The sequence below is a fragment of the Leptidea sinapis genome, chromosome 47 (genome assembly GCF_905404315.1).
Source record: "Leptidea sinapis chromosome 47, ilLepSina1.1, whole genome shotgun sequence".
NCBI lineage: Eukaryota > Metazoa > Arthropoda > Insecta > Lepidoptera > Pieridae > Leptidea > Leptidea sinapis.
Window position 1 is genome coordinate 7160352 of NC_066311.1, and position 251550 is coordinate 7411901.

The window sequence follows — 251550 nt, forward strand, 5'->3', positions numbered from 1 at the left end:
CTAGAATGTGGGCCGGCTTGAAGTATTGCCGTGCTCTATTGATGACGCCCAGTTTCTTAGAAGCCAATTTGGCTTTGCCCTCCAGATGGCCACGGGATTGGTAATCGCTCGAGATTTCGAGACCCAGTATTCCAATACTAGGCGCGGCTTTCAGAGAAGTGTTAAGTGTTAAGCTATTATGTATCTTATGAAGCCTACTAGAATTTGTTACAAAGATAGAAACAGATACAAAGAAAAAGTAATTTAATTTAAATTAGTTAAAAAATATCCGGCCGAAGAGCCTTGCTAGGATTTTTAAGAATGTACAAAACTTGATCAAAAAAAAATAATTAGACATCTGGATTCGAACCGGGGTCTTCTGCTTTCCGGATTACCCAATGTCCCATCTGAGCTATTATAGTCTTGTATATAGTCCCGAAATTTTCCTTTGTATTCTAATACTTTTACCCGTCCGTCAACAAGGTATTCATCGCGGTGCAATTACAATAATTATTATTCATTAAGTTCTTTGTCAAATTGTAATTAGAGTGATTGTAAATAGTGTGTTTTGAAGTGTAGTACATGGTTTAATGTTATCTCGAAATTTAACAGTGAATCGGAAAAGTTATTTGTGTTTTAAAATTTAACAATTAAGCAGAATAAAATTAAAATTCAAAATTACCCTCAAATGCTATAAAATATTACTTGTAAACAAAACCACTTCAATTTAATTACGAAACTGACAAGTGACAGCTGGAACATACGAGTCTGACATATATCATCTACAAACTTATGAGTGAGTGTCATTTCTTTTTTTTTTTTTTTTTTTGGCTTGGAATACTGAGACCTATATAAACAAAAGAAGGTCTTAACGTATTGGCCACGTGGTGCTGTGAATTCATTCCCGACCTAGTACTATCCGACTTGTTATTAAATTTAGAAATTTTATTTGTTAGTAAAATAATTTACGGATTTATACAATGCTACGTTCGCCATCTAAACAATATTCTAACTCTAACCCTGATTTGAGTTCTGAAAATGACTCCCAACAGTCTCAGGCACTAAGGAAACGTAAACAACCTCACTGTGAGTTAACAGAATCTTTCAAGCAATTCACAATTATGATGCAAAATACGCTTTCTGACTTTAAGTCCGACCTAGACATCAAAATATCAAAAATAGGAGAAAATACTGAAAATATCCGGCTGGAATTGGACGCATTGTCTGCATCAATGAATGAGTTTAAGAAAGAGCTGTGTTCTTTACGTAATGACCAAAAGACGACCAGTGAGCAGGTTTTGCAGTTAAGTGAGAAACAAGAGGCTTTGTGTAAAGAAATGGGGGATGTTCAAATCTCTATAGATTTTACTAACAAAATTAAAGAAGATGTTAAGCTACGTGTTTCAAAACTTGAGAAAGATGTTAAAAAGTCGGATAACTCTTTATCTAAAATACTGTCACTTGAATCCAAAATCGAAATCCTGGAGGAGCAAGCTAGGAGCTGCAATATAGATATAAGTGGTATACCCGAAAAAAGGAGTGAAAACCTTATTGAACTTATGGAGACTATATGCAGAACTATATGCTTCCCTATTGATCGGAAGGATATTATTGCTATACATCGAGTACCACAAGCTCTACTACAAGTAAACCGGCCTAAAAACATTGTTGTGAAGGTATCTTCTAGGATTCTAAGAGACAACATATTAAGTGCATTCCGAAAAAGAAAAGATATTACATCGGATCAAATAGGCATATCTGGAACGCCTAAACCAATTTATATGAACGAGCATTTGACGTTAGAAAAGAAAAAGTTGTTTCGTATCTGTCGGGAAACTGCAAAGAAAGAAAAATATCAATATGTCTGGATCAAACACGCAACAATACTTGTGCGGGAATCTAACAATCATGCGGCTTTTGCGATACGATCACAGAGTGATATATCTAAAATTAAAGCTGGTGGTAGCAGGATACTTAATGTCAACAAATAATTTGTGTTACTTTGTTTTATCAATTTGCTATATTGTGCTATTTAAGTATTTTCACTGTTCATGTTTCCTTTTATGGTGTTTAGTTAAATATTTTTATACGAAAATAATCTCTTGTGTTGTATGTCCGCACATAACGAATGGCGCTTGGATTGTAGGGAGTATAATTCAAACTCGGATCTCATTTATTCTACATTTTATTATCTACGTTTATATAACTGAAATCGCAAAAATCGCTTTGGTAACGTACAATGGGCTTTATAATAATAAAGATGGCTAGCATTACGTGCTACTATCAAAATTGTAGGGGCATTCGCACTAAATTACATACGATGTACATGAATATTCTTTCTCACGAATATGACTTAATTATATTAATAGAAACATGGTTGATACCTGAAATTGACAATAGTGAGTTCATAGACCAGCGCTACAATGTTTACCGTTGTGATCGCAACCGAAGTGCTACGAATAAAAAGGATGGGGGAGGCGTGTTAATAGCTGTCTTAAAGGGTCTACGACCAATGCCTATAGATTTAATTTATCATAGTAGTTCTTTACAAGGAATGGAACATGTAACTATTTCTCTTCTCAAGTCAAACGGTTCAAACCGACATATTATCACCGCAGTCTACATACCACCGAAAACGTCAATAGAGTCGTATATTGCGTACTTCGATTTATTAATAAGTACTCTAGAAGAAACAACTATAGAAAGTTTCTCGCTTTTTGGGGACTACAACATGCCAAATATAGAATGGGTGTCCAAGATCGATAGTCTTAAAGGCTTTGATTGTAAGGGCACATCCCCACTAAGTACTCACTTAAGTAACTTTTTGTCATATCTTGGGGCAGTGCAGTATAATTGTATTAGAAACGGAACAGGAAAAATATTAGACTTATTGATATCTAACAAAGAGGTTGATATCACTGTACCTACTATTCCACTTTTACCCATAGATAACCATCATCCCCCATTTTGTGTTTCAATCGCTTTTAAGGTTGTTTCTTATCATATGCCGCGGTGCCCACTATTAAAGTATAATTTTTATAAAGCCAATTTTGACTTTATAAACAAGGACCTGGACAATCTTGACTGGCCTACGATACTCAGTACAAGCGATGTAGACGAAGCTGTTGATATTTTTTATAACTCAATTTTTGGTATAATTAAATTATACACTCCTCTAACAAAGCAAAAATCTACTAGATACCCTATTTGGTTTGCATCATCGTTAATTCACATTGCTAAAAACAAGAAAAAAGCTTGGGTTAGGTGGAAGAAGTATAAAAACGCTTCTGATTATGAACAATTTTCTTTATTCAGATCTAGGTTTAAATTAGAATGTAACAAATGTTTCACAAAATATTTATCGTCAGTTGAAGATAGTATAACAAAAAATATTAAACATTTTTGGTCATTTATATCAAATAAAAAAACAAAATGTAGTATTCCTTCGTACATGCGTTACAAAAATCTTCAATCGATTGAACCTTACAGAATTTGTCGAATGTTCTCTGATTTTTTCCACTCTGTGTATGAACCTTCCTCTCTTTCACTCAATACATGGTCGCCCCCGCCAGAATCAACGGCGAATGATATAACTTTAGACTATGTACACCTCACCGAAAATAAGGTTCGAGTAGCATTAAAAACCCTGGATTCATCAAAAGGTACTGGCCCTGATGGGCTGCCTGCATTTTTCCTTGTTAGAACGGCTAATGCCATTTGCAAACCTTTACACCTGATTTTTAATAAATGTATGGTGTTTTCCCTGAAGTATGGAAACGTGCAAACATTGTACCAGTTCATAAGAGCGGCTCTAAACATTTAGTGGAAAACTATCGTCCCGTTTCTATTTTATGCGAAGTAGCAAAGGTTTTTGAACGACTTGTTCATAATGAACTTTATCCTGTTGTCCATAGTACAATTTTAGAGGAGCAACATGGTTTTGTTAAAAAGCGATCTACTATTACCAACCTAATTAATTTCACTTCTCTTCTATTTAATAATATGGACAATAACGTTCAAACAGATGTGATTTATACTGATTTTATGAAGGCATTTGACAAGGTGGACCATGAAATTTTGTTAGGTAAAATTGCTTTTAATGGTATACGTGGTAATTTGTTACGCTGGTTTTCTTCTTATATTACAAAAAGAACTCAAAAAGTAGTTATTAATGGATTTAGGTCTGAAAGTATAGATGTCACTTCTGGCGTACCTCAGGGCTCCATACTTGGACCTCTCCTGTTTATTATTTATATTAATGACATAAAGCAGTGTTTTGATAATTGTAAATTTTTACTATATGCTGATGATCTAAAAATATTCAAGTCTATTACAAACCTCAACGATTGTGAGTTAATCCAACAGGACCTAAATAGATTATCTGATTATTGCAGAAAGAATAAATTAACATTAAGCCTACATAAATGTAATTCTATCAACTTTTCAAAAAAAAAATGCATTATTAATTATAATTATTCTCTTTCTAATGTTACGTTGAGTAAAGTTTTATCTGTTAGGGACCTAGGAGTTATCTTGGATAATAAATTACACTTAAATCTTCATATTGACAAAATTGTTAACACTGCTTTCAAAATGTATGGATTTATCATGAGAACATCCATTGACTTTAAGAAGCCCTATACTTTTTTACATTTATATAAATCCCTTGTACGTTCCCAATTGGAATATGCCGTTCCTATTTGGCACCCTTTTTATAAAAAGTATTACGAAATGATAGAAAATGTCCAACGTAAATTCTTAAGATCCATGAGTTACAGATGCTATGACAATTACAATATGTCGTACGCAGATTTGATAGATAAGTATAAACTACTATCCCTTCAATCAAGGCGCAAACTTCTTCAATGTATGTTTCTGCACGGCATTATACATAGCAAATTTGATTGTACAGAATTGACCAACAAATTAAATTATGTTATTCCTAGAACAGCCCATATCCGAGGACTGTGTAATCGTAAACTTTTTGCAACAGGTAAATTTCGTACTAATGCAGGAATAAGATCACCTCTGCATCAATTAGTTGACAATTACAACAAAGAATTCATTAGTGTTGACATTTTCCATTTATCCGAGAGCCAGTTCAAGTGCCAAATTAAAAAAAAAATACTGGATAATATTTGATTTATTTACATACATTCTTTTAAATACCTACTGATCATCATAAGTACTTTAGGTTAATATCATTGTATGTATAGTCATAATTTAGTGTAGATTTGTGTATATAATTATTTCTTTTGTTTTCCTTTTTGTGTTTATTAATTGTTTGATTTCTATAAATTTAATTTACTCCAACTAGCCATAATATTAAGAACATTGTGTATTTCTCTTTAGTTTCAATTAGTATTGTATAAACATTTATTTTTGTACCTAACATTGAATACCTCTAAGTTTTTCATAGTAAGATGTGGATAGCGTATCTGACTACAATTTTATTAGACTTAATTGTTATTTCTCTATGTATCTACTTTGTAAGTTGTAGTTGTTTGCTTTTCCTAATTAAAAAAAAAAAAAAAAATGTTATTGTAGCTGTTTCTGATTAAAACGCATAGCTATATCGATTTATCGCCCCCAAAATCCCCTATATACTAAATTTTATGATAATCGTTGGAGACGTTTCCGAGATTCAGATTATATATAATATACAAGAATTGCTCGTTTAAAGATATAAGGTTATAATATTGTCATCAGTGAAATGTGGTAAAATTTTCAAGTAAATCGTACGACTTCAAGTGAAAATTACGATAAAAAAGAAAAATATTCTATTACATACATAGATAAATAAAGGATAAGCGAAAATAATGTTAGAATACAGAATAAAGAGTATTGAAAAATAACTCACTGTACAGATCATCGTATCCTCTTTTGACGAGGATGTTTCTGATCGAGAGTTCCATGATGCCGTAGTCCACAATGGGTATCTCCACGCGAGGGAACAGGTCTGATATGATACCTGTACAAAAACAATTCGAAAGTTGCTCGGAATAAAGAATTCAGTTGTGCACGCTGCACGCTTCAAAGTCAAAGGTGGATTGTTTCCCGTTTGTAATTTGTGTATTTTAATTATGCAATGAGCATCTATGCGCGGTATTTTCAGGACGATACGACATTGTGAAATGTGATTCTTCAGGTGTTCAAAGATGTCGAATAATATTGTTTTTACTTTGACCGTCCTGGTCTTTGATTAGTTAAAATGTTTCATTACCATTAAACAGTACCAGATCATCGGCCAGGAATTTGGGCACATTGACATCTCTCAGAGCTCGGAGCACGATCTGTCGCTCGTCCGCATCAGTCATCTGTCGGATCAGGTTCCCTGCGACCAGGATCACTGTCTTCACAGCCCGCATGCCAAAGTCGTAGTGGTCCTAGGATGTAATTTTTTTTTAATTTAGATTTTCTTGTCAACAAAGCTACGGATTGGGCCAATTTAAAAACATATTTGAATGGTCTAAATAGATTTCTACACCTCATAACAAACAAAAACTATCAAGTTCCAATGTAAAATATTAAAACGAATAATTATAATCTACTGATCTTTTAGGTAATAATAATATTACCTAAAAGATCAATAGTATAATCTAGAACTATGCATCATCACAATGAACTGATCGACATGTTTCAGCTGGAACCATCCAGATACTATACCATAAGGATATCATCAAAATAAATATCCGCTTATCCGCGCTAACACCGTATATATATATACATAAGATGCTCACGCAATTTTCAATTGATATATATATTTAATTTATTGCCTACAGAGCAATGATGTGGTTCTAATGTTGTGTTACGTTCCAGGTGACCCATATATTTGTCAGTACCTGTGAAGAAAGCTGCTCTGAGCTCAGGCGGAAAGTAGTGGTAATTTTCCCGGCGAGTATCTTGGCCTCGTAGAACCCGTAAGAGAAGAGGGAAATCTCCGCAATGAGGGCGTAGTCAGGCACCATCATCGCGATAGGGCGGAAAAGGGCCTTCAGATTGTCTGGAAGCTCAGTACGACCTAAAATGTTATAATAAGAAAAAATTATAAATAATAAAACGATACTATATTTAACTAATGATAACAGTAGTTAAGTCATAAACAAAAACCAATTACTACAATCATCATCTTAAAATTTGACTATTGTGTCATGTGGTTAAACTAGTTAAATTTTCTTAAATAGGCTCCAGCATCAATGACGTCCTAAAATCTATATATATATATATATATATATATATATATATATATAATGAAAATGGTCATTGTTTGAGGCTCAATCACGCCTAAACCACTGATCGTATCGACATGAAACTACCACCATTCGATGGGAAATTTATCCTAAATGGTTTATGGCTACTTATTTTTGGATTGTATTTGTAATAAGATGAATAAAATTTAATTGGGAACGGTTAGTCTATACATATAGATAAATCACGAACTATATCGAACATGCCACAAGTTACCTTCATCTGCTATATCTATACAGAGTCGCATTTATTCCAGTTGCTTAAAATGTTTACGGTATAACATTTACTCGGCTTAGGATACGAATTTTTAATTTAGCACCCGAGTCGGTCAGTGAATGTTGACACATGACTCAGGAGAAAATTATGCTTACAGTCACGATACATACACGACAATGCGCGTGCAGTACAATGATGCTTTTCGCATATTGATGGGATTGCCTAGGTACTGCAGTGTCTCGGGTATGTTTGCTGAATCGAGGGTGCCTGATTTCTATGCTGTGACGAGAAAAAGAGTTGCTTCCTTCTGGGATAGACTCCGCAAATCTCAGAACCGCATTCTCCAAACGGTATGTGACGGGATGCCTAGCAATATTTTTTCATATTGGCTATCTGTGCATAAAAACAAAATTAGTAAATAAATGATGGTGCCTGGACCAAGACGCCTGGGAAGAGCTTTATAAACCTTTCCAGGTAGATTATAAGTTTTGTGTAAATTTTACTTTTTATCTTTATATAATGTATTAGAATATTAGTACTTATTTGTTTCATAATATGTATACTGGGTTATTTTGCCTTTAATAAAAACTAATTATTATTATAGTATCTTTAAGCACACTTTTACCGTTCCGCTATCAGACTGCAAATAATATACGCTTACAACGTGTGTATAGAATGTCATTGTCTCCTTATAATATGTGTATATTATATAAGTACATGAGGAGGTGACCGAAACTATCACTGTATGTCAGCTAGGCGGAATTTCACCCCATCAAATATATATGGCTTATATTATTATGACTTTAAATTGGGGCGTACTAAATAACATTTCTCACCGGCATACCCTGGGTTCATGGTGATAAACACCGAGCAGGAAGCCTTCAACGGTAAATCGACTCCTTCGAACATGAAGTGGTCCAAGTGAGCGACCTGCGCTTTTTGAATAGTCACCACCTGTCGGCCATAATTGCTATTTTCAGTTTTGTATCTTGATAACTGAATTGATTGCAGAATTTCAAGCGTTGGTTCGCTGGCTCATATTTTAATTTATAGTTCTATTCAATTTGTTATTTTTGAAGTGTTGGCCTTCACTTTTAGTACTAATTTATTAAAATAATTCAAATTTAATTTAATTAATCCCAGAAGCGAGGTATATCACTTTAAGAATAACAAATTGTTTAGATTTGAAAGAGCGATATCTCAAGTCAATTTCCTAATATACAATTATGGGGGTTGAGCAGGTATAAACTGTGAATTAGATCCTGTAGATGGAGCCACAACCTGAAGTTGAACAAGACATATTATCGAGATTTACTAACGACACGTCGACAAGAGCGCTCGATCGGAACCTGAGAGGTCGTGGGTTCAAGTCCCGCATTATTCATAAATTTTGTTTACAAATTTAATATAGTTCTATTGTAAAGATATTGAAGATATCAAATTTAAAAAACAAACACTTTTCACGCAAATATTTCACGTATTGATGTACCATGCACATCGATTGATTTGTATGGAAAATCTCTCAAAACGACAGCTCCATGGAACTGCCTTTCCTCGCACCTACTTCCGCGCCCCGCGATTTAAATCTTATCGCCGCGTCTCCACAGTGTCCATGATTTGCGTCTTTAATTAATTTACCTTCGGATAAATGCACCAAGCAGTCACTTAATATTTATTTGAAATGTTAATTTTTCTAACCGTCCTCGAGTATCATTACTGTCTCACCAGTCATGCTATATATAAATTATTCTTGTTTATGAGATCTATATATTGTTGGCTATAATATTTCGTCTAATATGTTGGGATACCTGTTGGGCGACTACAGACAAAACTTCAATATCAATTCTATTGAACTCGTCGAAACACGCCCACGCTCCAGATCTGTAAAGATATTAATATTTAATTTTTTAATAATTTCTTTGAGCATTTTAGTATTAGAAATAAAGTACATGCGCCAATATCTGTCGGAAAATGTAAGCTTCGACATTATGCCATAGTCAAAATAGTTTATTCAGCACTTTGTAAGAGGTAGTAGCTATTATTATGCACAAGAGAACTAATATTTATATATTCTTTAATTAAAATAACATATAATTTGCAGCATCTGGGGGAGGCCTTTGTCCAGCAGTGAACGTCTTCCGGCTGATGATGACGATGATAATGTACTTTAAATAAAACCATAAGATATCTCAAACTAATTTAACCTTAGTTTGATATCACTTACAGGAGATTTGATGGTAACTTTTATAAAATAACTGGTAATTAATTACTTACGCTGCAAGACCTTTGAAGAACTTGCCCATAGCCATGTAGTCAAGTTGGTCAGAGCAATTAAACACTACGCATTGAACAGCTAATGCTTTTGCCAAATCCTACAATAAACAAAAACATTTTACTCATGGTTAATTAATATTTTAATAATGTATACGTAATCATAATTGTAGCCGGTTTTGAAATAAAAAAACTTACTTCAGTAGAGTGATAAAATTTTTTTTAAGAAAAAACAACCGACTTCAAAAACACTATTTCAAAATAAAAGATATAATATGGACTAAAAGTATCAAAATAATTGCGTATTTTTATACAATCTAATTAACTAATATAATTCTAGTTACGTTTATTGTTATTTTTGGAATCGGTGTCCTCCCGCCACGGCCCCGCTCTCTCCTCTCGCCTTCTCACGTCGCGCGTGTGACTAAAGCACATCTCACCTTTAACTATATATGTAGTTACAAGCCTACCTTGGCTGACACCGACACACGAGAAGCACAATCGAAACACAAAATCGGTTCACAGTCCAAAGTTCTGAGATAACAAACATAAAAAAAAAAACCGATGAATTGAGAACCTCCTCCTTTTTTGAATTCGGATAAAAAGTTTAGTTTACCTATTTATGGAAAAGTTGAACTAACGACCTCGCTTGTTAGCAGACGATAAGTTTGTTAGTTACCGTCGCTCGTGATGTCCGCGACAACAGAGGTATAATGAGACCCTTTTTTATAAGATACCCAAGTCCAATTCAAGTTTTCTTGAAAACTACTCTATAGATAAGCACTTCCTTATATCCAGACACTGTGTTATCAGGATATGGTCTGCTACCACAAATTTATTGTGTAGGGCAATTTAAGGTTTAGAAAAGTATTTGTTCTACCATCACATATTTACGTAATATCGATTATTATTAACTTACAACATTACAAGTATAAAATTTGAATTTTTAATTTACTGAAAATTCAGTTTAGCTATTAAATTCTACTTCAAATATTTTTTGTTTTAAAATTTAGAAAAACTCAGTAAGTATATCCTTTATTTGTCTAAAGCGGCTTTTCTTAAATTTTAAACATTTCGGACCATTCGGAGGTCCTTCATCATGGTGAGTATAGCGATGATGTCCCGTCTCCAATTAATCCTTATTCAGTAGATCCTTATCCCAAAGCTGACAATATCACATAGTCCCTCCGCATACCTTAGTTGTCTCAGTTTTGCCAGTCCCGGCCGGGCCGGCGGGCGCTCCACCAAACTTGAGGTGCATCGCACACATCAGGGTCAAGTAGCAACGATCCGTCAAAGGCGTTATCACCAACCGACCACTGATAACACACAATCATACTTGACAAAATGTTATTTTTAAAGTGATATCCCTCATTTCTGGGATTAATAATTAAATTAAATTTATAAACAAATTTTATGGACGACGCAGGGCTCGAACCTGCAACCTCTCGAGGTCTGTCCGAGCACTCTTCAAAATGAGCCAACAGTTCGAGTGACGCATGGTTCGTAAGCCTTGGTCTTGTTCAACTCTCACTTTGTGGCTCCATCTAGCGGGTTTGAGTCCCTCATCGCTCATAAATTTTGGTTTCATTTAATTATACTTAAATTATAGTAGACAGTTGAAAATTATGTAGTGGTCTAAATGTGGTAGTTTATAATTCTATAATCGGATGGCATAATGAACTAAGTTTTAATTCATTGTTCTTTGTTTGTGAACTCGAATCGTAATATTAAAACCTCAATCATCGGGGTATAATTAATGACAATTGCCATAAAATTTTGCTAACAGAAAAATTATTATTTAAACATATATTACAAATCTTTGTCAGACTTATTAAAAACGAGTCGAGCTTGTCTAAGGTCTATGTGTCTAACGGAAAGATCATATTATTCTAATGGAAGATTTAGAATAAATAATGACAGATAGATGACAGCTGATAAAAATTGCTTTCTATTCCATTAATTGTTCCTGTAAATTTCAGTCTAAGCACTGTTTTGTAATAGAAAAAGATGAACTCTATTAGACGTCGCCATTATTGTTAGTTCACTGACGTTGTTATAGTTAAGTCACTGTCTAACAAAACACCTGTCTAAGCCATATTTAAATTATTTATGCTGTCATAACACCGACAATATTTAAAACTTTTGATAGCTGTACCATTGGGACTGCTTTGCACAGGGCGCCGGCTAGATTATGGGTACCACAACGGCGCCTATTTCTGCCGTGAAGCAGTAATGTATAAGCATTACTATGTTTCGGTCTAAAGGGTGCCGTAGCTAGTGAAATTACTGGGCAAATGAGACTTAACATTTTAAATCTCAAGGTAGGCAGTGTAGTGCCGCTCAGAATTATTGGGTTTTTCAAGAATCCTGAGCGGCACTGCATTGTAATGGGCAGGGTTATCAATTACCATCAGCTGTAAGTCCGGCTCGTCTCGTCCCTTATTATCATAAAAAAATACCAACCTGTTTCCCAAGTATTCATTTTGGTAAGTGAAGACAGAGTTGAGTGCGCGTACGTCACAGTGGTTCTGACTGAACTGGCGGTAATACAGGGAGGTATCCAGGTGTGTCTCATCCTGGAATATCTCAGGAAGCTCGCCTTCTTCCAGAGGTATCATATCTTTTTCTACCGAGTAATATCTGCAAGAAATAAAAGGTACCATCACTGTTATTGGGAAAAATTATCAACATCTAAAGTTCTAGAGTGAACGGATTACAAAAGGTACAAAAGGCAGAACATCACAGCGCTATTTTAACGACATTCAGCAACATGGAGGTCGATTTGCAAAGAGTCGAACAAAATAAATAAAGTGTGTATGTATGCACGCAAGAAGTTATACTTCTTTGGCCTAACAAAGCAAAAATCCTTAATATTATTTATTCCTCGTGCTAATCTACGCTTGTAGAAAGAATAATATTGTAAAAATCTTGCATAGATGGCTTTGACAATTCATTATTAAATAATGAATACGGCTGTACGGGCTTGAACCTTTTGCCTGGCCTAATAATGGACGAATACATCACAAAAAAAATAACGAATGTCGCAAGTCTCAGAAAATTTTAGGAACCAACTTCAACTGTTACTTTTGGGATACACTGATGGGCGCGCATCTTATAATTTCACTCTCATCATTATTTCATAACGCGTCTAAAGAAGTATAACTTCAAAAAGACAATTTCCACAATTGGATCACCAAAAGGCCGTAACTACGTATGGTGATAACTGCATATTTCACAGAAGAAACAACAGTGTGTTTATAAATCGAGATGAATGTACGATGATACGGCAGAAAGGAATTTTAGTTTTGCTTTCAATATTTGAAGGCAAGAGACTAACGTAATGAGAAGCGAAAAACCAACCACCCTAGGAAACCCGCTATACCAGAGATCAAGAGATGCGATGTCGCTTTTTGGTGGGAGCCTCCTCTCAGTTTGAAGCTACATTGTCTGTCTTCTACCGCATTTATCACGGGGAGTTTTGCGAAGAGCTGTTTCACGTGATTCCTGCCGCCGAATTCCACAAATTCCGAATTTTACAAAGATGTGGAGTGAGCTTCCTTGTGCAGTGTTTCCGGGACGCGCGACATGGGTACCTTCAAAAAAAGCGCGTAAACTTTCCTTAAAGGCCGGCAACGCTCCTGTGATTCTTCTGGTGTTGCAAGAGAATGTGGGCGGCAGTTGACCCGTACCCTCGTTTGTCCTCCTTTTCAGCAGTTGTTTCTACAAAATGGCTGTGCTGAGAAAAGTTTCTTGCAAAATGTGCTGTTATGAAATGACAGACATCAACATTATACAACGACATCCACACTTCTTATATTGAAATAATCAAATGTTATCATCACCGAAGCTGACAAATCCATTGGAAGTCATTCACGTTCTTGACATTCTCGATCAGCAGCGTATTGGTTACGTCACGGGCGTGCACCTCGATCACGATGAGTGCACAGAGCACCTCGCGCTGAAAGAACGTCAGTTCTCCCTTCACGAGCGACCGGAGACTGTCCAGCTATATATGATTCAATATAATTATAATTAAACTTCTATCTTAATATATATAAATCTCGTGTCACAATGTTTGTCCTCAATGGACTCCTAAACCACTTAACCGATTACAATAAAATTCGCACACCATGTGCAGTTCGATCCAACTTAAGAGATAGGATAGTTTTTATTTCGATTTAGGACTCTTAATTATTTTTATTTTCAATATTTGTTTTGTATGGACATATTCTGTATGAGAGAATTTAGTGACGCATGGTTTGGACAGTTCCGTAGTTAAACAATTTCAGTATAACAACAGGGACCATTTTTTACGAAATAATTCTTGATGTTTTAAAATATTATTGGCAAATTCCTAAAAAACAGTATTTTTTTTACTATCTACAGAACAACGTCTGTCTGGGCACCTAGTTATTCTATATTATTCTTCTAATTATAACATATTATACTTCTTTTAATATAAAAATACTGGTCATACATCAAACAACTTATGCACCAGTTACATTTAACTTCGAATAATAGTATTATAATAAGTGTATGTTTATTTTTTTAATTACGTTCTGTTAAATATTTTATGGGTTCATTTTAACGAGGTAGCCATTGTTGGCAAAGGCATAAAAGGCCTTTATTTTCTGAAAATTGATTCCTTTTTGATGTCATTTCAAACGCTACCACCGCTTCGGAAGAACGACAGCGCCATTTTTGAATAAAAACATTTAAATTTACTTATAGATAATGGCTGAACAGTGGCTGGGAATTTATTACAAATTGGTATACATTTATCCTTAAAGATATTATGTATCTTATGAAGCCTACTAGAATTAGTTACAAGCAATCCCTTATTTCTACCGCTAGTTGCAGAAAGCATCTTTAAAGTTCTAGTCTATTCTTCCTACTGTGGCTTCTGTGGAAGACACACCACAGATTTTCCAGAATCACGTAGAAGTAGACTACCAAGCTTTGAGTATGTGTCTCCTAAGTTTAACGGTAATGATCGGTGTTATGATAACAAAGTTTTATTTTCTTATAATATTTGAAACAAATAATATACATGCTGTTAGACTATAAAGGACATACACAAATAGAAAAACTTATATTATTAATTAATATAACTATTTAATTATATTAACAACTTAATCTTATTTATTTTAATATATTTACACAAAATATTTACAAAGGGAGTGTAAACTAGGGAGAGGAGACATTTAATGGAGATTGGACGGGGCCTTCAGCGGGTATATAATTGTCCAGACAAGATTGCATTAAGGGACAACTGAAGATCAAATGATCCATGTTTCCCTCATCAAGGCCACAATCACATAGGGAATGATCCCTTATTCTAAGTTTATATTATAACTATATTATAACGAAACATTAATTACTATAAAGTTGCTTTCTGCAACAAGCGGCTAGTATTATAATAATGAAATAAAAATCACTATTAAGAGCAAAAAAGTGAATATACGATACATTATTCAGTGTATCGTTTTTGGACCTCTATGTAACGATTTGACTTGATATCAAAAGTTTCTTTAAAAACCTTCAATTGGGTGCTTCAACCTAAGACTCATCCCATTATTTTCAGTAAAGATAATTAAGTAGACCTGTTTTAACATCTCTTCGAAGTAGCCATCCATTCTGTACTCGCTAATGGCCTGCTCAACGCCTGCAGTCCAAGCTGTCTGCGAGCCCGCGATCACGACCTGTCCTGGCCAGCGCAGCACCCACTCCGCGCGAGGCAGCTGCCACAACTCCTCCATACCAGCTATGAGAGTCAGACGTACTGAAAAATAAAACAATGGCAATATTTAAATAAGCACTTTGAACGAAATATTTATATAGTCAAAGAATATTGAAATTTTAAATTTGGACTTTTCGCAACTTCATCCGACATTTGCTTTAAAACGACATGATCCTGGGACAGTAGTAGACCTTGTGTCGAATCCTTAATATAATAAGGTTTTAATTGCTCAAAGATGACATATCTCATGTATCTGTAATAATATTACTATATAACATTTAACAACAGGATAAAACGGAACGATTGTAGTGCTATTTAAAAAAAATCAGTCATCCCGTGGACGTTTGCAAACAACGTTGAAATATCGGGAAAGTCAAAACTTACAAAAAAACTCACCTAATTTATTCAGAAAAGGCTAAAATAATATGGAACAATAATCTTTATATTGTAGATACTCAACCTTATGGAGTCAAGTATGGGACAATGTGAGTTTGTATGTCTAACAATAAAATACTGCTTAGCTTAGGAGCAGTGGTTACACTTACTCGAATGTCTCATCGTGTCTTCTAATAGCAAAAGCCACTGTTCAACGTTCATACTCGGATAAAACTGGTATTTTAATGGAACTATTTCACCTTCACTAGAATGCATTTCTGTTATTTTCAGATCAGATTCAAAGGTAACCTGCAATAAAATTAACAATACTAAAACAAATTACAAATCATCAACAAGCGGTCCAATGTCAATATTCTAGTTAAGAGAATCGTTCCATCCTGATCTTTGCAGATTTTCATTACTACATGAATATGGCTGTTTACGCGTATGTATTCTTAGATGAATTTTCATATAACTAAAATTGAAACTAAATTAACATGAGTTGTTACAATTTTTAAAATTTAAAAATAATTGTATTATTTAGTTACAGTTTTTAAATCACCAGATTGAAAGAATTTCTATTTAAATAGGGCCCTAAGATGTATTTAACAGTTAGGCAGCATATTGATCATAAGACGTTTTCTTATTCTTTAAGAGGTACATAACCATAACTATTTCTATTATGTATGCTTTAAAATCAATAAAATCACATGATAGATTATCCTCGAGAATTTATTAAAAAGTTTAATCTGCAATGTGCCAAATCGTACTTTTGAGAATATTATGCCGATGTCGTAAGTACCTAACACAATCAATTACGTCTATAATCGAAGAAGAAATACCTTGGCAATGTTCTCAAAGCATTTCCTGAGATGTGGTTGGACGGCGCGAGGGTTTCGGCTCTGTGAGAGGATTTCCAGCAATTCGTCGTCGCTGAGGAAGAAGAACCTCGGGAATCTAAGACGTTTGAGCTCCATGTACTCATTGAGACCCCGAGACACCACGGCAAGTAGATGGCGGGCTTCTACCAGACTGTCTAACAATCTACTATCTGGACATATTATCATGATCTGAAACAATTACAATTTACGTTGATGATATTGTTATAAATTAGTCATAGAAGACTGCTATTATGATCTAAACACGCCTTACGTTTAACTCATGTCAAAACTCATCATCATCATCATCATCAGCCGGAAGACGTTCATTTCTGGACAAAGGCCTCCCCCAAAGATCTCCACGATGATCGGTCAGACGATCTTGACCAGATCGACGATCCATCTTTTGGGGGGGCCTACCAACACTGCGTCTTCCGGTACGTGGTCGCTATTCGAGGACTTTTCTACCCCACCTCTGTCCGTCAAACTAGTTTCGCAATCATGTGGGCTATGTTTGTTACTTTGGTTCTCGTACAGATCTCCTCATTTCTAATTCGATCTCACAAATCATATTATAAGTTATTTACATACACTTAAATTATCAAAAAAAAATATACTTTCTGCCTAAATGGACGGCAATGGTCCTGTGAATCCTCTGTTTAAGGAGACTGCAAGTCGGTTAATGCAGTGATCACTTAATATCACATGACTTGTGTGACCGTTTGTTGTCTTCTTGTATAAAAAAATCATGATTGTAAAAGTATCAGCTAGAGTAAATAGAGAATATCGACCTCCGATTGCCATGGTCAAAACATGTTTTCCTGGCTTATGTACTCGCACTCATATATTTTGGCAAGCCAACTGGTTATATACCCACAGACTTGTTTCTTATTATGTGTATATATATATTGGTAGGCAAAATTGAATAACAAAATCCGGTATGCGTTTTCTCGTTAATTTAGATATATTATTTGAAGATAACATTAACAATTGACAACCGACTAGCATAAAAGCCAGATTTGAATTTTTTTTTATCTTACCTAATTTGACAAACCGACAATATTAACGCACAAAATATGTAAAAATGTCAACAAGGAGACTTCTAAAAGACACAGCAAAATATCAATAACTGGCATGTACAAAAGATTTGGAGATAATATACAGTTTATATTAACTAGAGTAACAAAAATTATAGTAATTTCTACAAATTAGCTCCCTTACGCAGGGAGTCAATGACATTACGACGAAAGCAGTTGCTGATTATTTAGAGTGAGTGTATAAAGTTGGCGCCAAATGCGATTGATGCAGTAATGGTACTAACCTAGCTTAGTAGGGCTATGATTATGTTTAAAAATGTTTTATTCATTGCGATCTAAAAATAATAATAACTTTTGAATATCAAATATACTTAAATTTTGGGAAAGATGAAGAAAAATTATCTTATGGGTGAACTGATTTAAGTGACCACCAATCACAGTTGAACATACTTTGGGACAGGCTGCAGCTGCTGACATAATTCTCCTCCATATCCTCTCCATCGTTCCATATTTCTTCGCCTCCAGTGGTAGCTGACGAGAGATATCTTCTGAGGTGAATATAGGTTCTAGGTACATCCATTCTCTGAAAAATTATATCTACATGCATCCCAAATTATCAAATGCTTAAAGTAATTATTTTTAGAAAAGATTTAACTACATATATATTTAAATCTCAATTAATATTTCTAATCTTCAAGAATGGTAAAGGTAAAAAATTGGTTTTGCAAAATTATACCTATAGGCAACTATAATAATTTTCCTGCGACTTACTGTACAGTTAAGGAATATGAATCGCGTACCTTTTCGCTGACCTAACCATTAAAACGTCCGCGCAACTAGAGCGGCTTGTTTCTTTAGTCGTATGCTTTAAATATGGAAATATCTTAAAGTTACTCCTTCTTTGTGTTAAACAAAATAATAATAATTCAATTAAATTCACAAAAGTATGCGATTTTTCAGCAATGTTTTTCTATGAAGTTATGAGGTAAACATACCGTCCGTAAACCGACTTCACAGACAACCAATTTTTGATTTTTTAAGAACTTTCAGTTTGACCCTAGTAATAAACATAACAACATAATATTTTGATTTTATACCTGTAGTAAATACAAAACTCATCTCACTTACTTTTGGCACTCAATCCACTCATCCACAACTTTTTGCGTAAGTCTGATTTTATCGTCCCACTCCTGTATGCGCAGTTCGAATGCGGCTTTAAAGGGACTGAAGCTGAGCTGTTGGGTTGCCAGTAAGTGTTCATCCAACAACTGCAGGGTTTCATCTGCTATCTTCATTATGAATGTACCTAGCATAAGAAATTCCCACATTATTGTATTATTATTTATCTCTAAGAAGGTCTTCCCCTCTGAGTTAGAAATCAATTCCATCAAATCTCCGATAATACACTCGGGGGATATCTGTTTATCGTATAAAAGTAGTTACAATGACTTTTTTTTCTTTTCATCTTGTTTGCCAGGGATAAAACTTCCTGGATGCAAGATATAAGTATCCAGTAACAGATAGTGGCAGCATTTCAAATTTTGGACATCTCGATGTGCCTGATCCTATGCTATGTCTATCTAGAAGACTAGATACTTGATAGCTACCTTCGTAAACTATTCACACTTACTTTGTCATATCGCTCGGTTGTGGGAAGTAAGTTGACAATATCGTGCATACTTTCTACGTTCAATGCGTTACTGGCTATTAATACTAACTGTAAAAAGATGCGAAGACCACTTAACAATTTACTCTGTGAGATTAATTTATAACTATACCATTATTTGGTGTAAGTGGTCTGCGGTCGTACAGTATCTTTTATACGTATATCAATAACACGATTTTAGGAAGTTTCTTCCACGTACAGCCAAAATGTAGAATGACCTGACTAGTTTTACGAAAATCTTATAAGTTGGCAAAACTCTAGCCTGCATCTTTGTTTATTCTACTTCTGCATAAAAAAATTTCTTTTCTTTAAAACAATTTCAAGAAAGTCGTAAACTGACATTTCACATTTATTTAACAAATTTAAACATTACCCGTTGTCTTATAAGGTGCGATTTCCATTGTTTTAGTTGCCCAGTCGGCAAGCATCTTATCCAGACACTGTTCAATCACATATTCCTTGCTGGCTAGTTCACCAATTTCTGCAATGAGCTCCCCATGCTGCGCCATACCTTGCTTGAGGCACATTTGAAACGTTTGTTTTTCGTTCATCGTGACGGTTATACCTATCCAAAACACAATTTTAATATCTTAGGTTCGAAAGAACTTTATAGTTTAGACACATAATTTGTTAGTAAGTATTAATTATTTAGTATTTTCATACTGTAGGTTAGTTAACTATACCTGACATACTAAACAGCATCATAGCAAAACTTAGGGTAGACGAAGGTATGAAAGAAAAAAAAATATTTATTTACTTAGGTTCCGTTGACACTTAAGAATATCTACGAATAAGAACACCACTTCGAAAAAGTTGAGCCTTAAGGCGACACTAAATGCCAGCGACCTTGAGCGATATGAGTTCACGGCAGCCGGCCCGCCATCAATGTAACAAAGCCAATATTTTCGAAATTCTTGCGTGGAAAACAGTTTGTATGCTTACAATCCTCGTTATTCACTACTAATCTGAATAAATGAACCTACACAAAAAAGTACAAGCTATAAGAATAACTTTTCTAAAAGAAGTACCAAAAAAATGCGTCACGTCATGCCAAAAAACTTGTTTAGTGTAAGTGTGTAAAACGTGTTTTCTGGTTACTCTTCGCCTTAATGTGAAGAAATGGCAAGAAACTCAAAAGAGTTGATCTTTTAAATCTATATTTACAGTTTCAGCATTTAACGTTATATTTTGATGTGATGCACCAAACTTTCTCAAAAGTTTTGACATAGCGATTCACAGAATATTTTGGCAAATAATTCTAATTAAGTATGTTTGCTGATCGTTATAGTAGGCAACTATGTTTATTTGTCTTTTGTTAAATAAATAAACAGTAAGAACGATAATAATATGATGGTCATACCAATCAACCTGATGGTAAAATATATTGGGGAAATATTTGATAAAATAAGATTCGACTACTTTCATTATTGTATTAAAAAGAGCGCAAAAAGAGAATGCTGGGAAAGTTTCTGACGCCGTTTCTTCTGTCTCAGAACACCATTTGTTTCCGAAGTTGTAGTGTTTGAACTCACATCAAAAAGAATTCCAAGGGAGTCAATTTTGAGAAAATAAATGCCTTTTTATCAAGAACATTCCCTTGCTTTCAAAACTAAAAAACTAGGTACTTCTAAAATATTGGAGTATTGCTGTCATCTCTGGTCTGGCGCACCCCAGTAGCTCGATCCATTTGACCGCGTGCAACGCAGAGCAGCTCGAATTGTCGGGGACCCAGTGCTCTGTGAACGGCTGGATCACTTGGCGTTGCGTAGAGACGTCGCTTCATTGTGTGTCTTCTACCGCATTTATCACGGGGAGTGTTCTGAAGAGCTGTTCAACTTGATTCCTGCCGCTGAATTCCACCTTCGCACGACACGCCACAAATTAGGATATCATCCCCACCATCTGGATGTGTGGCGGTTCTCCACAGCGCGGTTTTCAAGGAGCTTTCTTCCACAAAGCTGTGGAATGAGCTTCCTAGTGCGGTGTATCCGGGACGATACGATATGGGTACCTTCAAAAAAAGCGCGTACACCTTCCTTAAAAGCCGGCAAAGCTCTTGTGATTCCTCTGGTGTTGCAAGAGAATGTGGGCGGCGGTGATCACTTAACACCAGGTGACCCGTACGCTCGTTTGTCCTGCTATTCCATAAAAAAAATATTACTTACCAGCTTTCTCCATGAACTCGTTCCAGTGTCTCTCCTTCATGCCTGGGTTTCTTACAGCTTGAATAATTGGTATCAGAGGCCTAAACTCGTCGATGTCATCCTTAATAAATAATGCAATATTATAATTATAATATAAAATATTTAGAGAGGTATTAAAAACAAATTCAAAATTGCTAAAATTAACTAAATGAATGTTGACTTAAAATACCTAAGTATACTTTCAGTTAGACGCAAGTTAGAGATATCAGCATAAAAACATTCCTACCTATATAGGGTAAGTCCGGGGTAAGCCATAGTTTTATTAAATAGTTTAGCCATAGTTTTTCGCCCATCATAGAGCGGGAATTAAGTGTATTTGATATTTAATAGATAAATGTGTGAGTTTGGCGACATCGGTTCGATACTAAAATGACATGATGCCACTTCTACTAGTTTTTTCAGTGCAATTTTCGTGTACTCAAAACTGGCACACCGTGCATTGGTGCAGAGACGAGTTTCATAATAATTTCCTCCACATCCGCGACAGTTATCTCTCTCATTTAACTTCTTATTATTATTTGCTATCATTTTAATGGGACATCGTCACTGCTATCAGATAGTCTTCGGATAGCTTTTCTTTTGTTAACGCGTCGAAAAGTTTTATGTATTGACGTATGGCCATCATATACCGACTAACACTGGCCATCTCTCCTTTTCCTCCGGGAGAGATGAACACACCTACAAAAAAAACAGGTTGCGACACGATGCGAGTAATTTCGAGGTTATGACACATTGTTACTCATACACTTTTCAACCAAACCAAAAATAACCATTATTTTACGAAACTAATAAAACGACAAGCTAAAACAAGAACCCTCTAAAAATATTTCCACTACACAAAACAAATAACAACAATATTACTTACTCTTTGATTTTATTTCGCTAAAAATTTGCACGCACCTTTGCTCTCACGCCCGTCACGAAGCGAACTAAATTATTACAAGTGCCATCCAACCAACAGTTCAGGAATTATTTCGACGGGCCATCTCTCAATTATGGCCATCTACCTCGGAATTACCCTACCTATAGAGCCGAGTGGTTAGCCACCCTATCTACTAAGCTAGAGGTGCCGGGTTCGAATAGGTAGGCAAACATTTATATGATGACTATGGATTTTTTTTATGAGAGGGTGCAAATGGGCAAGAGGCTCACGGGATGGGGAGAGGTGAGGCAACCGCCCATGGACATCCGCAACAACAGGTGTGTCAAGAAATCCGTTGCCGGCCTTTAAGGTGGGAGTATGCTTTTTTCTTGAAGTTCCCTAAGTCGTATCTGTTCGGGAAGACCACTGCCGGTAGTTGATTCCACAAAGTGGCTGTGCGAGGCAAGAAATTTTCGAACAAAACGCGTGGTTGTGGAACGTGATGCGGATGGTACTTTGCACGTAATGTCCGGTGGTGGAATTCGGCCAATGTTTGTTTCCGAGTCATGGATGTTTATATGTATTTATGTATGTTTAAGTAAGTTTATTGTGATAAGCATAGCAACCCATAGCACAGGCTTTGCCTAATTTGGGGCTAGATAATTTGTGTAATATTATTATTCCAAGTTAACACTTTTCTATTTTAGTGACACTTGTGACACGTTCTAATTAACTCTAGCTTAAACCAGATACGCTAATACCGTCTCTAATAAGCGTGACTGCACTATTTGTAAACTGTAAAAATATTTCTTTTAAAAAAATATTTCTCTGGTTCAATTACATGGGTATGATTACGATACAATAACTTACGAAGCGCCATTTGGTGGTGAGATACTGACGTAGCTTGACACAGCAATATATGAACTTTTGTATTCACTATATTTATTTCAAAGCATTCATTGGTTAAAGTAAAAAATATTATTTTTATGAAAATACGGGACGAGACGAGTAGGACGTTCAGCTGATGGTAATTGATACGCTCTGTGCCCATGACAATACAGTGCCGCTCAAGATTCTTGAAAAGCCCAAGCCCACTACAATTGCGCACGTCACCTTGAGACATAAGATGTTAAGTCTCATTTGCCCAGTAATTTCACTAGTTACGGCGCACTTCAGACCAAAACACAGTAACGTTTACACATTACTTCTACACGGCAGAAATAGGCACCGTTGTGGTACCCATAATCTAGCCGGCATCCTGTGTAAAGGAGCCTCCCACTGGTGAAGGTACATTTAAGAAAAAAACTGAACTTACCCGTATCGTTGTTGCAACATGCTGTACTTTGGGCAGGTCAGCGAAGGTGCGTACACACTTGGTAATGGTCTTGTAGTACTCATTGATGAGCGGTTCTATGGAGTCCGCGTCCACGTACATCAGTGGGTTATCAAACCACACCTCGCGCGCCTTCAGGAAATCTGGGGGATTATTTTATTCATTAAGGCGACACTAAATGCCGGCGACCTTCAGCGATATGAGTTCACGGCTCCTATGTAACAAAACCAATATTTTCAAAATTATTGGGTCGAAAATTTAACATTTTAACAGGTGCAAACAGTTTAATTGTTTACAATCCTCATAATTGATACTAATCTTAATAAATGTACCAACACAAAAAAGTAAAAGCTATAAGAACAATTTTTATGACAGCAGTATACTAAACAAATGCATCATGCTGAGAAAAAACTTGTTAAACTGCAAACAAAACTGGTAGTTCATAATAGCTCTGGAGTGTTAAGTTTAACTAACAGCAAGCATTAGCAACCTACAAGTAAGACTTAAGGGTATGTGTAACAGGATTTATAGCAGGTGTTTATAGCTTCAAATGCTATATTTTCACCACAAAACTTGTCTAAAAACACCTTGTTTGCGTGTTTTCTGCTTACTCTTCGTCTTAAGCCTTAGCCAGTTTTAGTAAATCAATAGTGGCGTCACGTCAAAAAATGTCAGAGGAGTAGGTGGGATTGTTTACTTTAGAAGATGGGAACGCTCTTGTGATTCTTCTTGCTATACAAGAGAGTATGCTCGTTTGTCCAATACAATTTTTTATAGGGATAAGGATATCCATATAGAAATTGGTTCGTTAATCGTGAATTTGTGGACTATTTAGTCTTTGATGTGGACTGTCCACCAAACAAAATTCCGTCAAATAAGTGTAGCAGTTTCTGACATTAGCCAGAACAGGCAGATAAACATTTTAACCATTCGACAGATGGAATAGATTATGTGGATAAAGCATCCTTATACATATGCATCTCAAGAAACAAAGTGAATTCATAACTAAAAGCGCATCGTTTCAAAACACTGATGTTATAATCCTATTTAAAACAAAATTATCTGATGTGGATAAAAATTTACCGGAAGCAGTAACCCATAGGTTTCTGTAGGGCTCAAATTCTTTGACCAATCGGTTCAGATCTGCAAATGGCACAACGGGCTGGCCAAACAGTTTCTGTCTTGTGTTGAGGATCCGGCCCCAGTCCTGGGAGTCCTTCATGCCTTTCCACGCTTTCTTAATGTCGTTTGCTATTTCGTGTACCTGTGGTTGAATAGTATTATCTATTAGATGTTAAATTATTATTTTAAGCTCATAATCTAAAGTCCACGCTTATAAATACTTCTCGAAGACCCCTTGTATTGCGAATGTCTATAATATCGCTTTTCATCACTAGCCTTTTTTTTATGAAAATAAGGGACGAGACGAGCAGGACGTACAGCTTATGGTAATGGATACGCCCTGCCCATTACAATGCAGTGCCGCTCAGGATTCTTGAAAAACCTCTAAAATTCTGAGCGGCACTACAACTGCGCTCGTCACTTTCAGACATAAGATGTTAGGTCTCATTTGCCCAGTAATTTCACTAGCTACGGCGCCCTTCAGACCGAAACACAGTAATGCTAACACATTACTGCTTCACGGCAGAAATAGGCGCCCTTCTGGTACCCATAATCTAGCCGGCATCCTTTGCAAAGGAGCCTCCCACTTCTTCTCTTAATAGCGAAATAACATACAGGCAAAAATTAATACCATCATATAACTTCAACTGTAATTACAATTATTATTACTATAATGTAATTTTAATAAGTCCCAGTTTATTTTTTTCTACATTTATCTATTACGGTTGCACAAAATGTTTTATTTCAATTGCTATATAGATTCCTACAAAAGAATGAGAAACCTAGTTTTGTTGGCCAACTTTCAATACTCATATCAAAAGAAAAATAATTGTTCATACAATTCAATAATGTATTGATGCATAAGGAATTGAAGTACGCAATTGTAAGCTAGTTATCAATTACGCTCTCTATTAGTTTTATTTCTATTATTTAGATACATAAACATTTATATAAGACTTAATATAAATCTCTTCGATTAAAGCTGATAAAGGTAAATTTCTGTAACTTTAATCTTGTTAATCTTTAATTAAAATTAACTTTTTATTAATCCTTCCGTAAAGCTCTAAGCATTTTTAATATTAATTAGGGTTTGAGGAACTTTAAGGTTTCTTATATATCAATATTGACAGGTATATAGAAATACCCTTTACCTACTACCTCCTATTTTATCTCCAGAGGAGTTTCGGCTTTTACTGAGTCGATCAAGCCTATTTTTACGCGTTAGTTTTTACGCATTAGTGCGCGCGGAAGACGCTAGTCAAATTCTGAGTTATGTGGGGGAGGGGGGGAAAGGGGGAGACGGAGGGCGCGGTTGACAACACGCACACGATATATTATAAGATCGACGGCAGAATGAGTTAGCTTAAAGTTTGCCTAACTCCCCCACCCTGCCGCTGACACTATACTAGTAATTTCAATTTTAAACGAAACTCCATCACTATGATTGATTCCAAGTCACACTAATGAGTTTTCAGTTTCAGGCAGTATTTCCGTTTCTCATCAAGATTTTTCGCAAATCTCTATGACATCGTTACCCTTGAGAAGTCGTTCTGTAGCGTAAGTGCCATGCACTGCGCGGTGAACATGTCGATCTTGTCAGACAGGGTCTGCTCATCCTGCTGGTGCAGCTTCCAGAACTTCTCCTGCTCCTCCTCCAGAAATTCAGTTGTCGCCACCACCTAAGAAGAGATTTAATTAACAATCCTTTCGATTAAAATTTTTTATACGGGCAGGAACAATAATTATTGTTGCAACTTGTAACTACCACCAATATTAAAACTATATTTGAACTTCGAGCACTTGGCAATTGTGTCTAAATGTGCAATTTTTATAGATATAGGAGCTTGGTAGGCGCCCAGCGCCCTGATCCTGAATGATCTTAGCGTCCAATTAAAAAGTAGACTGTAATTAATAAATTTAATTCGTGAAGTTCAATTGACAAAGGTAATAAATATTATGTTAACACGACAGTCCGTTCGTATCAAAAGTGACGGTCGCGAGGCTCTCTGCTACGCGACCGTATCGCATCCAAAACCGGTCTGTCCGAGCGACAGTCTTAATTCGGCCGCTTAACACAGTGACTGTGTCGCTAACAGAGCTATAGTAATGCATTATCAACGAAAAACGCATTACAGTATCCTATTAATATTATTTTATTTTTATTATGATGCATTTTCTGGAAGACCATCTAGCGTTTACAAATTTTAAGTGACATGTAGATACATACTTATATTAGACAAATATTGAGAGATACCGTGTGTTAGTTGAGACTTAATAAGTTAAAAGTATTATTTTATTACTAGCTTTTACCCGTGACCTCGTCCGCGAGAATAGTAACTTTGTGCAGCATTGTTATTTGTTTAATATACTCACTTTGCAAATTATACAAATAGAAACTGCTATAGTTAATAAATTTTTATAAGCTACCAACTATATAACTTTCATCCCCCTTCTTCATCGCCACAAGGGGGTAAATTTTAATAAAGCTTATATCTTCTTCTATAAAAATAATATCTTCGATAATAACAAACGTTCATACAAACTTCCACCCCCTATTTCAACCCCTCCAAGCCTTTTATTCGAGATAAAAGGTGGCCTATGTCCTTTCCCAAGCTCTTGCCTATCTTTAAACTAAATTTCATCAAAACCGGATTAGTGAGAGCGGAACAAACAAACTTACATTCACATTTATACTATTAAGTAGGGATTAAAAAAGTCGCAACCAGTAGTAGCTTAGCTACTTCCACATCGGATCTTTGGGACTCAATTGTTATATAATGTGTAGTTGTATTATCGATCTCCAAACGGCATCTTCATTCTTTGGGAAATTATAATGACCTGTCCGCTTCAATAGTTGTTAAAGTTGCTTTAAGGGCTCCTTTATATGAGATTTTATAATAAACAATAAACTTTTTTCGTCTTACTGACGTAGCACGAAAAAATGCCATTTTATTGGACTTATAACGTCTGTCGTTAATTTTTCTGCTAATTTGTTTGTTATGTGGTATTTTTTTAGTTGTAGTAACATGGAATCTATATATATAAAAATAAATTGCTGTTCGTAAGTCTCGCTACAACTCGCGAACGGCTGGACCGATTTGGCTAATTTTGGTCTTGAATTATTTGTGGAAGTCCAGAGAAGGTTTAAAAGGTGAATAAATAGGAAAATGCTGCTAAATTAAATTAAAACAACAAATTTATTTTTCCTTTGATGTGTCCATACATAATTTCTATGAGAGAATTTACTGACGAACGGTTTGACAGTTCTGCTGTGAAATAATTTCATTACGACAGCAGGGTGCATATTTTACGAAGTAATTTTTGATGTTATGATATATTATTGACAAATTCATATAAAAACATTATTTTATTTATTACATACAGAACAACGTCTGTCGGGTCAGCTAGTACATAATATAACACATGAATTTGGTTGTTTACTTGACACCGCATACTTAAATACCCAGTAATTTATTAACTTACTTGTTCTGATATTTGTAACGGCCAACCGATTGCTTCCCACAATGCGGTGAAATCTGCATTTTCAAGCGGCATAAAGAACGCGTCCAACACTTCATAGTCCTTGAGATAAAAAACAATGTTAACTAACTTTAATCAGATATGAACTAAACAATTTCTTATTTTTAAAGTGATAACCCTCACTTCTGGGATTAATTACATCATTTAAATTTGAAAACAACAAGAACAAGACATACAAGATTTATCAACCATACGTCATTGAAATGTTGTGAGCCTCTTGAGTGTAAATTCCGCTAATTTAGCGGAATTAACTTAGAATACTTTAACTTTACCTTTACACTCAAACTTTTTAACTTTACACTCAAGAAGGCTCACAACGTTTGAATAATTCAACATCGATCTAGCTAGGTTTGATTTAAAAAAACTGTAAAAAAATGTAGTTTTTTCCGTGTTTTAATGAGAAACAGCTACAATAACGTATAAACATATATATATAACATAACAATAAAAGGCTAAATTTCGCTACTATATACAATACTAAAATAGCTCAGATGGGACATTGGGTGATCCGGAAAGCAGAAAACCCCGGTTCGAATCCAGATGTCGTATTAGTTTTTTTTTGTTCAAGTTACATTCTCAAAAATTCGAACAAGGCTCGGTTGAAGAACTAAAGTTTCAGCAGTAAATAAAAAATAAAAGGATTGTGTGGTTTTATGAAACCACGGTAAAAGAAAAACTTTTTTTCACATTATAGACATTTAACTAAAAATTTTTGGAATAATATTCCATTAAGCGTATAAAAATCGCTTTATCAATCTTAATTTTATACTTCGAAAATTGGAATGATAATTGGAAAAAACAAACAAAATAGCGTGGAGCACTGGCACAAATGAGTTACTAGTCTATACACTACACGGTCAGCTGCTGCGAACTATAGGCGCGCCTGACCGTCACGCGACATGCAACACACACACGAAAAAGTTTGAGACGATGTAATAAAAGTTTCACTTTAAAAAGAATTTCATTTGTACTACTTATACCTAAAAAATCGAAATTTTTTTATTATTTTTGTAACTAAAAACTCAGCTATTAATTACCGTATGAACTTTCTTCATAATATCCTCCTGTGTCTTGAGCGCGAACGGAATTGACTCCATCCATTCGCGGATCTCGAACACGTGCTCGATTGTGTTCGGCTTCTCTCCCAACTTCCTGATAATGGACTTGTACGCCAAGATGACGTCATCGACCACCAGGCGCACCTCCTCCGCCCACATTGTCAGCAACGCGTTGATTATATCTGATCGTTTGTTTACTAGCAGTTGCTGAAATGTCATGTGTTTATCTGTGGTTAGTATTCATCTCAAAGGAACAGGAACAGTAAATGAAAACCTTGACTCGCAGTATTATCTCATGCTTGTCCAAAAAACGCGACATAAACATGATTTTATACTTTTTTTATGACAATAAGGAACGAGACGAACAGGACATTCAGCTAATGGTAATTGATACACCCTGCCCATTAAAATTCAGTACCGCTCAGGATTCATGAAAAACCCTAAAATTCTAGGTGGCACCACAATTGCGTTCGTGACCCTGAGAAATAAGATGTTAAGTCATTCGCCCAGTAATTTCACAAGCTATGGCGCCGACACACAATAATGCTTACACATTACTGCTTCACGGCAGAAAGAGGCGCCGTTGTGGTACCCATCATAATCTAATCAGCAACATGTGCAAAGGAGCCTTTGTTATTCTATGAAACAATTTAAGCAAATTTATAATTTATGTATGTAACCTTCAACGAATCTACGTTGAGTGCAAATGGACCAATGTTGATGTACTGTGGCAACCTCCATATGAGCTCCTGTTTAGCGTCATAGTGCATCTGAATTTCTTCGCGCGTTTCGCTCGCAGAGTGTTTTTCTTGGCGGAAGTTTCTGAAGTAAAACACAATACGTCATACGGTTACACCCGTAACTCTCGTAGTTTTCGACTAGATATTATATCGACAAGGTGAAAGACAGGATAAAAATGAAACTTTTGTTCCCAGAATCCAGAATAACCTCCGCATAACTCACTTTCTTCTACGAACAAGAAAGTTTGATTACGTGGTTCGGAATTCATAACATACTGATAATAAACATGAGGACAAATTATTTTGAATAGTTGTTGTATAACTCTTTACTTTCAAGTTGAAATGATGTTCCGGTGGTGAAATTTGATAATATCAACCTTAATAATTCATCTAAGCACCCTCCGTTCGAAGGCTGGTACCACAAAATAACGGGTCGCACTCCGGGAGTGCCGTTGTGCATTTTTGAAAATTTTGGAATTGCTTTTTTTATCAGTATAAAAGTACTAGCATTTATGTGGTTAAATACAATATTCAATTATTGCGCTATCGTAAACAAAAATGGCAATTATATTACATAAAAAATTTAACACTTCAGAACTATTACAATTACTTTACATTAAAAAGTTTATCTCTCAGAAAAAGCAACTATCATCCATAATATCAACGACTGTCTTACGAATTTTCGATCAGGTCACGAGTCCTGACGCGAGTTTAACATTTTATACCCATCCCAAGAAGAGTGCTCAACGCCACTAAAGAAGTATTCACTTCAAAAAATCTAAGGCGACTTGATCATCGATGCTAATAATATGGTAAGTATTTCTGATGATTGCCAACAAGACTTTAGATTTCCAAAACACACAGCATTGAAACATTGAAAGTAAAACATGCAATGAAAAAAAAACTAGAAAGTTATTAAACTCACTCGACATATTCTTCAATATCCAAAGCGTATATCTCTCTGTAGCCTTCGTACTGTCTCATGTACGCTTTCAGTGGTATCGTAGCTTTCCTGTACGCCTTCAGTAACCGATCCCGGTACTCCACCACGTTTGGCTCCATAAGACCTGATCGATTCATATGTTTAGGTATTTGTTTTAGTAGTTGCTGCGAATGGACGAGGGGATAATCACTTATAGGCTAGTCATGACGACCCATATAGCCGAATGGTTAGTGACCCTGACTACTAAGCTAGAGAGTCCCGGGTTCGATTTCCGATAGGTGCAAACATTTATATGATGAATATGGGTGTTTCTTTACGAGTCATGGATGTTTATATGTATTTATGTATGTTTAGGTAAAGTATACTGTATTAAATATATCGTTGTCTTGTACCCATAGTACAGGTATTGCCTAGTTTGGGGCAAGATAATTTGTATAAAAGTGTGTCAATATTATTATTATTATATAGACTTTAAAAATCCGCACGGCGAAAAAATTGATTGAGTTTTCATTAAACACGAGCCCGAGAAATGTCACATATGGTAAAAAATTAATCCACTATAAAATTTGTTAAATGTGATTTTTTTCTGACAAAAAATGCTCGAATTATCCAGGGTTTGAGTGTTTACTTTATTATCACATTTTGATAAAATCCTTGTTCAATTACTATGGATTCATAACTAATTAATTTGCTTAAATAGGTATTGAGGCAAATAATTACACATTTTATAAAGCATATAATTCATAGTCTACAATTAATAACGCATTTTATGAAAGCTCATGTATTTTCGTACTAATATTTTAGCATCTTACAATTATACAGAAAAAATATAGAAATATAAATTTCTTACCAATAGACGTGAGAAAGAGTTCTTTATCGAAGACAAGACCGGTCATAATAATGGGATGAACTTGAGGAATGAAATGGCATCGGTACAGCATTTCACGAAACAGGCGCTGTATTACAATCTGGAAGATAATAATGTGCATTCGAAATTAAAGCCCGCGTTCCAGAAGGTTTCTTGTATTATGTCCCTTTAGTGCACCGTAATGAGACGAACAGGACATTCAGCTAATGGTAATTGATACACCCTGCCTATTAAAATTCAGTACCGCTCAGGATTCATGAAAAACCCTAAAATTCTGAGTGGCACCACAATTGCGCTCGTCACCTTGAGACATAAGATGTTAAGTCTCATTCGCCCAGTAATTTCATTAGCTACGGCGCCGAAACATAATAATGCTTACACATTACTGCTTCACGGCAGAAAGAGGCGCCGTTGTGGTACCCATCATAATCTAGTCAGCATCATGGGCAAAGGAGCCTTTGTGCACCGTAATGAAGACAGCGAAGTAATACACAAGATCACGAGTTACGTCTTGAGATGCCTTTTAGAATATTCGAAAAAATTGTGATTAGGACGGGCGCGGGTTCGGGAAAACATTTTTTGGAAAATCGTTAGTTTGGTATTTTGGAAAACCGATGCTATGTTTAATATATTTTGTTATATCAACACACACTGACAAAATTCAGCTAACTATTGTGGTTTATGAAATGCAGTCCACTAACTGACAGTCGGGCGCACCAAGGAGCAGGGAGGTCTTTCTAAGCTTATCCTTCGGGTGCACAAACGCTTAATTCAAAGATAAACTTGCACGCTTGAGATCACAACTGCTAAATATGCCTTCGCTTGAGATCATGAGCCCTCAAACCACGATGATTGTCGACCAAATTATTCGTATTTTGAATTCTATTTGGATTTTTAATACTAACGTAAAAATTACCACCCATTCGAAAATTTATGCCTCAACAATGAGAAGAACGGTCTCGCAAGATACTGAGCGGGCTTCTTTTTGTTTGATGATAATTTATTACAATTAATATGTATTAATTAAATAGCCTGAGGGCGGACGCTCCATTCCCAATCTTCGATATAAAAAAGAAATTCGTTTATGTTATAGTAACCTTTACCACATACCTAAACGTTTTTGAACAACTCTTTTGAATTCGGTATACATTATTTGTACATTTTCTGGGATTATGTTATAAAGAACATAAATCGCCCAGCAAAAGAGTTACTAACTCGACTTAAACGTTTAGATTAGAAAAGTTTAGATTACAAAACAATCGCAAAATATAATCTGGCTTAAGGCGCGAACTGACTTGGATTGTAAACGCTACAACCAATAGTACAAATATTTGAGTTGATCATGAGGCTAAGCGGCAAATGGGCATTTATTTTACTGGTTTTCTTTTGTATATTCAAAATATACATATTAAATTGAATAATTGTTCGTTTTAAGTTTTAGAAAAATTCTAATTCAATTAAATTCTTTAAAAAAAGAATGTTCTTATCGCTGAAAATTCAGAGATTTTAAACTCCAAAGTTTATTTTTGGGAAGCAACTTACAAATTTTTTATTGGACGTTTCAAATTATATATAAAAATTCTATTCGGTTCAAATTTTTCTTTAAGTACTTCTTTGTGCACTGTATTTTTTGCGTAGGAATATTTTGTAATCGCCTCTCTAAGAAACCAATTTTTGTGGATATTGAGGTGTGACCGCGCCTTAACAAACGGTGGCATAAATTCAAATTCAAATATTTTAATTCAAAGTAGGACCTCAAACCAATAATTGAACGTCAAAAATAACTCAAATAGAATTCAAAATAGAATATCTCATACCTGAGAAAAACGGGCGCAAGAAACTCAGCGAACTTTTAAAAAATATATGTATATATGGATTACAATGTAATATCGTAAATAATTAAAGAGCCTGAGGGTGCTCGCTCCAATCCCAGTCTTTGAATTCAAGAATATATTAAGATGCAACAGTCAAAATGTTTATTTCTTAAAAAAAATCTCTTAATTATTCTATAGGACCTCTTCTTCAGCACAAAGATACTATGAATATCGGCTGCATTTCCCTATCTGTCGGAGGTTTAATTTCAATAAATCGGAATATGAAATTTTTGGAAACACCACGCAGTCGGAAATTTTACACCTAAGTATGTACTCTAAGTCTGAGATGTCTCAGAAACGATAAATTTACCTCGAACTGCTCAGGCGGCGTTGTGTAGTAGGGGCCATCGGCAGACATCATCAATTGGAAATAGAAGAGCGTGGGCAAGTGAGATCTGAAGGGAGAGTTGATGAGGTCCGAGGAGTCCCACTCGTAGTCATCCTCGCACCAGTACGTGCAGAGGCAGGGCGACTCGCACAGCGTCACAAACATCGCCATCGAGGCCTCGATACAGTAGCGAAGAGCATACTGTAATATTTTGATTCTTTTAAATTAAATAAATACATTATTGTTAATGAGCAAATTGATTAGGGCAGCGATATTCAACTTAATGTAATTCTTCGTCAAAATAATTTAAGATAGCCTTGAGGCTTAGGTAAGTGTTCCACGCTAAAAGACACAGAATTCTCGGTGAAACAGTGCAAATAGTTTTTCTAAAAGGTGACGTCTACAGGCGACGAAAACATAATAGTTTGTAGAAAATCAAATTATTTAATTTCTGTATACAAATGCGCAAATTATGCTTATCAAAATTCGTTACAAGTATCATCAACCATTCTTAAATTAATATTATAATAGTCATGTTCTTCAGTGGATATGACTTAACAATAAATTTCATCAACTTTCTGGCATCCCCCAAGGCTCGCGTTTAGTTCCTTACTACTTACACTTTTTATTTACATTACTTCCAAAATATTGTCGAATTTAGATATAAATTATATGCTGTTAATTTAAAAATCCATCTAATATTAAAATAAAAGTGAAGTTGTCTTTAAAAATTGCGTAACATTCATTCTAAAACATTTATCACTTGATAAGACAGAAATGTTTTGCGAGAGTTTTTAGGTATTATTAACTATTACTATAGTAATATATATAAATATTTTTTATGACTGAATTAATTTATATACCTGCATTCTAAATCTGACGAGTTGCATAAATCTACATAACTTGCTAACACTGTAGAACTCCCACTTCTTTTCGTATATATTAAACCACCTGTAACAGAAAAATATTTTAAATGTGTGAATATTTCTGGAAGCTATGGAACTTTTTTTTTATGGAATAGGAGGACAAAAGAGCGTACGGGTCACCTGTTGTTAAGTGATCACCGCCGCCCACCATCTCTTGCAACACCAGAGGAATCACAGGAGCGTTGCCGGCCTTTAAGGAAGGTGTACGCGCTTTTTTTTAAGGTACCCATGTCGTATCGTCCCAGAAACACCGCTCAAGGAAGTTCATTCCACAGCTTTGTAGTACGTGGAAGAAAGCTCCTTGAAAACCGCACTGTGGAGGACCGCCACACATCCAGATGGTGAGGATGATATCCTAACTTGTGGCGTGTCGTGCGAAGGTTGAAGGTGGCAATTGTTCGTGAACTGATGGTATTGCGCAGTAAATACTAGATCACGGTAACGGCAGTAAAAACGGTAAGACAAAAATGGTCACAAATAAACGTATTTATGCCATTGGTATGGTCGAAACATAGCAGTAACGTGTAAGCAATATTATATTCCGGTAAAAAAGGGGCCGTAGCTAGTGAAATTACTAGGCTAATGAGACTTGCGTCTCAGAGTGACGAGCGCATTTGCTGTATGGTATGGTCCATACCATACCATTATGGTATAGGGGCTCCTGTTTCCGCAATTAAACCACTAGCATGGGTCCATTTTGCGTGAATTAATGAACAGTTACTCCAACCAGCCCAGCTCCTTCCAGAAGTTCAGAACATTCCTGGGGTGTTCACAGACTTCTTGGAGTGACCTCGTATTGGTTAAGGTTTTTGCCCGTTGGTTGGCCACCCCCGCACATTCCAGGATTACGTGAGCGACCGTTTCGTCTTCGGTCAGACAACCTCTGCACTTAGGACTGTCCGTTACGCCTATTGTGAAAAGGTGTTTGTTTAGTGATGTGTGACCCGTTAGGGTGCCCACCATTATACGGATGTCATGTCTGTTGAGGCTGATAAGTCTACGTGTCAGTTTGGGCGATAGTGCAGGTATCGCCACCTTCGACTGTCTACAGCTTGAGACATTCGTCCATCGGGTGTTGTGTAGGTCGTTGGAGCGTATCCATGAGCGCATTTGACTGAAGGGCAGTGGCAGAAGTGGCAAAGGACCAGTCACTATATTTTATTTCTGCGCATTTGCTGTTCCGTTGTTATTGGTCCACCAAGGATCATCAGCGGCACTGCATCGATAAAGACAGTTCGTATTCCCTACAGTCAGGTAAACGCCTTGTTGATCTCGTCACATTTTTTCATAAAAAAAATAATTCCTGCTGTGATTACGACATTCGTACCAACATCTTTTGAGTTGCATAATATAGTGATCAAGTTGGGAGCGAGAAAGTTGTTTTTATAATCAAGTTAAACGCAGTAATACTGGAAAATTTGATGATTTATCGGATATTATTATACATTAAATCTTACGCATCACACAAGTGACCACAAAGTACTGCTAACTGCGTCGAAATATCAGGAATAGGATCTGTTAAACTCACCCCTTCCCGACGTCCCTGAACGACATCCTGATAGCGTGCGCAGTCGCATTCAGCCACGTTATGTTCAAATATTTTAACATCTGTAAGAAGTAGAATTTCCTATATGCTTTGGATTTTTTTTATTTAAATAAATGATGAATAATATAAAAAAAATTAACAACAAGAAAAAGAAATGTTATAATTTCTCGCGAAATGTAAGCTATTCTAATAATTTAAAAATATTATGATATCGATATTGATATTTTAAAGTTCAAGCTACATTATTTATTATTTGATCTATAGGCCGACCGTTTATCTGAGTTCTCGCCTGCGGGGTACAGGGGCGCGGGAGTATGACGACAAAGGGGACTGAGATAGGTGCGAGCGGCGGGCGAATTATTGTAATCGCTCATTTCACTAAGCGCCCCCGCCGCCCGCACCTTTCCCAGTCCCCTTTGTCGTCATATCCCCGCGCCCATATACCCCGCAGGACTCAGATAAACGGTCGGCCTATACATTATAATAATATATAAAAGATATAATTTATTACCATAGAGGTGCAGTGCTGTTGCGCAGCATCAAACTCAGCGAGGCCAACGTTGCGACCATAGTTCGTTGTGAAGAATAACATTGACTCCACCTGGAAATTAAATAACTCAATTTAAAGTAACAAATAAATAAATAAATACAATAATTACATATATAAAACTGAAAACAAAATTTAATGAACGATGCGGGACTCGAACCCGGGACCTCTCGCGTTCCGTGCGAGCGTTCTTTCCAACTGAGCCAACCGTTCAAGTGATGCATCGTTTATAAAACCTGAAAGTTGACAAAGCATACAAGATATTATACAATAAGTTACCTAATATGCAAATATTGGGGTTGAGCAGGTTATCAACTGTAAAGTAGATCCTGTAGATGAAGCCACAACCTGAGAGTTGAACAAAGCATACAAGATTTTATAAACGATACGTCACTCGAACGGTTGGCTCAGTTGGAAAGAGCGCTCGCACGGAACGCGAGAGTCCCGCATCGTTCATAAAATTTTGTTTTCCGTTTTATATGTGTAAATAAATAAAAAACAACGTTTATACCAACAGTCAGTAATAAAAAAAATAAAAGAAGTATTGCAAGATAAGGAAGATATGTTTAGATATAAAATTAGCTTGTCACAATAAAAAAGAAACTTCTGCGTAGATAATAAATTATATTTTTTATTTTCGAAATGAAAATTTATAAGGAAAAATACCATAATATGAAAGGTATTGTGTCGATACTGAGAAATTATTCCTTGCAAGGACAGCTACATATAGAGAGTACTATATATAGAAACAAACCTAAGAATGATATTACTGAATATTTTAATCCCTTCTTAATAATTGTTAGGTGTAGTAATTATGTTAAATTTCTTCACACTTGTGAATTTTAGTACATACATCAAGACATATCATCGAGGCATAACATGCAGGTATTTAGGAGAACTTTAAGAACAAATACAAACCTTGAGGCATTCCTCTACGACGAGATGTATGCAGGAGACGGATTCGATTAACACGTACAGCGAGTACCATTGATTGAACTTGACTCGGCCTTTGAAATCATCCATCACACATGGGTATCGACCTACATAGAAAAATATTTAAACTTATATTTGTTTTCTTGCAGCCTTGATTCATCACCATCATTAAGTGGAAAAATTGATTCATGCAACCTTTAAAATTAAATACTGTTTCTACTCCTCTACTTTATCTGCCATTTATACAGCCACGATCAGTAATGTACATACTTTATTGAGTCTTTGAAGAGCTAAGACTCTATTGCCTAAAAAAGCATTGTTTACCGTACTATGCCGCCAAAAAAGCACAGTTCTTTTGGTGCCACAAACAACTACATCTAGGTTAGGTATGGTAGGTTCATAGAAATATTAGGTAATACGTAGTACATGCTATATTACATGCATAATATTTTTATGTCTAAATAATTTCACCACGATGCTGCTAGATATATTGTTTAATTTTCAATTTTACCGCGTTGGCTGTATGAGTGTTTAACCTTTGCCATTTCTTGAAGGAAAAATGAAACCACTCACCAGAGATGAGTATAAAATCGGCAACTCGAAAACGTGTGATATTTGTTTGTTTAATTTTTGTTTTATTTAAAATTACCTAGTCGTAGAGAACATATTGTATGCGACTCGTTGTATAACTAGGTCAAAAAACGTTAAGTATCCAACTGTTGCAGAAAATACTATAATAACATTAAGAATTTTTAATATAATAAAAGCTCTTTCCATAAAAACATGCTGAAGCTTTACCATAATCCGGTACTGGTGCGACGTACTCCTTGCTCGGGGGTGAAATAAAGTTGTACAATTCTGGAAACCGTGTGATCGTGTATATCATCTTCATCTTGCCTTCAGCCTTTCTGTATGATAGCTCCGCCTGTTACACAATTACATGTGTACATTTCTAATCTAGAAGTACGTTGATCTTGCGCTGGCAAGTTAAGTTTCTATTCTTATCCTGACTTCCTATTATTTAGGATTGAGACAAAAAATATACAGAGCTGATTTGATCTATAATAATATCTCTATTACTTTAAATGAAAACTTGACGCATCGGAATATAGATGCGGTCTGTTAAGTCTAAGTCTGTTAAGCTTACCTCGTTCTTCAAACTCGTTAAGCGCACCTCGTCCACAACTTTTGTTTGTTTGTGTATCCTCACCATATTTAAGATCGAGGGCATATAGTGAAGTGGCATCCGGGGTAAGCTGTGTAAAAGTAGGCAGTCCAGGTATAAATAAAACCTGTAAAAACGAGATACTGATTGCTTCCATTTAACAGTTGTTATTTTTTAAGTGTCTGTATTTTTTTTTATAACTATTACTTGTTTTTATTTTCCCTTAGGAACAACTTCATAATTTCCAAGGGACTTAATGTAATAATGTAGTGTCTTGCCATCTTACGGCAATACACGGGTAAGTGTCGGGTTCCGCTGCCTTACTACCGAACTATATTATATAGGAATATGTCAGCTGCTCTATCAGCTGTTATATATGATAGATATAATATCTCTCTAGATAATGGAAGGTAACTACGATTACTTACATCTTTGCAATGAACATCCTAGCACGGTGTTTCCAGGACGATACGACATGAATACCTTTAAAAAATCGCGCAAGACTCAATTAAGACCTTTCAGATAGCTAAAAGGTCGTTCACGCTCCTTTAATCCCTTCGCTGCTACAAGAGAACGTGAGCGGCAGTGATCACTTCTTACCTGGTGATCCGTACGCTCAATATTGTCCTTATCTTCCATTAAAAAATGGCGTTAATAAACTTTTCAAGAGATGCTAGCCGACCCTGGCATTCCTGATGAAAACGAAGAATACCAGACTGAGTGACTTGGTACTATTCAAAACTTACCAAAGTTTGACATTTCATACTTGACTTTCTGCCAACATTTCCATAATTTTAGATGTCTTGCCTTGAACGTGCGAACTCTATTGCTGCACATTATTCGATAACAAGATCAGCTTCAACGTGAGTTTTTTTTATGGAATAGGAGGGTAAAATAGTATGAGACCTAACGATATGTAATCACCGCAGTTTAGTATACTCTCTTGTAACACCGAAGGAATCACTAGACTACTAGAGCATTACTAACCTAATAAAGCGAAGGAAAACCAAAACTACATTGGAACGTTGCGAGATATGTTCAATTGTGCAGAGAATCAACGGTTCCGCCTATTGCAGTTCCGCTTGTTTTTCCTGCTAATTTAAAAAAAACGTAGTTACAAATTTGGGTACAATATTTTGATGAGTTTACTTATTTATCTCGACTTGCCCTTCTATTTAAAGTACCAAAAAGTTTTACAAATTTGACAGTGTATTTATCTTATAAAGTAATATTATTTAATCTATCGTGGCCTCGTCTGATCATTCGTAAGTGCTATATTTCTTTGAGATACCTACCTTATGTTATTTTCAACCTCAGCCCTCAAGTCAACAGCAAATTTAATTCTCTGCGCGAATGTGTCTGGATCGTCAGCTTTGAACATCAAACGTATTCTTGGGAGTCTGTAAGCAATGGCAGAGTTCCAATAAGGTACATGGAACATCCTGAATATTCATAAGTCCGAAGAATTTTCGTCAAATGATGCAATAAAATAACATTTTCAACAACTGAGAGTTTATGATGTAATTTAAACATCAAAAGTATTTATTATTATATTCACAATCACAAGCACTAGGAAGAGTTCAGCACATTCATTCTGTTTTAAGATCTTCAAGAATTTTATCAATTAATCCGAATGATTATTGTAGTGTATTGACATCTAGTCTGAACTGAGTATTTATAAATATGTATTACAGTTCCAATCGGCTACCGGTTGCGACCGGACGTCTCCAGGTGTAGTGCTACATAATAAAGATTAGTTGTGTCACTCGTGACCAAACGTGGAAAATTACATTTATAACATCTAAGGTTTTTCGCAGACATTATTTTGTTTTTATTTTCGATCGTATTTTATTATTCTTCATCGATCAGTAATCTCTTTCACCAAAACATGTCGCAACTGCACAACAGGACACGTTTAATTTAAAATTGAAAGCCTTTATAGCCTAGTGGCTAGTGACTCTGATTACTAAGATATGTTCGACGTTCGATTCCCGGTAGCTGCAAACATATAGAATAGGATGAATACACCCATATTCATTTCTGGCACCTATACTGTGGGGCTGAATAATTTGTGTAGAAATGGAATAAATTTCAGTAATTTCACAATACTATAGTCGTTACAATATTCGTTCCACTTGTTTCCGGAATAACATCATAACTGGAATAAATATTAATAAATTTAAAAGGCCAAAATGAAGAGTCAATAAAAATTCAAAATATTTACTGAAAGCGGCGCTTACTCCCGTCCAGAGCCATAACGTCCCATTTCTCTGTTTGTTTGTCGAAGCTAAAGGCAGCCACGTTTGTCCACTATAATAATACACTTAAAGTTAACTTATTTCAAAATTAAAAATACTTAATAATCAGTTCGACTTTATTATAAAGAGCTGTTAAAGATTTCAAATATTTGGATCGGGGCGTTGGCTATTCATTGCATCAGCCCGAAAACAGGTGCTTTTAGTGGTGAAAATAAATATGTATAAGAAGCAGTTTGTAAGAAGTGATTTAGTACGTTGGACGTGAAACTTCACTTTATGGTGAACGCGCAAACTCGTAGTTGTTACAACAACTTTTCAACATCAACAACAACAACGTTGTTACAACAACAGTTCAAAATCAGTAGTTGAGGTTTTATGCATGCAATACAACGCGCGACAAACCAATCAAACTATAAATCTGCTTCTTAGTTCATTATACATATTATATTCTATCAGTTTATCATATCATGCATACCGTGCATTTCAGTATGTCTAATATTTCCAAAACCTGTAACTACCTACTCAAATATATATATTTCATTTCATCGCGAAGTCTTTTTATAGTAAACTGCGGTTTTTTGCAAATAAAATATATTGTAGTTTTTCACTATGAAAACCTTAATTTATTCGTATTGCCCTTATCATGCACACCATTTCTGAACGAGTCCTTCGATATTCTGGGCGTTTTAGGCGATAATATTCTATTTCCTTCTTATTTAGATTTCTATGCTCACCTATGTATGACACAATAATCTCCTTAAAGATGCATGAATTGTCATTGATAACCTAAGTACCACTCGAATTATATTGTAGTATGTGTTTTACCTTTATACACATATGCACACACTCCTGTCTCCAACTAGTATATAAGGATTTACAGAGAACAATAAAGAGGCTTATAAATGCAGTCAGAGATATCATTTGAATACCCGAACCTCCAATATTGCAACATCTATATACTATCATCAACTTGAATACCACCCTCGTAATGGATGGATATGATGCAATCGTCTTCCAAAAGAGCTACGTTTTTTTAATGCCAGTACGGGACCAGACGAGCAGGACGTTCAGTTGATGGTAATTGATATGCCCTGCCCATAACAATTCAGTGCCGCTCAGGATTCTTGAGAAACTGAAAAATTCTTAATGACACTACAATTGCGCTCGTCACCTTGAGACACAAGGTGTAAAGTCTCATTTGCCCAGTAATTTCACTAGCTACGGCGCCGATCAGACCGAAACACAACAACGTTTTTTTTTATGAAAATAAGGGACGAGACGAGCAGGACGTTCTGCTGATGGTAAATGATATGCCCTGCCCATTACAATGCAGTGCCGCTCAGGATTCTTAAAAAACCCCAAAAATTCTGAGCAGCACTACAACTGCGCTCGTCACTTTGAGACATATGATGTTAATTCTCATTTGCCCAGTAATTTCACTAGCTACGGCGCCCTTCAGACCGAAACACAATAATGTTTACACATTGCTGCTTCACAGCAGAAATAGGCGCCGTTGTGGTATCCATAATCTAGCCGGCATCCTGTTCAAAGGAGCCTCCCACTAATAAAACCAACTACTACTGGTAAAACCACTAGTTTGTTATTTGAAAATATTACTCCGAAGACCGTGAAAGTTAGTAGGACTTCAAAAGTATGATCAATAGCACAGTTACCGACCTCGTATAGATTATTAAGCATCTGTATAACGTCATCATTTCTCGCAGTTCTAGTGTCCTCTTTGGGTATGAAAGCGAGTCCAGGACACGGATACTGCTCACCCTCTATCATGCCCAAGCCCAGCCACTCTTCCGGGATCCTGTGCAACATTCGACCGTTAATACCAGCACATTTAACAATTTTATACAAAAAAAATATAGATCTACTGGAGTCAGTGAAAATCGAATGCTCAATTGTAATCAATGTCGTATCTCTTATGTTTATGTAAGTCGTACACGAACCACAGGGCGTTTCGAAATAGTTACCTTATATATTTTTACCTTATATAGTTACCTTCATAAACAAGAAGGAAGGTTATTAGCGCTACCTATAGCAGCGCGAATAACCTTTCATTTTCTTTTACATAGATATTTATCCTTACTTATATTTTTGAAGTGTCAAATTCAAATATTTTTATTCAAAATAGGATTTAAAATCACTTATTGAACGTCAAAAACTACCACCCATTCAAAAGAGACTGCCTCAGACCTCCGAAGAATGTCATTGTTTATCTTAATATCTAATATATAAAATTCTCGTGCCATGGTGTTAAACATTGAACTCCTCCAAAACGGCTTGACCGATTCTCATGAAAGTCTGACTGCAAATTGGGTAGGCCTGAGAATCAGACAACATCTATTTTTCATCCCCTTAAATGTTAAGGGTGGTCCACACGAAATTTTTATTTTTATTTTATTGACATTTTTTTTAATTTGTTTGATTATGAGTTAGCATTAAAAAATACACACAACTTCAAATTTTCACCCATCTACGATCAACAGTTACTTTTGTATCGCGATTTTAATATCGGCAATACAACGTTTGCTGGGTCAGCTAGTACTTCTATATAAATCCAGTCTTCTGATGTTTGTTTCCAGTGAAGTCCCTAAAGTAATGAATGGATTGCAGTTTAGGCCAACATGAGAGATAGAATACTTTTTATTTCGATTTCTGACCAATATTAATTATCATTTATGATATTATTTGTTTTGTATGGACATATATTCTGTGTGAGAATTTGTTGACGCACGGTTTGACAGGAGCATATTTTACGAAATAGTTCTGGATGTTATGAAATATTATTGACAAATTCATAAAAAATCAGTATTTTATTTATTATGCACAGAACAACGTCTGTCGGGTTGGCTAAAGATAAATATAAAAAGTTAGTTGCGAGTTTAATATTATTGTATCCCCGTTACAGATGCTCTTCTTCTCTCTTGCACGCTTTGTCTATTGGTCTATGGCGCTGCCCATCAATTTCTACAATACCAGATATTACTGAGATGCGTTGCCGGCTCTTTTTGAACTAAGCTCTCTCTTAGGTTAAAGGTGTAGATATGACATAGGTTTGGAAATACTGCAGCTGGTCGTTTATTTCGCGAAATGGCTGTGTGACGCAAAAAGTTTCTGATGAATATCAAAACGGTTCGTCATAACGATTTTATATCGGGAAGTGTTCCGAAGAGCTGTTTGACCTGATTTCTGTCTCTGAATTCTATCTCCGCAAGACACGCCACATATTACAATATCATCGCCACCACCTAGATGTGTAGCATTCCTCCACAATGTTTTCAAGGAACTTTCTTCCACGTACAACCAAGCTGTGGAATGAGCTTCCTTGTACGGTCTTTCCAGGACAATATGACACTGTAAAAGAACGGGTACACCTTTCTGAATGGACGGCCACGCTCCACTGATTCCTGTGGTGTTGTAGTGGCGGTTATCACTTAACATCAGGTGACCCGTACGCTCGTTTGTCCTGCTCTTCCATAATAAAATATAGTATATAAATAAATGATATTTGATTTTATTTCTTTACATAGTCTCTCCAAAACGTCTGTTTTACCTGCAATCAAATTCCGTGTTGTCGAATATCTCCAGATCGAGTTTGGGAAAGGGGCTGTAAAGGCTGTAGTTCTCCTGTTCCGTGATGGGGTACTCCGACGGTGGTATCAGGACATACGGCTTGATGTTCAAATGACGGAGCATTTTCTATAATTATTAAATTATAATGTTTTAAAATCAAGGGTACTGCTCTAGTCCCCACGTTGACAAAAAGATGGTCGTACTAACATCAACTCAAAGCGGGGATAAACTAACCAATCTGTGCAAAGACACGAGTCTTAATAGAATTAAGAAAGAGGGCTTGAAGATAAGTCCCTGCTTGAGTTGATATCATTTATGAACCCTATAACCCTATCTTTATCCAAATTTCTATTGCTACCAAGCCTTTCCCATCGTTTATAGTATATTCTTCAGTCATTTTTATATAAAAAAATTGGATTTAAAATCACGTAGACCTTTGTAAGGGAACTATCAATACACTTGTTCAACAAAATATAATCTTAAGAAAATTTTGAAGACTACTTAACTTAATCGCTTACCTTCATGTTTGCCGCTAGGAACTTTCTCCTCAGCCGTTCAATTTTGACCAACCTCGGTTCCTCTTTCGGCAGCACGACGCTTAGAAATTGTAACTTCGGTACAAATGTTTCGAAAGGGAATTGCTGTAAATATTATTTATTGATTTTGATCTGTGACTTAAGTACGCTTAAGCTGATATTGCAAATGAATATTATACTAATGAGTATTTTACAAAGACAAATTTTAAAGAATAAATCTATATTAATTGCAGTAGACACGGCCAAATGGTCATTTTCAACCAAATCCAACTATCTATAAAAGTATGAACAAGCGATAGATCGTCTTCAACAGACAAGAATTCAGAGCAGTAAGTACTTTTAAATGTGACCAGTCAGTAACAGGGTTTGCATTTGAAGATGCCTTACAACTTAGGATGTAGAGTGATTTATGGTTTCCTGCTGGCAACATCACATTATCTTTTCATGCCCGTGTAATTATATGGTGTTACTCTAGTACATATCCCGAGACGTACCTAGTTTAAATTCCACTGTGGCTCACCGTTAACAGGTGTTAACGGTGACTGTGAAATGCCATGACGTGTTTCAGCCCTTACGTATCCAGTTCTCCGAATCAACATAAAAGCTTCGTGATAAGTTTCTTAGGCTTCCGTTCAGTGGCTTACTTTTGGAGAGGCAGGATATAGACACGTAAAACGTGTGCTGATACGGAAAGAATTAGTTCTCCATATTGGTTACACTCAGTTACTTCTTTATATATTATGCATGTATGACAAGGATATAATGCAATCACATACTGATAAAGCATCTACAAAATGACTGAAATAGTAAATTAATTCATAGACTGATAAAACCTGAGTGTACCATAGATAGCCCCGAATCCCCAATTTAGGTATAAATAGGAGCTTAGCAAAACCTGATATCGAAATAGTAGAAGCAAACGTTACTTTTAGGAAGACATTTTGTCAAGTAAAACCAAGAAGTTAGGGACGATCAACATAGTAGAGGCCGATAAAGAACTTCTGTCCAATTAAGAGAAAGAAAAATATGAAAGAGAATATAAAATTAAAATAAATCTGAAATGACGACATGCCTCAGAAACAAAGTATCCTATCAGAACAGGAACTATTCCAATTACTATTCCTCCTTACTTCTCCTCAGCACTTCCGCTTTTCGTAGTATAGGCCGACCGTTTATCCTCCTAGATGCTGCGGGGTAAAGGGGCGCGGAGGTATGACGACAAAGGGGACTGAGACAGGTGCGGGCGGCGGGCGAATTTTTTGTAAGCGCTCACTTCACTAAGCGCCCCCGCTGTCTCAGTCCACTTTGTCGTCATACCCCCGCGCCCTTGTACCGCGCAGGCGAGGAATCAGATAAACGGTCGGCCTATAGTTTCCGTTACGCTGCCACTAAGGCCCAGGGCACACGGTGAAACGCAAATGCAACAAAACCCTTTTGAAATTATTGATTTGAAACCATTTTCCACACACGCTGCAACCACAATCATTTCGGTTTTCGTTGAGAAATACGTGTGCACAATGAGTTCTTCAAGTGACGAAGAAATTGTGGTTATGTATTTGTATCTTCGACAAAGAAGAAGGCGCAAAAAGAGAACTATGTGGATACATCTCTACATTGAGAAGAATATCAACTGTCGTATGTTTGTGGCTGCCAAAGAATTACAAGAAACTGATAGAATGCTTCATCAGTCTCAGTCTTGCGATAGTAGCTTTACTGTGTGATATTATACAAGCAAGGATATTTTTGCACTTCTAAAACAAGTTTAATGTTGTTTTGTTCGTCGTCAGCCATTTTGTAAAAAATACGCCAAGACAAAAAATGAATGAAACGCAACGCGAGTTTTCTGCACGCCGGTTTCAATGCGACTGATTTACACCGCGTTTCAAACCGGTTTCAAACTGGTCGCGTCATGTGTGGTCTCTTTAAGGAATCTATGGCAGAAACTTAAATGCAACTCAAAAGTAACTAGTAGTTGCAGTTTCGTTGCATTTGCGTTTCACCGTGTGTTCTGGGCCTAAGTGTTGGAATAATATACCACCACCAGTTAGGAATAGTTGCTGCATGTATAGTTTTAAATTAGAATACAAAACTATTAAGTAAACTATCAAAAATATTTACAAATAGGTGGCAAAATAGTCCCCACTTATCTTAGGTAAATTGAATATATTTATATTTTTTTCTGCACTGGCTTTATTTTAATTTTATGTTTTAATAGCAACGTTTGTTCGTTTTGCTGTTTTTTTTTTATATATTTTATTTTCATCTTTTGCATTTTTGTAACTTATATATTGGTAAATTTTTCTTTCTTTGTTCTTCAATGTTGTATTTTCTATGTATAAGTAATTTGGTTAGGCTTTTCAGTTTTAAGTATGTGTTATTCTGTAAGTATCTAAAAATGTTTCAAACTTTTCTAACCCACAGCGCGAGTTTGTCTCGTAATGGGCTACGCTAAAACCCAGCGCTGTAGATTTTTCTACAGCATACGCTGAGTGATGTAAATTTTCGCGTCATTCCTGATTATATATTTTCACAAATATTACTTTACCTTAAACGATATCGTTATGTTTAAATTTTAGGTGTTTAATAAAACTTTGTAAATTAATTTGTGTTATATGAAATAAAAAAAAGTTGTCTATGTCTAATATAGCGAGATATGACGAATGTGCGTAAAATATGAACATCGAAAATAAATGTAGGTAAAATATAACTCACAATACTATCGTCGTCCTTGTAGGTTGTCCATCGACCTGGCGGGAGAAGGACCTTCACTCTCTTTGGTCTTGGCAGGGAGACCAACATTGGCGCCAACTTATCAGTTTTGGCCTGTAGGAACATTAAGAATTAACGTATAAAATATGAACTATTTGAATGTCGGTTTTTCCCGCAAACATCTTTATATATTTGAAGCCTTATGGAACTAAACATCGGAGAAGGAACTTTGTTCCACATTTTACTGGTATTCTGCGGTAGTGATTCCTTTGAAAATCTACTAGTTGTGGTAGACATCTATCGCAGAGATATTATAAGATATGCACAATGAATCGACGTCTTTATGTATCGCCAAAGACGGACATGTACTGAATGGATAATTCAATAAACTTCATGTTGCACGCGATGTGCTGGCTCAAGCTGTATTGATATTGTGATTTAGTTGATAAGTGGCCTGTGCTTTGAAGGGCAGTTTTTGTGCCTACGTGAATGTTATTGTGAAATTGACTTTATCTTGTAGATAACCATCCACGTTCAGTTAGATATTCAGAGACCCAGCACTTGATTAAAGTCGGCTTCAGTTGGCTAAGTAACTCGCTTGTTGAGTATAGTTGTATATCGAATTATAAACCTCGTATTGATGAAGTTCTCACTAATCTCGTGTGGTAATAAGCATTCATCCATTCAGCCAATTTAAAGGTGCATAAATTAAACACTCAATTGGCACGGTGTATCATTACTAATACTATGGTCGGGGGAGATTAACCACCAGGAAGTGAAGCCCATGTTTATCTTTATGCCTAATAATTAGAGTAAAGGCATAATAGACATACAAATATAAACTAACAAAAACTGTCTATATACACTCAACATTCAGTTAAGGAAGGTATAATAAAAAAATCGCGCGGCTGGTCAAATCAGGAACTTTCCAGAACTTAACTGGACCTGTCGTCACTATGACGTCGCCAAGATGGTGATCAGTCTCCATCGTTCGCGAATAATCCAAATACAGGCAGTAAACGTTTAAAATTTCAAAACATTGTTTCTATTTATGTACACCATTATGTTTGTGTATCTATGTTATTGTTAGCGTTGTCGGTACGTTTACAATCACATACTTAGATTTTATTTTACTCATAATAATAGACTTCATGCAAAGATCAATTACCAATTTCCATTTTTTGTCACATTAAGGATGATGACACCATGACCATGTCACATCCCATGGTAAAGCAGTTCGCTTTTGTGTGTGGTTGGTCTGAAAACACAGATCCACGAGGGTCGCAGATTCGGAAAAATAATTCACAAACAGCTACAACAGTTACTTAAAGTAATCGAGTTATTTCCTTATTTATTTTTACTTCTCTTTCTAATATATCTCAAATGATCTGACCTGCAATAGAAGTTTCATTCGTTTCTTAGCAAACACCTCCTTGGAGGGATCTTCCTTTGTCATGTTGGAAACCAACTCCGAATAGTATCCACGTTTTGGTATAGCATCTCTGTCCAAGTTATCATAAACTATATCGTGATATTTTATCTTCTTTTTCTTAGTATACATTTTAATAAATACCTATGTAATAGTTATTTATAAAGTATTGTTTAGTTAACTTGAGACATTAGCATCAAGAAATATTGACATTTATGTTATTTTTTAGAATTTATGTTTGAATTGTTTGGGTTAATAAGTTTATACATACTTCAAGACTTCGACGTATAATTGACTAGTGACACATTGACGACAGGCTCATATGTCTATTTGATGGTGATTGTGAACACGATGAAATCTATTTTTCTCAGAGAATTTGGTGAAGATGCCATTTAAATATTGAAACTATTTGCAAACCATAAAATATATTTAGATGTATCTAAAAGATATGTTCAAATATATGGTTCGTTTGTTTTTAATCCTTGAGAGCGTTGTGGAGTAAGTCAGGGATCGAATTTGGGACTCGTTACTTTTTGTTTTGTTTGTCAATGTTCTCCCAGTTATACATGATACCGAGGTGTTATAGTTTGCAGTCTTATATGTGAAGTTTGCCAAGGCAGAAAATGTTCAAAAGGTTCCCAGTCTCTACAAAATGACTTACTTTGGGCTTACTAGTGGATGTTACAGAATAAGTAGTTTGCCTGTCGAAATGTGCATAAATATCATTCATGCTCCTCTGTTGTGTAAGAATTCACATATTTGGTGTGATATGCCGGTGATTCGAGTGCAGTGACTACGAGATCCTGTCAAGTACAGGTACATATATTCGATCTTAAATTTACGTTTCATTCCCATGTGAAGTTTATTTTGGAGGCTACTTATCGACTGTTTGGGACTATTCTACATAATGTTAATTTAACCTATTCTCATTTGATTTTCTGTTTCTAAAATTAATAAAAAGGTTAATAGGTGACACATACAGTGATCAGCATTCTGACTCGGATGGTTGAAGCATCGATGTTGGCGAGCACGGATTGATAGGTGGAATGGAATGAAGACACTTTTTGAAATATACAAGAGTACCGCCTCGTAGCGCGATACGTTCATTCCTAACCAGATTATACTAGATAGCGATGCGAGGATAACGATTGTGCGGTTTCATAAACGTTTCCTAAGCCAAGAAAAGATTTAACTGGTGGTGGATAGCGAACTCTTAGATCAAGCCTAAATAAGGTCTGAGTGATTGTGACCTCAAGGGAGGCCGCGTTTGCCTTCGGAAGCCGCGCTAGAATAAAGGTTGGTATAGCCTTGTCCTCACTTTATTTGCGTTGCGATTGGCGACTTCTGGTGTGGTACCTACGCTATTACTGGGTTTGGGCACCCGCCCTACAGAGAACGCAGTCCGGAATATCTGGCTATGGCTGCCAATTCAGTTCAGACACCTGGGGTTATTCTTGCAGCTGCATGATAAGTGCTCGTACAGTTGGCACTTGTGGTAGTGGACGAGACCCCTATAAGCCCGCTAAGGCCCCTATGGGCGTGGTGAGCCGAAAATTGATGCAATTTGAAAGCTGATACATTAAAATCAATCTTAGTGTTTCTAAATGTAATTTTGGTGTTAAATATAACTAATATTACAGTGACAGCACAGCAGTTATTTATAACGCTGGGATGCTGTCATATTCTAAGACAACCACCTAATACGCCGTAGGGATAGTCAATAAATTAAGCTATTTACAGAATTCCAACCAGCTTTGTATAATTTTCTTTACCTATAATAATCCTGTCAATGTCAAACTCTGCCCCGCACGTCAAAACCAGCTGATTGACAATTGTCTGGTTGTGCAATCTGTCAAACGTAACGGGTACACTGTTTTGAATTTTCGTTGTGTTGTGATTATTGATTCGTGTTTTTAATTTCCATATAAATTGTTAATATAAAGTATAAACCTCAGTGTAATAGAGAACTTTCTGTAATGTGAATTGAGAAAAATCTTTTGTTTTTATTTCAAGCAAAAATACCATAATCGCAAATGCGTACCTATTGCACTATCGTAAATAAGAGCGAAAACGTATTTGTTTTTGATTATTTTATATAATCGAGGATAATATTTAATGTACAAGTTTGCAACCTACCAAAATGATTATGAAAAGAAGTTTACTAGAAAACATTACTTTGATATCATGTAGTTCTACAGTAATTTGTGCAATATTTAATTCTGTTACAAATTCATCATTTATAACCGGCTGGTGGTTTATCGGTTACGCTCTAATTGTATTTATTATTTCTTTAGTACTGAGTTTTAAACTTATTCAGTACTTATTGCATTTAAACAAACCAATATCATTTGACATTAAATTGCTTAACAAATATACCTTTGTTCGATCCATTCAGGATTTTCTTCCTCAAATACATAATAAACAAGAAATAGAATGCAAGGAGTATGATACCAATGAACTGAGTGTTATCACAACAGTATTGGAGAAGAAACTGGTGTCATCATGGTACATATACTATATATCAAAGGAAATAAGTTTTCCATTTGCTTGTAAGCAATTGTTGGACCAGATAATAAGCAAAGCTTTTCAGGTATAATTAATCTGGTATAATGTTATTTAAATGAGCTCTAATATGTTGGTTTTTTATGTAAATTAAAATACATTAATAATTTCTGACTTACTTACTACTTATTACTGCCACTTACATTAAATTATTCAATTTTCAACATTCTTTAATATTTTACTTTGTAACTGCTGTATTTGACGGGTGGTTATATTATATTGTGATGAGAGGATTTTAGCCTCTTTAAAATTAATTTGATGAAAATATACTGAAGTATATTACTATTGAAGTACTAGTGAACTAGGTAATGTTTCCAATAATCCAGAATGTATGGTATTATGAATGTTACACTAGAATGGAGATATATTGAACAAATGAGATCTTTTTTATAAAAGTGATTCCTCTGGAGTTGCAAGAGAATATGGGTGGTGGTGATTACTTAACATCAAGTGAAGTAATATGCTTGTTTGTTCTCCTCTTCCATAAAAAAAACTCCTAAGCACTCCTTAGATTTACTATGCAGCTGCATTCTCAAAGACTGTTGTACCACACACTGTCTCATGTGTACCATATTTTACCTCAATCTGACCATAATAGATCTCTCTCAACATCTCTGCGACTGAGTCAATTTGAGTTGATATCTTTATTAAAATTTGTATGAAAAAATCAATTACTCTAAGTTCAGAATGCCCCATTCTGTGTCTTAGCCATACTTCACTTATTTTAATGGACTATGAGAATACACAATATGTGAGCTAATAAATTCACAATAAATGCCTACTTACCACCATTTACAGCTTCCATATCATCATAGAAGTACTTTTTATGTTTTACCAGGAACCTTCATAAGCCATTTTCCTCTAAGCATAACAAACAATAATTAATTTTTGTAGATTTGCAACCATATAGAAACAAAAGAAGTGTATGTGCATTTGTGTGGAATTTTAATAAGCCATTTAAAGGAATACAAAAAGGCAATTAAAAGACATGAAAAAGCAAATACACTACCCATTGAATCATTGTACAAAAAGTCACATGTAACAGCTACTAATCAAAACCAAAAGACTGCTACTTCTGATCATTGTGTTAAAATAATTTGGATTATAATGAAAGAATTAGTACCATGGGAGCTATGGGATACACCACATTCTGAGTTGCTTGTCAGGATATTAGCAAAGAAGCTGGATATATTTATCAAAACTACAATATCTGATCCTGTGTGGCTCAATGATAGGTTAGTTGCAGTGTTAACAGAAGAAGCCGAAAAACCTGCAGAAGAACATAAAGCTCCAGAAAATATAGATATTGATGAAAAGATGGAAAATAATGCACGGGTTGGTAATGAAGTAGAAGTTAATAATGCAGAAATAAAGAATGAATCTAAAATGACTGATGAAATAAAACTAAGTGATTCTGAAACAAAACAGGATAAAGATGACTGTATTGAAGCCACTGAAATTACACCTGGTGAATCTACTGACGACAAACCTGTGTTGAGGCAGAGAAGGGGCCGACAAGGCAAAAGTGAAGTAAAAATATATGATAGAGTTATTGAAGGTGATTAATCATTTTTAGTATGTATTTAAGATTATTATGTCTTTGAGTTGTGGCAATATAATTTAAAGAAATTTAAGTATATTTAAAAATATGCAGCTCTCTCCAACTGACTAACTGACTGTCTGTTTCTGACAGGATCATATCTTTGTAACTACTGTAAGTTATGACAATACCTTTCATTCCTACTAATCAAAGACATACTAGTTAAATAGACATAAAATAATAAAAAACTGGACAAGTGCCAGTTAGACTCGCCCACTGAGGGTTCGGTACAAATTTGAAGGTACATATTACCAATAATTGTTTTTTTTTATTATTACAATATCAACTTTAATCCAGATTTGTAAGTGGTGACTAAGAAATCTGTAAGCTTGTGTCACTGAAGCCCTTTCATAATATGATACCACATATGATACAGTGAACTCAATTCAAAATTTTGACAGCCATTGGATGCATAGAGAGCCTGTTTTTTTAAGACTTAACTACAAAAACATAAGATTAAATTTTTGATTCCCTTGAGAGTGTCGAAACATACACATATATAAACACCTGTAACTTTGTTTTACTTTAACTTAGAACTTTAATTTCAACTCAAAATGTACAACTGGGACACCCAGAGGTCAAAGGTCTTGACAGACAGACTTACGGACGGATAATATAGTGATACTATAAGGGTTCTGTATAGTGTTAATGAAGTACGGAAAGTCAGACAATTGAAGGTTGGACATTCAGAAGTAATTTATATCTTTTGTTACCAGGTAGTGTGAAAACGTGGGAGACTGACATGGACCTCCAATGCATTAGCATGGGGCAGGATCTCCTTGCTAGCTTAGATGGCCTGACTCTGAGTAGACTTTGGGGTCAAGAGGACACTGAACAGAGTCCAAACCAACGAAGGCATTCGCCACAGCCTTTGTGGTTTGGTAAGTGTCTTGCAATAATAAGTAAACTAAGTGTCTTACAATAATAAGCAAACTTTTGATCTTTTAATAACATAGAAGTATGTTAAATTACGTTATGAAGGCTAATATCTCTTTAACAGGATTTCAAATATTAGTTTCAACAGAAAAGTGTTAAGTGCAGTAAAGGCCTTATCTAATTAGTACTGCAGATGTTTCAATCAATACAGAAATGGCACCATGCTCAATGGGGTTTGATCATAACTCCTCTACAAGTATTCTTCAATCTTTTCTTTATTTACCTTCAAGGAATGAGGACATTCAGTAACTGATGAAATATTTTAAATATTCATTGCTAGCCCATTTCTATATAAGTAATTTTTCATAATTATAATATACTCCAAATCGAAAGCAAGAAAAAAAGGCATGGATATAGCGAAGGCCTTTGATTGTGTATGGCACAAGGCGCTTCTCTCAAAACTTCCTTCACTTGGGCTTATCGAGAGTTTATGCAAGTGGACCTCTAGCTTCCGCACTGGGCGCAGCATATAGGTCGTTGTCGACGATTATTGCTCAAACCCGAAGCCCGTGAATGCTGGAGTGCCCCAAGGCTGTGTGCTATCTCCTACACTATTTCTTCTGCATATCAATGATATGTTGGATTATATTTAAATGATATTTGTACATTTTCGTTACTTAATAGGAGAAGAAGACACAATAGATGAGGATTCATTAGAACCAACGAAGGAAAAGAGAGAGACGAGTCCGAAAGCAACTGATTTATTGCTGAAGGATATTCAGAGCACAGTGAATCAGGCCAAAACGAAAATTGGAGATCTGCAGGTCCCTTTGAGCTTAGATGTGACGCGCAAGCTTTCCAGTGTATGTTTGCACGACCTATCTTTCTATATCTATATGCTTTTTTCCTTGATATTCTGTTCTAGAAGTAAGTATCTGATATGGCAGTGTTTATAAATAACACTTAACTACACATGAATAAGAAAATGAATAGTGTGGTGAAATACCTATTTTTAAAATGTTTCTTTTTTAAAATTGAATGTTCACAAAGCATGAATTGTTGCATCCGATATTGCTTTACAAAAACTTTAGGTGTAGCTTGAAGCGAGTCTAGTCAGTTCCACTCTTCCTGTGAAGTACCTACCTTCTACGTTGCATTGATGCATGCTGATCTCACCTCTACAGATATACCTATGTATAAATTAATAACGTGCAAAAAAATAGTATTTTGTCTTCGGGTGTAATATTTTGTATGAATAATTAAATCGCGTTTAAGTAAAACTTATTTTCGAAAATTTACGTTATATTTATCCAGACGGTTCACTTTAACAAAATGGCATATATAATGCCAATTTACCAATACAATGCTAATATTAAGATATAGTTGTGTTTTAATTCTACTTTGATATAAAGTAGGCATTTATTGAAATGTGTGATACGTACGCTTAGCAAAGAAAGCACTTTCCACAAATTAGCTACATAGCCAAGAGACAATAAAAGTCGCAAATAATTTTGTTCTAGTGGTTTTTATTAATTGGAAATTAATGAAAGCTGTAACTAAAATTTCAGGTTGAATTGTAATAACGGCAGCGGCCAATTCCAATTCTAATAACGACATTAATTTATATTGTACCTAAATATCAGAAGTGGGATGGAACATTTTATGAATGTTATCTTTTTTTTTATGGAAAAGGAGGACAAAAGAGCGTACGGGTCACCTGGTGTTAACTGATCATCGCCGCCCACATTCTCTTGCAACTCCAGAGGAATCACAGAAGCGTTGCCGGCCTTGAAGTAAGGGGTGCGCGCTTTGTTGAAGGTACCCATGTCGTATCGTCCCGGAAACACCGCACAAGGAAGTTCACTCCACAGCTTTATCTGTTTTCTGAATCTTAAAATTCAGTTGCTGTATATCTAAACGATAAGGCAGCTTGGTAGTACCATATTGTGAATGTTTTTAGCAATAACTCATATACATAAAATTTTTATATAAATTGTTTTACTCACAGAGAGTTACTTTCCCGGTACGGTGGTCCTGATTTAATTCACATAAAAATAATTAGGGATTGTGAAAAATAAGTTAAGTACTTTATGATAATTAATAAATGTAATGTAGTAAAAAAATATACAAAATTCGCTAAAGCTTGGAGTTTTAAGTATTAAATGATTATAATTTAGGACGAGGCGGCTGGAATGATGGAAGGTCTCTTTGACAAAGGAATCGCCGGTATCAAGAAGGGCCTCCGATTTACTGGTCTCAGTGACGAATCACAGGTTTGTAGCCTTGTTAAAATTTTATGTGTAGACAGAACGTAAGACTAATAATATTACTTTCATATGCTTATAGGAGAAGTATTTCCCCCATAATGAGAAATCGGGAGACAGGATGTCACCAGATGCGATCAAATCGCGAAGAACGAACATGGTAGCCGATTACCGACAAACTACCCCTGCATGTAAGAAATTGACATTTTTTTTAAATGAGACTTCGACAAAGCCTAATCTGTATATTATTGTTTTTCCGTCCCTTCTGTTTGAATTGTAATAAACCGTAATATTTCACCGGGTCACCTTGGTGGTGCAACCAGTCGCTAACTACCAACAAAAAATATACAACTCTATAGAGAGCTACTCACCTGGTGTCCGTTTGGTGGCGCGACCAGCTCGCACGCGTGCACAGAAAGTTACTGGTCACGCCACCACTAATTACTATCGAGGTGTATGGTGTTTTACTCGGCCGCCAGTGCCGCTCCCATCTCATTGCATGTAACACGTGTGCACTGTTGTGTTTTTAGGGTTCCATAGCCAAATGGCAAAAAACGGAATCCTTTAGATTCGTAATGTCTGTCCGTCTGTCCGTCCGTATGTCACAGCCACTTTTTCCGAAACTATAAAAACTATACTGTTGAAACTTGGTAAGTAGATATATTCTATGAAATGCGTTGAGATTTTCACACAAAAATATAAAAAAAAAACAGTAAATTTTGTGGGTTCCCCATACTTAGGACTGAAACTCAAAATTTTTTTGTCGTGAAACTCATACCTGTGGGGATTCTATGGATAGGTCTTCAAAAATGATATTTAGGTTTCTAATATATTTTTTTCTAAACTGAATAGTTTCATTGAGATACCCTTCCAAAGTGGTAAAATGTGTGTCCACCCCTGTAACTTCTAATATAAGAGAGTGATAAAAAAAATATATGATGTATGCAAATTTCCACTGGAAATTGGTATTAACGAGATTTAGTTAGTATTTTTTTTATAACGTCATAAGTCGTAACCCACAATTCACCTTTCATTCAATCAACTCAAATATATTTTACTTACTGCTACGGATCCCTTAATGGGCGAGTTCGACTCGCACTTGGCCGCTTGTTTTAAATTGCGTTTGTTCCTGAAAAACGTTCCAAGCCACAAACATCACATTTTAAGGAATTCGTGTTTAAGTTGAATAAATATAAGTGTATTCCATACATGTGGGTTGGGCTACTAAGTCATGATGTCATGGAAAGAGTGACAGTAGGGCTGCCATTTTTTGTCAGTCCGTTAATATGAATCACGTGACCAGTTTTGTGTTCTTTACTCAATTTCGACATGATTGTGATTTGGAACGTTTTTCTGGAATTACGTCCAATTTCGATACAGAAAGATTTATTATCGAAATTCAAAGAAGACCATCAATCCAGGATAATTCCTCAACAGATAATTCCGCCAGTGATTTAAAAATGAAACGCTAAGGCTAAATAAGGATGAACCCACCACAGTTTCCATTTTCTCTTAAACTTTCCTTTCCTACTTACATACAGCAGTAGCGCTATCTCTTCGAGGTAGGTGTCTAGTTTTTCTTTTTAAAAAGGAGGACAAACGATCGTACGGGTTACCTGGTGTTAAGTGATCACCGCCGCCCACATTCTCTTTCAACACCTGAGGAATCACAGGAGCGTTGTCGGTCTTTAAAGTAGGTGTACGCGCTTTTTTTGAAGGTACCCATGTCGTATCGTCCCGGAAACACCTCACAACAAGCTCCTTGAAAAGCGCACCCTGGAGGACCGCCACACATCCAAATGGTGGGGATGATATCCTAACTTGTGGCGTGTTGTGCGAAGGTGGAATTCGGCGGCAGGAATTAGGTGAAACAGCTCTTCGGAACACTCCCCGTGATAAATGCGGCAGAAGATAGACAATAAAGCGATGTCTCTACGCAACGCCAAGTGACTCATCCGTTCATAGAGCACTACACACAATTCCAGGTGTCTAGTTTGGTAGCTTACGGACACCAAGGCAGTGTCCCGGTGAAATAAAACCCTTAAAGCTCTTAGATTAATTTATTGTAGATCGTAAAAGTCCCATATTTACATATAAAGTCATCTATTTACCACAAAAAATAAGACTTGCATATTTTCAGCTGATGGAAATTCGGCGCCCATTTTGATAAAACAACAGCGAGTGACGTCTCAAGATAGTATGGTATGTGAACTTAATAATAATACAAGATGACCCAGCAAATGTTGTATTGCCATATAAAGTAATAAAAAAAAATCAATAATTAAAATTTTTGGGGTATTAAAAATAGATGACGACCGATTCTCAGACCTACCACAAAATTTTATCTTACTATAATAATCATTATATTCGATTGCCATCTTGCAACTCTATTGCGTATCTGTGGATGGAATATTAAAATCGCGATACACAAATAGGCGTTGATCGTAGACGGGTGAAAATTTGAAGTTGTATTTTTTAATGCAGAATCATAAAATCCAAAAAAAAAAATTGTCAAAAAAAAATATTTACCCTTGGGGTGACCCTTATCATTTAGAAGTATGAAAAATAGATATTGACCGATTCTATCCGATTTCGACCTACCCGATATACACACATATTTTCAAACAAATTGGCTTAGCCGTTTCGGAGGAGTTTGGCAACAAACACCGGGACACGAGAATTTTATATATAAGATATTCTTCGGCTTAGATCATTTATACATCTAGATAAACGAAATATGACAGCTGTGAAAACGTCGAAAATAATTAGGTACGTTTAGAACTAACCTCTATTTTGAGCAATGGATGCATTCTTACACAGTGTCAATTTGTTATGTTTTTAAAGTGATAACCCTCACTTCTGGGATTAATTACACAAATAAATATGAAAAAAAAAATTATGAACGATGCGGGACTCGAACCCGCAACCTCTCGCGTTCCGTGCGAGTCCTCTTTACTTAATAGATACTATACAGTTAAGATACGCCTTGCCTATTACAATTAGCGCCGCTCAGGAATCTTGAAAAACCCCAAAAATTCTGAGCGCCACTACAATTGCGCTCGTCACCTTGAGATATAATATGTTAAGTCTCATTTGCCCAGTAATTTCACTAGGTACGGCGCCCTTCAGACCGAAACACAGTAAAGTGTATACATTACTGCTTCGCGGCAGAAATGAGCCGTTGTGGTACCCATAATCTAGCCGGCATCCTGTGCAAAGCAGCCCACTGGTTAAACGTTATCATAAAAGATTTTAATCTTTATATTTTTGATAGATGTATTGCTTTAAAACCACAATATTTCTTATCTTAGGCACACGGACAAGTCAAGCCGAAACTAGAAAACATGCCGTTCAGTTTGTCGGACTCTCCAGAACCTCAGTATGAAGAAACTGCAGATCTTTCACATACGATCGCTAAACTAAGGTCTTTGTTGAATGAAGCAACTGCGACGCCAAGGTACGTTGGTACATGTTGATGTATTTTGATCTAGAAAGAATAGTAGTGTTGTACCATTGGTAGAACGCCCACACGTATTTTCGCCCACGTTTTGAAGGGATTCTTAGTTTTGCCAGTAGTACGAGTAGACCAATATTTGAGTCAAAATAAGTTGAAGAATGAGTGTTTCAACTCAAAAAAATACAGGGTATTTAAGATATTAAAAGGTAACTTTTCACCGAATTTCCCGGAAAAAATATTTTGTAAAAGATAAAAATAAGAAGCCAAAAACTTGGTTATTTCAATTTTTCACATAAATTATGAACTTATGTGAAAAAAGTGTAAAGACAAAAGTTGTAGATCTTTTTATTACCTACAACTTTGTAGTGTATCTTTTTTCCATAGGACTTGTAGTTTTGCAGGAAATCGAGATAAACCATTTTATACCCTTAAACACCTCCTCCCCCTTTCCACTTCCCGACCTCAGATCGCCCGTAATTTATTTCTCCTTTCATTTTTGTTATATTTTCTTCCTTTTCCAATGAGTTTCATCCCACTACAATTTTTCTTCACTTTATCATTTTCAAAGGCTTTAGCACTGGTCTTATCGTACTCCTTTAAATACTTGTATTTGAATTCACAATAAGAATTTAAAATCACTTTTTGAACGTTAAAATCTACCATCCCATTGAGTAGATATGCCTCAGACCTGAGAACAATGGTAGCTAGAAATTTCAGCGTCCCATGTTTTGTTTTTCAAATTTTATTTGTGTATTAATTCTAGAAGTGAGGGTTATTACTTTAAAAACATAACAAATTGTCCCATTTTTAACAAAATTGCATTACAATTAAATGTATTTATTAAATAACGTCGCTTTTGACGTTTTCAAAGCTTTCATAGTCTCTCTAGACGTATTATTGATCTAAGAGTATATAATTCAATGTATACATTTACATTTGCAGGGGCGAAGAAGTTTGGTGGGAGAGTGCAGAAGAGACTCGAGGTAGAACGCAGCGGCATCACACTGAAAGACAGGTGGACACTGCATCTCTTGCTGGTGAGTTGAATACTAACAGATACATAGGAAATATCCGAATTTATGTTCGACAGGAAACGTTCGCACTTTTATAACACAATATCCGGACGACCAAGCCTTGCTTGGTTATTTAAGAATGTACAAAACTTGAACAAAAAAAAAGTAATAGGACATCTGGATTCGAACCGAGGTCTTCTGCTTTCCGGATCACCCAATGTCCCATATAAGCTTTTATAGTATTGTATATAGTGGCGAAATTTACCTTTGTATTCTAATGTTATTGTAGCTGTTTCTCATTAAAACACGGATAAAACTACATTTTTTAAAATTGAAACCTAGCTAGATCGATTTATCGCCCCGGAAATCCCCTGTATACTAAATTTTATGAAGATCCAACGATCTTCATTAGTTGAACATAGTGTCAATTTGGATATCAATCCCCCAGATATCAATAGTACTTAGATCCCCCTTTATTTCCAATAAATTCACTTTAAGGGACTAACTTATATTATTCGTTGATCTTAATTAATATCGTAAATGTGACTTTTTTTAATGGTTCGCAGATGAATATGATATGACTTTGGAAAGGAATGCCCCGGCATCTCCTGAACACATAAACAATATGCAACGTCTTGACAAGTGAGTAATTTGCTTTAGTTTTTCTGTTCAACTTAAACATTTGTCAATGGTAAATGATTAATAATTATTACCCGCCTAGCAAAGGTCAAAATTTTATTAATCGTTTAATTCAATAAACTTCAAAACGCAATCCAAACAGGAATGAACTTGTTTAGAAAATGGCGGACCAAATGTTGACAATTACTGCGGTACTGTCTGCTTTCCTGTACCACGAAACACGCAACGACAGCAGCTATCGTCGACCAACTGACGCCATTAGTGCGAACTAGCAATAGGGACAGCAATAGTAATCGCTCGCTATCGCAATGTAACTAAGTAACGGTCCATTTGTTTACATTTTTTATCTCATCTCGCTGGCCTTAGTATAGCAGTGATTGTATAGTCTTGTATTGTCATTATGTCAGCTTGATGTGTTAACAAGCGCCACCAACGTCATGAATTGCCATAAGATATCCCAATTAATAATTACATTTATTTAAATACTATCTAAAATAATTATCACTATGATTAGAAATAATTATAATAGCATATATTATCTTTAGTTAACTTGATTCGTTAGTTGGCAATACAGCAGTGCCAACTAACAGTTATTTATTTATTTAATTAAATTGCGTTACATGCGACTTAGTTACTAAACAAAATTTTAGTTCTAAAATATAATTATCACATGCACCTCGTAAGGCATAGCAATGAACGATAGAGGGGCAGATTTTCAAATATTTTTTTCCTCTAAAGTATTCATTAATAGAATAGTAACTCTTTCTAAAAGTAAGTTTTTCAAAGAGCTTATGAATTTTTAAATATTGGTTTCGGCTTTTAAGTGTTCTGGTAACGTATTATAAATTTTAACTGACATACGGACTGACGGACCGGAACTGTGTAATGTTAATTTAGATTTAGTTTGCAAAAGATTATTTTTATAGCATAGTTATTTTATGATTTATTATAGTTGGTAGGATCATCACGGTAGGCGGTCGTGCCCTATATAAGCCAGAGCGCTAAGTTCGAGGAGGCATTACTTATTTTAAATTCTAATGGGAAACGCTCCCCAAATTGTATTGAGTCAGTTATTATTATAAGTATTAGTGAAAACTGTAAAATACAGATATTTCAATTTTAAGTGCGTTTAAATTACCAAGCCCTTCTACAGTCATTCATGGTGAATGGTGATTCAACAGATTATTCCAGCGCACGGTGACGGGAGTTTTCAACACAATCCGCGGGGCAGTGGGAGCTGAGGGGGAGGAGGGCGGCCCGGTGGAGAACTCGGGTGGGGCTGAGTGCTGGAGCTACGTGTGCACCTCGCTTGAGTGTACTGTGAGTGTTGTCTAAAACTATTTTCATGCAAAAGCTTACTTAACACTTTACACTTAAAACTCAGTGATCACCAATGCACGTTCAAATGATGCAACGCCGGAGTCACAGTTGCGCTGACGGCCTTTATGGTGGGTGGAATAATAGGGAAGTGCCAGGCCCAAGGGTATCTTAAGAGGCCATTTACCAGTGGGAGGCTTCTTTGCACAGGATACTGACTAGATTATCGGTACTACAACGGCGTCTTTTTCTACCGTGAAGCAGTAGTGTGTAAGCATTATAATTGTGCTTCGGTCTGAAGGAAATTACTGGGCAAATTAAACTTCACATCTTATATCGCAAGATGACGAGCGGAATTGTAGTGCCGTTCAGATTTTTGGATTTTTCAAGAATTCTGAGCGGCACTACATTGTAATGGACAGGACGTATCAATTACCATCAGCTGAACACCCTGCTCGTATCGTACCTTATTGTCATAAAAAAATGTCTTAGGTTGTGCTGTAATAATCTTGGCAAATAAATCATTTCTGGTGTATATATATCACTTCTTTCACACTTCTTTTTTGAAACACGCGTGTGTGACGTTGGGTCTGGTTGCAGGTGGGGGGGGCAGTGTCACGTCTAGTGGGGTCGCGACGGGCAGTGTCACACGTGGATGCAGCACTTGACTCCCTGCACCAGCTACCCTCGGGCCCCCGGCTCAACACGCTGCCTGCACCGCTACAAGCTCACCCCGATGACTTTGGTGAGTGTCAAAGGAAATGTGGGGGGTTGGACTTAGTATCCCGTACATGGGAGTACGGGATACTAAGTCCAACCCCCCCATTGTAGCATGTAATCGTTATTTATGCAACTGTTGTATAATATTAAAACACGAATGTGGGTTAATAGTGATAATAGTATCACATGAGTGTTTAAATACCTAATTATTAACAGTTGCATACAAGACTTTATCTACACAAATAATGTGAATCCTCTATAAAAGATTCTGAAACAGTTAGCGTATTGCCAACATTAAAACCTCCAATGTTCTAATAACACTTACATCATCCAAACGAGTGTTGTAATGAAATTCAATACAACATTACAACACTCGTTTGGATGATGTAATGGTTACTAGGACTGGCTTTTTAATGTTAGCAGTAAGCTAACTGTTTTAGAATCCTTATAAGAAGATTTAATGCATAGATAAAAAAATTGTAGTTGATAGAGCTTTAGTATACTATTATAATGATACCACTCTTATTACAATGTAATGCACTGTTTTCAAGAAAATAACGAAAAAAAATTCTAACCTGAAACGAGTAAATCGTAAATAAAACGGTACATGAGCGCTGGCATGTCGCTTGAGGCTAAAAACTTGCTAATAATTAACTGTCAGTTGTAAATGAAAAACAGTAAAAATAGTATGGGACAGACTAAACGGTTTCATCAATAAACATTTTTAAACTAAAATGGCTAGAACTCAGAGTTGTAAAGCCAGTAAAAAAACAATAATTATTTTTCTATAATTTCCTACATTGTTTATATTCCGTTTTCCTTTAATATTTATTCCGTTTCTATCATAGCTCCGTGAATGTTCCTGTGTTCTGTGCTTAGTTTTTTTTTTGTTATTTTCTTGTAAACTGTGCATTACCTTGTAATTATTAATAAGAGTGGTAGCATTATAATCCAGGACTAAAGCTCTATGATTAATAATATAGTTAATTCGTTTTCATCTTGGGTAATGAGACATGTTCTCAGCGAACTCATTAAATTGTATATACAATTTTTTATCGAACTACCTTACCCAATACAACTTATCCTGTGTTATAAAAGTCAACAGTGCGATGTCGTGCTGAGCAAGTGTAATTCCGTTTCATCGTAATATTTTATTCAAAAAGAAGTATATAAACAGTAAAAACTTGATAAGAAGTGTGTTCTTTATGTTAATTAATATCTAAGCTGAGCTACTAGTGCTATTAAACATAAAATCAGTTAGTTTAGTGCTTATTTTGAAGTATTCAAACATGAAATCTTGTGATTGATATTGTTGTGAGGTGACATTGTGTGTCCTTCAGCTAATAAGTTCAATGACCTCAGTTAATGTTGTGGCCAGTAGTGCAATATCGGATGCCTTATTTCAACATTTGCACTCAAGACAGTTTGGCGTTGCGGTATTCAAGACTGTCCAAAATTAAACAGTTGAAAGTCCGTGGTTCAAATCTCGGCCGTGAATAACATTTTATTATTTTATTTATTTTAGTATATTCTTATTATAAATAAAATATGAAGTTTGCGTGTTGCAAGTTGACAACAGGAAGCAGTGGTGAGATTATCACTTGCACTAAATGTAGACAAAATTATCATGTTCAGTGCCTCTTTGCAACTGATAATAAAAAGGAATTAAAAAATGAGTTGAAGAAGCATTGGATGTGCCCGGAGTGCTCTTTAATGTTACCCAGGCAAACAAACAACGATAATACTCCTATACGTAGTAGTGGTGTCATTAATAAGTCAAATGAAAATATAAATTTTAAAAGAGGTGGTAGTTCATTTTCGCGTATTCATGTGGACACGTCATGTGAAGAAGCCGAAAATGATAACAATTTACTGCAGTTGATTAGGACGGTTGTCACATCGGAGTTTTCAAGCTTGAAGGATGAATTTAAATCAGCACTTGTTCCACTCAAAGATGAATTAATATCGATTCGACAGGATTTCAATTGTATTAAGGAATCTTTGGACTTCTTTAACTCAAAATTTGATAGTTTAATTTTACGTATTGAAAAATGTGAAAAAGAATTAAATCAGCATAGTGAACAGTTATCTGAGTTTGAGGAAGTAAAATCTACAATGCAATCAATCCTTACAGAAAACAATAATCGTGAGCAATGGGCTCGTCGATCGAATATTGAAATCTATGGAATTCCTGAACATAAAAATGAAAATCTGTATTCTATTTTACAAAATGTTGCCAGCAAAACCTCCATTAAAATTGATCCCAGCACCGACATTGATTTTATCACCAGAGTTGCCACCAAAAACAAAAATAAGGATGCTAAAAAGTGTAAACCTATCATTGTGAAATTTTTAAGTCGATGGAAAAAAGACGAATTCCTTGCACAAGCAAGAAAACTAAAGATAAAGGGTAATGATTTAGGTTTTTCAAACAATTATAATAATGTTTACTTTAACGAGCATGTAACAAGTTCAAATAAAACCTTGCTGCTATCTGTAAAAAAAATAGCAAAGGAGAAGAATTATAAATATGTTTGGATAAAAAATTGCAGTATAATGTTAAGACGTTCCGAAAATAGCGCTGTACTAAATATATGTAATGTGAATGATTTAAACAAAATTGTATAAGGATTACTTATATATCTACCTATGGCACATCATGTTATGAAGTCTTTTTGTTTTCCTGCTATAGTTGTTTATATCTTTATAATGCATTTTGTTCAATTTTAATTTTTAACGTTTGTGAAGGCATTTGTGTTTATAAGTTATCTTTTATATGGGTTTTTAGTCGCGGAATCTATTTAATGTATGTTATTATAGTTATTTTTTATATTTATTATGTAATATATTATAATTTTTCTTTTAATACCAGGCAAATATTGAATAGTGGAGTTATAATTATTATTTTACAGAATTTTTTTGTACGTGTAATTGCTTTAAACTTTTTAAATCATGGGATATAATTTAAACATTTTGTACCAAAACGTAAGAGGCTTGCGTACCAAAACTAATAAGTTCTTCAGGGCAATGTTGCATGGGGAGTATGATATTATCTGTCTTAGCGAAACGTGGTTCTTTGATTCAAGATACACTGTCCATAGATGTGATAGAAATTATAATGTACGTGGTGACAAAATGGGCGGCGGTGTACTTATCGCATTAAAGTCTAACATAACAGTTCGTTCGTCGACATCCATTCAATTGAGCAACTTTTCAGCTGAAATAGTGAAAGTAACAGTATCGTTGATGTCTACTGCAATAACCAGGTCACTTCATATATATTGCTGCTATTTCCCTAATATTAACCATCATTGTGAGAGGCTTATTGATTTCTTTGAATTGGTTTCGGATGAGAAGCTAAATTATCCTAACGATGGTTTCTTGGTGTTGGGTGACTTTAATGTCCCGACTGCGCAGTGGGATAGGAATGACAATGTCATGATCCTGTGTAACCTTTGCGACGATAATAGTCTGGTGTATGCCTTGGCCAACTTTATGAATTTTGCTGATCTGAGGCAATTTAATTCAGTTCATAATGTCAATGGCAGATATTTAGATCTTGTTTTTAGTGACTGCCACTGTTCCGTTAGTCGTTGCACTCAACCGCCTGTTAAAGAGGATGCACATCACCCAGCTCTGGGAATATTATTTTCTATCCAGAACTTACGATTAATTAAGCCAAATGCTAGATTGATTCGACTTTTTCACCGTGCTAACTACGAGGAAATCAATAATGCACTGTCCGATATTAATTGGTTTGAATTATTGGATGGCCGTGATATCTTGGATGCAGTTAATGTTTTTTATGAAATAATGCATAAAATTGTAAATGATTTTATTCCAGTCAAAATTTTAAGAAGTACCCATAAGTTTCCCTGCTGGTACCCTAGATGCTTAATAAAAGTTATTAAAGAAAAATTAAAGTATCATAGGAAATGGAAAATTTATAACAGAATTTCTGATTATGATACGTTTAGTCTGTTGCGTGATCGCGAAAAAAGGTTACAAACTAAATATTATGACTTGTATATTTCAAATTCCGAAAACAAAATTAAAAATTGTAGCAAATTCTTTTGGTCATTTGTCCGAGCGAAAAACTCTTCTAGTTATATCCCTGATATTATGAATGTAAGCGAATTAACGGCAAGTGATGGAAATGATATTTGTTCCCTTTTTAGTAAATATTTTGAATCCATTTATGAATCACCTGTCTTAACCTACAATAATAATTGTGTAAGTGCTTCGAGTAAGTATAGCTCTGTTAGCATTGGATCAGTTTCACTTTCTCCTATTATAGTAAAGAGATACCTCAGTAAACTGGATATTAATAAGGGAAGTGGGCCAGATGGCTTGCCTCCTATTTTTTTGAAGACGTGTCGTACCTCTCTATCTCTTCCTCTTTATTTATTATTCCACAAATCTATTTGTAGTGGCGTTATGCCTCAACTGTGGAAACAAAGTTATGTGGTACCAGTTTTTAAATCAGGTGACAAGCACAATGTGAAAAATTACAGACCCATATCCAAATTATGTACTATTGCTAAACTTTTTGAAAAAATTATATTTGATTGTGTTTTTCCTATTCTACGACCCATTATTATTCCTCAACAGCATGGTTTCGTTAGCAATAAATCTGTGGAGTCCAACTTATGTGAGTTTGTTCATCAGGTAACTACTGCAATGGATCAAGGCTTCCAGGTGGATGTTGTGTATACCGACTATTCAAAAGCTTTTGATAAAATCTGTCATCCTATCCTAATTCGTAAAATTGAAGAACTCGGTATACATGGCGACCTGCTCCGTTGGCTTACTTCATACCTCAGGGATCGAAGCCAGGCTGTTACAGTTAAAGGTTACTGCTCTACGTTCGTGCCTGTTACTTCTGGTGTTCCTCAAGGATCTCATCTTGGACCCCTTTTATTTAACCTATACATAAATGACATTATTGCAGTATTTAAACATTCTTCAATTCTTCTCTATGCTGATGATATGAAGATATATAAAACAATAAGTAAACCTTCGGATTGTAGCTTATTACAGGATGATTTGAATGAATTGTGTAAATATTGCAATGATAATCTCTTACAACTTAATATTAAAAAATGTGACGTAATATCTTTTTCTCGCAAAAAAAATGCTATTAAATTCAAGTACTTTAATTAAAAATCTTATTGAACGGGTTTCATGGGTGAGAGATTTGGGCGTTCACCTTGACTCCTCGTTAACCTTTATTCACCACTATAGATGTGTGACTGCAAAAGCCTATCGCATGCTTGGGTTTGTTCTTAGAGTCAGTAAAGATTTTAAACATATTACCACCTTGATTCTTCTATTTAATGCATTTGTGCGTTCTTTACTTGAATTCGGCTCGGTAATTTGGAATCCTCATTACAATGTCCATATTCAAGAAATAGAGAAAATTCAAACGAAATCCTTAAAGCATTTAAAATTTAGGTGTTCCGCTATCGATCAATATGTCCCTAACTTAATCTCTCTGGAAAAACGTCGTAAGGTAAAGGATCAAACATTTCTGCTAAAATTACTTCATAATATGATTGACTCTCCACTTCTTCTTAATTGCCTTAATTTCCGATGTCCAAGACAATCTTCGCGAATTAAATCTTTATTTAATTTACATACTACACGCACTAACTATGCACAAAATGCCTTTATTCATCGTTCTTGTTTAGTATACAACAAAGAATTCTGTTCAATTGATTACTTTTCAGGGTCGATACAGAAGTTGATTGAACAAATTAAGAAAATGTCTTAGTTTTAATTAATTCTCATTAGTATTATATATAATAAATATTGCATCTCTTTATTAACTTAAAAATGTATGCTATTATTATTAATATTATTACTAAAATCATATATAATTTTCTATAAATATTTTGTTATTTTCAATTCAATATATTTAATTAATATTTATTATTTTCATTACAAATAGGTACTTTTAAATTGTAATTAATTTGCTCGCATTTTTCTATGTACTATTTAATTGTGGAAACTTTTATTGGTCAGTGATTTATATTTTAAGTTTTATTTTTTAAGTGTATTAAGTTGTACTGTTTGTTTCCCGAATAAAATAAAATAAAATAAAAATAAATTATAATATTTTTACCCCATAATTGGTGCTACGAGATTCTAAATTTTAACCAATTTGGGTTATATACGAAAACCAGCCCGTTACGATGTGATGGTAATTTGTTTGTGGTCACTTTATGGTTTTATTCACTCTAGCTTTCCCAGATCCGATCAAGCAGTAACAGTAGATGTCTTTTGTACTGTAACATCTTATTAACATAATATATATTTATCTTAGATAATTAATACGTCTAGATAGAGTCTCTTGCTGTTAGATAACCGATATAAGTTCAGTGTACGTGACAAGCTACGTCTTACACTCGCGATTTGTATAACAGTTTGTGTGAGTGTGCGTGAATTGCTCAAAATAGAGGGTAGTTCTAAACTAATTTTTTTTCGACGTTTCACAGCTCCCATAGTCTATCTAGACTATAAATGATCTAAGATATTTATCTTGATTCTCAGCAATTCCCTTCAATAACAAACTGTATGACATAATGCTATGGAAATACACAAAATACACCAAATGAGCTGTATTCATATCAGTCAACTTTCGGATTTCTTTAAAGTTGTGTGTTCGGGATCCCATCGTCGTATTTAGTAATATAATAATACATGGGGCACACTTAAAGTTTTGCATTTCTAGCTAATCGGAACTATTTGAATTTCGAATTTTATATTTTTTTAAACGTTGCAACCTTCTTAGTAATAAAAAGAACTATTGGCGGGAAATCATTTGTCAATTGTTTTTTATCGTGTGAGTTCTTTGATGTGTATCAAAGTTCAACGTACGCAACGAAAATGGAATTGAGTCGAAACTATTTTAGAGCGATGATTGTTTTTTGATTTTAAAAGTTCTCTCTTTCCGCAAGACTGTGCCGCTCGTCTTCAAAATGCTTTTGGGAGAGAAGCACCTTGCTTGAGCACGTTGAGGCGATGGTTTGCTGAATTTGAGAGAGTTCGGGTTTCTTTACATGACGAATTTCGTAAAGGGCGGCTTCAACTGCCGTCAACGAAAAGAATTTGCCTGCTGTTAAGCGGCTAATAGAAGAAAACCCGCGGATTACCTATGAGAGAATTCGAGGACTTTTGCGGTTTGGTATGAGCCAAATTCAGAAAATTTTACACGAAGAATTGTCAATTCGGAAACTTTGTTTTCGTTGGATCCCTCATGAACTAACTGACAGCGGAGCAGAAGCGGGCTCGCGTGGAATGGTACTCATGCTAATGAAATACGACCACGGACGTTTTAATCATGTTTATGACAGCAATCTTGTGAATGAGTGTTTGAAAATGAGAACAGGCCAACAAAAGTGAGGCAGGCGAGATACGTTGGTAAAAAGAAACCCCATTTTTTTTTCAGCTACGGATTCCATCTGCACAATTCCACTTAAAGATCAATAGAGTGTTACGAGTAATACCGAGTGAAATTCTACCATTTGTTTACCTACGGTGTTAAAAAAAGTTCGCGAAAGTCGACCAAAAATCCGCGGCCAACAAAACTACGTCATTTTTAGCTTCCGAAAAAGTACAACTCGTGACCCATCCTGCACTAAGCCCCACCTAGCACCCTGTGATTTCTCTATTTTCCCCAAAATGAAAGATTTGATGACAGGTTTCACTTTTACCAATTCCGAAGAGGCAGTGATAGCGTTCAATCAGCACGTAGAAAACATGCCTTCAGATCTGTGGTCCTCCTGTTTTAAAAAATGGTTCGATCGCATGAAAAAATGTTTAAAATGTAAAGTAGAGTCTTTTGAAAAGCAATAAACATAATATTTTGGTTGTAACATGTTGTTTTTTTAACTTACGCAAAACTTTTAGTGTGACTTTAAGGTTATCTGGACCGCTTTCAGAGGAGTGGAATAGCCAGGTTTTCCCAGTTTCCTGGATTTTCCCCCACAAACCTTATGTATTAGTTTTTTAAGCATAATAAAGTTATATCCCTCAACACGTAGATAGGGTTGTAGAAATAAGTTTTCTGATACACACATATATAAGGCTTAATTGTAAATTTCTTTAATATGTAGATTTTAAGTAATTTTGTATATATATTTTACTATCAAATATAGAAATTTGGATTTTTTTTTTCAGAGGAGTGGTGCATGAGTGAGGGTCGTGCGTGGTGCGGCTTGTGGGAGACGCTCGGAGAGATGGGACTGTCCCGCTCGCACCTTGCTACTCGCATAGTCACTTTATTATTCGCCGGTAACTATCTACAACGTATTTGAAAGAGCGTCATCTTCGTCCACCTTCGCACGACACGCCACAAGTTAGGATATCATCCCCACCATCTGGATGTGTGGCGGTCCTCCACAGTGCGGTTTACATGGAGCTTTCTTCCACGTACTACTAAGCTATGGAATGAACTTCCTTGTGCGGTGTTTCCGGGACGATACAACATGGGTATCTTCAAAAAAAGCGCGTACACCTTCCTTAAAGGCTGGCAACGCTCCTGTGATTCCTCTGGTGTTGCAAGAGATTGTGGGCGGCGGTGATCACTTAACAACAGGTGACCCGTACGCTCGTTTGTCCTCCTATTCCATAAAAAAAAATATCAAGTCAATTTCCTAAAATGCAAATATTGGAGTTGAGCAGGTTATCAACAGCTGTAAAGTAGATTTTGTAGATGAAGCTACAATCTGAGAGTTAAACAAAGCATACAAGATTTTATCAACGTTACGTCACGCGAACGGTTGGCCCAGTTGGAGAGTGCTCATTAAATTATTTTTTCAAATTTTATTTGTGTAATAAATTTAATCCCAGAAGTGAGGGTTATCACTTTAGAACAAAAAAAAATTGTTGCTAATAGCAATTAGTTAATAAATAAATTTTAATGTTACCAAGCTCTACTTAAACTTAACATTAAAACAACGATTTTAATGATTTTTCTTACAGATGTAGCGGAAAAACTACTAGATTCCTGGCTGCGGGAATTCACGGCGTGGCTAAGGAAACAAGTGTTTGAGGTGTTTGAGAAAATGTCGGAAGACGAGAGCGAATGTTACGTGACAAACGCAGTCATGAGAGAAATGGATATAGATGAGACATGTCGACTTGTTATAGAGAAGTTACCTGGTAATAAAAAATCCTTCATGTTCCCTCACATTGTACAGAATATAGAACTATCTTCTAAAATACATTTATAAAGCAAACATTTTCAACCGACTTCAAAAAAAGGAGGTTGTTCTCAATTCGTTGTTTTTCTTTCTGTTCGTAATTTTCGACGAACAGATTTTAATAATTCTTTTTTTATTTGGAAGCTGGTGCTTCCCGTGTGGTACCATTCTAATTGATCCAGATCTAACAATTGCATCCATGAGAAAACCAGAAGTCTTATATTTGCTATAAGTATGTGAGCGACAAATGGACTCGATTTCGTTGATTCTTTTTTTATTGGAAAGAATATTCCACCGATTCCAAAAATAACAATAATTGTAACAAGATTCAGAATAATTAATTTGATTGTATGAGAATACGCAATTGTTTTGAAATATTTTTTGAAGTCGGTTGATTTTTTTGTCAATTTTTTTTTTAATTTCAGTTGCGGCCACTTTGGAATAAGTACTCATAATACACACTCTTTCAATTTTTTTAACTGTTACACTATTGCAGCTTATGAGATGTTTTGGGTTACCCTTCGGGTACGTAAGTGGTTCTCTGGCAACTCTAAAACAATTTTACCTACAGGCTGTATTTGATTATTTCAGGTGCATTAGTATTCGGCGAGGAGACGGTGAAGAATGCAGTGCATCTATTGGTGTCGAGCTTCAGTCACTCCCAGCTTAACCAAGATCTGGCATTGCGAATCCTCGATCTTATGACGTCACACTATGTGCGGGCCGCCGCTATTCGGAACCCGTCCTATGATAACAATTAATTATATCGTCGCCGTTGAAAATCTCAGCCGTAGATAGTTTCAATAGAAAGTCCAAAAGTGCAAAAGTGCTCTAGTTTGAAAAGGAAAAAAAATTACGTCTCTCTATATTTCGCACAATTCTAGTAAAATAAGACTTCCCTGAAAAAGGCGTACAATACTAGTGATAGTAGTACCTTACCTAAATTGCGTGCGTACAAAGTACACATGTCAGTAGTGAAAGCTGCATTGTGCATGAACCTCTAGACTGCACATGAAGTCCTGGTACATGTTGCTAGGATGAAACATGATTTCTACCGCTATGAAAGACATTACTATCACCGCTACCATATTTATGTTCTCCCGGTGTCTGTGTAGTAATACATCGTGCGCATGACGAATATATTAAGGTATTCTCGCGTCATACATAAGACAATCTCTTCTTCAACTATGATTGCCTGGTACCAAAACACTACATAATGCGTCCTATCTCATTCTCTTCCACGTTAAATCTTATGAATTTATGTCTCTGTCTCTTTTTACTGTCTGGCTTTTTCGTTTCATCGGCTTTAAAATCACAACGATACTAAGAAAGCTTTCACTTCAAAAATAAGTCGCTCTTGAAAAATTCGTAAAAGTCTAGTGATAATAATGTTAACAATATGACGCCAAGGAAATAATCGCACTACTTAAGAATTGGAAGAATAAAAATTAAGACAACCCAGCATCATTTTTTTTATGGAATAGGTGGACATACGACCGTACGGGTCACCTGGTGTTAAGTGATCACCGCCGCCCACATTCTCTTGCAACACCAGAGGAATCACAAGAGCGTTGCCGGCCTTTAAGGAAGGTGTACGCGCTTTTTTTGAAAGTACCCATGTCGTATCGTCCCGGAAACACCGCACCGCGGTTCCTTAAGTTTATTACAAAGGTTTTGTGTTAGATCGGTTTTTTCCATCCGCGGCATTAGTAACGCTTATAATATAATATAATAATCAAGGCTTATAGAACAACTCCAATATCGAGTCCCCCCCTGAAAACTAGATCTGGAAGGACCTTGAAACGTCAGGTTAACTAAAATAATAATACTTAATAATTTAACGTTTAAGCAAAATCTCATTGTTACAACGTTACAACTGAAAAGAACTCCAATATCGCTTAGAACCAGAATAATAGTCTTGGGAGGAACCAGATACTTTCAACTTCTAAATAGTTCCAAACTTAGGTTCAAAATATCTCCTTTAGAGTTCAAATTCCGAAGCATGCTTCAACAATATTTTATCTCACTTTTCTATCATCATATCATATATAAACATGAGTGGCGGCTTTTATTAGGTAAATGTTACGTCTGGATAGTCTTAATATATCTAATAATTAGGTCTCATACTTGTGAAAAACATTCACAAATATCTCTCCACTTCACACTCGTTAGTGAGGCCATAAATATATTCCAATGAGTACCAACAAAAAATGGTAGATAATGTTATTATTTAAATAACTCCACGAGTACTATATTATTGTTGTAGTCATTATTCTATATTAAATTTTATATTTTTAGTTATAATTATATAATTATGTTATATAATACCAATTATAATATTAGGTATAGAATATCATGCAATTTCGGCTATCTCCGTTTTTTACAAGATTACCTATAGTCGTCATCTGTCAATCTATCGATGACTGCACGTTTCATACAATCGAGTGAATCGTTTTTTTCTTAGACAGTTTCACTTGGCTGCACTGCCCATTCATATTTCTTACATTTTTTTAAATTTATTTAATGGCAAAATTTCTAGGTCTAAAAAAATCTAGCATTCCCATGACCTTGTAGATAATAAAAGTTTTAAATTTTTTCCAATGTGAATTGGCAAAGATAATGTAAATACTACGTAATAAGAGGCGGAACTGCCTAAGTAAAAATTGAAGTTTAGTTTAGTATGAAATGTGCAGTCATCTGATATATATTTGAAATAGTAGTAATTACAGTATGGCGATTGGCCACTAATTCCTTTTTTTACAAGATTATAATAACCGCCATTTGTCAATGACTACATACATCGATCGAGTGAATCGCGAGTTTCGCTAGCATTGGCACTATGCCATTAAATCAATCTTATTATTATAAAAAGTTAGTTTTTAAGTTTCGTTTGTAAATTATATTATTACAATTTCGTTATGTATTTATTTTAGAATTTATTTAGAATTTAGGAAATAGCAAGCCTTCGAAATCTAAATTCTCTTAAAATTACATCAACTGTGCTCAATAACTGTATGGAAGTCGGATTAATAGAACTCACTATGTATGTACCTACTGATTTTTCCAGATCTGACTAAATAAGATAAAATATATGTTAAGTTATTATATTTGTTTATGTACATACCTAGACACTCAACTTCTAGTCTTCTTTGTAAGTTATTTAATATAATTGCAATGTTTACATGTGAAATACACATAATATAAATGATATGTATCAATCTGTGGTTTTAATTAATGATAAAATAACTAAATCGTCGAGACAAGTTTTTCTTCTAAATGGTAAATAAATAGGTAGGTATGTCTTACAGCCGGATGATGATCTTACATGACGTAATGACAGTGACAGCATTAATTTATTTAAGGCTAACTTGATCCTTGACATCCCCATATGCTTGTTCTGCACTGATAAATGCACTCCAGAATTTTTGTCTAAAGTAGAAATTAGGGATCACTCTCTCTTTGACTGTGGCCTAGATGAAGGAAATGTGGTCAAATTATTTTTAGTTGCCCTTTCGTACATTCTAATTTATACAATCTTATGTCTAACCTCTATTATTCCTCGTCCTTTAAATAATTTAAAATTTCTTTATTTGTACAAAGTTATTTACAACCACATGAAACTTTCCTGGTAGACTTAGATAACCTGTTTTAGAAAATATAATAATTTTCCTGGTTTTTACTCCATTACATTTTATGTAAGTAAATATATTTGGAAACTCAAAGTAACATTAAACTTAAAATCATGTATTTACATAATAAAATATGTTTAAGTATTTATTTAGTCATTATTGTATTTAAGTAGTCACTTTCAAAAAGCCCGTAGTCGCCTCTTACGACACCCTTGGACCTGGGACTACCCTATTCTTTTTACGCCCCGGGGCAGCACAGGGCTTGATAACTAATCATAAACCAAGAAAATGCAAAATGTTTACAAATAGACATTTTACTTACGATTGGTTAATTCGGACATATAACGTTTCCCGCGTTTATTTGCAAGGCTGCTTGACATTCGGAAAACTTCATAATTATCATTGTATTGAAAGTGTTGTCAACAATATTGTAAACATTTTGCATATTAATTGTTGTTTATGCTTAGTTATAACTTTATACCAAGTTTATTTGTAAGGCCGTTTGTCTTTATCTTACCTTTGTTACTTCAGAATTAAATGACAGGGAGAAGTAATTTTAAACAAGGAGCAACTTTACACTGCCCTTATTAATAAGATAATTTAATTTAATTTTATTATTCATTAAATAATTAACCGTTATATCTTGAATATTCATCATTACTATAAAAATACTATGTGGCCTAAAATCTATACTTTGTGGCCTACCATAACCTCACAATGGCTAAATTGTGGTGGCTCATATAAATGAAAGTTATTTTTTTATATAGAGTGATTGTTTTGATAAGTTAGGTACCTACTTTCGTCGGCGCTAGATCTTATTGAGGATTTTGGTCTCCCCAACGACTTCCATTGTTGACGAAACTCTTTATACACTTAGATCTATAAAGATAATAATAATATAATATTAAATAGAATACATAATAAAGGCCTTTTATACTGCGTGATTTAATCCTAATTATTTTCAGCTTTCTTGCCATTCGCTATAGGTGGCCAATCCTAAAGAGAATTTATACACTATGTTGTTATGTTTAACTTGACAATCATTTTTGGTGCTCGTGCCGTCTACTGCTTGCGTTGTATCAAAATAAAATAAAATAGGACTTTTTTCATACGCAAAGGTAGGTCACATAGATGATACTCTTGAAAGTAATAAGTTAAGATTGAGCCAAGTGCAGAACTGATCACAGTCGTAGTTTTCCAATAACAGCACTAAAGTACCTACATCATGTGGCATAATGATCCATGCTGAATGTTTCAACTACAGGAACGCTTCGCACAATCGAACACTCCCAAAAGTACTGCTTTTGCGTGATGCGTGCAATCGATACCAACTCAGTGGCAGAAAATTAACAAGACGTGTTTTTTCTTTAAAGTTGGCTGAGAAATTCTATTTATAAGTATATTAACGTTAGTCATATTGTTTATTGTTGAAAAAAATTTAAGGCTTTGGTTTCGTCGTAGTTTTTTGGAAATAATAAAAGTTAATTCAGTCTGTGTTAAAAAAAATAAATACAGTATGTATGGATGAAGGTGCACACATTGATTATTTTTTTTTACCGCACATAGTTTTAGCCATTATTCTGCACTGCTTAATACATTAACGAAATAGAGTGGAGTGCTGGCATAGTATGGAAGTTTTCGCACTAGATCCGGTTTCCGTCATCCGATTTATTTCAATCAACCGTAGAAATAGTTCTACGACTACTTCGGACCGTGTTTTTACGGATATGGATCGACCTCTGATTGGACGTAGTGGGAAAGCGCTCTTAGTATGAAAGTTACTTGAAGCACCCGATTACCATGCTAGGAGGATGATATATGTAGGTATCATCACTTTTTTACCAATCCAACATGTTTTTCTTGTCAGGGATCGCTTTCTTTATTACTCTCCTTAAAACAACATTTTTATAAAAAAGATTATAGGACCACATTACCTACAATCAAATAGTAGCACCACACACCGAATTCTCAGATCAAAGAGTAATTTTGCTCTGAAGAGTAATTAACTTTAAGGATGGTTTCTTTTTCCCTAAAACCAGCTAACACTCGAGGGAGCTTATTTTTATTGTTTGGGTTGATGGCGTCACGGACGATTAGATGGCGTATTTTACGACGGCTTTTTAGATTTCACCAATGACGAGTGTATATTAACCGATTCTGTTATATCTGATTCCTGAAGGAATAAGGTCACGATCAGAAACTAAGAAAATTGTTACTGCTGAGATCATTCACCGCAGAGAATAAGGGAGCTTAATCTTGTAAGTAATCCCTTAAATTGAAAAATGTTGTGCTTTGAGTTGCCAACGTCCCAACAGACATAATTTAAATAAAATTTCACAAAAAACAGCTGTCAGTTTACATTTATTAACTTTTATTGACACATTTATTTCATAATGGGGTTGAATATTGAGCTCTTTCTAATAAAAATTGGGATTAAAATATCAACCCTCGCAAAGGCCCATTTAAAATTTGTAGAAACTAGAATGTCATGTGTCAAGTTATTCTACAAGTATTGAAAATGTCAAATAGCAAATTGCAATTCTGGGATATCTGAAATCATGCAGAAGCCACAGATGACAGTACACTTGAGAACACCTCAAATCACAACAAAAGTCACTTAGATCCAAGAACCAAGATTAAAAATTAAAATTCATTGAATGGAAAGGGTAACTAATGCGAGATTTTTCATGATATCCCTACATAACTTTACATCAGCCTAAATATTGCAAATCATTTTCCTTCAGTTTTCAAGATGGAATCAAGTCTTGAGCACGAAGACTTGCTTATAAAACTAAGAGCAAAGTTAAATGAAGGTAAAATTAAGTTGTGGGATCCTCCTTATATTTCAAGTGATGATCAAAACACCGAGAGCTTTCTGGTTAGTATATAGTTTTCTTGCGTTTCTAATTCTTAAAATAGATAGATATTAAAAGTGATTATTTATCAAAATATTTATAATTTTTCAGGAGTTAGCAAATGCATATGCCATAGATTTATCAATAGATGTAAACATAATAATTGATGGACTGAAAGAGCTTCAGCAGCATTCAATAGAGAGGTCAAAAGCCAATGAGGAGTATAAAGAAACTGGATGTGCTACATTAAGAGTAAAAACTACAGGACCAGGCAACAAAGGTGTTATCCGGGTTGTGAGGAAACTGACCATAATGGGATCAGAGTTGATGGAAACTGTTGCTGAAGCATTAGGTGTTGAATCACCAAGGTAAGATTGTTTATTTTGGAATGAGACATAAAGTAAGGATTCTTGTTACAATTAGATATTCTTTCAAAGTAAGTCAAATGAACTTAATCCAAATAGTCTTAAACTAAACGCTTTTGAATTGTCACTATAAATATTTCTTTAAATTACTGAATCTACCATATGTTCGGAAAAAGTTGAGCTTGTTATAAGAACATACAAGAAGCTCATCAGTCAATCTTTTCAATCAAGTGGAGTAATACAATGTTACAATGGCTGTAATATACAAAACAAATTAGTTTGTAAGGTGTCCCATAGATGAATTGTGTTTAAATAATATTAATCACTAAACATTTAGGGCGATGAAAAATAGATGTTGTCCGATTCTCAGACCTATCCAATATGCACTCAAAATTTCATGAGAATCGGTCAAGCCGTTTCGGAGACAAGAATTTTATATATTAGATTTCATAAAAGGTAATGAAGAATAAACTATATAAATATAAATTATAGTATATAATATATAGTAATATGTATTACTTTGCAATGCCACATGAATTTTATTAATATTGATATTCTATTGAGAAACAATAAAGCATGCAGTAGGGTGAACTGGATGAAAATGTAGTGTAATATTACATGCTATGCCTCCACTCAAAACATTTGTTTCTAGCAAGGTAGGCACTGTAGATCTAACTAATCATAGTTGAGCTTTGGAATATGCAATCTGGATATTGCTTACTGTAGGTATTTAGTAACTATCGTAAGGAAAATTTTATGAGTTTGTGTTCAAAAGAACTTTGATTTTAAAATAACAGAACATAATAAAGTAACTAACACTATATTCATATAGGTTCAAAACGAGGTGTTCACTGCCTAATTGCCTATATGATATGCCGCCCCTGCCTCCAACTCTGTCTGCACTTGTTCACATATTATTATATTTTGCATATTTCAGCTAATGTGTAAATTGTTGTATGGCTTAATTGGTCTTGCAATGCGGAGATAGTGTAAAGATCCTTAGGTCATATCTGTGGGGCATTTTCTTAAATATTTTCTTTTTTATTAAATAACAAGAAAAAATATCCTCAAAAATTTGTAAGGAAATTCTATTGCATGACTTGCAGTAGAGTATATTAGGAGAAAATATGACTTCCTAACAATAGATTTATATGTACTCATGAAAAACTTGCATTACAATATTTTATAAATTGTATTGTTTCTAAAATTTCCAATTCATTTCAAAGTGGTGGTAGAGCTATAATTGGTATGACAAAAGGAGTTTTGATAAAAATCGATGCCTTTTATTCCTTTTTGTTTATTCAAGATAAATAAACAATAAATTTATCTCCTTTGGAGTGGAATTTTAATTGGACATGCCTGAAAATTATATAATATCTGATGTCATGGGTATGCAGCATCCACCTTCTTAAAGAGTTATTAAGTATGACATTTGTAAAATATAATTTAAATAAATTTTGTTTTCATGCACATTTTGAGTGTTTTGTGCAGGTTAAAATTATATTAAATATCTTCATACCCTTATATTGTATTTAATATTATTGATTTTATCAGAGTGAAGCTAATATTTAATGGCAAAGTCATAAAATCTGCACCAAGCTTGGCTGAGCAAGGAGTGAACAATGGAATACAATTAATGGCCCTGATTATGGCAGGTAAACAGATTAAAATTGTAGAACAATTAATATTAGGTTGAAAAATAAGTCAAATCTAAGACCATCTTAAAAAAATAAAAACATGCATGTGACTTGTTCATTGGTTAGACCACAGCCACTTTTACTAAAAGAACACCTTTTGCTATATTGTGCAGGCAAACAAAACAGTCTTAAATGTCATGCCAAAATATTGGGAGGTTAAAAAGTAATAAACAAAACATTCCTGGAGGAAAGTGCTTTTTAAGTATTTATGTTATCATTACTGCAGAAAGCCCGGAACAAGTGAAGAAGGAAGATAATATGTATATGGAGATGAAAGAAACACTAGATGATGCAACTCTGCTCTCTGAATATGTGGATGAGTTAGCTGATGATGAAGAATATATGAGGGTATGTTTATATGTAAAGGAAAACTATAGCACCAATTTTATATGAAAGGAAGTCAGGTATTACAATAAGTGATCATTTCTCATGTACAGCCTCATGTCTATATGCTCCAGCCATTTAACCATGTGTAATGCACAGCTTCTCGAATTGTGGGAGATCCAGTGCTCTGTGACCGACTCAATCACTTGGTGTTGCACAGAGACATCCCCCCATTGTGTGTCTTCTACCACAATTATCACAGGGAATCTTCCGAAGAACACGAATAACGAACTGTTTGGCCTGATTCCTGCCACCGAATTCCACATTCGCAGGACTAACCACAATTACAATATTATTCCCACCATCTGGATTTGTGAAATTTCTTCCACGTACAACCAATTAAAGAGAGTATCCTAGTGCGGTGTTACCAGGACGATATGACATGGGTACCTTTTAAAAAGCGTGTGCACTCTTCTAAAAGTCCGGCCAAGCCCATGTGATTCCTCTCGCGTTGCAAGAAAATATGGGTAGTGGCGGTGACCACTTAACATCAGGTGACCTGTACTTACACTCGTTTTCTCCTCCTCATCCATAAAAAATAGGTACAAGAATTGATAATTATTTATTTCCCATATCATTGTGTTGCGTAGAGATCTGGGCTCTCTGCATCTTCTACCACATTTATTACGGGGAGTACTCAGAGGAGCTATTCTGGTTGATTCCAGTGGCTGAATTCCAACACCGGACATAATGTGCAAAGTACCACCCGAATCACGTTGACGTCTGGCTTTTGCAAGAATTTCCTTGCCTCGCACAGCCACTTTGTGGAATCAATTACCGGCTGCGGTTTTCCCGAATCGATATGACTTAGGGACCTTCAAGAAAAGAGTATACTCCCACCTTAAAGGCCGGCAGGGTGGTTGCCTCACCTCTCCTCATCCCGTGAGCCACTTGCCCGTTTGCCCCCTCTTATATAAAAAAAAATATCATTTTACAAGGTACAATATAACAATACAACATAAATGATATCAACCTAACACGGCCTTTCTCTATTCTTAATTCCGCAAATTTTCGAATTTCAGTTAGAAGATCAATCGGGGAATACCATAGAGTTGCCACGAGCAGAGAAAAGGGCACTCAGTGTTGGTTTGGCTATGCATAGCCGCGGGAGAGCTGCTATCAAGAAACATGACTATTCGCTTGCGTTGGTTTTGCTTTTAGAAGCTGATAGACAACTCAGGTAGGATATTGCAAGCCTTATTATAGTTATCGTTTTGTATTTGTAAACTTGAAACCACAGTAGTGTACTAATTATGCTGAACCTTTAATTTATTTCAGTTCATTCTTTTTACGGACTTTCCCTGCGAGATCGAATCAGAAATGAGGAGATCCGTAGGAAAACCAAAGTTATATAACATAGCCCAAATGATTGCGAAACTGAAGTGGCACTGGGCAGTGCACATAGGTTGACGGATAATTGGCCGTTGGGGCAGTAAAGTCCTCGAATGGCGACCACGTACCGGAAGACGCAGTGTTGGTAGGCCCCCCTCAAGATGGACCGACGATCTGGTTAAGATCGCCGGAATACGTTGGATGAGAGCAGCGCAGGACCGATCGTCGTGGAAATCTTTGGGGGAGGCGTTTGCCCAGCAGTCGTCCGGCTGATGATGATGTTGTCTATTTTTACTTAATACTTAGACATTTTAAAGCTAATGGTGCAATAGTGATGAATATAAAAACAAACAAAAATCATTTATTTACTTACTTCGTAAATTAAATTCGTAAAAATGGCACTTGTGAATGTTAGTGAAATATTTTGTTTTACCATTTACCACTATCATATAAAATATTTCAGCGAATGTCGCTCTCAAATCCTGAGTTCTGTGGACAACTGGGCTGTATTGCAGTTGGATATAGCGTGGTGCTACCTCTGCCTACGCAGTTTGCAGTCTGCCAATGATGCGGCCACGAGACTCACTAGGGCCGAATTGGCCTTCAGAAAGACTTATGGCGAAGAACATGAGAGATTGATAGCTTTAAAAGGGACTGCTGGTATGTTTATATGTTACCTACAGTCCGCCACCTAAGCTGCCACCAGGCTTGTTTATTGAATTAGGCGTTACTTTGCGGAAATCCATAATTATGCAAATGATTTAAGTTTTCTTTAGTGTTAATTCCGCCAATATTTGTTTTTAAAACAATTCGACACGTGTTTCGCCTCTACACGAGGCATCCTCAGGAGACTACAATTAACGGTTAGCTCAGTTGGTTAGAGCACCGGCACGGAACGCCGGAGGTCGTGGGTTCGAATCCCGCATCGTTCACTAGCAGTCTCGTGCCAGATTTTGGCGAGACAACACGTCCTAAAGGCAACACAGGTTGCCTGTGTTAAAGTAGCCTTTAGTTGTAGTGCTTGTGGCAGGCTGATTTGTGGCTATTTTTTAAAGTCTCCAGTCTACCACCAACCTCAGCTTTATACAGACCTCTTGGGTAATAAAAACTGTCATTACAAACAAACAACAAACGCCACAAGTTAGGATATCATCCTCACCATCTGGATGTGTGGCGGTCCTCCACAGTGCGGTTTTCAAGGAGCTTTCTTCCACGTACTACAAAGCTATAGAATGAGCTTCCTTGTGCGGTGTTTCCGGGACAATACGACATGGGTACCTTCAAAAAAGCGCGTACACCTTCCTTAAAGGCCGGCAACGCTCCTGTGATTCCACTGGTGTTGCAAGAGATTGTGGGCGGCGGTGATCACTTAACAACAGGTGACCCGTACGCTGGTTTGTCCTCCTATTCCGTAAAAAAAAAAAAAGTTGCCGATATTAAAATCGCGATACAAAAGTAACTGTTGATCGTAGATAGGTGAAAATTGAAGTTGTATGTATTTTTCAATGCTGACTCAATATAAAAAAAAACAAATTTAAAAAAAAATGTCAAAAAATTAAAATTTGGCGTAGACCACCCTTAACATTTAGGGGGATGAAAAATAGATGTCCGATTCTCAGACCTACCCAAATGCACTCAAAATTTCATGAGAATCGGTCAAGCCGTTTCGAAGGAGTTTAACAACGAACACCGCGACATGAGAATGTTATATGTTAGATTTAACGAATATGAAATAAATGTAGGTATATACGAATCAGCACATTTGTTGACGATATGCAATCTATACTAATATATAAAGCTGCAGTGTTTGTTTGTTTGTTTGTTTGAACGCGCTAATCTCTGGTACTACTGGTCCGATTTGAATGATTCTTTCAGTGTTGGGTAGTCCATTTATCGAGGAAGGCTATAGGCTATGTTTTTTTTTTTCAAAATTAGGGATCCGTAATAAAATTGCTATTTTGTAACACAAGGTGTAAAATCGAAAACCTATTTTTGCGTGCGCTGCAAAAACTATTGACAATAGAACAAAATGATGTACAGGCTATAATATAGGCAATATTTTATTACTTATAAAACTATCGCGTGAATTATACTTTATATGGCAAAACAACGTGTGCCGGGTCAGCTAGTAAGTTAATAAAATCCGTGCATTAGTTTTGTCAAAAAGTAGACTTTTATTTTGAGCAAATTTGAATGTTGAAATTGGGTCACTAGGTCAATGATTCAATGAACTTGAATATTTGAACATCAACAAGAGGCATTGCCAGGTTCCGCGCAATAGTTGAAAAGCACCGCCACCAAAGAGAAGCCGCCACAGTACGCGGGCACGTGTATTATATATATAAAAATATAAAAATCCAAACCCTCTGAAATATGTTTTTTTCAATTAATATTAAAATAATACGAAAAAATGGAAAAAGGAAAGAGTAAATGTAAACTAAAAATGCGGAATCACCCTCCTCTGTGGTCGCGAAGTAACAAGAGGGTCGCCATGACAGCTTCAGTCATCACGCCCTGTGACCATACCAATCAGTCGAACACTTGGCTGAGACCGCGGGCGTTGACTCGTGGGCGAGACCCGTACGCGCCTCATCTCAAATACGGCATATTTTCGCGACGATCATGCAGACCTGAAGATAAATCGCAGATGCTGTCCAAATCTTTTGACGGTCAAGCGCTTAGAGGGACAATGGATGACGAACGACCGAATGAGCTCGTCGACGAGCCGTACTTTCTGATCCGGCAGATAGACAGGAGTTCCACCAAGGTGCTGTCCACCTCGGAGATGTTGCATATTGCCATTGAGCCGGACAAGCTGATGGACAGACACCGCGCCCGCTGACAGCTGACAGTTGACACACAACTGACGCTTTGAAATGTCTGACATTTAATATATATATAGCCTTAACACATGGTCGCATTTGGTGGGGCCGAACCAACGGAATCGGTCCGGTATCATATTCGATGGTATGTCGTATTGTCCATCGCACAATTTATTATTATTTTCGTCCGGACTATGTAAGACGATGGATCAATTGGTGCGAGGCGTCCACCCACGCTCACCGGACACGTGCCGGCTTACTCTTTGATGGCGACGTTTTACAAAACGGTCGGCAACGGTCGAAGTTTGGACCGCGAAGAGTAAGACATATTCTATTTATAATTAGCTTCCTATAAAGGGATCAGTAATGGATAAATAAAAACCTGTTTAAGTTTAATTTTAAATTATTGAATAATTGTTGAAAAAAACACTACATTGCAACGGCCCTACAAATAAACTTGGTATTAAGTTATACCATAGAATGAACCAAGAATATACAAAATTTTGACTGTATCACTGAGAACACTGACAATACAATGATTGATAATTCTAACTGATTATTATTCTGAAGTTTTCCGAATGTCAAGCAGCTTTGCAATTAAACGCGGGAAACGTTTATATAATAATAATAATAAAGTCTTTATTACAGTTAACAAAACAAAAATTTACTTACTAGCTAATACACATACTATAAAACATTTTAATTAATTAACTCATCTTATATGACTATATTATTAACTTAATTGTTTGCAGTAACTGTTTGTCCTTCGACAAAGGCCTCCTCTAAGGTCTTCCATTCTTTCCGGTTCCTTGTTATTCTAGTCCATAGTGGTCCTCCTATCTGTTTCAGTTCATTCTCCCACCGTATGAACTGTCTTCCTCTATTCCTCTTATTTCCTTTGGGGCACCATTCGGTTATTGCTCTTACGTACGGAAACGTTTATACGTCCGTATAATTCAATCATAAGCAAAATGTCAATTTGTTAACATTTTGCATATTCATGGTTTATTCTCAGGTATAACTTTAGACCAAGTTTATTTGTATGGCCGTAAGTATTTAAAGCTAAACAGCTTGCACAAACACATTTTACGTAGTTTAATAGTAACCTATCAAAAATCTTACCTGTTCACTGCTCAGAAAATAGTGGTTTCGAAAGTATTTATTGTATTTCAAAAAAAATGTCTTTGTAAAAGTCTTTTACAAAGCTTATCCATTCAATAATTTATTAATAATTGTTAAAAATGTTCGAATTGTACCATTCGAATGACACCGAAATACTAGTTTTTAATCAATTTGTTATGTTTTTAAAGTGATAACCCTCACTTCTAGGATTAATACACAAATAAAATTTGACCGTTCGAGTGACGTATCGTCATAAAATCTTGTATGCTTTGTTCAACTCTCTTCGAGTCCCGCATCGTTCATAAAATTTTGTTTTCAAATTTTATTTGTGTATTAATCCTAGAAGTGAAGGTTATCACTTTAAAAACATAACAAATTGTTTAGATTTACAAGAGCGACATCTCAAGTCAATTTTCTAATATGCAAATATTGGGGTTTAGCAGGTTATCAACTGTAAAGTGGATCCTGTAGATGAAGCCGCAACCTGAGAGTTGAACAAAGCATACTAGATTTTATGACCTTTACGTCATTCGAACGGTTGGCTCAGTGGAAGGGCGCTCGCACAGAATGCCAGTCGTGGATTCGAGTCCCGCATCGTTCATAAAATTTTGTTTTAAAATTTTATTTGTGTATTAATCCTAGTTTTTAATTTGCCATGTTAAGGTTGTTGGCTTACCAAGTAAGTGTAAAAAAGTATCGATAAACTAGAATTGTAGGGAATGCCATGTACGATTTATTCTTTTCGCCATTTTGAGTGTTTGTTGATTCAGTATACCGCAAGCTTTCGGGATATGTGTCCGAACTCCGGAGTGCCCGTGATTCCAAGTGGGTGCCTTTCGCAGTGTTTTCATAGGTGGTTGCGCGATTGTTTTAAGTGATTTACATTTTCATTTCGTTTTGAACAACTTATTGCCTCCCACCATATCTCTTAGTAAGCTGTTTTTATTTGTCTTTGCTTAGAAAACGAGCGTGTACTGTTCATGCGGCTATACTTACTGCAGGGTATTGTGGCCTACCATCAGAACAAACGACAGGAAGCACGTGCTCTGCTAGAGAAGGCAGAGAGAGAGTTGAACAGTCTGCAGGTGAGGTTACTTTCATAATGGTGTACGTTATTCTACTTAAAATATTCCTAAAGGGGCCGATTTTTCAATCCTCAGATTAATCACCAGATAACTATCGAGAGAATAAAATTAACTTACTGTCTAACGATTAAAATTTTTGAATTTTTCAATCGCTTTTTATCCAAAGAATAGTTGTCTGTGGTATTGTAGAAGCAACTTCACACTTCATACGTGCAAGCGAGATGGACATATATATTATTTAACGCATAAGACAGAGAAACGATACTTGTTTGACATTACACATTTATCACAACAATAATAACACCAAACCTCTAATTCAGTCGTTTATTTGTTCAGTTTATTTCAATTTAAATTTGGTTTCGTGGTACTTACTTCTATGATATTGAGGTATCATTAAAAATACTACAAACCTTTGGGTTTCATATTTAATTTTATCCTCAATCAATGAGATTAAATTCAAATTCAAATATTTTTATTCAAAATAGGATTTATAATCACTTATTGAACGTCTAAATCTACCACCCATTCAAAAGAGACTGCCTCAGACCTGAGAAGAATGGGCGCAAAAAACTCAGCGGGCGTTTTTTTTTATATAAAATATGGATTACAATGTAATATCGTACAATAAACATTAATAATTAAAGAGCCTGAGGGTGTTCGCTTTAATCCCAGTCAGTGGTGTCATTAAGAAAATCGTTTATGCTATAATAACCTTTCCCACACAAACGTTTTTTAACAATTCTTTTAAATTTAGAAGCATATACATCGCCAAACAAAAGACTTACTAACTCGACCCAACTGAGTAGTATGCATAACAAGTTTATGTTTGTTCCTCGTGTTAACATTATGAATGTCACAGTTTCTAGAAAATTCCTCAATGTGCTTATGAACATACTAAACATTATCAAAAATGTATTGAGAAGCAACAGTCAAAATGTTTATTTCTTATTTAGTTTATTAAGTAGGCAACAGTTTCTTTTTTTAGTCGAAATTTCTTCCAGAACTCATTATCATTCCAGATGTTGTGATCTGGTCTCTCTCTCACAACACTGGTTTTTCTGTCCGGTGGGTTTACAAAGTTGAGGAAATGGATTTCTTCTTCATTCGCGAAGTCGTCAATTTTCTCAAAAATATCCATTGTATTATAATTTCTACTATATTAGATAGTTATAACATAAATTACGTGTGTAGTCGTCAAAAGATGATAGTTATTAGATCATTAGATCTTTTGACATGAGATAATACACTTATAACTAGAGAATGACTTATCTACACATATAGCCTAAAAACCTTTAAAACACGTCCTAATTATCCGGCTCTTAACCGGCTCCCAAAGGGGCCGATAAATATAATCACCCGATATAGTCTTAATTGGTTCGATAACTTCTATCTGCCTGTTGAAAAATTCGAAATTGCGCTATCTGTCGAATTTCTCTTATCTAGTTGTTTAACTGAAGATTGTGTTAGGGTTTGTAACCGATTACAGTTTGATATTGTTCATAGATGTCGCCCTAAGCCATCAAGGACGCATTATCTAAGTTTATTATAGAACTGTGAGCTTACTTATTATGTAACTGGTGAATATACGATTGGTACGCCCCTATTAAGTGTTTTAATACCTTAGTTAGTGGGATATTTTTGGGATTTGTACAGATTGAAAAATCGGCCCTAAGACGACAAACTACTTAGCCAGGTCTAAAGAGATGAAAATATTTCACAAGAGATTTATTAAATACGCAAAATAAACTTAAGACGACTTTAAGGGTGGGACATATCTATACCTTGATAACAGGTAATAATGAGTTTTATTGCATAGTAATAAAAAAAATGATTAAAAAATAGAAATATATTTATTTACCATAGGGAGTGAAAATAACATACATGCAGACGTTTAGGATTCTTGAAAAACCCCAAAATTTCTGAACAGCACTACAATTCCACTCGGCACCTTGAGACATAAGATGTTAAGTCTCATTTGTCCAGTAATTTCACTTGCTACGGCGCCCTTCAGACCGAAACACAATAATGCTTACACATTACTGCTTTACGGTAGAAAAAGGAACCGTTGTGGTACCCATAATCTAGCCGGCATCCTGTGCAAAGGAGGCACCCACTGGTAAAACATCACTTGGTAAATTTCATGATGATAAATCAGTTCGTAAAGGAGCTATGACATGGGTAGTAGAACTGATAAGAAACTCCCAGCCCATCTTCAAATCACACGAAAACTTAGTATACTTAATATAATATTATAAAATTTTATGTGATCAGCCCAAAACTCGACGTATAATAATATAATGGGCTGGGGCGTGCATATCATATAGGTATGAGGCAGTGCCTAACTCGTTATGAACCTAAATAAACATAGCACTAGTGTTAACATAATATTGTTTAGATGACAAGACAAGACAAGAGCGACATCTCAAGTCAATTTCCTAATATGCAAATATTGGGGTTGAGCAGGTTATCAACTGTAAAGTAGATCCTGTAGATGAAACCACAACCTGACAGTTGAACAAAGCAAACAGAATTTTATAACGAGGCGGTACTCGAACGGCTAGCTCAGTTGGTTAGAGCACCGGCACTAAGGTGGAGGTCGTGGCTTCGAATCCCGCTTCGTTTATAAAGTTTTGTTTTTCAAATTTTATTTGTGTATTAATCCTAGAAGTGAGGGTTATCACTTTAAAACATAACATATTGACTAGTGTTAAAGTTAATATGCATATATGAAGCAAGGAGCGTTTCAATATGTATTCATACAACTTATGTCGTACTGTCGGATTAAAGCGGTATTACTTCTACTTAATATAAAGTCGCATATTTGGGGCACGTGCTTAGACACGAGAGGTACAAACTCCTACAACTCATCATGATGGGAAAAGTTGCCGGAAGAAGAGGCGTACGTCGCAGAAAAAAGTCTTGGCAGCGCAACATCCGAGAGTGGACTGGCATCGCGAGTGCGGCAGAACTATTTCGCCTCGCGAAGGACAAACAATTGAAACTACAAAGCTGACCGCCAACCTTCGCTAGTCGGAGAGGCACTCGAAGAAGAAGAACTTCTACTTGGAACTACAGTGCATACCTTGCTAGAAAACCACTGCACGCCACTGATAATGGGGATGTTAAACTATGGTATAACTCCTGCTAAAAGTGAATAATATAAAAGAACAACATGTATTAATAATTTTTTTAAGATAAAAGATAAAAATGATAAAAGTATTTCTTCTTCTAAAGTATAGAATGATATTTTACCAAGGTTGACGAGACGTCAGTAGAAGCTGTAATGGAGTTGGGATGGAGCCGTGGTCAAGCGTGCACCGGCCTGAGAGCCACCAACGGGGACGTCAACCGCGCTCATCATTATCTCGAAGAAAAGAAGAAGGAGAGAGACGCTGCAAGGAAGAGCAGCAGAGATGCTAGGTGAGCCTTTGTTCTTCTATTTTTAATTAATAACCGAGTACAGGCGTGCTTTTTCGGAATGAGAGAAAAAAAAATAGCTTGCGTTTAAACAATTAGTTACTTTTTTTTTAAATTAATGAAGCCACAACCTGAGGGTTGAACAAGGCATACAATAATGAAATTGAAAACAAATTTATGAACGATGCGGGACTCAACTTATCGTCATAAAATCTTGTACGCTTTGTTCAACTCTCAGGTTGTGTTCTGTTTTCAAGTTTTATTTATGTATTGATCCTAGAATCACTTCTATCCGGGTTATCACTTTAAAAACATAACAAATTGTTTAGACATACAAGATTTATCAACGATACGTCACTCGAACGGTTGGTTCAATGGGAGAACACTATAAAATAAAAGATAAGGCTTACACCAGACTATTTTCAATTTAAATATTATTTCAATAAATAAAGCGGTTATACTCACGTATAATGGGCGTTGGAACAACTAGTTAACGGCAAATAGCAGTTACTTTATCAGGCCGTTGTAAGTGTGATATGTTCCAACTTCGCACCTGAGCTGGTAGGTAGTAGTAGTAGGTCTCACCGACATTGATTACGAACACAATGATTACGACCGATGAGTTTATGTCATAATAATAATTAAAATGAGTGACGTTTAGACGTGAGTATAGAATTTAGGCCACATTGCACGATGCGGTGCGGATAACCTAGAACGTCTGATGGTCACCGGGAAAATTGAGGGGAACAGACCAAGAGGCCGGAGCCCCCGACGCTGGTCTGACCAAATATCCGAGCAGACTAACCAACCCATTAGCATCGCACTCCACCATGCGACAGACCGAAACAGATGCAGGAAATCTGTAGACAAACTTAAGCGGAGTCACGATCCTCGGCAATGAGGGAACGACTGTGAAGAATAGAACTTAAACTTTACTAAAAAGACCTTTGTTAAACTTAACTTAGCATATTTTTTTTATTTCAATAGAGGATGAGAAGAGCAGGACGTTCAGTTGATGGTTATTGATACGCCCTGCCCATTACAATGCAGTGCCACTTAAGATTCTTAAAAAAGCCAAAAATTCTGAGCGGCACTACAAACGCGCTCACCACCTTGAGACAAGATGCTATGTCTCATTTGCTCAGTAATTTCACTAGTTACGACGTCCTTCAGACCGAAATACAATAATGTTTAGACATTACTGCTTCACGGCAGCAATAGGTGGCGTTGTGGTACCCATAATCTAACTGGCATCCTGTGAGAGCCAGGAGCCTTTACTGGCAAATAAAGAAATAAATAAAGTTTTTATAATGTAACAAATATTATTTATTCATTGAAATGAAAAGGTGAAACAATTAACTGTCTAATCTATGGAAAAGGAGGACAAACGAGCGTTCGAATCACCTGATGTTAAGTGATCACCGCCGCCCACTTTCTCTTACAACACCAGAGGAATCACCTTTACGCCTTTAAGGAAGGTGTACGCGCCTTTTTTTGAAGGTACCCATGTCGTACCACTTCGAAAAATTTCGATTTAAAGAGATGAAGTGGCAATAATCTAATTGCTAGTCTTAATATTTAACCTGAATGTACAGAGAAAGTCGCGCGCTGGGTGTATGCATGGACGGGTCAACCGTGAGTGTCGACCTGGTGCGGTCGCTGCAGGAGATGGGGTTCTCTCGACGTCTAGCCGTGCTGGCTCTGCGGAACTCAAATAACAATGTCACAGATGCGGTCAGACTCATCAACGACCATCCAGATCTGGTAAGTCCTCATGCGAACAAAACGAATGGTGTCGTGTTGAACTACTCTTAACAAAATTTCCTACTATGGATTACATAGTAGGAAATTTTGTTAGGAGAATTTTATGAAATAAAATTTTGTTTTCAAATTTTATTTGTGTTTTAATCATAGAAGTGAGGGTTATCACTTTAAAAACGTAACAAATTGTTTAGATTTTCAAGAGCGACATCTCAAGTCGATTTCCCAATATGCAAATATTGGGGTTGAGCAGGTTATCAAATGTAAAATAGATCCTGTAGAGCCACAACCTGAGAGTTGAACAAAGCATACACTAAAACATACTCGAACGGTTAGCTCAGTTGGAAGAGCACTCGCACGGAACGCGAGACGTCGTGAGTACGAGTCCCGCATCGTTCATAAAATTTTGTTTTCAAATTTTATTTGTTTACTATGGTAATATTAGCTTGACTTACTGTTTTGGATCAAACCATATAATAAAAGAAACAAATTACTGTAATAATAGAATTTCAAACATTTTAATCGACCTCCCCATACCGTTGTGCAACTCGAATGCCTGTATTGGTGGTCAATGTAGACAGTCAACTGACAACGCCCTATTGGTGTTGTATTTTACACTTTATTTGATTATTACAATCTTAGGGATTCCTCTGCGCTTCAACTAGATAGGTCAAACTCGAGGAATCACAGGAGCGTTTCCGGCGTTTCAGAAAAGGGTACCTATATCCTGGTAACACAGCACAAGGAAGCTAATTCGTAATGGCAGCAAAAGGCGCAGGGGGTAGAAGAAATAAACTACAGCTTGTTTTGATAGTATTTTATGTAACAGTTGTATAAGAAGGGTCAAAAAACGTGAGTGGGTTATCAACAACAAGATTTCGAGTTGCGGCTTAATTGGGCAGGAAATGTATTCTGTACATTTTTACTTCAAGGAATGGCATAGGCACACCCATACTACAGCGAACGCGAAAAATGTGAAATTACAAAAGATAGGTACCTACACCTGGCAGCATCTTAGCAAATTATATTAACAAGTTTATTTTCTTAAGTTGACATTAAAATGTTTAGTCTAATGATTTCAAACATTAAAATATTATGAATATTGTATAATACGAACAATACCTACCATAACTAACCTAGATTCAGTTGTCTGTGGCCAAAGAAATCTGATTTTTTGGCGTCATTATGGTACGGTAAACAATGTTTTTTAGGCCATAGAGCTTAGACTTATTCAAAGACTTAATAAAGTATGTACTTATATTAGTAATTTTGGATGTATAAATGACAGATAAAAGTACAGGAGTAGAAAAATATCTTTACGGTTATTTATCTAATATAAGCTTTAGAGTTACCAAGAAATCGCTCCGTTACTTATATGATATTATATAAAACCATTAATTTATAAATGATTATGGACTGTTACAGCTGCGAGACAGCGATGCGTCGGATCAAGACGAGACGTCTTCATCGTCTGAATCGCAGGTCGAAGCCGATGCAAGACTGTTGGAAGAGGTAACCATAATAAGTACTTATTTATCCAGAGGTTTTTTACCCAACATTCATTAATGCTTAATATCGTTGAACCCTTAAAGGACCACTTATTTTATGAAAATAAGGGATGAGCAGGACGGTCAGCTAACGGTAATTGACACGCCCTGCCCATTGCAATGCAGTGCCGCTCAGGATTCTTGAAAAACCCAACAATTCTTAGTAGCGCTACAATTGCGCTCGTCACCTTGAGACTTAGGATGTTATGACTCTTTTGCCCAGTAATTTCACTAGCTACGGCGACCTTCAGACCGAAACACAATAATGCTTATACATTACCGCTTCACAGCAGAAACAGGCACCGTTGTGGTACCTATAATCTAGCCGGCATCCTGTGCAAAGGAGCCTCCCACTGGTATGAATATACCACATTTAATTGTAACTAAATTTAAAAAAAATATGTCTGAAGTACATATTTTCGAATTGGTGGTAGTTTTTGACGTTCAATAAGTGATTCAAATTACTATTGTAAATATATGAATTTAAATTTGAAAACCTGTCTTTGTTATGTGCTCAGAACGGAAACATTAGTGAGATTTTTTTTCAAACAGTTGGTATCTCTATCGACACATAACTTGTTGAATTTTGTCATCAGACATTTCATAATATTACATTTCATAAACTAATCTGCTTCAAAATGTCTTTTTTTCTCTAGTTTGTAATGCTTTTGTGCTATAATTTGTGATGTGTATGTCCTCTAAAAAAGTGTTTTTTTTTTTCAGTTGAAAATAATGGGATACCCGGTCGAGCAGGCGTCAGCTGCTCTCCGAGCCGCTAACAACGACCTCAACACTACAATAGAAATGCTGAGCAGCGGGGACTGCTCACAGCCATGTAATATCTACATTTCATAGAAGAATATTAAAACTTTTGCCTAACAAAAATCAAAGTGACTATTCTGAAACTGAACTTTTTAAACATTGCAAAATTTTACCGGTGCAGATACTGATGAAATATTCAATGTTAAATAAAACTTTGTCAAAACTAAATACAGGGATACAACATCCTGTATGCACGCGGGCCGTCTCTCGGGGCCGTTTATACGCTCCGAGCGCGCTCAATAGATATGGCGAACGAAAGAATGCTTACCTATTTCCTCGCCTAATTAATGAATTACCCACAGATGTACGGAACTGTATAAATCCTCGTAATATTAAGAAAAAACTGAAATTATACTTTTTAAATCACTTAAAATAAATATATTTGCACAATTTATCTAACTAATGTTCTGTAGTTAGTGTACCTAGATTTAACTCCTTTTTAGCATATATTACAAAGTCGTGTGGTTTTCTGATGCTAGCTTTAAGTATTTTCTTTTGTAAACTTTAATGTAAATAAATAAATAAAATAAATGAGAAACCAGCTAATTTACTCTGGATGTAACAAAGGCAATTTCAATACACAATCAAAGATTGTGCACGGCACAAGGCGCATCTCCCGAAACTTCCATCATTTGGGCTTACGCGCGTTTATCCTCCTCTTCCATAAATAAAAATGCCAATTCCACAAATAAAATGTTAGGAAATATCGACCCATAGCAGCGACAATATGATCTGAATTTTTTTTACAGTCAGACCACTTTTGATGAATGTCTAAAATGTGAAACTATGACGGCATACCCGATTTCAGGATAAATATCAGGTTTTGCTTAACATCATATGGGCTCAATTATATCATAAGCCACCCTTTATGCACTATAAATAACCTTGTTATATGATTGTAATTAGATGAAATAAGAAAATTATATTTTAATTCAAACAGGTCAGTCATCTAACCCATCAACAAGTGAAAGTGCAGAGGCGTCTCGCAAACGACAGAAGAACGAGGAGAGGATAAAAAAGTGAGTGATTCCACACTTTTATAATACATAATTTCCAGGATTAGATATTTTCTATCTAACCAAAAATAAATTCATCCAAAATGTTAAATATTTACCCATATTACCCTTACCCTTATTCATAATGGTCCGCTAACTTAAAACAGCCGCTACAGAGTGTTATTTCTCATTCTGACTTAGGTCAATAGAAGAAGACAGACTGAGAATTAGCAATGCTTTAAGTTAGCAGACTATTATAATTAAGGGGGATAATATCAAACAATTACGACAGTCAAAATAACTAATGTTGTCATTACATCACCGTCTATAAAACTCTCATAATAATACCCAAACGCCCCACATAAGATATACACATACCCACACCTACCACACACACACAGAAGTGTAAACTGAATGTAATACGTACTCACTTTTTTTTCTTGTTTCAGTTTATCTTTAGGAAGCTACTTAAGAATTTTGTCTTGCCTAAATAATATAAAATCTTTGTTGGCCCATGTTTTGAAATACAATACTTTATCAAATAAGTGATGTTATATGCTGTAGATTTTACGAAATAAATAAATGATACCTAACTGTTGATAGGACCTCCCTACAATGTGATCAACATAATAGTCAAACCGTAGCTTTGAGTCAAGCATAATAACATCCAAGTTCATAATTACCACAATCCGATTTATAACGTTACCAGAAAGAACGTAATCGTGAATAATAGGGCTATGCTTCAGACTAAATGTTATAATGTTACACTTTTTGGGATTAAAAGATATATGTGATTTCTACGGCAATACCTTTCACAATGTTCTAAATCGGTGTGTAATTTAAGGCAGTCATTACGGCTGGCTATAGTTCTATAAATCTTATTATCATCAGCATAAAGAAGATGACCAGTATTTCTGAAACAGGTGTCTATGTCATTTATATAAACGGTAAATAAAAAAGGACCGAGGTGTGACCCTTGAGGCATGCCAGTAGACACTTTAAGAAATTTGGAGGTGTAACGGCTTGACTACGGTTGCCCACGTAAGAACTCAACGTTCGAAGTAGATCGCCGTGTATACCGATTTCTAATAGGTTGTTAATAAGTTGTTCCTCTGATGGACGCAGAAGATTATCAAAGTCGTGTGTCGCTTATATTTTCGATATAATTTTCTCTTTAATTTTTCAAGTATAATATATATGCAGAGTGGTCCTATTTTAAAAAACATTATCAGAAAGGAACTTTCAAATATTGTAGAGAATGATTATTCTTATTTACATGGTTTTTACTTCAATAAAGCGTTTGATTCTCTGGAACATGATTACATTTGGGATGCACTGCGAAAACAGGTAGTAAACAACAAGTACATTCGTCTTCTCCAAAATGTATATCTTTACAGTACTGCACAGGTCAAACTGGAGACACCTGGAGAAGAGTTCCGCATCGAGAGGAGGGTCCGTCAAGGCGATCCTACTTCTCCTAAGCTCTTCACAGCAGTCCTAGAGATGATTTTCAGGAAACTAGAGTTTTGGCCTAAATATAAACGGCGAAAAATTGAACCATTTACGATTCGCAGATGACATTATTCTATTTTCGGAGAGTGAAATAGAGCAATAGTTGCATCAACTTGCAAACGAAAGTGCTAAAGCCGGCTTGCAAATAAATGCGTCCAAAACGAAAACCATGACCAACTCATCCGGCACAACTGGTTCGATAGTAGTTAACAATGAAACAGTAGAATATGTCACAGAATATATCTATTTAGGACAGTTAATAACCCCCCTAGAAATAACATGAGAAAGAAATAGACAGACGCATTTGTAATACATGGAAAAGATACTGGTCTTTGAGTGAAATCATGAAAAACCCCGAAATATCTATAGGAATAAAAAGAAAAGTCTATAACACGTGTATACTCCCATGTCATAATATATGGATGTCAAACTTGCGCCCTAACAGACCATCTCTCGGAAAAAGTAAAAGTGTGCAAAAACTCCATAGAAAGGAGCGTAATTGGAGTTCGGCGACGAGACAAAGTTAAGTTAGAAAACATTAAGAGTCAGACAAAATTCAAAAACGCACACATGCTCTGTCAAAAGCAAAAGTGGAAATGGACTGGACACATTCTGAGGGAAAAGAAAGAGAAATGGACAACGGACTGACTGGATGAGAGTAGCCAGAGACCGAATAAGGTGGAAGTCTTTAGAGGAGGCCTTTGTCGAGAGTCAAATTACTAGTTAAGCTAATCTAACTTTTATTTATAAGAAAAATTAAGTCACTAGTAATAATAAAGGCTATTTTTTTTTAATTATTTATACATGGTTTTTAAAAATACATATTTGAACTAGGTATTCTTTGGTAAATGTTTATTATTTTTCCCTCCTATAACTACGAGTTTGATTTTTTTTTGATATCCTAATCTTTTTCCAGACGCAAGGCACGGGAGGAGGCTCTACGTCGGCTACGGAACGCCATCAGAGCTGACGACGAAGATTACCTGGACACCAGTCTGACAGACGAGAGCCACTTCTTAGCGCAGTACAAGTCGCTGCTCTAACTCATGACGTCATCGCACGTACATCGCAATATTTTTTCACGTTTGTTTTTACAATTGCGTTTGTGATGATAATTTGTTGGATCTAGTATGCTCTTAACTTACCCTATAGTTATGGTTTGTAAAGTGGCTTTGGTACAGTTCATCACAGCCCTGTTTCACTGCAACCAATGTGATCTATTGTGATAACCACTGTTAACTAAGCTCACTGCTAAGATTGATACTTTTCATGAATCTTATTATATCTTTTGCAGTGAGCTGACGTATCTCAAGTGGTTGAGGAATTGGACTTCCCAAAGGTATACATTCAGAGAGAATGTGTAACTGGGTTTCATCTGCAATATTACAGAGTCTACACGCTCTGCAATCTCTAGGACCTTAGATTGGGAGGTGTTTTCTTAGTCTGCAGTGCCCCGTTAGAGTCCTGGTTAGAATGCGTAAGTTTTCCCTACTTAGCCCTTGTGCCTCTTGTTGAAGGTTTGGTTAGGCTCTTGGAATGGGTTTAACCCGGAGTGTTGCTAATAATGTACCCCAACAAGCTACTTCCATGAGCGAGATCTTCGCGACAAGTCCGCCCTTCTATCGTCTTGTAATCTCCAGGAGCTAACGATTATTCTGTATGCCTTTTGCCAAGGAAATAACGGATAACAGCGACGAGTCGTCCCATTGTTGTAAAAGGCATAAAAGGCATTTATTTTCTCAAAATCTATTCCTTTAGAATTCATTTTGATTTCACTACTAATATACTAGATACTACTACCGCTTCGGAAACAAATGGCGCTCTGAGAGACAAGAAGCGGCGTAAGAAACCCTCCCAGAATTCTTTTTTTTTGCGCTCATTTTAATGAAATATACAATATTGTACTCTCATTACTAGAAAATAATCATAATCTAGTCCCATGCTGTCGTATTTCTTAGATATTCAGCTGTGGAGTAGTAAAACATTAAAATTTATTTATATATAATGCCTGAACTGACTGGGACTTCATTATAAAAGTGTATACATTTACCCTTAAAGCTATTATATCTTATAAAATTTAAAATCACTATTAAGAGCAAAAAGTTAGGCCTAGGTATAGGCCTGCTACGATAGTTCATGTTAGGCCTATCGCAGACGACAGACTTTCCGTGACGCACTTTTTAGTCTGTGATGATAAAACCTATAGAATTATATGCAGTACTGCATACGACCCGCAAACACACATACATGTTTGGCAGAGTATCTTGACAGAAATTTTAAAAGAAAATTGCGGGATGAAGTGTGCAAATATAGTTTTAGGACTGAATGTCTAATATGAAAGAGTCGCTTTAATAATCTTTATGAAAAAATTCTTCTTATTTTTTTATATCTCAAGTACGAAATAATACACCGCCACCTCTGTAATTCCATTGCGTGTACATCCCTACAGTTCTGCCGACAAAATGACCGAAAGTGTACGTCGTGTGCGTTGAGTCTGTGTAAAATCTGCCAGACATTTTGTCCGCAATGCAGACATTTTTTGTGCCGCTGACTCGATAGCACAAAAAGTGTGTCATCTGCGATAGGCCTAAACACGATTAAATGTCCAAAGTTAGGCTGTAACTGCGTTTAGTTTGCGTTGGTGAAATCCGAATTGTATCTGTAAACTCGCTTACACGAGTAACCTTAGTTATAATCGGGTTCTTCTACAATTTTGAAATCGGGGCGTAATGATTGTATCTCGTGATCATTTTAATCTTCTTCACAATGTATTCAAGTCTTCCAACTATATTACTTAATATTTTATCATATCGTTTCTTTTATACTATGAATATTTATATATTGCTGTTTTTTACTTCATATTTTTGGGATTTTAGTACTATTTACGTACTCTGCCGATCAATTGTGTCGGTTATAAATAATTTTATACGTTAGCTAAAATGGTGTCTTAGTACCTATGCAGTATTTTGTGTTATACGTTATTATTATCACATATTATTTGTTAATACGTGCCAAATTAAACTAAATAACATAAAAAAAATATTGAAGTAGGCGTTACTTTGCGGAAATCCATAATTATCCAAATGATTTGAGTTTTCTTTAGTGTTAATTCCGCCAATATTTGTCTTTAAATTCGACACGTGTATCGCTTCTACACGAAGCATCCTCAGGACGTGTTGACTCTCCAAAATCTGGCACGAGACTCCATCATGACGAATAAAGACAAATATTGGCAGAATTAACACTAAAGAAAACTCAAATCATTTGGCTAAATAACATAACCTCCATGTAAGACACTGAATAATGTGAGATAAATATTTCCTTCTTGAGTAGCAAGAAACGTGCGCCCCTTTCGATCTCTGGATTGGATTTGTACAACTCGCACGTTGGAACATAGACGGAACTTTATCATATTTACCACATCGCTGTCTCGACGTCAATTAGCTAAAAATAAGCAAGTGTTTTCACATAGACATTCTATAAGATGTTGACACACCCCCATTTTAAGACAAAGGTGGTCATATTTAAACATATTTAAAGTAAAACGTACCTTCTTCTTTGAAACATATTGTCGTGTATGTGACATGTATAAATTTGAGTACTGTTACGCAATTGAACAAATCGGTACTACCGCAGATGACGCAGGCAGCAGGCGTCGCCACTCTTTCATCACTACCACATTTCATCGTTCCTCCGTCTATCAGTGGAGTTGCTTTGCTATTTGTATATACGACGGTTTTGTAAATTTGGTTTTTGAAGTGTTTGCCTGGGCCTGACGTCACTAAGATGGCGCATGTCTCATCCTCTCATATCCTATTGAGAAACGAGTCTTATGTTCCGTACGTCGGAAGATTTTTTTAATCTATTTTATGACAATAAGGGACGAGACGAGCATGGCATTCAGCTGATAGTAATTGATACGCCCTGCCCTTTACAATGCCGTGCCGCTTAGGATTCCTGAAGAACTCAAAAATTCTGAGGGGCATTACAATTGCGCTCGTCACCTTGAGACATAAGATACTTAGTCTCAGACTCTACTTCAGACTGAAACACAATAATGTTTACACATTACTGCTTCACGGCACGCCGTTTTGTTACCCATAATCTAGCTGGCATTTGTGCAAAAGAGCCTCTCATTGGTAAATGCCCTTAGTTGCCCCTTACGCCACCCTTGGGCCTGGGACTTCCCTATTCTTCTTATGCCCCGAGGAAGGATTTATCGGATGTAGTAAATAATCTTACTAAGTAAATCAATTCAGACTGTGTAACGTTTCCAATACATATTTTTTGTTGAAAGTTATTGGCTGTTTAAAACTTCTGTTTTAGATTACTCACGAAATGAATGTAGACGCAAATCCACTAAGGAAGTAGATGTTTCGTACTGTACTGTTCTTCTGAGATAAATGAGAATAATATTCGCAATAATATAGTGGCGGGGTAAAATTCGAATCTTGTTCTTGAAAAGACTTGTATACTATAAAACTTGTTTATTATGTAACGCGGATATTGTAATCGTAGGTATTTTCAAAACCTGTGAAAAAATGTATTTATTACTATATACCCTATTTTATAGTACTTACGTATTATTGTAAATACGTCCTTGGTGTATACGGAAATGCTAATAAAACATTTTTTTTCGTAAAAGAAGTTTTATTTAATATACCTAAAAGAACTTGTTTAGAAAGGTTAATGCAAGTGGAAAAAGTTAGGGAAATAAGTCAAAATTATGTATTCAAGCTCCGCTTTCCTTTGTTTGATACCAATCTGTGTTTATCTTAATCTATATCTTAATATATATAAATTACGTGACACGTTGTTTATCCGCGATGGACACCTAAACTAATGAACGGATTTAAATGGGGATTACTTCATGGAGTGCAGTTTTGTCCAACTTGAGAGATAGGATAGTTTTTATTTTGATTTGGGACCCATAATTATTTTTATTTTCAATATTTGTTTTGTATGGACATATTTTCTATGAGTGAATTTAGTGACGCACAGTTTGACAGTTCCGCTGTGAAACAATTTCATTATTACAACAGGGAGCATGATGATTTGAAATATTATTGGCAAATTCCTATAAACAGTTTTTTTTTTATTATCTGCAGAACAACGTCTGTCGAGTCAGCTAGTATATATGTATAATGAAAATGATCTTTGTTTGAGGCTCTTTCACGCCTAAATCACTGATCGTATCAACATGCAACTATGTGAAATGCATGTGAAAATGTCGAAAAAAATAGACCTTAGAACTAACCTTTGAGCAATTCATGCACACTAACAAAAATTGTCATATAAATCGCGAGTGTGACATAACTTGTAACGCACACTAAACTAATATTCCACAACAGCAAGAGACTATCTAGACTTATTAACAATCTAAGTTAGATTCGTTGTACATTGTCTATCTAGACGTAATAATGATCAAAGAAATCTAACACATTGAAATGACATTGAAATCTAGATACATGATCGATTGACGGACGATATGTAGAATTATGTATTAATTATTAATGTAGAATTTAATTTTTCTTAAATGAGTGATAGAATATTGAAACTGGCCATAAGAAAAGCTCGGATTTTTTAATACAATTAACTACGTACTATAATAATAACAATATTTACTCAAAATATTTATTGAAGGTATTACAATTATTGAGCCCAAAACGTGCGGTTTGTGCTTTGGATTCAGAACTGCAGATAAACTTGGCATTTTCGTAGAATATGTACATTAGTTCTGTTATTATAAAATACTTATAACAATATTGATAAATATAATAAACTTACTTAAAATAATATAAAACAACATTCATATATGGGACCGCACGTCAGAAGTGAAAACGTTTTAGCTTCACAAAGTTGGCATTATTTTTGGTTTGATAAGAAATATTTTAGAAGCAATTTTTATAAGAAAATATTTTATTAACATATAATTAAAATGTAATATTCAAGTTTTATGAACATTATTTATGTAATACATAAAAATAAGTAATTAAGTATTATTATTATCTATACATATTACTATCTACGGTCAGGAGGCCTACCGTGATGCGAACCCGTAAGATTTTTTTCTTACCAAAAAATCGCTCGCGGACAAAGATTTTTCTTATAAAATTTTATTAGTTAAATTACGAAGTTAGTGTCTTAGTTAGCTCAAAATGTACTTAATATAAATAATATAATGTCATGTTTGGGTTATGATGATAGGCGATCACCGCCTCCCATAATCTCTAACATCACTAGAGAAAACAATAAAGGAGGTTTGCCTAAAAAGTCACATTATCTTAATAATCGAGTTATTGGAAAATATTAAGCCTCCTCTCCACTATCGGCGATGATCGTTACTTGTATGATCATCTGTTATCGGCAAGTTAATCGTCGTGTAAGCATCCACACGATCGTCCGTCATCATTTATTGAGCGACAATCCTTCAAGATGGACGTGAAGTGTATAGCTGCTGCTATCATTCAATTTCAGTATACAATCATTTGACCACTCAGTAGTCATTGTATCGTACTTGCGCTATGTCAATAAAAGGAAAACAAAACAACGCCGCGAAGTACACGGTACGGCTTGTCCAGTGTCCTCGAGTGAATGAATAATCGGCGATCGTGTGAGCACGCGCACGAAACTACACGCGAATTCCCTTTGATGCGTGCCCGACAAACCGAAAGGTCACCGATCGCCGCGATCACTATGACGATTAGAGACGGTGATCGGCGACTAGAAGCGAATAAGCCCTCCACACGAAGGTGCTCGCGTGTAATCGCCTTTAATCGCCGATTGTGAAGAGGCGGCATTATAATGTGATTACTCACTCTTATTGGAATGCATTATACTTAAAGAAAAAACGATAACGTTTATAATTATTAATAAGCATTTACTGGCTTACGATAAACTCTAAGAACATGACGTCATTCTTGATATATTCGAACTTGTCCAAGCTAGTGTGTGGTACGAAGATGTATTGCCTCTTCATCTGGATGACGGTCTGGTCCAAGCTCTCTGTGGACTTGCTCATTTCTTCTGCGTCGTGGTCGTGACGCCTCGATGAGGACTTGCGGCGCAGTTCCAATGATTTCACAATGTCCATTGCCTGCCATTAAAACTTTTCATGATTTTTAATATTCACAAAAATAAAATCCGGAGTAGAGTCTAAATTACGGATTAAACTGGACTCCTAGGTAGGTACTACCAGGGAATCATAAATATGGCGTTTTTAACAATTTAATAATTAGAAATAGTTAACCTCGCTGCGAACAGGTAGGAAATTAGTAGGTAACGTACACAAGTAACACAAATTAATGGAAAATAGAGTTTTTCAGTAATAGAACGGTTTTTTTTATGAAAATAAGGGACGAGACGAGCAGGAAGTTCAGCTGATGGTAATTATGTGCCCTGCCCATAACGATGAAGTGCTGCTCCGGATTCTTGAAAGACCTAAAAATTCTGAGTGGCACTACATCTCGTCACCTTGAGACATAAGATGTTAAATAGCAGAAGTACTCATTATACCTGGTTTCTATTAGCTGGCTGATCTTTCAACACAATATTAACATTGAGATCGCAGGGCCACTCTAATAGCGGATCGTAGGGACCAGCCACCAGCCGCACTGTGCTCGTAATATGACGACCTTTCCACTTGCCTATCCCGTTCAGATGAACTTCAGCCTGAGAAGATACAAATATTTAAGTCAACTTGATGTATGATTTGCGTGATATGAGAGCTGAAGGATTAACAATTATCTTAGCGAACATTCCAGAACAAATCTTACCACTGTATTTGATTTCATTTTTCTATCGGAAAGATGGACTTCCGTTTGAGCATCTGTCAAGTAGACACTGTTACGTAGAAGCTTACAATATTATAATTTTTGTTAAATTGTAGTGTTTTTGATGAAGTTACACTTAACTAGATCTAGTACACTGAAATAATATTTGAACACTGAAAAATAATCCAAGAAAAACTTTGTGAGTCAATTAAACCTTAACCTACATAATAATAAGAAGTTAATTAACGACTCCGTGACCTTGTCACGTCCTCGTCAAGGGTCAATTTCACTTCCGGGAATTATTAGTTAGTCGACTTGATGTTGCCAGTACAAATAAGATAATCATGGAAGACCTTATGGAGAAATTTATACAAAAAATGGAGGAGCAATTCAAAAAACAAACAATTACTACATCAGGAAATAACACTAAAAGTCTAGTGAGGACTATAACCAAAAAAATAAAAAACCGCTTAAAGATGAAAACCAGATATTGAAAAATAAAGTTGAGATGTTATATGGCAAATTAAAGCATTTAGAAAGAGGAAGAAATCAAGAAAGAGAAGCAAACCTTTTTACGGTATGATAAGCATATAATGAAAGATAAACAGCAGAGAAACGAAAACGGCTTAGGAATGACTAATAATCCCGCATCATTCATAAATTTTGTTTTAATTTTAATTTGTGATGTCGTTTTAAATTGTTGTATTTTCATCAGTCCTTGAAAGTTTCAATTCAATCCGACATTCAAAAGTGGGCGAAAACGTTACATACATTGATATAGGTACATATGAAGCTAATAAAACATGTAAAATACCTTTAACGTATATCCATATTTGCTGGTGCGAAAGAGAGGGCTGCTAAGTACCATGTCTTTTTCTTTTGACTCCTTCATTCGCGATGAAAACTTGTCGATTCTCCAAATTAAGTGACCTAAATTAATACAAAAAGTTTAATCATACATTTCGATAATCCATAATTAAGATAATACATGTGGTGTTGGAAAATGTGAAATAGGAGTAAACTCTACGATCACATCTGGAAGATACTGGCAAAGTCAAAGTCAAATAATATATATTTCGAGATACATGAAATTCGCAAACTCTGAGTGTTACGGAAATTAGGAGATAGGTAAGTATGCCGGCTAGATTGTGGGTACCGTAACGGTGACCATAACGTAAAATTTCTGCTGTGAAGCAATGTGTAAACATTACTGTGTTTCGGTCTGAAGGGCGCCGTAGCTAGTGAAATTACTGGGAAAATGAGACTTAACATACTTAAAGTACTTAAAGTTGCAGTGCCGCTCAGAGTTTATGGGTTTTTCAAGAATCCTGAGCGGCACTGCATTGTAATGGGAAGGGCGTATCAATTACCATCAGCTGAACGTGCTGCTCGTCTCGTCCATTATTTTCATAAAAAAAGGTAAGTTAGGCAGGTATACCATCATGACTTCCACTTTCAGGATGATCCAAAGTGACTCTCGACTGAAAGTCAGCTAGTTCTGTTCTTAATTTGCTGTAGCTCTTGGTGAGTGCTCGTAGATCTCTGGCTACCAAGTCCATTCTGGATAATTGTTCTGAGGCTTCAGCTCGTGCGTCTGCAGTAGCAACCTCTAAAACTGCGAGACGATCTAGTGCCTGAATGATAAAATGATTTAAATCAACTCTTCGACGACACTTTCCTACATAGTTCATACTTTATCTTAATATATGAAAATATAAACAAAGAAACTGTTTTTACATAAGATTGCCGCTCACTGAAGGCCTGTTTCTGCTAGCCGTAAAGATTAACGGCCGTTTTCAATATGTATCTCTAGTTACGGATATATTGCTATTACTGTTTAATGACAAGATCTTATCTATCCATTGTTATGTCCAATATAGTTATAGTACAATGCTATCTGTCGATAGGTTATTGAAATGTCAGTAAGCGTAAAAGGATAGATTTGTCTACCTCGAGTAAGTTAAATTAAGGATAGATAGGTTATTGAAAGCGGTCTTAAGACGTTGTATTGTTCGAGAAAAAAGTGGGAAGATCATTCCACAACTTAGCCATTTGCATAATGAAGCTCAAAGCAATTACAACTTGGGTATCTAAAAAAACCGCGTAAACCTTTCGTAAAGACCGGCAACGCTCTTGGGATTCCTCTAGTGTTGGAAGAGAATGTGGGTGGCGGTGATCATTTAAAATGAGGTGATCCCTACGGTCTACGCTCGCTCTCATCTTTTTCCATAAAAATAGCGGAGAAAACCCTTCTTCCGTCTGGGCGTCCGATGGTGAAATAGGGATGGGGTATTCAAGTCATGCACAAATTGTTCTAGAGCGAGTAATAACTAGTAAAAGTATTAATTCATGTTCTAACGATAGTAAAAATTGGTAGCTGAAGAATATAACTCTTGCAGAAAGCATGATCTTTAAAACTAATTTCATTATTGAAAAATTAGAATTGCTCCGCTGACGTTTACGGCCAACTCTTGTATAATAAAAAATTCAAGTATACTCACTGGGTTTTCGGAGTCTGTTGCATTTTGGAGCTGCATTCTTAATAAAGCGAGTTGTGAAACCTGCTCGGATGATCTTTTTGCCTCTATTAATTCGGCTTCTAAAGCCGCTCTGTTTTCTTCATTGCGTTGTCTCTCTTCATCTACAGATTGCCTTATATAATCAATTACCTCCTCTGAAAAAGATAAAATATATTTCATTTGTGATGTCTTGATATTCTTGTTAGAAAGAACAAAATATGGTATGGCGTTATCATTGACCAAAAAATATATTTCTATTCTAAATTATTGAGCATGATAAAAAATTGTATTTATATTATAGATAACCTAATTATAGATAAAGTCATTACCGCAAAACACACTCTCTTACAACACCAGCATAATAACAAGAGGATTGCCGTCCTTTAACTGGCCGGAGTTCGCGCATTTTTGAAGGTTCCCATATCGTATCACACTGGGAACAATACAGAAGGAAGTTCATTCCAAAATAGTTTGGTATGTCGTAGAAAGTTCCTTGAACTCTGGAGAAACGCTAAATATCCAGATGGTGAGGATGATAATTAAGTTAGTGGCGTGTCATGTGAAGATGGAATTGGGCGGCAGAGATCAAGTAAACCAACTCTTCGGATAAACTCTCGGACATTTCTATTTCTAAAATTTTTCTCGGACTCTCCCCGAGAAAAATTTTAGAAATAGAAATAGAAACACTTTATTAGCATACAAAAAACACTCACACAAAAACACAACAATTTACAATATTAATTAAAATCTTAAAATACTAAATTAAATACCGTAACACTATTATAAAGATTAAAAATAAAGTAATAAAATTAACAGTGTGAGCGTGATTCCCTGCTAAAAGGAGCTGTCTCAGTATATTGTTGGTCAGTGCAGAAGACACCAACACAACACTGGTTTTCAGCAGCCCCTCGTGACATTTGGAGTAGACAGTTGCATTAGTCTTCCCATTGTTATTAATTTGTGAAGGTAGGTATCAAAGGGATTAACTAAATATTATACATATATTCTTTTTCGTGTTTCTTAATTTATAGTGTAATAAAATAAAAATAAATAAATAATTGTAATAATAATAAATATTAAATCATAGTATAATCTGTACGTAACTGTATATAATATAATAAAGGTGGCATTAGGTACTTATTATAAATGAGATATATATTACTATATATTGGTGAACATTAAATATACATAATAAAAATACAGAATTGTGTTAATTAATAAGATACATTGCATATCAAGAATAATTATTATATAATGATTCTAAAATAGTTTTTTTATATTTCGATCTAAAATTTTGAACATTTTTTAATAGTCTAATTGGTGGCGGTAAATTATTCCAGCACTTAGTAGCGCTGTAACGAAAACTGCCCCTGAACGCTGTTGAATGATGCCGGGGCTCTACTAATATCTGCGAGGCAGATCTGGTTTTTATATTATTAGCACTGCGTTGCCCTAGCCATTCAAGTTTATTATTCAAGTAAAGAGGTGTTTTAGTATGTATGATACCGAAAAGCAACGTTGCTAAATGCAGACACCTCCGACCTTCCATATTAAGTATATTGGCCTGTTTTAAGTATGGACTAATGTGTTGCCTGGGCGGAATTTTCCAGCAGAATCGGGCGCACGCATTTTGCATTCGTTGGATGGAATATTTTGTTTTATATAGTAACCTAGGACCATACACCACGTCACAGTAATTAAGCTTTGAAAGTACAAATTTCGGTAGAAGATACAAAACGAAGCGACTTCTTACGCTGCAAAATTGGTAATTTGAGGTCGTGATTTTAATTGGTGAACAGTGCTTGAGTATTCGCTCCGTATTTTAATATAACAGGCTTAATTGGTGGTTGGTTATAATCCAACTGGTATCAACGTCGAGGTTAAACTCCGAGCTCTGAGGAAATCTTTTTTCCAACCTACACATCACAAAGAATATCGTCTCTTTTATTAACTTCCAGTGAAGCTGTGCTATAAAGTATGTACAGGAAAACTGCAAACCTTTATAGGTTTCCTCTAAGTGAGGGTTATCACTTTAAAACTTACTATACAAATTATTTACATTTACAAGAGCAACAACTCAAGTCAATTTCCTAATATGCAAATATTGGGGTTGAGCAGGTTATCAACTGTAAAGTAGATCTTGAAGACGAAACCACAACCTGAGAGTTGAACAAGACACATACAAGATTTATCAATGATACGTCATTTGAATGGTAAGCTCAGTGGAGGAGCACTCGCACGGAACGCGAGAGGTTCGAGTCCCGCATCGTTCATAAACTTTGTTTATATATTTTATTTGTGTAATTAATCCCAGAAGTCCCCATCCCCATTGTACGAGGATGCCGAAGACGAACATCATCAATTCTAAGTGAGACTGGGGTACCTTAAACTCCTCATAATTTAGGCAGAGAGACTCTTCTTAAACCTAAAATAATTCGACGCGTTTTAAACACTACAGCTTAGCAAGATTAAAATTCATCCCGTTGTGTTATACCTACATGATTTTAACTCCTATAAGCAATCTGGGATCAAACAACGTGCGCTTGGCGCACTGAAACGGGTAAAATTTATTGGAAAGAATGTGATAATTATACAAAACATAAGGATACAAACTTAAGGCTGGGGACCGAGCCAACGACCTTGAGGAATCGATCGGAGCCAGGTTACCTCTTTCGCACAATATCGCCATTGTTTTTAATTCATAATTAGAAGCATTCTTAATTTATTTCAAACATAATACAATTTTCTTTACAAATATAACAAAACTATGTCATGTTAAATAGTATTGGTAAGCAGTTAATAAATTTCATACAATTTTATCTAGACTAAATGATTAACATGGTTCCAAGTGTAAAAGTAAGAGGTACTTTGGTTTTTTTTTCGCAATGTCTGTCATGTATAGAAATTTAAAGAAACAATGAATTTTCTTCTCATACTCTGTAGACATGTAATTATTTTTTGTAAAAATATAAGCTTTAAATGGTTACAATTATGCGCTATTTTGGCGATTTCTTGGGATAGCGGTATTAAGGATTTATAAGAAAGTAAGGTTTCTTCTTCAATTAATCATTATATTATTGAAATATTATTAATGACTAGAATTGTACCCTGACTTACTCGGGTAATGTGTTGAGTATTTGACGTTTGAGTATTTTGTTGCATCACTTTACATATATTGTAAATGAAATGATTTGTAAAAAGATGAAGTTGTAAATGATTTAAAAGAGTAGCTAAGAATCTCTTGAAACTTCTTCTCAATAAAGCTCAACACTTTCCGAAGTGTTAGTAAATATAAAAAGAAAAAAAAACATTTGACATTCATAAGTGTCGTTTCCTTGACTTCCATGAATAAAGTAATTTTGATTTGATTTGATTTACTGTCTTGTATGTCGTACCAAGTTTATTCATAGATCTAATTCTATTATCGTGCTGGGTCAGGGCCTGCTCCAACAGCTCTCTCTCGTTCTGCTCGTGGACCAGACTGCTGATGGCATTCTCCAACCGCATCACTGTGGTCAGCTGCTGACTTTGCAGCTCCTGGAATATTAAAGCCATCAAAAGGCCCAAAGTCAAATATTATAATTTTTTTTTTTAAAGCAACTGTGTTATTACAAAAAAGTTAAACATGTGTTGAACACTTGTTTTTAAATAGTTCTATTACAAATATAATATGTATCTTTCTGTTGTTTAACGTTCAATAATCTTTAGACATTGCTTATATTTAAACACGAGTCGAAGCTTGTCTAAGGAGTGCCTGACGGATAGATCATATTTATATGGAAGATTTACGGCCGTTCCTAATTTTCAGTCTATCTCTTACTTGAGATAAAAATCGTAACTATCGTTGACTTTTCTGTCCCAATAAACTTAACGACGGTAACTTACCTTATCCGTACACGCTGTCTGTCAATGGGACGACGTATAGCTTACTAGCGATAGAAGTTTGTATGGAAATTGCAATTCACGCGTCCCAATATAAGGCGATAAGAATGACTTATCGGGTATAGTGGGACAGCTTCAGATTATTGACAGCTAATTACTGACAGTAGAAGGTAGTAATTAATCTCTATCTGTAAATAGTATATTGGGAACGGCCGTTAGACTATAATATGATGACAGATAGATGACAGCTGTCAAAAATAGCGATGCGTTCCTTTATTTGCTCCTGTATAGAAATGAATAATATTATTATTATTAACACAGTTTCGTTATAGAATAAGATTAACTCCTTTTTAGTCGTCGTTATTGTTAGGTCACTGACGTTGTTATAATATGGTCTCTGTCAAACAAAACACGTGTATAAGCCATGATTTTTTTTTGTAATAACACCGTAAATGTTTACTCATTAAGCCTTTCCCAGGTATTGAAAGTTATTTCTTCGTGACATGAGATGTTATTACAACAGCATCAAGATAAGCATCTTTTTTGTTCTGAATGAGGGATACCAGTGACATGCCTGTGTTGATTTCGTTTGTGTGGCAATTTTTATGTGGAAACCCTATTAATTTTCTACAGGAATAGTACTAAGTAAGTTTGAGTTTATTTACCAGTGGGAGGCTCCTTTTCACAAGCTAGATTATGGGTACTACAACGGCGTCTATTCCTGCCGTGAAGCAGTAATGTGTAAAAATTATTGTGTTTCGATTTGAAGGGCGCAATTGTTTTTATGAAAATAAGAGACGAGACGAGCTGGACGTCCAGCTTATGGTAATGATACGACTTGTCCATACAATGCAGTGCCGCTCAGGATGAAAGACCCAAAAATTTTGAGCGGCACTACAACTGCACTCTTATGAGTGACCTTGAGATATAAGATGTTAAATCCCATTATTTCACTTGCTACGGCGCCCTTCAGACCGAAACACAGTAATTTTTACACATTACTGCTTCACGGCAGAAAAATGCGCCGTTGTGGTACCCATAATCTAGCCGGCATCCTGTGCAATGGAGCCTCCCACTGGTAAAAGTTTACGAACATTTATTGGTTTATTCTTTTGAGAACCTGTTCATACCTTCTATTGAGCTAATAATATATGTCAGTTAAACTCCAGGCGGAATTTATATTAAAAACTTACATTAAAATTATTATTATTATTACAGTTAAATTACCCTGTATAGTTATATATATAATCTATATGTATAGATGTTAGCTCGATTGTCTCTGTAAGAATGTAACCTCGTCATATGTTTGAAAGCCTAAATTACTCTGGAAACCTTGAGAATATTAACTATTCTTTATTGGCATAATGTGTATATAAAAGTGTTTACAATAAGAATCAACACATTAGCTAAAAAGGGCATGAAAATCACATCAGCTCCTCGTCATTATATAATAAAATTTTCATATTACAAGTACATATTTCATTGTAAAGTATATCGTTTTATCTACACCCATGCTTTAAATCCACTAATAAAGATTCTGAAACAGTTAGCTTATTGCCAACATTAAAACACCCAATGTTCTAATAATTATTACATCACCCAAAAGAGTGTTGTAATGTTGGTCTGAATTTCATAACAACACTCCTACGTTTTTTTTTTATCCCTTCATGCGCAAAGAGTTTCAACATACAGCCACATTCTTATTGCTCGTTGCCTGGTACGAGGGGCGGTCAAAAAGTTCGCGGAATGGCGGGGTTGGCGGGGGTGAGGTCGCTCCTCCAGGTAGCCGCTACTTGAGTAACTCATAATTACTATATATGCCAATTTCTAGCCTAATTGGGTCATTAGCTTTCGAGTTACAAACGAGTGAACAAGTAAATCGGGAACAAACTAGCCACTATGGAGAAAATTGAACATCGCGCCGTCGTAAAGTTCCTCACCAAACAAGGAAAAACGCCTCAAACTATTTTGCAAGAGATGTTAGCTGTTTACGGAGACTCTGCTCCTGGTAAAACCATGATTTACAAATGGCACGGCCTTTTCAAGCAAGGAAGGGAGTCAATTGAAGATGATCCTCGACCTGGACGGCCCATTGAGGCCACTACGCCGGAAATCATTGAAAAAGTTGAAAAACTTGTATTGGAAGACGGAAGGTTGAAGAAGAAACAACTTGCAGCATCAGTTGGAGTATCAGAAACCACAATTTTAAATATTCTTCATCAACATCTTGGCATGAGTAAAGTGTGTTCAAGGTGGGTCCCGAGAATGCTCACGCCGCTGCAAAAACGTGAGCGCGTCAACTGTTCCCGCGAGTATTTGGACCGCTGTGGAGAAGTTAGGGAAGAAATTATGGCCCGAATTGTAACCGGTGATGAAACTTGGGTTCACCACTATGAGCCTGAGTCAAAGCAGGAGTCGATGCAGTGGCACAAAAAAGGCACACCACCCCCAAAAAAATTTAAAGTGTCGCAATCGGCCGGAAAGATCATGGCGACTATTTTTTGGGATACTGAAGGTATTCTTTTGATCGATTATAAAGAACGTGGTGTTTCTATAACGGGAGAGTACTACGCTTCCCTATTGGACCGATTAAAAGAAGCTATTAAAGAAAAAAGAAGAGGAAAACTGACAAAAGGTGTACTCCTTTTGCACGACAACGCGCCCGTTCACACGAGTCATGTTGCGACGGCTGCCATTCATCGATGCGGTTTTGAACAACTACGCCATCCACCCTACAGTCCAGACCTGGCCCCTAGCGATTTTTATTTATTCCCAAAGATGAAGAAAGAGCTGCGTGGAAAAAAATTTAGAGACGATGATGAAGTCAAGTCGGCGATTTCGGCGTATTTTGACGCCCAAGACAAAACCTATTTTTTCGACGGTATTAATAAGTTATATGCCAGATCCCAAAAATGTATTCGTGTTAAGGGGGAATATATTGAAAAGGAAAAATAACATAATGTATCATTTCATCTTTTTTCCCAGTCATTCCGCGAACTTTTTGACCTCCCCTCGTATCTGTATGAATTTTAAAAAAAGAACATTTTCGATTACGCGCGGTCCACACACCCAGAACGTCGCGCGCCGTAAAAAAAAAATAGGTTATTCGAATCCCCGTCATTTTTCTTCGATTTTTTTATTGGTTTGTTTACAAAAAATGATTCATTTTAAACGCTGCAAAAGAACATTATATTCGAGTGAATTTTAAATATTGCACTATGCAAAATGTAAATTACTACTAAAATAAGATTAATAATAATTCATTCAGGGAAAAATCCTAAGAATGGGGGTAAACCTCCTAAGGAAAAAAAATTACTTAAATAATTGTTTCATTAATACTTATTTTATTTGTATATAATCAGTAACGAATGATATTAGGTTACTACTAGGACTGGTGTTTTAATGTTAGCAGTAAGCTAACTGTTCCAGAATCTTTTAGAGGATTCATATTCTGGGTGTAGATAAAGTCTTGAATGCAACTGTTATTAAAACACTCATGTGATACTATTATCACACTCGGCTTCGCCTCGTGAGATATCCGAGAATCCACATTCGTGTTTTAATACCCCTTATTACACAACAGTTGCATAAATAACTATTAACATCTACACAAAATATACAATAGGTATTAGGTAGTCAAAGTTATACACAAGATTATAAAAAAAAATCACAATTTTTTAAATTCAGTTTCTGTATAGAAATTGTCATTTATTAGCCATTCATAATATGTAAGTTTACCTGCAAAGCTAGCTGAACATTCGCCATATCATGCTTGAACTGTGCCGCCCAGTTAGCTGATCGTTCCGCCTCGTCATCCACTGCAGCCCGCAGTGACACCAGGGTTGAGAGAAAGTGCTGGGACCTCTCATCCACCAGCACGAGCTTGGATCGAAGCGTCTCCAATTCTGTTGACTGCACATCACGGTAGCTAGATTCTTCCGTTAAGGCTAATCTGAAAAGAATACAGCACGTGAATGTTATAAAGGATTTAAATGATTTTTAAATATAAATACTGATGATAATCTAATTCATATTTTACCTATCAAACTTTGAAATAATAATATATATAATAATAAAATATAATAAAATTGACACACTTTTTACACAAATTATCTTGCCCCAAGTTAAGCATATATAGCCTGTGTTATGGGTTACAAGACAATGATATATTTAATACAATATACTTAGTTAAACATACAGAAATTCATATAAACATACATAAATACCTTTAAACTTTAAAACTCGGAAACAAACATCTATATTCATCATATAAATGCTTGCACCTACCGGGATTCGAACCCGGGACCTCTAGCATAGTAGGTAGGATCGCCAACTACTCGGCTATACAGGTCGTCGTTATATATATAATATGATAATAATACTGACACACTTTTACACAAATTATCTGGCCCCAAACTTGTCATAGCCCTTAGGTGCTAGATAACGATATATATATAATACAATATTCTTACTAAAACATACATAAAATAAATAAATAAAATAAATACATATATACATCCATGACTCGGAAACAGACATTCATATTCATCATTAAAATTGGAGTGTCTGTTTGTAATATTGAAATAACCGTTTTAATTACATTTATTTTTATGAATATATATACGGTATATATATATACACCAAAATAACATTTTTTACAATTTTTGTTCTGTTTGTTCCGGCTAATCCCTGAAATGGCTGTACCGGTTTGACGGCACTTTTATTGGCAGGTAGCTGATGTAATAAGGAGTAACTTGGGCTACGTTTATTTTTAGAAAAATTCTTTTATTTTAGAAAAATAATATAAATAATAGTATAAATTATAAATGATTGCACCTACCGGGATTCGAACCCGGGATCAATAGTTCAGTAGGCAGGGTCACTAATCACTGGGCTATATGTGACGTCTATATATATAAAAATGAATTGCTGTTCGTTAGTCTCACTAAAACTCGAGAACGGCTCGACCGATTTGGCTAATTTTGGTCTTGAATAATTTGTGGAAGTCCAGGGAAGGTTTAAAAGGTGAATAAACATGAAAGTGTTCGGAATTAAATAAAAACAACAATTTTGTTTTTCCTTTGATGTGTCCCCCGTCGTCCGATATTTGTTTTGTATGGACATATTTTCTATGAGAGAATTTATTGACGCACGACTTGACAGTTCAGCTGTAAAACAATTTCATTACAACAACAGGGAGCATATTTTATGAAATAATTCTTGATATAGGACTTAATTCTATATACAGAACAACGGCTGTCGGGTCAACTAGTCTCAAATAAAAATTAAATTTTAGTTGACTGTTCTGACTTACTTAACAGCTGCAAGTTCCTTCTCAATATATGTTACACATTCCTCTAGGGGAACGGATTTCGGAGTCCAAGTGTGGTTGCAGACAGGTGGTGATGGGTCCATCACCCGTACATGAGTTGGTGATGAGGCGTTGTGTCTCTGTAACGTAATAACCTTATAACTTATGTACTGCATTTTTTATTTATTTGTGAAAATAAGGGACGAGATGAGCAGGACGTTCAGCTGATGATTATTGATACTCCCTGCCCATTACAATGCAGTGCCAATGAGGATTCTTGAAAAACCCCAAAAATTATGAGCGGCACTTCAACTGCGCTCGTCACCTTGAGACATAGGATGTTAAGTCTCATTTGTCCAGTAATTTCACTAGCTACGGCGCCCTTCAGACCAAAACAAATTAATGCTTACACAATGCTTCACGGCAGAAATAGGTACCCATAATAAGCCGGCATCCTGTGCAAAGAAGCCTCCCACTGGTAAATGATTTTTAAAGAGTACTGGAAAAGGTTTTTATGCCGTTTTTTTTCTGTGTGCCATCTGTTATCGAAGCGGTGGAAGTTATGTAATGATATTGGAAATATTTTCGTCAATGATATGAGGTAATTATCATGGACCGGAATCACGTCTGACGAGGAACTGTTCTGTCTCCACCAACCTTCATAACTAGAAGAAGAATTTGAAATTGTTGTAAGAAATATTTTAGTGACTTGCTAGTTACTTTGTGGAAAATACATTATAATTTATGTTGGTTTAAACATTGTTAAAAGTTACTTACAATAATAATAATAATCAAACCTATTTATTTCCAATCTACTATTAAATTACATTCTTACAGTTATATTACAGTTATATCTATGATTACATCTTTATAATAAATATCACTTATTGTTCCCATTATTTACATAGATAAGAACAAAATATAATTTTTATTTGTTTTAATGATTGTTGTTATGTACTGTCTTCTTCATTATTGATTGGAACCCCTTCTTGAGTATAGGCCTCCTCCAGCTTGTTCCATGCCTCTCTGTCCATTGCTATCTTTTTCCATAAGTGTCCTGCTGTCGCTTGAATAGTTAATAGTTACTTACCTTTACGTTATTATAGCAACTTATCGTTAATGACAAATAGAGTATAAGAACTATATAGTTAATACTAATTTACAAAAAAATATTGTAACTTGAAGTTCATAGACAGATCACATTGGTCGTAGTGCCACAGGGCTGACTACTAAAGCCGCTTTACCAAACATAACCATAATTTGAAGTTTATATTTCTCTTATAAAACTTTTTTATTAAATTATTCAAATTAAATTCATGTGCATCCAGTAGTAAAAAGTGTTTTATAGTACTTTTGAATGACTAAATATTTAATAGATACTAATCGTAGTGCGAAAAATAGTTTTATAAATTTAATAAAACTCTGTTGATGGACTTTGAATCTATATTATAAAAGAGAATTTATGTTGGTATGTTCCCTAATAACTCTTAAACTATTCGACCGATCTCAATGAAATCTTTTGTAATAGATTCGTTGAAGCTCAAGGAAGGTTTGCATATATTTTATTTATATGGCAAAACAACGTTTGCCAGGTCACCTAGTAAATAAGTAAAACCAAATATCGAATGCTTGCGTTATTTCTTGTTTCAGCGGCAATCTAACAAGATAACTGTTACAGTTTTACCAATCAAAGGTCTCGTCGGATCTTTTAAATGATGGAACGAACATTTTATTTATATAGTATTTATATAAATAGTTGTTTTTGTCATAAAAAAAAGCAACCAATGGGACTCCCAATAATAAACAGCTATCACCACCCAGGCTAGCAAAAGCTCAACTAACCTTGTCCATCTTCGGGCACTCCTTAACGTGAGTATCCTTGTGTTTCCTCTGGATCCAGGCCCCGCAGCGTAGCGGGCACTGCTCCAGAATGCTGCCACATTGCTTCAAATGGCTCTACAACATAAATTTAATTTTGTTTTCACCACTAAACGATCGTACGACACCCCCCAAGTTAGGATATCATCCCCACCATCTGGATGTGTGGCGGTCCTCCACAGTGCGGTTTTCAAGGAGCTTTCTTCCACGTACTACAAAGCTGTGGAATGAGCTTCCTTGTGCGGTGTTTCCGGGACGATACGACATGGGTACCTTCAAAAAAAGCGCGTACACCTTCCTTAAAGGCCGGCAACGCTCCTGTGATTCCTCTGGTGTTGCAAGAGATTGTGGGCGGCGGTGATCACTTAACAACAGGTGACCCGTACGCTCGTTTGTCCTCCTATTCCATTAAAAAAAATCTATGTTTTATTTATACGCTAAGTTAGGTACCATTAATACATTCTAAAAATACCTGTATATGAAATCCTTAAAACATTAAAAACATCAGGACTAGCTGACTCGACAGACGTTGTATTGTACAGAATGAATAAAATACTATTTTGTCAATAATATTTCATAATATCAAGAATTATTTCGTAAAATATGCTCCTTGTTGTTGTAATGCAATTGTTTCACAGCAGAACCGCCCTCTGGTAAATCTTTGAGCCTAGCTCAGATTTGTCCCTACTGTATATAAGAGTCGTGTTGAATATCTTTTATCTTTGGTCTCTCTTAAACACAAGTGACAGTGACAAAACACACTTGAACGCGAATAACGTATTGTGACATGTTCTGGAATACGAACCTAATAAATTAATGCATAACTTTGTTAGAAGCCCGACGAGATAGTCCTCGTTCTGTAATCGTTTAACACCACTCACACTCACATCACAAATCACACACCTGCAATAACACACAAGTACTCACACACTTATACACACACATTCACACATAATTACAAACACACATACATATATCACCGCACTCGCCGGCGAGTGCGAAGTCTCTTCAAAAGTAGAGTCCATTGGACTAACAGATATATTAGATTGTTAGTGTCTCTCCATCCAGTCTAGTGAGCAGGCGGTCAGAGGTTCGAACCTCCTTCCGAGACGGCCCGCTACTGTGAGCTACATTTTCGGCATCCAGGCCTCCACCCGGTTTCGCTGTAAAAGCCTTTAGGGCTATTAGTACAGAAAAGGTTTTTAGTTTCATCAGTTTCAGGAGATTGTTACGCCATTAGTATGAGATTTTGACATATGGGCCGCGTTTCGGGTCTTCAATACGTAAATGTATTTTCCTTCTCTCCAAAAAAGGAACACGACAGACACCAAGTAACATTCGGTCTTCCAAACATGTTTATTTGAAATGAGGTATAGGTTTAAATGAAAATCTCAGAATGGAAGTCAAATTATTTGCATCGTAGTTATACTGTACCAACGTTGACTTGATAAAAAATATAATTGTAAAGGTGTGCCACGGCCTTCAGTCTATGCTTAGAATACTTTAAACTAGTGTTTTATCTATGATCTCAACTCATCATAAGCTTGAAGATTATAATTTTACACGTAAAGATAGGAAGCTGTAAGATGGATTTTGTCTCTACAATCTTATATCTACGTAATACTTATGTTCATCTCATTCACTCACTTAAAATTTTTAGTCAAATACCGAATGAATAGAATGGCATTCTAAAGTTTAACCTGCTCATTTTTCAATTTAATTTTATTTGTGTATTAATCCTCGAAGTGAGGGTTATCACCTTCAAAACATAACAATTTGCTTAGATTTACAAGAGCGACATCTCAAGTCAATTTCCTAATATGCAAATATTGGGGTTGAGCATGTTTTCAACTGTAAAGTAGATCCTGTAGATGAAGCTACAACCTGAGAGTTGAACAAAGCATACAAGATTTTATGATACGTCACTCGAACGGTTAGCTCAGTTGGTTAGAGCACTGACACGGAACGCCAGAGGTCGTGGGTTCGAGACCCGCATCGTTCATAAAATTTTGTTTTTCAACTTTATTTGTGTATTATATCCTAGAAGTGAAGATTATCACTTTAAAAACATAACAAATTGTTTAAATCTATAACTATCAAATTTTTAAATTTCGAACCCGTGCGTCTAGGTATACGCCCCAGCTCTCTAACCACTACCATACCGTCCGGTTGACGCATCATCTATAAATCTTGGTACTTTACATTTGTTCCACTCTTCAGTTATGGCTCCATCAACATTACAGTTAATAACCTGCACATCCGCAAGAATTGCATATTGAAAAATTGACTTGAGATGTCGCTTTTTAAATTTAAACAATTTGCTATTTTTATATCCCAAAAGCGAAAAATCACTTAAAAAAAATCAATTCAAAAAATATTTATTCTCTGTATTATAAAGCTATATATATAAGTCCAAGTCAGGATCACCTACAAAAGTTACAATAGCATTCCAATGAGTATAACAATATTCATTAACAATAAACTTAGAAACATTAATCCCAACTATCTCTATCATTCAAATAATCTTTCACATTATAATAGGCCTTAGATTTTAATTTATTTTACGATATATTTAACTTTTGTAACTGCTAATATTTTAATATCAATTCGGAGTTTATTATAAAATATAACACAATCCTCTTGAAAAGATTATATATAATATACAATAATGTATAACTTACTTGTAATTTTCCCATTTCGAATAAGTCATTGCAGAAGTAACAAGGGCTGTCTCTAACACCATTCACGTCTTTTTCCGCTTTGTTCAAACTCATTTTTACATCTGAATCACCACAAACACACACGGTGTATCAATATTGTATTTATTGAGTGAACACACTCAGAAACTATGTACGAAAAATATTTTTAATAAAACTGAATCTTTACACAAATATGGACTACACAAAACTAAATAGATCCGTATTAAACTGGTATAATTAATAGAGAGGTAGATAACAATATTTTAACGACGCTTCGATCTAAACTATACAATGTGCACTCACAGTTTTTTAATTACGTTTTATAATCGTTGAGCTAAGCGCGTACTGAACAGTGTTTTATCCTAATCAATGGATGAACAAAACACTCCAGCGATTTCATTTGTAAGCGATGGAACTCTGTCCCAGTACAACCAACACATCTGCTGAATAACACATTACGAATTTGATAAGTGAGTGAGTGTGATAAGGTTCCATAGCTGTGTGTTGTTGAGTTGAGTCATTTTATCATATCTGAGTTCTGTATCTGGCAGTATGGGAGATAAGGCTTGTGGCAATAAATGTATTTTTTTGTTTGAATTTAGTCCGTAGTAGGTCAAGGTATGTATTGATTGCAAATTAAATTGATTTCATTGATGTAATCATAAGTTTTTTTTTTTAATTTATATCCATCCAACGAATTTCACCAAACATTTGTATGTCGTTGGTGTTGGCTAACATAATATGTATGTTATTTTTTTCATGACATTTTTTCGATACGTCCTGCCCTTTACAACGTAGTGCCGGATTTTTGAAAATCCAAAAATTCTGAGCGGCACTACAATTGGGCTCGTCACCTTGAGACATAAGTTGTTAAGTGTTATTTGCCCAGTAATTTCACTAGCTACGGCGCCCTTCAGACCGAAACACGATAATGTTTAAACATTACTGCTTCACGGCAGAAAAAGGCACCGTCGTGGAACCCATAATCTAGCCGGTATCCTGTGCAAAGGAGCCTTCTTCTGGTCCTTAGTCGCTTCTTACGATAGCCTTGGGTCTAGGACTTCCATATTCTTTTTATGCCCTGGGAAGCACAGGGTGTACTTACGTACCTTTGGGTCATATTGGCTACAAGTGCGTTGTGTTCTTAAGTAACCTTCTCCATAAAGCGACGTGACGAGTTACATTTACCTTATTGTATGTAATACGCCCTACACATTACAATGCAGTGCCGCTCAGAATTCTTGATTGAACCCAAACTCTGAGCGGTGTCCTAACTGCCCTTGTCACTTTGAGGTATAAGATGTTAAGTCAATTTCAACAGATACGGCACCATTCAAACCAAAACTCAATGTTAAAAATTATATGTGCGAGTTTCTTGAAGAGTTGAAAGAGTTTCTTCATAATGAAATTTTTAAATTGAGCGTTCGCGTTGGTATCGATATATCGAGCGACGTTCAGTTGCGTGGTCACTTGGAAGAGAAGGCCAAACTGGCTTCTAAAAAGCTTGGTGTACTCAGTAAGGCGAGACAGTAATTCACTACAAGCTACCGCCTGCAACTATATAAGGCGCAAATTCAGCCTCACATGGAATACTTACTCTTCTCACCTCTGGGCGGGCACTCCCAAGTACCAGCTTCTTCCATTTGACCGCATACAACGAAGAGCGGCTCGAATCATCGACGATCAAGTCATCATCCGATCGGCTGGATTCTTTAGCGTGGCCTAGAGATGTGGATTCTCTGTAGCTTTTACCGCATTTACGCGGAGTGCTCAGAGGTATTGCTTGGGTTGATTCCAGCGGCCGAATTCCACCACCGGACGTTAGGTCAAAATGGAAAATACCACCCGCATCACGTTGACGTCTGGGCATTCCACAATAGCGCGTTTTGCAAGAAATGCCTTGTCTTACACAGCCATTTTGAGAAATCAATTACCGGCTGCTGTTTTCACGAACCGATACGACTTAGGGTACCTTTAAGTAAAGAGCATATTCCTACCTTAAAGGCTGGCAGCGAATCTCTTGGCGCCTGTTGTTGCCCATGGACGGGTGTCCATGGGCAACAACAGGTGACTCACCTCTCTCCATCCTGTGATCCTCTTGCCCGTTTGCCCCGTCTTATACAAAAAAATCGCAATACCAGAGGATAGATCATTTTAAAGAAAATAATTGTCCCCGATACCACAGCTATCCAGAGACAATTCCAGTCTTAGACCTTTAATTCGTTTTGGTTCAGGAACAGCATAGCCCTGATTCTTCAGTCACTGTGTTAGGCAAGTAGTTTCTTGCCTCTTTCGCGATGAAGTCTAGTGTTCTCTCCATGTAACATTACAATTTGAGTAATAAGCTATTACAGTTTCTTTAACCAAATAGAAGGACAGACAAGGTTGCGGTCTTCACCCAATGGCAAGAGGCCTGAAAGGGCAAACATTCAATTGAAACAGTTTAGTGGTGGCCGATCACGAGGTAATCCCTTTTAACCTGATCTCAAGACTCGAAACCCGGGCTTGAATCCCAGTAGGTGCAAACATTTGTATGATGAAGATGATTGTTTTTATACGAGTTGTGATGAAGTTATGCATTTTTAAGTAGGTATATTGTACTAAATGAGTTTGTCATTTACTCTTAAACTCATGTGCAGTTTTATAGAGAAAACTGGCATATTAAAAAAGGCATAAAAAGGCATTTATTTTCTCAAAATTGATTCCTTTAGAATTCTTTTTGATGTCATTTCTTATACTACTAGATACTACTACCGCTTCGGAAACAAATGGCGCTCTGAGAGAGAAGAAGCGGCGCAAGAAACTCTCCAGCATTCTTTTTTTTTGCGCTCTTTTCAATAAAAGTATACAATATTGTACAGTTGCTATAAAATAATCACAATCTAGTCCCAGGCTGTCCGATCATTTAGATATTCATTTATTATTAAAAATGTTACGAGCTCCAGAGCATAACATCTATTACATTATTTAAAAGCATAATTATAACAGTTAGTTAATATCTCTCACTATTGTTGGCAGCCTTGCTGAATATACTGAAGATAAATATATATATTTTCTATGGAAAATGTGGACAAAAAATTGTATGGGTCACTTGTTATTAAGTCATCACCACCGCTCACATTCTCTCGCAACACCAGAGGAATCACAGGAGCGTTCCTGGAAGGTGTATGCGCTTTTTTTGAAGGTACCCATGTCGGATCGTCCCGAAAACACCGCACAGATGGTGGGGATGATATTCTAATTCATGGCGTGTTGTGCGAAGGTGGAATTCGGCGGCAGGAATCATATGAAACAGCTCTTTGGAACAGCTTGATTTTGATATTGAACATTGACGAAATACAGTTTCTATTTTTAGTAATATCAGATAAATGGGAGCGGCTTTGGAATTTAATAAATGGAACCCATGAGTGAAGTCAGAAACCTTTGAAAATATATTGTATGAATATATTTTCAAAGGATTATCTATCTAAATATATAAAAGAGAATGTATGTTTGTATGTTCCCTAATAACTCCTAAACTATTCGACCGATCTCAATGAAATCTTTTGTAATAGATTCGTTGAAGCTCAAGGAAGGTTTACATATATAATTTATATGGCAAAACAACGTTTGCCAGGTCAGCTAGTTTAAAAATAAAAATGCATTTGTTTATTTATGACGTAAAGTAATCTTAATTAAACTGATGTGTATTAACATTGAAGTCTCAGCAATATATATAAAATAATTTTATTCGAAATGATTTGGCTTTTATGCCAAAGCCTTGGCCTTTAATCTGTCTGGCCACGAATGTAGGGACTTATGTACAGTTTCCATGGGAAATTTAGTCACTGCAAGTTTTAGAAATTTATTTCAGCGTGCCGTTTGGAGCAGGCCGTCACGTCCACTAAAAATGATCATATTTATTTCGGCGTGCCGTTTAGAGCAGGCAGCTAAAAATTATCATAAATTTTATTTCGGCGTGTCGTTTCGAAAAGGCAGGCATGTCTTATAAAAATTATCATAACTTGTAGTCCAAAGGGTTTATATCTGGCCTAGACGAGAGCCATTCTTTCGTCCTTACAAAGTACAGAACGTTGACTTCCAGTGAAGCAGTAGGTTTAAAGTCCAGGGTACGTTTTTAGAAGCAAAGGGTTATTAATTTTAATTAAATAAAGAGGTCTGCTGAGTTAGGTAAGTCAGGCTTATTATTATCATTTAAGAACTTCAATTGTGTTCGCGAAACAGGGTCCAAAAGTCAACAACATGAAGCAATCATCAAGCCATCGGTTTTTGTGCTGTATCTTAAAGAATGAACGACCCACCCCACAAAAAATATATTTCAATCATTTAAAATATTGTTTTCACTTCTCATGCTCTGAAATTGCTTATTTGTGCACGATATAGGCTGCACAAAATCGATTTTTGTGCACAAGTGCACAAAAGGATCTTCTCATAAATGTATCTATATTAAGGCAAAGAAAATGAGCCATACAGCCAAACACAATAAAAAGTTCAGAAATAGAATAATTTATTTTATAATATAATAATAATTTGATTGCCACAAAGAGTTTCTTGCCACTTCTAATTAAGGCTCAACCCTCAAAGGACATAAATAAAATAGATATAAAAAGAAAAGTCATTTCCTTGACCTGCCTGAATAAGGTGATTTTGATTTGATTACCCTAAACATCGAGCTTTTGATTACTGTTAGTAAAAATATAATATTAATTACAAGTTTAAGAAGAATTCTCAAATTGTAAGTAGAGGTATTTGGTGAGTATTGCATGATATGTAGGATTGTATGGATGTATTAGGATTATTTTATAGTTGTTTGCTGAGTTCTCGTACCAGGTTTCATCATGCTCGCATAATGTCACTGCTTGTGGCGGCGACATGGGACGGGTCGTCCCCTTCCCTAAAATATGGTTGAGGGAGGCGACGGCTGGCTCATGCGTCATGCTCGTGAACGGGCGCTGCTTGTGGTGGCGGGATGATCCTGTTGCCGGAGATTCTATGTTTGGATATATACATGTTTATTTATTTATAATCGCTTATAAAATGCTCACAGAATACCTTTATTGATTTATGGTGTATGTGGATGATGCAGCTACTGTACTCAATAACTTTTGTATTAATTTACATTTACTTTTTTGACTTACTCGTGTAAGACATTGATTATTTGACGTTTGAGTGTGTTTGTTGCATCATTTTACATTTTACATATTATATTGTAATTGAAATGATCTGTAAATCTTGATATAAAAGAGTGGCAATGAGTTTCTTGCTACTTCTTTTCATTAGCTCAACCCTTGACGAAATAGCGGTAGATTCAATAAGAAAAATATATTTTTTTTGACATTCATACGTGTCATTTCCGTGACCAACGTGAATAAACTGATTTTGATTTGATTTGATATTTACTTTAATTTATTTGCCTCATGTGTTTTTTAAGACAAAATATATTAACATTTTAATTTAAATACAGTAGGTTATTTAATAAATTAAAAAATATATATATTACAAAATTAATTTAATAGTAGGCTGGATAGGTCTGGAGCCCAAGCCTACGATGTCAATGTCGTAAGATTAAAAAAAATCGGCGGGAAACAGGTCTTGTTTTTCGTGCGTTAATTAATTTCTTAAAATTTGCTAAAATAGTTAAGAATGTCCATGTTATACTACTGTTTTATTTCCTCGCAATCGAATTGAAAAGCAGAGTTTATAACTCGTCCACAAAACTATCTTATCCTCGACATTACTATCAAAAACGACTCGGATAAAAATGGTTCGTTTTGTGCACTCGTTGTAAAATCTACTATTTTTGTGAAATTTGAAACGCGCGTAAATAAAATATTTGAAATTTAAATCCTTTACATCTATTCGATCATTTCCGTAAATCACGTTTATTGCCAGATCGTGATCGTTTGGTTTTTAGGGTTTCGTGGCCAAATGGCAAAAAACGGAACCCTTATAGAATCGTCATGTCTGTCTGTCTGTCCGTCCGTCCGTATGTCACAGCCACTTTTTCCGAAACTATAACAACTATACTTTTGAAACTTTGGTAAGAAGATGTATTCTGTGAACCGCATTAAGATTATTCACACAAAAATAGAAATAAAAACATAAATTTTTCTCTATAGATAGGTATAAAAAATAATATTGAGGTTTCTAATATCATTTATTTCTAAGCTGAATAGTTTGTGCGAGAGACACTACCAAAGTGGTAAAATAAATGTCCCCCCCCCCAGTAACTTCTAAAATAAGAAAATGATAAAACTAAAAAAAATATATGCTGTATATTAACCATGCAAACTTCCACTGAAAATTGGTTTGAACGAGATCTAGGAAGAAGTGTTTTTATATAAACAAATCGTACTATCTATAACTTAATTGAAAAAAAAATACACTATTACTAAATATCGATCAAAGTTACAACGAACTACAAGAACTTTTATATTATGTTACTTGCTGCTACGGAACCCTTGATGAGCGGGTCCGACTCGTACTTGGCCGCTTTTTTATTAATTCCAATGAACTGGAATTTTAATTTTATTTCTTATTCTATTTTTGTATCACCATGTTAGTCCAATGACATTTAACATTCTATTTCTGAACTGGTATTGTTACTGTAACTGCCTTCTTAATTCAACTTGGTAGATATTAAATAATAATAGATATCTATATTATTATTATTATATCTATCGTATATTATAAGCATTAATGTTTTTTATATTGTGTTTCGGTCTGAAGGGCGCCGTAGCTAGTGAAATTACTGGACAAATGAGACTTAACATCTTATGTCTCAAGGTCACTTACTTTCTTAATGATACCACTGATTGGGAATGGAGCCACCATTCTCAGGCTATTAAATAATAGGTTTAATAGTATAATATTACTTTGTAAACATATTTTTTTCGATGAAAAAAATGGCCTGGTGAGTTTGTTGCGCCCATTCTGCTTAGGTCTGAAGCATTGTTTTGGAATGGGTGGTAGTTTTTTACTGTCAAAAAGTGATGTCACATCCTATCTATATATATAAAAATGAATTGCTGTTCGTTAGTCTCGCTAAAACTCGAGAACGGCTGGACCGATTTGGCTAATTTTGGTCTTGAATTATTTGTGGAAGTCCAGAGAAGGTTTAAAAGGTGAATAAACATAAAAATATGTCCTCCGTCGTTCAGAAATCAAGTTGAAAGAATAGTTTGAAATGAATAACTAATTAGAATTTTTACATTTGTTTCTAACTTTCTCAGGAGGTATAAAATAAACTTAAACTTAATTTTAGCTAACTATAGTTGGTAGATTACAGTAGTTAACTAACGATCAGATTATTTTTATGTAGATTGATAAATCTCAAGTTTTGTCACAAATCACAAATTAAATTTCGCAACCATAATATGTATTTGACATTTGACAACCAACTATATGTAGATTGATAAATCATACGTTTGAAATAATTTCATTACAAAAACAGGGAATTATGAAATATTATTGAAAAATTCATAAAAAAACATTATTCTATTTATTATACACAGAACAACATCTGTCGGGTCAGCTAGTTTTGAATAAAAATATTTGAATTTGACGAGCGTAATTATTGTAGTGCCACTCAGAATTTTTGGATTTTTCAAGAATCCTGAGTGGCACTGCATTGTATTGGGCAGAGCGTATCAATTACCATGAGCTGAACGTCCTGTTCGTCTCGTCCATTATTGTCATAAAAAAAAAATTGCACAGAATGCCGGCTTGGTTCGCAGTGTAGTACCCAGTATCCAGCAGCGCCTATTTCTGCCTTCAAACAGTAAATTCATATATCGTCATCATTATTAGCCGGCAGACGTCCACTTCTGGATAAAGGCCTCCCCCAAAGATCTCAACGACAAACGGTCCTGCGCTGCCATCATCCAACGTATTCCGGCAATCTTGATTAGATCGTCGGTCCATCTTCGGTCTATCAATTCATATATATTCTAATTTTATTATTAAAATATTGTATTTGAAGGGCGCCATAGCTGTGGAAATGGGCTCAAGAGACTTAATATCTTATGTCTCAAAATGACTAGAGCTATTGCGATATCACTCAGAGCTTTGGGTTCATGCAAGAATTTTGATCATCATAAAACAAATTCATATAAAAATATCTCTAAGATAATAATATCATAAAAAGCCTTATGAGCTACCAATCCAGTAATAAAATTACATACTTTATTGAAGCCCAGTAGATTATTGATATCGTTAATCAAAAGACGATCTCCAGTCCCAACGACACATATCACGAATCAGGTATGTTAGTCTTCCATGGGTTTGGTGTGTCAGTTTTATGCCTGCTGTAGTCAAATGATGCCATCTAAAAAAACTACATTGTTAACCTTCCATGGTTCAAGTTAAGTTACCCAGTAATTAAGTCAAATTATTCTTTTGTGAGAGCCGTGAACGGTGTGAAACAAACATTCAACTTAATTTCATTAGAGCCTTAGAGGCAGCTGCGTCCGCGCAATAACTTACTGCTGTTTGCGTAACTTGATCAGTCTAATTGTGACCTGTGTGTTGGACGCACGTCGTTTTTGAATGTGTCGTGTTTGTTTACGCAAGTGTACAGTGAAGTGAGTTTTATAAGCTTATACTAATGTAAGTATTGCTTAGTTCTTAAATACATAATACATTCTCCATTTTAGAGGTTATATTTGCCGGGAATAATAGGTTAGTGCACAAATTTTAACCAATTGTATTCACTAGTTTTAAAATACGAAAGTTTGATTTAATTTATTTACGTAATAAATTAATAATGACTTAATGATATTTGGTAATAAGTTGCACCGTTGCAAGTTAAATACATAGTCATTCTTATGATTTATGTTATAAATATTGAGAAGTAATTATTTATAACCTTGTGGGAATATTAATTGCGCAAGATGAGTATCTAAGTTATTTGAATGAAAACAAATCCTAGGTCGTACTCACGGAAATGACATTTTGAGAATATTTACATAAATGGAAGCTGATTACGAAGAGCATATAAATTATTATATTAATATTTTATTGCATTTTGGAGTTACTCTTGCTTTTAAGCATTTTATTTAGACAATTTACATGGTAAGCTTAAATTATCACTGACTTATACATGTATCGAAAAGGCCATCTTCGTGTTTACACTTACCGAGAGTAAAGGCTTCCTCCATATATTTCCACTCCGTTGGATCTCTTACCAGTCTGGTCCAGGTAGCTCCTGCTGGTCGTCCAACCTTATAATTCTACATCTACATCGATATTTTTTGAATTCCAGCGTGGACATACTAGTGTTAGTGATAAATCTCGCGAAGGACGTCCAAAATCCGCCTTCACTGAAGAAAACATCATTGCTGTGAGACAACTAATTCTCGAATATCATCATGTGATGTATCGAAAGATAGAGGCTCTATTAAGCATCTCAGGGACAATCATTCAGAAGATCTTGCATGAAGCGCTTGGTGTGAGAATGCTAGTTTGCCGTTGGATACCGCATCTGCTTTCCGATGATTAAAAGGCGGCCCACTGCAGATGGTGGATGAAAACTCTGCAAAGGTTAACTGAGGAAAGTCAAATCCCGTCTACGATCATATCAGTGGTGATGAATCTTGGATCTATGCCTACGATCCTGATTTCAAACAACAATCTACAATATAAGTCTTTCAAGACGAGCCAAAGCCGACTAAAGGTGTTCGTTCTCGAAGTACTTCAAAGAAAATGGTGGCCACGTTCGTTGGAACAACCGGCCATATTGCGTCTATTGCACATGAAGATCGTAGAACGGTTAATGCAGAGTGGTATACCACAGTTCGTTTACCACAAATGATCGCTGAACTTCGAAAATCTAACTCAAAGCATGTGTGGTGCATCATCATGCACCACTACAACGCAAGCTCACACAGCGCTCGTCAAACCATTGAGTATTTGAAGCAGGAAAAAGTAGAAATTCTTGACCATCCTTACAGTCGTGACCTAAGCCCTAAAGATTTCTTTACATTTCCTAAAATTAAGTAAAGTCTCCGTGGTCAAAGGTTCTAGTCCGGTGAAGAAGCAGTCGACGCTTTCAAGTCACCCATTTTAAGGACCCCCACGAGTGGAATCAATGTTATGATAACTGAATTGAGCAAATGGAAAAGTGCATTAAGCTACGTGGTGAATACTTTGAAAAACAATAAAACGTACGATACGATTCTAGTTGTGTTTTTTTTCTTTAAAAGACAAAACTTAAAAGGCATGTCTCGTACTTATGTATTAAGTCAAATTCAGATAAACTTTATTCAATTTGGCTTCAATAAGTGCTTTGCTTTGGAATCGTCACTATAAATATTTATTTTAAAGTACTGAATCTACCACATGATCAAAAAAATATGAGCTCGTGAGAAGAATACACAAGAAACTCAACGGTCACTCTTTTCAATATAAAAGAGTTTTTTACAATGGCTGTAATATACAAAACAAATTAGTTTCTAAGGTGCTGCATCAAATATATGAATTGTTTTTAAATAATATAAATTATTTCATTAAAACAAAAAAATAATAAACTGTTTATACAAATGATTTGAGTTTTCGTTGTTACGTTTTAGTGTTTCACGAGACGATCTCGTACCAGATTTTGGCGAGACAAAACGTCCTGAGGATGCCTCGTGTAGAGGCGAAACACATGTCGAATTGTTTAAAGACAAATATTGGCGGAATTAACACTAAAGAAAACTCAAATCATTTGTATAATTATGGATTTCCGCAAAGTAACGCCTACTTTAATAAGTAAACTGTTTATATATAAATAATCCTATTGTGGATGCATAAATCTTTAGAGCTTGAATTCATTGTTTGTGTAAGGATACTTCATCAACATGATTACTGTTACAATTAGTAATTGCATCTAAAAATACTATGATTTATTGGGTGATGAAATCTGAAAACACAAAGTTGAAATAATTCTTTCGATATATTGTTGCTTCTTTTTAGTTGTTACAGTACTTAGAATAATAAGTATATGATACATATTCAGTTATGAAATTACTATTAAATACAGTGCAATTTTAAGTAACTTCCTCCAATAATACTTCTTTATATGAATGTTGATATTACAAGGATACTTGTTAAAAAACAATACAATATCTGGTTTTGCAAATGAGCTTGGGCGACGCGACGGGGACAATTACCCTCAGTTACCTTGCAAGCTCGTTTCTCTACTTAATCCATAAGTACTTAAGTTTGAAACGTGTATATGTTATTATCCATACGGTATCGTCGTCAACCGACTTCAAAAAAAGAGGAGACTCTCAATTCGGCTGTGTTTTTATCGTGTGTGAGTTTATCTAATTATCTGCTTAGATAAGACTTAATCTAACATTGGCTTTTATAATGAGTACGGAATAATATGTGACGAGTCTTTTCATGGGCTTAATATAATAATGCAACTATTTCTAAGGGTAGAAAAATGGGGGTTTCCATAACATAACATGCCAGGTGTGAACGGATTTTACTTAGTTATCTTATTTTCAAATACAATTCGAAGAAATCTATTTTGATTTTTAAACGTGAAGGGTATCCACTGGAATCTATATTATTAAGAGTTAATTGAAAACTTCTTTAGCGGCGTTGAGCATTTTTCTTGGGATGGTATAAATGTTAAACTCGCGTCAGGACATTTGACCTGATCGAAAATTCGTAAGACAGTCGTAGAAATTATGGATGTGAGTTGATTTTTCTCAAAGATAACCTTTTTAATGTAAAATTATAGTAGTAGTTCTGAAGTGTAATTTTTTTTATGTAATATAAATTGTAATTTTCGTGTAGGGAAGCGCAATAATTGAATATTGTATTTAACCACATTAATGCTAGTAGTTTTATACTGATAAATAAAGCAATTCGTGAGAAATTATTAATTAACCATTCCAAAATATTCAAAAATGCACAACGTTAATGTTCAAGTTTTCACTTCTGGCGGAACTCCTGGAGTGCAACCCGTATTTTTTGCTTAACTCATACTTTAACATGTTTGTTATTGCTAAAGTTAACTGGTCCAACCCAGTCTTAGAGAAACTCGCTCTGTGAGCATTACACGAGAGAGTATGACTTTAACACCAAAAACTTAGAATATATTAGCACATAGACAACATGATGGTTTAATATTCAAAATACTATGCAGCTAATGCCAAGAGTGGCTGACTGTTTACGACTTATCAATCAAAATCGGTTATAGTAACAATAGTTTCACTTACCTTTTATATCTTGCTGTATCTTTATAAGAGTTAGTTTCGCATGCTTTGTCTGTCTCTACGCTAGTATATTATACGACTATGGTTAACACGCTATGTGCCGTGCCAAAACGTATTCATTTTTAATCGACTTCTACAAAAAGGAGGAGGTTTTTTTATGTTTATTACCTTAGAACTTTCGACTGGATGAACCGATTTAGATGATTCTTTCTTTTTTTGAAGGCTGCTGCTTCCCGTGTGTTCTAGATCTGACAATGGCATCCATGATAATACCATAACTCTTAAATTTGCTATAAATATATGCGCGACAAATCCACAAAATGGAAAATATCTATTGTTTTGGTATGAAAAATAAGTTAAATATGATAGTATGGAACCCATCATAAGCTATTCCGACTCGTAGTTGACTGGTTGTTTAAGTATATCGGTAGATACAGAATTAGGCTTAAATAGCAATGCGGGTTCAATTATCAGCCATTATGTTAATGTTACGCGAGCAGAGCTCATCACTGAGCCGATAGCGACAGTTGCCCCATTTTGTTAATCGTACTTTTAATTTGCACGACGTATCAATAAACGAATGAAAACTCATGTTACAGAATCGAAATGTTATTGTTAATAAGCGTATAATTTACAAACAGTGCTGTTATATACATTTTTGCACGTAGGCATTGTTTCATTTTTGTTTGTAACATATTTAAACAATACACTTTTTATGTGACGTGTGACTATAATTATGGTTTAATTATCAAATTAATTGCTGTTTATTTTTCCGTAACAATGATATTTTATTTATATGTGTGAAACTCATGTTAGTCAAATGAAATTTTGTTTTTAACAAACATAGTTTTGCAAAATACGCTGTTTAAAAGACAACTAAATGACATATTATAGATACGGTACGACTTTAGTTATTTTCGTAGTATTGTCCTATAGTATATTATTTTAGGGATATGCAGACGATGTTAATACCATCTTTATACTGTAGAGTGCTCTACGCCCAATAACGCTATGTATATGGCTCAGATCCGGCTCGAAGGACCATGAAAAGAGTGTACTTAGGGGTAGATATATATATTGGTTTTTATGGTAAAAATATTTATTTTTTTAAGGTACTAAATTAAACTTTGACACGTTAAATAACTTTAATTCATAGTTCTAGTTGTGAGTACGCGGATCTCTACTATTAATTGGTTACATTGGTTAAAATGGTAACTGGGACCGGCCTGATCAATTGCTAAAGGCGTACTATCCCCACCATAGCATTCCCACCATCTGAATGTGTGGCGGTCCTCCACAGTGCGGTTCAAGGAACTTTCTTCCTCGTGCTACAAAGCTGTGGAATGAGCTTCCTTGTGCGGTATTTCGAGGACAATACGACATGAGTACCTTCAAAAAAGAGCGTACACTTTTCAGGCCGGCAACGCTCTTGTAATTTCTCTGGTGTTGCAAAAGAATGTGGCGGCGGTGATCACTTAACACCAGGTGACCCGTACGCTTGTTTGGCCTCCGTAAAAAAGGCAAGTATGTCAACCCATGACAAATGGATTCAAATTCAAATATTTCTATTCTAAATAGGATATGAAATCACTAATTATTAAACGATAAATTGCTAATTCCATCGTTGTGATTTCAAACCAGATGTATCGGAAAAAACGACAGGTAAGAGACACAAATACAAAAGATTGTAGGATGAAGCCGGCAAAGAATGAGACATAAATTTGCATACTATTTTATTTTTATGTATGACGCGAGTAGGTATACCTTAATATATATTCTTACGCATCACACGTCATACGCACGACTTATAACTGCATAGACACCAGGAGAACATAAATATGGTAGCGGTGTTAGTAATGTCTTTCATAGCGGTTGAAATCATGTGTCATCCTAGCAACATGTACCAGGGCTTCATATGCAGTTTAGAGGTTCATGCACAATGCAGGTTTCACTTCTGACATGTGTACTTTGTACACGCGCAATTATTTTAATACAATTTCATTACAATCAAATTTATTATTTCAAAAACCTGAGGGAAGTTCATAATCGCTGTCTTCCTCTCTGGGACTTGACTGTGAGTATATAATATGTCTTACATAAAAACAATAATTAAAAACCATTATCTTAATGACTCTGATTTAAGGAAAATACGGCCGGTAGTAACATAGAATGGACGTAAGTATTTAAATACAAACGGTAGCATTATTATTATCAGCAATATTATTATTAATAAGACTTATATCGCATGGTTATCATTTTGTTTATGTATCTAATTGTAATCATAAAAATATAAAAGTTTTGAAACGTCTGTCGAAATAAGACAAAAATTTCATAAGACCAAATTGGCTTCCAAGAAGCTGGGGGTCATTAATAGAGCACCTCAATACTTCAGGCCGGTCCACATTCTAGCGCTCTACAAAGCGCAGGCCCGGCCACAGATGGAGTATTGCTGTCATCTTTGGACTGGCGTACCCCAGTATCAGCTCGATCCATTTGACCACGTGCAACGCAGAGCAGCTCGAATTGTCGGGGACCCAGTGCTCTGTGAACGGCTGGATCTCTTGGCGTTGGGTAGAAACGTCGCTTCATTGTGTGTCTTCTACCGCATTTATCACAGGGAGTGTTCCGAAGAGCTGTTTAACCTGATTCCTGCCGTGGAATTCCACCTTCGCACGACACGCCACAAGTTAGGATATCATCCTCACCATCTGGATGTGTGGCGGTCCTCCACAGTGCTGTTTTCAAGGAGCTTTTTTCCTCGTACTACAAAGCTGAGGAATGAGCTTCCTTGTGCGGTGTTTCCGGGACGATACGACATGGGTACCTTCAAAAAAGCGCGTACACCTTCCTTAAAGGCCGGCAACGCTCTTGTGATTCCTCTGGTGTTGCCATAAAAAAAAAATAAGACCTACAAAAATACTAATTTTAACTAAACTTAAAATTATGATTAAGATTATTACCAAAAACATGGATACTAATTAAATAATAATTAAAATACTAACAGACATAATAAGACCCATATCACATGCAGATTAAAATACAAAATGTTTAAATTATGCTAAAATACATTAAACTTATGAAATAATAATACACAGTTAACTGTGTCGTCATTTTTTGTTACTGTCCATGCTGATAAATCGAATTATTAAATATAATATTTTCAGACACATCTTCGTTCAAAATGTTTGTATTTTAATACTTACGTCCATTCTATGTAACTACCAGCCGTATTTTCCTTAAATCAGAGTCATTTAGGTACTGGTTTTTAATTATTGTTTTTATGTAAGATATATTATATACTGTATATATACTCACAATTAAGCCTGTTTCACGGAGAGGAACGCAGAGATTACGAAAACCCTCAAGCTTTATAAATAATAAACTTTATTGTGCTTTTTTTTATGGAATAGGAGGACTAACGAGCCTACGGGTCACCTGGTGTTAAGTGATCACCGCCGCCCACATTCTCTTGCAACATCAGAGGAATCACAAGAGCGTTGCCGGCCTTTAAGGAAGGGGTACGCGCTTTTTTTGAAGGTACCCATGTCGTATCGTCCCGGAAACACCGGAGAAGGAAGCTCATTTAACAGCTTAGTAGTTCGAGGAAGAAAGCTCCTTGAAAACCGCACTGTGGAGGACCGCCACACCCAGATGGTGGGGATGATATCCTAATTTGTGGCGTGTCGTGCGAAGGCGAAATTCGGCGGCAGGTATCAGGTTAAACAGCTCTTCGGAACACTCCTCGTGATAAATGCGGTAGAAGACACAATAAAGCGACGCCTCTACGCAACGCCAAGTGATCCAGCCGTTCACAGAGCACTGGGTCCCCGACAATTCGAGCTGCTCTGCGTTGCACGCGGTTTGCTGAAGATTAATTTAAAAAAAGCGGCCAAGAGCGAGTCGGACTCGCCCATGAAGGGTTCCGTAGCAGCAAGTATCATAGTATAAAAGATTATGATTTATAGTAGGGAAAATTATATTAAATTTTTCAAATGGAAAATGCAAAAAATCTTTGCTCAAAACCATACAGTGCAAATGAGCTCTCATCATTTATACGTAATAAAAAATACTACTTACTAGATCTCGTTCAAACCAATTTTCGGTGGAAGTTTGAATGTTTTTTACATAGTTTGGCCCAGTAGTTTTCATTTTATGAACATTTATATGAAAATTTTCGTCTACTTGGATGACATAATTGTTTTCTTTGTACGGCTTTTTTTTGGGTTTCCATTCAAGTTGATTATATATTATAATTAACCGACACTAAAACGTAAAAAATAAAAAAAAAACTACATTTAAAAAAACCGACTTCAAAAACTGAAAAGTATCAAATAACTAAAAATTTAATTTAATATACCTCTTATGCAAACCTTTACCTTTAATATTAATAAAATACTATTATTTGTGTGTACTACATATTGATAGCTTTGAAGTCGGTGCCAAGCCAAATGTAATAAAGGTACCTACACTCGCCACGCGTGACTTTGAGCGGGATAGCTTCGTCTAGAAAAAAACAAACCAAGCGGACAGAGGCACAAGGCCAGACAACCTAAATAAATACAGTAAGTAAGCTGTTTATAATATTAAGTTTTATTTTGTTTAGGGCTTGACACTGGTTTTGAACCTATCAATAGGTAGCACATATAAATAATAGTATTTTAGTAATATTAAAGGTCAAGGTTTGCATAAGAGGCGTATTAAATTAAATTTTTGTTATTAGATAATTTTCAGTTTTTGAAGTCGGTTTTTTTAAACGTAGTTTTTTTATAGGAGTTACAGGGCGGGGGACACATTTTACTACTTTGGAAGTGTGTCTCGCGCAAACTATTAAGTTTAGAAAAAGATGATAAATGAAACCTCAAAATCATTTTTGAATAACTTTGATCGATGTTTTAATAAGTGTATTTAAAAATAAACTACTAACTAGATAAAATTTTGTTTTCAAATTTCATTTGTGTATTAATCCCAGAAGTGAGGGTTATCATTTTAAAACATAACAAATTGATTACTATTATTTAAATAATTCAACAGTCGCCAAGCTTCCTACCATCTCCTCCTGATAATTCTGTCGTCTATCTTTCGCAAAGATGTACTTCATATATATTTTTTGCACACTTTGACAATACCACCAATTTGGAGCTGTTTAAACTGAGAAGAAATTGCCTTTTTCCAAATCTGAAATTTACTTACAAGACAATTATCTAATCTATAAAATTCTCATGTCGCAGTGCTTGCAGTTAAACTCCTTCGAAACGGCTTGAATCGGTCAAGTCTCATGAAATTTTGAGTGCATATTGGGTAGGTCTGAGAAATTGCAGTGGGGCCCCCATATTGAAGGATTGGCGAATAGGCTTAGTTCTGCAGCATATGCGGTTAAGGAAATTAGACGGTTAACTGACATAGATACGGCGATATTAGTTATTTTCATAGTATTATGTCCTATGGTATATTGTTATGGGGCAGTGCGGCCGATATTAATACTATATTTGTGCTGCAGAAGAGGGCTATTCGCGCGATTTATAACCTAGGTCCTAAAGATTCATTAAGAGAAAAATTTAAAGAAATAAACATTTTGACTGTTGCTTCTCAATACATTTTTGATAATGTTTTATATGTTCATAAGCACATTGAGGAATTTTCTAGAAACTGTGACATTCATAATGTTAACACGAGGAACAAACATAAACTTGCTGTGCCTACTACTCGGTTGGGTCGAGTTAGTAAGTCTTTTGTTGGGCGATGTATATGCTTCTACAATATGATCCCAGAAAATGTACAAAACAAATGTGTTACGAAATTTAAAAGAATTGTTAAAAAACGTTTGTGTGGGAAAGGTTATTATAGCATAAACGATTTTCTTAATGACACCACGGACTGGGAATAAAGCGAACACCCTCAGGCTCATTAATTATAAATGTTTATTGTACGATATTACATTGTAATCCATATTTTATATTAAAAAAAAAGCCCGCTGAGTTTCTTGCGCCCATTCTTCTCAGGTCTGAGGCAGTCTCTTTTGAATGGGTGGCAGATTTTGACGTTCAATAAGTGATTTTAAATCCTATTTTGAATAAAAATATTTGAATTTGAATTTGAATTGGACAACATCTATTTTTCATCCCACTAAATGTTAAGGGTGATCCACGCCAAATTTTTTTTTATTTTTTTTAGATTATGAGTCAGCATTAAAAAATACATACAACTTCAAATTTTCACCCATCTACGATCAACAGTTACTTTTGTATCACGATTTTAATATCGGCAATACAAAGTTTGCTGGGTCAGCTAGTATTCATATATTATATTTATTCAAATTCAAAATTCAAATTCAAATATTTTTATTCAAAATAGGAATTATAATCACTTATTGAACGTCAAAATCTACCACCCATTCAAAAGAGACTGCCTCAGACCTGAGAAGAATGGGCGCAAGAAACTCAGTGGGCTTTTTTTTTATATAAAATATGGATTACAATGTAATATGAAGTAGTACCTACTATCAATTACATTTACATAAAGGTCAGAACAATTAAAGTATATAAAAGAATAAATATTAATATTTATATACAGTTTTAGCACTTTTGTATCCATTTCCTAGTTTTTACTTTTTTGATTTATAATTCAATATGGCATTCAATATTTCGATTTATTTAAATTAAACTCTACAAAGCGATATGTTGTGGGAGGTTATTGTCAAACCTCACAAAATTAGCCATATGAATATAGGAAGGGAACGAAAGATTATTTATTTTATTTTTTTATTTATTCAATAGAAACAAACCGTCACATTCATAAATTGTTTACAGGGTATTAAATCTAGACCTAAATTTCCCTAATTTTCATAACAGCCAATATTGATATGAAAATTAGTATGAATGAATGATGAATGAATGATTTATTTATTTAACAAAATGCCGGTACAATAGATCGAAAACAATTTCTCATGAGCCTTATATATTTTACCAGTGTAACTGGTGTTTGAATATTACATTAAATTTAAACAAGATAGGATTAAATAACTTTTTAGTTATACTTTTTAATTATAACTTTGTTTGTATAAATTATAAAAGCATAAAAATAAAATAAAAGTAATGATTAAAATGTCAACATTATAAAAGTCCAAATCCAATTATTGTCAATAACTTTAAAATATCCTTAACCGTTACTTAGTCCTTAATTTAAGATAAGATTATCATTATAGAATTCTGAAATATTATAATAGCATTTGTTTATGAGCAACTCATGAGATCTCCTATGAAATTTATAGTCATTGCTTTTTGTCATCAGTGCTTTTATAGTCATCAGGAAGTTTATTATACATATGCCATGTAGTGTGTACTCTTTCCAAATATCTGTTGCCTTTTAAGAGGCCGAACTAGTTTGTTCCTTCTTTGAGCTCGCAGAGATCTTCTCTCATTCAACTCAACTCATTGTAAGGTTTAAAGTAGCTAGCATTTTTCTTAACTAGTAATTTCAATTCATATATATATATATATGTAGACAGGGTAAGAGAAGAACACGATACCTCTTAAATAAAGGCCTACAGGTATCCAGTGGTTGCACTCCACATAATGCTCTCAGACAGGCTTTTTGTTTTATAAAAACTTTATAAGCAAATACCGAGTTACCCCACAGGATAAGGCCATACCTTAGAAGCGATGAAACATACCCTTGGTAGGCTATCAATGCAGTTCTCTTATCTGAGGTTTGACGGAGCCGTCTGAGGACATAAACAAACTTGTCCAATGTGCTGCATAGATTTTCAACATGGGTTGTCCAATTGCAATGTCGATAGTAAGGTAGGTATACTTCCAATATTTATCTAAATTTGATTACAGGTTTTTATATAGTTATAGTTATAGTTTTTGTATAGTTACAACCTTTTTAAGTGACGCGAATGATTTAAACATGAAAAGGTCTAAGTGGCAAAGTTCAGTATCCATATAATTACACACTCTTTTGTTAAAACAATTTTTAACATAAACGGTCCTGCTATGCGGAATGCTGAATAACGGTTTATTAACACATTTACGCTCATACATACGGGGTACTCTAAAGGCCGTTCCCAATATAGTATCTACAGATAGAGATAAATTACTACATTCTAATGTCAGTAATTAGCTGTCAATAATCTGAAGCTGTCCCAATATACCCGATAAGACATTCGCCTTATATTAGGACGCGTGAATTGCAATTTTCATACAAACTTTTATCGTTGGTAAGCTATACGTCCTCCCATTGACAGACGGCGTATACGGATAAGGTGAGTTACCGTCGGTCAGTTTATTGGGATAGAAAAGTCAACGATAGTTACGATTTTTAACTAAAGTGGGCCACAACCGGAGATAGACTGAATATTGGGAACGGCTGTTAATGTAAATGTTATGTAAAAGGCCTGGAACGTCAATCACGTTATTGAGAATTTTGTAAAATATTTTTTGATTGAAGTCTCATACATAGTCCACATATTCGTGACCAAATCTAAATTTCAAATATCTTCCAAGAACTTTATAATTCCTGAGGGATTTCAAGAGAGTATTATACTAGTTTCCGTCAGTAACGTGTAAATACAAGTTTAACCATGACCTTGCTATATTCAACCGTTTTATTACATTATATTATCCTAATAAATTTTTATTTTTATAATGCCAAAGACGCAAAGTAAATTTTAGCATCTAATTCAGTATAGCATTATAAAAACGTTGCAAGAAAAACAAATGATTTAAAATTTAAAGTAGATAATAAATATTAAGACAATCTCAAAGTCAAACCTATGATTTATTGAAACGGTCTTAATATCTCGTATATATATTTTGGAATAGATTTCTCGAAAGAGGTTGCTTTACAAACAGAGGAACAATCGGTATTAATCTGCATTGCAAGAAATTTGTTTTAAATTCAATTAAAGCTAAGTACCTATAGTGCGTGCTTTTTGCCATGTTAAAGTGTATTTTGTAAGATTTTGTGTTCCGGGATTCATATTGTCTCAATGACATGATAAAGAACCTAAAAGTGAAGTAAACGTTTCTTTTTTTTTTTTTTTTGGAGAGAAAGAAAATACATTTACGTATTGAGGACCCTGCAACAGGGCCCATATGTCGGACTTACGCGGACACCTCCTACTTAAAATCCTCCTCTATGCTGTCAGCCCTGAAGGCTTTTACAGTGACATAAGACGTGGGCGGTAGACTACGCAACAACAGTCGCGGGGCGTCTCTTAAGGAGAATCGAACCTCGGACCGGCTGTGTGCTTGTGGGAAGAAGAGAGAATGACAATGAAGATGAAAGATGAAATGAAGATAAAAGATGAAAACATGAGAAGAACACATTCGCCGGCGAGTGCGGTGTTTTATCGTGTAATGTTAGTAAGTGTATATGTATGTGTGCATATAATGTACGTGTTTGTGTTTGTTCTGGAGTGTGTTTGTTGTTGTGTTGTATGTAAGACCGTCAGTCAGTCCGTGAGCGAGAACATAAACGTTCTAAATATTGCCTGCTAGAGAATCCTACCTAAGCCTGGGTTCGCAGTTCAGAAACTCACATGCATGACTAATGGCCTCATCTATGGACAAAGGTTTCGTATTCTAACGTTGAAAATGAATCTTATGATATTGCATAACCGTGTTCCACGTTTGCTAGAGTTGGAAGATTCGCGGAGTTCAGTAAGTAATTATATTTGGTATTGTTGCCAAATCCTTCGAATATATTATTCTTAACAATTATATAACTCAATTTTTTGCTTTGTTAGTCTTAGCTACTACTAATGACCACGTAGTAGGTATCTTTATTTTTATAACAAAATTCACAGAATTCACAGAGATTTTATCGCTCATATTAGTCACATGCCAGGTTTTTTTTCCAGATGTACAGGAACTGCTGGAACAATTCCTTTTTGTCTTTTGTCCGTCTCTACGTACGACATTTCTACATGTTTTTTGATACTCAAAAATTCTATTGAAAGTTGAAAATCACAAAATTTTGTGCTCAATTAATTCCTTCCAGGTCTGACTATTCATTGAAGAATATTCAGACCGATTGCAAAATTACTAGGGCCGTCAGTCAAGTTTGTGACGGCCTATCCCAAACTTGAATTTATAAGAATAAATGTAAATGTTAAACGTAAATTAAAATAATAAATAGTATTAGTACTACTATTAGTAATCAACTTTGTAATTTTTGAATGAACTCGGTTGTTGTTTCAGTAAACAAACAAAAATCGACAGGAAATGTAATGCAGGTAGTCGAATCATAAACAGGAATTTTGCCGTTACCAAGCTCAATGAGTTGTTTAGAAAATATTTCTCCAGATCAATCATTTTGCAATTTGAAACTCATATCCTTGCTTAAATTTAGTAGCTTGACGTATTTACACAAAATGGAGGACTTTAAACATGCATTGAGTTCATCCGGTGGCATTTACTGTGGAATTAATGTTAATTTTTTACGGAATTCTCCTGGTAAAAATATCTAGCCGGTTTTTTTTTTTGTTTTCCAGATCTTTCGTAGTTCTGTCTAATGCCTCATAAGGCATCTCCATTTAGCACGGCTCCTCCTTTTTATGTGCCATCGTTTATTCATCCCACACTATCAATATAATCATCAGCCGGAAGACGTCCACGGCTGGATAAAGGCCGCCCCCAAAGATTTCCACGACGATCGGTCCTGCGCTGTCCTCATCCAACGTATTCCGGCTAACTTAACCACATCGTCAGTCCATCTTGGGGGGGCTACCAACACTGCGTCTTCCAGTACGAGGTCGCCATTCGAGAACTTTAGTGCCCCAACAGCCATCTGTCCATCGAACTATGTGCCCTGCCCACTGCCACTTCGGTATCGCAATCATTTTATTTTCATTCATCAACATACATTGCTGCAAAACCTGTGCCATTACAGAGTTCTTCGAAATGGCGCAGGTCGGAGATTCTTTGCGTTAAATTGTAAATTTTATCTATATAGATAGATCATATAGGTACTATATTACATCTCGGGCTTCTCCCATATACAGTAGGGATTTCCCACATACGTATGTACTGTCAAATTGCCAAATTGCTCGAGCCGTTCTTTAGTTTTGCGCTTAGCAACATTCTATTTTATTTATATAGATTGCTTATACAATTATGGACGAAGCATTGCTTAAATTACTATTTCAAGTTTAGTATCTGCAGCCTAGCGAAACTCTCTAAGAAAATTCTAAATTCACTAGATTGTACAAAACGCATCATTGTTAAATTAACATATGACGGCTATAATCTTATTAAAAAACTGAGATAGCCGATATCCTCTACATTTTAGGCAACTGTTCACTTTCAAACTTACCCGGATTATACTTCTTCGCCAATCGCAATTCTGGAATTACTACTATTTCAAACTTACGTCAAATGACTGCACGTTTCATACTAAACTAAATTTTTAGGCAGTCGCGCCTCTTATTACGTAGTATTCACAATGTCTTTGAGTATCTGAAACGTAGAGATATAACAGATATTATAACAACTTTGCCGACAAAGTCGTATATGTTCAAAACGAATTAACATATTATTATTTTTAAGTAAAATTGCTCATCGCCATTTCTTCCATGAATGGATTGTCAAAATATACATTTAAATGTCAAACGTGAGGTCACCTGTAAGTGGGTCACCTGAGAACGTGAGCAGTGACGTCATATAACCTGTTGCTAACCATCAAAAGTGTCGCATTATACATTTTAATGATCCAAATAGATGCAGATATCAATGCCATTTATATCCACAGTTTTCGCAATACTGTCAAAGGTATTATAAATGTAGAAACACAAACGCGAAAGGAATATTTGATGGTATCTTTTTCTTACCTTTGAGAATTTTTTTAGTACCATTCTCCGAATTGAACTCATTAGAACATTAAAATTTACTAATAGATACTGTCCATTAAAAGGTACCTAGGTTAATTTTATTTTGGCCCCAAATCTAGGACATGAAATGACTAAGAAAAGACGTAGTATTTATACCATATACAAAGAAAACTCTTTCGAAGACAAATTTTATTATTTGCTACTATAGAAACATTTACAGCTAAAGATGTTATAAATTTAAGAGTAGGCATGTTTCATCTTGACAGACATGCTTTTATTCCAGTGGTTTCGTTTTACCTAGTCTTGCCATAAATTCTGAAACATTGAAAAAAAAAAAACTTTCTATTGCAAATAACATTTATTACTTCTACAGTGTGTAAGTTTAATACATAAATATAAAACAATTTAAAATATAAAAAGCTTATTTGAGGTGGTCTCCATTGGCTGTAATACAGTCCTTTAAACCTTGAGGCCAGTTATCAATAGAAGCACGCACTCTTTCCACGGGAAGATTCTTCACTGCCAATCGTACGGATTCAAATTCAAATATTTGTATTCAAAATAGGATTTATAATCACTTATTGAACGTCAAAATCTACCACCCATTCAAAAGAGACTGCCTCAGACCTGAGAAGAATGGGCGCAAGAAACTCAGCGCGCTTCTTTTTTATATAAAATATGGATTACAATGTAATATCGTACAATAAACACTTATAATTAAAGAGCCTGAGGGTGTTCGCTTTAATCCCAGTCCGTGGTGTCATTAAGAAAATCGTTTATGCTATAATAACCTTTCCCACACAAACATTTTTTAACAATTCTTTTAAATTTCGTAACACATTTGTTTTGTACATTTTCTGGGATCATATTGTAGAAGCATATACATCGCCCAACAAAAGACTTACTAACTCGACCCAACCGAGTAGTAGGCATAACAAGTTTATGTTTCTTCCTCGATTGTTTTAGAGACTCCAAATTATCATGGCGTTTAGAGCAACTACGTACTCTCTAAAATTGACCATAAATCATAAACCAGCGGATTAAGATTCGCACCAGACGACGGCAAGTCTTCAGCTCTGATGAAGTCCGAAACGTTCGTTTCCAACCAAAACTGCGTGAGCTTTATGACCCGGCGCCGAGACTTGCTGGAAGGACCATTTAAAATGGTCAAGGTTATTGAATATGGTGTTGTTAAGGGGCTTACTCTCTAACCTCTCAAGAATGGTATCTTGATATACTTATGCCGATGTCCACAAAAGTTACTCCTTCATAACTAATACCAAACCATCACTGAAGTTGGATAGTGCCCATGTTGTACACTGTCGACTAATGGGGAAGCTTCTGTTTGTTAAAATGTTGCTGAAGTGTACAAAAATTCTCACCCGTAAACAAAATTTTTCTGTGACCTGCCTTTGCGTACCGCTTCAGTCGTTGTTTCGATTTTACCACCCCTTTCTTTTTTAAATAATCAGTAAAGAAATGACCAGCACGTTTCCTTAAGGGCTGCAAGTCCAAAGTCATCTTTTAAAATTCGCGACATGGTGCTATCTTCATCTCCTGAGATAAAAAATCTTTTGCTTTCAGATAGGATTTTTTCGAATTCTTTCCCCTACTGCTTGGACCACCATTTTCGAACGAACACTACGTGGACGGCAGATCTTTTTCTGTCACAAACGGACGAGGTCTCATTGCACTTATTAATAGCCCGGTACACACATATTACTAACACCAAGCGTATGGAGAGTTTTAAAAATTGAATTTGGCTCCATACCTACTTTGCAATCACAGCGATTCGGTTCTCTTTATCACCCCACTCCATTTTAATATCGCAAAATATTGCACAATGTATTGGCGCCAAAATGAGAAAACTCTATGAACAATCTCAATGAACAAAAAAATGACAGATTCCTAACTCAAATGTAATATTTTGTTAATTTTTTATTGTAACAGTATTTATGGCTAGACTAAGTATAATTATTATATATATAATTAATTTAAACGTATTTTTATGAATAGAAAGTAGCCTTTGCTGGAATCATACGAATATTTAAATATTACAAACCATAAAGTAAAAAAATGTGTTGAAATCCTTTCCAATTCTGAAATTTACGATGTTGCCCTTCGTTTGCAAATTGTATTTAGCACAAGGTGACACAAAATGTTTAATAATATAAAATAAATCCAATATTTATCAGAAATACAGATCTATGATTATCAAAGAATTTCTAGCTCGAGAGAGCAACGTTTGAACATTGGCATGTCCACTGCCGAAATCTTAGATGTTGGTTGTTATCTTACAAGGAAAACAATTATTGCAACACCACTTTTATAATCTGCTTGAATATGATGTTTTGTGACTTTTTATTGCCACTTTACCCAAGAATTGACTTTTGTATTTCAAATGTATATCAAATTTCACCACGTAGATTTGTTGATTGAAAAATTCTGATAATTTGAAATTGGACGGCATAATATGCATAGTACCATATTATATTCCACGTTTGCATATTAATAGACCACACTGTACTAGAGGGTATGAATAACACCTCAGCCATTTTATTAAGAGCCTTTTACAAATTAAATTTGAAAACAAATTTAGGAACGATCTCGGACCTCTCACGTTACGTGCGAGCTCTCTTTCCACCGAGCCAACCGTTTTGTAGCTCAAAACTTTTTAACGAAAAAAGATAGTTTTCTAGTGTGCAATCATAAATAGTTAATTTTATGTTTCCGTGTTCCTAATTGGTTTTGATATTAACTGCTTGTAACTGTACTTCACTAATGAATTAGAAATAGTTATTTGATTTATACAGTGCGCCTTCAGTATACCACATTATAGATTAATTTTAAAAGAGTTAAATTTTTTTGTAAGTGATTGTATATATTATTTTCATTCTGAAAGTATTATGGATATACTGTTATAATTGTAGTGTCTTCTTTTGTCGTCTTCAACAAAAAATCGATGGAACACATAATATATAATCATATCATGTAAAATAATTGTTACTTGAATATGTTTTTCCGGTGACATTTAGAAATTAAATGTCAATGATATTATAGTTTTAAAAGAGGTAGATATGTCACTAGCGCGCAGAAAATCAATCGTCTAAATGGAGTCAATTGGTTCCTTTGGTCATAGTCGCTCTCTCGGTACGAAAACGGTACATACGCGTTTGTTGTTGACAGAATTGCTTACAATTTGATATAGGTACAACATTAAAATGCCGTCTTGTGTTATGGGAAGATGCACTAATTACGAAAGTAAAAAAATCACAGAATTACATACCACAGTTAAGAAATCATGAATTATAACATTTAATATAACAAAATAAATATGTCGCCATGACAACGCCGATCGCCGCCAAGCTGATCATAGATTAAAGTACAGAAATGACAAAATATTGATGCTGTCTGTTGCAGGATGATCGAGTTAGAATATTTTAGGATATGATGTAAAAAGTCGTTGTTGCAGTGAATGTAAATACGAAATGTAATAATTTTTAATAAACAAGTGCGTATATAGGTAGCTGAACTATCAAACTACTAAAACAAGTTTTAGCGTAGGTAGCGGATGTAGACAGTGAGTGCTATTTGTAGGAGTTTTTTCAGTAACACTGTCCCTTTCAGTATATCCCTTGCTATCTGCAGAAGAATCAATGGATAATTTTCTTCTTCTCCCTTACTTTATTGTAATAAACCCTCAACAAAAAGACATTCATAAATAATATAAGACACAAAAAATAATAATTGTAATCTTAAAACTTTTTGGGAGCCATCGTTAGTAAAATTGTAAAAATGGGACCCTTACTGTAGATACCTTTCGGTTTTGTTTTGGTGTCTGTGTGTTTTTTATTATTTTATGTATAAATAATTGATATCATCCATTGATGTGGCTATATATTATAATCGATATAACATATTTTTTTTATAAAATCAATGACACATTATCTACCTAATTTCAATGCAGTTTTACTACTTTATAGCTTTACTACATGAACTCATGAAATAATCTTAATTTAGGCATAAAATACGGTGTACAGTAAAAAATCATATCTGATGAATTAACTGCATTTTTTCTATACAAATACGAAGCAATTAGCAAATTAGAGTTATCTCTTTTTCGCTTGCGATAATTGCATTTACTATCCTTCTTTGACGTGTAATTGTAATGTAGTGTGCTATTGCAATGTTAAATTATTCATGTGTGCGTTAATGTATCATTTTCAAACACCGAATGTTGTCTACATAACCTATCTATACTTTTAAATATCATTATTAAATGTCGTGAATATTGCCGTCGTGTATGGTTGAAAAACAACATCAAACGTTACTGAGACCCTCAGAATTGCATTTGGAAGATGACTCATATATTAGGGTGGGCAAAAAGTTTGTTCACATTTTAACTAATTTATATGAGAAGAACATTTCTAACGGAGATATAACAGAAAAGCGAATCTATCGTTACTGTAATCGACATTTTGATTGACAAGTCAGTCAGACACAATTGACATTAGCTCCTTAGTATTTCTCGCTAACGCCCACATTGACAAATATATGGTCATGCATAATCGGGCTGTCATGTCGCCTATTCGCTACTATATTCTAAGTCTATAAGGGTATATTCCGATATGCACTGCGAGCACTGCACAGTGCTATCACTGTAGAAAAATTCCCCTAGGGAAATATATGACGGCATAAATCGCCGTATTCTACTGTAAGCACTGGCGTTTTAGAGGTAAGGTACTCGCAGTACTTTGATCACATGATCAGTCAAAACCACTCGAGTGCCTAACGTTTTATAAACTATATCTACAGTTTAATCCCAAATATTTTGAATGTGACAGTACTACAACAACAGTTTTTTTAATGAACTAGAAAACTTTAATACTTACACTAATTTGAATGCTGCGTCAAAAAATGCGGCTGACAGTATACGGGATTGCGTTCCGTTTTAAATAGTAAGCAATATAACTGGCTATAAGGGAACGGCTTCACAGTATACTAAATTGACGTCACACTGTACAGTGGTCGCAGTGCATATCGGAACATACCCTAAATCTGTCAGTATGTGACATCACTACATATAAAACAAAGTCCTCCGCCGCGTCTGTCTGTCTATCGTTCGCGATAAACTCAAAAACTACTGCGATTACGATTTTCATGCTGTTTTCACCAATAGATACCGTGATTCTCGAGGAATGTCTTTAGTATATGATTTCTTAAGTTTTTATGTACATTTTTTTAATCATTAACAATATTTGTTGGAGGGTTCGGAAAAAAATGGGCCGTCTGGGAGTGTAACAAAACAGTGTATGGTGGAATTGTGTATCTAATTCTGTTTATTATTAATTGAGTATTTACAGAAAAAAATACGCTATTGCATATGTTTATCTCTTATGGAGTAGTATACACGGTATCTCTATTTTAATATTTTTAAAAATTGGCAATTATTGTCGTAACCATTATCTTCGCCGTAACGTAAATGCTGTTTGCACAGAAACGATATTAATCTATATCATTTTCTATTGAGGGAACTGCCTCTATCGGGTCAGCTTGTATGTTTTAAGTCTATGTGAGTATGTAACAAAATAATATCTTGTTACTAGCTGACCCAGCAAACGTTTTTATTGCCATATAAAAAAAAAATCGATAGTTAAAATTTTTGGGGCATAAAAAATTGTTGCAACCGATTCTCAGACCTACCAAATTTATCGTACTACAATTATTGTATTCGATTGCCATCTTGCCACCCTATAGCGGATTAGTGGATGGAACAGAATAATATAAAAAAAAAATTGTAAAAAAATATATGTAGGGGTGGGTGGTTACTCTTATGATTTAGGAGTATGAAAAATAGAAGTTGGCTTATTCTCAGACCTACCCGATATACACGCAAATTGGTTTACTCGACGACGAGTTTGGTAACAAATACCGCGACACGAGAATTTTATTTATTAGTAATGATTGAAATCTACAATCGCCTTAGCCCCACACTTGTCTCTGGCTAAAACAAAAAAGGACAAACCAATCAAAATAACATGATTGTGTTGGTTACAAAGTGGGATCAAAGTTCAAAGTCCAAAGTGATTTATTAATGCCATAAGATGTTACACAAGTCTTCTTACAAATACCTTCGTTTGAAATTCGACAGTAAAAAATAAAATATTTTAAGAATTATGTTCCGATTGCGAGAAATCCATTGTCAATGTCCATCTTGTAGCTTATGGAATGCAATGTTGGATTTGGCTTTCAAGTTTCATTTAATGATCATAATGTCAGCAAATATTTTTATTTTTGAAGTAAAAATTCTTTAGAATCGTTGTGATTTGAAAATCAATGAAACGAAAAAGCGAGTTGCCAGGTATTATTTATAGCACTATTATAGTGGCATCATGAAGGAAATAGCATCGTTGACATCAGGAATCCAGTGTTTAAGCGCTGGATCTCTGTTCACATGGATAAGAACAAAAAAGGCCTGCACAAATATGTGCAATATATAGTTTTAGTTAATTTAATTTTCCTTTTAACTTGGCACCTAATTTTTTTGTAACTGTGGGTCTTGTTACGCCTGAAATGAATGCTTTTTTTAATTTATGTAAACTTCATTGTTAGTCATTACTAATGTGCTTGCTGGTTGAATAGTTTACATATTTGCCCAACAAATAATAGGTCTCATGTTAATCTCCCATTGATAGTAATCACTTCTTAAAGGTTAATTTGCTTTAAAATTTCAATTTAAATATTGTTTGTAAGAATTTAATATTACTTTAATTGCTTTAAAGCTCAAAGCTTACCAACAGACTTAGAATATACCAGCGCAAAGACTATCTGACAGCCGAGATCGATTTTGACGTGATACTGTGTGCAGTAGCTAGTTTATATAATATTCAAATTACTAAGGAGCTAATTTAACGCGTGGCTGACTGTTTACGACTTGTCACTTAAAATCGGTTACAGTAACAATATATTCGCTTTCCTTTTCTATCTTGCTGTATCTCTGTTAGAGATGTTCTTCTCTCTCGCACGCTTTGTTTGTCTATACGCTAATATATTGTAAGTCTATAGCTCTGATTCATCGTACTCCTTTAGCCGATTCGAGCCAACTCTACTCTAACAGCTCAGTCTTATTCAATGCTCACAAAATTAAGAGTTCAACGCGCTTAGAGATTTGAAGGTATCGATTTGTTTGTTATTAATCTTATAATAATAATAACCCCATTTAATTTCTACCTACAATTACAATCTTACAGTTAAATTAAAGTTACAATCTTCAATTAAATCCATTTTAATTAAATGTATTAAAATTTACAATGACAACTTTTAACTTTTAAATGGTACTCTCGTAATTAATTATTTAACAACACTTCAACACTGCAGAATAATTATTTAAAAAAAAATCAAAATCCAAATTTCTATATTTGATAGTAAAATATATATAGAAAATTACTTATAATCTACTTATTAAAGCAATTTACAACTAAGCCTTATATATGTAGGTATCAGAAAATTTATTTCTACAACCCTATCCACGTGTTGAGGGATAAAACTTTATTATGCTTAAAAAAAAACTAATACATATGGTTTGTGGGGGAAAATCCAGGAAACTGGGAAAACCTGGCTATTTGCTATTACTTAACCTAACTTAAGACTAATGACTAGAGCTTAAATCTAACTTAAAACTAAGGTAAATAAATACATAGATATATAATATATAAATATAAGAGAGGTGTGGGGCGGGAGGCCGGGGGGGGGGAATCTCGGAAAAGGAAAGGAGGGAGAGGAAAATAATTATTTTAATCTCGAGCAAGACATAATATACTCTTCGCCATCCCTCTCCATTCCTCTCCTCACCCTCTCTCCTCTCCTTTCCTCGCCCCTCCTCTACTCACCTCATACTTCACACCGCTACACTAGCGCCACCACTCAGTCACCCGCAGCTCACTTCACTTGACTCGTTACAATTACCTATGTTTAATATTATGATGATTAATTACATAATAAATTTAATATATATCTATGATTATAAAACATAATAATAATTTTAATTGTATTAATCACTCTCCTTGTACTGTCTTCATCGTTATTGATTGGAAATCTTGTGTAGTGAGTTGTGACTCAACCGTGGCTCGCGTCGACTGTTGACGTCGACCGGCCCGGGTCGGTATGATTTTGATGCGATTGTGTTTTAAAACTACCCACTAGTATTATAATTTTTATTTAATATTTGTATTAGAAATTGGAAATGTATATAAGCTATACTTAACTAATTAGCCTATTTTAGTTACTTTATAATTTCCTGTATGCTTTAAGATGTAATTTTGTTACCCACTTTTTATAAAATAGCCTGTAAGTTCCATTTAAGTGGAAATTCCTTTATGGAACAATAAATGTCTGAAACCATAAAATATAATCATTATTAATCTGAATTGCTAATAATCTTACGAAGATAGAATTATTTAAATGAAAACTGCGTTTAAAAATGGCAGTAAAGATTAACAGTTAAACAATCTTACTACCTTACTACAGTAGTATAGTAGTATTTTATGCAATTTTTGGGGTTCCGTAGCCAAATAGCAAAAAACGAAACCCGTCATTTTTGTCTGTCTGTCCGTCCGTATGTCACAGCCACTTTTTTCCGATACTATAAAAACTAGTTATACTGTTGCAACTTGGTAAATAGATATATTCTGTGAAACGCATTATGATTTTCACATTCAAATTGAAAAAAAAAAAAAAAAACAATAAATCGTGGGGCTTCCCCATACTTATACCTCAAATTTTTTTTTATCGATATTGAGGTGTCTAATATTTTTTTTTCTAAACTGAATAGTATGCGCGAGAGACACTTCCAAAGTGGTAAAATGTGTCCCCTTGTAACTTCTAAAATAAGAGAAAGATAAAACTAAAAAAACTATATGATGTACTTTACCATACAAACTTCCACCGAAAATTGGTTTAAACGAGATCTAATAAGTAGTTTTTTTTAATACGTCATGAATCGTATTATCAATAACTTTGAAAAAAAAATACACCTTATTAAAACATCGTTCAAAGTTACAACCAACTACAACAACTTTTATATTCTTTTTTTTTTTTTTTTTCTTTTGGCAATAGCGTTTACTTTTTGCCACTTTTATATTCTGTTACGGAACTCTTCATCAAAGAGAATATAATCATTACGTTCTTTGATGAGCGAGTCCGACTCGCCCTTGGTCGCTTTTTTTCTACGCATTTCTTATTTTAAATTAAACAAACGAATATCACAAGTTTTCGAGTTGCCGCTTAAATTGGCGGGAAATGTATTGTATACTTATCTCTGGTGAGTGGTTTCATTTTTCCTTCAAGGTATGGCAAAGGTACACCCATACAGCCAACGCGGGAAAATTACAAATTATACATAGCAGCATCTTAACAAATTATACTAACAAGTTTTGGTTCTTAAGTTGACATTAAAATGTATAGTCTTATTTATTATTCAAACAAAACAAATCTTATAACAATATTTACTATACTACGACTACATAAAATTAAAACTGTCATTACGTGGACGCGTACCAAGAATACTGGCAGCATTACCGCGTTGGATAGCAAGGCTGATCCGTTGACCGAAATAGCTGCCAGCGCTTGGGTTTCCAGTAGCCTTATTGAGGCGCGAAGATAGTATTTTGAGCATTCTCCGCGCCTCTGGGCCCCACGGGCCAAGTGTCTCGACACCAAACGGCACAAAGATGTATGACTCACTGAGACCAACATATTTGCGACGCTTGCTGTCTTCGGCAGTCGAAGCAGCAGCCCCAGCACCAAATTAGTCTAATGATTTAAACATGAACTTACTATGTTCGTAATATAGTATGTACTACGTGTACCTGTTGCATACTATTTCCATGAACCTACCATACCTAACCTAGATTTAGTTGTGTGCCACAACTGCTTTTTAGGCGACATTATATAGCCTGGCTTTGATAGATTGACAGATGACGGCTATAATCTTGTAAAAACGAAGATGTACAAATTGCACTAAGTTTTAAGCAACTGTTCGCTTTCAAAGTTCGCCGGATTATACCTCGTCGCCAATCGCGAAACTGTAATTACTACTATTTCAAACATGTCAAATGACTTTTGGTATGGGTATTTGGGTATGTTCCGATATGCACTGCGAGCACTGTACAGTGCTACCACTGTAGAAAAATTCGTACCGTTATTGACTGCCAGTATACTGCCGCAGTACCCTAGATAAATATATGACGTCATAAATCGCCGCCATATTCTATTGTGAGCAACTGGCCTTTTCGATGTAAGGTACTCGCAGTACTTTGATCACGTGATCAGTCAAAGCCACTCGAGTGCCTAACTTTAACGCCTAATATTATTAGATTTACAGTACTCCAACAACATTTTTTTTTATGAACTAGAAAACTTTAATACACTCATTTGAATGCTGCGTCAAAAATGCGGCTGACAGTATACGGGATTGCGTTCCGTTTTAAACAGTAACCAGTATAACTGGCTATAAAGGAACGGCTTCAAAATATGCTAAATTGACGTCACACTGTACAGTGGTCGCAGTGCATATCGGAAGATACTCTTTATAATTAACTAAATTTCAATTTTTACTTAGGCAGTCTTGCCTCTTATTACGTAGTATTTACATCCTCTTTGACATTATAGTATGGTAAACAATGCCTTTTTAAGCCATAGAGTGTAGACTTTTTCAATGACTCAATATGGTATGGTACTTATATTAGTGACCGTGGCTGTTAAAATGACAGATAAAAGTAGAAGAGTGGAAAAAAAACAATTAAAATCTTTTCCACAGAAGATTGATTGGTTAACATAACTATCGGAAAGGCATTTTGTGATGAAATAAATAAAACTTAGTCTTACCTTTCACTGTATTTAGCAACGGCGTATTTTGTAACACAAAGTTCTTAATGCGGGTTCCCACGTGGTTTCCTAAGTATTCAGTTTTTCTCAGATTAATTCGAGATAATTATGTCACTTTAGGTCACAAACTTAGCATATGAGGTACCATTGTTCTATACAACCAGAATGGCAGGTGGCTTTTACAATATGATCCCAGTAAATGAATAAAATAAATGTGTTACGAAATTCAAAAGGATTGTAAAAAAAAGCGTTTTTTACCGACTTCGAAAAGGAATCTCGTGTCTCAATTCGATTGGTATTTTTTTATGTATGTAAACCGATTACGCTGAGAATTATGATCCGATTTTCATGATTCTTTCTCTTTTGACCGGATTCCGGCTAGATTATGGGTACCACAACGGCGCCTATTTATACCGTGAAGCAGTAATGTGTAAGCATTACTGTGTTTCGGTCTGAAGGGTGCCGTAGCTAGTGAAATTACTAGGCAAATGAGACTTGACATTTTATGTCTGAAGGTGACGAGCGCAGTTGTAGTGCCACTCAGAATTTTTGGGTTTTTCAATAATCTTGAGTGGCACTGCATTGTAATGGACAGGGCGTATCAATTACTATCAGCTGTTTTTAATAGTAAGTCCCCTGCTGGACTCCTCCCTTATATTCAAATAATAAATATATTCATTTTATGAAATTTTTTATGAATATTTTTGTTTACGTGGATGTTGTTATTATAGTTTGTGTACGGCTTTTTAGGAGTTTTCATTTAGATTGATTATATAATATTATTAATAACCTGCCGCTGAATTCCACCTTCGCATGACACGCCACAAGTTAGGATATCATCCCCACCATCTGGATGTGTGGCGGTCCTCCACAGTGCGGTTTTCAAGGAGCTTTCTTCCACGTACTACAAAGCTGTGAAATGAGCTTCCTTGTGCGGTGTTTCCGGGACGATACGACATGGGTACCTTCAAACAAAAGCGCGTACATCTTCCTTAAAGGCCGGCAAAGCTCTTGTGATTCCTCTGGTGTTGCAAAAGAATGTGGGCGGCGGTGATCATTTAACACCAGGTGACCCGTACGCTCGTTTGTCCTCCTATTACATAAAAAAAATCCCTATAAATGGGTCTTAGGCTACCTGTCATTCATAACTAACAAACGTTATTCACATTAATTCATTGTCACACAAGAACGTGAAATAGGGGATCTATATTGTTTAGGGCACGCGGAACCTACGAAAGGTTCCGCGTGTAGCGGCCTACCCATAGCTACTTAAAAAAATTACTATTTAATATATGACAATAAAAGCAACGAAATCTTATAGTTAACCTGATTAATGACACTAAAAAGTAAAAACATATTGTGATAAAGGTTACTCACATTATGACTTTCTTAATGATACTTCACATTAAGAATGGAGTTACCAACCTCAGGCTATTTAATAAAAAAAATATGGTACGATATATCATGTATAAATATTATATTGTATCGAAATAATTCTAAAAAAATTAGGTCGCTGAGTTTTTGGCACCCGTTCTTCTCAGGTCTGAGGCATACATTTACGAATGTAGGTGGTAGTTCTTGTCGTTCAGTGATTTAAAATCCTGTTTTGCATAAAAATATTATAATAAAATATCGCTCAATTATAACGGGCAACAAAGAAATCCAATAAATCTTATATCTTTAAACGAGCAATTATAGTATATATAGATATATATTCTGAAACTCGGAAACGGCTCCAACGAGTTTAATGAAATTTAGTATACGGGTATTTTCGGGGGCGAGAAATCGATCTAGACAGCTTTCAATTTTTAAAAAATGTAGATTTATCCGTTTTTTAATGAGAAACAGCATTTGAATACAAAGGTAGACTATAATATAAAGCTACATACTACAACTATATAAAGACTATAATAGCTCAGATGGGACATTGGGTGATCCGGAAAGCAGAAGACCCCGGTTTGAAACCAGATGTCCTATTAGTTTATTTTTTGTTTTGTTTTGTACATTCTTAAAAATAGGAGCAAGGTTCAGTCGTCCAGATCTTATTCTTTTAAATAACATTGTAGATTCGTTAAAAATACTTATTTGTGTCGAAATTAATTCTCACAATCAATATGTATTGAGGGCTCTACGATGTAAGTCATCGAGGACTGACCCAGACCTACTTGCGGAATAAATTGCGAATAATTTCGCGACATTAGACTTAATTATAATGTCGCTTAGTGATTACTTAGTAGGAAAGAACATATACATGCCAGCTTATAGATATTATATGTGCTTGTTGGAACAGGATTTATAAAAAGTCAAAGTTACATGTTACTACGTACCTCAGTGTTTTTTTTAATAAAAATAAGGGGCGAGATGAGCAGGACGATCAGCTGATGGTAATTGGATTAACTCAGAATTCTTGAAAAACCCAAAAATACTGAGCGGCACTACAATTGCGCTCGTCACCTTGAGACATAGGATGTTAAGTATCATTTGTCCAGTAATTTCACTAGCTACGGCGCGTTCAAGCCGAAACAGAGAAATGCTTACACATTACTGCTTCACGGCGGAAATAGGCACCGTTGCGGTACCCATAATCTAGCCGGCGTCCTGAGCAAAGAAGCCTCCCACTGTTTGTTTCACTAGTTGTGGTGGCCTTCAAAAAGTGTATTCATTCAAAAAAAAAAAAAAAAAAAAAAATAGCTTAAAGTATCTCCTATTTAGCCATTACCAATTGTATGAAAACTGTGACTTGGTCAAAATGTCTTATTACAATAGAAATTAATTAATTTTATATTTACACAAAATTCAAACCAAGATAAGAATAATCAAGTTAGCATGCAACATCAAAATACTTTACTCTTTGTGGTCAAAAACTCATCCAAAAAATAAAATGAGTTTGAAGAAGCCAACTATTTAAGCGTGTATGGCGCTGCAATAGTACACGTGGTGGCATCTAGTAGTATGAGAGACCCGCAGGATATCAGCTGATAGTAATTGATACGCCATGCCCATTGAAAAACCCAAAAATTAAGGGAAGAGACGAGGAGGACGTTCAGCTGATGGTAATTGATACGCCTTGCCCATTACGGAGACTGCGACGTTCCAACAACAAATACTCGTGGCAGACTCTGACGACATTAGGAAAGCGCTGAATCTCTGTTCACATGGACAAGAACAAAAAATGACTGCACAAATATGTGCAATATATAGTTTTAGTTACTTTAATTTTACTTTTCAAATGACACCCCTTTTTTTATGGAATAGGAGGACAAACGAGCGTACGGGTCACCTGTTGTTAAGTGATCTCCGCCGCCCACAATCTCTTGCAACACCAGAGGAATCACAGGAGCGTTGCCCGCCTTCAAGGAAGGTGTACGCGCTTTTTTTGAAGGTACCCATGTCGTATCGTCCCTGAAACACCGCACAAGGAAGCTCATTCCACAGCTTTGTAGTAAGTGGAAGAAAGCTCCTTGAAAATCGCACTGTGCCAAGCCAATTTGGCTTTGCCTTCCAGATGACCACGAAATTGGCAATCACTCGAGATTTCGAGACCCAGTATTCCGATACTAGGCGAGGCTCTGAGGGAAGTGTTGTCGAAGAGCGGTGATACGACAAATGGGGTTCTTTTAGTGGTAAACGCGCAAACTTGAGTCTTCTGGGGGTTAAATTGGACAAGGTTCAATTTTCCCCATTCCGTGACCTTCTCAAGAGACTCGATAGAAGACACAAGTTTCTCCCGGCACTGGACGACGAATTCCCGAGAGAGACCTGCATGCTGCATGGCCCGTGTATACGGCATCACCAGTGCTGTCGTCTGCATACCAATGAATGTTGGAGGTGTGCAACATATCATTGATATGCAGAAGAAACAGCGTAGGAGATAGCACACAGCCTTGGGGCACTCCAGCATTCACGGGCTTCGGGTTCGAACAATATCTGTCGACAACGACATCTATGCTACACCCAGTGAGGAAGCTGGAGGTCCACTTGCACAAGCGCTCGGGAATACCAAATGATGGAAGTTTGGAGAGGACCGCCTTGTGCCATACACATTCAACGGCCTTCGCTATATCCAGGCTAACTGCTAGGCCTTCCCCCTTGCTTTCAATAGCCGCAGCCCATCTATGTGTTAGGTGTACCAGAAGATCACCTGCCGACCGACCATCGCGAAACCCGTATTGGCAGTCGTTGATCAACTGGTGACCCTCTAGGTATACCAAGAGCTGACGGCTAATTATGCTCTCCATGATTTTGGAGAGCAGGGAGATAATAGCAATAGGCCTGTAGTTTGCCGGATCCGAACTGTCTCCTTTTTTTTTGGATCGGATGGACAAGGGCTGACTTCCATGAGTCAGGGACTACGCCTTTAGAATAAGAGTGCCGGAATAAACGCGTTAGCACCGGCGTCAACTCAGGGGCACACATTTTAAGCACGATTGGAGAAATGCCATCCGGCCCGCTCGACTTCCTGACGTCCAACAAAAACAGAGCTCGCCTAACAGTTTTCTGTCTGAACTGTACTTCAGGCATAGAGCTCTGACACCGCGGGATGGTCGGCGGTGTTTTTCCGTTGTCGTCAAGAGTCGAGTTGGAGGCGAAAAGAGTGCACAAGAAATCGGCTTTCTCTTTTGCCGTATGGGCCAGGGTGTCATTCCTCATGTGCAACGGCGGCATGGACGGCTGGCTGAAGTTACCAAGAGCAGCTTTCGACAACGACCAGAACTTGCGTGTTCCGGTCGGGTAACTGGAAAGCTGCTCGTCGATTTTGACGACGTGTTTTGACTTTGCACGGGCGATTTGCCGCTTAAAAAATCTGGAGGCACGGTTGTATTTCCTCTTAAGAACTGTGCAGTTCGGATCTTCTGTGCCCAGCGCCGCAACCCAAGCTCGATACGCCTGTTTTTTGCAGTTAGATGCTGCTTTAACTGACGCATCGAACCAGGGCTGTGATCTGCCACCGATGGGTACTACAGAGTTTGGTATAAAAATATCCATACCCTGTAGTATCACATCGGCTACTGCAACGGCGCAGGCACTAGGATCATCCGAAGGGAAACAAAGCCTGCCCCAAGGTTAGGATGCAAAAAAGGAACGCATCCTATCCCAATCCCCTTTACAGTGTCTCAAATTTTTTGTAACTATGGGTCTTATTATGCCTTAAATAACTGCCTTTTATTCTGGAGGATTCTTGGAAACCTAAAAATTCTGAGCAGCACTACAATCGCGCACGTTACCTTGAGACATACTATGTCAATTCTTATTTGCCCAGTAATTTCCTAACTTGAGATTTGACGTAAGCGAAGCTAGAAGAAATATCGATCGAAGATTTGTTCGTAGATGCGATGTCTCTCCCGCTAATCCTGCTTCTAACAACGCCAGGACGTAGTATGTTCAATTTACTGTGGGCTGTGCGCACCAAGATTTTTTTTACATTTACCGTTCCTAAGGAAAAAACGGTATCGGTATGTTAACACCATTTTTTTCAGGAACGGTTCACAATTCTTTTGAATTTCTCAAAAGATCTTTTTCAACAGAAGATTTACTACCTTATATCATAAATCCTTTAACACATTTTATATGATTACCTTCATATGAAACTGAATTGAATAAGAATGGAATTCTTATTACAGTATTGTTTTGTATAATTATTGTGAATGACGTGAATTTCCACAAACGCGTTTATAATGGTTGATAAACCGGTTATGGAGGTTAATTAGAAGGTTATCTTACAATTTATTATGAATTATTTTATGAAGTTAGTTATGTTTCCATTCTTGTGAGACTATAGCTTCCACCAGAACAGGTAGCATTTGCTATATTCATCATTTAAGCCGGAAGACGTCTACTGTTGGACAAAGGCCTTTCCCCTCCCCCAAAGATCTCCATGACGATCGGTCCTGCGCTGCCCTTATCCTAACTATTCTGGTGATCTTGATCCATATCCAGATCATTGTCCATCTTGTGGCCTATCAACTCTACGTCTTCCGGCACGTGGTCGCCATTAGAGAGCTTTTCTGCTACAACGGCCATGGCTCTGTCTGTTGAGCTATGTGCCTTGCCCACTGCCACTTCAGTTTCGCAACCATCTGGGGCTATGTCGATAACTTTTGTTCTCCTACAGATCTCCTCATTGCTGCTTTGATCTCACAGGGAAATCCCGAGCCCTCTCTTTTGCCCTCTAAGCGAACATGAGCTTCTTCATATGGCCCATAGATAGAGTTACGTCTGTGTCTCGTCTGTCTTCACTGGCAACACACACTAATAATTAAAAACCTTCGTCTTGAGACACTGTGGTATTTGGGACGAGAAGATTTTACGGAGATATACGTACCCTGCTCTTAATTGGATTTGACGAGTAATCGCTTTCCAGAAATTGGACCTACCCAACTGGATTATTTGTCCATGGTAATCGTCATCAATTTTGAGAGTACAGATCCCAACTGTTAAGGGAGTAGGTGCGACATGGGTATTAGACATGATCTTCGCCTTGTCCATAATCATTTTGAGGCCTAATCTTTGGGAAGCTGTATTCAGGCTTTCGAGCATATCGACTCGGTATATTATGGTCATATAATTGGCTAGAATAATTGACATGCAAAGGTCACAAATTTATGTACAGACTTGTACCTATACTGTGTATAATTATGTTGCTATGCCCAGCCGTACTTTACTTCAACTTATCCTTATACCTGATATAATAAATAGAATCTTCTTCTGATAAGGTATAGTCAAATGATTACTTCGATAAGATTTGAATATGTAGGAACTTATACCAGCTTTCATGGTGGTCGGTTTAGCGATGTTAAAGTTGTTGTGCTAGTGAGAAAATCCCTTTATTGACAAAACTGAAACGTTCTACTATAATATAAGAGAAGGACAGAAGGAGCGACGTCTGAGCCTACTAGAAGAGCCCAAGGATGAACGTCTTTGAAGTCCTGAAAGAAAAAGTTTGTTAGAAGGCAAACTAATTAAAACTACCTGACCAGGCTATCCTCAACACAACGTCTTGGCACCGTATAAGAGAGCTGATCCTACATTAAGTCGTAAATGCTAGGAACAAGTGCCACTGACCACTTCTTTTCCTAAACTTTCACTCACCACCCATACGTTATGTACGGGGATCATCTGTCAAGCTTGGTCATTTGTTATAACGAAAAAAAACATGCATGCAATGAAATTCACAACTACCTTCAAAAAAATGTGGCTTTAATACGTTCAGCACTTGTTCGATAATTTAAGGATGTGCATTGTGCGTGAACCTCTTAGCTGCATATGAAGTCCTGGTACGTGTTGTTATGATGACACATGATTACCATCACCGCTACCATATTTATGATCTCCTGGTGTCTATGTAGTAATAAATTAAGGTATACTCGCGTCATACATAAGACAATCTCTTCTTCAACTATGATAGCCTGGTACCAAGACACTGTATAATGCTTCTTATCTCATTCTCCGCAGGCTGAATCCTGTACATTTACGTAAGTGTTTTTATCTCTATCGTCTCGCTTTTCGTTTCATCTAGTTTAAATCACAACGATTCTGTAAAAGTTTCACTTCAAAAAAAGCCTCCTACTGAATGAGCCAGTATCATACACAATCAAATTTGATTATCTCATCATTACGCTTATAAATGGTAATTTGTACCTACTGATCATAGTTCGAGGTTGTTGAGTATTATTTTACAATTACTAGGGTAACCATCAATTTATTAGTTTTTAGTTATTTTTTAATTAACAAATTGTCATCAAATTGCAATGGCTATTGGAACTAGCAATACACTACACGCTTCAAACTTGCATAACACCTTCACTATTTGTGAGTGGGGCTTTTTTCAAAGGGCAACGGCAAATTCTTAGTATAATATTCTAATATAATAATATTCTTGATGTTTAAGTCTCAAGATAAATCCAGTAAACCCAAACATATCATAGATGGCTTTATACATGTTTCATTAAAAAGTTCTTAGGACAGCTTTACTAGTTCTTTATTAGTTAAAATCAGCTTATTCCTGAGAAAATCATAAACACTTGTATATATAATATGAAATCTCAATCACTACCATACCAAGAAATTTCTAGAACAAGCCTTGACATGTCTCATGGAAACAGTGCTTTAATCCATATAATCGTGGCCATACTTTGTTATTTTGAAAATAAGTCTTACTTATTTATTGCTTAGACTGCAATAAATTAATAAATCTCAATAGATTTATTAAGTTTAAAAATTAATGCATTTATTTGGATCAGAACTAAGCATGCTGTGCCTTAAAATTTGTGGCAACTACCTAAAACTAACATGTACATTTACCCCCTTATTCATAATAGTCTGCTAACTTAAAGCATTGCTAATTCTTACTCTGTCCTCTTCTATTGACCTAAGTCAGAATGAGAAAAAACACTCCTTAGCGGCTGTTTAAAGTTAGCGGACCATTATGAATAAGGGGGTTAGTATTTACATTACATTTGGCATGTTATATAATTATGGATCGTACAGATAGCCGTTGGGGCAGTAAAGTCCTAGAATGGCAACCACGTACCGGAAGTAGTGTTGGTAGGCCCTCCACTAGTTTGACACGCGTGAACAATTCGACAATCGAAGCGCGAACTCATTGTGACGTGCCATTTCAGCGCCGCTCTATGGTTGTTTCTCATGTTGCCTTTAATATAACAATAGAGGAAGTACCATACTGTGTCAGTGGAGCAGTAGGTACCAAAATAAATCGGTACAAAAGTATTTATTTGTAGAATCAAAATAATTTTAACTAATTGCAAATAATGTAACACGGGAGACACGTTTTTTTATTTTTGTTCGTCAGTCTGTTTAGATACCGGCTATCTCCGAGGTATTGGCATCAAATATATTATGAATAACAATACTGAAAAATTTAATAAATTAACAAATCGGCATTTTGGGCTGTCTTTGACACTGCCGTATGTTTTGTGTGAAGAAGTCTTGCCATAAATACTGAAACAAAGAAAAAAAAAATCTATTGCAAATTACATTTATTACTTAAACAGTGTGTTAGTTTAAAACATAAATATAAAAAGCTTATTCGAAGTGGTCTCCATTGGCTGCCATACAATCCTTTAAATGTTGAGGCCAGTTACCAATAGAAGCACGCACTATTTCCATGGGAAAACTCTTCACTGCCAATCGTACGGATTGTTTTAGGAACTCTAAATTATCATGGCGTTTAGAGTAAGCCGTACTCTCTAAAACGTACCATAAAGTACAATCCAGCGGATTAAGATCGGGACTAGATGACGGCCAGTCTTCAGCCCTGATGAAGTCCGAAACGTTCGTTTCCAACCAAGATAGTGTAGACCGAACTTTATGACCCGACGCCGAGTCTTTCTGGAAGGACTATTCTTGGTTATTGAACATGGTGTTGCTAAGGGGCTGAAGTCGGATAGTGCCCACGTTGCACTCTGTCGACTAATTGGAAAGCTTCCTTAGAGCTTTGAGCATAAATACGGTCATTTTGTTTGTTAAAACGTTGCTTAATTGTAAAAAAATCTCATCCGTATACTTTTAAACGTTTTAAAAATTGCATTTGGCTCCATACCTACTTTGTGTAATGCAATCACAGCGATTCGGTTCTCTTTATGACCTCACTCCATTTTAATATCGCATAATATTGTACAATGTATTGGCGCCAAAATGAGAAAACTAAATGAATCATATAAAAATGACAGATTCCAAATTCAAATGTAATATTTTGTTTATTTTTAATTGTAACAGTATTTATGGCCAGACCAGTATATTATAATATAATACTTGTAACGTGTGCATTTTATTCTGAGAATGTTTTGTTTATGTACGTGATAGTATACAGCCAGTTATGTAGCGGCTATCAACACATGAAACGTGACGTTAACCATGAACTCGTTGTTATCAGATTAAATCAATGCGATATCTGCATATTTGAAGAGTTAATGTTTTTTTGCCGATTTTTCAGATCTCGTTTCAGTCGTACATGCCACAGATTATTAATTTTAAATAAAACAACTTCCTATCTATAAACGAGTAATAATATTATGTAATGCGAAAGCTTCTCCATTTTGAGAATTTTTCACGGGGTAGTGAACGTTTTCTCATAGTGTACAGTATTACAGATCAATACATTAAATAAATCAATTATTGTTTGCTTTATTTTTAACAAAGCAAAAGTTTATTAAATGAAATGAGAATATCTGATAAAATGGCGGATGACAAAATTTTGGATTAAAATATTTAATCATCTGATTTATAAAAAAAAAGCACGATGTCTTGGCCCTGTGTATATCGTTAATATGTGTATATTTTTTATTAAGAGTACCATTATTGTGATCAAAATGTTAAATTTGATCAAGAAAATCTTTCAGATTTTCATATATTTCTGGGTGCTGATTGTAAATTTTTTGCCTCAGGACAATCAGAAAGTTTTAGCTATGGCTTCTCTGCGATTATATTATTTAACAGTGATGTTTCCCGTTGGTATTTCCAAAGAGAGCAATATTTTGCACACATTCTTTTCGTCCTCAATCCTCTTGACTCTGTCATACTGTGTTTGAGATTTCTTTTAAGTAGGCCTTTGGCAATAGAATGTATATATTTTGTGGCGTCTTAGACCTTGAAAAAGTTTTTTTGGTATAACTCTTTTACTAGAACAACTATGAGTTTGCATATCACAATAATATTTAAAAGAGAGCTGATGAACAAAATACAATCAAGCAACGTGGGTTCTCCAAGTTGAATGATATTCTAAGGTTTGTGTGATACTTTATCACCTTTGATTTTTGGCTATCGAGTGGTGTAAGTAAACTAAAGATATGGATGATATATGTATGTATTATAGCTACAACACAAAACTGTACTCCATACTTTGTTATCATCACTTTTACGGATTGCCTTCCACTTTTGAAGCAAATTTATATATTACTTGACAGCAAAATATTAACGTTTATATCTATGAAATATTGCCGTACTATAAACAAGTAGACTCCCAATCGTCTATTAAAAGGTTGTCAACCACGTCACAAATGTCCGAACCACGTTGAACAGTTTGTCGTTGCGTGGCGTTGTTTTCAAAGCGCAGTCGAAACACAACCGAATGAAAACTCTGCCTAATAGATGCGTAGGCATTTTGAGCGTGATTGTGAGTCTAGTTATTTATTTTTACGTCAATGCTTTAAGAGAAACATGATTTATTGTCAAATAATATCGAACGGACCTTCAGTTAAGTTAAAATAGTTTAGTGTTTGAGGAAAAATAGCTGATAATTTTATTCAATACTAGCTGATCCGACAGATGTTGTTCTGTTCATAATAAAAAAAACTGGAATGGAATTTCGTAAAATCCGTTCGTAACTGACCTCTACTTTGCAGAAAAAGGAATATTTCTATCAAAATTCAAGTCTCAAATTAAGATAATTCTATGTTAGCGAACTATTTTATTCGCGTGGTTCCCAAATTATATGTGTTGGAACTCAGTCATGTTGGAAAGATCCGACCATAGCAGTACAGAATGTTAACGTGTATTGATGATAACTTGTCATAAATAGCGCGCGCAAAAAGAACCAAAAAGCAATGGAGATAAACATAATGCGGATCAGGAAACTACAAGAAGTACGTAGCGAAGACATTAGAAAGAAAATGAAGATTAACGATGCACTAAGACGCGCGCTAACATTGAAATGGCAATGGGCCGCCATTGCACTCTACACAGACAGAAGGTGGACTGGTAGACCGATGGTAGCAGCGATGGGCAGATGACATCGTGCAGGCGGTGGGGAAAAATTGGATCAATCTGAGTAAGGATTGGGAAAGGCGGAAAAAATTGGGGGAGGCCTATACTCAAAATGTTACTCTAAATAAAACTAACACTGGATTTAAAGAACTTTAAATTACTGACATTTGATTGTAAAAGGAATAAATGGGTTATTATTATTTAATAGCACGCAAAAGTACAACAACAATGTATTACTTATGATCCATTTATACAATTAAGTCGGTTATTAAGTCCATGATATTTTGATTACACCTATGACGTAAGCTCAATTATTATTAGCATTAACTCAAATCGCTGTGGTTTACAGATGCTAATTACAATTATCAACTATGTTCTAAGACTATGTTTTATAAAATTGACACACTACCGTTTGTTTTGAAGTAAAAAGTAAGTATATTAGCGAGTCACTTCTAGGGTGAAATATTGAAATTAAACCCAAACGGATTTCGACAATAATGAAACTATTGGTATCTTCATTCGTTATACACATTGGGACAAATACAGCAGCCGTAAAGGATGCTGTGGTCTTGTAATTTAGGTTGCCTTAGAAGCTTTAAGACGATCCTAAAATCAGATGAATCGCACCATACCGGATGTTTCCATGCCCTTGCTTGGGCGACGAATTTCACCATCACACCGCACGCCACACATTTAGATATCATCCTCACTCTCTGGATGTATGGCGTTCCTCTGCAGTGTGGTTTTCAAGCAAATCGTACACGTTTATTGAACTCTTCAAACTTCCAACTTCCAGGAACCACATATCTTCAATAATAACACTGCTCACTCCTGAAAAATCTCTGGTGCTGCATTACAGTATCACTTACGATATTATGTCACCTGATGATAACTGATACTGTCTTGCACCACCAGAGATCATACACAACAATCGCCAAAGTGGTAAGTCATAAATAGCGCGTTCTCCCACTTAAAAGACCTCTGACAGAATCACTTAAACCTTCAAAAAACTGCATGCGCTTTAACAACAGTAGCCGCTACTTCTTTGCTGAGAGCAGCTCTGATGAGCTTGTGAACGCTTCTACCGCCCTTTAACTTGTATCTACAAAAGGAGGCGAGGGCCAGCATGCATAGAAAAATGACCCATTCGAGGACGAACTGGCTCTCAAACTTGCTGTGGGTATTAGAGCAGTTCTTACTGAAAAGTCCTATACTAGATATGGTGAGTTACGCCACGTTACCGAAATTCAATTTCATCAGCACTTTAGTATTGAAGAAGTCAGGACAACAAGACAGGACTGGTTACTTGGAAAAACGGGAGCCTTAAATAGTATACCGATGGATCCAAGTCGGAATCTGGCATTGGCTGCGGAATTTACGGAGAGTATCCCAAATTTGGAAAATCTTTCTACTTAGGAAACTTTGCCTCGCCATTTGCCGTAATAAAATGTGCGAAAACTATCCTGAATAAAGTTTTCATTGGCAAGTGTATTAACATCTACACAGATCAAACAGAATAATCTAAAGACTTATAGACAACTGCCAACAATAAGCAGAGTTACACAACAATGTATTCCAGGACAGGCATCGATCGAAGGGGATGAATCCGTTGAAGAACTTGCAAGAGTTGGTGCCAAAAGCACTGAACTTAGCCCTGAACCGGCTGTGGGATCCCAAGGAGTCTTATGTCGACTCTTGACACAACATGTTCACAAAAGTGTAATAAACCCTGCGTCAACACTACGGGCATAACCCAAAAGCCAATAAAGCCATAACCAATCTTAGCAGTGTGCTATAAGTAACAGTGGCTAACATAGTACATAATGTACTAAAGCAACTTTACTTTTAACCTTAACCATAACCATCAGGTGTCATAAAAGTTACGTGGACGTAGATAATCGATGTCACTATGATTGTTTTACGGCTTTCGGAAGCACAGTCATTATCTATAAGGTAACATGGCGTGTTTATTTTACACCAAATAATTGATATGACTTATGATGATAGGTTGCTAGGTGTAATGGCCTTCCCTAATGGTTTATGTAATACAGACCACGTAATATCAAGAGGGAAGCTTCCATAACAGATTTATAGAGCATAGTTATTAGCCTATCCTTAGATAACATTACGTGTTTTTTTTTATGAAAATAAGGGACGAGACGAAGAGGACGTTCAGCTGATGGTAATACGCCCTGCCCATTACAATGCAATGTCTATCAGGATTAATATTTAATTTAATTAATATTTAATAAACCCAAAAAATTTGAGCGGCACTAAAACTGCGCCCGTCACCTCGAGACATAAGATGTTAAGTCTCATTTGCCCAGTAATTTCACTAGCTACGGTGCCCTTCAGACCGAAACACAGTAACGCTTACACATTACTGCTTCACGGCGGACATAGTCGTCGTTGTGGTACCCATAATCTAGCCGGCATCCAGTGCAATAATATAAATAGTTATATATTAAAATCTAAATATATAACATTCAATGTTTGTTCCTATTATAATGCACTTGCGCGAAGATATAAAATAGTTTCTTGCGCCCGTTCTTCTCAGGTCAGAGGCAGTTTGTTTAATATGGGTCGTAGTTTTTTACGTTCGATAAGTGAATTTGAATCCTATTTTGAATAAAAATATTTGAATTTGTATATGGTCATGGTAATAAATCTTACACACACACTTTAATAATAATTATTTTTCATGGGTATATTTATCAATTTATTTATTTATTTATTTAATAAACAAATTTATCTATATATATAGAATAAAGACATACTCGCAATACTTCTAAGGCTTATGTTTTCTTGAAGGTTATATTATAGGCTTATATTTTAACAATACGAGAAGAAAAATATTTTTTTCTTTACATTTCTATTTTTTATTAAACAGTGCGAAAAAGAATCACCGAAATACCTTAACTTTTATAGTTGGAGCCTTGCTAGTCATTCAATCTAGATGTAAATTGTACGAAAGTTTATTAATTGTATACCAATACTATTTAACATGACATAGTGTTCTTAGTTTTGTAAAGAAAATTGTATTATCTTTGTAATAAATTAGAAATGCTTGTAATGATGAACTAAAACTAGTGCGATCTTTTGCGTGAGAGGTAACATAGCTACGCTCGATTCCTCAAGGCTATCTTCTTGGTCCCAAGCCTTAAAAGTAAAAACGGATCAATTAGTGTAAATAGAAGTATATATAATAAACGCAAATTTTAACCACACGAAAATTGTGGTATTTTGTGTATTATTATAAAGTTTAATGCCAATTATCTAGCTCCATACTCTGCATAGCTAAAATTTGAATATATGATTACATATATGTAAACATAAAAAAATTGTAAGCAATCATTCATAATCTCAACCACCGGGATTCGAACCAAGAATCCCTGACTCACAGTTCAATAACCAATAACGTCGATAAACAATAATATCGATATAGTAATACAGTTAGTATCGATATAGTAACAGTAATAGTCGATAAACAATAATATTATGACAAATTCAAATTCAAATATTTTTATTCAAAATAAGATTTAAAATCACTTATTGAACGTCAAAAACTACCACCCATTCAAAAGAGACTGCCTCAGACCTGAGAAGAATGGGCGCAAGAAACTCAGCGGGCTTTTTTTTAATATAAAATATGGATTACAATGTGATATCGTACAATAAACATTTATAATTAAAGAGCCTGAGGGTGTTCGCTTTATTCCCAGTCCGTTGTGTCATTAAGAAAATCGTTTATGCTATAATAACCTTTCCCACACAACCGTTTTTTAACAATTCTTTTAAATTTCGTAACACATTTGTTTTGTTTTCTGGGATCATATTGTAGAAGCATATACATCGCCCAACAATAGACTTACTAGCTCGACCCAACGGAGTAGTATGCATCACAAGTTTATGTTTGTTCCTCGTGTTAACATTATGAATGTCACAGTTTCTAGAAAATTCCTCAAAATTCCTCAAAATGTGGAAGCGATTATTGAAGGTGACTGGCTCAGATTATGGCCACTTTTCTGTAATTGAGTAGCAGTTTAGCTTGGAAATTACTGCCTTACACACACTAGCTTGAATTTAAGCAGTAATTCTTTCGTAAATTATCAAAATATAAGATAATATCATCCCCACCATCTGGATGTGTGGCGCTCCTCCACAGTGCGGTTTTCAAAGAGATTTCTTCCACGTACTACAAAGCTGTGAAATGAGCTTCCTTGTGCGGTATTTCCGGGACGATACGACATGGGTACCTTCAGTAAATGCGCGTACACCTTCCTTTCCGGCCGGCAACGCTCCTGTGATTCCTCTGGTGTTGTGTGAGAATGTGGATGGCGGTGATCACTTAACACCAGATGACCCGTACGCTTGTAGGTCCGCCCTTTCCATCAAAAAATTTCATTTATCATTTCGCACACTGTACAACCTGCATGGTCACGGACTGGTTTTTTTAAGAAAGTATTTTATTTATCCAGCCCCCCCCCAGTGTTCTCAGAAATATTCTTGAAAATGCGTTAAAAGTAATAAAGCATTAGTTTAGTTTACAATCAAATATATAATAAGGGTCGAATAGCGAAAGTTAGCTTGTCTTTTTGCATACAAATGAAGAATCAAGCCAGAGTGAACAAGGAAAATAAACAGGTGTAGTTTTAATAATTCTTTAATTTTTTGTGTGTTTTTTTTCCTGGTACTTTAGATCTCGTTCTCAAATTCTTTTCGTCTGTATACCAAACTACAAACAGAATAGGTTGTCATTTTCAGCTCGTTATAATATCAAATTTTCTTTCCATTTTTGTATCTAAAATTTATGTAGTAGTTGTTTGATTTCTCGAATTTTGCGTAAATCACCAATCAACATAAATTAGAGCCTAATTAAGATAAAAAAATAACAAATTTATGTTGATGCTAAAACAATAGTTTACTAGCTATAGCTAAAAAATAAACTGTCAATGTTTAAATTCTTCACGTCCTGTCATATATCAATATGAATCAATAATTTAAGAAAAAGTTATATTTTATATTGTAATTGATACGGACGGACTCCCGATATAATATTTTATTAATTTTATGCTGATATTTCGATCCGATTGCATGAATCGTGGTTGCGGCGGAACTGCGGAGGCAGCGAGAAACTCTAGACACAGTACTCGTACACCAATCTGTCCACGTGGCGCCTAATTCGTTTTATTTAATCTAGTCAGTTTAAAGTTATTTTATAGTTCTAAGTTGTTTATTTTTTATGTCTACTCGTTCACTCTGCCCGACTCCTCTCACCTTATGCGCGTTTTGAATACAAACAATTGTATGATGTAAATAAGGCTCCGATGAGTCCGACTGTACATTTGTAATGTACCGCGTGTTATAAGGAAATTGTGTAGAATCCTTCCTGTTTGAACTGGATCCTTTAATGATATCCCTATATGGGGTGACTTATGATTGTTCGTTCAGTCATCAGGAGCATAGGTTTTTAACCGACTTCATAAAAGGAGGAGGTTCTAAATTCATTGGTATTTTTTATTATATGTATTACCTCTGATCTTTCGACTGGGTGCTTCCAATATGGTCCCATTGTAATTTGGTCCAGATCTGACAGTATTATTATTATTTTTTTAAGTTGGTTTAAGCCATATTTTTATTATAGATTAATTTATTCTCATCTCAGAAATAAAAAGGCTTTTTATTATTATCAGTGTATCAAAAGGCGAATTTTGAGTCCATATTTCAAAAGAAGTCACAATGACTAATTTGTTATTAAGTGCTTTGTCACTGTCTGCTTAGCTGTGAATGAAATAGACAAAATACACATGTGAACAGTTTGTTATTTCTAAGTGATATATATTATTACTTCTGGAATTAAATAATATAAAAAAGATATACAAAAACAGCCTGAGACTGAGAGTAAAGCAAGACATACCAAGATATATCCAGACTATCGCAAGACTCGCAATTCCATCTACTAGGCTCCGTAAAATTGCTAAATCTTTTAAAGTGGATTGTGTTGTATTTTATAATAAACTCCCAAATGAAATTAAAATATTACCTATTAAAAAATTTAAATGTATCGTAAAAAATTAATTAACATCTAAGGCCTATTATAGCGTGAAAGATTATTTGAATGATAAAGATAGTTGGAATTAATGTTCTAAATTTTGTTAATGAATATTGTTATACTCATTTGAATGCTATTGTAACTTTTGTACTTCATCCTGACTTGCACTAAATAACTTATAAAGTTTTACAGTGAATAAAGATTTTTTGACTTTGACTATCGATGCGTAACTCGGACGGAACCCGAGAGGCGTGGGTTCGAGTCCCGCATCGTCCATCAATTTTTGGTACAAATTAAATTTGTATAAAATACATAAATGTTTATATATCAATTAATATCTTATTTTATAAAATAACAAACAATATTATGTATTAAGACGCATTCAGCGTTCGGATCTCAGGTACAAAGACCCTAACTTAATATCAGCACTTCACGCCCTTGACATTAGTTAAATGTAGTTCGTAGCCTCGGAGGAATTCACTTAACATGATGACCACATGGAAACATTCTTGACTATCAACACACACACGCGGATGTAATAAAATGTAATGTAATGCTCCCACAAGGTTCAAACACGAATACAGACAGTTTAAATGCAAGCATGAAATCCTTAAAAGCTAAAAATAAACTAGATGTTATGTCTCTTATAAAATTTTATATGCTTCGTATTTAGATCTTGGATTCACGAATTGGGGCCTTCTTAGCACAACACATTGGCTAGATGGGTATTACCGCGGTCATCAAAATCAAAGTCGAATAATAATAAGCGGTTTTGAATCGTCACTGTAAATATTTTCTTAAAATTACTGAATTTACCATATGTTCGGAAAAAGTAGAGCTCGTGAAAAGAACATACAAGAAATTCAACGGCCAATCTTTTCAATCAAATAGAGCAGGGGTGCTCAAACGATCAATCGGGATCGACAGGTCGATCGCGAGTGCTTTTTGAGTCGATCTCGAGAAAAAAATCCGGTATAATAAACTAACATCGGTAATTACGTACCATCTAATGAAAAGTATGCTCAGGACATGCAGTGTCACGCTTCAACATCTAAAGTCACTATTATTTAAGCTTAGAACTTTAGAACGTAAAAAAATTTAAGTTCTAAAGTGAAGAGCGTACCTAATTGTGATACCGCTCCGAGTATTGGAAAATTTCAATAATCTTGAGTGGCGTTGCAACAGCAAGTGACTGCGTCAATTTTTCCAATAAAAAAAAACTTCCTGTTTTAATCTCAACTGTAGCCTTGCAAAAAGACAAGCTACATTCCATTGCGTAGAGCTTAAATGCCCAACAGATAGTTGAAAAATTGCTTTTCATAGGCCAGCCCTTTTGTGCATATGCTTAACCTACATAATTATGTAATTATCAATGTCATACATGAGTTCATTGACAAATGACAGTGCACGGTCACGCGACTGGTTTGATCCCCGGAAGTGACAAACATGTTGGGACATCAGACTATTCATTAGATTTTGAAGGACTTCATCACTATGTAATTTGAATTATGACCACTTGATCATTATTGACTGAACAAGGCTTAATTAATAGTTTAAAATGCGCTTGTCATAATGTGAAACATCATAATAAGGTTATGGTAGTCATAAAAATTTGTCAAGAACATAAATTTAATTACTTATAAAATTATTTGGGCGTCCTAAACTCCAGTAATGAGGAGTTCTATTGCAATCTGAAAGTTAATGCAAACATAGTTCAAAGTTTTTTTTTTATTAAAATTAGGGACAAGATGAGCAGGAAGTTCACCTGATGGTAATTAAATTATACGTCCTACCCATTACAATGCAGTGCCGCTCAGGATTCTTGAAAATCCCCAAAAATTCTGAGTGGCACTACAATTGCGCTCGTCACCCTGAGACATAAGATCTTAAGTCTCATTTGCCCAGTAATTTCACTAGCTACGGCGCCCTTCAGACCGAAACACAGTAATGTTTACACGTTACTGCTTCACGGCAGAAATAGGCGCCGCAAGTACATCACAATTTATTTTATCAGTGAGAGGTCCCTTTGTAGAGGATGCCGGCTAGATTATGGGCATCACAACGGCGACTATTTCTGTGTGGATCTCCTTTTTTACAAGATTATAGCCGTCATCTGTCAATCTGTCAATGACTGCACATTTCATACAATGGAGTGAATCGCTTTTTTCTTAGAGAGTTTTGCTTGGCTGCCACCCAAGTCATGCAAGACGTTTTAAATAACGTTGAATTATATAAATCAAAACTTTAGTATCAAAAAGTGATATTTATATTATAACACCGCTGGAACACGTCATTATTTAAAAAAATAATATATGCACAAAGATATGCGAAAGTCAGCTGTTATTCTTATAGTTTCATGGCCAACCTACCGATTTCCATAACCATTTGCATTCTGCAGGTAACAAAGTATTCTTTAAATGTTATGTAAATTAACATAGTTACTCTATATTTCAATAATACATTTTTGAGGCCAAGATGTTGTTCTTGACCATCGATCAGGGTTACAAATATTGTTAAGGTTAATAATAATATAATTCTTTATTTCGACCAATGAAGGATCACATATTTTTATTTTATTTTTTTTTAATTAAAGTTACTGTATGTATGTACTCAGTAACTGTAACTATGTTTTTACTTAATAATTTATATTTTTTTGACTTATTCGTTTAAAGCATTTAGTAATTGATGTTTGAGTAATTTTGTTGCATCACTTTCTAATAATCTGAAAAATTTTAGTATCGTCAGTGTTAAGTAAAACATAAGAATTAGATGCTATATTGGCTATGTTAATAATGTATAAAATAAAAAGAAGTGGGTCTAAATTTAGATCCCTGTAGAACCCCAGAACTTAGAACTTAGATTACTATGTTGGAAATCATAATATTATCCATTTAGAGCAACTGCTTGCCAAAGGTTATATATAACGCGAACCAGAATGTGCTAATAGAAACACTTGCCAAAATCAGCATAAATAATGTCGACTTGATACTAAACTTATCATATATGTACATTTTGGTAAACACAAACAAACTAATATCCACGCACCGTCCTCTAACAAAAACTTGGTGACTGATTGGTGAACAATTTTTTCTAGCATTTATTCGAAAAGATTTAGTTCAGAGCTTCGGCGATATATTTCGTTAACGAGCCATTTGGAATTGGTAATAATAATAAGTGCCTGTTTCCATAGCTGTGGACAATGTCCCTAAAAATAGACTTCTTTTCAGATATGATTAGTATACCTAATGAAGTTGAACAGCTTTTAATTACAATACGATGGATGGATTTTAAATATTTGAGTAAAATTTCAATAGAAACCTACCATATACTGTAATTTCAATAGAGTTCAAATTATCAACACCATTTAGACAGGCAACTTGGCCATTTGGGAAAATTTTCATATTTGTTCTGGGTCTCTTAACCTTTTACTGCCTCTAATGGTTGTCGACTCTCAGGCGAACACGTTTTTTATTTTTCTAGATAATAAAATTTTCATTCCATGCTATGTACTCTCTTTCTTAACTTTTTGAACGTACAAACGTTCAAAAAATTAATCAGTATTCGTCTAGATGATTCTGATATGACCTGAGTCTTAGCCCATCAAAAAATTATTTAGGCATTGCATGACGCAATACGACCTTGATCTTAAACCTTTGCGTGTGTTATTCTAAGATTTGACGATGGAAATTATTATGAGTCTGTAAGAACATTAATTTAATATAATCTTTATTTTTGTAAGTGCAGAACAGTCTAGCGGGTAGCCGATTCTTAACTGACATAAGTTAGTCCGTTAGACTCCCCGTGAAAATTACCTACAAAATAATAAATCTATCCTCATTTTCTGATCAACAGTAATGGTGAGGAGCAGTGAGCTGGTCTCAAGATGCCGGTCAGCAACCAGCTCCGGCTGCTGCTGTGGAAGGACTACCTTATGAGAAAAAGAAAGCCGGTAAGATTAACACGAGAAAATTTTTTTTTCGACTTTCAAATGATAAATAATCCTTCATCCAACTTAAGAAATCTAATATATTTAAACGAGCAATTCTTGTATTACATATATAATCCGTAGTACATATATAATCTGAATTTCGTAAACGGCGCCAACGATTTTAATGAAATGTAGTAAAAAGTAAAATGTAATTTCGGGGCCGAAAAAAATCGATCTAGCTAGTTTTCAATTAAAAAAAATGTAGTTTTATCCATGTTTTAATGATAAACTGCTACAATAACATTAGAATACAAAGGAAAATGTCGCCCCTATATACAAGAATATAATAACTCAGATGGGACATCGGGTGATCCGGAAAGCAGAAGACCCGGGTTCGAATCCAGATGTCCTATTAGTTTTTTTTGTTCAAGTTTTGTACATTCTTAAAAATCCGAGCAAGGCTCGGTCGTCCGGAGATTTATTATACTTATTAGAGCAGAATTTGCTCAGTAATTTTGTCTGAGAAGTAAGGATTATTGGCCAACATTCATAAATTTAAGAACTATCTTTGCTTAGTTTGCAATTAATTATGTTTCTTTTTTTTTTCAGATTACTCTAGCTGGTATATTTTGGGCTATCGGAGTAGTGGCTAGTATTTGTATAGTGCGATTTAACATAGATAATCAGGACTTCCCAACATGTAAGTGCCTTTTGTTTAGCCAAATTTTGCGTTTTACATAAAATAAAATAAAGAAATTTTGCGATGATGTTTTTGAACAATTTCTTATGTTTTTAAAGTGATAACCCTCACTTCTAGGATTAATACACAAATAAAATTTGGAAAACAACAAAATTTTATGAACGAAACGGGACTCGAACCCACGAACTCCGGCGTTCCGTGCCGGTGCTCTAACCAACTGAGCTAACCGTTCGAGTGTCGTATCGTTACAAAATCTTGTACGCTTTGTTCAACTCTCAGGTTGTGGCTTCATCTACAGGATCTACTTTACAGTTGATAACCTGCTCAACCCAGCACCAGCACGGAACGCCGGAGGTCGTGGGTTCGAGTCCCGCATCGTTCATAAAATTTTGTTGTTTTTCAAATTTTATTTGTGATGTTTTTGAAGTTATGGTGTCCTATGATTCCATATAAAATAAAACCTTAAACATAACACTGGGAGTGTTATGTTTAAGGTTTTTGGAACGGGTATTATGCCGAATATTATAATCTGAGGAAGTCACTTCCAGATTGCGAAAAAAAAAGGACTAACCCTACTTCAATGGTCAGTAATTTAAAATGTTTTAGGTCAATTTGCTGCGCGAGCATTACCTAGTGCGGGGCTGCTAACATTTCTCCAGTCGTTCATCTGCAATGTCAACAATGAATGCAATCCTATGGACCAATTCGAAGAGATACCCACTTACGAGAAATCTAAGTAAGTATAGATCTATACAAATTAAATTTTTGAAGTACTTCTTTAGGCGCGACTACGAGGTAACTGGACGACAATGCAACGGAACCTGAAGTCCATTAAGGCAAAATGGCGTCACGTTTCTGTACCATCCGGTTTATGGTTTCTTTGTCCATTATTAGGACAGGCAAAGGGTTCGAGCCCATACAGCCATATTCGTTAATATTCAATACCAGCGTCATATTGATATGTGGTAATTAATAATCTACCCTTTAATTTCTTATTTTCAATTATTTCAATTAATGAGTGAAAATTGTAAAACGTGCAAATGGTATTAATGAATTATAAATAGAATGTAAAATGAAAATAATAATGAGTCAAATGGCGGAATCCCAGGGACAATTTACTCTTTTTTCAATAAATAAGAATAAAAGAGAAAATGAAGAACCGGACAATGACTTGACCTGTAGAAGTAGTTTATTTTCTAATGAATAATATTATCAATATAGCTCTGTATCATTATTTGTAAAATAAATAAAATCTTACTTGTTAAAATAATTATAAAGATTTTTTTAAGTTATAATACTTCTATATGAGAGTGAAATTTTAAGATGCGCGCGCATCACTGTAACACTAACTGTAATAGTAACAGGGTGAAGTTGGTTCCTAAAATTTTCTGACGTTTGCGACATTCGTTATTTTTTTTTGTTTTTCGTCCATTATTAGGACAGGCAAAGGGTTCAAGCCCGTACAGCCGTATTCGTTATTTAATAATTAATTGTAAAAGCCATCGTTGCAAGTTTTTTACAATATTGTTCTTTCTACTAACATAGAATAGCACGGGGAATAAATAATTTTAAGGAGTTTTGCTTTTTAGGCCAAATGCCTAAAAATGCCCTTTGAATTCATAACTTCTTGCGTGCATACATTAGTACACACACATTTTTTTTATTCTTGGTAGAGAATGAAATGCCAACTTTGCTCAAAAGATGAGGTTATATCATCAGCGTTTCCGAGAAAAAAAATTGCAATAAAATCTAACAATGCTTCTAGCTCTTCAGCACGACGTGAGTGCTTAGTTGGTAACACGGCTTTAATTAATGTATAATTATAATAATGAATTTATGTATTTGTTAATTACTGCTAAAGTTAAATATAATTAAATATATTTATGAAAATATTGTTTTAGAATTGAAAAATGTCTCTAAATATTATTCTAAAAAGGTTTTTTTTGGTCGGCATGCCTGAGCTTGCATGCATCTTCATCAAATATCAGGTCCTTACATATAAAATTGGCGTTTTGTATGGGAGAAACAAAAAGTCGAATATTTTTAAATATAATATATTTAATTAATCAAAGTATGAACCATTGTTTTCTATGCACTTTTGCCATCTCATAGGTAGTTATTGATCCCTTTACTGATAAAACCAGTCGGACGGGAATCAATAAAATCTGTGAAGGCGATTTGGACTGCCCCATCAGAGTTAAATTTTTTCCCTTGCAAGAAGTGTCCAAATTTCGAAAAAAATGGTAATCTGTTGGAGCAAGGTCCGGGGAGTACGGAGGATGTCTTAGACATTCCAATTGAAGCTCTTCTAATTTGGTAGCCGTCTGTTGTGCAGTGTGTGGTCTAGCGTTGTCGTGAAGTAGCAGTGGCGTGGAGCGATTGACCAGCCTAGGTTGTTTAGCCGCTAGCTTCAGTCAATTCGTGAGGTACCCACCTTTCAAGCTTTTTAATCTTCCCAATTTGCTTCAAGTGAATTAAAACGGTTTTATCACTAACACCGCAGCCTGCAGCTAACTCGGACGTGGTTTGCGATGGATCCGCTTCCACAATAGCCTTCAATACTTCGTTATCAACTTGGGTCTCAGGCCGTCCACGGGGCTTGTTCTGCAGGTCGAAATTTCCAAAACGAAAACGTTGGAACCAAAAACGAACTGTGTTTTCTTTTGCAACATGACCGCCATACACATCATTCACCCTTCGAGTCGTTTCCGCAGCACTAGTGCCACGGCGGAACTCGTACTCGTAAATAATGCGATACTTTAAGTTTTCCATTTTGTAAAATGAGTGACGCAAACAGAAAAAAACAGAAGATGAAAACAAATGAATAACGGTCATCGAAGCACAAATACACGAGTAAATAGCTGTACAAATTTTAATTTGGAATTCCTTACCAAAGAGGAGAACATCGTGATTAAAGTGGCCAGTACGAAATACGCCAATTTCATATGTAAGGACCTAATATAATGATTTAATCTTCATCATTTTAAAGGTCGTGTTTGCTTCTATTGACCAATAATAGACAAATGAAAGTTATAGATTTTCTAAAAAAAATGCGTGATTACAAAGTACACATGTCAGTAATGTGAAACCTGCACTGTGCGTGAACCTCTAAACTGCATATGAAGTCCTGGTACATGTTGCTAGGATGACACATAATTTCAACCGCTATGAAAGACATTACTTTCACCGGTACCATATTTATGTTCTCCTGGTGTCTTTGTAGTAATACATATTAAGGTCACACATAAGTCAATCTTCAACTATAATCACCTGGTACAAAAACACTATATATAATTCTTATAAATTTTTGTTTCTGTCTCTTTTTACTGTCTTGCTTTTCATTTTTTTTTCAGAAGTTTTCACTTCAAAAACATTTCCAAATTAAACATTGTAATGTGTTCACAGTACAATTTACAGTTCATTTTTTGTATTAATAACTGCGCGCCTACCATGAACTCTTATTGCGATTCAATTGACAACTTAAAATGAACTTCTTTGCTCTTTCGTACCACGACGTGATTAGAGCTATCTAATTTAGGTTGACGTCAAATCAACTGATTAAATCGCAATGATGTCAATTGAATGTCAAAAATGATATCAATTGAATCTCAAACTGATTTAGTTCGTTCATTCATTCGTACCATGAGGTAATATTTCAACCTAAACTGGATAGCTTATGTGTCAAAGTGAGCGATTCGAAAAAAGTTCCTACTTGCTTAAAGGAAAGTAAATCGTGTTGTTAATAACTTTTAAAAAATAGTTAAAATATAGAGAAGAGAAAAATTTAATTCATGAAAGATGAGATGAGAATACTTTATCGGATTTATTTTGTTAAACAAAATACTGAAAATAAATACCAAAAATGAAAATACTAAAGAAGAGGCACTAAGGGCCCGGACTATAACCTGTTCGCAAGAACGATTTAAAAAAAATGTACTCTGTGCTCCTGTCAAATCAACCGCTAAAATCATATCATTTTAGGTTTCGAAAGGCAACGCATATGGTTCGAGTAAGAGAGACAAACTTATGCAACGACTGTAGAGCGTCATCTCTTTCTCACACTACGGACTACAGACATCTTTATTTCGTTCATTCTATATAAGCGATCCAAGCGCCATTCAGTAAAAGGCACTTCATGGTACGAATTTTAGTGATTCAGTTTAGGTACCTAAACTAAACTGCATCGGAATCGCATCGCTTATTAAAAGTTGATGGTAGGCCCTCTGATGATTATACGCATACACGATTTTCAGAGGCGCAAAGGTATCTTCGTTGTGTTAGATTAATTGTTTATCGGGACCATTTATTGCGTGCGAAACATTCGCACACCTTACTTGTCATATGCATTTCATCTTGTTCTTTAATTGTAATGTATGCATTGCAATGATAAAGTGAATAATGTTTCATAGTAACTTCGACGCTTTAAATCACAGATTTTATCTTTCTTGTAATTTTATAACAAAGTCCATGGTCAGAGAAGAATTGTATACCTAAGTAATAAAAATGATATCCATCGACATCCGGTAACGTTACCAACAAGTTTGTAATATCTATATATATATATATATAAGTCTTAGTCAAAATAATATGATATTATGACTTTTTGAGCCTATTTAATTTGAGTTTATAACATGTAATATAAAGTTAAACAATTTGTTATTTTAAAGGGATAACCCAATCAAATCAAAATATTTTACTGCAAGTCACATTTTTGCAAAAAGGTTGTACATAAGATGGGTAGACAATATGTGAAGCCCTACAAGGGCACAGCAATGTTTTATATAAAAAAAAATAAGTTTTATAGGAAAACAGATATTAAAAATACAGAAAATACAACTTTTATAATTAGTATAACTATTTATTTCTATGTTATAACTAATTCTCACACTTAGTACCTATAATTAAAAAAATCGGGTACAAAATCGGTTAGTTTCAAAATGCTTCTATCATAGAAGCATTTTGAAACTAAGAAATATTTAAGATCTCTTTTAAATAGAGAAGGCTTCTCTTTATTTTTAATTTCGTTTGGTATGTGATTATATATTTTTGAGTGTCCCTCACTCATCTCATTTGTAACCAAAAATATGAACGATGCGGTACTCGAACCCGCGACCTCTCGGATTCCGTTCTTTGGTTTATTTAAATATGTTACACTCACGTTATTCAAAGTAAATACTATTTTTAATTTAATGTAATATTTAAAATCGGTTCGAATCATCGACGATCGGCTTGGATTCTCTGCATCTTCTACCACATATATTGACATTCTTTACAACAAAAACAAAATTTAAAAAGCAAGTGAACAACATTTAACTCTCATTAACTCTTTTGTTCCTGTACTTATTGAATTTTGTAAATAATTTAGTTTTAAGACATCCAGTTCTGTATTTCTTTCTTCTTATTGTATATACATATTACTTTAATTATTGTTTCACTTTTTTTTTTCATCTCCTGATCCGTGGTGTTCGGATGGCCATGGGCGGTTACCTCGCCGCTCCTATAACACGAGCCTCTTGCCCTCTCTTACATAAAAACAATGCAAGGCACAAAAGGCATTTATTTTCTCAAAATTAATTCCTTTTGAATTATTTTTGAAGTCATTTCTAATATACTAGATACTACTACTGCTTCGGAAACAAATGGCGCTCTGAGAGAGAAGAAGCGGCGCATGAAACTCTCCCAGCATTTCTTTTGCACCCTTCTTAATCAAATATAGAATATTGTATTTTCATTGTTATTGCTATTAAATAATCATAATCTAGTCCCAGGCTCTCGGATCACTTAGATATTCAGCTGTGGAGTAGTAGGATTTACGACAGAGCCATGTTTTAATAAAACATTTAAATTTATTTATAGATAACGCCTGAACAGTGGCTGGGACTTTATTATAAAAGTGTATACATTAAACTTTAACTTAATTTGTTGATGTATTAAAATAAAAGTTTAAGTTGCATTTATACTATTACCAGGTTGACAGAAATACAGCGACAGATGTCCCCTTTGGTCAACAATGAGACTATAATCGACGTGGCGGCTTCCATTCCTGATGCACTGAAGCTCATCTCAACCCTATCTGCCGTTGCTGATGAACCAGCATTCCTCGACTTAGCTAGTGAGTACAGATATAAAGTCATAGCTGAAAATGTATTTGTTCATGTAGGTCAACATGTAGTGACATGAATTTCAATGCTACTCTTATATAAGTATTTTTCTTTAGTTTTACGTTATCTAGACTATGTACACTTTAAGCGGAGAGGAGAGGAGACGACAGGAGATTAGCAACTAAACAAGCGGAGAGAAGATATGAGCTGTGTATAGAGGAAATGAGAGCTGTAAGAGCTCGATATCAGTCAAGTGATGTTTAAAAAAGGCACGCCTGCACGCATCTCTGCTCTGCCGCGCTGCTTGATCGCTCGACACGGCACAAAATTCTATAGTAAAATGAGATATCTCCTCTTCTCTCCACTTGATACATTTCCACCGAGAGAGAGGAGATGTGGAAATAACGAAATCTGATTGATTATCCTATAGTTCCTAAATCATGACCGCGATAGGGAAGTTCATTAATGCAAGTATATACAATCGAGGATCATCTACAAAACCTTAACTATAGGAAGACCGGTAAATAGATTGACTAATAATAGTGTCAATTTTATGTTACTAGTAGATATATTTTATAAAAATTTTAAAAAGTTTATTAGTAAAATACCACTCTTATGATGTGGAATTACAAATACAAAGTTGGCAATAAATACCTTTTTTAAAATTTTGTCCTATAAATATGTTTAATATTAAGACTGAAGAAAATAATGTATTTTACAGAAAATGGTATCCATGTGAAAGATATGCTGAGGAGTCGTAACAAAGTACAACGTTACCTGAAAGATCAGTTGGCCCTACCTGATGATGTTGTCAATGACATCATTGAGGCTAGAATTGGATTCGAAGGTGTAAGTAACTACTAAATAATGTGTTCATTATTCAACCAAGTCCCAAGTCCACCAAGTCAATTAAGAGATGAATGAAACCGTATAATACTTTTAATAAGCAATTTTTAAATTAAATTAGATTAACTAATACTATACATAACAATAATGCATAAAATATTGAATATCAATTTTTTATTTTAAGAATTACTTTTTGAACATGGCTGACTTACTAATCGAATGTTGTTAACAATCATTACTTTTTCTTTTTATCGAAATTACCAATTTATAATAAAACAAATATAAAATGAGATAGTAAAATACATATAATTGGTAAGAAGGATATTTTCATTGTTTTCTTACAGATAATGAAAGGTGATTTTGATAGGTGCAGCGCAACTTCTATGAGGAAGACGATTATTATCGAAGATGACCAGAAAATGGAGATTCTTGTGAGCAAACTATGCAAGCTTACAAAAAGTGAAATACAAAAGATTATGGGAGACTTAGTGACAGAAATCGATTTAGGAAAATATATCACTATGGTAAATTATATATAGTTTGATGAGTTAAGAATCAACGCTCATTGTCAGTTTGAGATTTTTGTTTGCAAGGAAATGTTCAGCGGTATGTGACGATCAGTTTCATAGATTAAAGTAACCGCAATATCTATTTCAATTAACATGATTGGGAGTTAATTTCCAAGTAATAAACTTATAATTAAAATAGCCATTTCTATTATAGACGATTAAAGTTTTAGGAAAGAAATTTCTGTACAAAGATTATTATTTAGAACAAGGTTATAATATATACTCCAGTTGTACTGAAATCGTAAACGCCGTCGTATGCCATCTGTATTTTGTGGATCAAAGTATTCAATGAAAGAGAATATGTTATATCTCTCCAGGGTCGGTCTCTTATGTCTGAGGATCATAGTCAGCATTACGGTTCTATCTGGAGCAGATGATCTGCCTACATCAGATTCTGTCTGTGTTGTCTTACAACCGTGGAGAATTTGGATGACGAGTCTGGTCAGGCCTTCTTGGTTTTTCTGTTGTCCTTGGCAGTCTTCTTCCTCGTCTTCTCTCTCCAATCATCTTGTTGGAGAGCGACCGCGCGATTGTTTGCCTTCGGATTTCCAACCACAATTATTTTTACCAAACTTTCGTCACTTCTGCTCATTGTGTGGCCAAAATATGAAAGAATACGTTTTCTGAATATGGTGGACAAGCAAGTTTTTATTCGGAGCTGATTCATAATGGATGCATTGGTGCGTTTTATCATCCAAGGGATTTTTATCATTCGTCTCCAACACCACATCTCGAATACATCAATCATTTGCTTTTCTTAGCCCTTTATCTTAAAGACGTTTTATAAAGCTCCGTAAATACTAATTAGACACTTTCAACGGTGTGACATTAAGTTTTCCTCACTACTCTTTGAATAAGACCACAGAGGCCTTGCTTATTCATTTTTCTTCCGAGTTGTCGGTTGTCTTTATCTCCATCTCCATCACTTTCCTCCTTTTCTTCTAATTCGAACCAATTTCTGGTTTTATTGCTCCATTAATTCTTACTATATACTTAAATTTGCTCTTTTGCCTCATTTCATTCTTCGTGATTTTGTCCTCGTCTAATTATTCGTTGTAAATTTTTTGTTTCATATTTTTGTCGTTTTGTCGTTTGTATTTCTTCGACTGGTTAATTTTGTGCGCCCAAATTTGGCAGCCATAGTTTGTGTTGGTCTGTAGTATAATATGCTAACCTCTCTGCGAAATACGATGTGATTGTATGATTAAATGGATTTTGAAGCTAAACTTACATATTTTAGGCAGGTAACATGTATACGAGATTGAGTGGTGACAACAGATTGGCGCAACTAGGGAAAATGACGACAGCTGCGTTGCGAATGATGTCCAGACAAAGCTTCCTGCCACCTGAGTTGAACGATATCATAAGTGGAGACGGCACAGAATTCACCTATGTAGACTTTTCTATGTATGTTTTACCTGTTTTACTTAATTTTAGCTGACCTAATAGAAGTCTTTTTGTCGTAATAGTATAAATAACGTAAATATTATTCTTTTTTATTACTTATTTACAAAAATCTTTCTCATTTATCACTCTGTCTATGAAAATCTGCCAATTATTAATAAATCGTATATTTCTTTCAGGTTTGATAAACTCTTAAGTCTATTCAAGCCTGTTTATGGCGATACACAATCGTTCCGATCATTCAAAGAGTTTACAAATTCTGCAATACAGGCTGTGAAATACTTACAGAAGATTTTAAGGACTCAAAATGAAAATATTGAAGAAAAATCTGATAAGCTACCCGAGATAGAACGAGTGTCCAATGCACTCGATAAAGGACTTGCTGAACCAAAACTCACGAAATACAATGAAGACTCTATAGATATGTTTAATGTGTAAGTTCGTAAAATAATTCGACCATTAGTAATTTTTGAGAATGATAGTTAGTTTTAATATCCACATTTACATAATTTTTTCTATGTTAATGTTTTTTACATTTTGATTATACATGAAATATTAATTGAAGCAACTTTAATTTTATCTAAAATTTCTTTATGACAAAAGCGGCGAGATGAGCAAAATTTTATTGAATCACCTTGGTTGGAAGCGATATACGTCCTGCCCATTACAATGCAGTGCTAAACAGGATTCTTGATTTAATGCAAAATACAAAATGGCATCGCAATTGAGCTTTTTATATTTAATTTCAAATAAAACATTGAATAATATATCTTTTGTTACTTTCAGGATGTCAGGCTTAAGAAATTTTGCATTAAAATTCGTGACAAAACAACAAAAACATGATATCTTATTATATTCAACACTTCTATCGAAACTTATTGAAATAGCTGACCAATTGATCAATATTAACATGAAAATAGAACAGGTTGTTTATGACGTCTCCTTGAGGAATCCCGAGGCTGTTAAAATATTACTGAAATTACCTTTATCTATTGTTGCAAATGGACTAGAAGGCTTGGCTGATCCTGAAAGAGCGCAAGTTAGTAAAGCATTTTTCTATTTACTAGATTTTCTTCTGTGTAGACTTATTTTTTATTATTTTGCTTATATATTAATTGTTTTATGACAAACGATTATTACACAAATTATGAAAGATATGGTACTCGAACCCGCAATCTCTCGAGTTTCGTGAGAGTGCTCTTTCAACTGAGCCAATCGTTCGAGTGACGTATAGTTGATAAATCTTGTATATCTTGTTCAACTCTCACTCAGGTTGTGGCTTCATCTACAGGATCTACTTTACAGTCGATAACCTGTTCAATCCCAATATTTGCATATTAGGAATTTAACTTGAGATGTCAGCCTTTGAAATCTGAAAAAAAAATGTTATTTGTTTCGAAAGTGATAACCCTCACTTCTGGCATTAGATACACAAATTCAAAAAAGCAAATTTTCATCAATAAAGAATTTGTATCAGCTATCAACGAACAAACATGAAAACATACAATAATTATTATATTGAATAGCATTAAATGTCGATATTCAAGCACTTGTAAGACTTACATTTTGAGACTGAAAATGTGAACACTTCTCAGTCCTAACATATTTTGTAAACTGTGAGTCATTGTTGAAAAACAATTAAACAACACTGAAACGACTATACGACTTGATTGACAAACTATCATTAAAAACAAACCAATAAAAATAAGTTTGGTTTTTCAGATTATCACATCAAATTTGGAGCATCCAGAACAACCTTTTTGCGATTTGGACAAAGTCACTAAATTCTTTATGGTGACGACGAAAGAAGCGACAGAAATTCAAACACAACTGTGTTCTGACGCCTGGAAGCAGTATGTTCACGATATGATTGTATCCTTCGGGACTTACGATGTAAAGAAAAATGTATGTCGTTCAGAATCAATTAGTTTGAAAATACTAATGTCTCATGAAAATGAGACATTTGATTTAAGGACTAAAAATGGTCTTTTTCGAAGTCCAAATAACCCATTGTAGAATATCATAGGATATATATTTGTAGTAACATTCGAACGCTTGGTTTTATATAGAAGCATAATTATGAAGACACGTTCACTTGTCCTAAAAGTCCATATATATTAAACCAAAATTTATTAACTTATTTCAAAATTTATTAACAATTAACTAAAAAATTATTGCAAATACTAATAAAGATTTGAAAAATCTTAAATAACTTTTGTAATTTTTGCAAGCGGAACTTCATTTTTTTTGAAAACCATCTAGATGCCATTCCGAATCGCATGACACCTCAATCATAATTTCCGGAGACTGCTGAAAAAAGTTGACCCAAAAGGCACTTGTTGACTGGAATATTTTTGTAACTTTCTGTATAAAATGTAGTCGATGGTCAAATTTGGTTTCTTTCTATTTTGCGTTGATAACAAAATTTACAGTTAAGTATACTAAAATGGTAAAATCCTTTCACCCAAACAAATGTGCAGAGTAAATGATTTTTGTACATAAGTCACTTTTGGGGGACATATGAAGAAAATAAAATAAAAGTTTAACAAACCTTACTATGTATTTACTACGTGTCATATTATATCTGTAAAATAAATAGTTTAGAGTTTATTGAGTGAGCCTAACATGTGAAATAAATATAAAAATAGTTAATTTCTTGTATATTACAGGAAAATGTAAACCTAGTGTATCAATTTTCCTTGGTATCTCTTTACACTAAAAGTATTTTTTCTTCTCAGATTAACTCGATGGCATCATTATTCATAATGGACACGTTGGGTCGAGACATAATGGATCAGCTCTACACAATCGACCAGGATATGAACATACTCAAAAATTTCACGCAACTATTAGCTACACTAGATAAAATTGAGAAACCTAATCTAAATTGGAGTAGAATATTTGATGAAAATAGTGATGCCAAATTTCTTGAAGTGGTGAATAATAAAAAAAGTCTTGGGAAACAAATTCTGTAAGTAACTGCGCAATCTTTGGCTAACCTACGCACCGCGTCCCAATGTGTTTTATGTTTTCGAATTCATATTATAATTTTCTAATATAAATCATGGTTATAGCCGTTTGTCTTCCTCTTTAAAAAAAATAGTAGAGATAGTTTGCCAGAGATATATTAAATGAATATTAGAATAACTAATATCATTTAATATATCTCTGGCATCTGATCGTGTTTGTTGAAGTTTTTGTGCCTACAATATAAATCGTGAGTGGCGTGAAAGTAAACAAGCTCATTTTCCAGAAACCCTAATCATAAATACATAGGCTGGAAAGAATTGAATTTCTTGTAAACTTTTGAGTCGTGGTGAAACGGCTGCTAATCAAGCTAGGAATGAACTGCTTCACTGTTTATCAAAAAATATCCCAGTGTTTTCAATCATTATGCATTATTATCCGTACGCTTTAATTAATTAATTCAACTAATTTTCCAGATTAACGGTCCACGGATCTCTTGCAAAAGAAGTAGTAAAACAAAATGTCCTGCTTCAGCTGAAGATAAGTCCGATCCTCAAAAGTATGACGTTGATCATAGAAGGCATAAATAACCAGCTAACCACGTCGTCGCAAGACGTTGTGGAGAGAGCGAAGACTGTTTATCCTGATCTAATTCAAACAATAGCGTTAACTGCTTTGGACGAAAGAAAGGTATTAATATAACATATATTATAGCAGACCTAACGAGGAAGCTCATTGTTGCTCAGAGGGCAATGGAGAGGGCTATGCTCGGAGTTTCCTTACGACATCGAATCAGAAATGAGGAGATCCGTAGGAGAACCAAAGTCACTGACACAGCCCAAATGATTGCGAAACTGAAATGGCAGTTGGCTGGGCACATAGGTCGACGGACAGATGGCCGTTGTGACAGTAAAGTCCTCGAATAGCGACCACGTACTGGGAATCGTAGTGTTGGTAGGGCCCCTAAAAGATGGACTGACGATCTGGTCCAGATCGCCGGAGTAGGTTAAATGAGGGCAGCGCAGGACCGATCGTCATGGCGATCTTTGAGGGAGGCCTTTGTCCAGCAGTGGATGTCTTCCGGCTGATGATGATAGTAAAGCAATGATATCACATTTATCGCTACTTTTGCTAAACTAACAACTGAGATATAAGCAAAGAGTTAAAAGGCATTTATTTTCTCAAACTTGATCCCTTTAGAATTATGTTTGATGTCATTTCTAATATACTAGATACTACTACCGCTTCGGAAACAAATGGTGCTCTGGGAGCTCTCTCTTTTTTTGCGCTCTTTTTAATAAAATATAAAATATTGTACTTTCATTGTTATTGCATTAAAATATTCATTATCTAGTCCCAGGCTGTCCGATCACTTAGATATTCAGCTGTGGAGTATTTATTGTTGGATTTACGACATATTTTTTAATAAAACATTCAAATTTATTTATAGATAATGCCTGAACAGTAGCTGGGACTTTATTATAAGAGTGTATAAATTTACCCTTAAAGCTATTATGTATTTTATGAAGCCTACTAGAATAAGACAAGCAAACCCTTATTTCTAGTGTTATAATAATGAAATCACTATTAAGAGCAAAAAGCTGACGATTTTTGTGAACTACAGTGTAATTTGAAACAAACACCTTATAATCCGGTATATTATAATAAGCGATATATTGTAATAATATCGTTACATTTTAGGTTACAGTGGTTTGAAGAAAAGATAAATTATACGTTAGATTTAAATTACCAGTGGGAGGCACCTATGCACAGGATGCCGGCTAGATCATACCCATAATCACCACAACGGCGCCTATTTCTGCCGTGAAGGAGTAATGAGTAAGCATTACTGTGTTTCGGTCTGAAGGGCGCCGTAGATAGTGACATTACTGGGCAAATGAGACTTAACATCTTATGTCTCAAGGTGACGAGCGCAATTATAGTACCGCTCAGAATTTTTGGGTTTTTCAATAATCCTAATCGGCATTGCATTGTAATGAGCAGGGCGTATAAATTACCATCAGCTGAACGTCCTGCTCGTCTCGTCCCATATTTTCTTTAAAAAAATATAATATTAAGTTGCTTAACTAGATTGTTTAATTTTCAGACGTACAAGTGCTTGTCGACATCACCACAGGATATATTTTGCAGGGGCCACAGGAATGCCTCGATGTATTTGACTTTTCCTCGGAAGATCGATGAAGATTCTTTTCTCTGGACATTGTGTAATGTTTCAAATGCGATTGAAGATGGATTGAAAGCGGATTCGTTATTTGCCAAAGCCGTAATGATAATAATATTATTTATATTACACTTCCACATATTCTACTGCATAGACTTCTTTAGTTATGACATTTTTTGGGTGGTTCTAGAAATGCTGAATGATTTTGTTATTTTTATTTGACTTAAGCTTCCTTTAATGTGCTTCGAGAATTCTATGAAAAATGGTCCAGCACTTTCTATTGAGAGCTGAAGCTACCATTGCCAGAGGTAACAGTTAAACGAATTTTGGGGGAAGGATGCAGGTTAAATGCTAAATGGCGCTCATATAAAGATGTTCCTGGCGTTCTCTCTTTTCATTATTTTTTATATATCTTCTTAAGGTAGGTCTGCTGCGCCAATTTCTTAACAAAACACTTTTAGAATCAACATGTTTGCAAAACAGTCCGTCCGCTGCACCTATTTTTGTTTCATTTCAAAAAATGAGTTCCGACGAAGTGTATCCAGGTTTTTATATTTATTTTTATGATCTACCAATATAACATCCCAAAGAAACGTTTTTTCTGTTATCAGTTGTATAAAAAAAAAGTATTTTCTTTATTCCACTCCCGTCACAAACAAACCAAATAGAATTATCGCTGCCTACGAATGATAGGAACGTCTTCATTCAGTGAACGCATAGTCATACGAATAGTCAGGAAAGCTTCCTAGGACCATAAAACGTCGAGATCTGATGAAAACTCGATTTTTAAAAAACGGAGGAACACCAATATCGTCCCGATTTTTTTAAATTTTGATAAGATAAGATAAGATCATTTATTTGTAGTCATGGGTATACATAGATGTTTCAAATCACAATAAAAGTTCTCCATTCCTTGCCCGCATGCTGTGGCGTACAAATAGTAATTAATAACAAGTCAAACAAATATATTTATACACAATGACAGTTAATTGATGTACATATCAATAATTGAATATTTTGAAATAACATACAACAAGTGAAATTGGTAAAAAGAAATTAAATTAAGTAATATGATATTTAAAAAATGTTAATTGAGTGTTGTATCTGAAAAGAAGTCTTTTATGGATTTTGTCACTAGCACATTAAATAGTTTCTTTTTAAAACACGTCAACTTAAGTTCTGTGATAGTTGTAGGTATCTTGTTAAATATTCTCGGCGCCATTTCAAGAACACTATTGTACATCGAAGCTGTGTTGCTGCCATGTAAACGTAATCTATCCTTGCTTCTCAAAGTAATATTGTGGATTTGAGATGTTCTGACAAATGTATCAGGGTTAGTTTTTACAAATAATGCTATTTCATAGATATATAGTGAGGTCAAAGTAAGAATTTTAAGTTGGTAAAGAAGGGTTTACAACTATCCCTTATTTTAAGACTACACATTGACCTAATGCAGCTCTTTTGGGCTTTAAAAATTATATTTTTTTCGCATGAGTTTCCCTAGAAAATTATGCCGTAACGTAAGTTGGATACAACAAATCCATGATACGCTGTCAGAACAGTTTGTCTATTAGCGACTTTTGAAAGCTCATGAAGTGCGTACGAGATTTACTTATTTTCTTACTAAGTTCTATTGCATGTGCCTTCCAATTTAATTTGCTGTCAATGTTAAGTCCTAAAAATTTTGTTGTTTCAACCGGGAATTTAAAAAGTTATAGACAATCTTATTTTTTCCAGATAAATGCTGTTCGAAATTTAAGTAATACAATGGGTGAGGGGGTAAATTGGACTAAATTAATATCTGGCTTGAAGGATCTGTACATGAAGGTATCCAGTGATTACCCGTACGTATTTGAATTTCGGTCTTACGGTATGGACGCACAAACACAAACTAAGGTGCAGGAAATGTTCGAAGACGCGAAATCGTACTGGTTCAGCCATAGCTTGAAAAGGATCTTATATCTGGGGTAAGTGATAGTAATTTGTACCTTCCATATCATCATCAGCTGGAAGACGTCCACTGCTGGACAAAAGCCCTCCCCCAAAGATCTTTTTTTTATGACAATAATGGACGAGACTACCAGGACGTTAAGCTGATGGTAATTGATAAGCCCTGCCCATTGCAATGCAGTGCCGCTCAGGATTCTTGAAAAACCCAAACATTTTGAGCGGCACTACATCTGCGCTGGTCACCTTGGGACATACGATGTTAAGTCTCATTTACCCAGTAATTTCACAAGCTACGGCACCTTTCTGACCGAAACACATTAATGTTTATACATTACCGCTTCACGGTAGAATAGGCACCGTTGTGGTACCCATTATCTAGCCGGCATCTTGTGCAAAGGTGGTTGGACGCTCAGTTGGTTGTTGATCACCAGTGCAAAAGTAACATTATTAAGGAACTATTAATTATATGCATGTCATTATCTTTAATTGGTACTATAATAAGATTATAAGCCTGTGTTTTAAGCAGACATATATACATTAAAATTATTCCGAAAAGAACAATTTTTATACCTTGTAATTATGTAAACGAGGCCAAAAAATGATGTAGAAAATTTATCTGTTCGTCTGTGTCTTTGTAACGCAAATCCCTGTAGCACTGTCACAAATCATCTTATGACAATCTAAGATTTGGTGGTAGGAATTAGATTGAACAGGCCTTCCTTAATCCGTGACAGATATAAGCCAGCGCTATCACCCAAGAAGCGCCACGTAACTAAATGCTGCAATATTCTGTTACAAATATTAGAACCATAACTCTACTTTAGTTTAATTCCATAGACAATGTTGGTTCTCTCTAATCTGCCTACTGACAACTTAACCTCCTCTTTGTAGTAAGTTGTCAATCGGTTACTAACGTGTTTAACACAAACGATCAGCAAGCCAGTCGAGCTACAACAGTCGCCTGGCATGGTTGCCTTCTAGTACCATATTCGTAGCTTAAGTGAAGTAATATGAGAAGTAATTGTAAATTCTAATAAACCGCTTATTGTAAAGACGACGTTTTACTGGCTCGACCTTAAAAATTCTAAAAATAATTCTTCTAGATACTGGTAATGAACATTATTCGAATAGTTGTTCCCCTCCCTAAAATATGGTCGAGGGAGGCAATGGCTGGTCCATGCGGCAAGCTCGTGAACAGCTACTTGTGGTGGCTGGATGATCCTCTCACCTGCCTGCTTCATATTTTTTTCGTTTCTGTTTAACTTTAAGTTTTTATGTATAAGAGATAATTAAATTCTCGCATAATGCCTTTATTTTATTTACGGTATGTGTGGATTGATGCATCAACTGTATTGTACTATATGTACTCAATAACTATAATTATGTTTTTACTTATTCATACATTTCTTGACTTACTCGTGTAAGGCATTTAGTAATTGACGTTTGAGTATTTTTGTTGCATCACTTTGCACATTATATTGTTATTAAAATTATTTTTAAATTGTATTAAAATAAGAACTTGTTTTTAGAGTTTCTTGTTCGTTCTTCATTAAGGAAATCTTCCTTCCGAATGAGCTGTATGATAAAATGACAATTTCAAGTGTAATCCAATTTACCTTTAAATTCAATCAAATCAAATTAAATAAAATATTATTGATTTGATTTGATTTGATGTGACCTGGATACATTTTTCTTCTTCTATTCTTGTATTGTTAAGGAGTTAAATGTTTCGTATTGACAAGATCTATATTATTTTAGTTTGAAGGTGAGTCTGCGAGTTCTGGACATAATGGACTACGAGGTCTTTGACATGAAATCGGATATTTGGCTGAAAATAAAGTATGCCCTGGCCATCTCAGCTGGACCCATGGATGCAGTTCATGACCTGATTATATTCGTTAATGGTAATCTAGTACTAAACCTTGTAGGTAATTAGAAGCTATTCCTTTTAGAGATTCCTTTCAGAACTTGATGATTGTCAAATAGATATTTATAACAGATTTCATGCTGGTTAACATTTCTTTCAGTTTTATTACATGTTGCGACAAAATTATAAAAATTATTATGAATGATTGCGAAACTGAACTGGCAGTAGGTAGGGCACATAGTTCGACGGACAGATGGCCGATGGGGCACAAAAGTCCTCGAATGGCGACCACGTACCAGAAGACGCACTTTCGGCCCCCCACAAGATGGACCGACGATCTGGTCAAGATCGCCAGAATACGTTGGATGAGGGCAGCGCAGGACCTATCGTATTGAGATCTTTGGGGGAGCCTTTGTCCAGCAGTGGACGTCTTCCGTCTGAAGATGATGATGAGGCAAAATTATATGCAAGCTGATGTTTTTATTCCCGTAGCAATCTATTTTGTAGATGAAGACAAGCATGTTCTATTGCGGTCACCGTTGTAGGTACTTTATTTATTACTAGCTGAGCCAACAGACTCTGTTCTGTTAATAGAAAAAAAAATATTCCTAATAGATAGACATAATTATGCCATCGCGGACTTTTCTGTAGACCTCTATAAGATACACAATTCTACCATACATTATTTTGTTATAATACCTCAAAAGGTTTAGACAGCGTTTTCGTTGAAAGCTACCAGACGGCATATTTTTTCCGATACCTCCAACAAATACCGTTCATATATTCAAAACTATATTCAAAAACTTAACAAATTATATACTCAAACCTTCCTGGATAACTACGCTATCCATTGGTGGAAACAGCATGAAAATCAGTGCTGTAGTTTTTGAGTTTATCGCGAACAGACAAACGCGGCGGAGGATTAGGTTTTTATGTAGTAATTCGAATAAAGCCACGACAAAATACTCTTTACAAATAATACGTCGGCATCCATTCAACAAAATCTACTGTTAGTGACTATTTATCCATGAATGAACTAATTTGTATGCATAGAGGTAGGCGCTTAAAAGTAAATCTTACCCAACATACCTAAATTGACTTTTTATTTCAGATGTGCTTAAGAATGATTTGCAGGAAACAGAGCTACCCACAAAAACAGCCTCAGCTCTTCACACTGTAATATTAGCAATGCCGGAACTTCTTTTAGAAACTTCTAGAATTATTGTGGATGATGCTTTAGAGGTAAAATATCATAAAATTCTTACTAAAGCTTTCTCAGGAGGATTAAATATAGTTACATAACGTTGTTAGCATTAAATTAAAACAACGGTTTTCACTAACTTCGTCTTCAATAATAAAAATTTAATGTAAAAGTGTCAGTTTAAATATATTCTTATTAACTTTTTTTTAATTCAGCTTTATACCTATTATTATCTAACTAGGCATTAATGCTTTTTAACAATAATTTTACATCACAATGTAAACAAATGACGATTTATGATTTAATACTAGAGTTAAACTATTAATATTATTATTATAGTTTTTATAATAAGTGTGTTGTTGTATTTGCGACGATATACTTTGTATATATTTTTGTAACTCCTACGGGCGTTGCGGTGCAAACATGAATTGCAGATTTTTATCCTACTTCTTGACACTTATCGTTATATTTTGGACAATTCACACTGTATCTTTATAAATATGTAGCCTGTGTGTTATTCTGATGTGTAAGCTATATTATTATAAAGTTACATTAAAATCCATTCAGTAGTTTTTTCGTGAAGAAGTAACAAACATACACACACTCTCAAACTTTCACATTTGTAATATCAAATTAGGATTTTGTAATATTTTACCTCTATATATTACCAATAAATAAATAACTTGTTAAATTTTGCAACTTCCTATTTGTTTGAATTTTTGTTACCTACTTTCTCATAAAACATAGTAATCACATACTTAAATATATTAACCAGGTCGAGCCATTAGTAACGATTTTGAACTCTGACAAGCCTTGGCCTTGCTACAAAAGTCTGACAGATATTCTGCAGTTCGGATCCAAGACCAAGGGATCAGTGAAGACATTGGAGCTGCTGTTGTGCTTTGATGAACCGTTGCAGGAGGAGTGGAAGGCATATGTCCAGAAGAAGAACGTTACTCTGTTTGTATGTTAACATTAAATCTTCTATAAAGGCTAATTGAAACAGTCCAGTCCTTCCTACATTCTAAGGAATCATTAAGAGAAAAATTTAAAGAAATACATTATCTTATTTTAAGAAGTTTATCTCGAGTTTAACATTGTACACCCATCCATAATGTAAACGACTATCTTATGAATTTTGGATCAGGTCACGTGTCCTGACGCGAGTTTAATATTATATACCCATGCCAAGAAAACTGCTCCTCGCCGCTGCAGAAGTTTTCACATCAATTATTGTATGATATTGTATAATATAGCATTGTAAGAAATATTTAAAAAAAAATCCGCTGATTTTCTTGTGGCCGTTTTTCTAAAGTCTGAGGCATACTATTTTGAATGGGTAATGGTTTTTAACTCTCATTAAGAGATTTTGAATCCTATTTAGGATCAATATATTCGAATTTGTCAGCTTGTAAAGATTGCAAGTAATAGTTGGTTATCGACTGGAGCGGCCACCGTTAAAACAGTTATTGACTGATTATTGACTTATTGACTGAAAAAATATATATTATTGAATATTAAAGAACGAAACGCTCTATATACAGTACCTTTTTAGGGATCCGTAAGAGAAAAGTGACCCATGGGAATCTTGTTAAGACTCTGCTTTCGATCTGTCTGTTTGTCACCGGGCTTTATCTCATAAACCGTAATACCTAGACATAAATATTGACAGTGTGAATAATTATATATTACTTATTTAGGATTATAATATATTAGTATTTATTTGGCTTTAGCCGGTGGCGGCCATATTTGTTTAGCATACAACGGGAACATTATTTTGTAAAATTTAGGTTTTAGAATAAAAAAAATATTTTTTTGTAAGAAATCATAACATCATATTATATATAAAGAATATATAAGGTGCATTACCTTGTAATAAGAGTGGTAGAATTATAACCGTTGATTAAAGCTCTATCAACTTCAATTTATAAAAACTGGTTAGGTTAGCTTTAGAACAGTTACCCCAACGCACGAGCGTAGCGTGCCGCAGCAGCGGCAGGTGAGTGCCAGATCCGAATTTTAGGCGTTTCACTTTCTTTCTCCGGAACGGAAAGGTTAATTTTAAAATTGCATAATGGTCGAATGATATGCACTTTTTGGGACCTCAGATAAAATCGTTTTAATCTATACACTCAAAACATTTCAGAAAACGGCAAAGTGGAACTCAACATCTTACGAACCTCATGTGATACTCAAGTTCTCGTCAGCATTTGACGGATCTCTGGAATCGATTGACGCACTGAAGGAGATATCTAAGAACATTAACAAAAGTATTGACAGCGAAACTATGAGTGTAAACGAAGCATGGAACAAGTTTGTTGACGCTTTCAATGTGGACAATAAAGAGATTCTTATTAGGTACGTACACATGACATAGACTGTTTTTTATGACAATAAGGAACGCGACGAGTAGGACGTTCGGTTGATGGTAATTGATACGCCCTGCCCATTACGATACGGTACCGCTCAGGATTCTTGAAAAACCCAAAAAATCTGAGCGGCTAGTGCCGTTGTAGTCAATTGCGCTCGTCGCTTTGAGACATATGATGTTAAGTCTGATCTCTAGCTACGGCGCCCTTCAGTCCGAAACACAGTAATATTTACATATAACTGCGTCACGGCAAAAAATTGGCGCCATTGTGGTACCGATAATCTAGACGGCATCCTGTGCAATGGAGCCACTGGTAAATTTCTTATTATTATTTTATTTATTTCCAGAAAGTTTTTGATGAAGGTTGACAAGGTCATTAACTCAGTCAACATTTCCGTGCCGCATACCTCACTGCACGCCGTGTGGCAGGAGTATTTGAACTGCTCCGATGTGGAAGTAGATGAGGCCTGCAGGTGGTCAGGTCGGGCAGCTGGTGTCTACTCAATGCAATTTATCTCCCTTGCCTTGGGGAACGTATCGCACGACATTTTGACCTACTTTAAAGAAGTTACCGGTAAGAGAATTTATCTTGATCGAATCTCCTATATCTATAATGAAAATGGTCTTTGTTTGAGGCTCTTTCACACATAAACCACTGATCGTATCGACATGAAACTACCACCATTCGATGCGAAATTTAATCTTATTTTTGAATTCCAACGTTCATTCCCTTTAAAATTAGCACAGCGAAGCGGGCGGGAACGGCTAGTATATAAATAAATATTTTCATCATATTGGATATTCAAAGGTCATGACGCCGTCCACACCCGTCACAACTGACTTCTGAATCCATCTTTATAAAAATAAATATAGACTTTGCAATGTTAAAGTAACGTATCCCGTTATATTATGGTGCTAAAGATGAAATACCTATATTTAAGGCCAGCCAACGGCCTTGAGGAATCGAGCGGAGCTAGGTTATCTCCCTCGCACAATATCGTCATTGTTTTAATTCATAATTAGAAGCATTTTTAATTTATTACAAACATAATACAATTTTCTATTCAATATTAACAAAACTATGTCATGTTAAAATGTATGGGTAAACAGTAATTAATTTTTCATACAATTTTTATCTAGAATCTATGATTATTGGCTCCAACTGTAACAGTTTTAACAGGGTATGTATGTATTTCCTTCTCATACTCTGTAGACATATAAATATTTTTGTAAAAATAAAAGCTTTATATAAAACGATAAGAAATGGTTTCAAATATGCGCTAATTTGGCGATTATATTGGGATAGCGGCCCTATTGGAAAAAATATTTTGAACTGTACAGAGCTGTTACAACCACGTTCCTATTTACAAAACTTTTGACAAACAGTATTTTTTTTATACTCATTTAAAATAATTCCCAACCCTGAATTTATTCGAAAAATAACAGCATAGTCACGCGGTACTAATCAGTATGTATTTATTAACATATTTTGGTCGATTTTGCAAGTGAAGTATCATCAATAGAATTGCTCTAGAATTTGCAATACTTAACGGGTATTTTCATTGATTAATAAAACTCAGTGCCAGATAATAATAACAGTATTCGAATTTTATAGATGAGAACACCACAATGCTACAGATAGCTGGGTTTACAAAAGACACAGCTCTTTACATGTTATATGAGAAGATGCCGGACTTTATCGCTGTGTTGGTCAACTCTTATTGGGACTTAGACTTTATGACACAGGTAATGAAAACTATTTTAGTTTAATTATATTTTGTGAATTTATTTTTGAAAAAATTTTTTTTTGAAAGTAATCATAAGATCATATTATAACGTGTCCACTATAATAAAAATAATACAAAGAATTCAATTGCAATATTTTTATTTTGACGCGTTGACGTTACGCGTTGTTAATAGTACTCAATTTAGTTTAAATATATGATTGAAAATTATGCAGACACTAGAAACAACATAAGGTATCGTTTGGGCTTACCTTAAGTTTTATGGTACCTATAATTTAATTTCTACCATTATTGATTAAATTTCCTTAATATTTAAAAACTCTTTTCTTCTTCCCTCAACTTCTTTCAGGTTAGGAGAGCATCACAAACAGTTTTTTGGGACTGTGAAGCGGTAGTTATGGCACTGAAGCCAGCTCCTGGCAGTCCAATTACCAGCTCCATAATACGACGTATATATCCTCTGGTCTGCCCTACTTTTTTCTACTGGATCGGGATGCCGAGGGGTGATAATAAATTTATGGACATCATAGCAAAACCAGTAAGTGTTTATGTGCCACTTATGTGTTAATGGTGCTGTTTTTTCATGTTTTAACCAATTGTGCGGCGCAAAGAATCATTGGGAGCAAAATATAAAGAAATAAACATCTTGACTGTTGGTTTTTCTTCTATATTCTTGATAATGCTATATATATAATGTTAACACCAGGAACTGACCTAAACTTATAATGCCTAATACTTTGCTAAGTCGTGACGACTTTTGTGGGGCGATGTATATGCTTTTACAACAAGATCCCAGAAAATGTTCAAAACAAAAGTATTACGAAATTCAAAAAAATTGTTTAAAACGTTTGTGTGGTAAAGGTTACTTTAACATAAATGATTTTCTTAATGATACCATAGATTGGACATTGAGCGACCGCCCACAGGCTATTAAATAATAAATTTTATTGAACAAAATAGAAGCCCGCTGGGTTTATTGCGCCCGTTTTTCTTAAGTCTGAGGCATACCTGTTAGAATGGGTGGGTTTTTGACATTCAATAACTGATATTATATCCTATTTTGAATTAAAATATTTGAATTTGAAAGAAGGTAGTACGTTATAATATAATGTTCCTAACGCATGGGCATTATTAATAAGGAATTATTAATTTGCCACTGTCATTAATCGTATTTAAGTGTCAGGTTTTTATTTTTACTGTTATATACATATTTTGTACTGTGATTTTTAATTATTTTCTGTTGAAATCCATTACAGCATTAAATTTGCACTTAAGTACCAACAAAAAAAAAATAACAACTTTTATATTATTTTACAGCAATATCTCTACTTTACATTAAATGTCACTGATTTCACAAGCAAATATAATGAAGCCTACACAAATGTCAATGATTTATATAATCTTGTGAGAAATCTAACAAACAATCCCATAAAAGTTGATTTAAGCATAGACAACCTTAAGACAAGACTTGGCACGGCCGTAAACTCTGTACTATCGTTTAAAATAAGCGAAAAGGATCCATCCTACATATTATTTAATAATATCATGAACAAACAAACTATATCTACAGTATATTTAACAAGAACAGTCGTAATTATTAATAAGATGTTAGATTTATTCAACACCATAAACATTAGCGAAGTAATAAGTAATGTTTCTGAAGAAGATGCCAAGAAAATTGAGAGCGATTTAAATTCTATTAAACGAATGTTTACAAGAAGACCTACAGAAGTCATTGGAATCCATTTTGATGTTATTACCGATGTTTTATGGACGAATAGAAACGATTACAAAATAACAAATGGCTTGGAAGTAATGTGTGATAGTGTTGTTAGTAATGATACAAGTAAAGTTATACTGGGCGAAAGTCAAAGAATGAAATCTATAATTTGCTCGAAGCAGTACAAGATATTATATAACGCAGTGCAGCATGTCTTAGATAATGATTATGAAGCGATAAGAAATAGCTTACTTCATTCTGTGAAGATTCTACAGACAAATAATACTGAGGACGTTGCAAACGTTTTCAGTTACATCAATGAAAGGTAATTTTTTTATCAAATTTCACTTTTAATTATTTTAAAAGTAGGCAATTTTCGCCTTTTATTCTTGCTTTGTAAGCTGGAACGATGCTTCGATTTTTGTATTCTTCGTGATGCAATATAACCAAAACAGAGGTGAATGTTTTCTTTCCTAAACTAAAATGTCACAAACTATTGACAATTATATTTTTCCAGAGCACCCCTTGTTGAGTCACTGAAAACTTCAATATCTTACGCATACGACCTCAGTATACCAATATATCTCAGGTATTTACACAGTACTCTGCAGCACTACGGTATAGTTGTCGAATTTCTTGCTGGCAATGATTGGTGGACTGAACTGCGAAGTCTGTACAGTGGATATTATTCAAAACAGTTTTTGAATAGTGTAGAAAGTGTTTTCGAAATTTCTGAAGATATAATTACCAACGTAGATAAGCTACATGTAAGTAAAACTAAAACTGTTATTTTTTCTATAAGGATATTGATATCAGTCTGTAAAATAGAAAAGGTTAGTTTTAAGCCAGTTTGGAAACTAAATTGGAAATTAAATTATTGAATAATGTAAAATTGACATTTGAATTAGGCAAAATTCGGATAGAGATGAGAGATAAGAGTAATAGATACTGTCCATCGATAGTATTTGTGTTATAGCATTTGTGTAGATAGCATTTGTGTTATCAATTTCAAAGCTTAAGTATTCAAAGCCATTATAAAGAGCTGACTTCATAGTTTTACGTATCCCCATTGCATCAAAAAGTGATAATTGGGTAAGGAGCTAATTCATATGCGAAGAATTTTTCAAGTTCCTCTTTAAAAGTCTTAGTAATGCTCAAACTAGCCGATACTTTCTTATTTTCATTTTGAACATCCGATTACGTATAAAGGCTACAAAGTGCATATTATGTGGGATATGAATTTTTAAAACCGCAATATCTCACGAATTATGAGTCGTACGAAAAAAAGTAGACACAACGGTATAACTTTTGTCTGACGTATTTTGACGATAAAACTTACCGTTTTTGAGAAAAACGGAGAAAACGTTAATTTTGTATCTTTGATCTTCAATCAATTTTATGCAGATCATAGAAGATTTTTAACATTTCATTTATAATGGCGTATTTAATTCCACCTTCGCATGACACGCCACAAGTTACGATATCATCCCCACTATCTGGTTTTGTGGGGGTGCTCCACAGTGCGGTTTTCAAGGAGCTTTCTCCCTCGTACTACAAAGCTGTGGAATGAGCTTCCTTGTGCGTACATCTTCCTTAAAGGCCGGCAACGCTCTTGTGGTTCCTCTGGTGTTGCAAGAGAATGTGGGCGGCGGTGAGCACTTAACACCAGGTGACCCGTACGCTCATTTGTCCTCCTATTCCATAAGAAAAAAAAATGTCTCAACCAATTTTTAGCTTTATGCGAAATTTGAGGTATTTTTAGTGGAATATGAACATTTGTGTCAAAGAGACCACCTTAATAAATCCTAATAAATATAGTTATAATAAAAGATAATTCAAATACATCATAATCTACTCTGCACTTTCAAAAAAAAAATTCAATTGAGCTTAGTTTACTTACAACTTAGACAAATACATTGGCTAAGATACAAGATCTAAAATACAATGTGCTATTGATGACAGAACAAAAAAATGTTCTACAGTATTCTAGAACGTATCAATATCTACAAAAAAGTCCGCGATACCATATGTTCAACTACTGTAGTTATGCCACTAAAAATATTTTTCAACATCATCATCATTCCAGCCGGAAGCCGATGGATTCCAGCTGGACAAATGCCTCCCCCAAAGATTTATTCATATTTTTTTGGACGTTTTATATTAAAACTACAAGGTTGAAATTGAATATAACAATAAGTTAAATGAAATTTTTCAGATTGTACGTCTTATACATGATATAAGTGAAAATAACAGCGAAATACTATGTCAAACCAACGTATCTCTCTCGGACTACCTGCCTGACTCACGTGGACACCTGTCACGTCTGCAACGACAGCTTTGCAGCCATAACACCACGGAATTGTTTAGAGAAATACCACCATTGCAGTTCGCTTCTCAGGTAACTTGCCTAGTTCCCTAGCTTGTTTCTGATCGATTACAGTATGTAAACTCAAAAGAGTCTGCTTGTCGCAATAAAAGTGTATGGCAAAACTATTTAATCGTCAAGTTCTTCTTCATTACTGTATTTTGGTCTGAAGGGCGCCGTAGCTTGTGAAATTACTGGGCAAATGAGACTTAAAATCTTATGTCTCAAGGTGACGAATGCAATTTGTAGTGCTACTCAGATTATATGGGTTTGTTCTGCATTGTAATGGGCAAGGCGTATCAATTACCATCAGCTAAACGTCCTGCTCGTGTCGTCCCTAATTATCATAAAAATATTTATACTCAAATAGAATCACAAAATTACGCAAAGGTTCCATACTTAATAATCAATAATTCATAAAATATGTAATAATCATCATTATAAGTTTTATTTCGTTAATTTTAATGTATATTTTTAACTTGATTCCTTGTAATGAATAGGCTAAGTACTCATAAAAATTTGTAAATTTAAGCTTTATAATTTCTATACTTTCGTAAACAACACACCTATTAATTTAAAAAATGCACTGTCTTAATTCTCAGGAATACGAAACATCTTTAAAACTTAAACCAGATATAGATTACCCAGATCTGTATTTAGACTTGGCGAATACAGAATCTAAATTGTCTTCAATAACGCATGGACCGCAAACTCCACAACTACCTCATTGGATCACTGAAGCCAAAATTTCAAAGCTAAAGGCCCTTTTAATTGGCTTACTGTCCAAAGAGACATTGACTAAAATATCATTTGGAATGATGAGTAACATTGTCGATGCCAGCACCTTGTATTTAAATACTACGTGAGTATTAACTATTTTCTATCAGTAACCGTTTTATATTTGTTTATTTGATAGTCTTTGTATGTAAATTTTATGGCACGATCCATGGTTTATGTATCATTCGGATCGGAATTGTCCATACTGCGCTGCACATAACTCAATGCTCAAACATTTTAAGCTTCGGTCACTCGAAAATAGACGAAATATAATAGATAACATGACTAAAATTTGAAAACAAAATTTTATAAACGATGCGAACGATTCAAATTTTATCTGTGTATTAATCCTAGAAGTGAGGATTATCACTTTAAAAACATAACAAATTGTTTAGATTTACAAGAGCGACATCTCAAGTCAATTACCTAATATGCAAATATTGAGGTTGAGCAAGTTATCAGTTATTAAGCCACAACCTGAGAGTTGAACAAAGCATACAAGATTTTATGACAATAGGTCACTCGAACGGTTAGCTCAGTTGGCAGAGCACTGGCACTGAAAGCCAGAGGTTGAGGTCGTCGAAGGTTTGAGTCCCACACCGTTCTGAAAATTATGTTTTCATATTTTATTTGTGTATTAATCCTAGAAGTGAGGGTTATCACTTTAAAAACATAACAAATTGTTTAGATAACAAAATAATTACTGGAAAATTAGAAGGTCCACAGTTCGTAGTAAAAATTAATCTGTATGTACCTCATTTCCTTCCAAGATATCCCATAGATAACTCTTTTTATCTATCAGACAGTAGAACGAACGGTTTAAATTCGCCCCTCAATAAAATTGAACGATCGTATAATCGTATAAGATATCGATATCTTCCGATAAAATAAAGGGTCGAAGTTTGTAAGTGACCTAAAAAATTATGTAATAAACTAGCATAATGATTTTATATTTAATATTCAATATTTTTGAAGTGAAACTTCGTTAGAATCTGTGTGACTTGGAATGTGATGAAACGAAAAAGCGAGATGATAGAGATACAAACAGGTAAATGTATAGGATTCAGCGAGCGAATGAGATAGGAAGCATTAGGTCCTAGCCACGGGAAAGTCGCCATAGCGAATATTTGCTCGGTAAGAACGGCGTAGCGTTTAGTGACTAGAATAAATGTCATAGAGATGAACAGGGACATGTTTACAAAGTTGCACCTACAGTGGCTTATAATCTATTAATTTCCAGATACTGTACTTACTGCCCAGAAATTACAAGTTGGCTAAAGCAACTAAATCTGCAGCTCTATAAGAGACCCGAGTACGATAACCTACTTTGTCACCTGGACTCGATGATATTGGAAGATATCCATCTCGAGCTGAACAATGACTTCCATTGGGACATGGCGATTGGAGAAGTAAGTGTTAAATGGCTAAAATAATTTATTAACTGCTACCGTAAAATAAGTTACGTTGAATATTTGTTGTGTTACCACTCTTCATATACCTTTTCTTTCTTCCAATCTCTCTTCCTTTGTATCTCCTGCGAAATCAATTTCCTTATGTATTGCGTATGAGTAGTGTTTGTAAAAAATATTACACACTGCGATCCACAAGCTTGTGTCATGATCCATTTATTATTGCAGATAATATCTACTCGTAACTACACAAAGTATGAACTTAACAAGTCATTGAACGAATTTCTAGAACTTGTAGAACAGAATATTCTAGAAGACATCACAGCTAATACAACGAGGATAACAGACTGTTTAGCTCATAATATCTCTCGTAATGCAATGGGTAATGCTACTTTGTAAGTACCTTTTAAAACAAATCTGTATTATATGAAAGTAAAGGATACCCGCTCATATATTAGAATGATTGTAATCGAACCTGAACTAGTTGCGATTGTAATGAGCCTGAGCGATTTTTTTCGTCAAATATAACTCTGTGGTAAAGAAATAAGTTTTTTTGCAGTTAGTCTAAATATCCTAACTGACATATCTGGTGACCAGTGAGCTAGTTTGTCCTACTCTTGCATAAGATAAACAATCACTCTGAAATCATTTAGCATATTGTGTATGTGTAAACTCCCCCTTAGTTTCTTGCGCTCTTTTTTATCAAATTTGAGGCATTATTCTTCTTTTCCAAATGGGTGGAAACAAAATTTGCATTGTTATGTTGCACTATGGTGACTAAGTGAGAGGTAAAGAAGACTTTCACAATAATAGTAAAATAATCATAATATAGGCAAACTAGATGAAGAATGCGACAGAAAAGCCACAAAAGCATTGAATTTGATCGCTTATTGAATGTATTCAACTCTTCACAAAGACTTAGCATTCTAGTTGAAATTTTTAATGAGATATCTGGTTTTAGATTTGCAAAGGTACTTTCCCGAACTATAACATTATTTAAAGCAGAATTACCTCATTTGCAAGAAATAAATGGAATAACAGAAGTAAAATATTTTAAAAATCTAGAAAGCGAAGTGGCTCATAATCTTGTACTTGATGTGCCTCTTGTGGACTGTTTGAAAGATTCTAAACAATTTTTGGATGATATTGCTAATGTGATGCATGGTGAAATATTAGATGATATTAAGGATTCCAATATAGACATACGTTTGGTAAGTACTTTTATACTTTATTCGTTAGTATTTTAGAGAGAACTGCTATGGTGGATGGATTTAGGTATAACGGTAAATATGCAAAGACATACATTAACAGAATGCAGGGAATATTTTATTATTAATATATGGAATGGGCAAATGATAGATAACTCTATAAAAATTGTCTTTTTCCTTTCATCCATCGAGCCAAAGATACAATGATAAACATACTATACAGCCAAGCTCCAACTTTTTACCATATATGTTTTTTGTGGCTTATTTTAGTAGGATTATTATTTACATTTTAGAAATCAATAAAAATATGGCCTTTAGGGACGCTCCTAGGTATGATATTTGACTAAATTACTATCAATAAAATCGGAGTATTTTTATAGACAAATTTTAGTCAGTAAAAAAAATGAGAGGCTAGTCTTTGGATCATTTTATTCTTTCTATGCACAAAGAGTACTGCAGCAAAACTTATCAGACTTACATCAATGAAATACCCATGATTTTCCAATATGCCTAAATATTTGCTTTTGACGAAAATAATATTTAAATACTATGAATATTTTAATATTTACACTATGTTTTATATTTTCAGATTAACGATTCAGTAAACGATATTGAAGTAGTTAAACTAAAAAGCAATGATTGGCAAGTAATATGCAGTAATTATAATTGTAGTGAGATCCTTACAGCCATAAACAATCAATTGGATTTTTTGAACGTTGCTAAAATGGTGAGCTCAAACAAACTTTTAGTTTCATTTCAAGGTTTGATATAAGATTAAATATTCATCATAATCATCATCAACCGGAAGACGTCCAATGCCGGACAAAGGCCTCCCCCAAAGATGTCCACGACAAACGCAGGACCATCGCTGCCCTCATCCAACTCATTCTGGTGATCTTGACCAAATCGTTGGTCCGTCTTGTGGGGGCCTACCAACACTGCATCTTCCGGTACGTGGTCGCCATTCGAGGACTTATCTGTCCCTACTATGTGCCCTGTCTACGGCCACTTCAGTTTTACAATCATTTGGGCTATGTCAGTGACTTTGGTTCCCTACGGATCTTCTCATTTCTGATTCGATATTAAATTTATCGAGTTGAAATAATGAAGCGATGGAATAAAATTTAAATGCCAATAAATGTCTTAAAATAGATACCAGTACTCCAACATGAAGAATTCTGGCGATTCAACTTCATAACTAACATACTGCGTCCAAGTGAAGCTGTAGTGGAGAGCATCAGTACCATTCTTGGGTTTCTAAGTAAAATGGATGTGGAAAATGCCGCGAAAGGAAATTTAGCTTCTGTGATTAATGTTGCTATGCAGCTATTGATGGATGATTTTTTGAATGGGATCACATACAGGTACTTAACGTAAATAATTTTACAAATTAAACTTTTCACGTCCCTTCAAGTCGCGTGCTCGTTATCCCTTCATATAATAAAAAAAGGGTGTGTGTACTTATATATGCACGCAAGAAGTTACTTCTTTGGCCTAACAAAGCAAAAATCATTAACATGATTTATTCCTCGTGCTTTTCTACGTTTTTAGAAAGAAGAATTTTGTAAAAATCTTGCAAAGATGTTTTTGACAATTAATTATTAAATAATGAATACGGCTGTATGGGCTTGAACCCTTTGCCTGTCCTAATAATGGACGAAGAAATCCAAAAAAGAATAAAGAATGACGCTAACGTAAGAAAATTTTAGGAACCAACTTCAACCTGTTACTTTTGTGTTACAGTTATGTGCATCTTAAAATTTCACCCTCATCATTTTTTCATAACGCGCCTAAAGAAGTATAACTTTAAAAACATTGAGAATTTTATAGAGTTTTTGACATGAGAATCACATGAAAGTGAGAACTCGAAACTGAATCATTGCAATTCTTAAGATTATTTTTCTATATTTATATAATTTTACTGTTTCCAGGCACGTACTAGTAAAAAAAGAAGGACTCCACGCTGTGATATTAGCAAGTGAAGCACCTTTATGCTAGTGTGTGTGCGGTTACGGGGTATACCAGTTACACAATTTTTTCTCCCGTAAATAATCACATATCCACAAATACTTTTATGTTATTGTTTTAACAGTTTTTCACAACGCACGACGGCATTTTTAAAATATTTTATTGATACGCAAACTGATCTGTCACAGACGATGACTTTTGTCATAATGGCCGCCTATCGGCCTGTAGTAGTGTAAGTGTGTGCGTGGGGCTATGTATTTACACGTTAATCGGCTTGTTTTGGTGCTACACTGTTATGTAAAGTGACACGGAGTCCTTATTTTTTTCTAGTCCGCGTTTCCAGGTTATTTTGTTTGAAAATGTTTGTAATGGATGTGAGGAGTTGGAATTTAATCTTATTAACATTAGAATGCTATTAACAGTTATTTAAATTAAGTACTTTATTATTATAACTTATTCCGTTATTTATTATATTGTTTCCAGTATTAATCGGATTTTATCAGAAGTAAAGCCGTTTTTACATGACACGGTTTTGGATGTAGATATAAATTCCTTAACTCAAGGGCTGCGTGTCATACATCAACTAAAGAACGACATTATTGAAAACGATGTTAAAAGTAAGATGCCCAATATATTTATACATTCACAGCGTCATCTAACGCTAAGTAACGCAGCTTAATACTTAACACACACACAACATAATAAATATGTAATCCAGTTTTTACCAGATTATCAAATGATTTTTATATTAAATTCGATTGTAAAATTATCATGAATAAATAGATAGTCTTCAACAAATAATGAAATATATTATTTTTCAGTTAAGATTGCTGATGTCTTTGTGAATCCAGAAAAAATAAAACTTTCTATGATCAATAAAGGTATAAATAAGACTGAATTCTGGACACAAACTGCACCTGAGCTGCAAGAAGGCTATATAAATTTAAAGCCAGTAAGTAAACTTATCAATCTTACTCATATCTTCGAAGAAATTTTTGGCAAAGGAAATTAGTTCTACAATTTTACACAGGATGCTGGCTAGATTATGAGTACCACAACGGTGCCTTCTGCCGTGAAGCAGTTATGTGTAAACATTACTGTTTTTAGGTTTGAAGGGCGCCGTAGCTAGTGAAATTACTGGGCAAATGAGACTTAACCCATGTCTCAAGGTGACGAGCACAATTGTAGTGCCATTCAGTACTTTTGGGTTTTTCAAGAATTCTGAGCGGCACTGCATTGTAATGGGCAGGGAACATCAATTACCATCTACTGAACGTCCTGCTCGTCTCGTCCCTTATTTTCATAAAAAAAATCCTATTTAATTCTGGTTATGTACCCCATTTTGGGTATAAGCCTCCGCCAACTTTTTCCGCTTTTCTCTATCCTTGCCCTGATCGATCCAGTTTCTGCACAATGTCATCTGCCCATCGCTGCTTTGGTCTACCAGTGCTTCTTTTACCTAGTGTTCTTTTGATCCTGTGATCTCAAGGATCAAGATCGGATGTTTTTTTTAAGGAATTTCAAATAAAAAAAAATCGCAAGCAACTTACAATCATTAACAATGTACAGGATATTTTAATAGTTTTACAAACTATTTTTAGCTGTTTTCACGAAAACATGGCACTTACCAGATAAGTGATTTTGTATGCAAAATCGAGAATATTTCACAAGTATTTACACTGAGCACAACAGAGAATATAAAAGCGAAGGAATTATACTCGCTGGTAGCAGACCAGTTTTGTGGAATGACAGACGAACATGCAAAACAGATAATACCTATACTGATTGAAAACATCAATTTTACTTATATTTTGGATCAGGTGATTATTTTTTTATTATATTTTTGTTATTAATATAATATTTTTTTATGTTTCAATAGGGTGGTACATTAAATGGGTAGACAACATGTGACGCCCTGCAAGGGTACAGCAATGTTAGACATAAAATAAATAAGTCTTATACATTTTATACATTCTTACGATATTAAAAATACAGACAATACCACTATTATTATTAGTATAACTATTTATTTCTATATTAAAAACTAATTCTCACAATTAGTGTAATTAAAAAATTCGGGTAAATCGTCGAAGCATTTTGATATTGAAATTGAAATTTTTAAGATGTCTTTTAAATAGAGAAGGCTTCCCTTTATTTTTAATTTCGTTTGGGATGTGATTGTAAATTTTTATTGCCATGTGGTGAGGGCACGTAGAGTAGATTAGGTAGTATTATTATATATTCTTATATAGATCTTAATATGTTCTTATTTTAAACAGGTTAAAGAACTACTGCTTACTAAACTTTACAAAGCATCAAACTTAACCCAAGAGGAAGGAGTCGAGGTTTTCTCAAAGCTGAGTGAGATGACAACTTTCTTACCTAAGGTTCAGGATAGTGTAGCCAATATAACAGGGACTCTGGCACAAGAGCCCTTATTCCAACGCCTTAAGAGTGGATTTTCAATCGGCGGTTTAATGTCTTGTAAGTTTTATAGCTGTCAACTAAATAACTTAAACAATTTTTATGCAAATTTTATTATTGTCATAAGATTTACGATCGAGTATTTCTATTGCATATACTTTGCACAGATTATAAAAAAATGTTTAATGATTAAGCTATTATTATTTTGAAATAAATAATAGTTTAAAATTAACATCAATTCCTGCCTTATAGACCATAGATGAAAATTATATAAATTTACAAAAATCTAAAAATAATGTATTTTCATCGGTCCTCGATAAATCTACGAAGTTTAGATCGAAATCTGCCGTTTAAAGTGGGTCAAAATTGCGCCCAAATGAGTCGGTTACAAACTGTTAAGTTTTTTGAATGTCCATAAGCGTTAATTTTGTATCTATCTGAATACTTAATTATCTTTATTTATAACCTACAAATTACAATTATTATGCGAAATTAATGCTTTAGAATACTATTTAATTATAAACTTTAAACAACTTAAATTAGATTTGAACTTGGGGAATAAAATGGGTTTTTGAAATGTTTATATTATTGTCATTATTTTTTCTAAAATTAAAATCAAACATTTCATAACAAAATAAGACACCATAAATAGGTGTCTACGCTAGTTATTCTGTTAAAATCAATTCTGATATTATCTCATCTTTGTCAAAATTGAGGTAATTTTTTGAATATCATTAGTAATATTAACCTAAGTCTTATCACTTATTGAACGTCAAAAACTACCACCCATTTAAAATAGACTGCCTCAGACCTGAGAAGAACGGGCGCAAGTAACTCAGCAAGCTACTTTTTTTATAACAATATGGATAACAATGTAATATCGTACATTAAACATTTACAATTGAAGAGTCTGGGGGTGTTCGCTTCATTTCCAGTCTGTGGTATCATTAAGAAAATCGTTTATGCTATAGTAACCTTTCCCACACAAACATTATTTAACAATTTTTTTAAATTTCCTAACACCTAATTTCATATTGTAGAAGCATATACATCGCCCAATAGAAAACTTACTAACTCAACTTAACCGAGTAGTAGACACAACAAATTTATGTTTGTTCCTCGTGTTAATGTTATGATTGTCGCAGTTCCTAGCAAATACCTCAATGTGCTTATGAAAATAATATAGAACATTTTCAAGAATATATTGAGAAGCAACAGTCAAAATGTTCATTTCTGTAAATTTTTCTCTTAGTTATTCTTTAGGACGTAAGTTATAATTAGTATTGACTTTACTATGTTTTTATTATTTCAGCTCCCGACGTTCTATCCGAGGTGGGGAAGATGATTTGCGGCAAACCGTTCTACACAGGAATCAGCCGCTTCTACAAAACTGTCGTCAGCTCTATCAATCTCTCCAGCCAGCCAGATAAGGAGCAGCTACAAGTTCTTCCCAGTAATTATTACGTTTTCGTTCATCTATGTCAATTCCAGTCAATTCCAGGCAATAGCTGAACCACACATAACTCAGTACGATTCAAAATGAATTTTATTAGAGGGCATTTAAGTTGCTATTTTATTGAATATTTCTATGTTGTTTGGTTGTAGCAATATGATCTTAAGAAAGAGAATCTGCATACTTCAGAGTTTCTCTTTCGTTATAGAAGTGCTTAGGCGGAGTTAATTTCTTATCATCTGGTGAGCAGTATCCTCATTCGTCCTTCTCATCAACATAATCATCATTTCAGCCGGTAAACGTCCACTGCTAGATAATGGCCTTCCCAAAAATCGCCATGACGATCGGTCCTGCGCTGCCCTCATCCAACCTATTCCGGCGATCTAGACAAGATAATCAGTCCGTCTTGTGAGGGGCGTACCAACACTACGTCTTCCGGTACGTGGTCGCCATTCTTTTGTCCTTCTATATGAAGAAATGGTAACTATGGTTTGTTTGGTCAGCCGATTTTTGCCGCTCGGTGTACACCGAGATAGTGAAGATGGACGGAGGCAAGATCGTGTGGAGCTTCGTGAAGCCACTGCTGATGGGCAAGATCTTGTACACCCCACGAGTACCTGCTGTCCAAATGATTATTGATAAGGTACTGTTACTTAATTAAAATTTCCATACCTTCAAACGAATTAACATAAAAAATGCTAATTAAGAAAAAGATAACAAATATATTACTTACTCTCAACAATTGCTTGGTATAGGATGACTTACAATAAATTTAACTCACTGTATACATAATAATGATAATGTAAATAAAATAAATCTGCGCTTACTGTAGTAGAAGACGTTTTGCTACAGAATTGCCATCTATAGTTTCTTCCTTCAAAAACTTAATTTATCGACTTAACAAAAAAGTAACTTACTACCTGATGGCTGAGATTTCATCCGCCTAGATAAAGGGTTTTTTAAAAATAATAGGCAAGTTTAGAATTGAAGATTGTCTCATGTCCTTATTCCAGTTCCGGTTCCCGTTTTCACTCCCGTTCCCAACACTATATGAATCTTATTTCGAGGAAGACAGCTATGGCAAACTAAACCTACTACTGATATATAGTTATAGCTTATTGACGGGATTTTCAGTTATACAAAAATCCCGCGAGAATGATGGATTTTGCTTCCTACGTACTTTCCCAAGCTCTAGTCTATCGCTGTACCAACTTTCATCAAAATCAGTTCAGTAGCTACGGCGTAAAAGCGTAACAAACAAACTTACATTCACATTCATATTATTAGAAGGGATTATAAGTATTTGTAATTTTAATGTTTTAGGCAAACTCAACATTTAAACCAATGGTGAAATTATTCAACTTAGTGCACTCATTTGCGCCGGCTTTCTCTACAATCGACACCATATCCTCGCACAAAGATGGATTGAGGGCTTTGACTGAGCTGCTTTCTTCGGATCAGTACCAGGAGATACGGAAAGCACTTATTGGTGACGTCGCCCCACCTAATATTAATGTCGATGACTTAATGGACGGCCTTGGTGACACCAAAGTAAGTTTATATAAAAACTATTGCATGCTACACCTTCACTGAATGTACCTTTATATTTATCAGGGCCGAATTTACGAACAACGTTGCGAGCTTAAGAAGTTTTTCTATTGAATATTTTTGTGGGAACACGATGTATCGAATATAACCAGCAGGCAAATTAAAATTTACATTTAAACTATGTTTCAGCCTTACTATATCATCATCATGACGATCATCATTAATATCATCAGACGGAATAAGTCCACTGCTCAAATATCTCCACGACGATCGGTCCTGCGTTGCCCTCATCCAACGTATACGATCTTGTACAGATCGTCGGTCCATCTTGGTCGCCATTGGAGGACTTTTCCTCCCCACTAGCCATCTGTCCGTTGAACTATGTGCCCGGCCCACTGCCACTTCAGTTTCACAATAATTTAGTTAATTACAACTGTAAAGAATTTATATAGCTCTATATAAAAAATCTCGTGACACAATGTTAGTTCGTCTATTCCTTCGAAATGGCTTGATCGATCTTTATGCTAAGAATCCCCAGGTGCGGCAGCACTACCACAAACGAAGACGCAGTGTTGGTTGGCCCCCCACAAGGTGGACCGACGATCTGGTCAAGATCGCCGGAATACGTTGGATGAGGGCAGCGCAGTAACGATCGTCGTGGAAATCTTTGGGGGAGGCCTTTGTCCAACAGTGGACGTCTTCCGGCTTATGATGATGATATTTGATAAGTCTGATAATCGGTTGTTATTTAGTTTATATACGCAATTTTTTTTTTAATTTTTATTTTTATGTATATTGCAATACCACCTTTGCCTATTCAGCTGTTTGCTCTATATAAGTTGTTTGGTAGCTTTTTATAATAATAGCACTCCGCTCAATTTTCCAAACCGAAATTTGAAATTATTGTTAGTGTTATAGAGTGAATTTTGTAGAGTTTAGGCAATTTGCTGAGAAAAGCGTCTGACTTCCTGAGATGCATCAACACTGACCGCTTCCACGGCGTATCGGATGAAGAGACGATGGCCAGAGAAGCAGCAAGATTGACCAGGGTTAACGAGTTCTCTGCTGGTAATATTTATTATTAATTAGTTTACGACAGGCTTAGGAATGTATAGATTGTTTGATTTTCCTAACTTTGCACAAAGAACATTCCCAAATTTCCCCTATGCTCAGGTTAAAAATATTATTGTAAAAATGTGGTTAATATACTTTTCAAATACTTAGAGCTGACGATACTTATGTGGAGAACTTGTCGAGAAATCATCAAAAATAAAAGCGTAGGGCTCTTAGATTAAGGATTGGTCTACGCTGCGCTCCAACTAGATACCGCAATGCCTAAGAACAATAGCTTTTTTATGACGGCAACTATTAGATGCTTGTTTGCGTGGCATCTTGACACTCAATGGCATCTTTCAAATTTTGTAACATAAGAGTCGCGTTATGTTAGGTTAGTTTAGTTAGTTACATTGAAATTAATAAAATGCAAAATACTTACTGATAATTATTATGTGAGCCCAGTGTCTTTCTAATTTTTTTGTAGTATTATTTTTACAAAGTTTTAGTAAGTTTCAATTATTAGCAAAATTAAACAGAACAAAAGGCATGTTAACGTCACGCATTGTTTGAGACTGGCTCTAGTACACCTACTTGGGCGTAGTATTAGTTGCCGCACTTTGCGACTATGCCTGCGGTATCTGGTTGGAGCGCAGCGGAGACCAATCTTTAATCTAAGGTGGTGTTGTTTCTTGTGACATTGCACTCAATTAGAGCTATCTGGTTTCAATGTCTTTCAGTTTCTTTTTAAAATAAGGTCTTCAAAAATATAATGTAGGTAAATATATTGAGAAAAATCATAGCTTTACATAATATTAGAATAATCATTTTTCATTTCCAGGTCTCGTATTCTTGAATATGAATAACAATTCTGAGAAAGTTCCCGCTAATGTTGAATATAAAATTCGAATGGACATTGAAAACGCGCCTACAACTAAGCACACTAAAAACTAGTAAGTAGTATATACAGTTATTTTAACAGTTATTATAAATATTAACAGTTATTTGTTATTTTAAATAATAACAGTTATATTAAATAACATCTACAATGATATTGTCTGTAGTTGTGTAAGAAACGAACGTCTTGCTTATGAAAGAGGAAAACGAGTAAACAGACGTCCTGATTCTTGTAATCACCGCTCTTCATTGCCGCCCTTATTAAGGGTCAAATAAACGAACATATAATTTTGAAAACTAAATATATCTTCTGGTGACTATGTTGACAGTCAACCTATAGCATCATCGACGCTTTATAGTCGGTCACAATCTCCTTAATGCGCTACGGTGTAGTGTAGCCATACACAAGATCCTAGTGTCCAGGCTTCTCATTAGAAAAACTATAATGCGAATGTATAAATCCATCATAACACCAAAATTAATGTATGGTTTTGAACCCTGGACACTTACGCTTAAGAAGGAGACCAAATTACGTGTAGCAGAGCGAAAGATCCGTAGTAAGATCTTGGGCCCCACCCGGTCTGAAAATGGGGTCCGTAAGAATGCCAAGATAGAAGAAGACATCGGGCTGAGCTCAAAATTATTGCAGAAGTCAAGACCCATCGTCCTCGCTGATTCGGCCACGTAGAACGCATAGGAAAGAACCGTGGAGTGAGAATAGCATAGGTCTCCCTAAATATAGGTGAAAAGACCGGGTGAACGCTGACCTGTGCGAGACGAATGGCATAAATGGGCGTGAAATCGCATAGGTTCTAAATAAGTGAAGGAAGGGCTCTCGTTTTGGAGGCAAAGTCCCACTTTGGGTCGCTGCGCTGCAGGAGTAATTAAGTAAGTACAACAGACAACCCATATAGCCCAGTGGTTAGTGATCCTGCCTACTGAGCTAGAGGTCCCGGGTTCGCATCCCAGTAGGTGCTAACATTTATATGATGAATATAGGTGTTTGTTTCCGAGTCCTGTATGTTATATGCATTTAGGGTTTAGTTTCTTGCGCCGCTTATTCTCTCTCAGGGCGCCATTTGCTTCCGAAGCTGTAGTAGTATCTAGTATATTAGAAATGACATCAAAAATAATTCTGAAGGAATCAATTATGAGAAAATAAATCTCTTTTATGCCTTCTATGTATGTTTAAGTAAGTATATCGTATTAAATATATAATTGTCTTGTACCCATAGTACAAGCTAGTTTGGGGCAAGATAATTTGTGTGAAAGCATTTTAATATTTATATAATCTTTCTAATCAAATATCTTTTCCCCAGCCTTTGGACTCCAGGACCCGAGGCGAGTTTTATAGAAAACATGCGATACTTCAGAGGCTTCATACAAATCCAAGACATAGTCGAGAAGGCTATAATTCAACTGTCTTCAAGTGACAACAGAAAACATAAGAGAGATACTGCAGTCACTGAAGATGCAAACTGGTCGCAGTACACTCAACAGAACCCGTACCATTGCTATAGTAAAGACTTGTAAGTTTGTTTAAACTATTTGAAGTTCTTGTATAGTTTTATGGTATCAGTTCTATATAAACTAAAATAAAATATACTTAATACGGCAAGTTTAAGGCAAACTTATATTGAAACTTTTGTGTTAATAGAAATCAAATCAAAAGATTCATTGTGAACGACTTCGCCTATAAATTACATTACATTGCTGCCTACGTTGCAACGCAAGTTGGGAGACTTACGCAACAATGCCGTGAAAGATGACAACAGTACGAATAAATTAATAATATCATAGTTTTTTTATGGAAAAAGACGACAAATGACCGTACGGGTCGCCCTCTTGCAACACCAGAGGAATCACAGAAGCGTTGCCGGAATTAAAGAAAGGTGTACGCACTTTTATTGAAGGTACCCATCTCGTGTCATCCAGGAAACACCGCAAAAGGAAGCTCATTCCACAGCTTGATTGTACGTGGAAGAATGTTCCTTGAAAATCGCACTGTGAAGGAACGCCTCACATCCAGATTCTAGGGATGATATCGTAATAAGTGGCGTGTTGTGTGAAGGTGGAGTTTGGCAGCAGGAATCAGGTCAAATAGTTTTCCGGAACGCTCCCTGTGATAAATGCGATTAATTTTGAGCAATTTTTTTGTTTTACAAGGTCTGTATAAAATGTTTAAGTACGATAATTGTTTAATTGGCCTGGCGACTATTTTAGGATTCGCCATCGTGGTTTTTCTTGTTTTTTTAATGGAAGAGGAGGACCAACGAGCGTACGTGTTACCATTTGATGGTTATTGATCACCGCTGCCCACATTCTCTAGCAACACCAGCGGAATCACAGGATCGTTGCAAGCCTTTTAGAAAGGAACACCTGTTTTTCAGAGAGTTACGCCAACTCACTGCTAAATATATAATAATATTCATGCAAAGAATCTTAGTAGTAAATAATACTAATTCATTATATAACTAATAGTAGTTGATAATACCTCAAATTTTTTAAAACGTTTATCATCACGGAACTTTAATATAGTAATTAATAGTACTCACGACATGATATATTTTATTAATTATCAAAACACCTCATTTTAACAGTGACTATCACAATAGATCTCATTTGCTTCCTGTGTAAGAGGGCTACCATGACCTGTATACCGTACCGCTTTACCAATTATAACCATGCGTTCGTCAACTGCTATCGTAACATAATCAAATCAAATCAAATCAAAATCACTTTATTCATATTGTAGGTCACGGAAGTGACACTTGAAATTTTTTTTCTTATTGATTTTACTGCTACTTCGTAAAGGGTTGAGCTAATGAGTAGAAGTAGCAAGAAACTCATTGCCACTCTTTTTAATCAGTATTTACATTTTCATCGTTTCACAAATCATTTTAATTACAATACATATAATGTGATACAACAAATATTTAATAATTAAAATTATTATTACTTAAAAATATTTTTTCCAGATTCCAGACATCGTTATATGAGTCACAAGCTCTACTGGTCGTTTTCTTCTTCGCATTCCTGTTCACAGTCGCATCTGCCGTCAGATTCATAGTGGCAGATAAAGAATCTGGAAACACTATGGTAAGAAATTACAGTATTACAAAGAAGCATAATAATCTAACACACAAATATCTGACCGCCACTTCGAGTACAATGAAAAAGTTAAAAAAAAATACTGTCTCATATTGCTGGCCAATACACGATACCGCACCTTGAGAACTGATGCTATATCTCATATTGCTCGACTACCACACGATACCGTACCTTGAGAATTGTTGCTATATCTCATATTGCTGCACCACCACATGATACCGCACCTTGAGAACTGATGCTATATCTCATATTGCTCGACTACCACACGATACCGTACCTTGAGAATTGTTGCTATATCTCATATTGCTGCACCACCACATGATACCGCACCTTGAAAACTGATGCTATATCTCATATTGCTCGACTACCACACGATATTGCACCTTGAGAATTGTTGCTATATCTCATATTGCTGCACCACCACATGATACCGCACCTTGAGAACTGATGCTATATCTCATATTGCTCGACTACCACACGATACCGCACCTTGAGAATTGTTGCTATATCTCATATTGCTGCACCACTACATGATACCGCACTTAAAAAACACTTCAATCATGCCTCCAGGTCCTTCAAAAGAGTTATTGCTGACGCGAAGTCGAAGCACATTGGCAGAATTGGCGAGAGACTTGCACGCCTTCCCTCGGGAACTCGTGCGTTCTGGTCGCTCGCCAAGGCTGTCCAAGGAAACTTCTGCCAGCCAGCCATTCCGCCACTGCACAGGGATGATGACTCGCTGGCCCATGACGCGAAAGAGAAAGCTGATCTCCTGGGCTCCCTCTTCACGTCCAACTCGACTCTGGATATCCAAGGTGCACCACCACCGCATATTCCGTGGTGCGATTCATATATGCCGGAGGTAAAAATCCGGCATGGTGCCGTGCTTAAGGCGCTTCTCACCTTGGACATTCACAAATCGAGCGGGCCCGATGGCATTCCCCCGATAGTGCTGCGGACATGTGCTCCGGAACTGGCGCCGGTCCTTACCCGTCTATTCCGGCTCTCCTACTCATCAGGCGTAGTCCCGAAATTACGGAAGGCGGCTTTAGTGCACCCGATCCCTAAGAAAGGTGTACGCTCAGATCCGTCCAACTACCACCCCATTGCCATTACCTCCATTTTCTCCAAAGTAATGGAGTCGATCATCAACCACCAGCTCTTGGGATACCTAGAGGGGCACCAGCTGATCAGCGACTGCCAGTACGGTTTCCGTCAGGGTCGCTCAGCTGGTGATCTTCTTGCGTACCTCACCCATAAATCGGCGCAAGCGTTGAGTCGAAGGGAGAGGCGTTGGCGGTGAGTTTGGACATAGCGAAGACCTTTGATCGGGTGTGGCATAATGCGCTTATAGCGAAACTGCCATCCTATGGGCTTTCCGAGAAGTTGTGCAAATGGGTCACTAGCTTTTTGGCTGATCGGAGCATCAAGGTTCTTATCAACGGTGCATGCTCCGACTTAAAACCCATAAACTCTGGTGGCAAGGCTGTGTGCTATCCCCTACGCTACTTCTGCATATCAATGATATGCTGCAAATCAGCAATATTCATTGCTATGCAGACGGGGTATGCTTCCTACACCGGCCGTGCCAACATGCCCCGGGATAGCGTCGACGAGAACCGGAACAAATTTGTGTCTGAAATCGAGACTATGCTTTGCAAAGTCTCGGAATGGGGCCGACAAAATTTAGTCCAATTCAACCCCAAGAAGACACAAGTTTGTGCGTTCACCACTAAAAAGTCTCCCTTTGTCGTATCCCCTCGATTCGAGATCACTCCTCTAACTGCCACAGCCTGTATTGGCATACTTGGCGTCGATATATCGAGCGACGTTCAGTTCCGTGGTCACTTGGAAGAGAAGGCCAAACTGGCCTCTAAAAAGCTTGGTGTACTCAGTAAGGCGAGACAGTACTTCACTTAAAGCCACCGCCTGCAACTTTATAAGGCGCAAATTCGGCCTCACATGGAGTACTGTTCTCACCTCTGGGCGGGTGCTCCCCAGTACCAGCTTCTTCTATTTGACCGCATACAACGAAGAGCGGCTCGAATCATCGACGATCAAGTCATCTCCGATCGGCTTGATTCTCTAGCATTGCGTAGAGATGTGGGTTCTCTCTGCATCTTCTACCGCATTTATCACGGGGAGTGCTCAGAGGAGCTGTTCGGGTTGATTCCAGCGGCCGAATTCCACCATCGGACATTACGTGCAAAGTACCATCCGCATCACGTAGACGTCTGGCATTCCACAACCGCGCGTTTTCTTCGAAATTTCTTGCCTCGCACAGCCGCTTTGTGGAATCAACTACCGGTAGCGGTCTTCCCGAACAGATACGACTTAGGGACCTTCAAGAAAAAAGCATACTCCCACCTTAAAGTCCGGCAACGCATTTCTTGACACACCTGTTGTTGCGGATGTCCATGGGCGGTTGCCTCACCTCTCCCCATCCTGTGAGCCTTTTGCCCGTTTGCCCCCTCTCATATAAAGAAAAAAAAAACCTTGATAACTGATGCTATATCTCATATTGCTCGACTACCACACGATATCGCACCTTGAGAATTGTTGCTATATCTCATATTGTTGCACCACCACATGATACCGCACCTTGAGAACTGATGCTATATCTCATATTGCTGCACCACCACATGATACCGCACCTTGAGCACTGTTGCTATATCTCATATTGTTCGACTACCACACGATACCGCACCTTGAGAACTGTTGCTATAATATCTCATATTGCTGGACCACCACATGATACCGCACCTTGAAAACTGTTGCTATATCTCATATTGCTCGACTACCACACGATACCGCACCTTGAGAATTGTTGCTATATCTCATATTGCTGCACCACCACACGATACCACACCGTGAGAACTGTTGCTATATCTCATATTGCTCGACTACCACACGGTACCGCACCTTGAGAACTGTTGCTGAACATATTGCGATTACGGTCTAGTGATCTGGTGATCGAGCTACCTTGAATTTGAACTATAACTATCTCTTACAGTTAATGTCGGTGATGGGAGTGAACCTCACTTACCACACTCTATCATGGTTCCTAGCCACCTTCATCGAGATGGTGGTGACGATGGCGTTGACTTCGTCAGTCCTATACTACACCAAGATTCTTCCGCGGACTGCGCCTTCCTTGACCTTCGCATTGCTCTTCTGTTTTGGACTCTCTGTAATAAGTTTTTGGTGAGATCTGATAGCAAAATATTAGGTTAATTAGCACTTAGTTAAGTATTTATGTATAAAATTGTGCTTTAAAAAAATTATGGTAATCTATATGTATACTAGCGGCTAAATTTGAAAAATCGGTACAGACTTCAGGAGATCACTAACATAAAGAGGAAAATTATGTATGGACTGTATTGAGAATCTAAAAAGTCATCTACATCGGACCAGCCATATAGATCAGCAGTTCAATTGTTAATCTAAACCATCCTCGAATCCACTTGAACACACATAGAAAAATTCATTCAAATCGGTCCACCCGTTTCACAACCCAGAAGGAGTTTAACTACAAACACCGCGACACGAGAATTTTATATATTAAGATTTCTTGTATGCGTGTGTATGTCACTGAACTCCTTCTAGACGGCTGAATTTTGATGAAATTTTTTGTGTGAGTTCAAGGGGATTCGAGGATGGTTTAGATTTACAATTAAACTACCTCCTAAATGGCTGGACCGATTTTAATGAAGTTTTTGGTTGTTCCAGTGAATTTGAGATTGGTGTGTGTCTTCAGGTGGATTCGAGAATGGTTTAGATTCACTATTAAACTACCTCCTAAACGGCTGGACCGATTTTGATGATTTTTTTGTGTGTTCCAGTGAATTTGAGATTGGTTTAGATTCTCAATTCTGTCCATATAATTTAATTCTCCTGCTCATGTGTATGTTAATGAACTCTTCCTAACGGCTGGACCGATTTTTCAAATTTAAGACGTGTGTACAGGACAACGTCTGTCGGTTCCACTAGTTATATATATATAAAAATAATGAAACTGGTCTTTCTTTGAGGCTCTTTCACGCCTAAACCACTGATCGTATCGACGTGAAACTACCACCATTCGATAGGAAATTTTTTATTGTTTAAATTTATCTCCTTTTAAAATTCGCCCAGAGAAGCGGGTGGGAACGGCTAGTATAATAAATACTATTTAGTAAGTGTGGAGAGGCATAAAAATTTAAATAAGAAGGTAATTAAAAAATTATAAATGTTCAGTTGTAATAAGACGATATACTAATATTTACATATAATAGGTTTAATATGAAAGGATAGAGGGGAATTATACATTAATAAATAATATTTTGCTTTTATTTGAATATTTTGTATATTCACATACAAATTTTACAAATACGAAAAATGTAATTTAGCCTTCAAAAGGGCTGCCTATTTCAAAATAGATTGTATTACTTTGATCTTAATCACGAGATGACTTAAATATAATATAATATAACATGTAAAAGGCGGAGATGTTAATAAAATTCTTTGTATGGAACTGAGTTTGTAAGGCAAAAAAAGCAATGCTTATAACTATATTTAGAATACTTATTCAAACTAGAATTTTAAATCACGTCTTTAATATCACACATTCGAAAATAGGGGAAAGGGTGCTAGAACATCAGGGGGTATCGGTTTTAAATAAAATATCTCACCTAATACGGGGCAAACAATAAAAATGGCTCATAATAGTAGCAGAATGGTATACTAGAGAGGGAGAAAGACAGGGAGGGAGACTGAGTTGTAGATAGAGCGACGTTTTAAATGATGCCGCTGGTATGATGTGGAGTAGATCTTGACACTCAACGATATACTTACTTGAAATTTTGTAACATACGCTTCGTGTTATTTTACATTGAAAGTAATAAAATACAAAATACTTACTGATGATATGTGATCCCAGTGTATCTCTTATTTCTTGTAGCACTATTAATACAAAGTTTTACTACGTACCTAACCCGGCATTTTAGATTCAATTAATACTAAAGTTTAACAGGACATGTGGCACACACTGTTCGAGAGTGGCTCGGGTACGTAGGCGTTGTACGTATTAGTTGCCGCACCTTGCGTGTACGCCTGCGGTATCTGGTTGGAAAGCAATCCTTAATCTAAATGTCTATAGTTAATTTAAGTAATAAATAATGTTAAAAATACAAATGTTATAATTAATCAAAGAAAATACGGACTAGAGATTTATAGTTATTTTTATTTACTCATTTCTGAATGCCTACTATAGGTCCGAAGCGATAAATATGTTACAAACTCCTAAACAATTTGAACTTGGAACTAAAAGCTCGTCTTCCTCAGCTTCTTGGTGAGCAAGCTGTTCAACTCTGCCAGTCTGGGTGGCGTGTGCGCTGCCATGACATACCTGATGACCTTCATGCCATTTATCGTGATCCTGTCGCTCGAGGATGTGCTCTCCAGCTCGCTCAAGACTTTTGTGGTGAGCTCTGATACAAATGTCTATAGTTTCATTCAGACTTGGATATTTTTACCAACCTTACTTATTTATTTCTCCAACAGGGTGAGGATCAATACAATTCCTTAGTAACTAACACAGATATATCTATTTAGGTGACACCCTAATTATATTTACAAATCGAGATCAACTAACGAAACGGACATAAGCAGAGCATAACATACGTTTTAGCAAATTAATATTAAAACATTTTTAAAGAAGAAATAAAACATTCAAAGAGACAAGAGAAAAATTGAAGGATATAATATCAACAACAAATTTCTTCTACAATAAACAATATAAATGTAAAAAAAATGATATAAGTATTTCAAAATTTTAAATAAAACTGTGAGTAACTTAAAAATGTGAGAAATAAATTATATTTGACCAAGGAAAAAAACCCTTGAAATGATATGATACCTTTAAAACACCGGTGCAAGAGTCTCAGCAGCCTTTTATTAAATATATTACCGCATTTAATTTCTCTTTATCTCAACGAAGAGCTAAATAAGATTTTACTTTAATAAGTACTTATTGTTTTAAGACACTTATATTATCAGTCCCGTATGCATTGTTTGAAAAATTAATCATGCAAGTTTAATTTGTGCCTAAAATTTATGAATGATGCGGGACTCAAACTCGCGAATATTAGGGTTCCGTCCGAGCGCTCTTTCTAACTAAGCCAACCGTTTGAGTGCGCGTGTTTCCAAAATTTTCGTATATAATGTTCAACTCAAATGTAATGGTTGTGGCTTCATCTTCAGGATCTAGTTTACAGTTGGTAACCTGCTCAACCCCAATAATTGCATATTAGGAAATTGATTAAGATAACGCTCTTTCTTGGGATTAATTATACAAATTTTTAGATTAATCCCATTTCCATCTTTAAAAACGGTACCGTATATATTTCAATACTCTTTATTTTCTACAGAGCCTATCAATGTCATCCTCTCTGTGCTATGGATTTCTGTTCATCACTCGCTTTGAGGCCATGGGTGTTGGGGCTGGCTGGGCCCAGCTGTGGGAGGCTCCGGACAATACCTCAGACATGAACATCGGTATAGCTGGCCTAATGTTGCTGTTCGATGCTGTGCTCTATTTCATTGTGGGATACTTTTTGGAAATAATTTGGGGTAAGTTTTTTCATTTCAGTGAGCAAAATGCATGTTATAACAACTACATCTCTTTCACAATCATCATCATCATCATTATTTCAGCCGAAAGACGTCCACTGCTGGACAATGGCCTCCCCCAAAGATCGCCTGCGCTCGTCTGATGATGGTTTACCAGTGGGAGGCTCCTTTTCATAGGAAGCCGGTTAGTTTATGGGTAACAGAACGGCGTCTATTTCTGCAGTGAATCAGTAATGTGTAACCATTAGTGTGTTACGGTCTGAAGGGCGCCGTGGCTAGTGAAATTACTGGGCAAATGAGACTTAACATCTTATGTCTCAAGGTGGCGAGCGCAATCGTATCAGTGCCGCTCAGGATTCTTGAATAACCGAAAAATTCTGAGCGGCACTGCATTGTAATGGGTCAGGCGTATCAAGTATCAAGTAGGCGATCGGCCCTGCGCTGCCGTCATCCAACCTACTCCTTATCATTTTTACCAGATCGTAGGTCCATCTTCGGGGGGGATTACCAACACTACGTCCTTCGGTACGTGGTCGCCATTCGAGGACTTTACTGCCCCAATGGACATCTGTTCATCGAGCTATGTCCCCTGCCCACTACCACTTCAGTTTCGCACCCATCTTTTTTACAATGTCTCTTGTAAAATTACAGGGTTGAAAAAAATCCAGGGTAATATTACTCATTTGGCATCTAGTGATGAGAAGGCTGGAGTGAGCATCATCAATATCACCAAGGTATATGGTCGCGGCCCGCCGGCCCTGGATAACGTGAGCATGGAGCTACATCCAGGTCAAGTCACCACACTTCTTGGTCATAACGGCGCGGGAAAAAGTACCCTAATGTATGTATCGGTTATGTAGAGTTTCTGTTTTATTTTACTTGTTTTAAAAGATCTTAATAAAATCCTTTTTGAGAGTAGTGATAAATTCACGGATATTTTTTAATGTGTAAGGGTGAATCCGTTACATTATATCTTTAGTCGCGTTGGGCACTTTTTGGTAGGGGGAAATCTTATGGGTTCGCTCATGACTGGCGCACGTGATAAATAAAGAAGAAAATAATTAAATATATATATATGATTAGACACTTTTGGATGGGTGAGATCTCGTGAGTTCGCGTCACTGAAATGCTTAAAGCAGTATATCTGTAGCTATACAGCTGACGTACTATGCAATATTAGTGCTGTGTATATATTCTATGTGAAATTGAATGGACTTAGTGAAAAGTTCAATGTGTATTGTTGAAATAGTGTTTTTGTTTTATTAATATATTACTGAAAAAAAGTTTAAAAATAATTGAAATTAATAATTTACTTGTTTTTAAGCATTATGTAATTTAAAATTTTAGTACTATGAGTTATAAGTTTTCACATCTATCGACAGTCTCTACAACTGCCATTTTTTTTTTGTTTTATTGCAGTTCATGGCTCTGCGTTTTAGTATTGTGTTTATGCAGTAGTAAATTGAAGGGAGAGAGAGATTAAAGATAATTGAGACTATTTAATATTGTCTTCCAGTAATATACTAACTGGGATGCTGAAACCAACATCAGGTCAAGTGGTGATCAGGTCTGATAGCTCAGGAGTGATGCGCGCCGGCGTCTGTCCACAGCGAGACGTGCTGTACGAGCACATGTCTGCGAGAGAACACGTCACCATGTACGCCCAGCTGAAGAGTGGAGCTTCAGCGAAGGAGGTGGAAGATGAGGTCAAAGAGTAAGCAGATCATAATATTACTATCTTCTTCTTCAAGTGTCTCTCTATTACTAGAGGTCAGCAGTCAGTTTTTTAAACATTCCTTGTCCATGGCTAAGCGGAACAGTTCTTGGACCGTCTTGATGCCAGTCCACTCCTTTATAATTTTGTGTCAAGACTTCTATATTCTTCTAACACCTCTTTTTCCACCAATTTTCCCCATCAAAATAGTTTGCAGCAGGCGGTACCTATCGGTGCGCAGTATATGACCGATGTACAAGATCTTACGCTGTTTGATGGCTCTCACTATCTCGATGTTCTTTACAATACTGTGTTTAATAATTAATGAAATTCAGTATCACCTTTGCTATCCTATTCTAGTATATAATTTTTTGTTGTATTTTCTTGTTATGGCAAACTATAGTGCAGATAGTTTCCTGTAGGAAAGTGGACACGTTCCTAGAGGATTAGCTGGGACCCCAGCAGTACAGGCTCTCCTTGGAACCTCCTCAGGTATGTCTGTCTATTGTTGGCCATAACTAATTTTCATTTCTAAATATTATATATTTTCCAACGCACGAGCAAATATAAGTATAGGGGAATAAGTGAAGCCCGTGATAAGAATATTCTGACAATAATAAATGGTTATACAGGGTGGCGCAATAGAACGTGCATATTGCATCATCTTTTTTCGCGGGGTAGAAAGTGTGCGGGCGGGAGGGGTCTGCATCGTTGGGTAGGCGGGCTCATGGAGTTTTAGTCACTATGAGTCACTTCGACGGGAAGCGTCGCTCATTTTGCGTGTTCGCATTTTACGAGAACTCTCGTTCATACATCGTTACTAGGCGTTTATATTGTTCTGAATATGGACTACGGCAAATTAGTGAAGCTCCGAGTGCTAATTTAATTAAAATATGGGTACAGCGTTTTGAAGAGACTGGTTCAACGTTTAAACCACAAGCAAAAGGTCGTCCAAGAACATCTAGAACCGACGACAATATTGAGAGAGTTATGCAGTCTGTACGAGGAGATCCACAAATGTCTACTCGCAAGAGATCGTCTGTCTTACACTTATCGAGACGAAGTTTGCAACGAATTTTAAACTTGGATCTTAAAATGCATCCTTACAAGCTGCAGTTAACACAAGAATTGAAAGAGTCTGACTTCGGAGCAAGGCTCGCATTTGCTAATGAAATGCTTAATCGATTTTCCAATTTTGACAATATCCTTTTCTCAGATGAGGCCCACTTCCATATCAATGGGTTCGTAAACCGTCAAAATTGTCGTTACTGGAACAGTGAGAATCCCAAACTCAAGCACCAGAAATCACTGCATAGTCCTAAAGTGACAGTATGAGCAGCAATCTCTGGTAGAGGAATAATTGGACCGTTTTTCTTTGAAAATGCGCGGGGGCAAAACGTCACTGTTAATACCGAACGCTATGTTGCGATGTTGGAAGGTTTTTTGGCTCCAGAGCTTGAAAATTCAAGAATAGTGAATTCTAGGACTTGGTTTCAACAAGACAGAGCTACCTGTCACACATCAAATGACTCCATGGCGGTTGTGAAACAGATGTTCCCTGGCAGACTGATTTCGAAAAGAGGTGATATCCCATGGCCCCCACGTAGTCCAGACGTGACGCCTCCTGACTTTTTTTTGTGGGGATACCTCAAGAACAAAGTCTACAGCAATAATCCGAAAAACATCGATCAGCTCAAGGAGAATATCCGTGGTGAAATGGCAGCAATTACACCAGCATTACTGAAGAAAGTTTTCAATAACTTCCGTTTGCGATTAGAGGAGTGTCGTCGTAGAGAGGGTCATCATTTAGACGATGTTATTTTTAAAAAATAAACTTCTATTATTTCTTAATAATACCTCAGTTTTATTTTAACTATACCTTTTGTATTTATTTTTTAATCAATATTTTAAATATGCACGTTCTATTGCGTCACCCTGTATAATCTTAAATTTTACCGCAACCACCTATGTGTTATTCCAACCTGATCCAAATTACCTACCGTATTGTAAAATTTATTTAATTTTTAATTTCAGTATTTTATCTGTGCTATCCCTGGGTGCTGTGAGTGATGAGGCAGTGTCCCGGCTGTCAGGAGGCACTCGGCGAAGACTGTGTGTGGCGTTGGCATTTGTGGCCCGTCCAGCTCTCGTGTCACTAGACGAGCCAACTGCTGGGGTGGATCCACGGGCTAGAAGGTTAGTTCTGCAGCTTTATCACATTCGGTCATATCATAAGCCAATTTAATCATACTTTGGGTCTAGGTGGCCAGTTCTGTAGGTGTATCTGTATGACCTTTCTTTGAAATTTAAAACACAGAATTACTTGTGCTCTTATATATTTGAAAGAAACTTTGCATTCGTTTCAGTATATGATATGTTAGGTAATTATATCGTTTACATGCACAAACATGAGCCTGATGTCATATTTATTATGTACTTGCTGTACAAAAACGGGTCATTCATAACCCAAAGCTTGTCTGGAGTAGAAATGATTGTTCAGTAATATTTTTAGCTCGGAGTATTTGAAAGAATCCGTATAAGGGTGCGACAAGTTGGTAATGAGTATAAAGTTAAATTAATAATATTAATCAGATGACGTTTAATATTCTATTCTGAATTATTAAAATGCGAATGATCATGCATGACAAACTCGGCCAAGTTTTCATACTACACACACTCTCTCCATCTCTCTCTCTTTCTGTCAAACGTACACTTTCTTACCCATGTATTTATTGTATTTTATTTTTCTTTAATTTAATATTAAATTAATTTATAGTCTCTTCAAAATTTGCCATAGTGGCGATTCATTCACTAAAACAATGTCATACGTCATATTATGTAAAATATTAAAACTTATTGTAATCTTATTAAAATGTGTGTGTATGTTCAAAAAATCGATTCATTTATTCTTTGTTTTAGAGAAATCTGGTCGATGATAATGCGTCTCCGAGCAAACAGAACGATTCTCCTGACTACACATCACCTGGACGAGGCCGAACTCCTTAGTGATCAGATCATAATCTTGCACAAGGTAACGAATAATAATAATTAAAGCATTAATTACTTCAAATAACTCTTAAAATTATATTTACGGGAAAGCGTACCAATAAATCTGGAAGCATTTGCGCGTTGGATAGCTAGGCTGATCTGTTGACCAAAATAGCTGCCAGCGCTAGGATTTCCAGTAGCCTTATTGAGGCGCAAAGATAGTACTTTGTACATATCCGCCCCTCTGGGCCCCACGGGCCAAATTCTTGACACCAAATGGCACAAAAATGTATGACTCACTGAGATCGACACATTTGCGACATTTGCTGTCTTCGTCAGTTGAAGCAGCAGCTCCAGCATCAACTGACGACTAACTTGGACATGAGAAGGAGCCAGAGTGTCGACGTAAGTCGCGCCCCACACCAGCGCCCTTTCCCGTGCCCAAGCCATCAGCATCATGCTATCAGGACGCTTACCATCGTGGCGGGTAATACCATTTGGCTCTAAAACATCTGGTTTATTAAAAGCGGCAAATGCCCTGCGGATGACTTCATTAATGCTGGCGTGACGACTGATACGCCCTGCCGAGGCTTTAGGCAAGCTAGCCCGTGACGCCCAAGAGCATCTACCTGAACGCCACATGTACATTGATGTGGTTCATTCAGTTTTATACCTAGTCAGAGTGATACACTCATTTATTTGACAATATTATATTGTCAAGTAGAGTTGCAATCGGCGCAGAGGGCAACGCTTGTAGCCAAAAGCCCGAATCATTCTGTGTCACGGACAAAAGACGAGCACGCTCTGTTCGGCCAGTAGATGTGATCAAAAGATCATCAAAGGCTGACTTACAAAGAAGTGTCCCATGCTTTTTGACACTTCAAATCGACTAGAAAATTTTGAATATTTTCAATATTCAAAAAGCACGCATTGTTAGCTTCTTTCAAATATGCAATTTCTAAGTTACCTGGTACATGATTTACAATTCTAGTAACCAAAGGCTGCGCATAATTGTAATTATATCTCAAATTTTGAAATAAAAAATAGTGCCAATTAATAAGATCTGATTTTTCAAAATCAATTCATTATACTCATTATTCTTATATAATAATAATATACATTAAAGGCCGGCAACGCTCTTGTGATTCCTCTGGTGTTGTGATCACTTAACACCACACTTATTCCATAAAAAAATATATAAGACTCTATTTGATATTAGAATAAAATATAAAATTACTATGACTTAGGGTCAAATCCACACAACCGGATCTCCGATAGAGATTAAACAGTCTCTCGGCACTGGGTACAAGCTTAGCGTCGTATTCCCTGATACTCGACTCTCAAAAGACAATACCAAAGAACTAGACATAGAAGAGAAGACGAAGCACCTTCTAACAGTTACGAAGAGTGTGGTGAAGAACGCTGGTCTTGTTGATGTTGACGGAACTGAAGTGGACATCAATATACCATTTTATGACCCAGATGGGGTAAACAACAAGTGAGTTAGATACTTATTTTATTAACGGAATTATGCTTTATTTACTCCTATTCTTAAAATTAATAACTTAATAAAAAATATAAAAGAGAATAATCCCATTCGAGTATAGCCTTAATAGCCTTCCCCATCCCCATTCCCATCTTTTCCCAGTGATTGCAATGATTTCATTTTAAATAGTTTTTTGACATTACAACTGTTCTTTTGAATCTAGCTCAGGGTTACTTTTATAAGTCGTTTATTATATACATAAGACACTCATTTTTAAGCTGAGGTCAGGGTTCTGTGAATGAGAATGTTCATCAACTACATGTTCTTTAATAAAATTAACTAAAGCTGCTGCTTTGTATGATCTCCTATTGTGTTTATATTATTATGTAGTTTCTTTTTGAGGTTGTATTAAATGAATTTTAGCATGTAAGATTAACGAGCTTACAGGTTACTGGTTTTAAGTGTACGAGAGGTATTTTAAGGAGTATTGCCGACTTTTTAGTGGGAGTGCGCCCTTTATTTAAAGACACCCATATCGTATCAACTTGGGAGCGACACGCAAGAATTCACTTAAAGTTTTATTGTGTTTCTATATAATCTTTATATATATATTATGAAAATGGTCTTTGTTTGAGGCTCAATCACGCCTAAACCACTGATCGTATGGACATAAAAGTACCACCATTCGATGCGAAATTTATTCTAGGTGGTTTATGGCTACTTATTTTTAGAATTCCAAAGTTCCTTTCTATTAAAATTCGTCCAGCGAAGCGGGCGGGAACGGCTAGTATATTATGTATAATTTGGTTTAGCTTGATGGTGTAGCTGTAGCATCTGAATTATGTTATATGTAAAATTGATCTTAAATTATATATCAGTTTGTTGGAGTTATGTGAGAGACTTGAGGAGAGTGCCGGTTCATTGTGCTACCGAAGCTTCAGCATGGAGTGCACGAGTCTGGAGCAAGTGTTCTTCAATGTTACTGACGGGATGCAAGTTGGAAATAATTCCTCAAGTAATCGGAACGGTAAGCCTTCAATTTCTTACTAGTTTCTTCGATTTTTGAGTAAGGCCGGTGTTTCTACCGCAATTGTTTATTCTCTTTGTTGTAATGTTTTGTTATGGCAAACTATAGTGTAGATAGATTCCTGTAGCTAATAGAGAGATACCTATAGACAATAGACGCTTAAGTATCTGATTGGCTGATCTAATGCCAATTATGACTCTCGCGCCGGTTAACGTTAATCAATTGTCACCGGTCACTGACATAGTCGCAAACATATTCATTCATTCATTCATCAATAGGCCCCGGTATATTCGCATCCCATCAAAGTACTCGGTATAATTTATTCAAACACCGAGCGGACACACACTTAAGCACCTCAACAGAGTTCTATGTCTGTCTGAGTATGTCTGTCTATTGTTTCGCCATAACTAATTTTAATTTTTAATATGATATGTTTTCATACGCATGCGCTTATACAGCCGGATCGTGCTGCAGCAGACTTCGCATTACACAAATTCTACGAGAATCTTTTTACCTCGCACAGCCACTTAATGTAGAATCATTTCTGGCTGCAGTATTTCCGAACTGTTATGTCTTAGGCAGAGATCTATAGAGCGTACTTGCAAAATTCAAGTTCGCGTTTAATCACACTCAGCTAAGTTTTAGATTTATACAATGTTGTATATTTTATTAAAAAGAGCGCAAAAAAAGAATGCTGGGATAGTTTCTTGTGCCGCTTCTTCTCTGGGATCTTCTTATCGGAGCGCCATTTGTATCCGAAGTAAAGTCTGAGCAAAGACTAAGTACGTTCTATAGATCTTATATAATAAATATATAGCCTTAGAAAGCTTCAAGATTAGAGAATACTTACAATTTAAAGACTTGCAACGCATCTTTTGTCCCCTCTTTTGAGGATGTTCATGGGCCTCACCAGCATTCATCACGTGAACCTCTTTCCCGTTTGCCACCTTGTATATATAATAATCTGAATCATGTACTTGTAGTAGTAAGTGAAGGTTGTACTTCGAAATTTCATGTTAAACCATTTCAGAATGTATATCTATATTTCAACGAAATTTTAATGTCGTCGGTCGCCTTAATTAATCTGTTTATTGCAGTCGCAGATTTAGAAACAAAAAGTACATTGAGCTCAAGTGTTAAAACCGATCGCACACCACTCGTACCACCTGAGGGTCCACTCAAAGGCAGCACGTACCAACAGTTCCAAGCATTGCTCTATGCCAGATACTTACACTACACAAGAAACAGGTGAATATTTTTATTTATTTACTAGCTGACCCGACAGACCCTGTTCTGTTAATAGAAAAAAAAATATGATGAAAGAATTCGGGAAAAATGCAGTATAAGCCATCGGAAATATGTTATCATTATTTAATTAGTTAAAAATAAAACAATGGATATTGTAATATGTAAGAAATAGAGATATGCCATCGCGGACTTTTCTGTAGACCTATAAAAGACACACAATTCCACAATACATTATTTTGTTATATCTCAAAGGGCTTCAACAGCGTTGTCCCAGGCGGCTAATTTTTTTCCGACACCTCCAACAAATATCGTTAATTTATAAAAATGTGTATACCAAAACTTAACAAATTATATACTAAAACCTTTCTCGAGAACCGCGCTATCCAATGATGAAAGCAGCAAGAAAATTGGTACAGCAGTTTTTGGATTTATCGCGAACAGACAGATAGACAGACGCGGCGGAGGAGTTTGTTTTATAATATATAGTGATTTTAAACACACACATTCTACCCTAAGCTTATACTATTACTTACTTATAATATTATTAATATAATATTTTTGTGTTATTTCTTAGAGTAACTTTCCTTGTTGAAACACTTGCTTAAAACTTTGTTTGTCTGCCTCACGTGTCTGCATCGTCCATATTGTATTGATTTTCTGATCCATATTGCTGAAATCATTATTTTGCACGGCGGCCATCTTGGATTTAAAAATTATCCCAAAATTGTTCTCTGCGCCTTTGAGAACCTGGGACACGATATCAATATTGCTGAAATCATAGTATTATTGATTTTGTATTGATTTTGCACTCATTTTAAGTTTTATTTTTTAAGTCTTTATTGTTGCAGTGTTAAATTTGACTTATTTTTTTCTAATTTTTTCAATTGATCAAAGTTTCACGATAACGCATCTAATTTTAATAAATTCTCAAAATTTAAAGATTTCAGTTTTTTTTCTTTGCTTTCTTCTCATTAAGCTTCCATTTTATAAACATTAAATTAAATTTTTAATTTAGGTGGTTGGTAATTTTTTTAGTTATTCCAATGCTTTCGTTTGATCAAAGTAAATGATAACACATTAAATTTTAATAAATTCTCAAGATTTAAAGATTTAAATTTTGTTCTTAGCATTTAATTTTTACCTTATCCGTTAGTATTCTAGAATACTCTATTCTTCCCTTTTATTAACATTAAATTATTTTTTAATTAAGGTGGTTACTGTTTTTGCTGATTGGACTCCCACCACTCTTCGTGCTAATAGCAATGGGTTTCTCGAAAATTCGTCCACCAGTTAATGATGAAATCTCTCTCAAGTTGGACCTGTCACTTTATAATGAATCCACAAATTATATAGTGTAAGTATTATTTTAAATTATTATTATTGTATTTTTTTTACCCGAGTGTAACACATTTCAATAAAACACTTTTAAAGGATTAAACCGGTGTAATGGTAACTGTATTTTTACATAGATATTCATAAAAGTTATATTTTTATTTGTATTTTAGTTAATCCGACGTTTCAAGACTTTTCCAGGTGTCGTTTTCAGGGGGACTGCAGATGAAATGAGTCAAAGATAGAATATTTTCATAGTTGTCATTATGAAGTTTAGCGACATTTATTGCCTCGGAGGAGGTATTTGCTATAGACAGATTGATTTGGGAAAATTTACAATTTTGAAATTATTCAGTTCAAAACATTTAAAAAAACTTATAATCTATAAAATATTTAAAAAGGTGTAACTAAAAATATTTTTATTATATTACGTTGCGTTACAGTCCAAAACCTTCGCTACATTCTTCCCACATCGATCCCTATTTTGCTGCCAATGTTATGGAGGTGCTGTCACACACTGGCAAGGCTAGAAATTGGACAAGTGAGGTGAGATAAAATATAAATTTACTCCATTTTTATTCAAATAAAACAAATCATATAACTATATTTATAATAATATGTTTACAATAAATTAAAACTATCATAACGGGGAAGTGTTCCCAAAAAACTGGCAGGATTTCCGCGTTGTATAGCTAGGCTGATTCGTTGACCGAAATAGCTGCCAACGCTTTAGCTTCCAATAGCCCTACAGAGGCGTTATTTCTTCTCCTATTTCACAGTAAAATTATTAATTAATTATTTTTAGGATTCACCTACATGTAAATGCGTAGACAAGATACAACAGTGCGAGATGACGGGTCAGTTGGAGCACCCAGAGCTGATGATGTTACCAGATATTAGTACTCTTAACGAGTGGTTGATAAGCTCACAGCAACAATATATAGAAAAAAGGTTAGTGGCATATCCTCTGTTAAATTTTCAATCGGCCACACGTGGGAAATGACAGTAGATAACATAATGTAACCATTAAAACAGAAGGGAGAGTAAGAGATGTGGGCTGTGTATTTCCTTTTCCGTATTAATAAAGAGATAATAATGAAAAGGGTTATTATCGAAGTTTCCCTGCGAGACGAATCAGAGTTGAGTTGATACGTAGGAGAACCAAACTCATCCACGTATCTAGATGATTGCGAAACTGAAGTGGCAGTGGGCAGGGCACACAGCTGAACGGACAGATGGCCGTTAGGGCAGTTAGTCCTCGAGTGGCAACCACTTGCGGAAGACGCAGTGTTAGTAGGAGCTCCCGATATGGCTTTCCTAGTTATTCTAACAACCCAAAATCCTTTCACCCAATCCTTTCAGTGTAGATCGTTAAAAAAAATATGATTTCAAGAAATGGCCTTCTTTTTAAAACAACTGTTTGTAATTGCAATTAAAACTGAATCGTAAAACACCTGTAATATATATGATATTACCTAACTATATAATATCTCATTAGTTAGACCTTTCGAACTGGTAACAATTACTGTAATTTGCACTATTTACTTCACTAACAGTATTTCTCTAATCACAGACATAAATAAATCGTGATCCCTTTTTTCAAATAATAGAAACAATTTTAAAGCTTGACATATGTTAGACGGAATCTTTGCTAATATGGAAAATTAATGTGACATCATACCTTAACATTTTCAAATACTTGGCTGCATTTAGTGCTCGACTGACGGTCAGAGCTAACATCGGTCGAGCATAGCTATAACGATGAAAACATAATATGAGAGCGTTCAGTCCAGTTCCAGCGCTGATGAATTGCTACCCGCGTATAGCTACGTCGCGCTGACGAGCATCATCGGTCGAGCTCGTCGGTCCGACGTACTTCGGTGCGTACGCGCGTGTGTAACATCGTTATCAAAAACCGTTAACAAAACATCGTGTTATGGCAATTACGAATATATTGTATTAATTTCTCCTTCAATTTGACTCTTTATTATATTTGGGTAAACATGGTATCTTCTACGTCTTTTATTCTGTAATCGTTTGAGTAAGTAGTATGCACATATTAAAAAGGTTAAAAATTTATTCATTTTTCTTCGTAATTTTACACGCGCAATCAAGTTTACTCACAGCTAAGCGCTAACATATTATGAACAGCGCGTACGGGTACGCGCTACGCTCGACCGATGTCAGCGCTGACCGTCGGCTGAGCACTAAATCCAGCGTTAATTATAAAGTGACCCTTCGGTCGTACGTCTCCTTTACTACATTTTTATTATACCGAATAATGGAATAATCAAAATATTGGACACAGTATGCATCATTGTTTTACTCTTGGTACTGTTGACAAGCCCCCATTTTAAGGGGCCACTGCAAGGAAGTGTTATGAAAATGGAGAACAAACGAGTGTACGATTTAGCTGATATGAAATGATGATTCACCAGAGGATTCACAAGAGCGTTGCCCACATTATTAAAAAACATAAGAAAAATTTCAGATACGGCGGATTTTCTGCTTCCCTGGTGAATAACGCGACGCATCTGATATCCTGGTACAACAACAAGGGTCACCACGCACTGCCGGTGTATCTGAACGCGATCAATTCCGCACTGCTCAAGACACAATCAGGAAATCAATCTGCCACTATTACCTTGTACACCCACCCCATGAAGATATCCCATGAACAACTTAACAAGGGTAATGTGTAAGTATCATATTAGTTGTAACAAGTACGTCGATTATTTTCGAATAGGCTCAATGCTTTTACCAGTGGGAGGCTCCTTTGCACAGGATGCCTGCTGATTGTGGGTACCACAACAACGCCTATTGCTGCCGTGAGCAGTAATGTGTAAACATGTTTGTGTTTCGGTCTGAAGGGCGCCGTACCCAGTGAAATTATTGGGCAAATGAGACTTAATATCTTACGTCTCAAGGTGACGAGCGCAATTGTATTGCCGCTCAGAATTTTCGGGTTTTTCAAGAATCCTGAGCATTGTAATGGGCGTATCAATTACCGTCAGCTGAACGTCCTGCTCGTCTCGTCCCTTATTTTCATAAAAAAATTGTGAGTATGTGTATAAACTTTACATATTTACAATAACACTGTTGTTACTATACAATACTAAATGTTGCTTTGTCGTTTTATGTTCAAATTGTATATTTTTTTTAATTTGCGGTTTATATAGTTTAGAACTAAAACTTGTGTTGTACAACTTTTGGAAATTTCACCGGTTAACGTGTTTGTTTTTTTTGTTTTGTTTTTATTTATTATTGTTATACTGATTGTTTCTTCTTTATAAAAAAATAAATATATAAATTATAATATTCTTTACGTACTACTAAAATACATCAAACTTTTTATATGTTTTTTTCCACAGATACCAACATATAGCAGATGCTGGTATTTCTGCCATTCTCTTATTGGCATACAGTCTGGTGAGCGCTGGTTCTGCTATCTACCTCGTCATCAGTAGGGTCAATAATGAAAAACGTCTCCAGCTGCTCTGTGGGGTGTCTCCCGCGCTGTACTGGACCACTGCTCTGTTGTGGGATATGGGAGTAAGTTTCGTGTTAATGTTTATGATTTGATGTGCCTTTCATTTATATTCTTCTCGAGAGTATGTTTGTTAAGAGGGGGTTTGTTAAGAGGACGCGGCTGAAGTTGCTCTGTATAATAAGTTCAACGTATACGGCGCAGAAGAGTGTTGAGATAAGGGCCAAAGATATAGGTAAGGCTTTACTATAGCACACGTGCTATAGTAAACCTAAGTAAGTAACAATCGTCTTTGTCTTTTTGTTATTTAGTAACACATTAAAACATAATATGACAGATATTAATCATGACAGTATAGTTGGAGTTGTAACGCATCTTGATCTGAGGTGTCCTCACATAACGCTGCCACCGTCCAGTTTTCCCTTCTGAACTCATCTCAAAACACTCCTGAAAACATCCTACTAACCCCCCTCTCTGAATCATGTCTTCCTTTTTGTCAGTTAATTTTTATTAGTAACTTTTACCTATATAATTTTTGTAACTTGTCATAAGTAACAGAGCTTTGCCTACCAACACAGGCGATAAGCTTACTTGGAGACATATGCCCCTAGTTTTTATGAACTTATTGTTAAAGAGATAAACACTTTTTTATTTTAAGCCATTGCAATGAACTACATCGAAGGCACTCACGCCTTTCGAACTGCAATGTAGCCAGCACAAATGTGCCTCTTTCTACTACGTAATAACTGTGGGACTGCCTTAGTAAAAATTTAAATTTAGTTAGAAACGTGCAGTGATTTGATATAATATGTTTGCAATAGTATTAGTAATTACAGTGTTACGAGTGGCGACGAAGTATAATCCGGCTTATTTTGAAAGCGAACAGTTGCTTAAAAAGTAGTGGACCTCGGCTATTTCCGTTTTTTACAAGATTATAGCCGTCATCTGTCAATCTATCAATGACTGCACGTTTTATACAATCGAATGAATTTCTTTTTTCTTAGAGAGTTTCGCTAGGCTGACTGCCTTAACCACATAGAGGTACGAAGGCAGTTCTGCCCTGGGTGAAACCGCTCATACAGTTATATCATACGGCTATAATTCGTTATTAAAATTTTTGTTGACAGGTGATATTAGTTAACATGATGACCAGCGTGGTAATTCTGGAGTTATTCCATTATCCTGTGTTCGTCGCAAGGAACAATCTGCCCGCTATCTGCGTCTTAATACTTTTATATGGGTAAGTATTAAATGTCTCAACCAATTTAGAAAAAGGAGTAGGTTCTCAAGACACTTGTTTTTTTTTCACCAGCATTTATGAAGCGATTTTGAATCTTCTGCTAAGTTTTACTAATCGTAATTACTGTACCTACCCAGCAACTGTGAGCGATATTGCTGACATACTAAATCATATCATGTGCTTAAATATAAGCTCATACATATCTGTTCCAAATTATACAGTCCATTTCATCGTTTTGAATTGATATTGACTTATACTTGAAAATATATAAAATGATTGATGACATATTAAACGCGTTCCAATTTTGAATTATTTAAATAAAAATAAGAGGTTTTAAGTCGTAACAATATTTACGGCCAGACTCTTTTTTATCAATTTACTATTCAGAGCTAAAACGTTGCAAAATAATAGCAAGTAGCAAGAAATTGTATTTATTCTTAAATATTCCTGTTAAAAAATTTAGAATCTCTATAGACCATTTAAAGAATCAGCTAATGCATATTTGATCTGAACTTAGCTTTATATAGCCCTTATGCCTGACCACACTATCAGAAAGTTGTATTAAAATAGCAAGTAACAGGAAATTGTAAGTTTTCTCGACTATTCCTGTAAAAAATTTAGAATCTCTATAGACCATTTGAATATTTGGCCCACGTCTTGAGACACTAGAGATACCAACTGCTCCAACTTATAATAATGGGCAAAGTTGAGGACAAATCACGTGATAGAAGAAGAAAAAAATCCTGGTTGTGTAACTTCCAGGATTAGACAAGGATTGCCAGCTTAGAAATACTATTTCGCTTGGCGCAAGACCACGAAAATTCTCTTAGCTGACGGCCAACCTCCAGTTGTATTAAATTCCTCTATACCCTAGCTGAGGCAGAGGGCATCCACAGTGCATCTCCATCGCCAATGGTCCTGAGCATCTCTCTTGATTTCACTCCGTGTCTTTCCGATGTCTTTACCTTCGTCAATGACAGTCCGCCACCAGGTTCGCTTTGGACGGCCACGTTTGCGTTTTCAGCCTCCAGTTGTGGAGAGGCACAATAAGAAGAAGATAGACCATTTAGAGAATCAATTTATGCAGTCTTGATCTGAACTTAGCTTTGTATAGCCCGCAGGCTTGTCCATACTTTTTATATTGTTCATGATTGTCCATTTTTAAACCAATATGTTCATAGGTATGCTTGCGCTGGCGTGGTGCACACGACAGAGAAGTTGTTCAAGGAAGCCAGTCTCGCAAATATGGTACTCTTTTGCGGTAATACCTTCGTTGGTACGATTGGCACCGCCATCCTGCTCATCTTAGACATCATATCAGATTCAGACGTAAGTATCACTAAAGTTGACGTTGTTTCAAATATTAATTCACTAGCTTTTACCCACGGCTATGCTCGCGTTGATGTCCTTATGTAACCTTCCGAAATCGGCAAGTGCCCCCGCGCCGCGATGTGCCATAGATTCGGCGTGATTTTGGCGCGCTCACAGCGGTATGTCCATGCGTATTATTTCACGTGTATTAATAGATTAAGATGATTTGATATAAGATATATAATAATAACTAACTAATAATAACTATAAGACCATGCAAAATAAGTGTCAGAACTTGGTCAAGGCGTGGTGTGCCGTACGGCACCCTCGAATTTGATGTATCTGAAAAATCTAGTTCCCTTGCCGATTTCGGAAGGGTAAAGGACAAACATCGAAATGAAAATAAAATATGTACAAATTAATTATACCAGCATCTCATAAACATTCTAAGAAGAATTCTAAGATTCAGTTTATTTCAAGAAAACTAAAAACTGCTTTAATAAAGATTTTGATGTTCCCGAGCTATCTTCATCTACTCTCTCCGAGTAGGTATTTGGTAAATTCTTAGATAGATTGTATTTATTGTACCTAAGGGTGGAAATATTTTCATTCGAATTATAGTTTGGGTCAGATTACCGTTCACTTATGATAATAATCACTATAAATGGATGAAATTTAAGCTACTTTTAATGAGATAGCATACTTTTAACATTATATTGTGCATCATACTAAATAATATGGTTATTTTCATTATTAATTTATTTCAGTCTACAGATTATATTCGTTGGTTACTACACAAGATATTCTTGATAAGTCCGCAGTTTTGCCTCGTTGATGGCTTGTTAGAAATTGCAAAGAACACAATACAATCACAGGTACGTACATGTTTGTTTTTTTGTTGTTATACCACAGAGTAGGGATAGATACTTTCGTAAGGACGAAATAAACCTATATTAATAAACTTTATGATTTAGTTCCTATATTGAAATTTAGATGGCGCTTTAAGGAGATTATAAAAAGACTACTCTATTTTGGATTTGTGTTTTGTGTAACATTTAATGCACTTATGGCTATTAATATTATTTTATTTTAAAATTATTTCCTCTGTACATTTTGTGGTTTGGCCATGTCTCTTGTGAAAGTGCTTTTAGGTGGTCTACGGATACGTCTGTCCTTCCTTGACCTGTTACGCACCACTGTTGTGGGCTATGTTGATACAATATTTATATATTAATCTTCATATTAATTTTATATTTGTAGGTGCTTCAACAGTTCGCCATGGACACATATCGCGACCCGTTCAACACTACCCTCATCTTCTATCACTGTGTCGCTTTGATTTGTGTCGGTACCTTGCTCTTCTTACTCAATCTGGCCATTGAGTACAACATGTTCGAGCTCATGTTTGTCAGGTTTGTTCAGTATAAAATTTACAATTTTGTAAGTGTAATTTTTGTGCATATCAACTAACTATAGTAATGTATAAATATTATCCACTTTACACTAAAGTTCTTATTTACATACCGGGCATTTAGAATGGTAAAAATCTAATGTATAAATGCGAAACTACAATGACACGCGGTAAAAAACTAAGGGCATGAACTTTTATATTTTTCTGTTATATCTGTGATTGTTATAGTACAGTATGTTTAGCTCGGGATTGTTAATTGTCAGCTGTTATATTTTATAGTGTGATATTGTAATCCATACTATTGCTGCTACGAAATAACATGTACAAATTCTCTATGAAACGCCTTTTGATGGGCTTGAAATTTCCGTACATTTACCGTTGTAATTTATATTTTTTTTACACTATCGGAAAGTAGAGATTATGAAGAACAGAAAACAGACCAAGTTTTTGAAATAAGCTGATATTTTTACGTCTGAATTTTCAATTGAATATAAGGGTTCTTTTTTGATACTTTTGTCAAAATAAGATGAAAAATTAAGTATTTCAATTCTAATAAATTACAGTGTATTTGGGACATAAAAAGATAAATTTTCACCAAATTTCGCGAGAAAAAAATAGTTTTGAAAAAGATAAAAATATATAAAAAAAACCAAAAACAAAAACTTATTTTTAATTTTTCACATAAATTTTGAGGTAATGTCAAAAAATTGTAAATATTTTTACTACCTACAACTTTGCCATTTGCCTTATTTCCATAGGACTTGCAGTTTTGCCGGCAATCGAGATAAGCCATTTTTTACCCTTTTCCACTTCCCGACCGCGCGTAATTTATTTATCTTTGTATTTCTGTTAAGTATATTCTCTTCCATTTCCACTGGGTTTTATTCTACTATTATTTTTTTTGGTTGCAAAGTTGAAATATTATTTTTCGAACCATAGTTCTAGCCTCTGAAAGTACGACATAATTTTACTTTGCCACTTTGAGCACTTCACTCGAAGTGACTATTATTATTTTCTAAATGGTTGTGCTAATGAATAATTAAATTAATTAAATAATAATTGTGCTATCTATTTAAATTATTTAAAAGTAAATTGTACAACCAGATTCAGTGGAGCGAAGTACGAGGCGACAAGTGGAGTGAGTTCTGAAGTCAAGAGCGTGGCGCGCGAGGAAAGACGTGTGCGCGCGGCCGTGGCACCGCTCCGACTGAGAACTATCGGAAACATAAATGCGGGTACGTTGAAAATGTAGGTTATTTGCTACCAATATTCCACCCTTCAATGTGTATCCAAACCAAGTTCCTTACATTCCTGAAGTATGACATGTATAAATGTATGTACGAACTCTACCCTTATTATTATGTAGAATATTTGTTCGCGAGTCCGGCGCGTTGTACTATGGCTCGCACCAACTCACATACTATTTATACCGAGGTCTCTCTCCGCTCTCAACGCTCTTCTCGAATCCAACGCTGATTGTAATATATTTTATTTGTGAATGGATGGCAGGCGATTTTAACAGAGTGTTTGTATTTTTGTGGGAGGGAAAGATGAACGGTATTTGGATGTTTATGTATTAGTTTATTACGGTAATTACTGTACTTAGTTTATTTGTGTAGAAATGAATGTCCAAATACATTTATCTATACTTCTATACTAATATTATAAAGAGGAAAGATTTGTTTGTTTGCATTGAATAGGCTCCGCAACTACTGAACTGATTTGAATAATTCTTTCACTGTTGGGAACCTACATTAACCCCGAATGTGTGGCTATATAATATTTTGAAATAAATTAGGGACCCCTACTAAAAGTCCAGTAATGTTACCCAAGGTGTAAAAATACGTACGCGAACAAAGTCGCGGGGCATCAGCTAGTTAAAGTATAAATAACCGAGTAAATTAAAACTCAACCAAATAATAAACAAGCTTTTAGCTACATAATTTTATGTAATATTCACTAAATACCTTAACCATATTGTCCACGTCTACTTATAATAGTATAAAAATAAGCGATTTGAAAAAGAGAACATTTTTATTTTCATTAAAGATTCTGAATTCAATTTCAATAAATATTATTTGTATCCAGCATTCTATATTCCAGAATATTATTGATACAAAACTTATGAACTACATTCTTTTAACTCAATTTGTAGTTTGTTTAATTTTTGTCCCCTCATGACCTTATTTGACGGTTACAAAGTATTTTACTGATAAAGGCAATTAAAAAATTTTTGACATATGCTTTAGATACTTCATTAGACTTATTATTGAAAACATAAGGAAAATAATAATTATTGAATGTTTAATAGTGCTAAAAACTACTAACTAAATGAAATGATGATCAAATATCACGCCCATAATCGATTTTTCCAATATTTAATTAAAGGAGCCACAACCTGAGAGAATAAGATCTACCAAGACTTGGAACACTTGCCTCAGTTGGTAAGAGCACTCGGACGTAACCCGAGAGGTCGCGGGTTCGAGTACCACATCGTTTATAACTTATGATTACAAATTTAATTTGCATAATAACTGTGTATTTTGTTTCAGGCTTTGTAGACTCACAAGAAAGTCTTAAGATTAATTCATTGAAGCGAGGCACATCAGTGACGGGCGTAGGAAATAGTGACGTCATTTCCTGCGTGGGCATCAGCAAGGCATACCCCACACTGACAGGCTACAAGCTAGCAGTAGACAACTTAACACTCGGAATACCTTCGGGACAGGTAGCATTATATATATATAACTAAATGCAATGACGTTTTATACATAGAGACAAATCGCGTTACATGAAAACAAAGCAGAAATTTGTACATGCCACAGATAAAACCATAGTAAGCTTCAACTGATATATTTATACATTGCTGTATTTCCTCCAGAAGTTAGAAATATTCTTGTTCAATAAGCAGTAATGTAAAACATTTATTTAAACAGTTCAGATTTGATTTGGACAGTGATAGTTGACAAACGACTAAAGGAAAGTATGATTACATTGTCATTAAGCACACTTTTGCCGTTTAGCTATCAGACTGCGAATGATATTAGCCTAGCCAAACTCTCTAAGAAAAGAGTGACTCACTCGATTGTATGAAACGTGCAGTTATTGATAGATTGACAGATGACGGCTATTATCTTGTAAAAAACGGAGATATCCTAAATCTACTACATATTAAGCAACTGTTCGCTTTCAAACTGAGCCGGATTATACTTCGTCAAATGATTGCAAGTTTCATACTAAATTAAATTTAAATTTTTACTTAGACAGTTCCGTCTATTATTATGTAGTATTAAATGATTTGAAGTTTTCTTTTCCTTTTTGAATCTGGAAAACGGTTCAATGTCCGAGTTCTGTTAGCATTAGAGGTCATCTCCACGAGCGACTTATATAAATACCGTCCTGACACGTATACACTCTCATAGAACAGTCCTCCAATACAGCCCACATTACAGGCTTATTCTTGAATCTGAACTGTTTTTAGATTACTGTCATACCATCTGTAAATCTTACTATTTTTCTTTTTAGTGTACGGCACTTGTAGGACAGAACGGTGCGGGTAAGTCAAGCACGTTTGCGATGCTGACAGGGGAGTGTCCCCCTTCTGGCGGACAGCTCTACGTGCAAGACACACCCGCATCTCCTCGACATCTGCGAAACGCCCTTATAAGTAAGTAGACATTATGCATCATGTAGAGGTGTTAGAGTCCTATGCCAGGGACTTAAGAAAGAAAACTAGTGGACTGTAACACTTCTTATAATATTATAAATTACTACAGCACAATAATTTGGTAAATTGATATCAGAGCAGAAATACGTATGCGTCGTTCGTTGAGACGTTAGTATCCATAGGTCGCTGGTTCATATCCGGCTCGAAGGACCATTTGTTAGGGTCCTATGCAGAGATTTAAGAAAGAAAACTTGTGGATTGTAAGACTGTTTTTAATATTACACATTACTACAGCACAATAATTTGGTAAATGGATATCAGAGCAGAAATAAGTGTGCGTCGTTCGTTGAGACGTATGTATCCATAGGTCGCTGGTTCATATCCGGCTCGAAGGACCATTTGTTAAAATCCTATGCAGGGATTTAAGAAAGAAAACTTGTGGGTAAATGGATTTCAGAGCAGAAATGCGCGTGCGTCGTTCGTCGAGACGTAAGGTGAAGTGCCGGCCGGCGGCCACTCCCCGGATCTCGTACGTCATCCGATACGGGGCAGAGGCACTTAGTGAGCACTTTTTGTAGCGCCTTCATAAAA

General features: G+C 35.5%; 4 protein-coding genes across 5 annotated transcripts; 3 read left to right on the plus strand and 1 right to left on the minus strand.

The window, feature by feature from the left end:
• The first annotated feature begins 51809 nt into the window (after window positions 1-51809).
• Window positions 51810-76791, plus strand: LOC126978092 (uncharacterized). Of its 2 annotated transcripts, none has more exons than XM_050826810.1 (15): window positions 51810-52509; window positions 53376-54039; window positions 54798-54962; window positions 55642-55781; window positions 57135-57230; window positions 57304-57412; window positions 59362-59423; window positions 60533-60678; window positions 61621-61715; window positions 62258-62333; window positions 63512-63650; window positions 64248-64392; window positions 72549-72662; window positions 73353-73532; window positions 74165-76791. In XM_050826810.1, exons 1-15 carry the CDS (start codon window positions 52060-52062, stop codon window positions 74332-74334), a joined length of 2751 nt encoding a protein of 916 aa, XP_050682767.1. In that variant the 5' UTR covers window positions 51810-52059; the 3' UTR covers window positions 74335-76791. The 2 variants fall into 2 exon arrangements, with proteins under 2 accessions (XP_050682767.1, XP_050682766.1); XM_050826809.1 differs by having other exon boundaries at window positions 51811-52509; window positions 55642-55820.
• Window positions 76792-79733: 2942 nt separating this feature from the next.
• Window positions 79734-103541, plus strand: LOC126978114 (NEDD8 ultimate buster 1-like). Its single transcript, XM_050826843.1, has 14 exons — window positions 79734-79868; window positions 79947-80080; window positions 80169-80425; window positions 81977-82077; window positions 82346-82467; window positions 83526-83683; window positions 84299-84495; window positions 88740-88864; window positions 92121-92284; window positions 93877-94045; window positions 95468-95554; window positions 96313-96424; window positions 97352-97430; window positions 99835-103541. Exons 2-14 carry the CDS (start codon window positions 79955-79957, stop codon window positions 99959-99961), a joined length of 1824 nt encoding a protein of 607 aa, XP_050682800.1. The 5' UTR covers window positions 79734-79868; window positions 79947-79954; the 3' UTR covers window positions 99962-103541.
• Window positions 103542-104479: 938 nt separating this feature from the next.
• Window positions 104480-123333, minus strand: LOC126978127 (TNF receptor-associated factor 3). Its single transcript, XM_050826866.1, has 10 exons — window positions 122962-123333; window positions 120245-120358; window positions 118406-118542; window positions 116830-117043; window positions 112605-112746; window positions 109192-109364; window positions 108129-108324; window positions 107505-107620; window positions 106434-106589; window positions 104480-106014 (listed from the first exon to the last, which is right to left on the minus strand). Exons 1-10 carry the CDS (start codon window positions 123052-123054, stop codon window positions 105799-105801), a joined length of 1557 nt encoding a protein of 518 aa, XP_050682823.1. The 5' UTR covers window positions 123055-123333; the 3' UTR covers window positions 104480-105798.
• An 8164-nt stretch (window positions 123334-131497) lies between these two features.
• LOC126978074 (retinal-specific phospholipid-transporting ATPase ABCA4-like) lies at window positions 131498-189209 on the plus strand. The gene is made up of 8 exons (XM_050826784.1): window positions 131498-131586; window positions 179528-179624; window positions 180213-180303; window positions 180910-181039; window positions 186273-186415; window positions 187126-187253; window positions 187618-187774; window positions 189060-189209. Exons 2-7 carry the CDS (start codon window positions 179559-179561, stop codon window positions 187660-187662), a joined length of 603 nt encoding a protein of 200 aa, XP_050682741.1. The 5' UTR covers window positions 131498-131586; window positions 179528-179558; the 3' UTR covers window positions 187663-187774; window positions 189060-189209.
• Window positions 189210-251550: the final 62341 nt, after the last annotated feature.

Coding starts and splice junctions, on each gene's coding strand:
- LOC126978074 (XM_050826784.1), top strand. CDS start 179,559: ATGCCGGTCAGCAACCAGCTCCGGCTGCTGCTGTGGAAGGACTACCTT. Junction 186,416..187,125: donor AGCATTCCTCGACTTAGCTA/GTGAGTACAGAT, acceptor TGTATTTTACAG/AAAATGGTATCCATGTGAAA. Junction 187,254..187,617: donor CTAGAATTGGATTCGAAGGT/GTAAGTAACTAC, acceptor TGATTTTGATAG/GTGCAGCGCAACTTCTATGA.
- LOC126978092 (XM_050826809.1), top strand. CDS start 52,060: ATGATTATGAAAAGAAGTTTACTAGAAAACATTACTTTGATATCATGT. Junction 61,716..62,257: donor GGACACTGCATCTCTTGCTG/GTGAGTTGAATA, acceptor AATGGTTCGCAG/ATGAATATGATATGACTTTG. Junction 62,334..63,511: donor AATATGCAACGTCTTGACAA/GTGAGTAATTTG, acceptor GTGATTCAACAG/ATTATTCCAGCGCACGGTGA.
- LOC126978127 (XM_050826866.1), bottom strand. CDS start 123,054: ATGAGTTTGAACAAAGCGGAAAAAGACGTGAATGGTGTTAGAGACAGC. Junction 107,621..108,128: donor TGAAAGTGGAAGTCATGATG/GTATACCTGCCT, acceptor GTATTAATTTAG/GTCACTTAATTTGGAGAATC. Junction 106,590..107,504: donor AATATGGATATACGTTAAAG/GTATTTTACATG, acceptor GTATCTTCTCAG/GCTGAAGTTCATCTGAACGG.
- LOC126978114 (XM_050826843.1), top strand. CDS start 79,955: ATGGAATCAAGTCTTGAGCACGAAGACTTGCTTATAAAACTAAGAGCA. Junction 94,046..95,467: donor TCAACGACCATCCAGATCTG/GTAAGTCCTCAT, acceptor GGACTGTTACAG/CTGCGAGACAGCGATGCGTC. Junction 95,555..96,312: donor ATGCAAGACTGTTGGAAGAG/GTAACCATAATA, acceptor TTTTTTTTTCAG/TTGAAAATAATGGGATACCC.